Raw genomic sequence first — 202,715 nt, forward strand, 5'->3', positions numbered from 1 at the left:
AATCATAATTTGGTTATACCAGTTTTAAACGTAGATCCGTCAAGCTGCTCAAAATACTGATTTACAGCTCCGATTACGACTTCGTTGCTCTTAAATCATTTACCGTCGAGTCATTTTTTGAGTAACACTATCACTCTGACCTGTGATAGTGTCACTCCCGATAGCAAAACTCTGTATAACGTACAACTTTGTATTACGAACAAAATTTTTTGTACTATTAGGTCTGCATACAAAGCTATGTATTATTCGACTCCGTATAACGAATTTCTCACTCTATCGAAAGAAAAAAGGACAAACGGGCACATCAGGTAACAAAGTAAGGAAGGTAGGCCGACTGGTAATTATAAGAGTCTCTTACCTTCTCGGAATTCCTTACACCGTTGTTTCAATCTAGATGATAAAGTTGCTTTAATTCGGGAGATAGAATGGGGAGAAAAGAACAGTGATACGGACTTACACCGTCGAATGTATCCACGATTTGGAAGTTGAAAGAAAAAATGATTCAGGCTGAAGCGGCAGGCAGTTCTAGTAAAAAACTAAGAAAGCCAAAATTTGAAGATTTGGATCGGGCAATGTTGCAATGGTTCCAACAGCAACGTCTTAAAAATATACCACTCTCTGGACCTATCGTAAAACTAACCAAAACTAAAAGCAGAAAAGTTTGCTTAATAGGTTGGCATTATCAATTTCAAGGCTTCGGAAGGATGGTTGGGGAAGTTCAAACAAAGCCATGGTATAAATTATGGACAGATAAATGGAGAAGCGAACTAACACAAAAGTACCCTGCTGACGACATTTTTAATGCCGACGAAACTGGTATTTTTTATAAAATGACGCTAGATAAAACTCTTAAATTTAGAAGTCAAAAGTGTGTGGGAGGAAAACTTTCTAAAGAACGTATAACAGTGTTAGTAGTTGCCAATATGAGTGGGAGAGAAAAAAGAAAGCTAGTCGTGATTGGCAAATCAACTAACCCACGATGTTTTAAGAATATCAAGCACTTTCCGGTCACTTACAAGGCAAACAAGTCTGTATGGATTTGGCATTTCTTCCAGCCGAAACAACAAGTGTATTACAGCCGATGGACCAGAGCGTAATAAAAAGTATTAAGAGTCGATACGAAATAATCGAGTTCGAAGACAAATTTTCCATTAATATGCTAGATACAGCAAACTTTATTAGTAAAGCTTGGATAGAGATGACAGCAGAAACAATTCAACATTCCTATCGTCATGCAGGACTTATTACCGAGACAAATTGCTAACAGGACTTGGAAGATGATCAGCCACTAAGTCAGTGGATAAAGCAGTTTTAAACAACAACTGCTTAATAGTTGAACATGCTGAATCCATCTCTTCTTTAAAATATTTTGGCGTAAAACCTTTCAAATAGAAGTGAATAACATAGCGATTAGGTCGAAACTGGCGCCACCTCGCGGCAGCAAACTTGTCACCCCACCCTCGTATTGTTGGTATGTTTTGTCATGTATTGTCATGTATTGACAGCAATAAACATTTAGAAATTCTGTGGGCCTAACAGGGTTGACGGCAGTTTCCGTAGAATGTGACAAACATTGCTTTAAAAGGTGTTTTTTCTCCGAGTCCCCAATACGAAGTGTCTAAAAGAAAGATCCTCAGAAACTACGAATTATGAAACAAAAGTTAAACAGAAAAGTGGCATTAAGTTCATACTAATTTTTCGTGTTCCGTTCATTTGTATGTATAATGACCTATACATAAGTCTAACCGTCTAAAATAATTAACAAAATAACAATCTCCATTCTAAGTACTTCGATGAACTCCTGCATGATTAATATAGGGCGATCAAAAATGAAGTAGAAAAATTAATGTTCGACAATTTATATTTTGACGCCCACCTACAGGGTTAATTTTGGAAGATAGAAAAAAAGTGTAAATACAAAAGTTTGAAGATTTTTGCTCTGTTGTCATTAAATCTTAGATCTTCTCTTCCTGTTTTCTAAAACATTTGAGATTTTGGGATATTAAATAATAAAAATAATTTCTGGCCAATAGCCATATTGTTTAAAAATGGTCAAGTCTGCCTTGATAGCAACCATATCATCTATGCTTGCAATAGTCTAAACAATGTTCTACTTTAACTAATCAAAACTAAAGATTTGCAGCGCAAGTTAAATAACTTAAGATACCGTCGAAACTCTATATAGCGAAATTGAAGGGACTGCTTTTTTTGTTATAAAGGCTTTTCGTTATAAAAATAACAATACGCATGTGTTCTGTATTATTTAAATATTTTATATACATATTTTAACATCTACTTGGGAACATTTTAGATAAAGTTGTTTCAATGTTTCAAATAATCGGTCATTTTCTTTTGAATATTTTTAGTAAGCTGATACGCATCACGTACTTTGGCTTAAATTTTCACCACTTGTTCCAGAGGGGCATACATACATAAAAAAATACATACATATCTCAAGTTATTTAACTTACTCTCCAGATCTTTGATTTTGATTAGCTGTCAAAAGTACAACATTGTTAAAACAATTGCAAACATACATAATATGGTTGCTATCAAGGCATATATGACAATATGGCTATTGCTCAGAAATCGAATGGTAATTATTTATAAACTGAAATATCTCAAAAACAAGAAAAAAAATCTACGAATGATGTTGCTGTCGTTTTGACAGCTTGCTATAGTCCTTTGTTTTCTCTGACATTTGCATGCATTTGCATTTGTATTTACACTTTTTTTTCTATCTTTCAAAATGAAGCTTGTAGGTGGGTTTCCAAATATATTGAATAGCCCTGTACTCTGATATATCCATTATTTAATAAATTTGATTCTATTTCATTCGAAGCCTCTCCCGTGACCCAGTTGTCACGGTAAAAAATGGCCGATCGACGCGTCTTTTAAAAAGTTAGGTTACGGCGTGGAGCTTCTTCCCTTTTTTGCATTGAAAGATCGTCTCCGTGGCAGGAAACGTTTCCTCCCACATGCCGGGCCAGAAATCCGCCATTGAATCACTTAATCCCCGCGACGGGGTGTAAAACAATTCCACCGCTGCGCGGGGCTGCAGGAGCGCGCGTGCAGCCAGCAGGAATGATGAGCAACCCCCCGACGCGAAGGGGATGTTCCCGAGGTGGAGGGGGTGTCGGGCCCCGCCCCGCCCCGTCTAGGAACCACCACTTGCGATATTGCTTCCTGCCATTCCTGTTGGCGCTCCGCGGCGGGATCCGAGCACGACATTTCCTGCGACTTTCCTGCCCCGATCTGTCAAACGAACAATTCCTGCGAATCGGGCCAATTAACCGGGCCCGCGATCGGCAGTGCGCCCCCGGATTCTTCGCGCGTCCCGCAGGACGAACGTTCCTGCTGCCAAGGACTTCCTGCGGCCTGGCGTTCGTTTTTTTTTTTCGGTTATCCTCTTTTTTGGTTTTCCGCCGGCACTTTAATCTTTCGCGCGAGGTCATGGTGGCGGTTCCTGCAGTGAGGTGATCCTTTCGGTAGTGCTTAGAGATTCGGTCGTCAAATAAGGTGAGTTTTTTCGTGTTGTCGTACAAACTGGTACGCACAAATGGTTTTTTGCGCACCAAACTTCATAAAAACCTTTCAAGGGTGTTACATCTTCTCTTGACAGTGATATGGGGCTCACTTGAACCGTAACTAAATGGCACCAAAACCTGCGCCACTCATTTTAAGATAAATTCGACGCTTCAGCCGAACAGCCGATTGATTAAAGAATGGTCGACTTCTTGGTACCCCTTTTAAGATATTTATTTAACGCCTGTTTAGCCTCCACTACTTTCCCAGGCCAATTTATGCACGCAGATGGATATCAAAGGCTGTCTCAATCATATAGAACGCAAATTCTTCTTAGTTTTGACTAAAGAGAATTCTGTAGAACACTTTTTCAGTATTCATTTTATGACTTTCCCATCTGCTTTCATATAAAATGGCCTAACCGAGTTTTATTGTCCTTATATGTATTTGTTTATTTTGTTTTGACTCGCTACAGATACATTTTGTCTACTGTGGTTAAATACATAAACCTACATATGTCGGCCTTCTAGGTATCAAATGTGAGAAAGAGGCAATGATCCAGAAGATGCAATCGGGTTTCTGGGAGACGATTAAAAATCTTAAAAAATAAAAAAAACATTTTTTCACGTAGACGGTAGGTTACTCATAGGTTTTACCTGTGATAATAAGACATTACGTACATTACGCAGATTTTCAGATATTATTTCGCTTTATTAATTCTTGCTGGAACATCTTGCTGTAAAGCTCTAATTTGTGAGCAAAGATCAGCGCGACACCTATGGGTTCACAGTTATCATCAGTCTTCGCAAATATAGCTTTTCAGAAGAAAACAGGCGACATCTTCCATCTAACAGGAAAATTATGGAAACGCTTCGTCGATGACATCTTTGCTATTGCTATTTTTTTTTCTTTCTTTGGTCGATGTAAATTGAGCTTCAGTTGGGCAACTACCATTGTCAGTTTGCTTTTCGCATTTGCCTTTGAGGATATTGAAAATGAAGAGTGTTTACAAAATTTAGTTGATATTCAAATGACCTTTGACCAAATGAAATACGATTATATTGGAGCAAGCAAAATAACGATTATATGAGACATTAAAGGCAACAATTCAGTTAACGCACAATAAGATATAAGAAATGGACTGGCTGGTTATATTCCGATCTTAAACAAGGTTGAAACAATGATCCAGATGATACAAATCAAAGATCTCAGAAACCTAATAAATCTTTATTTTACGAAGATTAGGGTAGGAAAGGAATAGAAGGTATAGAAAACGAATGAAACACATGCGTAACAGGGGCATAATTCTGTGTTCACAGAATAAATGGCTCACTGCCAATACAAAAGCTTCTTGTGCCGATTGACCAAACTTACACATTTTTGGATAAAGTACTTAAACCTAATAGTTTTTCCAATATTTTTATTTCTAAAAAAAATATTAGTTTTCACATTCGCAAAAAAATTTGATCACTCATATTTGATATCAGTTTGAGTTGGATACTACAGGGTGTTCAAAATAAACGACTACATTCGCGTTCATGTGTTCATATCCAAATTTGTAGTTATTTTCTATCTTTATCTATTGCTTCAAGAAAGCCCTTTCCATTTTTTATACTTATTTATAACATAGAACCAGGTAACATTCAATTGTCAGACCACTACCTAGAATAGGGATTATTCCTAAAACTTGCAACATTATTTCAGATATTTTCTAAATAAGTTCCATTAGCCAGTTTCAGTTCAGCTCTGACTATTAGATGATTGGAATCCAGTGAGGTTTGATTTCCCAAAGAAACTTCCACAGGCTACTGTAATACTTTTCATTTCATTCATTTCAGACATATTAAAATCTGAAAATTAGGAACCAATCTCAGCCCGAATCACTGAACCCAGAATTAAAACACCTCATCTCTGCTCTTCTCCTTAATAATTTACCTTTTACACACCTTCCAACAGTAATGAAACCGAAAGTAATCCCACACTTGCCACTGTTGCCACTGAGATGCAGTTTCCGTCAAGCTCTGAAGAAGTCAACAGGACTATGGGCGAAACGTCAGCAAGTGCGACTCAGCAAATCCCGAAGCAAGAGGAATCCAGAAGTTTTGTAAAAAGTTAGGTTTGAATTACTCAAGAAATACGATCGCACCAAAAGTACAGTTCTTTCCTTAAAAAAAACGGCCAATGGTTGAACGGAAAGCGTCGGGCGAAAAATAAAGAAAAAACGATTATCTAAAAATAAAATTCGTAAAACAGTGCATAATGAGATGAGGGAGCTCTTCCTGTGCCCTAATTGAAGCGGAAACGAACAATCGTAGCCGTTTGTCAGCGACGTGGTTTGCCTCCCGACTTGAGTTTTTCTCTAGTCGCGGCTAAACAATTCGATCTCGCGATCGTCATCGACAGACAGTTCGCGATCCCGGCAGTGGTTTTCTTTGTCTAGTTCCGAATGGAGTAGTTCTCAACGCGGCGCCAAAATGAGGTGAGTGAAGCGCCGCTTCTACCGCCTTTATGGACAGTCTGTCCATAGTTATTAGATTGGTCAGAGTGGATACATCTTCTTTCCTACCCAACTTTCAGTTTTATGCGTTCATCAGGTTCATACAATTTATAAAGGATGGGCACTTTATTAAGGGCCTGTACCTTTTCTCAGGAGCTACTGATTTTAGAAAAAAATATATAAAAAGAGTTTTATAGTTTAAATTAAATCTTATAATTATTTATTTTTTATATATACAAGGTGTCCGAAGAGTGCTGGACCAACATTAGTTTTAAACTTTTAAACGGAACACCCTATATATTTTGAAATTTTTAGAAACCACTTTTTCGAATTTTGTGTAGTTTAGACAGAAATTGGGATTATATATAATTTTTTATGCACAATTATATTATAACTAGCAGTAATGACTACTTGATCAAATTTTAAACAAATTTTTAGAAGACTTCTTTCTAACGATATGCAATAACTAGGTATTTTAAAACTAAAGGATTTTTTGTTATAATTTCAACTTGCAGTATTCATTTTTTTTAAATAAGCGGGTCAAAATACCTATAATTTGGTACCTATATCTGTCATATACCTAAATCTAATGGTTTTAAAAATACTGACACATAAAGAATTTTATATATTTTTTATATATCATTCTTATTTTTTAATAAATTTTAAAGATGATGGTGTTTGGTATGTATCTAGTTTTCTACAAATAGGACATCCCAAATTTTAGTAGTGTAAAACAAACCCTGGAAGTTCCCAACTCTTCGATGTGTTCTATATTATTTGTTTATTGGGCATGAAGGAAAGCCGATCAGTAGTTTTTAATACTATTTTAATCAATCAACATTAATTTTGTTGGTTAGTTAGTTTTCATTCATGCAAGCTAATAGGGGTGTACCTCAGGGGTCCATTTTAGGGCCCCCTTTCTTCATTGTATATCGTCCTCGTTCCACAAAGTCTCATTATTATGCACACCACACTCAGAATTACCTTTCTTTTTTCCCAAGCCGTCGACTATCAGAGCATATTTCTAAATTTCTATTACGAAATTTAATGTTAAAATTTATAAATCACAATCGTGAGTTTTCTCGAAAACTATCAATTTGATTACTTAAGCCGTTTCAAAACTAAAGTTTTTCAAAAATTACTTGACGAACAAATTAAATAGATGGAAATGTAGATTCGTTATATTATTTATCATTCATTTATTATTAATATTATTATTTGATTTCCGCGGGAAATGTTTTTAATAAAATAAAAAATAAAAATAACGTAACGTAAATAATTTTTTATTTTTGGATCACTATGAAACCGCGGGCAGTTTATAGTAATACAATTTGTAAAAAAAATATTTAAATGAACAAAAAGATAATAAAAAATAAATAAATGCATAAATCAAACGAATATAAAATATATTTGGAAAGCAGTGTTTTAAATTTCAGAAGGAAGTGCAGCATACGGCGGAAGATGTACGAGAGTTCGTGCTCCTACCAGGGGGCGCTGGAGTTGAAACGGGGAGCGTCCGCTACGTGTCCACTTGGCATAAAAACGGAAGAGTTCGGGACGTCCGCCGATTGGCCGGCGTACCGATTCTGCAACCCCAGCACTTTCGAGCAGCTCAAACAGAGCGTGGAAAAAGCGAAAGCTGCTCTCCAGGTATGCCTTTTTTGGTTCTTTTTCAAAATCGAACCACTTCTAACTTAGCCTAACCAAAACTGAACTACATTCGGACGTAGAAATAAATTTTTAAATTGAGCTTTTTAAAGTGACCGTTAGAGGCGCCAGCCAAAAGGACTTGCACTGAAATGTTCATACCGTCCAAACCATTACGGTTGGGCGCTAGATAACAACATAAAATATTTTTTATGCAAATGGCTGCGGTAAAAGAACGTACCTTTATCGTTTTTCGCTAAATTAAAAAGGAAGCACTTTAATAATCACAAAAATGTCATAAAATTATTCTCTTCGTTTTGACGTATCTCTGTCAAAACGGCTGTTTCCAGATCCTTCGTATCCAACGCCTGCTAGATGTCCCCTTACGATCTTTTAGAAATTAATTGTATAACATATTACGTGTATAGATTATATAGAACACACAATCTTTAATTTATATGAAATTTTCAATAACGCGAGAATAATTTCGGCTGACGTATTTGTTTTGCTGCGAATTTTTGGATATTAACTGAATAATTCTGGTGCAATGACACATGTACATACCTACCTAACTCGTTAAAGTGACAGAGGGAAAAAAGTATCTGAGCGATCGACGTCCAATTTCGTACCACATTTGCTAAACCACAACCAAAGCACCGAAAATCACGCAAAGTAATTCGAGTAGTGCCTTTGAGGTTAAAATTCTTCTTCTTTATTTACGACGTGGTGGGCAAATCGACTGTGGCCACTCGCCCATCTCGGTTCGCCATGAAATTAAGCAGGTGTCGTTGTTCTAGGATCGGAGCACGTTCTTCGGCAACACGAGCGCGTTCAGCGACCTATATAACGTTTCGTCCACTGGAAATATCCAGGACGGCAGGCTACGCGACACCAACGACATCGACATCAAAAGAACCGGTAAGCCAGCGATTTTAAAACGAGAAAACCGAGCACGTCCGGTCCGTATAATTCACCCGCGGACGACGACGTCCGGCCCGAAAAAAGTAACCATCCTCAGAATTACGTCGTCAAGTTTTAGGCGAACGCGCTTCGTTTATTCTCTCGATTGTCGCGTACACTTTTTGTTCGGCCGCGGGACAGGTCCGTATCGCCAGATTTTCTTTAGATTTCAGTTACAAGCCCGATTTTTTGGACTGATGGAAAACTTATAACAAATAATACATATTATACAGAGAGTCAAAAAATGTGGTAAGCTAATGTTGCATATTTTGAAATGGATATTTAAGAAAATACATTTTAATAAAATATGATATATGTATCGTTTAAAGATCATCTAATCGTTTTATAATAATAAAATAAATAATAAAATTTTTAAATAATATATTACTAATTACTTAGTTCCAATAATGTTAAAAATGGTTTCGATCGAATAAGAAAAATGGGATGTATATTGAGGACGAGGAAACCTTAATTCTTACAATTAGTATGAATAAGTATATCTGTATATTTTCAATACTTTACAATTATTACAGATCATCAAAATTGTATATTTTAAATGCCTACAAATCAAAAACTGTCCAAGTTATGTTATGTTTTTATATAACAACATAATAGTCTATTATTAATTTATTTTACCAACTGTATCAGAAACAGGTGTATCATCCACTTTCCATATCAAAACGCTTAAAAATAGTTTCCATAGAAGAACAAAAACGTGACATTTATTGGGTACAATATAATCTGAATTTTATTTTTCCAAATATATTTTAATCCCAATAAATCAAAATCTCTTTTATATACTTTTCATAGTATATTATGCAACAAGTGCTGTAATCGGCATTTGACTTACCAGTTTATTTGGCACGAGCGGAGCGAGTGCTTAATTACCGAGTTAGATAAATACTATACTATACTTTTTTTACGACCATCACGAAACCTATTAATTTATCGTTCCGAGCGGTTCTGCTATTGTTGTCTCTTTTTAACTGTGTACGTTAGACAGAGAGAGATGTATTATTGAAACGGTTTGTAAAATTTTTGTTATGTAACTTAAATTATAAATGTCATTTTACTTAGCGAATAGTCCACTAGATTTTATACATACATAGAATACATTCACTGACATGACCGTGAAAATTGACAAACATCAAAATTCAAACCGTGCGGTAAAATCTTCGAAAATATCTCGAATCCGTGGGAAAGGAAACTGACGTGCTAAAGTGACGCTTCCCGCACGCCGGATCGGTGTGTAATTAGGCATTTCACAGACGGAAGTAGAAAAATAATTTTTTTCTATTCCCGTCTGTAAAATACCTAATTACCTACCGGGATTTTACCGCACGGATTTGGGAGCAATCGGATGTTTTCGGAGATATTTCCTACGCTTTGAATTTTGACGTTTTTCAATTCTGACGGTCATGGCAGTGAATGTATTCGTTGTTTTGCGAAAATGTACCCAAAAATTAACAGTCGCAGGAAAAGTATAGTATGCAACACGTTCGGTAAACTTTTTAAGTCACTCGCTCCGCTCGTGTGAAATAAACTCGTGAGTCAAATGGTTAAATGCCGTTTACCGCACTTGTTGCGTAATATACTAATAAATATACAGGAGCTCCATTATAAAACATGTTTCGTATACAATATTTTTAAAAAGAAAAAAACATATATTTCTTTATTAAAAGTGCAGAAAAACGGATCTTTCTGAATATCGTTAGTGTAAAAGTAGAGACTCAACGTCTCATGTCGAAAAAAAGTTATTTGGTTCTAGTCCGGCCCTGATGCGAGCGTTCTTTTTTCTCCTTTTTTTCCTCTCCGACTATTATACTTCGTCCCATTGTCTCCGATTTTTCCGGAGGGACGTCTTTTGTTGCGAATTCGGCGCTCCAGTCGTCTTAATCGGTAATTTTTTTAAAATTTAATTGTGGCCGCTTTTCAGATCTTTAATTATCGGGTCGCGTGCTAAATGGTCCTTATTATTTCCGGGTCGCCGCGTTAAATTGTTATTTTTTTTACTCCCCCTCCCCCTCACGTTTCGCTAACGAGCCTTCGATGCTCTCATTGTTTTTTCTCTTCTTGCTTCGTTTTTTCCGTAGCAACGTACGAGGGTCCTTATTTATTAATAAATTTGTTATCCCAGCTCACGTCACCCAGTTTTCTAGATTTTGCGCAAATCACTTTGCTTCCTAGTAAATTGTGGCGGCCATGAAATTGATTTAAAATAATTGCCAATTGAAAATAAAGAGTGTGAGGTTAGTTTACGATTACGATTACTAACAAACAAAACCTAGACTGCGAAACATCAGATACCTACCCTGCCCTGAATCACCTTCTTCTTATCATTCTTATTCGACATCCTGCGATCTGTTAGTATCATGGATTCCTCTGCATTATTGTTATGGCCAATTCGGCTTGATTGCGGGCCAATACTTTAAGAAGAAGAAGAGCACGGAAGATGTAACAAAATCAGCTGTAAAAAATTTAATCGCTGTAACATGATATAATAATAATGTATGCCATGTGTCGTTACTAAAATGCTTTCATAATTATTTCTTCTAATAAGTGTTTTTCAAAAAAACTTCCACAGGCTACCCTAATAAATCTTCCGGATTCCTCGAGGAATTTTGTGTTTGACGGATCGAAGATGTTGAGGGATTTTTGGACAAGTGCTAAATCTGATTTTTCTAGTCCCGTCTGTAAAATGCCTAATTACACACCGATCTAGTGTGTGGGAAGCGTCACTTTGCCACGTCAGTTTCGTTTCCCAAAATTTTACCACACGGGTTTGGGAGCAATCGGATGCTTTCGAAGATATTTCCCATGCCTTGATGTACCCAAAAGCTAACGGTCGTATGAAAAGTATAGTATGTGACACGTTCGGTAAACTTTTGAAGTTGTTGCATAATATACTATTACTGCACTTTTATAATATACTATTCGACGTTATATTCCCTGAGAACTTTTGAGTGTTGTTTTGAATGCAAGGAAGGACAACAGTGGCGAGTGTGGGATTGCTTTCGGACTCTACTAAGCTACGCCAACACCGCTTTTTCAGTAAAAAGTACCGGAAAGCTGAATATCTGAAAACCGGTAAGGCTGGGACAATCAAATTCAATACTCGGAGGTTTTTGAACATGCAAAATTCAAAAATGTTAACGGCAATGTTGCCAGATTTACCACTTTTACGTGACACGTCACAGTTTTGTTATTTTAAATGGAATGCTTTATTTATTTCTATCGCGATGAATTGCGCACATCGAACTTAGTAAGTTCTCATGCAAATTTTATTGCGTTTAAAAAGTACAGGAAAGCTTGAATATGTTTAAAACCGGTAAGGCTGGGACAATCAAATTCAATATTCGGGGGTTTTTGAAAATGCAAAATTCAAAAATGCTAACGGCAATGTTGCCAGATTTATCGTTTAGAATATTGGAGGTTTTTGAACACCGGAAATTTTAGAAGCGTGTTTCGTCAAAAGAAGTTTAAATTTTAAGTAAAACAGGAGTTTTAACCGTACCTACAAAAGCGGGGGGGGAGTAAAAAAAAACCAAGGGCGAATCAATATAGAGGTTACGCGATCGGCATAACGACATCGAACGGGCGCAGTTCAAATTGATAGTGACGCGTTTCCGGACTCTAATTGACGTGTGCGAAGTGATTGATGCCGATCTTCCGGCCGCCATGTTGGTTCGGAGAGGTTTAATTGCCAATGGTGGCCGTTATCGTCGGCGCGTGCGATACGATCCTCTCTTATTGTTTGTTGATTGATCAGATCTGCGCGCCTCCGCCACGTCAAGAACCTCCCTCCACCACCCTCCCGGAACCATTCCCACCAGGCATCCGAACTCGATTTTGTTTATTGAAATTTACAGGGAACAAATGAAAACGAAAGCGAATTTGAAATTTTCTATTTTACACGCACGACATACAGCGCATACCATACTATGGGGTTATGGTTGAATTTTCAAGGTTAGAATTATACATCTGCCGGGATTTTTCTAGAAAATTGCTTTTTAGAAAAGAACTTACGGTACGTTAGAAAAAAATGTGGCTTAAATTTTTTATGGCTTAAATTAAATTACATATTATGCTGCTGCTGGACCGACATTAGTTTTAAAATATTAAATGGAACACATATTTTCATATTTTTAGAAACATTAAGATAACTTTTATAGAAACTGCTTATTCGTATATTGTGTAGTTTAGACAGAAATTGAGATTATATATGTTTTCAGGCAAAACTATGTTTTTAGTAAATGACTAGTTGATCAAAAGTAATAGAATGTTCCTACTTTCTTGCATCACCCGATATAATCGCCTTCGACACCGATACATATTAGTATATTGATCTACAGCTTCGGTAACTCCTTCGTCGCTATTAAATCTTTTACCGCCCATTAGAAGGTTAGGATGCAGGTAACAGTCGCTGGGGAATAAGTCTGGAAAGTAGGGAGGTTACGGCACCAAACTTCGTGGATTTCGGACATAGCAACTATTGTCTATACCAGATGAAACATATTTTTTTAATAATAACATTTATTAATGAATAAGTCCCCCACTGATTGCCAGTCTAGGCTAATTTTAATAAAAAGTTACTTATTTTTTTTTATTCCTCACCTGTTATTTTTATACCAAATAAATCTATCTATAGTAAATAATATGTAGAATAAGCACCCCAGCCCCCTGATTTAAAACAGGTAAATAAATATAAGGACTTACCCTCATTCTTATACCGAAAAAAGTACTTTTATTTGAAAATAGGGAGCAACAGCGAGAGATAAGTGATAAAAATAATATTTATGGATTGAGTTTTTAATTTTAAGATATTACATTTTTATGCACAATTAAACGCCAGTATTAGATTACAGTATGGAATTACTATGAAAATACACTCTACTACTACTAACCAAAACTTACCATCAATTAAGTTAAAAAAAATTACAAAACAGTTTTGAGAAATTCCTATTAACAAAAAAGAAAATTTTCTTTAACAATGAAAATTATGTTTTTTTAATCTAAAAAAATTATTTACAATATTTTCAATCTGATGTCTGTGTTTAACCTATAAAACTATTTATCTGTCTACTGGTTAACGTACACAGATCATTTTTTTTAACTTACTTTATAATTTGCGACAAATTCAACGAATTGATCACGGTATTTTTTTTAGTAGCGCCACTTTTTGATAACATAGTCTATGGTATCCTAAATTATGAGTCTTTGGTTAATATAACCTCACCATACTTGAACCCACGTTTTTTACGGAACAATATTTTTTCTTTAATTTTTATGTAAATTTTCAACGTAATACACTAGTAAATATTATAAGCAGACAAGGTCGTTTATACACATAAAACAAATATGTTAGAAACGTGATCTCTCCAGCATGCTCTAACCAACTCAAAGTGGGAGAATCTACTTATTTTTTTCTATTACACAGCGAACTAAATACTCACCTTTGTCTTTTCTGACAGAAGTGACTTAAAAAATTCTACATATTGAAAAAAGAGCACAAAAAAGTTTGTTTGTTATTTATTAAACAATATGCTACAAGTTTTACATAATTTAGGGATGTTGTTGACATTATGTATTAAAGTAACATGTAGTGGTGTTACTTGTAAGACGCAATATTGCTCCCACCTGCTCCATTTAAAAAAAAAAATTAAATAACTTGTTGGGTCCAATAACCATATTAAATAAATAACTTTTTTTTTTGGTTAAATTGTTACTTCTGCTACACCCCGTATTAATTCTTTTTTAAATTACTTGAATATGATTATTTCAGAATGTTTCTACATTTTGTGTAGTGTTATTAAACAGTTTTCGTGATTCAATTAAAAATATAGAGCTTTTTCGTGAACACTCCGTATAATAATTATGTTGCGTTAAAGCATGATGTTCGTAATAATTTTTCTTTCTATTGATGTGTTTTTATTAATATTAAGTATTAATGTAAGTGTAAAAAATAATCCGCCTTGAATCAATTATCGTCACCCCACGGCCGACACCAGAGGACGGGGCTGCTCCTTATCGTTGGTTCCGGATCGCATCGGTTAAAATGGGGGGGGGGGGGGGTAGAAACGATCGGCCCAATAAGATCTGTCGCCGACGGGGGTCGCCATGGTTACGAAAGCGGCGACGCTTTCCCCACCCCGCCATCTTACGTTGTTGCGGAATTCCAGGGGATACGCGCCTTTCCTGTGTGGTACGAGAGTGTCGAAAGTGTCCCCCCGACCCCGCCCATCGTTTATTTTTGTTTAATTCTGCCAAATTCGCGAGAAATAGCCACTGCGTGGATGCTCAAGTAGCGCGAGGAAAGCAGCAAAAGAAAACAGATTTTTTTTTGCAATCCTTCTTATAATAGTAATAATATATGAAATAGGAATGTTAATGAGTATTGTCTGTCTCAATCTTGATCGGGCTAGCTTATACCTGCCATTATGGAAGTTAGAGAGGGAGCATCAAACATTTTGGGAATAATATTTTTTTGTTTATTATTAAATTAAATAATTAAAAACAATGAAATTAAATACATACAATAAATTCATAGCTGGAATAGCTATACATAATCACTTTTTTTTCTAAATGTCTAAATCTAGTTCTGTTTCACTATTTATGTTGTTTTGTATAGAAATGTCCTCAATGATATGGAGGAAGACGTAAAACAGTATGCCCAGCCTGTTCAGTCAAAATAAAAGCTATTTCTGGATTTCAATTCACACACTGCAATAACACTGTTATTGAGAACATTTTTCAAAAGAATGTTTTGAAACTAATTTTCAAAAAGTTCGCCACTTGGATCCTCGTGATAATCGAAGCTAGAATGTTTAAGATTCTTTGTAGACAGCAGCAGACTAAGATATTATATTATGGCGATGCGTTTTCCTTTATTTGAAAGAAGGTGCTCCTTTGGATACATACGATATTCGACTGTTTTTCGGACGTTGCTATGAAATACGATAAGATTACGATACAATAAGTGTCCGAAATTTGAAGCTATCGACTTCAAATTTTCCAGGAAAATAGCGTTTGCTCCCCAAACGGAATCTATTGAAATTGGGGGGTTGTGGGGTCGGGAAGTATTGAAAAAAAAAAATAATAAAAAATCGCGTTTGCAAGGGTCTAACAAAAAATCATTTCTCGAAAACCGCTTATGGAACGGAAAAAACTCTTTTTTTCAAGCATTTTCAAAAAAACTGAAAAATGGGTACCCCTAATAGTGAAAATTGTCTATAACTAAAAGACAGTGTTAAGGCAGAGCTAATACTAAAGATTTAACTATTGTAAAGGGTGTTATATAAGAAATTTCTTAAGTGTCCTAAATTTGAAGATATCGACAAATTTAGCAGCCAAGTAAAAGTCCATGTCCACATTTAAACAGTGGAAATTGGGTGCACTCAAATTTCACCAAGTATTTTTTTCAAAATTTTGATTTTTTTTTCTTTGGTTATTTTGGCTTCCAGAAAAACATGCTTTTCTCCATAACCATTGACCCGTTCGTTAAAATTCTTTAACCAGCAGCAAAAATCTAAAAGACCCAGAAAATTGTACTTTTACAGAGTAAATTATCAGCCGCAAATCAAATATCGTAAAAAATATGGCTAATTGGTTCAAACGGTGTCATAGGCCGCATCAAGAGCTACAATTTTTGTATTTGCGGTTTTCACACATACGCCGCTGCGGATATTTGAAAAAATCCATATTGAAATCGTTATTTCGGGGGTTGTCAAGACGCGATGACGTCATTGATTATTACGTCGCACTGCATTGTTTCAGAAAAAACTTAATTTCTCGAAAACCATTTACTATTTATTAGAAATTCTTAAACCAGGAAACGTGGAATATCCAGGGCTATAACCTCTCCTTCGAAGATATACAGGGTGTGTCGTTTATTGACAAACAATCTAAAAGATCCTAAAAATATCCGTTTTTGTGGGTAAATTATTGGCGATAAATGAAAAACCTTTAAAGATGGGATAATTTTATTTGAACAGCTGCGTAATCTATATCGAGAGAGAATTTCATTATATCACAATTTTAATATTTACCGATGTTTTAACGTTTCAAATAAAAATTTCAAGTATCTACAAATATTCATTACGGTCAATCTCAGGCAAGACCTACTTAATGTGGAATAAACATCTGTTGGGATGGGTTTTACCACGGTCCTGCGAAGGTCTGTGGTTAAAGTACTGTAAAATACTTAAAACGCCAAAGCAGTAAATGCACTACATTTTTGGTCGTATTATAATAATAATAATTTTTATTATTATTATTACCATTATTATGGTTGCAAAAATAAGCTTTAATAAAAAAGGGGGAAAAGACGCCTCCGGCGTCGGAAAATCCCGCGCAGTCATCCCGACGCCGGTAGGTGGTGCGATAAGCGACGGGCCCAGCGTCGATAAAGGGACTCTAAAAGGGCTGCCCGGGGTGAGCGGTAAGTGATGATGCGGCGGTTATTTATTATCCTCGTTATACTTTGCCGCCGCCGGAGGACCCATCACACCCTCGTTTTCGCCCAGCGAAAATAAATATTAGAGCGTCTCCCAAATACCCCCTCCCCCCTCGCGCGATGACACATACCGTATGTTCCATATAATGCACGGGCTTCTTCCTCAAAGAGACGAAATTCAAAAACGCGTTTTGCGAAAGTTTTTATTCTTTGTCCGTTCTCTGTTCCCTGACCTCTGTTCTCTGTCCCGGTCGACGCTCCACGGAAACAAAAATAACTTCGGAACGGTTTGAGCGAACGAACTGAAATTTAGCTCCTTTTAAACGACCCACCGAACACACAATCTCATAAAAAATGGCCGCGATCGAACTTTGGCATCCATCTTTTTTTTGAGATTTTCCGATTCGTATTCCGTACATGACTATGAAACGCGATAAGTGTCCATTAATTAAAGCTGCCCACTTCAAATTTGGCGCACGTAGGGACCTCGCGACCTCTGTGGCTTGGCATTTATTAACCGCTTGTCCAAGAATTCCCTCAAAATCTGGACTCCAGGAATATTGGTTAGAAAATGATATTTATTTTGAATTTAGTTACAAAAATGGGCAACTTTTGGAAGTCCTACATTCATTTGCAATTAAAAAACAGTATGCATGCGATAATTTGACTGACCAGGCTGGGCATACTGTTTTACGTCTTCCTCCATGTTATTGCATGTTTAACCTCAGAGAGCCTTTGTAGAACAAGTAAACCCAAATGTCAGAGCAGAAAATGTTACTCCTCCCCTCAACAGGAGATAAGAAACGTATGACGAACATACCTAGTTTACCCATTATAATAATAACAATAATAATAATTATAAGAGTAATAATAAAAAATAATAATAACAATAACAAAACATAACAAAAATTATTTAATAATAATAATAAATGCCTTTTATTGTGTAATGTATCACATACAATAAATTTATCACAACTCCCGCGCAGTCCAGCTTAAAAGTTACTCTACTATTGTTATCAATTGTCAGTACCTGCATTAAAAAAAAGTCCTATAAAAACCATATACAGTTTTAAAATATGAAAATGTTATTGTTAGCTTAAACCGAATTGAACATATTTTTTTATATGCGTATTTTAAAGTTTTAAAAACATGGAGGCTTAAACAGTGTTCAAGTTAATGCAGTCTTTTAGTTACTATATTTTAATTTAGTGTCATTAACTTTAATGTTAACTATATCAACTAAAGGGATAGTTTTGTTTTCTCTTCCGAAAATCATGGCGCATGATTTCGTAGAGTTTAATTTGAGGTTGTGGCCACTAGAAAGGTCACTTATAATATAGACTCCGCCTCAACATAGTCATCAATAGAGCTGCGTGTCTTCGGGGGTGCCTGTACCCCAGTGCACAAAATGTCAGCAGTATAAACTAAAAGGAGCAATGGCCCTAAAATGGAGCCTTGGGGGACTCCAGAAAGCAAAGCAGCCTGATCGGAATAAGTATTATTTGAGCATATTCTTTGAAACCTGTTTGATAGATACGATCTACACGATGATGATGAGAAACTATAAACCTTTAACTTACTTATAAGCAAACTGAGATTAATGGTGTCGAATGCCTTTGAAAAATCTAAAAGTACCAATACGCTGACTATATTTTTGTCACTTGTTCTGATCATTCGTTATATGTTATACTATTTTCTACTCCCTTCTATAAAATACCTAATTACACACCGATCTAGCGTGCGGGAAGCGTCGCTTTACCACGTCAGTTTCGTTTCAAACGGATCCGAATCACTTTGGACCTTTCCGGGGAGCACTCGGATGTTTTCGGAGATTTTAACGCCCGGTTTGAATATTAACGTTTATCAATTCTGACGGTCATGTCAGGGAATGTATTCGTGTTGTTTTGCAAAATGTAGACAAAAATTAATAAACAGAAAAAGGTTATGCAATATTTCAGATAATTTAAATGCTACGTGCTATAAACTACAATTAAAATCTACTACTGGGTAAGTAAAGTGACATTTATTATTTAAAGTTTACATAAGTTTTGCAAACAAAACAAAATTGAAGGTTAGGACCTTCTTTTTCATGCTTATACGATATTAAAAATTGAATCCTCTTGAAAGCTTGGATGACTTTTCTTCCAGTTACAGTCTTTTTCTTTAAATAAACGACTTGATGGTCAATTGTGAAAATTAAATAAACATAACCTTTTAACATTGTGTTTATTCCGTTGTTTATATGACATATCCAATAATACATCTCTCTCTGTCTGACGTACACAGTTAAAAAGAGATAACAATAGCAGGACCAATCGGAACGATAAAGGAATTGGCTTAATGCCAACTAGTCAATGTTTTGTTTGAATGGTACGAAATTTGGTAATCCGATAACCTGTTATTGTTTTGTTATTTGTTAAATTAAAAATTAAAAATATACTACTTTTCACATAATATTAAAAACAATTTGAATGTATACAAATTTACACGTTTAAAAGAATTATTTTTAAAATTGATACCCTTATTTTATTATAATAATATTATTGTCTTGAACCCGCGTTACGGCCGGAGGGCCGCCGCCCCTGGCGGGCGTCCCGCAGCCGTAGCGACACACGCGGGGCGCAACGCCGGGGCTATATATCAATTAGTGGCACCCGTAAACCATCGGGGCGTGTCGGACAACAACGCATCACCATAACCGACTGCCAAAAGCCGAAGATGGGGTCGGGGAGAGGTTACGGACCCGTCGCCGTTATGGGGTGGGGGGGGAGGTGGACGGGGCCGACACGCGATTGATTCCGATTTATGCCCTTTGTCGCCGAAAAGCTCCCGTTTTTCGAAAGTTGACAGACGCAGCATTTTTTAACATTGCGTAGCGACAAATAACACTTTTTTTTTTGATAAGTGACATGCTTCAGGTACATTTTCTGAATGATAAAAGTGCAACCGCAACTCGTCGTCAGTATAATAGACTTTATCCAGATATTTCAGATATTTCCATTGCTGGCAAATAAATTTGCAAAAAACGATAACGTATTAAATACTAAAAAGGTATGCCGGAATCGTAATGTTTTAAATGAAGAAAATAAGGCAAACAAATTAGGATTCTATGAAGCACATCCAGTTTCCTCTATTACTGGAGTATATGAAGAGACGGGTATTATCTGGGATCAATCCACGCAGTTTTGAAAGAATATAAATATAATGCATTGAAGTTTGGTAAAACTCAAAAACTAAGTGCAGAACAATGTCAAAGGAGGATGCAGTTTTATTTGGATTTTTTAAATACACATGATGAGAATAATAATTTTTTGAAAAGCATTTTATGGAGTGATGCAAGTTCGTTCACTACAAGAAAGGGTTGTAATAGACGAAATTCCCGATACCAATCGGGTACCAATCGATTAATGTATGATGTGGCGTCATAGATGGGCATATTTTGGTTTTCGTCCGTTTGACTTTAATGTGTAAATTATTGTTGTTGCAGTCAGTCACGGTACTCTTTGCAATTAAATAAAATTTCCTATTTCGTCAAAAATGACTGTACTAAAATATAAAGGGCGTTCCGTTTAAAAAATTATGATATAGGCTTTTATGTCAGAAAATTGATAGTGTTTTGTTTTATACGTCACTAGGCTACTGGCACTACATTTTGTTTTTTTTTTTGGTTTACCTTGATATCTCTAAAAACAAAAGAGTTACAGTCAATCAAAATATTATCATGATAAATTGAACGCACTGTACACTCAGAAAAATTTCACAATTTCACTAACCAAAACTTTTGAAAATATTTTAATATCGATAATAATAACATGATGGTACTGCTTCCAAAAGATTTTCCAACATTAAAAAAAAAGAGGCTCTACTCTCATGTGAGTTCAACCAACCAATAGGAGTCCCCAAGTTTTTGTAAGCGAGCAAGCGATATAGTTATATATATCATATATCGACTGTATTAAATTAAACTTTACAGGATAGTGGAACCAAGAATGGGTGAAAGATCACACCTAAATATTCTTAATATTAAATGTTATTAAAAAAAACTGTTATATTTATATTACGTGGGCTTGAAACTTAAAAATAAAACTTTCTACTCTATGGACGGCCTTATCAGAAAACACTTATTAAAATTTATAACGATTGCCTCTTTGTTTTAAATCTATAGCACGTTTAAATTGTTATTTTAAAATAATATTTTGTCAATGTAATTTGAATGGTCTCCTTTTCAATTCAAATGCGGGCAATACGTTTCAATAAGAAAAATTTCCATGCACGTGTTAGTTCCAAGAAGACATTGTTGGCCTTTAATTTATCACTTTTCTGATTGGATAAACCTATGATGAGATCACCTAAAAAACAAATCCAAATTTACGTAATAATTTAAATATTGTGAAAATTAATTAATAATTACAAATCAATAATAAAATAATAATAATAAAGGCCTTCCCTCAAACCAGATTAAATAAATATTGGAGATATGCACTGTCAAGAGCGCAGACAGAAAACGAATATAAGCGAAAAAGAAGAAGAAAAGAAGTTAACGAAGACGTAAAACAGTAGATTCTCTTGGCGGCATTGCACGAGACAGATCGATCCTTGTCCCATTTTTTATAGTATAGAGAGCTGAATGAATCTGGTAGTCGTGGCCATAGAAGCAAAGAAGAAGAAGAATACAGTCGCCAAGAAAATTGTGCTGCGCGGGGAAAAGAGAAACAAATTAAAAATTACGTTGAATCAGTTCTAAGTAGTCCAATATATACTGTTCTGAATATGGTTTTTGGTAAATTTTAGTAATTAAAAAGAACGTTTATACCATTCAGTTTTGTGGAACAGTGAAATGATTTTCACACAAATTGTTTTTTTGTTTTTTTTTTTTAATATTTTGCAATAGAAATAAAGGAGGGCGGGGGTACAAACTCGCCGCCGGCGGTAAACTTGGCAACGTTGTTCGGTTTCGGCCCGTGAGAAAATGGATTTCCATCGGATGTCATGATTTATCGGACGTTTGGTTTACATTATTTATCTTCCCTCTCCGCGCGGGCCGAACTGTCTAGATCATCCGTATCCACGACAAAAATATCCATTTCGTCGTTCACGTTTACTGTCCGCACTTGGTTGGGTGGTTGGTTAGGCGAGACTGCTACACTGCTACCTTACATACTTCGCAAAGTTGTCTACATTCACAGACAAAACACTTGGACGGAGGTTTCTGGATCATATCATACTTCAATTAAGAAATGAACGAAAAAAAATAGCCATGCACATGCAGCTGACATTTTTGGTAAACTTGAATTTTTGTCCAGTGACAAAGACGGCTAATAATCTGTATAATGACATTTTTGGACATTTTTTTGTCATTAGTCGGCAGTTTTGAAATTTCTTTGTTTTTTTGTTGTAATCTAAAAGCGGTATAGTAGCTCTTAAGAAGTGAATCCGGCAAACTTTTTTGCTGCCTCAGAACATGGAAAATCAAAAAATTTCAAGGTTATTTCCTTTTCAACATTCAAACGATCTTTAGAGAAAAATTTGAAATGCCTAACAACAAATTTATTCAATTATATAGGCCAAACAAGCAATTTAATAATATGAAATATCATTTTACTTACTGGTAAAACAAAACAAAAGAACGAAAGGCTGCTAGGACGTAGGTTCTTCTTCTTATGTACTCACTGTGACCAAGATTACCAGGATTAGTCGGACTAGGACGTGAGTTATATTCAATGCAGTTTGCCGCATTGCATTCTTCTTATTTTGGTTCTGGTAAAAAAAGGAAAGCCGATCAGACGTCCAATAACCAATTCTCAATACCATTACTATTACGTTATGTTGCTTTTACATATAGTATTATTACGAAAGTGGATTAAGGAAGTTTCACGCCCGCCGTGGTCCCGCAAGTGCGGCAAGTCTCTGGCCGCTTGAACACACAATGACATCTAATTGTTCGCGTTTTGTTTAGATAGTGGTTGTTGGCATGCATGGTAGTCGCACCCGTGGGAATGGGGTGGCTAGAAAAATCGACCCGACGACCGGCGCGCAGGGCCGTAACTCCGCGATTCGCACGGCCAAATATCCATAATATATTTCCATCGTTTTTTCGAAATAATTTACTAATTTATTTTTGTATCAATATCGGGGCAAAAAAAGCATTTTTTACAAACAAAACAAAATGTTAAGTCATAGTTAGATATGTCTAAAATTGTGCAGTAAAAAATTTAAGTATATTATCAAAATAATAATTAAAAAGAGCACGTAATAAGTGCGCTGCCATAGCAACATGGAAATCCATGGCATTATAAGGCAGCTGATTGGAGGTTATGCTACACAGGGAGAGATATGGGATTTCAGAGGACAATTTTACTGAAAATAAAGTTGTTTTTGTTTTTGTGCAATAGTGTAATTCAAATCTCGATTTTGAGGACACTCGAAAGTAGAACATTGTGAAAACAATCAAGGCAGACTTGACCAATTTTAAACAGTATGGCGAATGTCCAGAAATCGAATGAAAATTATTTTTAAACTGAAATATCTCAAAAACGGCTAAATTAATTGTCAATAAACTATATGTTTTTGAAATCAGGAAAAAAAGATGTTCGATCTAAGGGCATCCCAATTAAAAAAAAATGGTGTTGCTGTTACTTTGACAGCTTGCGATCGTAGCTTTCACATAAATTATACCTTTTGTTTTGTTTTGTTGATTCCGCAAACTGCTAACGACTGTCCTTGCGATTTATTTGTGGTCATTGCATAGGTCGGACGTACTTATTGCTTTAACTTATAGTCAATTGGCACTATTTTACTGTTGCGCATTTTTTTTTTAAGTAAATTCGCAACGAATTCTTATTCAGGAGTACTTAGGACCCAACTCTACCCAGTTCTATAATGTTTCAATACTGGGTATTTGAAATATGAAACTTTTTTTCTCTCAAAAATGTTTATTTTGACTTCAACCTAAAATCAAATATGAATGTCAAATATGGAATAGGGCTATTAGGGATTTCTTAAAGAATAAGGCGTCAACGAATTCTTATTCAGGAATACAAAATTAAAAAATGATCAAAATCAAGAAATAAACCAAAATTTTATGATGACTGTTTTAGTAGTTGTGTATATGATATCCGTAATGTGAATATGACTTGATCTGTGATATTAAAAAAAATGTGAGTGTTATTTGTACTGGGTTATTCATTATATTTTGACACCCACCTACAGTGTTAATTTTGTTCTGTTTTAGTTCGGTTGCAAGGAAATTTAAATCGTTGGGCATTCAAGGATCCTTCGTATATGTCCACCATATTAACATAACACACCATACATTAACTGACGTCCGACCTTGGATTTTCACTTCCCGCATTTTGTGTTAAAAAAGTTAAAAAAGTAGAACTCGAAGTATATAGTATAATAATTTACCTTGAAAGTAAGGCAATATATTTCTGTCTAATGTGCAAATCTCGATTTTGAAGACATTCAAAAGTAGAACATTGTTGAAGGCATATTTGACCATTTTGAAAAAATATGGCTATTGCTAAGAAATCGATTGGTAATTATTTATAAACTGAAATATGTCAAAAAATGAAATGTCAATAAACTTTGTAAAATAAAAGAAAAACATCTACGACTTAAGTTAATAACATATAGGGCATTCAAATGTAAAAAACGACGTTGCTGTCATTTTGACAGCTCGCGATCGCCGTTGGTTTTTTGTGACATTTGCATAGGTAGGTGTAAAAACATAATGAATACTTGTATCCATCGATGAAAAGATGTTAACTTTTTTATCTAAAATAACGTGTTCCAAGTGTTTCATAGTGTTTGTCCTTAAATACGAATATCGAAGTCCGATCCTGGGTCAACAACGGCCCCCCCGGATCATGCCCTAATTCGTTAAACGGCTCGAAACGTATGTCGGCGCGAGTCGATTTAGATGTCATCGTGTACTTGTGCGATTGTTATTGTAATCCTAGGAGATTATTTTAATGGGCCGTTTCGAGTGAACGGCGATAAATTGACGTTTGACCGTACGTCGTTGATTTATCGATACGCCCGCCATGTTCTCCGTTTGCGTTCGCCTCATCCGCGAAACAATTTAAAATAATGCCGAAATAATCGGCACCTCATATCGGCAACGAAATTCCACACGCCAAGCAGCTGCCCCGGATAACCCACCTAAAAAAAAGAAAATCTCCCCCCATTCATTATATTCATCATATTTTGACGCCCACCCACAGCGTTAATTTTGAAAGATAGGGTTTATACAAAAGTTTGAAGATTTTTGTTCTATTATCTTATGAAAATGTCAGAAAAAAACAAACGCCGATCGAAAGCTGTCATAATGACGGCAACATCATTTTTTTAAATGTCAGATTTTTCCTGATTTTAAAAACATGCAGTTTACTACATTTCATTTAGCCGTTTTTGAGATATTTCAGTATAAAAATAATTACCATTCGATTTCTGGACAATAGCAGTAGTCTGCCTTGATAGCAATCATATTATCCACGTTTGCAATCCTACTTTTGACAACTAATCAAAACTAAAGATCTGCAGCATAAGTTAAATAACTTAAGATGTAAAACAATTTAAGATATTTCATACTGATGAAGAACAAAGTCAAATAATAAAATTAGATTATTCAAACGGACATAATGTTGCAAGCATTAAAAAGAATATCGAAAAATATATGTAAAAATGTAATTAAACAATTTGAGGACCGAAATAGTGTCGCACCTAAGGCCAGGGTAATAGATAGAGAAACATATTGAAGACCTGAATATATTACTTTACTTTCAACTATTATACTACTACGATCTGGACGTCATGATTTTGAGTTCTACTTTCTTAACTTTTTATTTTAGATTTTTTTGAGAATCCTGAATATTTTATACCTGACGTTAAAAAATTATCCGGACAGTTCTATAGTAAAATTCAACGAATACTAAAGTATCGTAAGTTTCACCCGTATAAGTTCTTTCCAGTGCACCATAAAAGGCAGAGGCTCGAAATTTGCGCCCAAATGTATAGAAGATCTCAAGAACATGGAAATTTTCTAAGTAAAATAACATTTACGGACGAGGCTTCGTTCACAACGGCAGGTACTACAGTACAAATAACAATCAATTTATCACATTATATTCACATTACGAATACCACAGACAACTACTAAGGTAGTCATCCATAAATTCATTAATAGAACAATAACCATCGCGTATAAGTAGTTTTTTAACTTGAGCCGTAACTGAAACTTGCTATATTGGATTCGAGCCTCGCAAAATCAAAAGATAATTTATTCTGTCGGCTAGTATTGTAGTTGCTTGAAATTATGTTAAAATTTTCTAAGCTATCATAAGCGAACATATACAGCGTGACCCAGTTAAAAATTGCCCACCCTTGTAAGATCTTTTTGGTTTATGGTTCGATTTTGAAATGCAGGCAGTGGGAATCTAAGAACGGAAGTCAGTTGATGTATGGCGTGGTGTGTTGAAAAATATGGTAGAACAGTTGTTAAAAAAGGTGCGAGTTAGGTATTATTTAAATTCAATTTGGCATCCAGATGGCGCACCTCCACATGATGTTCAACCGGTTACCGATTATCTAAATAATAAGTATAGACGACCGGAATCCTTGCGACTTTTTTTGTAGGGATACTTAAAAAATAAAATTTATTAGAAGGGGCCTGAAAGTTTACAAATGATAAGAGAAAAACTTAATATCGTTTTACACAATCTAATTAGAGAAAACCCTGATTTCATCAGTATAAGTATTGTCCTATGTATAGAAAATAATGGAGGTTATATGGAAAATGTTTAACATTAATTATTGATATGTTTATTTTTTTATTTATCTTTAGTTTTGATCAGTTGTCAAAAGTAGCATATTGTTAAAACAATTGCAAACATAGATAATATGGTTGCTGTCAACGCGGACTTGACCATTTTTAAACAATATGGCTATTGTCCAGAAATCGAATGATAATTATTTTCAAACTCAAAAACGGCTAAATGAAATGTCAATAAGCTATATGTTTTTCAAATCAGGAAAAGAAGATCTACGATTTAAAGTAATAACATATAGGGCATTCCATTTAAAGAAAATGACGCTGCGGTCATTCTGACGGCTTGCGATCGTCATTTGTTTTTTCTCACATTTGCATCAGATGATAGAGCAGAAATCTTCAAACTTTTGTATTTACACTTTTTTCTCCATCTTAAAGCTGTAGGTGGGTGTCAAAATATAATGAATAACCCTGTACAAAGCCGTTATCGGGTTATTCGACCCCGTAGGATCAGGCCTACCACCTGCTAAACGGCCAGTCCATTAATCAGCGACCTGCGTGTAACGGACGCGGAACGGGCAGCACGATCATTTAGCGTATTTCTCGAATGAATTATTTTGTTTATTATTGTTATGAGGCGTGATTGCGCAATATGTGGACCGGATAATTATGGAGAAGCTATTTAGGTCTGACATGCCCGAGTTCTTTGCCCAAATCCCGTTCTGGGCATTGCATAACGCAAAATGTAAAACAATGTCTTGGTAATTATCACCAGAAAGGCAAGGATGTAATTGGGATCCCAAATAGTATAGGAGTAGTGAGCGTGACACGTATCTGCACCCGGCAAACCCTGTAGCAAATCTGACGCCCGTATACCATCTTCGTCTCTGCTCGCGCTTCACTTTTTACACATTAATACTTTTTATACAGGACAAAAAGGTTCCTAAAGAAAGGTTATTAGACGGAAATGCATCAAAGGAAGAATTCGTGGGACTTAACTAAACTAAAACTAATTTATAATTTAGAGTGGAAACCGAACAAATCGAAGCCCGTACACACACACCATACACATCAAGTTACGAATGACTTAAGCTTCTTTTTATAAAACGTCTGGATTTCTTCTGCGTCGATTTTTGTCGAGTCGAACCAGCTAATATTTCGAAAATCATCAAACTGGCTCGCATTTTACTCTGTACCTGCTTATATATTGTTTGGGGGGCGGAGCTAAGTGAGGATCATTCATTGAACAATTAAAAAACATTAAATGAGGGCCATAAACACCGCCCCAGATGACTGATTGCCATATTGGTGACAGGTAGGGACCTGAGTCGCGGTTAAGATAGTTAGGTGGCTTATAGATTTCTGTACTGTCAGATTTGATTACATGCAGGAATTTTAGTTTTATCGAATAAAATTTCATGTCTGATTTCGTGAGTGTGTTCGACAACTGCTGATGAGTTTGTTTGGCTGTTTCATGTTGTTTGAGAATAGTTGATATTTTTCGTCCGGTCTCTCCAATGTATTCTTTGCCGCATATGCATGGAATGCTATAAACCGCATATTAAATGGAATGTTGTCCTTGACGGATCGAAGACATTTTTGGAAAAGTGGTAAACGTGACGTTTTGACGTTATATTTCGTTAGAAATTTTGATATGTGGTCAGGAAGAACAACAGTGGCAAGTGCGGGATTGCTTTCGGTTTCTTTGCTATTGGAAGGTTACGGTGAAGTGTATTTTGTGATGGACCGCTGTGGAAATTATTAGAGAGAAGAGAAGAGGTAAGGTGTTTTAATTCTGGGTTCAATGACCCGGGCTGTAAACAAGAGAGTTGATAACCGACGATTTTTGGGCCGGATGGTGATGTGACAATGCTTTAAGGTATCGGTCTGTGTGCGTAGGTTTTCTGTAAACACAATGACCCAATGTTTGGTCTGATTTTCTATTGATAAGGATATCTAAGAATGGAAGGTTATATTATAAAAGAAGCCGATGGGATGATTGGCGAAACGTCAGCAAGCTCGACTCAGCAAAAGCCGACGCAGGAGGAATCCAGAAGCTTTGTAAAAAGAATTACAGTAGCCTGTGAAAAATTACCTTAAATAAGAACAACCTATTTGTTTCCTCAGCAGCGGACAGGAAGAGGTGATCCAATTAGATGGCCACCTAGATCTCCTGATTTAAAACAGGTCGACTATTTTCTGTGTTAAAGCCCAGGTGTATAAAACTGCGGAAACGGCAGGGACGAAACACAAAATGGCTATAATTTCGAGAACACTCAGTATACAACCATATATTGGTAGATCGAGTATAAAAGGGGATATCAACTAATGCCTAATATACACGACGTTTCATTTAAAAATATATTTATTAACCAAAATAATTGTAAATGGTTCCATTAAGTCGCATCCTATGACTTTAATATTTCCGATTTTTCTCTAAAACTAATAATAAACGAGATATATTACTTTGGTGCACTATTTGGCAGCTGACGTCAGAAGAGGTGGAGCTGGGATTAGTTCCAGTTACCGCGTCGTAAATAAATAAAAATTACAGTATACGCTATATTAAAAAAAAGTTTAATTTTTCAAAATAATAGCTATCATCAAGCAGAGTTTTATATATAGCAGAACCAGCGCCCTCTACATTTTGCCTTTTGGCGCAACTAACACAATTGTGCTTGGATGTCCATCCCAATTGCCAGTTTTGATTTCAATTGGGATCTTCTTAATGTCATAGGATGGCGTGTTCAGATGCATTCTAATGTTAAAAATGAACACGAACTTTTTGGTGTTATTGAATCGGAGTACTTATTTTGAGGTTTTAAAATAAAAAATATGAATCGAAAAATGACCACGCACTTCAAAATTCCGGCATAATTTGGTAAATTAAAAAATTTTTACTGGTAATTTCGATTTAATATATTTCCAATATCTCGCGTGCGCCCTATGATAGTCGAGAACTGAAACTCTCCTTCGACGCAGTTTACGATAGCGGTCAAATCAAATTATCCCAACTTTAGCAGTTTCGCAGTTATCGCCAATAATTTACCCACAAAAACTGACGATTTCCTAATCTTTTTTGCCCCTAAACGACACAACTTGTATATAATTCAAACAATGTTCGAAATAGAGGTTATAGCCCCGGATCTCCCACCATTCCTGGTACAAGAATGGTTTCAGAAAACCTGTATTTTCTGTACGTCGTAATAATAAATGACGTCATCGCGTTTAGGTTGAGTGCGTGAAATGGTGATTTTCATTTGTATTTTATCAAGTATCTCGAATAGGGCAGACGAAAACCATAAACACAAAAATTGTAGCTATGGATGCGGAGAAAAATAGTTTTTTCTAGAAGCAAAAATAACCCAAAAATTCTTCTAAACTTTAAATGTGAGTACGGTCTTCTAAGCACATTTAAAGCATCTACTATATTTTATATTATAGCGCGAAATACCCTGAATACCCTGTACAATAAGCGAAAAACTTAAATACGAAAGTTTTAGCATATAAAAGAAACTGACAACTCAATCACAACCATCTAGTTAGTTATGCTCAATTATCCTTATAAAGGGAACCAAATTTTCAATTTTCAGTGTTTTTGCGAATTACCGACGCATTTTTTAAAAATCGAATACTTGCAAACGCGATTTTCAATTTTTTAAAAATACTTATCGACCCCCCAGCTCCCCCAATGTCATTAGGTTCCGTTTTTTACGTTTTTTTGAAGCGGACAGACAAAAAAATGTTTTTTCGACGCTGATTATTTCTGTCCCCTACGACAAGTAAGTAATTTATTCAATCCCATCAACAGATCGAATCAACCGATGTAAATTTATAAAAGACAAAACAAAAACAACCGTCACAGAGCGAAACTTTCTGCTGACCGCGGCGATGCCAATAGTTGCGAAAGTAAAAATTTCACGTCAAAAATTCCAACCAAAATATAAAGTGACCGAAAATCTGGTATCTTCGTGAGTAGGAAATATATAAAAAAATATGATTAATGATCTTTATTTAGCTTTTTTTATCTAGTAAGTAACGGACTTAATCTACCAGCCTTCTAATTATAGTAGTTTTATCTCTAGCTTTATTTACGCCCATAACCTGCGATTGAATCTTGTTCTAGGAATCGAAAAATCCACCAACAACCATTTGACAGCCACCAAATCTTACAGCAGCATCACGGACACGCTGAGCAGATCGAAAGGGGGTGAGTACGTGCTGACATCTGCCGTTCGAACGTGTAAATAACGGTCTTTCCTAAGCGTTCTATATGTCTCCGTAGCAAAGATTTCCACCACCCCTCGCATTCGGCCCCCGAAGGATAGAGGGCGTCGGTGGTTGCCTGCCGAACCATCGTCTCTAAAACGAAAGCGAAAACCGTACTAGAACGTTTCGATTTTAAAACCGTGAGCAGCTGAAATGTATATACTTCCACCAGAAATGTAGTGCTTTTACAACCGACCCCGTGGTTAACTGCCGAGTAACTTACCCGTAACCATTCCAGGACCGTCCTAGGAATTTATCAACCTACACTAACAAGCGGGATAGAAGTATGTTTTCAATCTTTTTCGCAGAGCAATTAGCGATAAAAAAATAGCACAAAGCAACAATTTATTACGTTATTTTTCATTACATTTTTTACATACTATCATTATTAATACACAAAACATTAAATATAATCATAATAAAGTGTCCGTCACTTAAAATATCACTATCACTATCACTACTGTCGTCACCTAGTTCGATGATGAAATTCGTCACTAATCGTTCTTGATAAATATTTTCTTCTTTTATTACTCGTTTTTCACTGTTAGATCAACTTTGTACTGACATTTTAGCAACCTCTTGCCGAAATACGTTTATGGTACTATCACTAATCAGACCAAATCATCTTAATCGGGTAAAATATTCAATGATAAGGATGTAATCTCAGATTTCATCATTTTCGTACAGAAATAAAGGTATGCCGCATTTAGTTTAACACATAATTCATGACGTAATTTTATTAACTAATGAAACAGCAGTAAGATGTAAATAATTCATCAATGAAAGCTGGTAACGCAGAGGTAAATTTAATTAAATCACAAAGTTAAAAGTTGATCAACTTTAAAATTAAATTAAACCTCAAATTAATTTTTTGTATAAATGCCACCGTTAAATAATTAATTAAGAATTAAATAACTTCATTGTCAGAGCAATCAAAAAAGTTATTTCAAAATTTAACTAAAGTCATTAAATAATGGTAATAATGGTTATCACTAAGATGCGGTCATAAATAAAAGTTGCCTCTACCATTTTCGGTCTTTGATAGAACCCCCAAGCATCGAATCAAACAATGTAAAACAAAACTAACCAAAACGTGTTTCGAAAATAACTAAATACGACGTTGAATCAATGAGTATTGATTGTTTTACTTGTGAGCAAAAAGTAAAATTCTTTGTCTTTTTGTGGGAACTTATCCTTGACAATATATCACTATTTTAATTGTTTTTAAATAATTTAATTTTTTGAGCTAGTTCCCTAACGTTCAAATTTTAAACTTTTATTTTTCGAGTAATTTAATTTGCCTTTTTGTGGGAACTTATTTTTGACGGTATCTCACTATTTTAATTGTTTTTAAAGATATTATTATTTGGGCAAGTTTTATATTATTCCAATTTTAAACATTTTTAAAACTTGCCCTTCATAATATATTACGATTTATTTGTTTTTTGAATGATATTATTATTGGAGAAAGTTTCCTAATATCAAAATTTTTAACCTTCCTCTTGGTAATATCTTACGATTTTAATTGTTTTATATGATTTTATTTTTTGAGCAAGTTTCCTATAATTATTTAAATTTTAAACTTTTTTAAGAGTTCCTTTACATAATATATTACGATTTAATTGTTTTTTAAATGATTTTATTTTTTGAACCAGTTTCTTATTATTCAAATTTTAAACTTTTATTTTTCGTCTTATACGAACATCCTATTGTAAAGATCTTACGATTCCAATTATTTTTAAATGATTTTATGTATATGCCAACGAACGATCCCGCGAAAATCACGCGTCCACCTGCGACGAAGGGCGAAAAATCCTGCGAGGCCCCCCGCGCCGGGGGTCAGCTCGCACGTGGCCCCCGCACGTGCCGGACCCACTCTACCGAGACTACCCGCTCTTTTCGCATTAATATTTTGCACTTATTTCACTTGAGCGAGTCCGTTGCGTGGGCTCCCCGCCCCCCCCCCCCCCCCACAATTGCCAACACGCGAATCTGGTAGTTAATGGTTTGTTGTTATTTCCAGTTTCTGTGATTATCACGTGAGCTGGAAGAACGCGTGAGAAAATATTTTGATGGTCGGCCTGCCGCCGAGGTCGTTAAATTAACGGTTTATTTTACGGGACGCCCCTGCTTAACGTACATTTTCAGCTATTGAAAAATCCGAGTCAAAAAACTCGACTTTTTTTTTTAAATTAAAATCTTTATATCTGCACATAAATAATTTACAATTTTTTTACAAAGCTTCTGTAATATCGGCCCAAACTACACAATAAAATATCGAAAATAACAAACTATCAATCTTAAGCGATAAGAAATGCACTTCTATACAGTCAAAAAATATTCTTTCAATTGTTTAATAAATATGAGGGCTGCGCCAAAATTGCCCGGCCTGAATATGAAAGAAACAAAGTGTAGTAACAATTTTTTATTATTTTTCGATATAAGCCCCCTTAACTTCAATACACTTATCACATCTCTTTATTAACAACTCAATACCTTTAAAAAAATATTCTTTTGGTTTGTCTACAAATTGAGCTAAAACAGCCTCTTTCAACTCAACTTCGTCGTTAAACCGCCATCCGCGTAAGTCCTTTTTTAAATATCGAAACAAATAATAGTCGCTGGGGGCCAAATCTGGACTATAGGGAGGATGATCTATCTGTTGGAACCCACACTCTAAAATGGCAGCTTGTGCAACACCAGCAGTATGGTCAGGTGCATTATCGTGTAAAAGACGCACGCCTCTGGTCAGTTTTCCTCGATGTTTTACACGTATACAGTCTCGCAATTTGTGTAATAATGTTGCATAATATTTACCATTGATAGTGGTATTAGTTTCTTTAAAATCTATCAAAAGAATTCCTTCACAATCCCAAAAGATCGTGGCCATCAAATTTTTTGTTGGAGGTGCTTCACCCTTACGACGCTACTCCATTGAGTCTTTTTTCGATAGAGGGTCATAATAGAGAACCATAGTTTCATCTCCCGTCACAATAGCCTCTATCACAGATTTCGGTTCCGACCCACAGAGTTCCAATAAAGACCGCGCACACTCGACACGGCGTTGTTTTTGAATAGCCGAAAGGTTTTTAGGAACCCATCTTGCACTAACGTTATGCATACCTAAATGATCTTGCAGGATTCGACGAGCACACACCTTTAAACGTCGATCACTCAATACCACCTCTTCCATAATCGCAACAATATCTTCCGTTATGACTCCTGCCCCATTCGAAAACGTTTTGCCCATTCTTTCACTACAGAATACGAAGGAGAATTTTGGCCGTACACACCATCCAGCCTTTCTTTAATAATTTTGGGTGCTAACCCTTCTTTTGTCAAAAACTTTATGACTCATGACTTTATGACTTAATGTACTCAATTTGCGTTATGTGCGAGATTGATTTTTTCGGACACGTTTTGTTTAAAATGCTGTCAATAAAAACTATGTGACGCAAGACTTCAATTTTTTTTTTCGCAGCCTACTAAGATATTTATTTAAATGAAGACAAAGTTTTATCCTGTTATTGGAGCTGCATCTGTCAGGCCGGGAAATTTTGACACTAACCTCGTATATCGTAATATTTTTCACTCACGTTCAAATGATTTGGATGCATTTATGATGGGATTAAATTAGCCCATGGTGGTTCTGGTATCAATTTGGAATGGTATCATTTATTATTCCAGTTCCATATTATGATCCTGATTAGTTTATTGAATATGTTTTTGCTTTTTTTTTGTTTTCACTGTTCTGCGTTTAGTGTAATTTAACAAGATTAAACACCTAATAATAAAAGAGTCCGTCCGTCCTGATAAAAACAGCATCTCCCTCTTTTTAAATCAACGTATACGGCCACAGAGTTGCTATAAACAAAGTAGACAGTTGAAGCGACTTCAAAATCTCCAATTAAAATGAATATTTTTGTAAAATTAATTATACTCGACGCATTACCTCAACTGGAATTATGTAAATTTTGCTTATGTTTGGTTTTTTACTCTGTCAACTTTAATATATCCATTAATAATGAAAACAAATAATAAGTAATAATAAATAAAAATAAAATACGAAATAGAGAACTTACCCCTTAAAAACTACCTAAATCTCTAATTATCTCGAATTTTTGAAAAGAATTAAAATATTTTTTGTATTTTGTAACCAAAAATTCTCTTAAATACAAAGAAGTCTCGTATTTAACATATCTGGATGTGAATCACACTTAATGAGTCAATATTCTCAATTAGTGAAGATATTTAAGATAAAAATTTAAAGTTTGGTGTCTAATATGTCAAATTTAGGAATTGCCCGTTCTTTATTAATCACTCCTCCAATTTTTTCCAAAAAATTCGAAATTTTGTTTGATTACTATTTTTGTGGCCAACGGAAATCGCTTTTCATCGATCGAGCTGCGACGAAGACGCCAAATAATTGTCAGTCGCCTCACACTTTAACAACCGAACACTCCACTTAGGGCCAAGTGACTTAATGAATGGAACTTGATTGGCGTTGCTTTGTCTCTGTCGTGCGTGTTTTCGCGTCTTTCTCGCGGTTGGCGGAAAGCCCTTTTATCCGCGAGGCCTCATACGGATTTTCGAGGACCGTAATGCGTCGTCGCACGTCCTCGCTCACTTTACGCGATACAAGAAAGATCATCATATTTTTTATAAGCTCCGCTGTCTCCAACAACTCGCCCAACCCCGAACTTATTAATTTAAATGGAGGGCATAAACTTCGTGTCAGATTCCTATATTGGTGACAGACCTGAGTCGCTGCATCTCAAACAGCTAATGAGACCGGAAAAATCCTTAAAAAATCAAAACGTCTTTTGCATTTTACTCTGCCAAACTCTCAGTGCTTCCAAATCTCTAGCCCCACCATCCAAGTTGTTTCTTTTCTATGAATTCTTCTAAGGATTCCTTTAACTTTAACTTTTCTGTTATATATGCATTTCTAATTTTGTCCCTTCTGGTTATTCCTTTCACTCTCATCAAGTATTTCATCTCTGTCGTTCCAATTTTGCTCCTGTAGACTTTCATTTTAGTTTCCTTGGAAATTTCCTTTTTATTTATGTGCCCCTTACTCAATGCATAGTATACACAGTATATATGGCCCGGTTTCTTTGAACACCATTCCCAAGTACTGGAAGCTACTAAAGTAAGTACTTCTTCTGTTACTGTCCCATGTATTCTCACCTTTAATTTCTCTTTGTTTGACACTGCCATCAAAACTAAATCTAATATTCCAAAGCTTGAACGCATTGCCCTAAATCTTCCTACATTGTAATCCTAAAAGCAGATAAATGCTACGGCGGTCAGGAACACGAATGAATGTCAGGAAAAGATTCCAGACATCCTTACAGACAAATCATATCGTCAACTTAAAAAAGATCCTACGTCATCTATGGAACATAACCTTAAATCTGTTATTGAGAGTTCTTCTCTATCAGAATCCGTGAAAAAGTCTGTCACCCTCATGACTCATAAAGATTCACAAACCAGGATTACCCCTTCGACCTATTGTCAGCACCATTGGTTCTCCAACATATTCTCTAGCAAAATATCTGGCATCCTTATTAAAACCCTTTACAGGGAAAACTGACAGTTTCGTATTTAATTCCTTTCACTTCATTGAACAAATAAAAAGCATCTAGTTTCGACGTAGAATCACTCTTTACTAAAGTCCCTATTCCTGAAACTCTCACCATCATTTCAGATATATTAAAATCCGAGAATTTGGAACCAAATCGTCTCACCTTATTTGAAAAGTGCTTGTCTGGGATATATTTTTCTTATAACGGTTACATTTTTGAACAAACTTCGGGAACAGCTATGGGTCCTCCACTATCACCAGTCATCGCGAATATATTTATGGAAGCCTTTATGGAAACGCTACGTTGATGATACTTTTTTTATTTTGTTATTGTATGCCTATATATGCCTTATATATTTAAATTCTGTACACCCTAACATACGTTTTACCATTGAATTCTAAACTAATAATAACCTCCCATTCCTGTTACATTCACCTATTGTTGTGAAAGAAGCCTCATCCGTAAATATTATTTTGATCAACAAATTTTCATCTTCTTGAGATCTTCTATACATTTCTATACAACTTGTACTGGTGAAACTTGTGCTTTCGTTGAATTTTACTATCGGATTTTTTAACGTCAGGTATAAAATATTCAGGATTTTTTAAAAAATATGAAATATAAAAATTAAGAAAGTAAAACTCAAAGTCGTGATGTCAAGTGTTCTAATAGTATAATAATTTAACTTAAAAGTAAAGTAATATATTGAGGTCTTCATCAAAATTTCTTTTTATTGTGTTTTTCTTTTATTTGTTTGTATTGTTTCATTACATTTTTAATTGTATTTATTGAAGAGACTCTTCTACCCAGATATATTTGTCGATATGCCCTTTTAACCCTTGCATCATTATGTCTGTTGTATTGTATTATTTGACGTTTTTCTTCCTCAGTATAACCCATTTGAAATGTCTTAAGTTATTGAACTTACCCTGCAGATCTTTAGTTTTGATTGGTTGTCAAATGTAGAATAATGTTAAAAGAATGACAAACATAGATAATATGGTTGCTATCAAGGCAGACATGACCATTTTTAAACAATATGGCTATTGCCCAGAAATCGAATGACAATTATATTTAAACTGAAACATGTCAAAAACTGCTAAATGAAATGTCAATAAACTATGTTTTTCAAAGCAGAAAAAAAAAGATCTACGATTTAAACTAATAATACGTAAGTCATTCCTTTTAAAAAAGTGATGTTGCTGTCATTTTGACAGCTTCCGATTGTCGTTTATTTTTCTGACATTTGCCAACAGATCAAAAATATTCATTTACACTTTTTTTTTCCTATCTTTCAAGATTAACCATGTAGGTGGGTGTGAATAACCCTGTACGTACTTCGCGGTGTTCACCACGTCAATATGGACGGAACCTCTCAAACTGAACGCACTCCGGCCTCTCTGGCCTCTAACCGTTCCTCGAAAGCGAGACCTTTATTTGCCATTACGTTTAGAGAGAACGTTCTTGTAAATTCTGAGCAGAGCGCTTGAGAGAAATTGGCGCGTTCTAGATTCCGAAGCGTGGAGGCGATAATAACAGCAATTTTCCTCCCCCGGGGAGAGTCATCCCAAGTGTCTGATGGGAGCGTAGGGAACCCTCCTCGAAACTACCGTTCTTTTACTAACTTTCCGTATAAGCACAATCTATCCGGGACTTTGGTAGCTGATAGGTAGATAGATTTTTTTATTTGACTTACAATGTATTTCAACATATATATATATATATATATATATATATATATATATATATATATATATATATATATATATATATATATATATATATATATATATATATATATATATATATATATATATATATATATATATATATATATATATATATATATATATATATATATATATATATATATATATATATATATATATATATATATATATATATATATACAGTGTGTCCAAGATAAGGATGCACAGCATGGGGATCTCGGAAACTATAAGAGATACAGTGTCGGTTAAATTAGACAAAAGTTGCGCATTTTGATACCGAACAAGATCCCGTTTTACAAATTTGAAAATTCCAAGCCGTTCCGGAAATATCCGAGAAAAACCGAAATATTGCGATTTCGTGTTTATTATTTTTTAAAGCTATTTGAAAAGATATGAAAAAACGGAAAACACTTTTCCATTGGCACTTTTTAATCTCTCCAAATTGACGTTAACAAATTTTCATTACAGCGTTTCGATTCCATGGAACCACCATCAACTTTGATTTTTCTCATGGGACGGAAAAAAAGTACACACAGTATTAGGTTGTGCTTTTCATTGCGAATTCAACGATGTACGATACAATACGGTTACTTATGTTTTTATCCAGAAAAATGGCTTTTTAATACATTTCTAGTATTTTATTGTAGTAGGCCATGAGATCCGAACGATGAAAGGCAAAAGAAAATGGTTGACAAGTTCGAGTTAATGTGTTTATTTATTTACTAACTCTAACTGTTCATTTAACATAACAACTAAATCCAACAAGTTAATGAAAAACAAATTCTATAACAAATGTTCGAATAAATGACCTCCATTTTCTAGGCATAAGTACGCCCGTCTCACGGTAGACTCCAAAACACGACTTAACATTTCAGGAGTAATTTTATTAAACGCTGCTCGTACTGATTGACGTAATTGTTCCTCGTTGTCAAAACATTCTTTGAATACCTCATTTTTTATGTAGCCCCATAAGAAAAAGTCCAAGGGAGTTAAGTCCGGGGACCTTGGAGGCCAAGGTGTTTCACTGTAAGTCCCAATGTATTTTCCATCAAACCGTTCAGTTAAATATTGGCGAACTTCTCTGGAGTTATGGGCTGGGGCACCATCTTGTTGGAACCAGCAGCCTTGCACAGCGCCTAGCGGTAAATCATCTAAGGCATCTTCTAAATCGTGCCTCAAGATGTCAAGGTACCGCTCGGAAGTTAAGGAATTATTATAGAAAATAGGGCCTATAATCTTGCTACCAAAAATCCCACACCAAATATTAAACCCAAAGCGAACTTGATGTCTGGATAGTCTATTAACACGTGGATTTTGTTGCGACCAATAGTGTGTATTGCGCCTGTTATAAATACCGTTATTGGTCACCATACTTTCATCAGACCAAATCACTTTATATGGAAAATTAAAACTCTCATCACACATCCTGGTATACCACTCACAAAAATGTCTACGTCGTTCGTCGTCACCCGGTTTTAATCCTTGACATATTCTGAATTTGTAAGGCTTAAATTCATTTTTCCTTAAAATAAACTGAGCTGTAGATTTAGCTACCCCATTCTGGTCTTCAATTTCTCTGGTAGAAGTTTGTGGATTTTCGATAACAGATTGTAGAACAATGTATTGGTTTTCTTCATTGGAAGGTTTTTGTCGGGATAATGCAGGCTTCTTAAATGATCCATATTCTTTCAGATTAAATAACAAACGCCGAAAAATACTCTTGTCAGGTTGTCTCCGCTCTGGGTATTTGTTAGAATACATACGCTCGGCTTCCACACAATTTCTTTGGCATCAGATGTAGCAAGACAGCATATCACATTTTTCTTCGTTTGTAAAATTACCTCCCTCCATTGTAGAACAAAATAAATTAGAAAAAGACAACAACAATAAAAATACAAAAACAATAACTAAAGGAATAAACTTATGATCGACTGATAACAAAGACAAATAACATTAATGTGTCATTGAAATTGACTGGATGTCATTTTGTCATGGCCTACTCCATTTAAATGCTGAAATGTATTAAAAAGCCATTTTTCTGGATAAAAACATAAGTAACCGTATTGTATCGTACATCGTTGAATTCGCAATGAAAAGCACAACCTAATACTGTGTGTACTTTTTTTCCGTCCCATGAGAAAAATCAAAGTTGATGGTGGTTCCATGGAATCGAAACGCTGTAATGAAAATTTGTTAACGTCAATTTGGAGAGATTAAAATGTGCCAATGGAAAAGTGTTTTCCGTTTTTTCATATCTTTTGAAATAGCTTTAAAAAATAATAAACACGAAATCGCAATATTTCGGTTTTTCTCGGATATTTCCGGAACGGCTTGGAATTTTCAAATTTGTAAAACGGGATCTTGTTCGGTATCAAAATGCGCAACTTTTGTCTAATTTAACCGACACTGTATCTCTTATAGTTTCCGAGATCCCCATGCTGTGCATCCTTATCTTGGACACACTGTATATATATATATATATATATATATATATATATATATATATATATATATATATATATATATATATATATATATATATATATATATATATATATATATATATATATATATATATATATATATAATATATATACTATATATATATATATATATATATATATATATATATATATATATATATATATATATATATATATATATATATATATATATATATATATATATATATATATATATATATATATATATATATATATATATATATATATATATATATATATATATATATATATATATATATATATATATATATATATATATATATATATATATATATATATAAACATAATTTGTTAACGAACATTTTATGAGGATTAGAATAGCATGCAAAATAGGTACAGATGTTTTCTATTACCAAGTATATCTAGAAGAGTATCTACAAGAAAACGTTGTTAAATTCAATTCAATTCAATTCAATCATAACTAACGACCATTCCTTATATTAAACGAGTTTCAGTAAAGTTCAGCAGAACTGTTATAAAATACAACGTCAAAACGTAGTGATCCGTTTTTAGACAATGCGAGTTCGTAATGCCAGAACTGGCCAAAGATAAAGAGATTAACGAAAAACACTGGTCCTTTCAAACATCAGAAAATATTTTTGTCTTAACACACAATAAAGCGTTTTACCACAAACCGAAACTCAATTTTACGTACTTCACGAGCGTTTCGTCAACCAAGTTGGCATCTTCAGGAGAATATTAAAACAGTTTTAATCTTCTCCTGAAGATGCCAACTTGGTTGGCGAAACGCTCGTGAAGTACGCAAAATTGAGTTTCGGTTTGTGGTAAAACGCGTTATTGTGTGTTAGTGCAGTGCCGAAGGTTCCAGTCAAGAGTTTGATTTTTGTCTTAGATACTTTTTGCGAATAATGTTTGATATATCAGTTCGGATTCTAAGATCTAATAAATCAAATTCGAAGGGATCAATCTCTGAGAAAATCCATTACTTTTATATAAATCTTGTACTGATGTCTTCGTTCTTCTTTAAACCACTTCGTCTGATGATACAGTTGGGTTTTTCTTGCAGCAGGGTTGTTGTTGTTGTTGGTTCTTAGTTTTTTGGATATATTCTACTTTTTTGAATAATGCATGACATATCAGTTCTGATTCTAAAATCTAATAAATCAAATTCGATGGGGGTTAAGTCTATGAGAAAATTACATAAATCTTGTACTGATGTTTGCGTTCTTCTTTAAACCATTTTGTCTGACCTTACAGTTGGGCTTCTCTTGCAGCAGGGTTGTTGTTGATACTTAGTTGCATCTATTTCGGATATACTCTACTTTTTTGAATAATGTTTGATATATCAGTTCAGATTCTAAGATCTAATACAAAATAAAATTCAGAATGGATTACCTTTTTTATGACAGCTGTTTCGACAACTCCATGCCTTTATCAATTTATCAATTACGTATATACGTATGTAGATGGGGATATTGGAAAAGTAGCATATATATATATATATATATATATATATATATATATATATATATATATATATATATATATATATATATATATATATATATATATATATATATATATATATATATATATATATATATATATATATATATATATATATATATATATATATATATATATATATATATATATATATAGCATATATATGTTTTATTTCAAGTAGGTACAACGTGAAAAAGAAAATGTCCGTTTTTGAAAAAACACCATATTTTCTTAATTAAAGTAACTGAAATATTTAAATTTTCAATACAGTCGGCTTTGATATTGCTATTCAATTTTAAAACGAGTGGATAAAAAAGGAGTCGATAAAATTGAAGAGAGAGGATCAAGAAAAGAAGTCAGTAAAATGTTCGTACATGCCTTTTTAACGTACAAAAAAAAAGAAGAAAATAAACAGAATTTCACCAAAGAATTAGAGTAAGTATTCAAATAGTCTGCACGCATAACATATATCTCCTTAACACTACTTCACAGGACTGCCTTAACGTTTGGTCAGTGATACTGTTCTTCTCTTAATTATCTAATATTTCCACAGGACCTGCTGTATACTTTATTTTTTGCGGTCACCCGATACAAAGAAATCAAGGGGTGTTATGTCTGGAGATCTCGCGGGCCATGTGACTGGTCTCAGGTTGCCTATCCACCTACATTTAGAAAGAATATAGTAGGATACATGGTTGAAGTACATTTTGAAAACTTTTTCAATATAGCGATCATAACAAACACAAAAGTGGACTTCCGCCGTACCAATGTACGTACTTATAATAAGGAAAACATTTTGGTTTTTCAAAAATTGATATGTTTCTTTTTCACGCTGTATCTACCTCAGGGTATCGATTTAAAATAAAACAAATCTAAATTATTTTTTGGCATATATATGTCTAAATCAAAGCTCTCAAAGTAAATTACAGTATCGTCGGCTCGAAGGGGACAACATTGATATTGATGAATATATAAATACCTTTGATAAAACTTAAAAGTTACCTTACTTTTCGCACACACCTCGTATTTATCACATACATTTTTTGTAAACCGTCAATTTAAGAATTACTCATTGAAAACAGTGGCGTTGAACAAAAATAAAGGCGCCCACACACTTATAACTTTTGAAATCTGTTATGTATTATACAGCCCATTATCTGTTTGTATAGCCCTGGCACCCAATACTTGACTTTTTTTAAATCTAAATCTATATCTAATAATTATTACAATAATGAATTATCCACATTAAATTTGAGCGTGTTGTTTTTCAGTCATTGAGATATATTATTTAATTCTTCCTTCGATGTCTAAATCGAAGCACTCAAAGTAAATTACAGTATCGACAACATTAATTTTAATTAATAAGTAAATGCTTTTTGATAAAAGTTAAACTTTTGGAACACGCCTCGGATCTTTAATATCACGCCTGAGGAATTTTTGCGGAAACCTTCAGTGTTTGTCATTCCTGCGGGGCATGTACTAGGGCGGGCAAGACGCCCTGTAGAAAAAACCTCTCCGATCGGGATTTATCGGCAAAACGGCCCTAATCAAATTCCGCAACGCGAAAAAAAAAGGACCGTCGAATTTCCCCGGCGACTAATGGCGGCATTAACGGCAATCTACCTTCAGACCGACTTATTTCCTGTCGCAAGTTCTGGAGTTTCTGCGACGCCCGCCTCCGCATCAGAACACATCAGATAATCCGACTACGACGGAGCGGTGGAAGCGTTATCCGGGTTTAATTTAAAATTAATATAGCACAGGCGGCGAATTCCGGAAATGAGCTTTAGAAGCCCGCCGGAGGGGGCGGCGGGCGGGGGGCGGCAGAGGCAGGGACGCCCCTCCGACGAACGACGTCCCTCGTCGCCTCTTATTAGACTCAAATATTTAGCCGCTTCTAACGCTAACTCTCTTATCGTCGCATCTGCTGTGCGATTTTCTTTACAAAAACTGCAAATTTTTAATAATAATAATATTCATTTTCCCGACGCCAACCACGAAATTGTATAGGAATAGTCAAAATAATACTAGGTGCAATTGACATGGACAATTAAAAAACTAAAAATTTTTCAGGTTACTGTAATGCTTTTTACAAAACTTCTGGATTCCTACTGCGTAGGTTTTTGCTGATTCGAACTTGCTAAAGTTTCGTCTATCATCCTGCTGACTTCTTCAGAGCTGAACTGTTAAACTAGTTAAAACCTTCAGATTAACTCTAGAATTTTAGCTTTGTCGAATATAATTTTATTTCCGGTTTCGTGATTGTGTTCGGCAACTGCCGATGAGTTTATTCGTCTTAGTCTTAAGGCTCTTTCATGTTCTTTGAGCCTACATGATATGTAAACAGCCTGGCATCTCAAATGGAATTTTGTCTTTGACGGATCGAAGATGTTAAGAGATTTTTGGCCAAGTTGTAAATCTATTTTTGACGTTATATTTCTTTAGAACTTTTGATACGTGGTCAGCGATGTTTTGAATATAAGGAAGGGCAACAGTAGCAAGTGTGGGATTGTTTTCGGCCTCATTGCTATTGGAAGGTTGTTGAAATGTATTTTGTCTTGGAACCCTTAATATCTTTGTGGAAATTATTAGAAAGAAGAGCAGAGATAAGGTGTTTTAATCCAGGGTTTAGTGACTCGGGCTGAGATGGTTTTACCGCTCTGTAAACAAGAGAGTTGATAGCCGATGATTTCTGGGCCGTATGGTGATGATGCATTGAGGTATATATCTGTGGTTAACGGATCGCTTAATGGAGCAATTTCTTCAAAAGGGACTATCACCTTTAGTGGAAGAGATACCGTTGCAGTTTACACATTTACACTGGCTGTGCGAAGGTATTTAAATCAGGCATTTGAGTATCGAGGGATACGTGGGGGCGGATCTTTACCTTGGCCGCTTCGCTCACCAGACCTTAATCCGATGGACTTCTTTTTTTGGAAGCACTTAAAGTCTGTAGTGAATGAAATACCTAGGACAGATATTAATGATCTAGGACAAAATATAAAAAACGGTTACGAAATCATTAGAAATATTGACTTACGCCATTTTTTTACTTTTTTAATTTGTAGCATACTGTTATGAAAAATTTATTGCACCTCACCTGCGTTTAAACCTGCTTTTCGTCGTTTTATGGCTACACGATAACACTTATCGGTTTAAAACAAGACTAACAATTTTTTGATTATTTGTGATTCTGCTTAAAGCAATCTGTTCTATTTTGCAATATCGGTCTAAATAAATAGAATACAGGGAAAACAAAAAGCGTTCTCCGGTGACAGATGTCTTCTATTTTAAAATAAGGATAAAAGTTCATATAAACTAGGGTCCAAAATGTTAGTTTTTAAAATACAGGGTGTTAAATTTGAAGGGGTCATGGTGATTTTTTGTAAATATTTTCAAAACACGTAAATATTTTAAATCAAATTTAGTGCAGTTACTAAAATTTTTAGGATCCATTTAACGAACTAAAACCTAGTATTGGATTGGCTTCAGGGCTGGGTAACACAGGGGAGGCGGATTTTAATGTTTACAATGGAGGTGCAGATAATCATTAGTAAGCCTTGGAAGTTAATGACGCGTTAAATTTGTTTGTGTTGTTGGGTAAATAAAAATTAAATGTCAATCATTTTTTCAATTTTGTTCATTGTCGGTGAAAAATATTTTTTACTTGGGTTGTTCTTATAAATACTTTTATTGACGAAAGACAAATCAAACTATCAACTGTAAACCTAATTATTCTAATAAAACTAATTAAATAGAGCGTTAAATGGAGCCCAAAAAATTTAATAACTGTTCCAAACTTTATTTTAAAATATTTACGTGTTTCGAAAATATTTACAAAAAATTCGCCGTCACTTTTTCAAATTTAACACTCTGTATGTTAAAAACTAAGCCGTTTTCGACTCTACTTTATATGAACTTTTATCCTTATTTTGGGTCAGAATACGTCGTTAAAATATTGACGTCTAATTTCGGGACACCCTGTACACGGGCATTATTTGCATCCTATAAATGGATTTTTTGGCATTGCTGAAGCATTTGACTCAGTTTATTTGATACGAGCGGAGCGAGTGTTTAATTAACGAGTGACTTAAAAATTTACCGAACGTGTTGCATACTATACTTTTTCTACGACCGTCAGAATTGATAAACGTCAAAACATCCGATTGCTCCCAAACTCGTGCGGTAAAATGGCGGAAATGTCCGAAGCGGCTCGGATCCGTGGGAATCGTGGTAAAGTGACGCTTCTCGCACGATAGATCGGAGTGTAATTAAGTATTTTACAGATCTTATTATTGTTGTTATTATTAAAAGAAAAACATATTTTTTGGGGACGATTTTCTGAACAATGGCGACGACAAGCAGTTGCCGACGAATGTAAAATAAATTCGGGCCCGAAGTGGCCGGGGCCGGCGTAGTCGGAAGCGGTTTCCCGCCGGCGGATACCGCTGTCTCCGGGACACACTTCCTACCCGGAGCGGCGGCCAATTTCACCCGGAGCGAGCGTTTTCCGCCCTCCGGACTGCCGACTTTAGTTGCCGCGCCGCGCGATGCCGGCGCCCGATTACCGCGTTCGAGTGCCGCCCCCGCTGCCCTGGCGACCTCTGGCGACCTGATTCGGCGATCGAACATGGTTTTACAAAACACAATGATTTTTTCACTGGTTTTCGAATTGTAAACAAAAAACCAAAACACATTAAAGTAATTAATTTTTATAAAACTTCTGGATTCCTCCTGCATCGGTTTTTGCTGAGTCCAACTAACTAACGTTTCGCCAGTCATACCGTTGGCTTCTTCAGAGCTTGACTGAAACTGGCTAGCATTATACTCTGTACCTGCTTTTATATTGTTTGAGGGCTGATGAGTTTATTTGTCTTAGTCGTAAGGCTCTTTCTTGTTCTTTGAGCCTAGTTGATATTTTTCTTCCAGTCTCTCCAATGTATTGTTTGGCGCATATGCATGAAATGCTATAAACTCCTGACATCTCAAATGGAATTTTGTCTTTGACGGATCGAACATGTTAAGAGATTTTTCGACAAGCGGTAAATCTGGTTTTGTCGTTCTATTTCTTTAGAATTTTTGATATGTGGTCAGTGATGTTTAGAAAGTAAGGAAGGACCGCATTGGCAAGTGTAGGATTGCTTTTGACCTCATTGCTATTGGAAGGTTGTGGTGATGTGTATTTTTTGATGGGACGCTTAATATCTTTAATGTGGAAATTATTGGACAGAAGAGAGAAGGTTCAGTCACTCGAGCTCACCTAGTTTTACGACTCTGTAAACAAGAGAGTTGATAACCGATGATTTTTGGGCCGGATGGGGATGTGACAATGCGTTAAGGTATCGGTCTGTGTGGGTAGGTTTTCTGTAAACAACCAATCTTAAGTCTTTCTATTGATAAGAATATCTAAGAATAGATGGTTATTGTTAGTTTCCAACTCAATGGTAAAACGCATGTTAGGGTGTATTGAGTTTAAATATGTACGAAAATCGACTAGGGTTTCTTGATCATGATGCCAAATAACAAAAGTATCGTCGACATATCGTTTCCATAATTTTGGTTTTAGATGAAAGGTGTCCAGAGTTTTCTTCTCAAAGGCTTCCATAAATATTTTCGCTATGACTGGTGATAGTGGGGGACCCATAACTGTTCCCGACGGTTATAAGAAAAATCTGTTCCACACAAGCATTTTTCAATTAGGTGAGAAGGTTTGCTTCCAGATTCTCGGATTTTAATATATCTGAAATGATGTTGAGAGTTTCAGGAATAGAAACTTTTGTAAAGACGGATTCTACGTCGAAACTAACTAGAATGTCTAATGTGTGTCTAATGTAATGGTTTTCAATTGTTCAATGAAGTTAAATGAATTAAGTACGAAACTATCAGTTTTCCCTGTAAGGGGTTTTAATAAAGAAGCTAGATATTTTGCTAGAGAATATGTTGGAGAACCAATGATGCTGACAATAGGTCGAAGGAGTAATGCTGGTTTGTGAATCTTTCAGAGTCCGTAGAGACGAGCCTTAATAACAGAGTTAAAGTTGCTTTCCATAGATGACGTAGGATCTTTTTTAAGTTGACGTAAGATGTAAGAATATCTTGAATCTTTTCCTGGTATACATTTGTGTCCATGACCACCGTAGCATTTCCTTTATTTGCTTTTAGGATTACGATGTCTGGATTAGATTTTAGAGATTTTAGGGTAATGCGTACAGGCTTTGGAATATTAGGTTTTGACTTTTTAAGGATTTTTGCGGTCTCAAATCGAATTTCATTAGCTGTTTGAGATGGCAGTTTGTTTAGGATAGACTCGACTTTGGAAATGATTTGCGAACTCGGCTGGGGACAAGATTGGTTAATTTAACGAGGAAGAAAAAAATAGTTCAAAGACAACAGTTTCCTTATCTAGAGTAGATTACGTTAAAACTTATTTCGATATCGGTTAATTGGAAATATTTTCGAGAAAACCCGTTTTTTCTATTTAACATTTTAGGTTACGCCCTCTAGCGACCATTTCACAAACTTGAAAATGATTTCACGCTTTTTATCTTGGTCAATTAACTTATAAATATTTTTCATTCTTTAAAACTATCGTTTGTCAACGCAACGGTCAACGTCCATTTTTCATCAATACACTTATGAATATATCAAAATGCGACCCAAATTAATATCTGAAGATAAGAAATATTTTGCCAAATATCATCCGTTCGCTTGTTGAACTCCGACTGGAATCCTGCAGACGTTTCGCCAAAATCTCACTTGGCATCTTCAATGGGGCACTATATATTATATATATATATATATATATATATATATATATATATATATATATATATATATATATATATATATATATATTTCGTCGGTAAAAGGCGGAAGGCCCCGCAAACCACCGCCCGAACGGAAAGCGAGAAGCTATCCGGGGTAAAGCGACGACCGCGTGGCGGCGCTGCTTAGCCGGAAACGTTACCATAGCAACACATCGATTGCCTACGCAGACGGTGTCGTCGTCGCTACGAAGAAGTTCACTGTGGCCCTGAATATTATTACTATTGGGTTAATTAAGGCGAATGACGTAGGCAGTCATCCTTATGAGGGAATTTCGATATAGAATCTTTTTTTTAATGGTATCTACAGGGTGTTACAGCCTTAGTAAATCCGTCGTGAATATTCTGCTTCTTTCGGCCTTGATTTTTCTTTTGGTTCTGTCGATATTAATCTTAGTTTTATGTTTTATATTCTTTTTTGTATTTTAAACATTCTGTTTTTTAAATTTTGTTTATTTTGCTTGTTTATTTATTTAACATAGAATACTGTAGTTCTTCTTGGGTTGAGTTGTTTAGTAATTTAAAAAAATATATTCAACGAATCGATCACAATATGGACCTTTATCAAGACTCTAAAATGTATACAAATAATAATTTACATAAATTAAGAAGGTGCAAATATAAACTATTTTCGTTTTGAAGTTTAGTTCATTATTAGTTGGTAACAGTTTAATGATTTGTTGGTTTAATTTCAACACCGTTTTTACAAAAAAAGCGGATTTGAATTTTAATCAAAGTTAATAAAATTAATTAAATTAAAATAAAATTTCAATCATTTACAGCATTCATTTCTTTTTTAATCATTTAATTTATTAATTAATTTGATTATTTCTTTTATTGCTAATTATCTTGTGTGTCAAAATTTTAGTTTCTTTAAATTAAATTTCACATTTTGTTAAATTTTTATGTTTCATTAATTTGTAGGATTTTTTGATATTTGTTTTTAATGTAATTAGAATTACAATTTAGATATCTTAATGTATCTTTTGAACACTTTTTTTTATGTTAAATCAAGGAAATCTATTTTTCTATTATAAGAATTAAGAATGTAAGATAAACGAGATAAAAGTTGCGTATTTATATACTTAGCGGCCTGAAGCTACCAAAACAATGAGGGGTGGATTAAAAAAAAATTGGGGAAACTAAATACATTGATTTTAGTATTTTTACTAAAAAGTTACGCAAAGGTCGCGAGGTTCAAAAAGATTCTTCTGATTCGCCTGGTTACTGTTATTATTATTATAAATGAAATAAATGAAAGTCTTAAATAGAAAAGTTTTAGGCATTCATACGGGCTTTATAGCTATGTAACAGACAAGAAAGTTTATTCTTTTTCGACAAAGCAACAAGGAAAATTTAACATTTTCCCGTTTTTCCCGTTTCACTGTTACTTATATTCCAAACGCGATTTTTTAACATAAATAACGCCTTGTGTTGTCGCGCATAAAACAACTGCAGCCCAGTAAAAAACGTGTTTTATTGGCAAACTTAATTATTTTATTTTTCATTTATTTTTTTATTTTTTTAGTTTTTGTTGTTTTGTGAGATATTCTATTAAATTAAAAATAAAAATAATCAACCGATGACAAACTTTCTTTCCAAATCCAAATTTTTTAACATTTAAAGCTGTTCAAAAATAAGGCCTTGTGTCAAAAAAAAATGCGGCCCAATTAAAAATATATTTTATTTGATATCTCTCGTTTTTGTCGTTTTGCGAGATATTCCATTTAATTGAAATTAAAAATGACTTTTCCATCAGTAAGTGGACCCCACGGCGAGCTCGGGCGTCAAAACATTGTCGAACCGTTCCCACAGGAGCGAACAAAAGTGCCCCGTGGTCCCGGCTCGATCTGCGCGGTTGCCAAATTGCCGACGTATGTCGATTGTCATGTCCCTAAATAAACCCCATTGTCCCGTACAAAAGAAATGAACATCGGCCGCGTGTGTTCCCTGTCGGGCACCGCATCATCGTAGTCGTCGTTCCTGAGGGAGGGGGGAAGGGAACGGGTGCTTGACTTTTGTACGTTAATCTTGTTAATTATCTTTTCGAGTGGATCGCGCGCTCGAAAGTGTCATATTTATTATCTCGGACATGTATAGGGTGTAATCGTTGTATGAGATTCCGTTTTCAATAGTCCCCCGTATATTATACCAGGCGCGTTCAAAAAGTAGGTGACTTTTGTACGTTCGATCTTGGATATTTTTCTTTTGTTATGTTGGACCCACGTCCCTGACACGTGTTCACGGTTTCCGCCAGTTTGCATGTTTACTTTTTTTTGCGAAACGGCGATCTTCTGTTGTCAAAAAAATTGAGCAAAGAAATTTTATTTTTTTATTTTATAAAAGATTTTATTAACTACAGTTTGCGATAAAGTAATTGAAGCAAATAAAAAAAGTGCAATATAAGGTAGATAAGATTGTTATTATTATTAATATCATTACAATATTACAATTACAATTATTGCTTAACCCTGACACCTAGGTTAAGTAAACCTGTATGTGTCAAAACTGGACCTTAAATAATTCAAATTTTGTCTCTAATCTACCCAATAAAAGGCATATCGTAGTTATCTTTATTACTTTTTTTCAAAATTTTCATTCGCAGTGCAAAGACATGCTTAGAGTAGTGCGAGGACTAGTCAAAATAACCTAAACTACGGTTAACATTAGAAATTTTTACACAAATCGAGTTTAAGATTCAAGATTCATAACATTTATTTCAACTTTCTTTTTAATGACTCTAATCGACCCTACTTCTTACGTTAAGCAAACTTAACCTCCACTCAAAACTACTTGGTCCGTATTGCGTTCAAAAATTATGAGAAAACATTAAATATAAAAATTATAAAAGATTGTCAGGGCACGATTTAAAATTATTTTTAAATTTTAAATTGTTGATCTTTTTCATTCATTATAATACCTAAGAAATATTTTCATTTTCCTATAAAAAAATACTAGTTTTCACAATGCAAAAAATCTTACGACAGCGTTGTTTTTAATTGCCATAAGCAAGGAGCACGGAGGACCAGCTCAAAAATTAACCTTTTTTTCGTTATACCAGGAGTAAAAAATAAAAAAAAAGGGCATTCCATATTATTATAACCGAATCATAATTAATTTATTGAAATTGGTATTTTTTGGATAATTCTATGGATTTAATCTAAACCCAGAGCTTTTGAAGATCTGATAAATACCAAGAATAAAATTTTGAATCAATAGAAAAATAGTTACTTATCTGTAACCTTTTTTTTTATTAAATAAGTTTTAATAAATAATTTTAATTATTATTTATAAAATTTGGTTAAATTTAGTTAAAGTTAGTCAAAAATAATTCGAGTTGATGGTTAAAAGTAACAAAAAATAATATTATTAGTTTTTCTTTTAAAGGATCGTACAAATACCTACAACTTTTATTAACCTTCGTCGCACCGGCTCTGTTTTAAGTCTTGTTATGACATGTTCCCTAATCAATGACTCTCCCAAGTCCAAACGAAATTTTCTTCTGCTGTGTTTGCTTTTTGATTTTTCCGTCTGGAACTTTTACACTCCATAAAATAAATGCATTTAATATTATGTCAGGCTTGTTTATTTTCCCCCGCAACAGAATCATCATGATGCTCCGTAGATAACATAAGGACAGCCTTATTCTACCTAGATCTACAAGATCTAAGACGACTCCTTCGCCTTGTTTCTTTTCTGCTGTATTATTAATTTTTCCCATGTATGGTTGCATCTGCTGCCGCCCAAATTTTCAGACCATATTTATCTGGTTTACTTTTCATATAATTTCGAAATGAACAACGACCTATCAATCCGACTAGTCGTTCATCTACTGTAATATGGCTCCCGGGATTATAACACTTTTTGAAATTGTCCACAAACATGTTGAAAACTTCTCTTACCGGTGTAAGCTTATCAGTTTTCTTTCCGACTTCCCTAGTTTTGGAATCGTCAAAACGAAAAAAACTCGTCAGCAATTGAAAACGTGAGCGAGACATAGTTGCAGGAATAACTGGTTTTAGTCTAACTTCTCTTGGTACACCACAACATTACTATCGGTTCTTTTGAAGCCCGAAAGGCACCTAAGATCAAAATGAGGCCAATGTATGCCTTATTTCAACAGCATCTGTTGGCTTCAATATGCGTTGTAGAGGTCGTGTTTGATTTTGATATTTTTCATTCCAAAGTTTGAAAAATTGGACAGGAAAAGGTATTATTAGTGAATAATACCATATGTAATTCGATAACTTTACCTGTCCTGCCTATAAAATTATCTACCTTCTTCTAAGATTTCTTCACTTTCGTCAGTCTCTATCACACTGCTCACAGCACCAGTGTCATTTCCTTTGACTCATTTGAGCACCACCTACTATTATATCATCTTCAGAATCTGTTATTTCTGGAACATCATCACTATCTTCTTCACTATCACAGAGTTCCATGTCAGCATCATGGAGATTATTCAGTAACTCTTCTGACTCTAAATCGGTAAATTTATTTGGATTGCGAATATTTATTTTATCAGACATTGTGTAACATTTCACGCTGGCGTAATGATATTTACTGCATTGCGCATGACCGTGACTAATCAAAGTGAGTATCTTGGCATCTCATACAAGTATACCCTACATAAAAAATATTTTTTTTTGTTGACTTTTTTGATGCACGTCACTAACTAACTAAAATATACAGAAAATGAATCTGTAAATACTAAATGTCAATAAATAAAATTGCGGAACCCTTGTGTAAAGTTTTTAAAAAGACATAAGAAAAATTGAGTTGTTGGGGTACATACGACGAAGGATAAGCGTGTGATATACTTTACATTTTATTTTAACATTTCCAATAATTACATCTCTCATCTTATGTTATAACGTCTATTCAATGATCGTATATTTGAACTGTGGTGTAGAGTGTTGACGTGTAGACAAAATGGTGGCAATAAAATTGTTGGTGGCGGTAAAAAAGACGACTATAGTGCGAAAACAAAGGAAGAAGCTAAAAAATTTGATTCGCGTGGTTTGCTCCATGGCAAAATGTGTCCAGTAAAACACTGCATGCAACGTTTATTTCTAGGAATGGTAGAAGGCAAGCTAAGGCATGTCAGTAGTATCTCAGATAGTAGAAAAACCAATAAAGTCGGCACGCCGCCTCAGGCGATCCCACTTCTGACGGTACGCAAACTTAACCTCTAACCAAAGCCGGGCGCGCATAAAAAAAATACAATAGTCGGCGACACGAAGCGACTCTCGAAGATCGAATCCCGACGCCTCCCCCACCCCGCCGCCCACGGGGGTGGGGTTTACACGCGACGCGTCTGAGTCTTCCGCCATTGGTCGCCTCCGACTCCGCCCCCGGGGTGATTTCCGCGCGAAAAGCTAGGAAAAAGTCGCAGTCGATCATAAATGTGCGAGTTGACAGATTGATCGGGCTTTACGATTTTAGAGTCAGTTTTTCCGCGAACATGGGCGTTTAAAATATTCCGCGTTTCTCGATTTAAATTTCGGCGTCCGAAAAAATAACCACCATGTTGGATATTAAACCGTCGGCGGACTACCTGAGCCGGAGTTCCACGTTCGGACAGTTCTCCATGCTGTTTGGTAAATATTCGCCAGGGTCTCGGACAACTTTTTGCAAATGGCCGGACGTCGAGGATTTTTCGAAAGTTTCGTTTGAATATTGGCCTTTTTAGAAAACACCAGGGTACAGAGTGACGAAAAATATAAAGCGATGAAGATTAAATATGATCCTCGCTTCGTTAGTTCGAATTTTTCAAAATTCTTTACGAATTTGTACAAAAAATAATAACATTCCCAATACTCAGTGTTGTTTTCGGAAAGGTACGAGATGTCAAGGTAGACAAAAAAACAAAATGTAGGTTTGATAGCCAAGTATTTTTTTATATGGAACACCCTGTATATGTACGATTACAATAATGAAACACACTTTATATTTCCACTCAAAAATAGGAAATTTTTATCTAATTTCAAAGAATGCCGTGACTGGCTGCAACAACAATAATTATTTACAAATTAAGGTAGAACAAAAACGCTAAAAATGGCAAGACACACTAAACTAAAAACTTCTTTAACTATTCTGTATGCGACCACCATTTTCCTGAACACATTTCTCATACACTCTAATTGCATGAAGTCTTGAATTTAGAACCGTCTCCTAGCTGATTTATTGTCCCTGAAATCCTTTGCCGAAGTTCCACCACATCATTACAAGGAGTTTTATGCACGTGATTTTGTGTCCCCAAAAGAAAAAAATCCATTAAAGTTAAGTCGGGGCTGTTGGCTGTCCAATCCGCCATCCCCTATCCAACCCCTGGAATATTCCATGTTAAGAAAATTTTTAAGTTGTCCAACATTGTGTGGTGGGGCACCGTCTTCTATATGTTGTTCTATTTGATGCTTTATGACTTGCAAATAATGATCTCCAGTTAACTTTTGAGCTATGAATATCGGACCCAAAATATGACAATCTATGCCACCACACCATACAATAATTGATTGGTACTCCTGGGTTTTTATTGAGTGTATTTGTCTAGGATTATTTAAAAACCAATGTCGCGAATTTTGTCTATTACAACGCTTTCTTGTAGTGAACGAATTTTCATCAGTCTATAAAATGTTTTTCAAAAAATTGTTATTCTCATTATATCTATTTAAAAAAACTGCAAAAGCTGAATTCGAAATTTCGATGTGTGGATTGATCCACGAGAAATACCACATTCTCTAGTAAAAGAGGAAACTGGTTGTCCTTCATTGAATCCTAATTGGCTTCATTATTTAAAATATTATAATTCCGGCATAACTTTATAGCATTTAGTACGTTACCGTTTTCTGCAAATTTCTTTGCCAGCCTTGGAAATATCTGAGATATCTGGATAAAATCTAATATACTGACGACGAGCTGCTGTTGCACTTTTATTATTCGGAAAGTATGCTTGTAGCATATCACGATTGCCTTCACGGATGCCAAATTCGCAAAAAAACATTTTAACACTAACGATTTGGACAATAATTAAAGCATAAACGTTGTGCACTAATACGTCAACCATAGACATATTTTTATTTGTCAGTCAGGGCACTCTTTGAAATTTCCCCTTTTTGCCGATTTGTCAAAAACGATTGCAATTAAATATAAAGTGTGTTACATCATTGTATTCGGAATAAGATATTCTATTAAACCCATATATAATATACAGGGTGTTCCATTTAAACAAATATGATGTAGGCTTATATGTGAGAAAATTGATAGTGTTTTGTTTTATACGTGATTTGAAAAAAACCTGCCTACTAACCCTACATTTTGATTTTTTGAATACATTGATATCTCCAAGAATAAAAAAGTTACAGCTAATTAAAATGTTTTTAAGATAAATCGAACGCACGGTACATAACCTTGAAACTTTAAATCAGAAATCTCAAAACCACAACTTAAAACTTAAACCAAGTAAATCATGGGTTATGGTGTTTGGGAATTATGAGCAAATTTAGTTTTGCAAGTTAATAATAAACATATTTTTATGTAAACAAATGAAACGAAGTTTGTGCGAATCCTCGGTCCTCTCTAATTTCAATTACTGCGATTTTGCCTATGGTTTTTGTTTCGATCAGGAAAGTAAGAAGCGTGTCCAGATAGTACAGAATGCTATGGTTTGAGGAAATTTGATCCCAACATTTCTCTACATTTTTGTATAATGTAATCAATAATCCTAAATCGTCAGTTTCCATAAAAAACCATTACATGATTTCACAATAAAATATAACAAATATTTTTTAAATATCTATAAATAATAGAATAAGCATAAATAAACATAAATATCAATGCAACCAACACTATCAATGCTCACCAGACATATTTTCGCTTTGTGTTTCTTTTTCAACATAGGTAATGTGGCATTGTTAAACAAATATATAAAATCAACAAGTAAGCTACACATGTTAGAGCAGAAAAAAGGAACAACAGAGATTTAAACATTTTACTGCATATGGAGGAAAGCAAAATGATTAGTTCGAGGATTCTGACGTGGTATAATGACGCTTCCCTTACGCTAGGTCGGTGTGTAATTAGGTAGTAGAAAAAGACGTTTGTAAATCAATATTATTCATTTAATATATATTTTCTGTAATTAGCTTGTCAGTAAATATTTTGTATTTCTGTGTTTTTATTGTCCCTGTATAAAACCTTCTGAAGAGGATGTTGAAAAAATTACACATATTGGGTTATTTTTAACGGAATTGATAAATATTTGTCTTTTTCATATAAAAAATTCAAATTATTCTTTTTTACTTAGCGTGTATTGATAAAATATGTATACACAGAAGGGTTAAGTGTATTTTTTTTTGAAAATTTACTTGTAATATGTTTATAAGGTTCTAAAAATAAAAAACAAAAAATATATTTTTAAACAATTCCAAACTTGAAAAACAAGTAAAATATTTTTCATGTAGAAATGCCATGGTACATTTTTTGACAATTTGGAAGGAGTCAATATTGGAAAACACAAAATAGAAAATAAAAAAAGGAAAATTAGGAATAAGCGAAGGCGAGTTTCTGTTGATAATTTTTATAATTTTTAATTTTTCATTGCAGATACTTCCTACAAAGGATCATGGAGCAGTCACGCAGCCTCGCAGTCCCAAGGTAACGCGAGCTTGAAAAAAAAGTATGGCCCATGAGGGGATCGAACCCGCGACCTTCGCGTTATTAGCACGACGCTCTAACCAACTGAGCTAATGGGCCAACACTAATTGTAGTTTATCGCGTTTGTTGCGCTATTACGTCCGACTTAACACGTCGAAAATTTTAAAAGAGCACTAACACGCGAAATAACAACACCTTGGAATAATTTTTTACCCTTATTTAAAAATCCAAAAGAAAAAAATTACTGGGCTCGTCCGGGATTTGAACCCGGGACCTCCCGCACCCTAAGCGGAAATCATACCCCTAGACCAACGAGCCACCTGAAGAAATCGATAGTCAAACCGCATTTCAGTGCTCCGAAATTCTTTATTAAAACAAAAACAAAAGCGATTTGTCGTTTTATCGCCTCGTTCGTTTCGCGTCGATTTTCCGTCGGTTATTTTTACATTTTCCTCCACCGCGCCGGGATTTTTCATTTCCTCCGGCCCACCCCGCCCCCATTACTGCCCTAATGGAATTTTCGATTGATTGCGTCCCGCGCGTCGCTCTTTTTTTTGTGCCCCTTCGTCCGAATCTGGTATCGATTATCGGAAATCTCGAGGCTCGTCGAAAACAAAAGCCGATTGACGCCCGACGTCACGTCACAGTTTGTAATCGTTTTTTCCGCAACCGGAAAGACGCCACCCCCCACCCCCGCCTCCCGCGCTACCCACCGACCGGTCGTTGTTTTCGACGCGCAAATCCAATTGTTATTCCGTCGCAGAGGACTTGATTTGTAACGCGATTTCGATCAAAGAGGGCCCGGGTTTGCCCGAGGCACGCTTGATTTCGCTTTGATGTTCTTCCATTGTCGCTCCTGATTGTCAGATTTGAGACGCACAAAGGTGCTAATAGAAGACCTTCAATTTTGGACCCGTTAAGCCTTATACGGGGCGATATAAACATAAAAACCGGAATTTTATACAGGAAAAAGAAAATGCTGCAAATATTTAAAGGTCGAAGTAAATAACCCGTAAATTTCAACCTCCTATGATTATAAATAACCGAGACATGAAACCACAAAAATCGAGCATTGAATTTGAAGCCCCGTTTTCAAAAATCAATTGCCCCGAAACCACTTCTCTCTCTAAAAACCGCAAGTTCATCTCGAATATATCATTTGCATTTAAACTCACAACTATTGACTCAATTAAAGCCATATTACCGCGCCATATTATAATATATTATTATATTATTAATTGCTGTTTGGAAGTTTTGGTGACAGTGGTAAATGTACGAACTTATGATTATGTTATTTCTAATCATATTGTCACTAACAGTCAACCTGGATTTCGTAAAGGTTTTAGTACTATTAGTCTACTTTTACACATTAACGATAACATTATTAGTTCTTTAGATAACGGTGCTCGCACTTATATCTTTAGATTTGATTATATTATGATCAAGCAAAAAAAAATTGTCACTTTCTTTTGGTTAATGTTTTAAGTTAACACTGAATTCCGGGTTAGTAACTTTTGCCTTTAGCGGATCATTTTTTTACAGTAATTTTTACAATAAAAAGCACCAATTTATATTATTATTATTATTATTATCGTATGGCAATAACACAGTCTAGTTTTAAATGTTAATGTTTACAAAGGTTAAATCTTAATATCTAGGTTTTCAATCCAAACAACAGCCGATGGAGTGGCCCTCAAGAAGTCTGTTGTCGTACACTGGCTCTGTCTTTTTTCGCACCCGTATGCTAGGTGGCGGATGGTTTGTCGCCTTCCACAGTCGCAGCAGTTGGTTTCTGATTTGCCCCATTTGTGCAGAGAGTCCGCACAAACACCGCATTCTGTACGGATCCGATTTAGGGAGCACCAGGTTCCTCTCGGTAGTGTAGAACCTGGAACAGTTTGGTTAACGTGGAAAACGCTGCAGATATCTGGAGGAACGCAATTTTGCCACATCTGAGCCCATTCGTCTTGTAGGTGGAAGTTATTGGATATAAGCGCTGCCGCTGTTTGAATTGGAGGTTTTCTGGAGCGGATCCTGTGCCCTAGTTGAGCGATATCTTCATGGATTTGGAGTTGGGGATTGTTTTGTATTTTTCTAAATTCTCTGCAGAGAGCTTCCGATCGCCGGAGATGGGCTGGTGGAATGTTGCAGAGCGCGGGGAGCCAATACGTGGGTGTGGATTTGATGGTTCCACTGATCATTCTAAGTGAGTTGTGGATTTGGACATCCACTAGTTTTGAGTGGGGGCTATTCGTCCAGACAGGAGCGCAGTATTCGGCCGAGGAGTAAACAAGGCCAAGAACGGAACATCGGAGCGTTTCGGCTGAGGCACCCCAGCTGGTGCCACACAGTTTGGATATTATGTTGTTTCTTGTCTTAAGTTTGGCGGCTACGTTGCTTAAATGTTTTTTAAAGGACAGCGTACGGTCTAAGGTGACGCCCAGGTATTTCGGGTGCTTGTTTTGTTTTAGTTGGGTTCCGTTAAATTCGACGTCCAGTTCTGTGTTCGCCAACTTGTTAAGGTGGAAACAAGAAGTCTCAGTTTTGGTCACACTCGGTTTCCATCTCCATTTCGCAAAGAAATCATTCATGGCCATCAGATCTTCGCACAGTACATCTTCTGCAACGTGGAGGTCTGAAGCCAAGAGCCATGTCGTCGGCATAGTTAAATTTTTTAGAGCGAGTTTCAGGTAGGTCTGACACATAAAGGTTAAATAGCAGAGGGGCAAGGGCGGACCCCTGCGGTAAACCATTATTTAGTACTCTCTTTTTACTTGATTGATCATTCAAATGCACTTGGAATGACTTGTAGTTGCTTTGCATCTGGTGATGTTCAGAAGTTTGTATACAAGACCCTGGCGCCAGACCGTATCATAAGCCGCGGTAAATCTATGAAAACGAATGCCGATTTCTCCTGATTTTGGAAACCAGCTTCTATGAAGGTTGTAAGGCTGAGGACTTGATCGCAGCAGCTTCGGTTTTTTCTGAATCCCGCCTGCTCTATTGGGATATGCAGCATGATTATGTCGGATATGCGGTTGTATATAAGTTTTTCCAGTAGTTTATAGCAGGAACTGAGTAATGCGATGGGTCTATAGCTCTCGGGTCTGTCTTTATCTTTACCAGGCTTGAGCAATGAGATTATTTTTGAGTTTTTTAGTTTTGGTGGTATATAGCCATCTCAGAGTAGAACTTAGCCAGCCAAGCCTTTGTTACAGATCCACTATAGGACAAGAACTCTACATGCAACCCATCATAGCCGGGCGCTTTACCTGTTTTCATTTCCTTTATAGCGTTTTCAATCTCCTCTGTTGAGAAGGGTTTAGCGAAATCGGATTCTCTTGTGATGTTCTTTTTTAGCTGGGATAGCTCTTTTCAAATTTTGGTTGTGTGACTTTTGTCGTTGGGCGCTCTGGAAGTTGAAACAATATGGTCCGCTCTCTGATCTGCGGATACCGCGGGGTCGTTTCTCACAGGTGGAGAACCTGATCCGAGTTTTCTTATGAGGCTCCAGGCTTTTCGGCTAGAGTGTTTGAAGTCCACATTGGCGACGGTTTGGGACCATTTATCACGTCTAGCGTTGTCAAGGCTCTGCAGTATTTCGTCAGCGAGATCAGGGTCTCCGGTGTTGAGATATTCCTCATATAAGGATTGACTGTCCTCATGCCAGCCGGGAATGTACTCTTTTCTATATCCTCGAGGGATGGACTTTTTTGCGGCGGCGATCACCGCTCCACAGAATCTGTCATAATTTTTGGGCTTAGCCGGGATCCAGTGCAGAGTTCTATCCAGGATGTGTTGGAATTTTCCCCAGTCCGCTTTATTGAAATTCCATCTTGGCTTTGGTGTTGAATTTATAAGTGGGATTTGGACTCCTACTGTCACCAGAACAGGCCTATGTTGGCTATGGGGAAATCATGACAGCGCTTTCCTTTCTGTTGCTAGGGGGGTGTTGTCTAGTTGTCTGGTGACAAAGCAAAGATCAGGGTTAGAGTCTCTGTTCCAGGCGGCGGATCTAAATGTCCCTGGCTGCTTGGCATCGTGAACTAGGTAGAGATTACTGATCTCCGCCCAGCTGGTTAATTCGGTACCAGCAACGTCTTCATTAAGGTAGCCCCAGGCAGTGCTGTGGCTGTTGAAGTAACCAATATAGACCGTGGTGCGAGTTTCCATTGGTAAAGCTGCTTCCGCCCAGGTCATACCAGGCGGCTTCTGCACATTGACTATCGAGAGAAGGCCGATCTTGACGGTTATTATGTAGACACTGTTCGTGCACTTGGATGATACTAAGAATGCATTTTTTATAGTGCTCCTGACGTATGTGGCTGAGCCATGGGCATGATGGAAAAGAGATGCAAGTGCGGTATAACCAGGGATACTACCTCTTTTTTGAAATTCTTCTTCGCTGTTTGTGTGGGTTTCCTGTAGGGTCACAACATCGATGTCATTTTCGGTCAGCAGTTTAGATAGGTATTCACATTTGGCTCTGCTTATACCCTCTATATTTAGCTGGCAAATACGGACTGACGGTCCGATAATTCTAGTCTTGGGGCTCTGAGAAGAGCTGTTTCGAATCTGATTTGGAATAGCTTGCGAGGTCATCCTCACTAGTAGAACAGTAGAAATGTAGAAACAGTAGAAACATGTGTTTAAGGGACAGGATATAGATACAAATTGTCTGACCGCCAGCTGTGTTAGCTCTTTAGCGTTACCCAGGGTGCACCACGAGGAGGCGAGCTAACGTTGCACCCCACCAATTTATAAAAAAAAAACCTTCTTACTGGAGCGCAAATGTCAAATGTCAATTATGCAATCGTAACTTCGGTATTCCGTGGTTGGTTATTTATTTGTTTCTGAATGACTGGTAATTAGATTTTCACGAATATCTTTATGAAATCTGGATTTTTAACAATACGTTGTTGGTCATTAAATTTTGCCACTTTTTTTCTTGTCTGCAACTGTATATATAACATAATTTTGCAAAAGCATCGGTGCCCGGCGAATACTTATTATAATACGACCAAAAATATAGTGCATTTATTGCTTTGACGTTTTAAATATTTTATAGCGCCTTAACCACAGACCTTCGCATTACTGTGGTAAAACCCACCTGCAAATGGACCATTTGAAAGTTAATTAAGCATTAATACTGCGGGGTATTTATTTTAACATCATGTGATATGTATCGTTCTGTTTTTTAACACTTTAAAGTGGAATTCGTGGAATGAAGCACATGTGAGTAAGTGGATTCGAGAGCAAAATAGGCCAATAGTGTATTTAGTGTCTTGAGCTGATTTGGTCTGAGTTGATAGATAGATAGATAGATCATTTATTCACAAAATCCATTACAATGGATGTTTCGTCACAAAAAATTACATTAAAATGTTTTAAAATAGATGAAATAGAAAAAGTGTAAAATAAAGTTATACATACAGGACAATCATATAAGATGTGTATAGAACAAACAATACAAGTACATAATTTTTCAAAGAAACTTCCACAGGCTACTGTAATATCTTTTAAAAGCTTCTGGATTCCCCTTGCGTCGGTTTTTACTGAATCGAAATTGCTGACGTTTGGCTTGTTCAGAGCTGACTTATATATTGTTTGAGGGGGGTGGGGGGGTGCTAATGAGGGGTAGAAACACCGTCTCGGATGACCGATTCCCAAATTGGTGACAGGTAGAGACCTGAGTCGCAGTTAAGCGCCAGTTTCAGTCAAGCTCTGAAAAAGCCAACAGGATGATTGCCGAAACGTCAGCAATTTCTACTCAGCAAAAACCGACGCAGGAAGAATCCAGAAGCTTTGTAGAAAGTAATACAAATATATCAATATAACATTACAAACATTTATTTATAACATGTGCTTCGAATTCACTTAACCTATAAAAAGCATTGGTTGTCAGAAGTGTCTTGACCTGTTTCTTAAATTGCTTGGTAAAAAGGTTCTTTAAACTCGACTGGAGCATATTATAATAGTGTGGCCCTGCATACCCTAAAGATCTTCTACAAAATATATGATTTAGTTTACGCTTTAAGAGATTTTCTCTGTTACGAGTGTAGTGACAATGTGTTTCTTATGTAAATGTTTATTTTTGTGTGTAACTACCAGTATTTTAAGTAGGTACATACAAATATATTTCAGACAAATATTTCATTGCAAGGGTGTCTCGGAGAAAGTTAAAAAATTAGCCTAAGGATTCTTCTCTGCTGTACAAACACTCTTTCAGCATCACTAGCTTGCCCCCAATTCACAATTTTGTAAGAAATTGAGGAGTATACTAATAATAAGTAAGACTAATAGTGATCTCTCAAGAAACAAGTCTCTAATTGTTAATATGCCAAAGAATATTTTATTTAGTTTGCTACAAACACTATTTATGTCTTGATCCCACCTCAATGATGCTTCAATGTAGGAGCCAAGAAATCTTCTGCTCTGGCTTTTTGCTAAGGATGTAAGGATGGCCAGTAAATCCGACCACAACTGTTCTCTCTAAATTTATGATTAGATGATTTTCTTTACAATATTTATTAAACTGATTTTAGGTAAATCGGTCACGTGTAAGAGAAAAAGTAATGGCCTCAAAATGACCCGTTGAGGTATGCCCAAGTCAACATCATATGGATCCGAATATGTTTCGTTTACTTTTACATTTTTTTTAATCATTTACGACATGATCCAATTATTAACAATTATTTAATTAAAATTAAAGATCAAATCTGCTCATAGATGAATGCCAATGTAGTTATTTAAAAAAAAAATTATGCCTAAAGATTCCAGCTTTTCCGACCTTATATCCGACCACTGTCTCTCCGACATCGAGTTCATCATAAATATGTTGGACAAGCTCGATTGTGCCCGTTTCCGTGGAGCATTTTTTCTTGTTTAAAGAAATGCTGAATTCGGTTGTACATTGCCTTTGCTGTTGTTATAGGTTTATAATTATCGCTAAATGTGGAGTCCCCTTTTTTGAATTCCTTTCGAGTTTTTTAACGCTGAGGGAAACTGCCCAAAACGAAATTGACTCATTAATGATGGTTGTTAAGTAGGGAACCAGCATATAACAAAATCCCTTTATAAGTCATATAAGAATTTGGTCGATACCAGAAGATCCTTTGCTTTTCAGCAAATGCATTAGAGTCGACATTTCCTCATCGGAGTACGGTATAAAATACATGCTTTTGTCCCTAGTGGGCATAAAAGTGCCACTTTCATTATTTGTGAACATCGAATCCACTTTTAATAGCACGTGAGTAGCAAAAAATTGTTAATATTTAGTTAATATTGTGCACGATTTTGTAAGTGCTTAATTCTATTATAACTAATTCTAAATTGAAAATACAAAACATCAGAAGTGGGATGGGTGGCCCATTAAGTGAAAATCGTTTCAAAAGTTACGACTGGGTAGAAAGTTTCGAAAAATATTGTTTATTTACTAGATTTTTCAATATTTTGTAGTTATTGTGTACGGTTTCATCATTAGAGGATTAGAAGCGCACATAAGAAGAAATAACACTGCATCAAAATTTATTGATAGCACCATAAACGTAATTCTGCAAGAGGTAGCTAAAATATCAGTAACTGTGAAAAACGTGTATGAAAAGAAAAAAATATTTATCGAGAACGATTATAATATTTAATATTTTGTATATTAATAATGATATTATGTATAAATGCAACGAAATTGAACGTAATAAATTGTTACTTTGTGCTAATTGCTCGACGACAGAGATTGAAAACGTACTAATATTCCGCTTGTTAGTGTGGGTAGATAAATTCCTAGGACGGTCCTGGAATGGTTAGGAGGCATGGCAGGGTTCTATAGGGGGTTGCGGTTTTGGAGTAATAAACAGTAGGCAAAGTTAATCACGCGGTCTTTTGTAAAAGCACTATATTTCTGGTCCAAGTATATGTGGTTTATAATGTGTAACGGTTTTACGGATAAGCTGCGATATCAAAAAAATAAGTTCAGCCCGTTGCAGATTTTTATCCAAAAGGTCCGTGTCGCCACGTAGCGAAAAGGTCGAACCGGTCGGAGCGGCGGCCGGAGGAGTGGGGGGCGGTCGATGGAAGGGGTAGTCGAGATAGCGGCGGCACCGGAGAATCGGAAAAGGACATTCGGTCCGGGAATCCGGGAAGGAAGGACTCTTTCCTGTTCCGGGAACCCAATCAGACGTCCAAAGAATAATTGATAACAAAGTGTACTGGACTCCCCCCCCCCCACAATTTATTCGTCCGTCGTGTGGGCGTTTATTTATTTTTTTTTCAAAGGAACCTTTCATTCGACGCTTTAAAATCTGGTTCATGATTTTACCTTTGCTTTTAACTTGATTACGGCACTGCAAAGAGAAGTTTGAAAGTATACCAGGTTGTTTTCTAATTGAATAATTTAAAAAGAAAACTTCACGTGAACATATGTCATACGCATGTATACACATGGTGAAACTTCAGCAGGAATCTAGAAGTTTTGTAAATAATAAAAAGTAGAACCACACACCCTGAAGCACCTAAGAGACGAGACGAGAGTAGGTCCAAGAAATTATAAAATGCTGGCAAATAACGGAGATGAGAACGCCAGTCCCAGAGCAAACTCATTACACTTTATTCTTTGAGGTCTTAACACAATAAATGCAAAAGAATGGGACTAAAAAAACGTTTCCTAATGCACAAGAAATCCCTTTATAACAAATTATATCTTTTCTACAATTTGACTAATCAAAATATAACATTTAGGAACGTTTGAAAATATATTGATATTGATGTGTTAATAACAATCATCAGTCGGAGTTCAACAAATGAACGGATGATATCCCGATGATATCAATTTACATTTTCTTATCGATATGTCGACGACGTCATAACTGCAGTTCCAAAAAGAAAAACAGACTTATTGCTAAACTCCTTCAATAATTACCACAAAAAATTCACGGTTGAAACTGACAACCAAAATACTATTAACTTTTCGGTCTTATCCCCACATCACATGTAAAATGAAATAATATATATTCATCCCTTAGCCCACAAAAATCGGTCATAATAGGTCTAGTAGACAGAGTAATAATGTTATCCGATACAGAATATAGACCAGAGGCAATTATTATTATTATTATTATTATTATCACAAAAACTTAATTAATATGTTTAGTAAACGTACCAACAAATTTTACAATAACGTAAACAAAAATCAACATCAAAATCCTCAAAGCAAATATATATAGCCACAATATAAATCTGGATTATCAGAAAAACTCCAAATCATTTTCAAATAGGACACAAAAGTTATAATTTACAAAAAACATATCTCTTCACTAAACTTAAAGCAAAAATTCCAATTGAAAAAAGAAGTAATGTAGTATATAAAATTCCACACTCTAATTGCGATAGTGTGTATATAGGACAAAGAAACCAGTATTTAAAAAATAGAATCAACGGACATAAGTATGACAAGAAAAATAAAACAGCTCTTCATACCCATCGTGAAAACACCAAACACACATTCAATTTTCAGAAAATTAAAGTCCTACTAACAGAACCTGACACCAAAAAAAGAGAACTTTATGAAAGTGTAGAAAAACTAAAAATCGATTAATTACAAAACCGATTCTAAAGGCCTTAACAAAATACAATATTCAATTTTAAACTAACAAAATTAAATTATCCAATATATTTGCTAATAGAAAACAACCGTACCTGCTTTGCATACCCTTCCAATCCGCATAAAATAGTCGCTGACAAATTATGTTTATTTTTAATATATTATCGCAACGTCAAATGTCATCAATTGTTATATATGTCACTTATACAAAATGAGAATATTTTGAAAAAGATCGAAATTACGATCGAAATATTTAGAAGAATTACATCGTTTGTTTTCGAGAGACCGAATACCCAAGAGAATTTGAAGAAAATATACACGACACTGTCCAAGAAAGTACATCTGGTGAAAATTTACATATATTCACACATATTCTGACTATTTGTCAAACAACCGTCAAACCTTGGCAACAGAATTAACAATTCTTACAGGGACAGCCCACCACAGAATTTCCGTACTTCGTATTTTTAGTTCAATTTTTTGAAGGATTTAAATAAAACAGATAAACAATTACTTAAGTAAGAAATGATGATCATAAAATTAACGATATTGTGATCACCAGAGATTGAATGAATAATTTTTATTTTAAGAGAAATCGGTTGGTAGTAGAGGGTACTGCTCAAATAAATCGATATTTTCCTCCTATAAAGTAAAGTAAATGCAGAGGTCGATCTGGAAACATTAATAACATATATATGTGAGATTACTTGTCACATCACCATTGGCCCAAAAAACTGAACCTTACATCTGCTCTTCTTTCTAATAATTTCCACATTAATGATATTAAGCGGTCCATCACAAAATACCCTTCACCATAATCTTCCAATAGCAATGAAACCGAAAGCAATCCCACACTTGGCACTGTATTCCTTGCTTACATTGAAAATATCACTGACCCAAATATCAAAAATTCTAAAGAAATATCATGTCAAAACCAGATTTACCACTTGTCCAAAAATCTCTCAACATCTTCGATCAGTCAAAGACAAAATTCCATTAGAGATGCCAAGAGTTTACAGCATTCCAGGTATATGCGGCAAAGAATACATTGGAGAGACGTGACGAAAAATATCAACTAGGCTCAAAGAACACGAAAGAGCCTTAAGGCTAAGACAAATAAACTCATCAGCAGTTGTCGAACACAATCACGGACATAAAAATTCTTGCAAATAATCAATTCTTCTACCTACGAAAAATCCGAGAGTCTATAGAAATCGATAAGCAACCTAACAATCTTAACCGCGACTCAGGTCCTTACTTATCCGAGACGGTGTTTATGGTTATGTTTTATGTTTAGCTCCGCCCCCCTGAATCAATATATAAGCAGGTACAAAGTAAAATACGAGCCAGTTTCAGTCAAGCTCTGAAGAAGCCAACGGGATGATTGGCGAAACGTTAGTTCGACTCTGCAGAAACCAACGCAAGAGGAATCCAGAAGTTTTATAAAAAGTATTACAGTAACCTGTGGAACTTTCGTTGAAAGCTCTGAAGAAACCAATAGAAGTTTTCTAAATAGTATCTTTGAGGTTATTCCAAAAACGTGACCTATCAAAATGTAACAAATTAAACTTTTCCGCCTGAAACGGCCCCCAACACCCTGTATATGTATCGCTCGGAAGCATTGTTCCCGATCGTAAATAAGTCTCTTCAGTCGATGGAAACATTTGCGAGTTCGCTCGACTGCCTTTTGTTTCCACGGCTCACTTGGGCCGTGTTTGGCGGCAACTCGGCTGGAAAGCGACAAGGGAATCCTTTCCGCAGTCCCACCGAAACTGTTATTCGCCGCCCCCCGGCGGCGGTGGCGGCGGCGATGCCTGCTTATTTTAACACGCCCCGTACTGAGAACACAAATGCCGGTCGACACTTGAACGCTAAATGCCTTTCGCTGTCGAGATTTCCATTGTGTCAATGTGCCGATCTTCGGCGTCGGCATAAGGAGGGGGGGGGGGGGGGGGGTGGATATTTCTCCGGGAAATATAAATTTTGAGCCCTCAACTCCGGCCCTGACCTCAACTAGATTTGGAAATTCTAAGCTAGGGTTTGATGAAAAGAAGCACGTCTACCCCCTGTTAACTCAGGTAAAAATAAAATCAAAATCCATATTTTTTAAAATTTATTAGAAAAAAAGAAACTTATCTTTTCAACAAAAACTATGTTGTTTCTATGGAATTACGATTTGTACTTTCTGTAGTATGTTTTTTAAAATGAGAGTAATGAAGAACGCCTCTTTTGTAGCTTTTATTTTGCACTTGAGACATTCTACTGCTAATATCTCCTTACCTTTTATAAGTAAAGGTGCAGCAGCATTATGCATCACAAAGGTGTCCTATAAAATACGAGGGTGGGATGAAAAGTTTCCGACCGGGCTAAGAGCGGTTTGCTACAGAAGAATATACCTCGAAATACATAGGTTGGCATAAAAATAAATTAAGTGCATTTTCATATGGTTTGATTGGCTATATGAGTCCTATCTTGACAGGCAGTAATTCCTGGGAATCCACATTTTTCCATAAAAGCTCTTTTAATTTGAGCATTTCCTTGTTCATATTGGAGAAAACCGATCCAATGATTTGACAGTTGTTGTTTGCTTTGGAATTCTTATATTCCTATTACTATTTTAAATTGAGAAATAGCTCCTTATTTAGCTGAAACAATTCAATGAATCTATTCTCTCTTGCAGATTAAATGGATCACTCTATCTCTCATTACTTTTTTGGAAGTTTGAGATTTGAGATCCGTCGTCGATTCTCCTCCTTATGCAGTAAATGTCTCAAAACAGGGTACATTTGTAATTGAAGTATTGGATTATGAACACAAATTTTTAAAATTTTTATGTCCTAAGAGGTTTCAGGATAGAATACGAACATAACAATCTTGCGTCGCCTGTATTATAGACGAAACCTCAAACTTTCTCTCATGTATGTCAATAATTCACCCACAAAAGCGGAAATTATAATTCCAACAATGTTCGAAATGGTTTAGTTTCCTGGTATCCGAATTTTTCCAATGGAGTAGATGGTTTTCAAAAAACTAGATTCGAAATTATTGCCAATTTTCAATAATAGGGGGATCGATTTTTCAGTTTTTTTGAATTTGCGGCGCACCCTGTATATTTTTGAAAAATTGTCAAGAATAAAAGTTTATGGAGTCGTTTCCTCTGCGTCTTCTGGTTCAAAAATTTTTTCGGTCTTTGAAAAAATGGTCTTTTTTTTTAAATACTTCCCCAACCCGCAGCCCCCCCATTTGCAATAGGTTCCGACACTGGGCAAAGCATATATGTGCCAAACATGAAGTCGATCGCTTCAAATTTCGGACACTTATCGTATTTCATAGCGAGGTCCAAAAAACAGTCGAAAATCGCGAAAAAAAGATGGATACCGGTGTCGGATCAGTGCCATTTCTTACAAGCTTATGTATCTCATGGAGGGTTAAAAAGGTTCGAAAGTTATTCGGGAAAATCCAAAAGACGAGAACGGACAGACAAAAAAAAATTTTTTTCGACGGTGATCGTTTCTGTACCAACGACGATCCCATAGAGAGATATAAAATTTTTATACGAGCGCAGATACTTTCGAAAAAATCGATTTCATCGATTTTCGAAAGTAACAAATTCCCACCTGTAATGCGGTACTTCTATTCTACATTTTATGCTAATTTTAATTAAATTAAATTAAATGTGCAAAAACGAAGTAACAAATATCAGTTAACCGAAATAAAAAACGATTTTTGGTTAGGTTGGGATTTTCTTCATCATTTTTTTGTGCCCGTCCGACGAAACAAATCTTGGCGAATGATAGCCGAGAAGTCTAGAGAAACGCTTAGGGAATAACCTTGGTATATAACGACGGTTTCCCTTCGCATATATGATACAGAGTCTCAGTCCACCGTTTTTTTTTCGGTCTGCCACTGATACCGTCGCCAGCGCGCACCCGAACAATAACATCCAAATCCTCCCCCTCCCTTAATAAACACGACGAGATAACATGCACACACACACACGGCCGCGCGCTTTTCAACGCCGGCGTTTATAATAACCGAACTGTCATACGCAATATTGCGAGAGATAGCGTCGAGAAGCCCCGGGCGTTTGGTTTACAACGCAAACTTAATAATGGCAGTCAAAGCGCCGGTTGGAAATGTCATCTGGTGACCGCGACGGGGTTGAGGGGGGAGGCCTTCCGGTGGGCCTGGGGCCACTTTTCGCGCCGCCGCCCCCTCTAAATTGGCAGCGACCGCCGCCCGACCGGAGCGCCGCGACGCACCGATGTCAGTTTTTACAATCTGGCGCGCGATAATTATTTTTTCTGCTTCCGTGTGTAATACCTAATTACGCACCGATCTAGCGTGCGGGAAGCGTCACTTTACCGCGTCAGTTTCGTTTCCCACGGATCCGAGCCACTTCGGACATTTCCGCGATTTTACCGCACGGGTTTGGGAGCAATCGGATGTTTTACCGCACGGTTTGAATTTTGACGTTTGTCAATTCTGACGGTCATGTCAGTTAATATATTCGTCTTGTTTTGTAAAAAAGTACGCAAAAACTAATACACAGAAAAATGTTATGCAATATATCAGACAATTTAAATACTGCGAACTGCGAGCTACAATTAAATTCTAATGGACTAGTCGGTTAGTAAACGGACATTAACAATTTAAGTTTCCCACAGAAATTTTACATATGGTTCGCATGAACTTTAGTTTTTTTTTGCAGTTTTTATATTAATATCTTGCCAAGACCGATTGTACCATTTTCAAATATCATCAGTACAAACAAAATAAAATTGATTGTTGGGACCTGCTTTTTCTTGCTTACACCAGCTTAAAAATGTAATCCTCTTAAAATCTCTATCCTTGGATGGTTGTTCTTCCAATTACACAGTGAACCCTGATTTTTCATTGATATGAATATCTAAGAATGGGAGGTTATTCAATGGTAAAACGTATGTATGGAGTTTAAATGTCTAAGAAAATCTACTAGGGTTTCTTGACCATGAGGCCAAATAACAAAAGTATCATCGACGTTTTCATTATTTTGGTTTTAGATGAAAGGTTTCCATAAATATATTCGCGGTGACTGGTGATAGTGGAGAACCCATAGCTTGTTTGTTCAAAAATTTGATCGTTATATGAGAAATATGTCCCAGACAAGCTTTTTTTAATTACGGTGAAAATGTTTGCTTTCAGATTCTCGGATTTTAATATATTCGAAATGATGTTGAGAGTTTCAGGAATAGGGACTTTAGTAAAGAGAGATTCTACGTCGAAACTAACCAGCATGTCTCGTGTATCTAATGTAATGCTTTTTAATTGTTCGATTAAGTGAAAGGAATTACTTATGAAACTATCAGTTTTTCCTGTAAAGGGTTTTAATAAGTAATAATAAGAGTCCATAGAGACGAGGGATTTTAGAGTCATGAGGGTGACAGACTTTTCGGAGTCTGATAGAGCAGAAGCCTTAATAATAGATCTTTTTACAGTTGATTGTAAAGGTATCTTGAATCATTTTCTTGCCAACAGGATGATTGCCGAAACGTCAGCAAGTCCTACTCAGCAAAAAGCGAGAAGTTTTTGTAAAAACTGGAGAATAAGATACCAGAAGTGGTAAAATAACTAAATATAAAACTGCAGTTGGTAGACAATACGTTTTAATGTTACTATTACGTATTCATCAAAATAGAAATTGTTAACAATTTCTTTTTATAATAACAATAATTTTCCAACATAAATTCCTTTAGAGTGATTTTTAATATTACATACACCGGGTCTTTCAAATTCGATTCTCACCATTAGGATCTCTGCAACGGTAAGAGATACAGGGTAACGTGAATTAGGGGAACGTTAAAGTTTACCACACTGTATCTCAAAAGTTAAGACGTTTAGGACATGCGTTAATATATAGTGTTCTTTTTAAAATTGAGCCAAAAATAACCCAATCAATTATCAACATTTAACAAGACTCTCTAAAAAGTACTGGACTTTTATTTTTGGAATGTTACAAAAATGTCATTTTGCAGGTTACAGTGCCAACACGCTTTCAAGTATGACGAAGGCTTCGCTCGATCCCCACAGCCATCTTCGACAACCGGGTAAGAAACGATACTATTTAAACCAAAATCACCAAAAAAAACGAAAAATTACGGGATCTTTTGATATTTTTACAAAAAAACGACACACTCTCTATATTTCTCTATACTCCTGGTATATCAATTTTTACAATGTCAATGGCCTACCAGAAAATATTTTTTTGGAACCCAAAATGACCCAAAAAAAATCAACAATGTACAATATGGGAAAATCTTATATAGAAAAGTTTTTGCCGTTCATACGGGCTATATGTCCATATAAAATAAACTGAAACACTTATTATGTTTCACAGCGATGGTGAAAAAACACTCGAAAATCGCTAAAAAAATATGGATGCCGACATCGGATCGGGGCCCGTAGCTCGAACCGTTCAAAAATTATTTCGCCAAAACCATTGCTCTGTGGTCCGTTGAGACCTAAACGCGATGAAGATCCCGGGTGATAGGTAAAGAGGTTCTTGGCCACCTTAACAAGGACAGCGAGCTACTCAACATTTTAAAGAAGAAGAATATTTAAAATATCAGTCGCTTCGTGCGAGGTCAGAAGTGCCCTCTCCTGGAACTAATCATAATCAATCAATCGATCAATGAACTTGTTTAACGATGATGATGATGATGATGATGCTTTATTGATCCATATAAATGACAAACACATGCGTTGGGCAAATCAAGAAGCAAAGAAAAAAATAAATTGAACTGATCAAATAAATAAGAACTAAAAGTTCAGATTTTCACGAAATTATATATTTGGACATGACAATTGTTTCGACAACACCGTGTCTTTGTCAAATGTGATTTTTGATAAAGACACGGTGTTGTCGAAACAATTGTCATGTCCAAATATATAATTTCGTGAAGATCTGAACTTTTAGTTCTTATTTATTTTGAAAAAAATAAATATAAAAAATTCTAAATTAAAGCACAAGTTTACAAAAATTTTAACGATTTAAAACGATCCGGAAACCCGGGCATCCGAAAAAAAGTTCCGTACAAAAGTTTCTTGGACTCTCGTGAAGACTTGAAATACTATAATTTTGTTGATACAGGGTGTCCCAAAAGTGTCCCTTCTACATCAACTTTGTTATTTTAAATACACCACCCTATATAATTCAAAATTTTGGGAATTCCTGGTTAAAATAAATGTCACTTTCTTAAGAAATTTAAAATTTGCATAGTTGTGGCCTCACCTTATACAGGGTGTCCCAAATAGGTGGTGCCGTTTTGGCGAATGTAATTAACAAAATATCAAGATTTTCTATATTTTTATTCAGATATCAATTCAAGAATAAAAAACAACTTTTAAATATATTCGAAGTTTAACACCCGTATAAATTTAAAGCTGGCCACACTTGTTGACAACATTAGGTATTTTTTAAACAGCAAAGACATGCTCCTACTTCTTTTAAAGTATAACACTCCAGATATACGAATAAAATCTATTGCTAATAATACAGGGCGTTCAATAATAGGTGGAAGTTTTAAAAAAAATCGACACACTTTAACAGATTTAATAAAACTTCAGAATTAATTATTTAACTGGATTGAAAATACCTAATAACAAAAATAAATAATTAAAATATATAGGGAAACTAAACAAGGTAGAAAATTTCAATAAATAAATCTATAAAACAAAAAGTTAACTAAAAAGAGTTCGTTAATTTTTTCAATAACGTTGAGCATCAAAGTTTGACATCAACACGCGTTAGGGTATAAACAAACTTTGACATTTCTGTTTGTTTTTGTTGTTTTTCGTATTTCCATTTAAAAAGTTAATAATTGTCAAGTTCTTTGTTTATAAATTTATAAATTATACATTTTTTTATATATAATTTTGCCTGTAGTACAACAACCGGAGAGATCTTCATCAAAATGTTTATTCAACCGACTGACAACAATCGAGATATCAAAAGTCTCAGCCATTTCACTGTCATCTTTGACGACTGAACCACTGTCTCTGAGCTCAATGGCGTCTTTTGCAATGACGTTTCTATGTAACGTCTCTTTTTACATTTTTTTTTACTCTCTCACATTGAGAAAGAAGTTATTGCAAAATTTTAAGGTTAATAAACGTTTTCGGTAGCGGAAATTCGGACCCGTTTGGAGGCACGATAGAGCTACGCGTGTAACAATGTATATAAGGTTGCATGTATATAAATGAGAAAATTAACTTTCCCAGAAATAGAAAAGCGGCCGTAATGATTTTGGCCGGGGGGGTGGGGGAGAATTCGTGTTTACCCGGACGCGGGAATGTAGTTTCTTTATTTTTTGTTCCCGTCATTATCATATACCCGCGATAACCATCACTCGCAAACGCGAAAATAATGCTAGCGGCCATTTAACGAATAAATCCGACTTCCCCCCGCTAAAATTTGAATATTTTGCCGGCACTGTTTGAAGCGCCCTGTATGTTTTCTATACGATAACTTATGAACAAGTGAGTAACTATTCTTTATAGGACTTTTTTTCGACCTATTGCCAGCACGAACATATTCTAACCAAACATCTAGCTTCCTTTTTAAAACCCTTTAGAGGGAAAACTGACAGCTTCGTACTTAATTCTTATCATTTCATTGAACAATTAAAAAGCATTACATTAAATACACAAGGTATTCTAGTTAGCTTCGACGTAGAATCCCTCCTTACCAAAGTTCCAATTCCTGAAACCCTCAACATCATTTAAGTTATATTAAAATCCGAGAATCTGGAACCAAACCATCTCACCTTAACTGAAAAATGCTTGTCAGGAACATATTTTTCATATAACGGTCAAATTTTTGAACAAAAAATCTATGGGCTCTCCACTATCACCAGTCATAGTGAATAAGTTTATGGAAGCCTTTGAGAAGAAAGCTCTCGACACCTTTCATCTAAAACCAAAATTAAGGAAACGCTACGTCAATGATACTTTTGTTATTTGGCCCCATGGTCAAGAATCCTTAGTAGACTTTAAACTCTGTAAACCCTAACATATGTTTGTGAGCTCCGCCCCCTCAAACCATATATAAGTACAGAGTAAAATGCGAGCCAGTTTCAGTCAAGCTCTGAAGAGGCCAACAGGATGATTGGCGAAACGTCAGCAAGTTCGACTCAGCAAAAACCGACGCAGGAGGAATCCCCAAGTTTTGTAAAAATAAAGTGACCTTTATTTTAACCAAGGATTCAAAAAATGCCGGTGTTCGATTGAAAATAACAAAGCTGATGTCGGGGAGGACAATTTTGGGACACCCTGTATCACTAAAATTAAATGTTGGTCCGCGGCGTAACGACATGGAGTCGATATGATTTTGGAACTCAAATTTATTTTACACTCAGTGCCATTTCGGGCTTTTATTTTTACAGTATTATAGATGAATAATATTAAAAAAAAAAGATAAATAAGAAGCCTAGGATTGCAATCTTCGAAATTTTATTCAAAAAAGTATTGGAAATTTAAAAACGAAGAATAAATTTTGAGGTACAAGCCTTTTGGTTCTAAGCTCCGACAACCGTACAAATGAAATCGTCATCTCCCCCGCGCCGCACCTGCCGTCACGGGTGAGGGGGCCGGATTTGACTTTTTAATAGTGCCGGTGAATCACGGCAAACGTTCCGACCGTCCACGTCAGATCTTTAGGTCGGATAAGGGCTCGTGAATTACCACCGGCCAGACAATCATCGAGGGCCCCCGTATACGAAAGAGTGGCGTGCAACGCTTGACCCCGATATAACTCACCTTTATCGTGACGGCATACGCACGGGGCAAGAGGTTTATTTTTCGCCCTTAATTGTTATTTTAGACCCCAGCCTGTCTCTCTTTCCTACTCGCACTTGCTAGGCGGCTATTTTTAATACCCCTTTGTGGCGATTTAAACGTCGCGTAGAACTATACTTCTTGGTTGTACAGTCACTTCACGTATAATAATAACAATAAGAATAATTATAATAACAATAATGATAACAATTATATTAATAATAACAATAACGGCTCTCCACGATGTAGTAAAATACATCGAAGGAGCCTTCCACGGCAAAAGTGCGGTTTTGGGTGTATTCATCGATATCGAAGGGGCCTTTCACCATACTCCTTTTGACTCTATTTGCGAATCAGCGATAAGCTTTGGTATAGAAAGCTCTATAACAAAGTATATCCAATTCATGATAAGCAATAGAACGGTGACTACAGAGCTTAACGGAAACGTGAGGAAAGGCTGTCCACAAAGCGGCGTATCTTCTTCATTCACGTGGATGAACTTTTGGTGGAGTTGGAAGGGTTAGGAGTGTTCGTCGACGATGTAGCCCTACTAATCAAAGGCAACAACTCAAAAAAATGAGAAGGAAGATGCAACATGCTCTGGATCTTATTGAGGAATGGTGCATATCCAGATCCTTGAAGGTTAACCACAATAAGACTGCTGACTGAGACGTGCTCTTCACAAAGATGAGAAAATTCACGTTTGTACACTTCTTGTATTTTTAAAACAGTATTAAGTTTCTCCAGAGAGGTGCAAACCAACATCAAAGCATTAAACACAGTCTATAGACGTGCGATGCTGGGTATAACAGGGGCTATGAAAACTACGCCCACCCTGGCCATGGGAGCTATACTAAATGTTAAGGCCCCATCTCTAAATGCTAAAGCGTCGGCTGAAAAAACTGCCACGAGACTGCACTTCAATGGATTTTGAAGGAACGCGGTTTATGGACATGCAGACATACTTAGGGACAAGAATCTGGAGAAGTTCTGACTCTAGGTAGTGATCGCAGCTCCAAGAGCTACCACTTTAAAACCAACTTTAGAGTAATCTTCCTAAATAGGCAGGATTGGGCAGATAATTCCCCAAGCCTCCTGAAACCGAAGGGGCTCATCACACAGACGGGTCCAAGACACAGAAAGGAACAGGAGCAGCATACTGGTGGGATGGACCAAAAACAGAAAAAACTCTAAAACTGGGACACATGACCACCATCTTCCAAGCAGAAATTTATGCGACTTGGGACTGTGCCCGACATATTGTCGGCCTAAATTGCAGGAACAAATAAATATCTGCGACAGCCGTGCAGCCCTCAAGTAGCTCATGTCAGTCGAAATCACCTCAACGATGATCCGAGATTGCATTGAGATGCTTGACAGGCTTGCTAAGGCAAATCACGTCCCACTCGTCTGGGTCGCAGAACACTGTGGAATCCCAGGGATCGGGAGGACAGATAGGCTAGCAAAAAGTGGAGCTTGTCACACAAGTACACTACCTATCTGTCCTAAACCTAGCAATAGATTTCTCGATATGTGGATTGAGGCTGAAGAGACACACTAAAGCCCTCTTTCAGGGGCCGTCCAGGACTCTTGCTTCCAGCCTTATCGGGTTCGACAGGAATCAGCTGAGACTGACTAACTGGACACTGGTCAATAAGAAAGCATCTTAGGAACATTGACATCTCACAAGATATATTATGTCCAATGTGCAACGCAGCTGATGAAGACTCCTCTGCATGTACTTGTCGACTGTGAACCACTCAGCGAACTCCGAAAGGAAATTCTGGGAGTGGACACAGGAAATAGTATCAATATTGAACTGAGGTGGCTTTTACTTGATGAAAATCCATTTATCAAAATAAATAAGAACTAAAAGTTCAGATTTTCACGAAATTATAGATTTTGACATAACAATTGTTTCGCCAACACCGTGTCTTTATCAAATGTATACATACATACAGTTGACATTTGATAAAGACACGGTGTTCTCGAAACAATTGTCATGTCAGAATATATAATTTCGTGAAAATCTGAGCTTTTAGTTCTTATTTATTCTTTTCTTTAGTATCAACATTCTGGAAGTGGGTGTTGGAAGGCTGATTCGTTATGTCCCGGCAGTCCGTCTCCTCTACACTCCCTCCTAACTCACGAACTGTCCTTCACAGGGCCTCGGCACAATTCAATAATAATAAAAGTAGTAATAATATTAATAATTCAAATAGACAAACCAAAAAGATACATACAGTACCTATAAAATGGAACACTAGAAGACGTTTCCGAAAACGAATCAGAGTCACCCCCAGCGCTATAATTCTTTTGTATTTTTTTTATTCCCGTCATCTTTCGACGTAGCCGACACCTTGGGGGTGAGGGGGAGGAATTCCTCCCTAAAACAATGCACTCCCCCGACCAAAGACAATCGGACGCAATCGGACGATCAACGGGGGGTCAAAAAAGAACAAACACAATAAAAATTGATTGTTCGGGATCGAGAGGGGGACCTCGAACGTTCATAATCAGGTAATTATCAGAAAAGGGCTTTTGTCGTCAGCTTATTAGGCGCCATAAGGGAGTCGGGGGATGCGATGTAATACAATAATGGAGGGTGGAAAAAGCCCGTTGTAGTATTTGTTTCAAATTTCGGAAGCAGTTATAAATAGTTAAATAAAAAGCCCACTAGCATACTTTTATTGACCAATAATAACAATAAAACATTAACATATAAAAACTACTGTGTCATTTTTTACATTCAAAACATTACTGCCCACATATCGAATTTTTTTAAGAAATACGCCGTCAAAAATCCAATGAAAACTTTTGGAATGTGCCTTACTGAAAGAGTGCGGATTGTGCGCGTCCAGAGCTTCCAATCCACCGAAATTAAAGTGCCCTCTGGTGTTCCGCAGGGATCACACCTGGGACCCCTACTCTTCAATGTCTGTGTGAATGATATTGTCATCATACTAACTAACCAAAAAGCTGACGACTGGATAAAACTCCAATCCGATTTAGATCACTTATCGCTATGGTGCAATCAGGAGCAGAAACCCCATATACCCCATTATACGTGTAACATAAAAGGGTCATCGGTTATTGCAGGCCTCTGTAATTAGGGATCTTGATATTAAATTGACTTACACACACCTTGTTGTAGCGATGTAGCGATTACTTGGAATTGGAAATCTCTCTCCAACTTACTGTACTCTGGGAGCAGTCAAGTTGGTCCGAAAAGCGATTTGCTAGTGTGACTGACCCAGTAAGAAAAGAACTCTGCCCATAGATAGTACGATGGAACTCTACCTGGAAGAAGTGGTTTACTTTGGTCTGGCGGGGGGTGGAGGGGGAACGCGAAGCCCAATCTTATATAACAGGTCAGGTCCATGAGAATTTGATTGCAGTACAATATAAAAAATGGTGAGATCCCTATGCATGCGACGAATCTGGATAGATTTTCAATTCCGAGTAATCGACGTCCTGAAGTCCTTGGTACTCCTTAAATACCGCAGCAACCTATGCCGTACTCTTTCTATGGCCTACATGTGGACGTTATACGAAGGTGACCACACACAGGAACAATAATCCACGTGTGAACGCACGAGGAAGCAAAACAGTAATCTGAGAAAGGGAATACTCTAGAAGTTCACTGTACAACGCTAAATAACACTCCAAGATCCCTTATTACGCCTGCAACAACGGTGACTCTATTATGTTATAAGTATAACATAAAAGCATAAATGGCATTTATTAATATTTAGTTCTATTCCATTAAAATCGCACCATAGCGATAGGTGATGTAAATCGGATTGTAGTTTTATAGTCATATAGGATTTTAGGTCGTAAGCTAATAATAATGAAAATATGAGGCAATATCATTCACATAGACATCGAAGAGTAGGGGTGCCGGGAACGATCCTTGTGGAACACCAGAAGGCACTTTAATTTCGGTGGATCGGAATCCCTGGACGCGCACAATCTACACTCTTTTAGTAAGGTACCATGTTAACCATTCCATAAGTTTTGGAAGCTTGGATTCCAATGTTTCGGGAGGATAAAGCAACCTTTCAGGCCAGCAGATAAATAGCCGCAGACTAAACTTTAGAACACTTTAGAACACTTGCGAGTTATCGCCGGATTTTAGGATAAGGGTAATGAAGCTTGATTTCCAGTAAGTTGGAAAAGTTCCCGTTTTTAAAAAGTGGTTAAAGATAATATAAAGTGATCTAGAAAGTATGAACCGGGTCCTTTTTATCTAGAGTCAACAGTTTCTCGTAAATATATGATATCGACTTGTTCAAGTGTGAAACGCTGACGGTTCCTGTCACTATACATGGTCTAAAAATAGTCGGCAAATAAATCTTAGGTCTGAAATCTTATGATAGTCTGCATATATCTCGGTTCCAAGATATCATTTATGTTTATTATTATCATTATGCAGCGTCCAAAGAGTTAAAAATTGCACAGACTAGAAAACTCTCGACGTTGCCGTTTTGCGCTTTTTTTCCCGATGCTCGCGACAAATACGACGACGTGGCAACGCCGGGAAGCTTCCCGACGGTGGAAACTTAATTTCGTCTTGCACCTAATGACACGACGAGGGTCTTTTCTTAATAAATGGACACACACACACACACATACGGAGACGCGTAGAAACGACGGGGATAGGGTCACGGCGGTGTTCACGTATATGACTAAATTGCTTCTTTATTTGAACACGGACGCGCGTCGCCCCCCCCTTGTTTGCCCAGAGCCTACTTGGCGTAATGCACGGTTTTGTTTGGCAAACATCGTCTTGGATTTAACATTGATTCGGTAAAAGCCCACGGATGACCGTCAGTCGCGCCTCCCGTTCGATATTTGAACAAAAAATAACGTCGTCGTCACCCCCCGGGGTTGGGGGGGGGGGGGGTGCGTTTCTAGAAAACGCGAATCATCGATTTGGTGTAATTTCGCCGTTTTTCTTTTTCCAGATCCTTATCAAATGTTCGGACCGACCAGCAGCCGTTTAGCGAGTTCAGGTAAGACCAAACCACGCACGCCGACCCTTAATTCGAATAAAATTGCGTATTTTAACGGCCTAATTACGGATAATAGCGGCGGATTGAGCGATTCGCGCGACCTCGAAACCTCCAGGTTCCAAATAAATGGAGAAAAAAAATTCCCTGTCGGTATGGAATGATTTACCGAATTGGGGCGGTTCCCGTGACCTCGCCCTACGCCACTGTACCGGAACACCACATTTTGACATGAACCTTTTCCCATTTGAAATACCTTCCACTTTTAGTGCGTATTTTTTTTAGCTTTGCCGCTATTTTAGAATCCGAGATTTGTATCATCAAACCTTTTATTTGGGGCTTCTGCAGCGCAAAACCGTGTAAACGCAGAGCTTTGAATGAAATAACTGATATGCCGAGACGGAAAACGACACCGTAAAAGGCGTAAATCAATGTCTATTGGATTCAATAAAATAACATGTCGAGTTGCCTAAGTCGCAGAATATATATTTCGTCAAACATATACAAGGTCACAGACCAGTGACAAGGACCACCCTTGATAAATATTTCATAGAATGCAAATTACAGGATTGATTTCGAAAAATCGTGGCTGTGCGAATCGTCTGCACCGTACTGTGCTGGTACGCAGCATACAAAGTCTCCACGAAGCTCTTTATTTTAAATGCCCTTTGCCCTAGAACAACGCATTGTTTTTCTATCGTGCGCCTGCGGACCACTATGGAACTTTCGCAAAATCGATGTAATTTCATTTTGCATACACCCTGTATAAAGTGTATTTCAAGTCTCGCCGAACTTCAAATGGCAAAGTTTGGTAAAGATTAAAATTTTTAAAATTAATAGCAATTTCCAATGATATTTTTTAAAATATTTCGCGAACCCTGTATGAAACTCTCCCTCGACGCAGTTTACGATACTGTTCAAATGAAATTATCCCATCTTTATCGGTTTTGTATTTATCGCCAATAATTTACTCACAAAAACGGAAATTTTTAGCATTATTTAGATTTTTTGCCCATAAACGACACACCCTCAAACAATGTTCGAAATAGGGGTAATAGCCCTGGATCTCCCATTTCTCCTGCTATATGAATTTTTCCAATTTTTCCAAAATGCTTGTTTTCTGAAACCATGCAGTACGTCGTAACAGCAAATGACGTCATTGGAATTGGAATTTTGGAATTCAATTGGAATTTTTCAAATATCTCGAACAATGTATGTGATAGACGAAAACCGTAAAGAGAAAAAATATAACACTGTATAAACCAATTGGATCTACTTTTCACGAATTTTGAGGCTACTAATTTAATAGCAAAATGAACGAACGTAAAATAATTCTGACGATCAAGTTAATAGTTTTCAAGAAATTTTGTTTTTTCTGGAAGAGAAAATAACAAAAAAATACTAGGCAGGTCTTGATTGCTCTCGGTTTCTGCGGTTTAGATGTGGGTGTGGACTTCTACTTCTCTGCTAAATTTGAAGTCGATAGCTACACATTTAAGACATCTATTACATTTTTGAATGTGGTACAGAATATGCCGAACATCCTGTACAATATGTGAAAACCCAAAATATAAAAATTTTAGCAGTACATACGGACTGGTCGCGTGAAAGAAAATGGCAACTGAAACAGAGCCTTCTAGTTATGATCGATTATCCAACAAATCTGGTTACATGAAATTGTTGTTTAGTCTTCCATAATCATTAGATTAGTTAATAATATTCACCTACTTCTTGTTATATGTCATACTTGCGGTATGTTAAATTTACATTAGGGTTGTCCAGTTTTTTTTGTGGTGTATTACACAGGGTGTTTTCTAATTGAATCTCAGAAGGGGTGATTCTTGGGTCCGTTTGAAAATGAAAACCTCATATGAACATACGTCCGTCCCAAACGTCTTAACTTTTGAGATACAATGTGATAATATTTTCAAAAATAAAATGTTTTTTTTTTAAATAATTTTTGATATTTTAATGAAATTTGGCACACACCACCGGGTACCATCTTTTTTTAATACACGAGTGGCGTACCGAATTTCCTGTGTCTGTTTTGTTAGTTCAGTTAGGTGCTTCTACATTTTGATTATTTACAAAACTTCTAGATTCCCGCTGATATTTCGCCAATCATCCTGTTGGCTTCTTCAGAGGTTAACCGAAACCAGAAGTTTTGTAAATAACATTACTGTAACCTGTCAAGATTTTGTTTCCATGTATCAATAAAATAAACGTTTTTGTCCGTTCTCGCCTTTTAAACATTTCGTTAATATATTCGTAAAAATATATTGCGAAATGAGTGGAGATGGTAGGAATAATTTTTATTTTAAGAGAAATCAGTGGCGCACCATCAATTGTGGTACACTAAAGAATGCCTCATTAAAATATCTTAATTAAAAAAAAAGTTTATTTTTGAAAACCCCAACACCCTGTATCTCAAAAGTGAAAGCTTAGGACATATGAAGTTTTCTTTTTAAAATGGAGCCCCCTTAATTATTGACATTCGATTAGAAACCACCCTGTATATCTGTGAACGTTGAATTGATTAACGCACCCCCTTAATGACGAACAAAGGCAGGTGCCAGATTTACGCGATTTAAAAAGAGCAAAAAAGCTGGTTTTAACGCGGGCATTTTGGCCTTTTGTTCCACGGCCTACACCCTCAGACCGCCCCCTTGCTCCCCTCCATGCCCGCCGCCTTCTCACAAATAACGGCCTCCGAGGTTTACACGTGCTCCAACCTAATGATAATTGACTTACGGCAGTTTTATGGCCTTGTGCGTGTTCGACACGGGATTGAAAATAACACCGTGTGAACACGCGAAATGTGTAACAATATTCGTAGATTAGTTTTCACCCGGAGGTCCCCCCAACCTTCCCAAAGCGGCAAAAATTAAAATTTTATAAGTTTCATAAGAAACCATCTTTTGTCTCATATAACCTTAAACTAGCAATTATGAAGTAACAATTTAACAAAAAAATATTTAATGGAGAATAAAACTAAATATTGCTATGTTTGTTTGCTTAAAATAAACGAAATGAAACAACAACAGGGTTTTTATACATCTAAAGTATCATTCAGTTAAGTACTTTACTCTGTTTTTATTACAATTTTTGCATCAATCGTAACTCTAAAAAAATTAAACCATTGCTTTGCAATAAGAGCGTTCGTATAAGGTTTTGATTTATAGTTAATAGTCTTAATGTCAAAAGAGCATGACAACCAATAGTAAATAAAAGTTATGACAATCCCTTTCATATAATAACAATGTCTTACATGGATCAAATTTAAGTTACACTATCGCTCTATAAAACAAAACTTATAACTTATAACGAAAAACATTTTTTTCCGTTTTTTTGCCCACCCGGCAAGTTCTCGAAAAATTATTTTTTTAAATGGGACAGGTGGGAGCAAGATTGTGTCTTACAAGTAATACCACAACATGTTACTTTAGTGCATAGTATCAACAGCATGCCTAAATTATGCTAAAATTGTAACATATTGCTCAATAAATTACAGACATAATTTTTGGGTTATTTTTTTATTATGACTCACAACAATGTACAGTTACCTTTTAGAGTAATTTACTTAGCATAAAATTAGTTTTAAAATTTTCCTTCACGGGCTTCTTGCATTTTGAATTTTGTCAAAAGCTAATTTGTTTCAAAAAATCCCCTCTACTTTTCACACGGAAAATTGTATAAATAAAACTTTCTCAAAATGACACTAACAACAAACGTTACAAACGTTACAGACGACATAACTCGCTTGTTGTGTGAAGGTGTGAATTAGTCTGTGATAAGGAAAACCTTCATTCAAACGAGCAGGTTACGTTACGAGGTTCAGTTAGGGTCTGTTCATGGATAAAGGAAAGTGACCAATTGCTTTTGAATGGGTGGTCATTAACATACAATCCAACAAGGTTATTACCTAAAATTTCGGAATTAAATTCAGGTAAAATTGTGGTCCATAATAGAAAACTACCTTATGGTAGTGTATTCAACACATGGGTTTTAGATTTAAAAAAATTGACAAAAGGCAAGTTTTCATGGAATCTTTTAGAATTCGGAAATGGCTAGTGGAATATCTAGAAAAAATTAGGATTTACAGAGAACAACAAAGGCCAATTATATTGGACGAAACCTGGTTCGACACTTATGATACCCCGGAAAAGGGTTGGGTTGACTCAATTGATAAGTGTTAAACAAACGCGCCATCAAAAAGAGGTAAAACAATAACTATTATGCATGCTGGCTCTAAAGATGGTTGGATTCCAAATGGACTTTCTCTGTCTGCAAAAAATATTAAAGATTCTTCTCTGGATTACCATGAAGACACCACCGCTGATTTATTTGAAAGTTGGTTTAAAAACAAACTAGTTCCAAACATTCCTCGTACAGCGTAATTGTAATGAACAATGCAAGTTATCACAGTAGACAGTTGACTAAAACCCCATCCTCATGTGACACAAAACCAACAATCCAAAACTACATGTATAATAACGACATTTATTTTTACGAGGATTATACCAAAAAGCAATTAATTGAGGTTCTACAAAGCTGGAATCCACAAAAGGAATACGTCTGTAATAATTATGCAAAAAATCTAGGGCATACAGTTTTAAGGCTTCCACCTTACCACTGTATATTTAATCCCATTGAACATGTTTGGCACCAACTGAAATCTGCCATTCGTCGTAACAATGTTTTTCCCCGTGTGGACTCCAATGTCCTCAAACATATAGAAACCGAAGTTTTTAACATCCCTCCACAAAGTTGGGCAAATTCTGTTAAACATATAGAAAAAGCAGAACAATCGTATATCCATACTGCAAATAATATAGAACAAATAATAATTAGAATAGGCGATGATAACGATAGTGATACTGATATATTATGTGAATAAAAATAATTTCTAATTTTATTTTAGATTTAAACATAAATACATAAATAAATAAATAAATATTGTTTAGTATCTTTCCTAACAAAACCCCAAATAATTAAATTCTAAGCAAAGTACGGCCCTGTTCGGCCATATTTCATTCTTAGAGCTTGTCCGGGTCTTTCCTTAATTCGTATAAGGTAGCCACTTTCTTATATCTATGAACAGACTTTACCCGTGTGGACCCGGCTTTAGACGTCCGTCGCGTAGGCTCGAAGAACGTACGTCGCGCGACGTCGACGTACGTCGCGATATGCAAAACGGACGTGTCTAAATCACCGGCTCCGGAACGTAACATGCGTCTGTTTCCTTCCTCTGTCGGCGCATTTACAAGCGAAACGACACAAAATTTGAATTTCTAATCGCCGAACCCCGTCCCCCGACCCCTTGCCGCCGCCGTCGCCGCCCGCAAATTATTCCAACGGTATCGTTCGGAAAAATCGCCGCCGGGACCGGCATTTTGTTTTGTAACCCTAATTAGCAAAAATCGACGGGGCATTATTCAAAAACGAGGTGTCCCCGGTAAACGCCGGGCGACATTAGCGACACGATCGTTATTGTGACGTGGTGACGGATGGCGGCGGCGCACGGCACTAACACGAATTGTATTTTTGTCCCGCCGTTCAAATTACTAAAGTTGCGTGCGATGAAATCGGCCCGTTGTGATATTTCGACTACATTGCTTATAAAGAAATAAGGAACGTTGTTACAAGTGTAAAGAAAAATCTGCATATTAGTCTTACAATTTCGATTCTAGGAATTCTAAACACTAAACACGTTAATTCTGTTTTTAGCGATATTAACAATTGCCCCGAAACCACTTCTTTCTATAAAAATCGCAAGTTCAGCTCGAATATATCATTTGCATTTAAACTCGCAACTAATGGGTCAATTAAAATTTTAAGTCAAATTCTACGGGTGTTGATTGTGTACCTGTTACAATGCATCAGACGACCCTCCATATTACCGCGCCACAAGTTATACATATTATTAATTGCTGTTTGGAATTAAGCTATTTTCCTAGCATTTGGAAGTTTGCTTTCATCACACCATTGGAAAAAAATAACTATCCCAGCCAGACCTTCGTCCAATCAGTATTCTTCCAACCTTATCAAAAGTTTTGGAGGAAATCATAAATGTACAATTTATGATTATGTTATTTCTTATCATATATATCATATCATATTCTTTAGATAAGGGTCTTGAGACTGCACTTATTTCTTTAGATTACTCCAAAGCCTTTGATCGGCCTGACCATAAACTTGAGTTACTAATGGTTCGATGATGTTTCGGCTTGATTTTTTGAAAACTACTTAACTAACAGATACCACAGAGTTGCCCTTGACAATATAAGTTCTGAATTTCTCCCTGATTCATCAGGTGTACCGCAAGGTTCCGTCCTTGGACCTATATTATTCTTAATTCATATTTCTGATATTTATACATCTATGGAATATTTCAATTTGCATTCATTTGCTGATGCCACGCTGCTATTTTTGCTCCTTTGATCCTAATTTATTCGATATTGCTTCAATTTATATCAATTTGGATTTGCATAACTTATTTCTATATTCTTCTAGGCATAATCTTCAACTTAATGCTAAAAAAGGCAGTGTGATGTTCTTTTCGCTCAAACCTAACATTAATGTATTTATAATTTAACGGTAAACTTTTGAAAATTGTAAATTGTAATAAAAACTTTGGTGTTATATTTGATTTCCCACAAAATCGAGGAACTTAACCGGCTAAAAATTGACAGCACTTTTAAGTACTTTTTGGCGCCTATGGTTTTCCAAGTTATTAGCACATCCAATCCGCCCTACTTACGAGCTAAATTACACTTTCCTAATGTTCAATCAATTTTTTGGCACAATTTTAAGGCACCCCTACAGCCTCTCATTGCCACGATATCGTTTATCTTTGTTCCGCAGATCATTTTCTTATAACGCTGTTGTAATTTTTAATAGTATACCCGATTCAGTAAAATCACATTCAATTAAATTGTTGAAAAAATATTTCAATTTGAAACTGCTAACTTATAATAATAATTTGATTTCCAATGTTATTGTTTTTATTTTTACTTTTAATAACAATATAACAATATACAACAATAAAAGCAATTTATAAATCCAACATATATATATATATATATATATATATATATATATATATATATATATATATATATATATATATATATATATATATATATATATATATATATATATATATATATATATATATATATATATATATAATATATATAAATTACTCGTTTCTCGTGGAATGTTCAGCCACTTAGCCGTTGGGGCACGAAGTCTAGCTCCACTTTAGCCACCCCATAACGCGAAAACCGACTTCTGTAGTGTAATCTTGAACGATCCATAAAAATGAACTCTTCTCCAATGTAGTCGACATGTGGTATATCCTCGCTGTACCTGCCACCCCCACGGATGAAAACAGGGTCGGTTCTTCAGTCCATCGAAATTGCACTCCATATCGTGCAGGAACCTCCCCATAAGGGCTCCGATCTTCATTGCAGCTTTCCTAGTCGTCAATACACAGCCAAAAAGGCATATTCTGATCTTATCTGGGATCAGAACAGATACCCATTAGTCCAATGTCCTGGATTAAGTTTTGGACCAACTGCAGTTGCTTTTGGGGTCAGGTTATTTCCCTTCAGTCTTTTTCTCACTGTCCACTGACTAATAGCCTAACTTAGGTTAAGCTAACAGCTCCCTGGCGAAGTCCACTTTCGATTAAAGTAGCATGCAATTAAACCCTATGCAAATGGTTAAAAACGAATTACGTGAAAATTCCTATTGAAAAGGCGATAATTGAAGTCTATAATAACAAAAATTCTTGGGTCATGTCGCTATCAAAGTTGCTTTCAAAATATATTTATAGATATAATAGCATTCTTCTGTTAAAATGTGTTTAACAGTTTTTTTAAATTCCAAATTCCAACGGGGAACAGATGTTCCTGAAAGCTGCCGGTATTTTGTCTTACAGTTTAATACCACACGTGACGTGGAAGTCGGAATTCTTTACTTTTGCACTGATAAATGAAAACTGAAGGAAGGATGAGTATTTTCTTTTTTTTTAAATAGTGGCTTCCGGTGATTCTTACTTTGTGCACAACACAAAGTTCGAACAATCTTTGTTTCTTGAATTTTAAACATTATATCTGGCTCTGAAGAGAAGTTAATGAAGTTACTAAAGTAAAACGTTAAAGCTGTCTCAAAAGTTGTAAGTTGAATTACCAAGGTCTATTGCTCCAAATAAATTAAACAAATAAAAAAGTGTATGTAATGTACTCGAAACCTAGGGGGGTTACAAAAAAAAAATAAAATACAAAAGTTGTTTCAATTTAAATGACCTGATTTCTTTTATTTTCCTCATCGTCACTTTTTTCTACAGATGGTCAATAATCCTTTCAAAGATAAATTCAAGGATATATATGAGTATGGGTCTGTGGCGCGCCGTTTCAACTTATTAGCGATCATCTTCAGAATACCAATCGTCATTGTTGGGTTGCTTATTAACTATTTAAACTTTTTTTCGTCTATTATATTTGGAACACCCTGAATAGATAAACAAAGTGGGTTCTGCAACAACATAACCTCAAAAACTTGCAATCGCCCCCCTCGCCGCCCCGCAGGGGGCCCGATCCTTCTAGCGGGTGCACCGCCCCTGATGCTTGCGTGCTTTGCCCCGAATACCCCCGAATACCCATCTATCGAAAAAAAAACGTGTTTGGAAGTTGGTTAATTTTGAAGGATTCTCGGTGCACAGGTTCCGGGCAGATCCAGCTGTGGCAGTTCCTGCTCGAGCTGCTTAGCGACTCATCCAACGCCGCCTGCATCACGTGGGAGGGTACCAACGGCGAGTTCAAGCTGACCGACCCCGACGAAGTGGCCAGGAGGTGGGGCGAGCGCAAATCCAAACCCAACATGAACTACGACAAGCTGTCCAGGGCGCTGAGGTAAGGTCGGGATCCGGCTCGCAGGATCATTTAAACGTTAAACATATAACTTTGTTAAAAAGCAATCTGCGGGCCAATCGTAAAAATAATTTTCTATTATCGGAACAATCACGTTCCAGAAACAAGGCAAAAAATAGGCACCGGGTAACTGCGTTACCAAATTGGACGGTCGACGGCGCAGTGCCGGACTCATTCCATATTTAACCTCCCGCTATATAAATTAAAACTCTGTGCGTCAACAAACAGTTTTAATTAAAATCTGAGCAATTTTTAGCGATATATTTAACACACTCAAAGAGTTTGCACCTTTTGTGGAAGTGTTAATCTTCTTAAGTTTTTAGCTAGTCTTTAATTTAGTATTTTTTGTATGTATGTTTGTTCGTGTTCTTTTAAGCACTCCCTTTTAGTGAAAGTGATTTTGCATTATTTTCTTTTTTTGATTCAAATTGTAAATTTTTTATTTTTTTAATTTGTGTTTGTTTTAATATTTTTTTAATTTTTTTTAAATATTTTTTGAATGTATTTTTGTTCCTCTTATTTTACGCATTTCCTTTTAGTCAAAGTGATTTTGTATTTTTTTTTATTTTTTTTTTCGGTTATACGTTAATTTCACTTCAACTTTAATTTAATCGACTTTCTTATTGATTACTTTTTTTTGTATTGCACCGCTTATACTTGCCGACACCGTATATTTAAAAAAAATATATTGCTGCATACAGTAAATTTGAGGTTAATGAATATATTGTCTAATACCAACGAACCAACGAAAAGTGACATGACGTCTAAAAATCAAAGCCATCTGATGGCTGGGAAGAACGTTCGTTAGCCTTGCCTATTACTTTATTCTCGATATAGACCTGGAAGGACAATCTAAAAAATCGAATCCAATCGTGCCGATGGGTAGGGCGGTGGGGACAGGGGGGGATCGGGTCGCCACATGACAAACTGCATCGAGTCGAGAATATGCCGACTGGGGTCAACAATCAAAGATCGCAGTAAATCTAACCCCAATAGAAATATGGCATTTCGAAGGGGGACGATTTTTTCTCTCGTAGACACATCGCGTAGACCTTACATTCTAATCATTTAATCCCACCTTTTACCCCGATTCTTATTCAGTTTCTTAATGGTAATAATAATAATAGTCTTTATTGAGATATTTTAAATTATTGCATAATATTAAGACAATATTACTTAATACCAATACAAACCAATATAGTTACACATCTGAAACTGCGAAATCTACAACATTAACCTGATAATACAATAATAATAATTATTATTATTATTACCATTATTAACATATTAATATCGTTACTGAATGTTTTCACGGTAGCAATGAGACTCTTGGGTTAAGGGTAATTATTATTATTAATATTATTATTATCTTTATTATTAATATTATTAATATTATTGACTACTTTACACAGAAATCATGCGAATTTGTTTTTAAGGTATTAAAACATTTCGACAATCAACAAAATTACAGACCACAGAAAACTATACAATCACACGTTAAAAAATTACGTTATACTTACTATACATATTGCTTTTAAAGTGGTGTCGCAAAATATTCAATTATAGGGTAAACGCAATAACCAAACTAAAGGATACTAAACAGAAACACTGATTTTTATTTTAAAGACAAGGGGAACTCTGTCTTAAAAATCGCCATTAACAGATTTCACTTGACTTGTTTTTATTAAATAGTAATAAATACATTAAACAAAAACAAAAAACTAAAGCTTGTTTCCTCAAATTTGCAAGCTGGAGTTTTCATTATTATTTTCTACTCGCGATTCATACTAGCGGTAGTTAAAATAACCCGAACAAAAATAGCAATTCAAGGGGATATACGAGGTGTGTTCAAAAAGTAAAATGCTTTTTAAGTTTTATCAAAAAGTTTTTACTTGTTTATCAAAATTTATGTTGCTCCTTTCAAAGTAATCCCCCTCCCAGATGTAATACGTTTTTTCCAATCTTCCTGGTAAGCACTTTCTAGTAAAGTGAGTATGGTGGCTGAGGCATGAATGTGATTTTGTTTCTGGCCAAAAAGTTACGATGAGCGAGCAGGCGCATTATAATTACAATCAAAGAAAACACTAAGCAATTAATTTAATCGAATTTGACGCGCTTTTTTGGCTCTTGGCGATTCTGCGTTCTTCCATTGGGCCATAATCAGTTAAGAGCGTTTTGAGCATATCAGGATCATCATTGACGGCGATGTTATTTCAACCTTTCTTGCGTTCAAAATTAAGCAATGTGCACGTTTCTCTGGGTCTTCCTCTTTTACGTTTTCCTTGCATTTTTCTCTGCCAAACTCTTTTAACCGGTACGGTGCTGCCTAATCTCTGTAAATGGCCCACCAGCCAAGTTGTTTCTTTTCTATGACTTCTTCTATGGATTCCACCTTTAATTCTTCTCTTATATTTCTAAATTTGTGGTTCCGGTTATTCCTTTCACTCTCCTCAAATATCTCATCTCTGCTGCTCCAATGTTGCTCTTGCCACTATATCCATGTGTAAGGATTGGCCTGTCAATTGTTTTGTAAACTTTCATTTTAGTTTATTTGCCTTTACTATTCTAATATTTAATTCTGCGTCCTGTCCTCTGGTTTCTTCGAACATAATTCGCAAGTACTGAAACCTACTAACTTGTTCTATTAGTATTCTCACCTCTAATTTCTCTTTTTCATTTGCCATAATATTGGTTTTATTTATGTTTACCGATAAAATCATTGTACGTCAGCTGGTGAACATTACATGCGCTTGAAATTTTATTTTTTCCTCTCTTCGATCGTGCCACTGTCATGATTGTTTTCCAGTCATTTAAGCAAAAGATTGGGATATACCTTTTGGCTCGTTTTATTGCACTATGCATCGAAGCTGCTTCCATGTGTGAATTTCCTTTTTCTAAAAAGTTATGTGATATAATTCCTATACGTAGAACTATAAATTAAAAAAATATATAAAACAAGAATGTATTTACTGTTATAAATTAAATTCTAGAAAATTTGGACTTGGCCACTTTGTTTACTGAAAATCAAGAACGAATAGTCAAACGACGAAAAAAATTACAACATTATATTCATCGTTTTTAGACATAAAAATAATAAAACTTAATTATTACATACAATAAGCTATATTAAAGTTTTATGGTAAACACTATTTAGTTTTACAATCAGATCTATTATTATTATTGTACCAACTGACAATACCGTTGCATCTAATGATAAAATTTTTGAAATTTTAAGTAACTTTTGAAACCCTTCATTTTTTCTTGTTACACTATTAAATTTATCAAGAATAATTTTCCCAATTCTGCTTGGAACTTTTTTCAACAAATGTTCGCACTCTTCTGCTATTGAAACTGACTCTTAACAATGACATTTGTTCGGTCTCTATTTTTTTAATAAACGTGCTTTAACAAATATGCTTTGGTCATATACGCTGACTAAGGGAAGTAGTATATCTGAAGCCAAAAAGCAGTTAAGCTTTCATTTACGAATCGTACAATCTCTATACTGTTAGTTTTTTTTTCAAACTGTTTTGTACTGATTAAAAAAGGTTTTGGTGAAACATTTTCATCCAAAACACCAACAAATAAATTCGCAACCTAACGACCACAAGCATCTGTTGTCTCCTCTACAACAAGATGCTGATTTTAATATAATTTCTTATGTCTTGAATTACATGTTTGTAAATGGAACTTTCTTAATGTACTTTCACAAGGACATTTTTGTTGCAAAATGTTTCTAAAAACTGTTTAAATTTAGTGTTCTGTGCCTTATTAAGGGGAATGTTTGCACTTAACAGCGCTTCCACTGTATATTTAATCCCATTGAACATATTTGGCACCAACTAACCGAAGTTTTTAACAAAGTTGGGCAAATTTTGTTAAACATATAGAAAAAGCAGAACAATCGTATATTCATATTGCAAATAATATAGAACAAATAATAATAATAATAATGATAGGGATAGTGATACTGATATAATATATGAATAATTTTATGTAAGTAATAAAAATACATACAGAAATAAATAAATATTGTTTAATATCTTTCCTAACAAAACCCCAAATAATTAAATTCTAAGCATTCTTACAGCTTACCCGAGTCTTTCCTTGATTCGTATTATTTAGTCACTTTCTTATATCTATGAACAGACTTTACATTTCATTTTTAATCTTATCCGTTGGGAAAATCCCAGTAATAAACTAATGAATGTGTCGAAAATATGCGATTTTATGTTCGGAAAATAGACAAAATGCAAAATACAACAACTAAAAATATTTACTAAAGCGAAATATGTATTTTCTTATATCGTTAATCTAAATGTTTCATTCTAAAACGGGTATATCCAAAATATTGGGTTGATATTCCTGAAAATAAAAGTTTGCTGAGGTAACTTAAATTGAAATAGAAATTGAATTGTTTTCCTTCATCGGCAGGTATTACTACGACAAAAACATCATGACCAAAGTCCACGGGAAACGGTACGCCTACAAATTCGACTTCCAGGGGTTGGCGGCGGCCACGCAGCCCGCCTCCAGCGACCCCAGCAGCTACAAATATCAAAGCGACTTCTTCATGAGCTCGTATCACCACAGCGCGAAACTCGGGAGTTTCATGGGTCCGCACGCGACCATCCCCAGTTCCGCAGGTACGTTTTGTCTTGGAGAATTGAATTCGCCACCCTACTATACTGAAAATTTTGAATGTTTAGGAACCCAGTATAAACACTGAACTATGAGTAGTTGCAGGTTCTTTTCTTTTGGAAGACGAACGAGTGCAAACGTCAAATAAGATGAAAATTGACCTAAAATATAGGGTAAATCGAGAAGACGCGGAAAACGCTTTTGAAAAACTTTTTTATTTATTCGATTTAGGGATAGGACTATATATATATATATATATATATATATATATATATATATATATATATATATATATATATATATATATATATATATATATGATGACACTATATTCCGGGATATCATCCGTTCGCTCGTTGAACTCCGACTGGAATCCTGCATCCGACTGGAATCCTGCAAATCTTGCATCCGACTGGAATCCTGCAGACGTTTCGCCAAAATCTCACTTGGCATCTTCAATGCTCGCGCTCCGAAAACACTTCGAACACTCAACGAGCGAACGGATGATATCCCGGAATATAGTTTCATCATATATATATATATATATATATATATATATATATATATATATATATATATATATATATATATATATATATATATATATATATATATATATATATATATATATATATATATATATATATATATATATATATATATATATATATATATATATATATATATATATATATATATATATATTTATAACTGTGTTTAGATAAAGAGTGTTTCCTGCATCACATTTTAACAATATGTCTCAAAGTACACTGAAAATATAATTAAATACGCATTTTTCAAAAGTTAACTAACTAAATTTTAAAATATGCATTTTTATAAAGTTAACTAACCAAAATCTGTGTTTACATAAAATTGTCATCTGCACCAAATTTTAAAATATATGTCAAAATACACTGAAGAGATTAATGAAAATGCAACTAACTGTGTTTAGTACCAAATTTTTAAAATGAGTCTCTAAGTTCGCTGAGTATATAAATAATTTAGCATTTTTAAAAACTTAACTACCAAAATCTGCGTTCTTAGCGTCATGTGCACCAAATTTTCAAAATGTACTGCGGAGTACACTGAAGATATAAATAAATACGCATTTTAAAATCGAAAGAGAGTCCTGCCGTCTTTGTTGATCCAGTAATCTCTAGTCGAAGGTCGTCGAGCTTCTACCACACGTTTTACCTCTCGATAATACTAATGTTCTCCTAATAACGATTATTACTTAATACTGGGGGTATTAAACCGTAACCCATGCCAATAAATAACCCCATTAGTCGGGCAGATAAATAAGTCGTGCGGCACAATAGATTCGCGAGTAATTCGAATCAGGGGGCAATAAAAACTCCCGCGGGATGGAAATCTGGACGTCCGAATGTCCATTAGTGTTCGCGACGCAGGGGTAGTTTGTAACAATATCCTTATTTGGGAGGGGCCCCCGGTTAAATGACGGGTAATGATCGGGCCGCCACGGCCCTCGGGGGCGGCCGAAACAATGAGCAATCAGCGCGTTACGTCATTAATGGGACGTGTTAACCGAAGAGGCCCCCGAGATCCGTCATGCCGCCGCCAAGAATGTCATAATTATTTTTTAATGTCGAGTGTCTATTGTGGGGAGAGAGCACCGTGGCCGATATGTAGGGGCTCATTGTTTCTGATCGGGAGCGTATATGGGGGACGATCTCGGTTAGAACTCGTCGACGACGTCTGGAGCTATAAAGCAGTAATCAACTTAATATTAAATTAATAACACTAAATTATTCAGGTTAATATTAAGATTAAATATAACATAATTAATTTCTGGCTTTCTAATTGCAAGATATATAAATTTTCCTTTGCCGAAACTAAGAAGGGAAAAACAAAGCCATATTCATATAGATTCTTCAAAAACTTCTTAGTGAGAGAAATAAAATGCTCATCATTAACTGTTGCTTGGAGTTCCGGCTATTTTCCAAATGGAAAACCACTTCCGAAAAATTCAAAGCCCCCTTCGAGTTATTTTAATACCGGTTTTATCTCAAATATTTGAAATATTTTTTCAAAAATCTGCTGCCCTTGATCAGAGGCTTATAGTAGATGCATAAAGGGAGTTCAGGCGAACTTCCTTTGTTTAGATTATGTTCATCTGAACTCTTTTTATGCATCTACTCAAAAAACACAACTTGAAACTAAATCCTGAGACAATTCAGTTTATGACTTCTTGCGGAGCAAGAATAATGTCTACCGGCGATACTAAAAATTACATTCCGAAGAACGTTGAATTGAAACTGTCATTTTTCCAATTAGGGTTAGTTAGGATAAAAATTTTGAGAAATTATGTAGATAAAAACTTATTAGAAGCTATTTCTAAAAAGTTCAAAATGTAGTAATTTTTAAATGGCTGTAATTAATCTTCTTTTAATGATAATCATACTTTGTTATACTGTTTTGGAAAGCTTAAAAACTCAAATTTAACTTTATAATGTTTTCTTTGTAAAAAATCGCAAACATTATACGTAAATTTAGTTTTAGTGAAAAAAGAATTTTTTCCATTTTAATTAAATTGGAAACTACAATAAAAATAGTTGCCCCTTAGAGTTGAGCTACAGGGCTCATCTTTGGTGAGGATGTTTTTTATATCAAAAAGAAACATTTGAGAGAGTATGAGCTAAGAAAAAAAATTTTTTTTGAAGCACCCTAGTATACATACATATATCATTGACAATTGATAACTACAAGTCAATATGATTTTCAAAAGGTTTTTGGAAAATCTGCTGCCCTTGATCAGAAGCTTGCAGTAGATGCATAAAGGGAGTTCAGACGAACTTCCTTTGTTTAGTTTATGTTCATCTGAACTCTCTTTATGCATCTACTTTTGCTTTTCACGAGCAGATGAATTCGACACAATAAATCAGTGCCTCCAAACAATAAATTTGTGTTTCGGTGAGTTGCAAATCCATAAAATTGTCCAGAAAATAACACTTTCAATAAATTAATTGTGTTTCCGGTATAATAATGGAATGACTTTTTTAGAATTTTTAAGCGGTCCAAGGGCTAAAAATGTACAAAATAACCAGAATTTATAATTATAACAACGAAAGAAAAATGTTTTTGATAATTTTTGAGGCGGGCCTCCTTGTTTTAGGGGGCGCCTTGCCCCCAATCTTCCCTAAAATAGAATAGCAAGAAAGTGACGCAAAAAAGTTCACAGCTTTCGATCCCCCGGATACGGCCTCAGCGATATTATGACACATAGCCGATTTATGGCCACGTCTAATGCCGTCGAGTTCGTCGCGGAAAGACGATTTGGGCGTTATTTATGGGGTGTTCCATTTAATGCACCGTTACGTACTGTCGAATGGCGAGATAACTAATCACGGCAACTTTTTAACCCTCCGCGAAGCGTTTTTTTTTGCCCGAGAGAGAGTTTTAGCGAAGCAATCGTAATAAAAACAACAAATATAAGAAAGATTTTATTTAATTCGCATTCGCAACCGGTTGTAGTGTTGAAGATAAATCGCCCAAACCGGCAACGTTGCATGCAACCGACACCGCAGTATCACAGCTAAGCATTAACTGTCTAACTTTTACGTTTTATGATGTATTCAAAGTCTGTGTTCAACCCGGGTTCGTGCTAGGCTTGCCAACTTTTTTTACATGAGTAAAGTAAATAGTGTTTTCTTTTTTTTATTTTGAACTCTTTTTTCGGACATTTTCGCACATTTTAACAATTTACGGTTATTTAAAATCTTTATAAGCTTCTGCACACCACAAATCAAAATTAAAGCGAAAGCTGTATCAAACTTTAACCGAATTAAAATATTAACAGTTGCCGCACTGTCTGTCGGGCCTTTGAAGCGTCTTCGATGTGTTGAGATTACGAGGGATCTCCAATTGTATGTTTGTTCCGCGTGCAGCAAGACTTAATGTGATCATGCTCTTTAAAACAAAAGCTATCAAGCCGAACGAAAAATTTAATCATTAAATAAGAACAAGGCTTGAAGGGTTTGACAATAAAACAATGCTATCCTTATCAGTAAATTCCACAGAGTGGATACGCACTTCATTAAATTCATATTTTTTTCCAAGTTTAGTATAGGAACACTATTGATTAAAGGACCCTCTGGAATTTAATGTTAAGGATAGAACATTTCTATTGCAACCTTGCAAGCCATGTTCTGTTTTAATGGTTTAATTTTCCGTTCCGCTTAAAAGCTTCTGAATCAAAGGAGTTATTTATTTATTTGTAGTACACACTTTTGGTACGATAATTAGATTAAATAGTAGGAATACAAAGGAAAAAATTAAAATTTTGTTTTCCTTATTTATTTTGTTATAATATTTATGTTTATAAAAAATTCAAGCGTTGCCTAAGTCCGGGTTTTCTACGGAACGTCACCATACCAACAACCTTTTACTATATTTTGTCACTCTTTTAGAGATTAGAACAATAATTTTTGATCCTCCGTTAACAAATATTTATTTGGCTGAACTGTCGAAACAACTCTCGCATTTAAAGAATATTGGTTGGGATTTCTTTACAATTTTCGGCTAAAATTGGCCCCCTCCTCTTATAAATAAGCCAAAGAATAAAATCGAGTGGTTAGTCAACACTTTGACTGTCACTTCCAGAGGTCACTCGCTAATGCAAATATTTGCTTTAAGGGGTGTGAGGTGGGTTGCCGGACTGATATACGGTGTGTTAAAAAAACATATCCGCTACGAAAAACACTCAGATTCACGTTTTTAACAATGTATTAAAACTAATTCGTCATATAAATGCTGTCTAACTGTGTACTTTTTATATATTTTTTAAATAAATGCTTAAAAGATGAAGAGATACCGGTGATAATAAAAACATTTAACAATAGCAGTTTTGGCAACAGCAGTTTAATTTTTTTAATATTTTATTTAATATTTTTGATGTCTAGAATTTTCATTTTTTATAAATTACATTACATGTTTCGATACTCCTAAAAAAATTGCATAAATAAATCGAAACCCATATTTTGTATTTGGTTCCTGCGTAATTGTGCTTCAAAATGAGCATAAATACAAACCGCAACCGATTTGGTATTTTTTGATAAGGACAAAACGCCCGAACCGGCAACGTTGCATATAGCCCCAACCGCAGCATCACAGCTAAGAATGAACTGTCTAATTTTCACGTTTTGTGATGTGTTGTGCTAGAAACTGAGTACTTCAAACTCGGTGAAATAAAACCATTTATTTTAAATAAGGAACCGGTATTTTTTTTTTCAACTTTTAATAACATATGGTTTGGAGTTTTTCGCACAATGTCACAGTTTATGATTATTTTGAAAATGTTCATAAGCTTTTCCACTAAAACAAACACAAAATATGAGACCATTTTACAAATATTTTTAAAAACTTTTGAACGACATTAACTCCGAACATAAATGGGCTCTCAATATTTTTTTCAAAACGATCAGAAGAAAACTAGTTTAGTACATCACTCGCTTCCAATGTTTTAAATGTTTCGATTAATAACTTCTCTATCTACTTCTAATAAACTCGAATAATCTTTGGGCAGTCAATTTCCAAACTAACAAAGTAATCACAATTAGGTCTCCGGTGAAGCAAAATTGCATCTATTACTGTTAGGAGAGATAACCGACGGCTTCCTATGTGTATTGGTATCATGAAACTATCCTGCAGCTCTTGTTCTCTGCAGGCCGAAAGAGAAAAAATTTTCAAAATTACTTTGAGGATCACACGTTAACCTTGGTTAATTTGGAAAACAAAGTGTATACTATTAAATATCTTAATTCTGTAAACCTTGAGGAAACAAAATCAAAAACAAACAAAAATGACCAAAGCAAATGACTCGAAAAGGTTATGTCCACTTCACGTCAGACGTTCACGTTATATTCCGTCATCCTGTCGCGTCGCTTCTTCTTCTCTTTTTCGAGAGATTCGGCTATAATATAATAATAATATAATGTCGGCAAGTTCATAAAATATTCAACTTTTTGTATTTCGTATCCTGTTTTTTTAAAGGAACAGTAAAGCGTATTAAAAAGCAAAGTATAATTCTGTTTTTAACAGTTTGGTTGGTATCCCTAGTCTGTGCCTATATTTGGTCGATAATAAGCTCTCATGTGTTGACGGCAGAGTTTTGTTTATAGATATAGATTCTTCATCTGGATGGGGTGCAGAATCATAAATTCTATTAAATTAGATAGTACCTATACGGCATATTTTTCGTTTCAGCGTCGATCTTCCCGTCGCCGGGATCGTACTGGAACAGTCCGGGGGCGAACCTGTACAGCAACATTGCGGCAACAACGCACTCGATCGGGCACCACGCCGCCCCCCACTTGGGGGCGCCACCGCTCGGCTCGTATCCCCACTACGCATGACCGGCATCGAACGCCTCGACCACCGACTGGAGCAGAAAACTATCCATGTGACTTTTCACGTAATCAAGCGGTGTGATCGGGGCGTCCTCCAAACATTCTAGTCATCACCAAAGACTCATTTAATACTTGTGTATAGTTAGAGACGAGTGTGCAATGGGGTTTCCGAATGTACATACATACAGAGGGAGGGAAATGTATAAAACACACACCCCGCCACGCGGGGACTCTGTGATAAACGTTTTAGGTATTTTTCCGACGTGAGTCGCGTGCTGGGCACGACAGATGGCATCCCGACCAGCGGGAACGCTGATCTGTGGTGCGACCGGCCTGCTGCAACGCGTTCCTTTCGATATTAAGAGGTGTTAACGGAACAACATGGCACGGCGAGCAGCACGTAAGAATTCCATGGCGGCCACAGAGAAAACTAATTAAAAAGAGAGCCGAGGCAATCGGGATCGCCGGGGATAACCTCACTCGCGCAGAATACTTCGTCTTTTACGATTCACGCCAAGTTGGGCCATATTACCTGGATCATTCGCCCACTCGCGGAGAACAGACGATCAAAACCAGCATTCAATCAGAGAATACGGAAAATATTTCGAACTACGGTACAAAATAATTGCCTGCCCAACTAACAAAACTGGATTCGTGTATTGGCATTTTAATATACATTTTAATTACATGTTGCAGTACTTAGATTCTAATTTAATATAACAATATAATATATACTCAACACACAAAATAAAGCTAAAGGGCGATACGATTCGAATGATGGGAAATGAAATCTCGAATGAATAAAGGATGACAGACTTTGGTAACTTGGGAAGCCGCACACACGGCGCAACGTCGCTTTTTCTTAGCCGAATTTTTGTTTCCCTTGGCTTTTTAAATTCATTTTTTCAAATGCCGTTACGCTTCCGTACGATGTTGTTCCGCCATTTTAATGACTTGTAAATAGCGACTGTAAAATATAGATGGCAGTATTCGTCGTGAGATTAGCAACCTAGACAGTGTCGTTCCGTGTTCGGTAAAGGTACCGCAAGTCGTAGCTAGATCTAGTCCACACAGCTATACTATAAAAAAAGCGCGACATATACCTAGATCCGCGTACGCGGCCAGAAAACGACCGCGTATTTTTAAGATATACATAAAAATATATATAAATGTTGGTATTTATTATACAAAATATAGCCCGAAAGTGAAATTAGGACCGTTTTTGTCATACCCCCCACACCAAATACCAACCAAACCGATGAGACAATGCACAGTGGTCCCGTCTTATAGGACATGCGGTCATGAAATTTTCGCGCTAATGGGATATTTTGAAAATGGGATTTTTGTGGATATTTCAACTTTTCCAAGACAAATACATATTTTTAAACTTTAATATAAATAAAAAACTATTTACTTTCAAAAAGTAAAATTTTATTAACAGCAGGAAAAAAATCATATTATTTTAATAAAACACGATTGTTGGCCACAAATTTTTAATTTTGTCTTCAAAATACGCAAAGAAGGTTCATTAATTTCCTTGGCCAACTGAAATCGCACAATTCTGCAAAATGGAGTGGTGGGGGGGAGCGGATTCTTCCACACAATGCCATTATCCGAAGTTGCTTATTGACAAAGTAGTTGGAGAGGAACATAGGATGTCACAAATAGGTTTCCATCAGAAAACTTCTGCTTGTATTCACTATACCCTAAACTACCATCAAACCCCCATTTTCCTATTAACATTAAGTCTCGTTCGAGTGCATGAGTTGACAAAACGTCTTTTTGTGATTCAAGAATCCGGTTAGCCGTGTGAGCCAGAAGTGACTGCAGTTCAACTTCTTCGGATGTGTCCGACACTTTTTCATCCGAAGGATAGCACGCTTCTTTGCCTCCAGAACTTTGTGATGGGAAGGAAAAACATTTGGGGCCATTTTTGAATTAACAAAATCTTTAATTAATGTATAGTGATGTCTGGTCAACTTAACTTCAACATAAAGCGAAAGTATTTCGACTGCATTGATCTGCGAACTGGTGGTTTTGGACTGATCTTTTAAATGTTTAATTGCAGAACTATCTAATTTAGATAATACCGTCAATCTCGGCCGTTTAGATCCTGCACTACATTCTTCAAACTGTTTCAAAAATATTTTTGGCTTGCTTGTTGACGGCTCTTGATCGTCGGAGACCTGCTGGATTTCTGCCACTTCATCCAGCAGAATAGGTTGGGCAAGCTGAAGTTCACAAATTTCTGTCACGTTCCTGGTGCTTAGCTACTAGTTTTGATATAGAACTAGAAGTTTGCCTCCAATACTCATTGAACTCTATTGGGCAAAGTCAAATCGGCTAAGATTTCACCGGTTTTTTCCGAATTTTTGTCTGCATTCTTGGCTAACCAAGTATTAAAAAGGTACACCCTCGTGAAGGTGCATTTGACTATTTGATCTACAACAAAAGAAAAAAAATAATCCTTCGTTTTTTTTGTGTACATTCTCTGCTATGTATTTTTTTATTGTAAAATTGATAAAAAGAAAAGATTGGTAAAGAACTTTAATAAATCGGGGCCCAAAAATGCAAAAAACAGCATATCTACCAGGTGACTAAAGTTTGTTTTGTCTCTCGGTGAATTATAGCCCGAGCGTAGGGATACACTGTGAGATTGTAGTCCGTAGATATATAATGCACTATAACAAAAACAATGATATAAATAATTTTTTTAACAAAACGTTACGTTGATATTGCTATTGGAAAATACGTGCATTTAAAGCTAACCATAAAGGGATAAGAATATAACTTTTTTTGACACATCCGGCGACATTTGGCGACATCGCATCTTACTAGGTTTTAAAGTAGAGGTTCCCAGCATTTTATCAAGCTACATAACTTGCGAGAGGTAAAGCATTTGAAAGTTACGTTGACGTTTTTAAAAAAACTAAAAAAGTGGCAATGATGGGCCAATAAAAAAAAATAAATATATATTGATTACATTAATAAGTCTAAATATTAAAAATATATACCTTAAACAGCAATGTCCATTACGGCACCACTTGTTTTCACAGTTTTTAGTGCGAAACTATATAAATCCAGGTAGAAACAAACACGAAAAAGTTCACTGACCTCCGTAATACGAAGGGTGCGTTTGACGAAGTTCTCACTTTGGCGAACGAAATCTTAGTGAGGGGCTAGTTAATACCGGATTTTCTTTTATAATAATCATAAATGAAATTTTGACCTTTTTGGATATATGAATGCAGGCAGACCACAGTGCAATAGTGTAAATTCACGATCTCGTTGCGAAGACGACCGATAGATGGGGCTGCCTCGTCGCCCGTAACTAATAGCCCTTAATAGTGACAACGAGTTGGGTTGGGGGGCATGAATAATGGACGACGGGGCGTGAAGGGCGCTTTAAATTCCATTTCGCGTCATTAACCACTCTTTTTTTTTTCGCTTCAATCCGGTTTCAAACGGCTAACGTTTTCGTTCGTTCGTTTCGGGGCGACTAACCTGTTTTAAAGTTACGAAATTATTAAAAATATGTTTTTTTTATCTTTGTTCTGTGTAGTTCAGCGTGAACTTATCTACGTGAAACTGCGGCACGTGATCTCCGCAAGCTGTTTCGAACTAAAAACACCCCGAATAAAAAAACTGGCGATGCCTCTTTGTTAAATCCTATAAAAGTCGAATTTACAGGCTAAAATAAGTGTTTCAATTGTTAATTTGTGTTTTACGTCAAACCCCACGGTCAAAAAGAAGAAGAAAAGGGCGCATTAAAAAGCGAAGCTCGTGACTCGTTTCGCAGTCGGCTGTGAAATCGTGCGTGAAACATATGCCTGTCAAGCGGCACGCGCCACATAATGACGTAATAATGTATTGATACATGGAACGCCACCCTAAAATGTTACGAATTTTCGTCGGTCGAGATTGCGGAGGGGGACTCCGATATCGTATTCATTTTGTTCCGTCCGAGGAAACCCACCCCGATAAATCTCCGAGCAAACCGAGCGAGCAGTCCGATCACGTAGTCGTTAATTTCGGAAGCTTCCCGCGAACTAAATTTCTATTGCGACGCCGGCTCGGTCGAAAACGGGAGCGGCGTTATTGGAAAATTATTTAATTGGGACTTTCGCCGAAAAAAAAAAGTCGACCCTGCCAGGATTCGAACCTGGAATCTTCTGATCCGTAGTCAGACGCGTTATCCGTTGCGCCACAGGGCCCGTTGAGTTGAAATTGTTCAACCTGTATACAGTGGGCCAAAAAAGTCTCTGTACACAGCGTTTTTTTAGTTTTCTTTTAGTTTCTTCTTTCGCTTACATTTAATGAGAAATAGATTTCAAGTAAATATCAGCAATCATTTAAGGCACTTTATTTGAACGACAAAAGATAAGGTAGTTTTAGAAAATGAGTTATACTTGTTTACTTTTGACGCCACTTTTAAATCATTGATTTTGAAGTAAAAGCAAAATCCGCGTTAAAAATTGCGAAATTCCAATTGCGCTTCGAAAAATCATAGTAGAAAAAATCCTTAGAGATATTGGTAAAATAATTAAAAAATCACATTCAACTGCACAGTTTGTTTTTTTTTCCTTACGCTTAATTGGACTCATCTCAAATTCGGATATGCACCCATTTTCCGGCATCCGCCAAGGAATATTAACCGATAACAATTTTTCAGGCACACAACACCCAGGGCTCCCGGTGGGAATCGAACCCACAACACAGTATGTAATAAATCAATACAAATCCACCTGATCTTATAAAAAGTACGGCCACGCTCTTGTCCCAGGAAGTTAACTGCACGAGAAGACGCGAAAAAAACGTTTGGAATTTGCCAGCGAACACATTAACAAAACCAGGGAGTTTTGAGAAAACGTTACCCTTAGGGACGAAACAAAAATTAATCTTTTTTAATCTGGGTCACATGGTCGGGATAAAGTTTGAAGGGAAAAAATAAAGCTCTGAAATACAAAATATTAGATTTTAAGAAACTTTTCAATTTATGATAAAAAATAATAGGATCATTGGAGGTGAAATAAATTATTATACATACTGCAGCCAAGTTCAAGACTGTGCCGATAATTTCAATTTAAAAGGTTGGTAGCAAGTTAACAAAAGAGGTTATTGTGTTCCCTTTAGACTGAATTACGAACATTTAATAAGGACATGTTGGTTGAAAAACAGACGATCGGCGTTAAAATTTTGCTGGGTAACAATGAACAATGAATAAAAACATAAATTCTAACCGACGCAGGTTAAATCGCCTTTTAAAGCATTCCCTATAAAGAAGAATAAATTGAAATGGCGGCGCCATCTGTTGCGCGGGGATCGCAACACCGCGGTCGGGTTCGCTCGACGTCGGGTAGACGGCGCGCGTGCGCGACCGAAATGGAAGGAGCGAAATGGAGCGCTTCGCGACACGACCGTCGCAATCAGCTGTGCCAGTGTCCATCGACTCGGTGCCGAAATTCAAACTGGGAAAAAATCAATAGGCCGCCGGATCGATAAATTTGACAACGGTAACGCGATTTAGAGTCGTCTTCTCATAAGACACGAAAATGAACGGTCCTCATTTGAGCAGGGGTAAGTGGTTTGAAATGAAGAGGTGCGCGACACCCACTACCTGCGGTTTGTTTATTTACTTGTTAGTGCAAAACGGTAGTCTAAAAATAGACCGAATGCAATGCATAAAATGACATCATCGCACGTATACGCGTATTAACAATTTCTTTACGCAAGTCGATAAAAAAAATGCTCTTCGAATTGAAAAAAGTCGTTTTCGTTGTTTCGCTGTAAAGAAAGCCAAGCTTCGACGACGTCGCGTAGAATCCGGTCAAGGAGCCTGTCTAACATTAAACTCTTCCTCTTTATCACGCTTATTTTCGTCCGATTACCTCATTGCGAGTGTTGAAATTTATTTTAATATTATGCGGACGTCGCTGACCTTAATTCAAAATGAATAGAAAATGTTCGCGTCATTTCGAACGGTTTAATTTTTACAAACCCGTGTGTTGGCAGGCTCGAAACAACCCTCTCCACCGCCGAAAGGCAAACTGCGCCTGTACAGCAACAGATTTTGTCCCTATTCGCAAAGGGTGATCCTGGTGCTGGATGCGAAAAAAATAGCGTACGTATAACCAAAGAGTATAAGATAGAAGGGAAGGCTCCGATTAGTGGCAATGTTAGAAAGGGTACACGAGTTTCAGCGCCCTCTAGTGATTGTATCCAGTCATGAAAACGGAAAATGCGCGGGACGTACGGTTCAATTCAATTTAAATTTTGAAAGGTAAAATGTGAAAACAAAAATTTTGTCGAAATGGTTGAAAATGATTGAAATTTATTAAATTAATAAACGTCCGAAAACACAATAATAAAAAATGGTTAGTGATAATCTTAAAATAATAAAACTATTATTATAACAATAATTATATTGTAAAAAACAGCTAAAATCACGCTTTTTTTTAATAAATCATTTGATATACGACAAAATTTATTCTGTTTAAAAACATAAGATAAAACTTGGTGTAAATAAAGTTCTCTGATAATAATAAAAGTTTTCTTAAAAGAAACCTATTAGTTATAATAGTAAAATATAGTATATATATGCTTTTTTGTGATTAGTAGAAAAAGTGGTGACAGAAAAAAATTAAACGAAATAGGATAGGAATTGATTTTACAATCAAATAATTTTAATTGTAAATTTTACACTGGTATTGATGCGTATGAAGCTAGAATAAATTGCCATCATTGAATACTATTCACTGTTAATATGGTAAATTTGGAATATTTATCATAACGTTTCCGGGGATCGGTTGCAATGGAATTCGAACAATGTTAGGTTATTTACAATTTTCCAATAATTTCAAGTATGTGTGTAAATTTTAAGAAGCTATTTTAACAAAAATTCTAACAAATAATATTTACAATTCGAATTCAGACGTTGTTGAAACTGTAGTAACAAAAATTCTGATCAATAATATTTACAATTCGAATTTCAACATTATTAAAACAATAGTCACTATATTTATCAATTATTTACAATTATTAATAACGGAATATTTTTGTTATAAATCTCACATTTTCTTTGGTATTGATATAATAAAAAAAGGCTGCTTATTGCAATAGTCATAATTTTCAAATAACTATCTCTTAGTTGAATATCACTGAATTTCTTTATGTATTTTTCTTGAAGTATATCTTCCGCGTTTTATCTTCTTTTACTCGACACAAACGCAAAAGATTATGAATTTGAATATTAAATACAATTAACTGATTTTCTTTGCCTGCATTGAAGACATAGTTTCTAATGCGAGCAGAAGCACTTCTTACCTCTTATTGTAATTTTTACAAAGCTATATGTTTCTATATTAATTAAATCTGGTTCATTATCAGTCGCCTTGCGTACTTCTAAAGTAATGCCTTTGTCAATATGTGAGTATTCATCTGTAATAACAATAACGTTATGGATATTAGCAATACTTTTCTACTTTACTACTACAGAAATTATCTAAATTTTTCTTTGAATTATTTTTAAAGCAATACCTTGCAAAGCCAATGAATTTTTCGCAGTTGCACTTGTCAACGGAGATTTTGACATATTCTTGGGCATCTTCAAAATATTATCACGCGGAAGTAAAGTGGGAACAACATTTAATACTAATACTCGATTGGGTGGTGTATTTATATAACGTCTTTCCAGTGTTGGCGTCTAAACTATTAAATTTATAAATCAATTGAAAACACTAATTTTATTAAACACAATTTTTAACATTATATCATCAAGTTTAATTAAAAAACATTTAACACAACCAAATTTACAAGATATAAATATGCGTATATTACTTACATTTGTTCTTCTTTGGCCCTAAAAAAAGAATGGTCTTTATCTTTTTCTGGTCTTCTTAGACATCCTTTAAAAAAAAAATTATTAAAATATAAATAAAGTGGTATTATCCGTTACAAGCTGCTCTACTATTTTCAGCGTGACGACTTTGAATCGCCATGACAGTACTTTAGTACTCCGACACAAATAATAGATGGCATTCGTAACAGTATACCCGACCTTCCCCTCTATCTTATACCCGTTGCGTATAACGTCGTAATCTTGGCGTAATATTAAACCGCGAATCTCCACGCAGGTACGACGTCGTAAACATTAATTTATACAGCAAACCGGACTGGTATTACGACAAAAGTCCATACGGCAAGGTCCCGGCGTTGGAAGTCGAAAACGGCGACGTCATCTACGAAAGTCTCATAATCGCCGACTACTTGGACGACAGATACCACGCTCATCAACTTCACAACAAAGATCCCTTGCAAAAAGCCAAGGACAGACTGCTGATAGAGCAGTTTAACAGGGTATAGCGACGACACGTTATACGTCGACGTAACGCGCAAGACGTTAATCGTGTGTAGGTGGTGAACACGATGTACAGGGTGTTGACAAACGTCGGCAGGATCGGTTTGGACGACGACGAGGCTATCGCGAACGGACTGTCCACGTTCGAACGCGAATTGGCTAACAGGGGTAGCCAGTTCTTCGGCGGCAATAAACCGGGTATGCTCGACCTTATGATCTGGCCGTGGTGCGAACGTGCGGACATCTTAAAAATATTCGGCAACCAGAATCTACTTAAGAAGGAGAAATACGCGAAATTGGTTAGTTGTTTCGTTTTTGTTTGAACAAAAATCACCCGTTCGGTTGTAGATGGATTGGAGTCAAAGGATGTCCGAGGAGTCGGTGGTGCGCAGGAGCATGATGGACTCGATCACGCACGTCAGATATTTGCAGTCGTACAGGGCCGGCATGCCTGACTACGACATGATTTTGAACGCGTCAGACTAACCTGCGCATTTTTTATTAACTTTCTAACCGCCTACCAAATGTACTTACGTTGCGCATTGAAACTTTTCCGTTGGCACGGTGAGAATGTGTTTTGTTACTATGTATATCACGAGATAATAAATACTATTCTACGTTTCTTAACTTCCTTTGCCATAATAAAAAGAAGACGAAAATTACCTCGGTCGCGGAAAATAAAAGAAGAAGCGGGACTTCCGTAATTGCGAAGATCTGCAGTCGGCGCTTATGCCAGTCCAGTTTCTTAAAGCCTGCTTTATCAATCTCTATCTGCTACTAGCTAACCATTTGTCATTTATCTATTCTATTCCCCCCCCCCCACCCAAAATTCAGAATTTCTGGAGTCAACATTTACCGTGACGACTGGCCGAATGATCCCGGTAGTTTGGGCCACATAAATAAAGAAAAGATGAAGAATCCAGTCTGTTCCATGCCTGGGCGAATGATCATAACAGTCTTGCCAACTCTATTAGTGTTACGATTTATTAAATTGAACTGTTCCATGTCTCGCTGTCATATCCTGGTGTCCACTTTTTTTGTTAAGTTAATTAATTGGTAAGAACTAAAAATTTAAATTATCACGAAATTATATATATTTAATTTAATTGTCTGTCCGTTCCAACAACGCAAGCAAAGACATCATCCACGTATCTATGCCACCATAGAAAAAATTTACTTAAAAGATGTCCTTGTATGACATTTTCCAAATTCTCCATAAAAATTTCGGTTAACAAGGGACTAAGTGGGTTCCCATAATCAAACCTTCCTTAGAGATGTAAATCTGTCCATTAAATTCAAAATAATTTTGGTCTAAAGATCAAAGCAATCTAAGCTTTATTTATTCACCAATGGGTTAACCCAGGGGTTCCCAAAGTGTGCGCCGCGGCGCCCTGGTGCGCCGTAGAATGTAAAGAGGGGCGCCGTAAGTCCATCATCATTCATTATCCGAAACATGTCCGAAACAAATATACGCGGGTACCTTATTTGAGCCCTCGCATCTATAAAAACATAGTTACCTACTAACCATCGCGTCGCGGCGTTTCTCACTCGCCAAAAAACCTACGCCCGCGCCGCCCTGATACCCTACCCCCCCTCCTAAGTCTTTAGTAGCATCGGGCGAGCTGCGACGGACGGACGTGTCATAGTGTTTTCTTTCGCTTTGTTTTTCGTCAAATATCTCACGCAAAATGGACAGATTTTTATTAAATAAACAAGTTGGCAGTCCAAATGACAGTGATAATGCATCAACTAGTAATGGCAAGGAAGCAAAGAAGCGGAAATATCGTAAATACGATGATAGCTATTTGGACTTTGGTTTTACTTCAATAGAAGTTAATAATGAAGAAAGACCGCAGTGTGTGCTTTGTTTAAAAATATTGTCATCCGAAAGTATGCTTCCAAGTAAGTTAAAGCGACATCTTGAGACAATTCATCCAACTATGGTTGAAAAATCGCGTGATTTTTTTCACCGAAAATTACAAAATTTAAATAAAACAAAAAACGTATTCACTCAGCAAGCCTCAGTACCTAACAACGCACTGTTAGCATCATTCAAGGTAGCATACAGGGTGGCAAAATGCAAAAAACCTCATACTATTGCAGAAGAGCTTATTCTACCGGCTGCTCTCGACATGGTAAACATTATGGTTGGAGAATCGGCAGGAAAATTAATTTCCAAGGTACCCTTATCTAACAACACGATCGGTCGAAGAATCCATGACATAGCTGAGGATCTCAATTACCAATTAATAGAAAAAATCAAAAACAATTATTTTGGTTTGCAACTTGATGAGGCTACTGACAGTAATAATGATGCGCATCTTATTTGCTACGTACGCTTTCTGACTGACAATATTATTGTCGAAGATCTGTTATTCTGCAAAACCATTACCGAAAGTGCGAAGGCCCAAGACTTATTTGAAATTATTGACAATTTTTTTGTAGAAAATGGTTTGAATTGGGAAAAGTGTATTGGTATTTGTACTGATGGCGCTCGATCCATGTCTGGCAGGTATGGAGGAGTACAAGCGCTTATTCGTAAAAAAGCACCGAATGCTTTGTGGACCCATTGCATCATCCATAGAGAAGCTCTTGCATCAAAATCTATGAGCTCCGAACTTAACCAAGTACTGGAATCTGTAATTAACGTAGTAAACTACATAAAAACTAGGCCTCTTAAGGCCAGACTTTTTAAAAAACTATGCTTGGATATGGGGGCTGAGCATACGGCCCTGCTGTATTATTGCAATTCACGGTGGCTATCACGTGGAAATGTTTTATTTCGTATGTTCGAATTACACGAAGAAATTCGAACTTTTTTACAGCAAGAACGTCATGAAAGCGCCAAATATTTTACTGAACCAGACTTTTTGTTAAAACTAGCATATTTGTGCGATATATTTGAGAAACTAAATAATTTGAATCTGTCTTTGCAAGGTAATAACACGCACATTCTGAAACTATCGGAGAGAATTGCGGCATTTAAAAAGAAACTACAGTTGTGGATAAATAAAATGAATGAAGGCGGCGGTCAAGATTGCTTCCCGCAGCTGTATAAATATGCGGCATCTAATGAATTGGTTGTCTCACCAGACCTGATTGCCCTCTTCACGGAACACCTATTGAAGCTCAGCGAATGGTTTTCGGCGTACTTTAAAGATGATGATGTTGAAAAATTTGCATGGATCAAAGATCCTTTCCACGCACAAGCTCCACCAGGGTTCACATCACAAGATGAAGAGAGTCTCATTGAGCTCTCTTGCGACAGCAGTCTTAAAACTAGATTCATCACTTCCGACTTGTTGGAGTTTTGGTTATCAATTCAAAATGAATATCCAAATTTAGCTTCAAAAGCTTTAAGAATTTTCATTCCGTTTGCAACGTCATATTTATGCGAGTCTGGTTTTTCAGCTGTAGCTGTAATTAAGAACAAATATCGCTCGAGAATCAATGTGGAGAAAGAAATGAGAGTAGCAGTGTCAAGTCTTATTCCCCGCTTTGAAAAACTGTGTGCATATCACCAAGCTCACCCATCACATTGATTTGACTGACAATCGTACATATTTTATTTTTGTTTTTCATAAGACTTAAGAAATACACAAGTTATTTCCAGTTTTAATTATTTTATAATATTAAAAAGTCTGTTTGATTGTAAGTGTTTTAATTTATAATCCTATCTAACCTAACTACTATCATAAACAATTATTATAGGTGCCTATTTCTTCTTTTTTAAAGAGCAGGGCGCCGTGATAAAGTACTAAATTTGTAACTGCGCCGCGGGATAAAAAAGATTGGGAACCCCTGGGTTAACCTGTTGGTGAGGGTGAAATCTACTAAATCTATCACATCCATAGGTGGAATACTGGGAAATAAGTTTTGTACAACAAAAGACAATAGTGTTGCCTTAGAAGGGATTTTGATATCTTTAATTTTGTTGATTAATTCAAAAGAATTTTTTATTGCAAATTCATATATGTAGTAGCAGGGAGTTTGTAAATATTACATTTCATAAAGACACGGTGTTGTCGAAACAATTGTCATGTGAATATATATAATTTAGTGAAAATCTGAACTTTTAGTTCTTATTTATTTTGTTATAAATTTCATAAACTTGTAGGTTCGATTCCCACCGGGACCCTTGGGTGTTTGTATTCGTTATAAATTTGTTTAAAATTTGTAACTTGGTTGTAAGCTGGCCGATTTGCCTTATGAAGTAGTGGTCAAATAAAGCGTGATTAAAAAAAAAACAAATAGACAAACATTTATTGACGCTTGGAGTACCACGGAACGAAAGCATTTTTTTTAATTCTTAACAAGGCAAAACGTTATCTCTCATTATGGTACAACAAACGAAGGCCAACGGGTCACGTCACTGGCGTTACGCGGAGGAATTCCTAACCCCCCCAGTCTGTGGTAGACATTTCTGTGAATCTTCTTCTGATGTTAGATTTTTTTTTCGTTTTAAATAAAAGTATTTTTTTTTCGGGATTACTTTAACACCTCCATTTTTAAGTTTTTAAGGAAAAAGTACTTTTGAGTAGTGGTAAATTATTTTCCCTTCCATTGTTTTGTTACTGAACAATGAAATGTGAGAAATGCATTATCGTTAATCCAAATGCTGTAAAAATGGTTTGATTTCTGCCCCAGTCGTAACCATGATACATGGTATGCATGTGTAGAGTGCATTTTTGAAAATGATATTCGGCAATGCAAGTGGACACTTGAATTTATTGAAGGGTGGGCAGTTGCATGTAATAGGCGATTTGCCGCAGATAGGGGTACAGAAAATAATGCCAGAGAATACGAAATGGTGGGTCTTAGCTTATAGCCGTTTATCTGCGAAAAGGAACAAATTTGATATAGAATATAGAAAAATAGGGTGATTTCTACTATTATTTTAAAAAACAAATAATCATTTTTTGATATATTTCTGCGTATTCGGTTTCTACAAATATAATAGCAACTTGCTTTTTACTTCAAGCAATTATAATTGACAAACTTTAGCAATTGCACTGCGTGACGCCATGCGCTCGCCGGACGAATTGCAAATGACGATCTGTCATATCTTGGATGTTTGTATTATAGTCTCTCTGAGCGCAAGCTTCAACAATGCCCAATGCCAAAGTCCCTAAACCAGACAAGACGAAACGCAAAAAGTAGATTTGAGTTAATTTCGAGTTTAAAAAAAAGTCACGTAGCATAGTAAAAACTCGCAACTAAAGGTGGCTCTTATTTATTCAATTAATTTGAATACACACACGCAACTTTTACATATCGCAATTTACATATCGATACGGCTTTCGTTGACCCGTGAACTCAGCCATTCGTCGTCTCCTAATAAGCGAACCTTTATTTCGTACGTGTTCCTTCGTCTTCGAAAGGTAATGAACATTTTTTAGTTTAAGTGACGCCATTTTGCGACGCCTGCTTTCGGACAGGGATGGACACGGAAACTGGCGAATTCTTGTGCGAAATGGACCGTGAGACCGGCGAGAACCGATCATGGGGCGCTTACTTAAACACCGAGACCGGCGAAGACGAATGCTCGAAAAAACCGTTCAGGATAAGCGACCGAGCTGGGGGCGCGAGGTTTCGTCTTTCCGCGAAAAAACGAATCGAAAGCAGCGAGACGCTCAGCCAATTCATCAAGGCGGTCGTTTTTCTTGTCCCCACCGCTATCGTGTTCACCCCGCTGCTAGGTTTGTTCGTGCTCACTTCGGCGTGTTTCCTTCACAGATGGAGCCACCGGCAAAACAGGAAGCTCAAAATGATGGGAGACTACTCCATCTACTACCGAAACCCGCTCCACGCGTTGTCGAAGGAATTTTGCCACCTGTGCATGGAAGAAAGCAGGATAATCAAGTTACCCAAAGCCTCTCCCCTCCTAAGCTGAAGTTTTTTTTGTGTCCACTGCGTCAATAAAACGACGACCGTTCAATTTTCTTAGCATTGAAGTTTGATTTGTACGGGATCGACGTTTTGGTTAGTTTAGATAGACTCACGTTAGACTGATAAAACGTTATCTTCAAGTGACTATGAACAAATTTTGAGAAGTTTTATTAGACATGTGCATGATTTTGAAACGTTCAACAATCAACATGGCCATTAACCGTCAATGTCAATGAGTTTGAGTACCATATTTTTACGCATCTTTAGGCAAAAAGTCACAAAGTGCTGGTTTGTGGGTGGGCATTGATCTTTGTTTTTTTTTCATTTGTAAGTTGCAGGACCCCAGGAGCCAGTAAATGAAAAATAAAAAACAAATCGTAACAGAAGATTTATTTGCCTAATACAAGTTTATTCAATGTCATTTATTCTGCCCCACTTGAGACGCGACTTTTTAATTTCTAATTTCAGCCAACTGGGGATGTAACCCTCGAAATACTGAGCGTTGGGATAGGGTAAAGGTGGCGGCGTTTTCTTGAAAGGGTGGACCTTTTCCAGTTTCCTCACTAAAAATTCTTTGTTGATCTGCTTTGGGTCCCTGTACTTGTCCATGTATAAGTTGAACGGTTGCCTCAGCGGGAACCATTCTTGTTTCCTGATGTAGGGAGGTGGAAAATCATACTCATAGATCGGTTCCTTCATGTCTATATTAAAAAAAAAAATGTAGGTTAAATCCCGACGAATCCAGCAATTCCTTACCCAAAACATTGTTAAAAAATTCTTTGAGCGAGGGGCACCAGTCCGCTTGAAAAAATGCCAAAGCGGCAGGCGTCAGGTCGTCCTGCAGGTTGCGGTAAAAGTCGTAGGTAGAAAAAGTCCTTTCCGCCAGTGTCAGACATTTGCCTTGCCTTTGAAACGGCGAAAAATCCAACTTTCTATTCTGTTTGTAAAGCACAAAGATGTGCCTGTGGTAGCCCGTGCCCTTGGGCGGAAAAGGTTGAATGTAATCTACCACTGTCTTGCCTTTTTCTATATTATTACCAGGGATATTCCCGCTATAACACAAACCCAGTTCGATACTGAAGGAGTTTTTTATGACTAACTCACGTACATAAACCAGTGAATGTACTCCTTATTGTTGTCGGTAAAATGCCCATCCGGATTGGTTAAAATTAACGTCCACAAATCGGCGTCGCCAGATTCAAAGCTAACTTTCGGCTTTTCAGCAGCGTCGATGGGCTTCAAGCAATTCCCGTAGTAAACGGGAACGCGTTCGTCGCCCTTACAGTAGGACACATTCAACGGTACTCTGGGATAAAAATACGCGTCCCCAAACAGATCTTGGAAAACACCGAAATGGTCCGCTATTTCCTTGATTTGTTTCGGTCCGCCCGTTTTCAACCATTCCCGATTTACTTCTTCGAGGTCGACGATCACTACGGCAAAAATAAAAGATGCGTATCCGGAAACCCCAGTAACTTACATTTAAGTTCGCGAGATTGCCTGGCCAGATCCGGATCGTGTTTCCGCGACCTTAAAAGCTGCAAACCCGCCTTCAACGAAACGCGGGGAGGCGGCAAGCCTATATCGACGCGGAAGTGTATACTTTCGTCTTTTACTCGGCTTTCTGGAAACCAATTAAGTGTTGGATGTTATCGGCTGGGAACGGCCCGCGGCCCTTACCCTCTAGTTTCTGCTTGAGAGATTTAGCTACGCCCGGCGGTAGACCTCTCATATGATGGCCGCATCGCGAAGGAACAATGAAAAGTAATTTATTTATATTTGAACTAACCACTTTAAAAAATACGTAACCCGATGACATTTCGGTAACCTCAACGTCACAGAACGCCGATCGGTTGGTTACACGCGCGCATCACAGAACATGGCGCACAAAAATGTATTAATCGAATAGTAGGCTAAAGTGACATTTTCAAAATTAAATTTTCATTAAACACGTCAAAAAATTAACAGTCGATGTACGCAACTTTTAATAATGGCGCCGAAAACACGCAGCCAATCGAAACCGAGTAATCAAAACCGGCGCCTGGTTCATTTCAAGAGCGCTACTCACCGCCCCCGCTGCGCTAGGGCAGCCCGCCACCCGAACGGGGTAAGTAACCCCGTCGATTCCGTAAAATCGCCACAGAATTACGAAAATTTACTGTTTTTTTATTTGAACAAGCTTAAGAACCTGTTCTCTTCTGCAAGTCCGGCAAAGAACGAGGCGGCCTCGTACGATCCGCGCAGAATCGCTCAACCTTCGCCTTCGGTTAACGTACCGTCCTACGTCACCAACGTTCCGATTAGTAGGTCTGTAAGCGCGGATGACATCCAGGAAAAAGTGTATAACGTGGTATCCGCGGCCATCGAATACGGATTTGCGAACGACATTCTGGAAAGGAACGGAGATTGGTTCGTTTTCAAAAACAGGGCTCTGTCGAGGGCCGCCTCGAGGCCCCCGACTCCGATACCGCGACCGAGGTACTGCAGTTTGCATCAGGGGACGTTTCACCACCACCGAACGTATGAGCAGCCGAATCACTTGCCCGCGTCGATGGACAGGCTCGTGCAACACGGGAGGGTTAACAAAAATTATGGGCAGAATTGCAATCGATGGAAGCACCCGCCCGGAAACGGACGCCAGCGCCGCGACAATCGGAACGTCGAAAAAAAATTTAAAATCAACTAAATTGACCAATGTTTTGTAAGCGAATATAAGGTTTTGCAATTGCAACTGGTTTTCTTGTGATTGCTTTTCACGATTAGTGATCTGTGCTTGGGACGTTACCTATCGATATACTTGGGGCAATGTCTAGTAATTTTACCGATATTGAAGACATCAGTCGCGGCCTGCTTGCTGTTTGGTCTATTAAGTGGTTGAATGACAATTGCTTTGTTCTACGGATTACGTGATTTAGATCTTTGTAACATAGACCAAATATATATCGGCGGCTCGTACAGCATTTATCATCACAGAGCATGAAATGAAAATTAATATCAACCCAACATTTTTAATATTCATAATAAACAATAATACCCGTTCGTAAACAGACTGATATTTTATTTAATCATCGCATCAAGGTAAGTTGATTCCCGATCCTTATGGATTACAATACTAATCCTTCCCTTGTAAGAACCTAGAAACGAAATTTTTAGGTTTGGGCTCGAACCACTCCTTCATGTGTTGTGCTAGAACTTTCTTCGGAGACCAGTTTTCTATGATTTCTTTTAAATCCATATGGCTCTAAATAAAATACGCGCGTCGAAACCACTAATTCTATAGTTGCGCGTTTTATACCTTGATTACCAACATATCGATTATTCTGATATCGTCAATGCATTTGTGCTTGGTGAATTCCTCTCTCAGTTTCTGTCGGTAGACTTTTTCCATAAACGGGAGATCGTAGTGCTGAACTAAAAATAGCAACGCGTCATGGAAAAGCGAAAACTATGACGTGCAGCACGGCGACGAGAACCTATGTAGGGAATTTGTCTGCTCCATGACTTGTAAAGGCTTATAACGTGTCGTCTAGTCTCCCGACGGTCCAGAGATAATATTGTCTTCGCCTTTTTTAACACCCGCCTCGATGCTTCCGACGTCATTTTATTTTACAGTTGCTGTCCGATTTACAACAATGTTAGCGGCGAATTAGTGTCAAAAATAAACCTTCTGTATGGTAATCTGTGATTCAGTGGTGCCCTGTTTGGTGTCGTATTCTGTGGTTCTTCCTTTTCTTCCTCTTTTTGATCAGCAGGACTTAGAAAAAAACATACATTCAAAAAATTCCCGACGAGATAAAAATAAATTTTTATTGTCCAGTTATGTCAATAAACTTTATCAAGCGAGATTGATTTCGATTATCAATCAAGCAATTTCACACTAGTTAAAGGGGCCAGTAAGCAATAGCAACCGTTGAAAGGTGAAGAGAAATAAACCGCAAAGACGATATACACATGTATGACTCAGTTAAAAATTGAAACCGAATGACAACACTGTTGATCGAGAGTGCAGCAAATGTGTTATCACTAATAGCAAAGCAAACAATAATATAGGGCGTCTGGCGCGTTAGTGGTGGTTTTACCGTTCGGTGTGAAATAATGTTCGCGGCACGCGACGAAATATTATCGGATCGCGTTTTAGACGACAAAATCGCAAAAATGTGCGTTACAGACCATACCACAGATAGTGATAAACAAATAGACTTAACAGATGAGGTAAACACAACACCGCTTACATAAGGTTTATTTGTTAATTACTTTCATGAAAGCAGCTGATATTTCGTGATGCGATTTACTTCTTGGGATGTGACGCTTGGATGCATAATTTCAATGCATCGTTTTTTGAAATAAGACTTAAAGATAGTTTTGTTTTTCGCTTCTACCTAACTTAATTGAATTTGAGACAAACCAGCCACCTGTTAAATATATGGTCTGTGCCTATTGCACGGATCAGGACCGGGTTTAAAAGATTGTTCACTATCACTAGAGGATAATCGCTGATGGATATAAATATAAATTTAACAAAAATAAACAGGTATCGAATTTTTCTCTTCTGTCGGCCCTTTCGAGTCAACCGTTAGTCGGACCGGTCACCATAGAAAACTCAGAAAACGTGCACGTGGGAAACGTAATCTACATAAATAATATTAGGGTGGTAGACAATCCGGGTTGGACTATGGTGTCTAAAGACCGAAAACCTCAATTCCCGTTGATCAGGAGGATCGAGTGGCTGGCACAGCCTAGCGTCAATCCGAAAGAGTATCTAGAAGAGCCCGCGAGATTTGTTATAATAAGTAAGCGTCCGTACGACCTCGCCATGTTTTTATATTCCCAATAAAACGCTCCTAGGTCACACCGCCACCGAGGAAGGTTTCAGCCAAGCGGAAAATGTGCTGTTGGCAAGACTGACCCAAACATTCCACATCGAAAGCAGGGGATGGGACGATATCGCCTACAATTTCATGATCGGTTCGGACGGCAACGTGTACGAGGGTAATTCGGTCGTTACGCTTTATACGCCATTTACTTTACGGTAATTTTTCCATCAGGAAGAGGCTGGAACGTGGTCGGGTCGCATACTCAGGGTTACAACGCGCGTTCCGTTGGGATCGCGTTCATCGGATGCTTCCTGAACAATCTACCCCCGGCAACCTCGTTGCTAAAGTGTAAAAATCTCATAGAGTTTGGCGTTAAAATCGGAGCCATACGCCAGGACTACCAACTGTTGGGTCAGTGCCAGTGTCGGCCGTTTTTAAGTCCCGGGCAGCGACTGTTCGACGAAATCAAAACCTGGGAGAACTGGAACGAGAACGTTACCCCGTCGAATCCCGGCGTTTGAACATTTTCCGCGACAGTGTTTTTCTATGATGTAATTTGTATCAAATAAAAATAAAGGCGGTCCTGTTTACAGACCACAAAAATAATCGCAAATCTGGCGCCCTCACGCGGAACGGCTCGCCACTATCCCGAGCTCTCTTTTATCGGCCGGAACGCAAACTTCAACTGTACTTTGCGCAAAGGTCGTTCTTTGTTTGGTTTGTGGAACTGCAAATTCTCGTTCTCTGTTCAAGTATGGTATCGGGACGTTTACGGTGAAGTTTTGTTGCTCGGTTTCCGTTTGTCCAGTACGGGAATAATGTTTTGGGTTTATTAGTGGTTCGGAAGTTGAAAAAGTTCTTGGCAACCATGACAGCGGCCGCGAACAACATCGAAACGGAATATTTGGAATTGAACTCGAAAGATGACTGGCCGGCATTTTATCAGGTATATGTGGTGACTCTCGCGAGACACTTTCCGTCCCAGCTTCGAACAAAGGGGTAATAATGCGAGATGACTCACGGAAACGCCAGTCATAAAAACTACTGTTTATGTTTTTATCGGCGTTATTTTAAAAATAACTAAACATTTAATGGAACTGAATGTAGTCTCCCTACTGCAACAACGTATTCGTTTTAGAAAATACGAGCCAAAAGCCTTAAACAGGGCGGGACTTGTATGGAAGCGCTGAAACCCCAAAACAAAGTGCTAAATAGATATAGAGACGTGCATCCCTACGATCACAGTAGAATTGTTTTGCAACGCGGTTCGACCGATTATATAAATGCCAACTTATGCAGAGTAGAAAAAGCTAATAGGTGAGTCCTGTGTAGGTTTAATCGGGACGTGGGATTTTATTTTTTAAAACTTAGGAAATACATTTTGACGCAAGGGCCACTGGCCAATACGGTCAGCCACTTTTGGCTGATGATTTGGGAACAAAATAGCAAAGCTGTGTTAATGCTGAACAAATTGATCGAGAAAAAGGCGGAAAAGTGTTACCAGTACTGGCCCGCTAAGGTAGGCGCGACAATGAGCTTTGACGACGTCGGGCTCACCCTCGAGTATCTCGAGCAGCAAGACCACTCCTACTACCTGACCAGAGTGCTGAGGTAAAGTGAATTTTAGGTGCTTCGTTTCATATTGTAGCAAATGTGTTGGTGCCAGGTTGACTGACACGGAGAGCGATAAATCTAGAGATATACTTCAGTTCCATTACATCACCTGGCCCGATTTCGGGGTGCCTTGTTCGCCGACGAAATTCCTCGATTTTTTGAAGAGGGTGAGGACGGCCGGGGTGTTGGAGGAGAACGTGGGGCCAGCCGTGATTCACTGTTCGGCCGGCATCGGCCGCTCTGGGACATTTTGTCTCGTGGATTCTTGCCTTGTTCTTGTATGTGGTAATTTTAATGTTTTGGTAGTGATATTTATTAATCTGTCCCTTGGTTTAAAAAAATACATAAATGAGATCAAAAATAGGGAATAAACTAACACTTTTGCAATAAGAATTCTAACCCTAAATATACAGGTGAAATTAACAATTCATAATATAAATAGTAAATAATTTATACTCAAATGACCTTAAAAAATTACTGACTATTACTGCTGCTACAGCAGGAAGTATTTTCTGAGCATTAACATGAAAAACTATTAGCCAGCAGTCAATTTTATTTATCAATATTATTTGTTTAAACCACCAAACGCAATAATGGTGCGCAGATTGAAAAGTACGGCCTAAACTCGGTGAACGTCGAGGACGTTCTGCTGGAGATGCGGAAATACCGGATAGGGCTGATCCAGACCCACGAGCAGTTGCGGTTCTCTTATCAGGCGATCATCGAAGGGGTGAAGCAGCTGCTCAACCCATCGAATACGGAGGAGGGCACTGAAGTATGTACTTTTTAAGGACCCCGAAAATTGAATAACTTCTGAACAACTTAAGCCAGTGCGCTGGATTTTTCTCCTTTTAAACCACTTACGAGGTACATCACCCTATAAAACATGGCCGCGATCGGACAGTGGCGTCCATCTTTTTTTTTTACGATTTTCCTGGGGGGGTTGGGGGGTCGGGAAGTATTTTTAAAAATTTAAAAAAGTAATTTCTCAAAAACGGTATATGCGATCCACAAAAATCGCTGAACCAGAAGACGCGCGCGATCTGGACTAAAAAACTTTATTCTTGATGATTTTTTACAAATGTACAGGCTGCGTCGGTAATTTTCAATAAACTGAAAATTGGATTCCCCATATGATGATAATTGACCATAACAGTTGTCAGTTTCTTTTATGTGGTCATATAGTTCATATAAACAGTTCCAACTTTCGAATTTATGGTTTTTGCATGGTTTTTAAGATATTAAGTGCTATATTAAGAAATATAACAGGTGATTTAAATCGCGAATATTGTTAAAAGTATATTTTTTTTAATTTTGAATTTTTTTTTGGGTTATTTATTTAATTATTTATTTGGGTAATTATAGAATAAAATATAATGGATACTGAACATTACTCTTTTCCAGATCAAGTCCGTCAAGGTCAGATTGATGTTTAAGACAATCGAATATTGAAAACTTTTGGCAATTTAATTAATTATTAAAAATAATAAGGGACCTAGTACACTGGAGCAGTAAGGAAAATTATAATATATACAGTCTTAGTAAAAATTAGCAGAACGCATAAATATCTTCAAAACTGCCGAAGCTGGAAAGAGGAAATCCAATACAAAGACGAGAGTTAATTGAAACGAATTATAGCAAACTCACCCAATTAATCCAAATTTCATGAACGACCCCGGAGAAAAAAGTCTAGTTAGGTCATATCTGGGGATACGAGTGAATTATACTAGGACCAGAAGTATAGTGCATTTACAACCGATCGCGTAATTAGTTTTGCCTACTGTTTATTACTTCAAAACCGCAGACCCTTATAGAACACAGTAACAATTTATTATGTTCTATTTCCTTACATTCCTCCATAGTTTCATTATTAATATACAAAATATTAAATATAATAATAATAATAAAAAAGTATGGGTTACTTAAAAAATCGTCACTATTGCTTCTTCCACATTTTAAAGTTTTAAAAAACAGAAACCTTCAAACAATGTTTAATTGTAAGATTCTAATAATTATCTGTATTTTTATAACATACACATATACATATACACATATAACACAAAAATACAAGAAGATGAATGTTGTTAATCGACATTTACATTTATGTTTCGAATAAAAATTCAAGTTCCTACAAATATTTGTTACAGTCCATGGGATGGGTTTTACCACGGATCTGTCTGCAGTTAAAGTACTGTAAAATACTTAAAACGTCAAAGTAATAACAGCACTATATTTTTGTTCCTATTATAATTATTAAAATAAGTTACTCCTTAATCGTGTTTAGAAGCTCCAAATATTTTTCTTTTGTAAAGTTACTCAATTTATTTGTAAACTCTTGCGAATTCCACCATCCCCCGAGACTCGAACGAAACGTGGAAAGCGTGACATTAATTCGCGTCCTTTCCCCGTCAGTAGTTCGAATGTCATCCCTTCCCCGGATATCCCCGCCCCCGTCCCGAAGAATGCGTGACACTAGCGCGGTTCACGTCGGCGGTAGTTCAAAAGTCCGTCCACGTCTGCTCGCGAGGTAAGCGCCCGAAGTAGTTCAAATTTTGTCTAAATAGATAGATATTTCTTTTGCACACCCAAACTCAATCGATCTTCCAAATTTAAATAACAATCTGGGTAATTTTGATAAATGATTTAATTTTTCAGACCAATTTAAGAATGCCGAAGTGAAATCAGATTTTTTAAAAATTATAGTGAAGGAGTTGCTGTTAGGCTACTTGCTAAATATTGAACATTGAAAATTGATTGTGTATGACGTATTGGAGATTTTGATATATTAAAAGCTTTCGGCTCTGTCAATCGTATTGCAAAAGTTGAATACTATCGGTTTGAACCGTATTTTACTGTCAAAGATGGTAGTAGCTCTTTTTTTTCGCCGCAGCGTTACGGTGTCCCGCAAAAATTACATAATTCATCGCAATGGCTGAAAAACAACACGCTCAAACTTAATGTAGATAAATAAAAGGGAAGATTCTTAGATGTAGATTTAATAAAAGTCAAGTATTGGGTGGCAGGGCTATAAAAACAGAAAATGGGCTGCATAGTAGATAATTAGATATTTTCTGAAATAATGTTGTCCCCTTCAAAGTAATCCCCTCCCAGTCAAAATTGTTTGTTTTGTAGAGGTTTTAACAATAATGTATAGAATATGTTAAACCAGATTACTCTGTATTATAGACTCAGTTTAGAAATATACCATATGGTTTCTGTGATGGAAAGAACCTAATTTTTCGTATTAACGAATATATTAAATTATTAATACGTAAGTTGCTTTATATATTATAAACAAAAGCTCTCCGAATTCTTATCAGTTTGGACTTTCAAGTACAGGGCTATTCATTATATTTTGACACCCACCTTCCGGGAAAATAAGTGTAAATATAAAAGTTTGAAGATTTTTGCTCTATTATGCAAATAGAAAAAACAAACGACGATCGCCAGCTGTCAAAATGACAGCAACATCATTTTTTAAAAATCGAACCCCCTGTTGTAAAACAATATTAAGTCTTTCTCTTATCACTTGTAAACTTTCAAGCCTGTTATAATAAATTTTATTTTTTAAGTATCCCCACAAAAAAAATGTCCTTAATAAATCAGTTAGAAGTTTTTTAAACCCGAACTTTTACAATAAAGTTCAAATTTTTAGCCTGCATAATCTGTCCACTTTTACAAATCCGTTTCGTGAGCTTAATTAATATTGCGTTATTAACGTTTGTTTTGACTCGCTACACACACCTAAACCTAAACCTGGTCCGAATTTCTCGTTCGTAGTCGAATCACGCCGACGCGTCGTATAAATCTGGCTCGCCAGGTGGCGACATCGTCGAGGAGGCGGTCACTTCCGAGGAGGAGGAGGACGACGAGCCGCCGCCCCTGCCTCCGCCCCGCATAGACAGCCTGTCCTGCCAAAACGGGGTCTCTTCCTCCACCCCCTACGCTAACCGTCCACTGCCCACTATACCGACCAGCGTGTCGGACGACGATTTGACCTACAAAGAAAACGGCGACGAGGTGAGAGATAAAAAAAATATAGTTTATTCTTTGTCGGGAACTATTGAGTTTAGAAAGAAAAGAAGTTTATACAAAAGTTTCATGGTTTAAATTGAATTAATTATTTTTTATATATACAGGGTGTCCGATGAGTGCTGGACCGACGTTGATTTTAATTTTTTAAACGGAAAAAAGTTCCAGAATGTTTCGCAGAATCTAAAAATGTAATATATACAGGGCGTTCCATTTGAAAAACGCAAGTTGATATACATTACTCATTCTCCATCAACTTCTAATCATTTACAGAAACACGTGCCGAGCGGCCCGTTGCCTGTCGTGCCGGCAGATGGCGAAGGCAGCAGCGAGGACGACCTGGAGGAGGAGAGCGACGAAGATGACGACGGCGACGAGGACGCCGATGATGAGGAACGGGTCAAGTCGGACAGTCCTGCTTCAGATCAGTCCGCGAGGTGAGGCCATCGTTCTTTTTGTACCTCTTATTTTGGCATTTTTTCACTTAATGATGGGGTAAAAACACTAAAAGAGGAAGTATTTATAATCCAACAAAAAGCTTTCCCGCTAAGGGAACCCAGTAAGTCGATGTAGGGATTGTTACCTGCGGTGTACCCTAGGGCACCGTACTTGGGCCGCTGTCGTTCTCGCTTTAACGAGTTAATGACGATAAATCCCCGTCATCTCAAATGACAGATACAGAATATTGTTAAATATATCAAATATGTCAAATATATCTTGTCGGATCACGCGTGGGATATACTGCAAGAATTAAAATAATATATAGAAGTAGAAGTCTGGACCCGCATTTAGACTCTTTAAATTGGGAGCAATAAAATAACGCGAAGTATTTTTTTAATTTTTTTTTTGTGGTTATTTTGGCACCCAGAAAAACATCTTTTCCTCCAAAGCTATTCATCATATAACTTTTGTTCCACGTATTTTTTCGATTATATATAACTTTAAGTTATGGACGAAAATCTAAATGGTCCTGAAAATTGTTCTTTTAAAGAGTTACTTATTCACCGTAAATCAAAATTCGTACAAACAATAGCTAATCCGTTCAAACAGTGTTATAGGCCGTACCAAGGGATACAATTTTTTTATTTATGGTTTTTGTCTATCACATACGCTGATCGAGGTATTTGAAAAACTCCAAATGAAAATCACCATTTCTCGCCCTCAATCTAGACGCGATGACGTCTTTTAATATTACCACGTATTGCATGGTTTCAGAAAACAAGTAGTTTTTTGAAAACCATTTACTCCATTGGAAAAATTCGGATACCAGGAAATTAAGGAGATCCAGGGCTATATCCTCTATTTCCAACATTGTTGGAATTATATACAGTGCACGTGGTTTGTGAGCAAAAAATTCTAATAGATCCTAGAAATTTACGCTTTTGTGGGTGAATTATGAAAAACTTTTAAAGATGTGATAATTTGATATTAACAGTATCGTAAACTGTGTCGAGAGAGAGTTTAAGGTTTCGTCTATAATAAAGGGGACGCAAGATATTTAAAAAAATATAATTTTAAATTGCAATTACCAGTACAAATTTTAAAATTTTCCGAAGTGTGCCGTAACTTTGAAGTTCGACGAGATGTGAAGGATAGTTTGTACAGGGTGTATTCACAATCAAATTACATGGATTTTGCGAAAGTTCCTCAGTGATCCCCAGGGAGCACGATAGAAAAACAATGCGTCCCTCTAAGACAAGAATCCTTTTTAAAATAACAAGCTGATTCGCGCTATTTTCGACGAACTTGCCCCGCTCACCGACGATTTTTCGAACGCAATCTTGTTAAATTTGTTTAAGTGCTAAAGTCATATAAGCTCGTGTTTGTAAATATCAAGGTATATGGCGCTCGGGTCGTATAAATTTAAATAAAATAAAGTATCTTTTTTTGTTGTTGTAATTCAACTTGAATTTTAGGTATCAAATGGTGCAGAAGAAGTTTTGATGAGCAAAATGTACAGACGTTTTTATTCCTACGTAAAATACAAATACAGTTTACTTAAAATTTAATAATATGTCGTAATACTATCAATCACATTACAGTGTCATGCTGGCACTTTGGAAGATGGTGAAAATACAAGCGAATATACGAGATGCGTATTGGTACACTAAAAAAATTCGAAAGTAAATGACCGATTATTTGAAACATTAAATGTAGTTCTTTAATGTTTATATAAATTGTTCCTAAGTAGATATTAAAATATGTATATAAATAATTATATATTACAGGACACATATGTGTATTGTTATTTTTCAAGTGTCTATAACTCTGTATAACGGAAACTCTTTATAACGAAAAAAAAGCAGTGCCTTCATGTGGGTGGGGCTAAACCGATGCGTTTGTTTTCAGCGCGGCGGACCTGAGGCACCGGAAACGTGTCGAACGGAAACAGCACATGGAGGCGCAGGTCAGGGACATGAAGCGGCGACAGCAGGCGAACGAGCAATGGACGCAGCTGAAGAGGTCTCTATATTTACCTTTGTTGGCGGTAGGGGGCGTGGCGGTGCTCTCGGGCGGCTGCCTCGCCGCCTACCTGTACTATAAACAATAGACGCCGCGAGGGGGCGGGGCGGATGGCCATAAAAAAGAATTGGAATTCGATTTACGCACATATCAGCGAGCTAGAGGTGGGAGGAGCGAAGAAAATTTTTATTTCGTCGAGTCGTTGGTAGTAGTTCGTAAAGACGGTCGTCGCTAGCCTCACCCCTCTTACCTTAGCCCCACCCCCTCATCCGTCGGTTTTTTCAGAATTTTTACTCGTTATTTTCGGATGTCAGATGTCCAAGTACTATCGGTTTAAGCATTCCTTTGAAAGTGCCTTTTTTTTATACTTAACTGCCGCGACGCACTTTTCATTTGTACCTAGGTATCTGTTTCACCCTGTATAATGTTAGATTGTAAAAAAAAGAATCGATAAATGGTGGAGCCTGAGCTGTGTGGTTTCGGCAATCTAGGGGGAAAGGGATCTCTGTTAGGAAACCTAAAAAATTAACTAAAATCCTAGGAAAATTTTTGTTTAATTCTTGACCATCATAAATACTATTTATCGGGTCACCTGATTATGGGAAAAATTGTAAATAAAACCTTTCTTTACTTGTCTAATGGCAAATAGCATTTAATGTAATGCACTGTTAGTTTTTTAAAGATAACCCAGTTGTTTTTTCAAATAGCACTTTAGTGGGAACAAACACTTTCTAAAACCGCTACTTTTTTTGCAATATTTTGACGCCAAAAGTAATGTTCTGTCTATTATGTTTATCTAACAGCAAATTACAATATCGAAGTGTTATTACAAAGTCGGCTTCATAAAAATGTTGATGAAGATTAGACTTAAAAAAATGATAACCGTGTTTACCTTGAGGTATCCCACAACATCAAATCCCATTTCTTCATTTATAATAAAATTATCATGCCGATTATTTTGTGAATTTCTTATATTCAATTCCAGCATTTTAAAGAAAGTATGCACGGGCCTGTCGAGAGTTTTTTCTGCATTCTCCGTATATCAGAAACATCAACTTTTTCTCAATTTGTAAATTGATTATTGTTTTCCATGATAATCCAAATCGATAACACGACAAAATCGATAATCGGATAAAAATGTACAAACTGTCAGAATGTTCAATCATGCCGACTTGATGAATAGAAGTATATTTTGTTTTTATAAAAATGTATTTACTTTACTGTTTTTTCCTTCCTGTGAGTTTATTTTTTAACGGATTTAGTGTCAAAGTGTTGCAAAAAAAGTACCGCTTTTAAAAAGTTTTTGTTCCCATTAGATTGCTATTTGAAAAAAACTAGGTTATCCTAAAAAAATAATGTTTCATTGCATTAAATGTTATTTGCCATTAGATAAGTAAAGAAAAATTTAGTTTACATTTTTTCCCATTAAGTGACCCAATAAATAGTATGATGGTCGCAGCCTTCTAGACACAATTTTCAAAGTTAAAAAGAAGAAAAGAAGAAGAACCGTTCTATTCTACGTGGAATGATCTCCTGCACGTTGCACCTTCAGACTATATTAATTAACCGTTCCAAATTTCAAATCACTATCTCAAGCCGTTTAAAAGTTCTAAGAGTGTTCCCTCTTTCTTGTGTCACCCGGTATACTCCCGCTAAAAATTCATACTTTTTTTTTCTTCCTGAGTTTCAAGTTTTGTTTTATACATTTCGACATAATTAACGATACCATTTGGTGTTGGGAATTTGTTATTCACAAATTAAATTATTAATTAATTAATACACTTTTAAGAGTCATTTGCTGTAATCTCAAGTATCGTTGCCGAAACTGTCCAGCGTCAGGTTTTTGCATCCCTTAAAATGACAATAGGTCTTGGGTGACGGAGGCGTCATCCAATCGTTTTTTTTTATTAATTTGAATTCATTGTCTACGAATCCCATTGTCGATCTAGTATTATAACGAAAATGTGATTCCATATATAAATATGTATATCGTAAAGAGTGGGGGAACATTTTTTCTTTTCGGAACTATATATACGGACCATCCGGCGAGATAATTAATACACCTAAGTTTCTTATTCCAGGCCAAAAACGACACTTCAAGACTGACATTTGAAATTTTTTTGGAGGCACCTGGACTATGACACATTCAGACTAGTCGAGGACAAGTTCTGCGGTTTGACATTTTAAGAAATTTCACACTCACTCGCTCCTCCTTTCGTATTTAGTTCTCGTCGATCGGTGAAAGCTTTTAGAGAAATTTATAGCGTCTTGTTTTGGTTTTACAGGGCGCCAAACAAAGGTAATTTTTAGACCGTATTTTTCCAGTCTCGTAGTAACTTGAAGTGTGTTTTTGGCCCCCCCCCCCCCCCCTCCCCATAACATAGAACCACTGTACTATTCGAACTGAATTAATAATTAAATCGACTATCATTTATGTAATAGAAAATTTTACGTAATATTATAATTATATATTTTGCCCTAGTAGTACTTTAAAAACATTTTTACTAATTAACGAACATAAATATGAGGTTATTAAATGGCGTCGTTTTTGTTAGCCCGTCCATTTCCTTAATCACCACAAAAGAGAAACTTGCAAGATATAACTGTACGACTGGAGGATGTAATACGTCACGCAACGTCGGTCCCTGACAAATCGCTATTGTCACAATACTGGCGGTCTGTGACGTTTTCATTTTTGGCGATTACGCGATCGCCGAATTCGATTTTTTTCTGCTTGTCTGTTCCCCGATTCTTGGAGTTGCTTTTGCTACACTTCGCCTCTTCTCTAGTAATATATATATATATATATATATATATATATATATATATATATATATATATATATATATATATATATATATACAATTTATTATTATTATTATAAAAACTGTAATACATGGAATAATTTGGTTTTAACAGAAGTGTAAATTCCATGGAGGAAAACTTTCATGTTTCGCGAGATCATCGAAAATCGCTATTATTTGTACAAATCTTTGTATTCACCAAAGTTTGCCGTAACTTCGAATTTCGGCGAGACGTGAAAAACACTTTATACAGGGTGCATGCATCGATTTTGCGAAAGTTCCGCATTGGTGGGCAGGAGCACATACATCGATGAGATTTTGAAAGCAATCATGTCAGATGTCAAACGTCAAATGGACGTCAACGTAAGGTTGTTAATTTTAGCTTCGCTGCTCCAATTATCAATTTTGCCGTACCGTGAGGCGAACTGTGGTCACGATTTGGGATCGAGGCGCGGGGAAACTGCGAGCGCAAAACTCGCAGTATCGAAATTTCTCGGAAAACTGAAACGGGAAGCTAAAACAGCGGATAAAACGCGAAAACCCCAATGGCAGTCGTGGACTAGTTGGTCGGATTGCAGCGTAACGTGCGGTCGGGGCAGGATCATAAGATGGCGGCACTGCCGCTCGAACTGCGGCGACTACGAGACGGAAATGGAGGAGAAGGCGTGCCAACTCCCCGCGTGCCCTCGTAAATTATTCGGCATCATTAAAATGTGATTGAAAAATTAACGTCAGTATTCAAATAAATATATTTTAAACCGGCGTTAAAAAAACATTTTAATTTTGTCATACGCAGAGATAACCCGGTGGTAATTTCTGGTTCCAATGGTTTTCTGTCATCTTCTCGATTCACAAATACTGTGGCTGTCGATAATGGGAGAATCATCCTAGCGTCTCTGCTCAACTCGGCATAAAATGTTAAGAAATAGAGTAAGGTGTATCAAATTAACTTTTGATATTATTTTGAATTAAACCAACATTATAAAATAATAGATGATAATTTCCACTTGAAAAGTTTGTATATCAATGAAATTATTTGTTTCGCCCTGCGCCTTTTGTGAAAAAAATTCTGGATTGGCCGAATGGTTCCGATACAATTGGTTAAATGGGGCAAATGAAAAAAGAGGGGATACTTGGAGATGTCATCGCCTATGGTAAAGTTTACTGATAAGGTTTGATTTTGATTAAACGGTAAACGTAAGCCTTTTTAGATGCCCCTTCTCGAGGACGACACTATTGTTTTCGGAGAAGAAGACATATCGGGAAATGCAAAAAATTATCTGGCGTACTATGTTCACATTTATTTTAGTCCCGATTTGAAAATTGTGTTTTAGCCATCCCTACGTGACCCTGTTCCACGTAGGCTTCAGGGCGGCAGCGATAGTAGCCTACATGCTTTGCGGGTGGTTCAGCAATAGTTTTATAACCAGCTTTGTGGTCATAGTAATTCTGTTATCCATGGATTTTTGGACGGTTAAAAACATTACCGGGAGGCTGATGGTAGGGTTGCGATGGTGGAATTACGTGGACGATGACGGCAAGTCTCATTGGGTTTACGAATCTAGAAAGGTAGCGGACGGCTCGATACTTGTTGTGTGTTGGGGTACTGAATCTACATGTGACCCTTTCTAGGGTACACTGCAGAACAGAATAAATGAACGGGAATCTAGGATATTTTGGACGGCGTTGGTGTTGACCCCTTTTATTTGGGGAGTGTTTTTTCTTATTGCCCTATTCGGATTGAAACTGAAATGGATGGTAAACGATCGAATTTTTTAAGCAAATCAACTCACATATTAGTGTGATGCAATTTTAGTTGGTGGTGTTGATTGCGCTCAGTCTAAACGGCGCCAATTTGCACGGCTACATCAGGTGCAAGGTCGGCAACCAGCAAAGTTTAAGGTCCATCACTTCAGACTTTTTAAAAAAACAGGTCCTACAAAACGCCGTTTCCATAGTGACTCAACAAAATGCAAACCCTGCGAAAGCATCAAGTCAGCCCACTCGCACTGTGTAATTTTCATATTGCCACGCGTTCTACTATAAGTTTTTGTGATATCTGTAGATGTTATTTGTTTAATATTATATATCCAGAGAGAAGATGCGAGATTTTGACCTCCGTTTTATCCGTGTAATTTTTTCGTTGAAGTTATGATGCCCGTCCATCATCCACGAACCCAGTTAGATATTTTGGGTGATGGAAGAGTTTTTGGAAAAGTTTAAAAAAGTATCCTATTCAATGCCAAATTTTTATTTTACAGATTTCACTAAGATTTAGAAAAAAAATTACTGTACAAACAATGATCTTCGTATCGGGATCTACTTGTCTGCCCAATTTCAACTCTCTCACGATTCTGACTTTGGCCATTTCTATAATATGTCTTGTGGCGCCATCTGTCCGACAATGGTTTAAAATGCCAAAAAAAAACAATTACAACTCAAACTGTGTGTGTGTCGCGCCATCTATTTAAGCGACGAACAGCAGTACGTATTGTCCCAGCACTGAAAATTCCTTTTGCTGGTTCTATTAGAAATAGAAATCGGTCAAAAATTATCGTTCAATAAAAATTATACTCAGTGCTTTGGTTACTCGAATTGTTTAATACGTATCGCTCGTAGTTTGGTGAAAATTCGTTTGTTTTGTGTGGATGTTTATGGATTCGTATTGTGATGACTTGGCTATTTTATCTGTGGTCGCCGAAATCCGGACGCATGGCGTTGCCAAACTGCTATATTTATTCGATTGGACCATAATCAAATGATAAACTATCTCGACGGACGTTGGTATTACATTAGAGTCAAGCGTTGCAAAGAAGACTATTGAAAACCTTGGCCCATGAAGTTGAGTGTCATACTCCTTCATTCTGAAGTCGGATATATAAGTAGAGGACGAGTGCTGACACGTTTTAATGATGTCCTATCTATTTCAATTTTTTAAACAATGCGATGAACCGACTCCGGAACTAAAAAATTAAATGTGGCTTTGAGATTTTGGGTTTCTCGTGGACATTACAGAGAAATTAAACGAACTTAATTTGCAGCTTCAGGGGAGAGACAAAGAACTAACGGAAATGATTTCTGATATAAAACCAATTATCAAAAAGCTGGAGTTTGGTAGCAAAACCTAATTAACAGCGATGCCAAGCATTTTCCTGTTCTTTCCGGAAAGATATCTCAAAATCCATTAGAATCCTATGATAGATCATGTAGAAATAGTTTCTACCCTGAAGGATAACTTCAAAAATTGATTTCAAAGAAATGACTTTAGTAGCGCAGTTTGTTGTTTCACCCTTTGTGGAAATTGATATCCAACAGTTTGCAACTTGCGTTATGCAGGACTTTGGCGAAAACATTGCTGCAACAGAAATAAAAGTTTCAAAATGGCTTAGCCTGAAAATCGTTGGTCATAACTGCCAAATGTATCTGGCCTTTTGTAAGAAAAGACAAATATTCAGTTCTATGTGTGTTGCCTTGAAAGTGAAAGCATTATTCAGTTCAACTTATTTGTGTGAATCTTCTTTTTCCAATAAGAAGTTTCTTAAGAACAAATATCGCAATCGACTTAATGATAAACATTTGGATTCGAATGGCTGTATCAAAATTATACTGCAAACATTAAAAAAATTATCGATGAGCGAGTGTCAGCTTTCTCATTGAACGTGCCTTTTTATTTATCAATGTTTATGTGCGTGACAGTGCGTTAATTTTTTGTTGCTATTATGAACAATTTTTAAATCTTACAGGTTTAGAACGTTCAATGTTGTTTTATAGCCAAATTTTAGGGGAGTGAAGTAAGTAAACGTTGATTATTTGCTAATCAATATATTACAAGCACATAATATAAGAAACCGTCTATATCACAGATTAAACTCGAAAAATACCTATTTAAAGGGAATTAACCCTTTTCAGCTTAACGCGCCTGCCTTTGCTGCTTCAACAGCTCGTCGATTTGACTCTTGTACATCTCCTTAACGTCTGCTAGATCCAGTTTCAGCTCGTCGTTCTCCTCGACCTTCTCGCCGTACAACTGGCACAGCGTGTCGTACTGACGTTGGAGGTCGACGAACTGCGCCCTCAGTTCGTCCTGCGCTTTGACCGTCGTCTCGAGCCCTTCGACGCGAGTGAGTAGGGTAGAAATCTCCATGTTGAGCAGAGAACGTTCCTGCTCGCGCCTGCTCAACTCCCACTGCAGCTGCTGCACCTCGCCCTCGCGCTGCTTCAAATTAGACTGCAGCGTCTGCATCTCGAACACGTTCGCGTAACGAGGCGCGTGGCTGGCCTCGAACGGTTCGTCCTAAAACCAGCGAAACAACAAAATCCCGATCGCCAAGTCACGGCGCTACGTCATCTCACCTGCGACCAAAACGAGCCGCTCAGCGACTCGGGAATCGAAGCTTTGCCTATGCTCAGCGTGGGGGAATTACTCACCGACCTCTCGATCGACGATTCCTGCGGCCGAAAGAAATAAAAAAAAAAAGAAATGAGATTCCGCGGAACGTCCCTTTCATGGTCGTGAACGGTTGTGGGTTGCCATGGTTTTCCGCGCTTTCCAAACAACTTACGCCTACTCGTTTTCGCGGGCTTGTTGAGCATACATATTGATTTACACGAAAAATTTTTAATTACCTCCCAAAATACAACAAGTTGCATTACGGAAAACGAAAATATATGACCGCCCTGTAATTTTGAGGTTAAACAAAAACACCGCACCGTTGGTTGTGTCGTCACGTGGAGAATTGCCGACGCACGTGTGCCATAGTATATTATGTAACAAGTGCGGTAAACGGCATTTGACTCACTAGTTTATTTGATGCAAGCGGAGCGCAGGTTTAATAAACGAGTGACTTAAGAAGTTTACTGAACGTGGAAATACTAAAAGGATGTCGAACTTCCATTGTTTTTATTTTTAACTTACACAACGTTTCGGACAGTTGTATCACTACCCGTTATCAAGTGTAAACTAAACGTACCGAACGTGTTGCATACTATACTTTTTCTACGACCGTTAGCTTTTGGATACATTTTCACAAAACAACACAAATACATTCACTGACACGACCGTCAGAATTGACAAAAGTCAAAAATTCAAAGCGTGGGAAATATCTCTGAAAACATCCGATTGCTCACAAATCCGTGCGGTAAAATCCCGGAAATGTCCGAAGTGGCTCGGATCCGTGGGAAACGAAACTGACATGGTGAAGTGTCGCTTCCCGCACGCTAGATCGATGTGTAATTAGACATTTTAATTATAAATATATTAATATAAAGGTCACTTTTTTAAGAAAAGCCTATTCGAATTTTGTATTGTTTAGGCAGAAATTGAGGTTATGTGTTTTTTTTTCGTATAAAATTGTGTTGTAACACTACTGATCCAAATATTGCAACAAAAACTACCCACAGACTAAGGCTATTAGTTTGACAGATGCGCTGAACTTATACAGGGTGTCCCAAATATTTTTTATATTTTTATTCAGATATCAAATCTAGGGCAAAAAACAAGGTAAGTTAGTAAATTTTTCTTACTTTTTGAGATATTCGAAGTGTAAGATAACACCCGTATATAGAGTACAAAGAGGTTTCCACTTTATTGACACATCTTAAATCAGCAGCACTACGCACAAACACTGAATAAGATATACCTTCGAAAAAATCTAAATCTCAAAATAAAAAACACCGGAACAAAAATAAGACAACATAACCTCTACATACACTTTCCCAATCGCTACCGCTCCGTATCGGGAGCACTTTTCTAGCCTACGTTGCTTTGAAAAAAAGAGAGAGAGAGAGAGAGATAAACAGATAACCTAGAATCTGATTCGCAATTCGCTCCCGACAGAATCCGTTATAATTGTCCCACAAAGTTTTGATATCGGTTCCAAAAGTGGAGTGTTTATTCTTTAAGTGTTTTGTGGAGGTTTTGGTTAGTTTTTAATTATCAAATATATGTTAACAAACACGGAAGATGATGGAATGGTCCAGACTCGTCTCTTATAAAGGTATCCTTTAGGATTTTTGAATAATGTTCACAATTGTTGTAAGCTGGCTGAATGACCTGTGTAGTTGTGGCCATTAGAAAGAAAAAAGAAATATCGTAGGTACGAAACAACTTGAACTTGAAGTCGAGAGTGGGCGGGGTCTTTACGTATATTTCGCATTTATCACCTGCAAACTTGACAGTCGCTTCCTCTCGACCTCGAGCGCCGTCTTATCGGCCGCCATTTGCCGCTGCAGGCTCTCGATTTCGGCCGTCTGTCGTTCTATGGTGGCTTCCCGATTTGCGAGCGACTCGCGCAGCGCCTCGATCTCCCTGGAAAAAATCGAAACCGCTCATTCCCGCATTTAGACAAACTTACGGTCCTGCCACCTTTGGAGATCTCGCGCGGTCAGCTCGCCATTAGTCTTCTGTCGTTCGAGCTCGACGCCGAGGAGTTCGAGCCGGTGCCGCGCCGAGCCCAGCTGGCCTTCCAAATCGGCCAACCTCGCCCTCAGACTCACGCACTCTTCGGAGGCTGAGCGTTCCAGACTAGCGGACGTCCGCAGTTTACTTTTCAGGTCGCCTAAGCGCGATTTACATTAGCGTTAGTTCAAATGACCCGCGAAAATTAACAATTAAATTTTGTGGCCCTTTGCACTTGTATATATGTCCTTTCGCGAGTACACTGCACTCGGGACTATTATTTTATCTACTTATTTATTTATTTATTTATCAACGGGCCAACCGCCCAATATAAAATAGGATTCACATAAACAAAATAGTAAACAACAAAATAAAATAAAATAAAACAAAATTAAAACAAAATGAAATAGATGAAGACCTTACCCTAATATTACAAACATTAGTTTTCCAAAATATTAATATTAGTATAGTTATTCGACACGACAGTAAGGACACTTATAAGAGTAGCGAGGCCCCAACACAATGGTATTCATAACTATTGCGAGGAAAAGCGGAATAGTTTTACTGACATTCTTTAAGTTGGTCTGAAAAGCGATTTGCTAGTGCAGCTGACCTAGTTAGAAAAGAATTCTGCCCATAGTTAGTACGATGGAAATTCACCTGGTTTATTCTGGCAAGGCGGGGCAAAACGCGAAGCCCAATCTTACATAACAGCTCAGGTCTATGGGAAATTTAATAGAGTAGATTATAAAAAATGCTGCATGCGACGAATCCGAAGAGTTGTAGGTTGAAGAGAGTTTTCCAATTCCGAGTAATCAACGTCCTCAAGTCCTTGGTGGTCCTTAAAGCTATATACCGCAGGAAACTATGCTGCACTCTTTCATTACATTATATTATACGTCGGACATTATACGAAGGTGACCACACACAGGAACAATAATCCAGGTATGGACTCACGAGGCAGGAGAACAGTAATCTGAGAGACGAAATACTCTGGAAGTCCACTGTACAACGCTTAATAAAGCCCAAAATCTGAAGTGATTTAGACACAATAAATGAAATATGGTGTGTGTAAGTCAACTTAATATGGAGTAACACTCCAAGATCCCTTATTACGGAGGCCTGCAATAACGATGACACTTATATGTTGTACGTAAAATGTATGAGGTTGCTGCTCCGGTAGAAGTTCATTAGTTGGCTTTTATTAATATTTAGTTCCATTCCATTCAAAACGCTCCATAGCGATAGGTGATCTAAATCGGACTGGAGTTTTATACATTATGAACTCTCATATATATGAGTCGTCAGCAAACAATATCATTCACATAGACATTGAAGAGTAGAGTCCTAAGTGCGATCCTTGTGGAACACCAGAAGGCACTTTAATTTCGGTGGATTGGAAGCTCTGGACGCGCACAATCTGCACTCTTTCAGTAAGGTACGATGTTAACTATTCCAAAAGTTTTCCCTGGATTCCAATATTTCGCAAATTATTTATTAAGATTTGACGATTTACTCGATCAAAAGCGTTTGAAAAGTCTGTGTAAATGGCATGAACGTGAGACCACCTTCTCCAATGAATCCAACAGAAATCAGTGAATGTAAGTAAGCAAGTTTAGCTCAGTGGAGCGATGGGGAGAAATCCAAATTGTTGGTCGATGAAGCAAACTTTCAGGTCAGCAGATAAATAGTCGCAGACTAAACTTTTGAACACTTTAGGAATACAACTCAATTATCGCTGGATTTTAGGATAGGGATAATGACGCTTGATTTCCAGTAATTTGGAAAAGTTTCCGTTTTTAAAGAATGGTTAAAATTGCACTTTTAAAAATTTCTCTTATAGTCTGCATATAACCCGGTCCCAAGATATCGTTTACGTGATTTCTTCTTCTCAATTATTATCTTTAAGGTCTGGTGAAAACCAAACTGGAAACTTTTTAGCGGAAAACTTCTTTAAGGGAACGTAAATATTGATAGCTAAATAAACTATGTCGTAGAACACATCCTCCATAACCTCAAGGGTCCTGTTAGCAAATAACTTATCCCATTCGAACTGCGACAAAAACTCAGTCACTGCACTTAAGTCCATTTATAGAAAATCTCTATAAAGGCTGTCACCCCTTAGACCAGAACTGTTGAAAAGTACTGAATCACCTGTCTATTCGGATTTTTTATATTGTTTTTTTTTTAATAAAAAAAATTCGCTTCATAAAAACTATGGGATTTTTTTAAAAATATTTTATTATTATTACCATAGACACTACCATCCATTATTATTAAATAAATTCATACAAATTTTAAAAAAATTACATTCTATAATGTTGTAGCGTATGGTACCGTTCGAAGCAGTCACCAATGTGTAGTCCGGGTGCAAGTGTCACAAATATACCTAGTTTCCTGAACAAACTTCAGATGTGCCATTGGTTTTTTTTTGGCTCCGTTGTGAAATTTTATATAATAAATATGCGTTGACACTAGACATTTCGAGTCCCCAGAAAAATAACTTTCGCCACCATTTTAAATACTTGTTGGTTTTTTGATAGAATCAAATCAATAATAAATTTGCGCTTGATTTGAATAGTACCTGTCAAATGAACATTCAGTTTTAACAATTCTTCTGCAAGTGGCAAGCTCGTATAGTATCTATCAGTGTAAAAATTATATCCTCTTCATCCTGGGTTATTGTCTAATAATTTTTGACACAGATGTTCTTACAGGTACATCAGGTCTCACTAAATCTTCCGATGTCAAGCTTCCTTAGGAACATATCCGGTTCATTTCGTAGGCTGGTTAGGATTATAAGTTAAAAAACTAATTTTACCCTTAGATCCAACAACAGATTCGTCTCTGTTGATGAAACAAAATGTTCTTTGAATCGCTTGTCTAAGTAATCTAAATAGTGACTTTCTGAGTTCGAACCCTAAGGCAGATGGTTTTCATGCAAGTGGAGCATAATTTTTTTTACTCGTTCTAAAACTAAATATGCTAGTAAAGCTAGGTATTTTGGCGTTAGAATGTTGTTAGAATATTTACAACTCCAATAAATACGGTAAACTCTTCTACTGTAGTATCTACCCACGTTTTAACAACCTCTGATGCTATTTTATGTCTAGCGTAGTTATTTGTTTGTTCCACTATTTTTATTATTAGCTCATCGGTGAAAAAGAGCTTGAAAAATTTTATGGGTTTTGTACAAGTATGAGGAATAAGTGGTGCTACCATTTTATCCTCAGTAGTAAGTAAATAGAATCCTGTCTGGTACCTGATCGTGGCACGTGACGTCCTGCCATATACCAAAATTCCCAGGTTGTGTGATATTCTCGTTTTCTTCAATGCTGCTTCCACTTGATGGTAAAGGTTTGGTTCTCTGTCTTTTAGTAACTATAACTACCACTCTTTCGTCACTAATATTATCACTATCCATTATTTTGCAATTCATTTTAAATTTCATCTTGTAAAAATTTCTTGGACGTTTGAATTTTTTTTTTCGAAATAGACACCGAAAAAGTACACCGAACTTTACCCAATCGTGTTAGTTATAAAACTCATTTGAACTGAAGTGGTTGAAATGTATACATTAACAGATATAAAATAAACAGCTTACGATGGCATGCTATCTTTTATTTTTACGTAAACATGTCCTCAACGAAGGTACAAGAAAGCAATTTAGAAATATTAGAAATGAGCTTAGGGGATGACAGATCGGCCAAGCTGCTGTAAAGATAAGAGTGCAAATGAATAAATAAAAACTTTTTGAATAAATGCGAACAAACATTTTCAAGAATGAATTTCATAAAATCTATTTGTTGAGGATCTCAGTGTCTTAAACTCAACTGGATCTAAATGAAATACCAAACAAACAATGAAAGATAAACGATTGGTTCCTTAATATTGAAAAATTTTACTCTGCCATAATATTTATGTCCGTATATAGCATTATTTAAGTTTAATTTGGATGTGTATAGGGAATTTTAAGCGAAAGAAAATTAATTAATTAATTAATAAAACCATAGTGAATTTCGCAATGGAAGGTGGATTATTTAAATGCAATTGAAAAATTTATTATTATCGCAAATAAATCAAAAAACCCTCAAAAGGGTTACCCATCCCCAAAAGCGATTGTTTGACGCCGCTTCCTCCTCAAGAAATTATCGTTTCCGAGATCCCCCTCTTCCTCCCAAAAAAATCGGGTTCAAGAGCGCAAAGCTGGGGGATTTCCCGTCGTAAATCCACACGCGGCCTACGTACTTATCTTTAACGTCAGCTCGCGCTCCATCTTCTCGAAACCGGCCACCTCCGCCGAGTGGGTCGCCTGGAGCGACTCCAGTTGCCGCACCAAAGGCTTGCTGACCTCCAGCACCGACTGCGAGAGTTCCTCGTTCCTGGCTCCGGCCTCCTCGAGCCTACGCAGTAGCTCCGCATTTTCCAGCCTCAGTTTGTGCTCCTTCTGGAGGTACTCCTCCTCGGAGACGCGCAGACGGCAACGTAGATCGTCCAACTGGCCCAACACCTCCTCGTTCTGCGATTCGGTCATCCGCTGCCGGCTCTGCAGGCTGCGCAGCAGCTCCTCGCCCGCCTGCAGCTCCTGCACCGTCCTGCTTTTCTCCGCGAGCTCCTTCTTCGCCGCCTCGAGCGATTTCTTCGTCGCGTCGTACCTCTGGGTCAGGTCGTCGAGCTGACTTCTAGTTTTCGTCAGTTCGCCTTCCAGCTTCTTGTTTTTGATCGTCAGCCGATTCACCGCTTCGATCTGGGTGCGTTCCACCTCCTCTTTGGCCGACAGCGACTTCTTAAGACGGTCCGCTTCCAGCGACAGCGTCTCGTGGCTCTCCCTGCAATTTAAAAGTCGTACTTTGACGACCGGCAGCGACATACCTCTCACTCACTTCAAGTGCTTGATGGTCGTTTCCTGCTCCTTCTCTTTCGCGCGCAGCTTCTTGATGATGTTCGAGTGCTGAAGCTGCTGCTTCGACAACTTCTCCCCCTCCTCGCGCAGCTCTTTGATCAGCTGATCTTTGGTCGCCATCTTGGATTCCAGCTCGCTTTTGCTGGGGCGCGTATCCTTTTCCCTTATCGCCTGGTCTAGCTGCTTCCTGAGCGTGTCCTTCTCCCTTATCGCCTGGAACGACGCGTTTTTATGCGTAAGGGAAACAGTACCGCCCCAAAATAATGCGCTTCCTCGGCTTGAATCAATAATAAATCTAATAAAATAAAACATATTTTCCTTATAACGGTCAAATTTTTGAGCAAACGTAGGGAACAGCTATGGGTTCTCCTCTATCACTGGTACTCGCGAATATATTTATGGAAACCATTGAGAAGAAAGCTCTCGAGACCTTCCATCTAAAACCAAAATTATGGAAACGCTACGTCGATGATTCTTTTGTTTTTGGCCTCATGGTCAGGAATCCCTAGTAGATTTTCTTAGACATTTAAACTCTATACACCCTAACATACGTTTTACCAGTGAAATAAAAACTAATAACAACTTCCCATGCTTAGATGTTCTTATCAATAGAAAATCATACCTAACATTGGGTTACTGTGTTTAGAGAAAACCTACGCACACAGACCGATACCTTAACGCATTGTCACATCACCATCCTGTCCAAAAATCATCCCTCTCAGAATTAAAACACCTTACCTCTGTTCTTCTCTCTAATAATTTCCACATTAAAGATATTAAGAGTTCCATCGCAAAATAAACTTCACCACAACCTTCCAATAGCAATGAAGCCGAAAGCAATCCCACACTAGCCACTGTTGTCCTTCGTTATATTCAAAACATCATATCAATAGTTCTAAAGAAATTTAACGTCAAAACCAGATTTACCACTTGTTCCAAAATCTCTCGACATCTTCGATTCGAAAAATAAGAGAGTAACAATCTTAACCGCGACCCAGGTCTCTACCTGTCACCAATATGGGAATCAGTCATCCGAGAAGAAGCTAACAGTATGATTAGCAAGTTTGACTTAACAAAAACCGACGCAGCAGGAATCCAGAAGTTTTGTGAAAAGCATAAATTTCATTGTTTATATTTGCATTGGAAAAAGTTTATTTGTGATTAAACCTTTATAATTAGTAATTATGTTGTCACTACTACACTAAGTTAACCGAGGAGTTTTCCTAGCGCCCTTTTAAATTTTAAAATATTTTATTAATAATAATAATAAAACCAGCAATATATTCAGTTAAGCTGCTAGAGAAATTTGTTATGTATCATGGGGGAGATGTCCCTCTCGAAGAAATGACGAAAATACAAGCCAAAATACGAGATGCGTATTGGCATACTAAAAAAATTCAAAAGAAAATGACCGATTATTTGAAACATTAAATGTAGTTCTTAAATATTTGTATAAAATGTTCCTATGTAGATGTAAAAACATGTATATAAAATAATTAAAAATTATTCATTTTTATTTTTTTTATTTATTATTTATTAATAACTCTTTATAACGAAAAAAAAGCAGTCATTTCAATTTCGCTATATAGAGTTTCGACATAAGTTATATATTTTTTAAGGACCACCTTGTATATTATACGCTTAATAAGATCCCCAAAAACATCGTTGTTATTTAACCTTTGGGCAAAAAACGTTTAGAAAACAGTGAGCTCTTTGCAAGATATATTTTTAATATATATGGAACACCCTGTAACATGAAAACAACATTGAAAAATAAAATAATATTCTGGTATTTACAAAAACAAAATGTTCGTCTATAAATGAACACCCGATCCAAGGTTTTACACGCAGAGTGGGCCCAAAATTTGATTTTTGTTAAAAAAATAAAAAATCATTGATTTTTTCTAAATCGTGATTTTTTTATTTTAATTGATTCTTTTTTAATTTCCTGTTTTTTTTTGTAGCAAGTAAAAAAAACACTTTCTCTTCTTCTTTGAAGGTTGCTGATCATCATGGCTACCTTCACTTTTGATACTGCATTCTCGAAGATTACGCAACCAAGGGATTCTTCGGCGCCCTACACTTCGTCTACCTACAATCTTGCCCTCCATAATGAGTTTCAGCAGCTCATATCTTGTACCGCGTGATATACTCAAGTTTGCGTTTGTATGTATATAAAATAATTAAATATTACAGATTACATATGCGTATTGTTCTTTTTCAAGTGCCTAAAACTAATAATGAAAAAAGAAAAGCAGTCCCTTCAATTTCGCTATATAGAGTTTCGACTGTATTATCTAAACATATTTTTCGTTTTACACGGAGTGACTTTGAGGAACCAAAAGGATTTTTGGTCTACTTTTTACAAAACTTCCGGATTCCTCCTGCGTCGGTTTTGGCTAAGTCGAACTAACTAACGTTTCGCCAATCATCCCGTTGGCTTCTTCAGTGTTTGAAACTGTTTCAGTCAAACGCTGAAGAAGCCCTGTTGGCTGGCGAAACGTCAGCAATTTCGACTCAGCAAAAACCGACGCAGGAGGAATCCGGAAGTTTTGTAAAAAGTATTACACTAGCCTGTGGAAGTTTCTTTGAAAAACTAAGATTTTAGTCTAATTGAAAACGAACCGTCACGACGTTTACCTGTTGAAATTTCTTTTCTAAAGCCGCCAACCGTTGCGTATACTCTTCCGTAACTTGCGTCACATCCGCCGACTCCAATTGCTGCGTCAGCACGCAGTCGAGCTGATTTTTGAGGTCGGTATTCTGTTCGAGCAGTTCCGCGTTTCTCCTGTAACGTTCGTCGATTATTATTGAAGTATTCTTCGTCGTTTTTCTACTCCCTTCTGTAAAATACCCAATTATATATCTATATATTATATCCAGCGTGCGGGAAGCGTCACTTTACCACGTCAGTTTCGTTTCCAACGGATCCGAGCCACTTCGGACATTTCCGGGATTTTACCGCACGGGTTTGGGAGCAATCGGTTGTTTTCGGAGATTTTACCGCACGGCTTGAATTTTGAAGTTTGTTCATAAATATGTACTAAACAAATGAGATAAAGAGTTTACCAAACGTGTTGGATACTTATACAAATTAAAAACAATAACATATCATCGGATTACTAAATTTCGTACCATCCAAACAAAATATTTACCAGTTTGGTTCTGCTATTGTTGTCTTTTTTTAACTGTGTACGTTAGACAGAGAGATATGTATTATCGGATGTCATATAAGCGATGGAATAAACACTATTTTAAAACGTTATGTTGTTTATTTAACTTCTACAATTGATCATAAAGTAGTTTATTTAAAGAAAAAGACTGTAATGAGAAGATAAATCATTCAAGGATAGAGCTTTGAAGAGGATTACATTTTTAACCCATTTTGTCCTAGTGCTGCGTTAATGCACCACCTATTCTATTTTTTTTTTGTCACATCCAGGAAATATTTTTAGACATCCTTTTAGAAATTTTATTATTACCACTAACAAAAGGGCATAAAACCTTAGAAATCGCTAAGGAAAGATCTTAATTTAAGCTAACACATTTTCAAGTAAATCCAACATAGCAAAAAAAATATATTTGGGATCTGAATTGCCATTTTTTGTTAAGTCTATAGCATGTAGATTACATCGCAGAAAACATACATTGGAAATTCTATATTGATTATGCTTTATTTTTTGAAAATATTTACTGGTGCGTGATTGCACAACTGGTTTTATCTGTGAAACAAAACTTTATATATAATAGTGTGCTCTTTAGGATTAGTTTTTGCCTTGTGCAGTGAACGGCACAGTTCGTGAAATACGGCATTTCCGAGGTATTTGACTCAAAAGGAATTAGAGGCGGCTATGGAGGAGATCATGATGGATAAGGACAATAACAATGAAAGTCGTTAAGTATTATTTGGATTTACGTATTCTTATGTATTGTAGCATTCCATTCCTTGTGAATTTATGCCAAAAATAACGTGAAAAAATATTTACAGAACATATTGACGGGGTCTGTATTCCACCCGACGTGGATACCTTGACTGACGAAGAAGATATGAACGATAACATAAATCTTCAAGAGTTTGGGGAACCAACTGATATAGTTGGAACTTTTGAGTTACACACACCGAATGAGACAGCTGTCCTTCAACAGTCCTGTAATTCATCAACTACTGAACCTGAATGGGACTCATCAGATGATGAAACCATGGAATTCCAAAGAAGATGTATGCTTTCTGCAAACGACATTCTTGCTTGTATTGTCAAATGGAAGAAAGGTCACATTGAGTACACTCACTCTTATATCCGATGAATTTAGATCATGTGAGCTAAACTAAAAAATATCTTTTATGTTTTTTGATGACGAAGTGTTTGATTTGATTTTAAATCTTACACTGCTTTGCGACTTTTAAAAACTGATAAAACAATTACTCAAAGAAATCCTGCACCTGCCATAGATGAAGTGCGTTATAATAATCAAGTTCACCTAATGATTGCTCATGCTAATAAAGACCGAAGGAGATGTAGAATCTGCCACAGCCACACAATTTACGTTTGTAACGTGTAATGTGCATTTACATACTTCATGCTTTGTAAAACATCCCCCAAAAATTAAACCGGATGTCACCAGTGGTGCGCTCACGCACCATAAAATATTATGCGTTTTTTTTTTTGTATCAAATCAGGTTCTATTTGGAAAACAATCTACTTTTAGTTGTTTTCTGTCGAATTTGAACTTTCTTTTGTATCTTTATGTATAAATTATATGCCCCAAAATATTATTTAATCTTTTTTCCCAGTGGTTCGTTTACGCACCAGTATTATTTTGTATGTTTCGCGTTTTGATTTTATTTTTTTGACACATGTAATGTATTCTTAAGTGCAACAAAATAAATAATTTCAGAGCAAAAAAGTATTTTTATATATTTTTTTATGCTTGGGATAATATGGGTTAAGATCCTATAAGCAATAAAAAGCAGGTCCTAACCTTTAATTTTGTTTTGTTTGTACTGATAAGAAACGGATTTTTGAAATTAATATAAAAACTCTAAAAACCACTAAACTTCGTGAGAACGGTATGTAAAATTTCTGTGGGAAACTTAAATTATAAATGTCACTTGACTTATCGACTAGCCAACTAGATATTAATTGTAGCTTATAGCACGTAGTATTTAAATTGTCTGATATATTGCATAACATTTTTCTGTGTATTACATTCTGTGTATTAATACATTCCAGTGACCGCCAGAATTGACATCCGATTGTTTCCTAACCTGGAAATGTCCGAAGTGGCTCGGATCCGTGGGACAAGAAAGTCACGTGGTAAAGTGACGCTTCCCGCATGCTAGATCGGTGTCTACGTAGGTATTTTACAGAAGGGAGTAGAAAAACTTTTTAGGTCACTCGTTTCTTAAACACTCGGTCCGCTCGTACCATAGGTCTATAAAATCCTCTAATGTTTCATCCATCTTTACAAAATGTACGTTCAACCTGGGCTGTGAAAAAAAGTCAACTAGTGGTGGAATATCAGATTCCTAAATTAACAATCGGTTTGAACGATTCGTTATTATATTATATTTGAGCTTGTTACTTTCGAAAAATCGATGAAATCGAATGTTTCGAAAGTATACGCGCTTGACAACGAAACAAATATTTAGGCAACGGTTGGTCCTAGAGGATCCCCATCATTTCTCCAAAAAGGTCGATCGAAAAAATTCTTGAACCAAACGACGCGCAAGGGTCCGGACCAAAAACCTTTATTCTTGATGATTTGTATAGTGTACGTCGGTAATTTGCAAAAAACTGAAAATTGGGGGGGGGGCTTGTCGGTTTTTTTGGTATCGTTCAAAATTGTTTTTTGCAAGTATTGGTTATATTTCTTCTTTGTACGTGTTGGTCCTTGATCAAAAGCGAAAATCCCCGACGGAAGTCGGCAATGGGCGAATAATCCTAGCAGTCGAGCCCAACATTTTTTGTGAAACGCATCATTGAATGGAATTAATGTTCTGTGAGCTCAGTGTGCTGTCAATCTTCTTCGAACTGTTTTGCACATTGATATATCCACAAAAGGAAGAATTGGATATAAAAGTAAATTTTCCATATAATTAGGACCTCTACGACTTATGCCAATGGGCGTGCCAATAGGTCAACTATAAACTACTATGGACCAATTCAATGATGATGATTATGTATTTAAGAAACACTGTTGACTTCGTTTTTGACGCATTATTTGCGATTGGAGATGTTTCCCATTTTTACTCTTTCGTATAATGTTCTAGTTAAATCGAATAAATACGGAGATTTGGGAACGCCGTGCTGCCGAATGACGTTTAGCGAGCACTGTTAAAATTTCCCCGTCTAAGGAGATTACCTAATAATCAATCCCAACCTCTTTCTATCCATTAGTTGCATATCCGTTCCCTTTGGAGGGTGAGGGATTCGTCCGGTCCCTTTTAATTAAGACCATAAAGAAAAGTCACCATTCACCGAGAAAATGGCCGAATGATCTAAGCAGACGTGGCAGATAAAGTTACCTTTAGTTTCCCAAATTATTGAAGATAATCGCTTGATTGCGTACAGGTTTTTGAAAATTCTATTGTTTCGATTGAAACTTTGTGAAAAGGACCTTACCTGGTCATATCAATTAGCTTCGTCTCGCGCGACTCCAAAATCTCGGTCATCTCGGAGATTCTCTTCAGTAAGCGATCAACCTCGCCGTTTGGTTGCGGGTCGTCGCTAATGCTCGACGTTTCAGAGGGCTCGCGGTTGTGTCCCTTGGATTTTTTCGAGCAGTCGTCGGGTTTGGGGGGCAGCGGCCGGGCGGGGCTGCGCCTGCTCCGCGTGCTGCTCGAGTCCCCGTTGGGACTCGAAATTATTTCGATGTCGGACGACGTGGTGGTCTCCAACTCGTCGCAAGATGTGTGACACGAGGTGTTGTCCGAACCCACCTTGACCAAGTCCGACCTCTCCGAACTGAGGGGCGACGATTCCCGAATTTTTTCCGTCATCGCGTCCGCCAGCATTTTCTTTACAGAAGCGGAATTCGTGCTGACGTCGGTCGTGGTGTCGCTGCTGCTCTCCATGACGTTGTCCTCGCTTCCGACGACCGTCCTGTCTGACTGGGACCCGTCGTCCACAGACTGGTCGACGCCGCGTTCCTCGTCCCGCGGAAAATCGATTATATTGGTCTTTTCGAGTATGACTGGCAGGTCTTGCTTGTTAGTACTGTGCGGTTGGGTATCGATTAACACTTGGTTAACTTGGGGCAACGGTAAAAGCCGGATGCTTCTAACGGGCGCCTGCGTTATAGCCGAGCCCTCGCCCTCTAACGTCTTCGGAGGCACGTTGAAAGACGTGTCCAACACCGTGGCGGAGGTACTTTCCGACACCGAGGTGTAAGACACGGTGTCTTCGGCCATGCTGCATTCGTCTTGCTCCTCGGCGATGACTTCCACGCTGTCCGGTGAAAGGGGTGTCGTCGCCTTGTCGGTGAGCTGCGGGGAATCCGACGGCGATACGTAATCGTCGGTACATTGAGACCTGTTCGTTTCTGTCGAGTCGATTACTTCCACAGAGCTCGGGCTTGCTAAACTGTCACCGAGAACCTCGACCGAACCGGACGTGTTTCTCAACCCGCCCGCCGAACTGGACGAGGAAACTCCCGCCGACAAGATGTCGGAATCGGGCGTCAGCACGTCGACACTTTCCGAACTGTTCTTGCCGCTCTCCGAGCTCACCCCCGATAAGCGGTTAACCGACTTGGTCTTATGATTCGAGTCAACGTCCGCAAAACGTTCTCCCAGCTCGCATTCTACGTCTATGTCTTCGGAATGCTGCACCACCAGCTTACTTTTGCTGAAATCGCTGTGACCGCCGCTATCGTCCAGACTCTCCACAGATATCGATTTCACGTCCCTCGCGTTGTCGAAAAATGATCCCGTGAACGATCCCCATAGGCTCGTCGCGAGTTTGTTCTGAGCCGCGTCGGCCTCCGAGGAATGCCGCCTCGAACCCACCACCTCGCCCGACTGGATCACGCCCCAAGTGCCGAAGAAGTCGTCCGAATTGGTGTCAACCGGGGTGCTTAAGTGCGGGTGGTCGTCCACGTTCTCCTTAATGTCCAGCGCCTTGTCGATGGTTTTTTGCGCCTCCTTCAGCGCGGACTTGGCGATGTTCGCCAGGGCCCCCGCATCGAACCAACTCATGTTTTTACCATCCTCGTAAATCTCGTTCGAACTACGTTGACGTTTGCAAAATTCATGGCCGTCGTCGACCCATATGATTTTACGGAAACGGCCGAGGTCGCGCGACAATCGACAATCGTCGGCGGCATCGGCCAAATAAAGCCGGCTGTTAAACGAAATCGGGAAAAATCGCGCGCGCCAAACTTCTTTTCCTTAAAATTTTGGAAAAATTTATTCACCGCATGCGGCGTGCTGCTGAAATGCGGTTTTATGTCAACAAACCGGCAGGCTCTAGTGGCGCAATTGGTTAGCGCACGGTACTTATAAGACAGTAGTCGTGAGCGATGCCGGGGTTGTGAGTTCGAGCCTCACCTAGAGCATAACTTTTTTTTTCGGGAAATTGTTGTAGTCTTTATTTTAATTATATTCGAAGTTTTGCCGCATGGTAACAGAGGTTTAATCGAACCGTGCGATATTTCCAAAGCGACCTTTAACTTTTCTGAAGATTACGCGGGATTATCGTCCCATATAATAAAAGCAACGATAAGAGATACTGCACAATAAAATGTAAAAAAAGCAAGCCGTCGCCTGCACTCTCTTTCTTAGCGCTTGACGAGTAAGTACCGGTTTATTTCCTCTTAAATTTTTATTAGTACGTAAAACAAGACGAAAATGGCCCCGTCCTATAAGCTCACGTACTTCAATCTTACCGCCTTGGGCGAACCGATAAGGTTCCTGTTCCACTACGGCGGTATCGACTTTGTCGATAACAGGATCGAGAAAGCGGACTGGCCGGCCCTGAAACCCAGTAAGTAAACCCGGCGGATGGAATCCGCTCTGACGTTCCTTTTTTCAGAGACCCCGTACGGAGTACTGCCTCTGCTCGAAATTGACGGCAAGCAGGTACTACATCAAAGCGTCGCCATCGCGAGGTACGTCGCCAAAGTGGTGAATCTAGTAGGCAAAAACGATTTGGAAAATTGGGAGATCGACGCGGCCGTGGATACCGTCAATGACGTCAGAGCGAGTAAGTAGGCGCGCGCACATAACCTTTAAAAGGCCTGCCGTTTTTTAAAACAGAACTAGCCGCGGCGGCCTTCGAAACGGACGAAACCAGGAAAGCGGCCCTGTTCGAAACCCTAAAGGACGACACGTTGCCCTTCTTTTTGTCCCGCCTAGACTCCCAAGCCAAGGCGAACAAGGGTTACCTCGCGGTCGGAAGGCTTACCTGGGCGGATTTGTTTTTCGTCGGCATCCTCGACTTTTTGAACATCCTGGCGCAGCAGGACCTCGTCGCCGCCTACCCCAATTTGCAGGCTGTTCGGAAGAACGTGCTTGCCATTAACAGCATCAAGGCGTGGGTTGCCAAACGTCCCAAAGATCAACTGTAATCCGCTTCTGCGCAATAAATGTTTAACAATTGCTCGCCCGCATTCGTTATTCGAGTCGTCTCGATCGCGAACATCAAATACATTTGTCGTAAACACCGCCGCCACACCACAGATTACAATTCGGTCGGGTCGCCCAGTTACAGGCAAAGGCTTGCGCTTGCGTATGTCGCGTCGAAATTGTATCGGTGGCGCCATCATTGTCGTTTGTTATGTTAACGGTAAGAAAGTTTCGGAACCGCACCTGTGATGCACATACTTAACAGGCGCAAATAAAGTCATGAGTGATTTGGCTACAACAAATTTTAGTGTATAACGAGACGACTATACGACAGAAATCGCTGTTTGGGAAGAAAATGCCGTACAGTAAGTACCGCCACCATATTATCTAATAGATGTGTGACTGGCGTGTGGCAGTATTTTAAGAGATGTTTTCGTGTTCAAGTTAAAACTACGCCTTTTAAAACTACACAAATTTGAACTGCCACCCTGGTTTGAGATCTCAATCGCTCGCTTTGCGTTGGAATTTTTGACATTATTTGACAGACGTCGTAGGTGAGAGAATCGAAAAAAAAAAAGACGCTTATTTATCCATTAATTTAATATGAAACCATATTTCAATAAAATAATACAGACGTGCGGGTCTAAGTCCACGCATAATTAAAATTACATATGTACACCAGAGAGACAAAACACAACGGGAAAGCACCCAAAAGGGGCGAAAACATTCAGTCCCAGGTGACGAGAACGAATATCGTCGACCAAAAGTTTTCCGCGTGCGGATAATCACGGGAGTGTCTCAACCTTTTCGACTTTTTCGGACCTACAATGGCATCCAAATCTATTCGGGAACGTGGATAGCGCATTGCTTACCAGAAGTGTCCTCCTTGTGAAAAGTGTTCCAGCCTATCTCGCCGTAAGCTTCCAGGCCGAGCAGGGGTATACCCGGGAATATCTGGGGGAAGGACTGCAACTCTTCGACGTCCTGGTACTTGGCCGAACAGCATATCCTAAATCCCAGGCTGTGATTTTTGAGGCTGACGTTTTGCTTAAACTTAAAACAAACATTCCGTACATGGGGGGCACATTCAAAACAGTTACCTCTTCCAGCTCGGAATCAAACTCTGCTTTTGTGAGGTCGCTGCCCTTAATGACGCAAGAGTACGCCCTGAAATTGTCAGAAACGCAATCCCTCTCCTTAAGAAATGTTACGCACACGGTATCCTTAACCGTGTAGATTTTCTTCTCGGCGCACAGCCGTTGGAACGTTTTCGTTCCGTGAATTACGCCCCCTCCCAGCGCTACTCGGTTGGGGTTGTCTCTAAATATATGCGGAACTAGCGAAAGTAGCGCAAAATACCCACCACTTACTTGGGTACCAAACAGTCCAAAATATTGTAAAGGCTGCCGTGGAGCTGCTTTTTGCAGAAAAGCAAAAGGCACTTGACCTCCTCCTCTGGCCTGATGTACAGTCTAGCGGTATCTTCGAGTTCCTTCTTCTTGCTTGGATTGCAGTGGAACATTATCGTTCTTATGTTTGGAATTTTCGGTATGAAAAGCCCGTCAAACACGGACCCGTGGTCTTGTATATCTTTGGTGGTCCGTTCGACATTAAAGTAAGAAACTACACGTGGTACCGCCAGCAAACAATAATCGACCGAATTCGGTACCAGTTCCTCTTCAATATACTCTGGAACGGTTTTCCGACTAAGCGTCGACGCATCGTGCAAACAAATGTATTTATTCAATTTTATTCGGTTACAGTCGTATAATATCACGCCCATTTCGACGTTATTAAAGTTTAAGTTGCTACTGTGCGCCATTATGTTCGCTTTGCGCGACTTGTAGCCGACTCTGTAGCAGGTGAACCAGCTCGCCGTCCTTCGTTTCGCCAGCACCCTTTCTGCCACTTCTTTCCACGACTGGTTCACCTCGCTACAAGCTCTTAGATCCATAAACGTCAAGTACTTAAAAACGATGTCCAATAAGGGATAAACCGACGCTAAGCAATGACCAAAATCGAAATCCTTTACGCACGGAACGTTCGCGTCGAGTTTGGGCTGTTTGACGCTTTTAATGCAAAAGGCGCCTCCATGAGACGTCTGAAAGCACGCTAATATATTCTCGAACGATCTATCAATCGACTATATTTACCATTTTAAATTATTCGGTCCAAGTCTTCATCGGACTATGTATAAACAAAAACAAGTGACAAGAGGGTTAGGCTTACCATAACTCTTCTTGACACGAGCGAGCCAAACTTTGTAATTACGGATATATTCCTTCCCTCACTCTCATTGTAATTGTTACACCTAATGCGATTTAAGTATTATTTTTGTATTAGAATTACCAAAATATGGTGTTTGTAATATTAAATTAACTGTTACTTTAAATTAAAAATTGTTTCTTCCTTCATTCCTTATAACCAAGAGTGCACGATCATTAAGCAACTCTTCGTTTTTATGTACAGCGGCAATAGGTGATTGCCAATCGTCGCTTAGAATATCGAATCAAAATAATGTTTTCGATCGAGGAAACGTGCGCGTGATATTGCAAAATTGTCCCAGCGATAATAAATTATTAGTCGAACGTTTTCTGCACACAATGTCGGTAATCGTGGAAGCGGAAGACCGAGAAAACGTAATATCGAAATTAAGTGAAGTGATAAAAAATGCCGCGTACGAAAGCATCGCGTTAAACGGAATATTCAATGTAGGCGTTTCGGGTGAGTTGCGGCTACAATTCAAAAGAATACCGATGTTCATCGAGATTCGCTTTTAGGTGGCTCGCTCGTGTCTTTCCTCGCTGCGGGGCTCCCCAAAATCAAAACGGACTTTACAAAATGGAGAATATTCTTTTGTGACGAACGAGTCGTCCCGGAGGACGATCCGGACTCGACGTTCGGGGCTTACAAAAATCAACTGGTAGATAATAAAAATATTAACCTTAGAGAGGACCAGTTTGTTACTATTAAGCAGGGCGTATCTGGTAAACAGTCTTTTTCCCAATGACCTTATTTTCCAACGTCCACATTTTTAGCTGACGATGCGGCAAAAGCTTACTCCGACGAAATAGCGAAGTACCTGCCGGGCAACCCCCTGCCGCAATTCGACATGCTCCTTTTGGGAATGGGCCCCGACGGGCACACTTGTTCTCTGTTCCCAGGCCATAAACTTTTAAATGAAACCGAGAGGTGGGTGGCCCCCATAACCGATTCGCCGAAACCTCCCCCGAGTAGAATCACCCTGACATTTCCAGTAATTAACAATGCGAAGGCTTGTGTCTTTGCAATCAGCGGAAAGGACAAGGCTGATATGATTAAGGTGAATATTCAAAAACTGATAAATCTTGGTGTCTTCCTTTTACTTTTGCTGGACGCGGGCCTAAGAACCATTCAGCCAACAGTGGTGGGGGTATATTGAAAATATCTTTTCAAAGCTTTGTTAAGCTAACCCATATTTGCTCAGTTTAGGTGTTGTTTCAACCTAATAACACCTGTTAATTTAAGACAGTCAAGAAGTAACAACATGGCCGCTGACAGACTTTCACGTCTCACCTTACTTGTGGCGTTTTTACATAAGTATCTTCTCGAAAATGTCTCAGAAGGTAAACCCAAAGCACAATATCTAGTGTTTTGATTAGTTTTGGTTGTTTTTGACCAGTTTTTCGGCCATTCCAAGCCCTGCTTTTCATTTTTGGCCTTTTTTCAGCTTTCAAATATATAACATTTTTCGCGTATATTGCCCTGCATAGACAGTGGTTCTGTTGGTTTGAACGATGCGTCGTCCATGGTTCCAGTTCTCTTTTTCAATTCTCCTGACCATCAATTAACAAAAACAAAATATGGGGGCAGGATGCTTTTTAAGGCTTTACTACGATTCAAAACGTCTACATTATCGCCATTCTGCTAACAGTTGTGCCACACTAAATGTCATCTTGGTTACCTATAGTACCCCTGCGCCAAACAATACACAGTAACTCAGTAAAGGCCCCAAAGTGGATCCCTGAGGTAACATTTTGCACCCATGATTACTTAGCAATCATTGGCCATGCGATAACAATGAGGATGGCCACCTAAAATTCTGTAAAAATTTGAATATTCTGTAGTATACCAAGCTTCGAGGCTGCAGGTTATGAAATTTAAAAATAAAGAGGATCAATTTCAGAGAATATTACTAGACAAAGAAGACCTGCCTGCCGCCAGGGTGCAGCCCGCGTCGGGTCGTCTCTATTGGATATTGGATAAGGAAGCGGGAGTTCATCTGCCGAAGTGAAAAAAAAAGTTTTGTAATCGAAAATTTTATTCTTGGAAACTTTTAATACAATAAATACTGTATCAGAACTTTTGAAGTATTAAGTACATCACATTCATTTTTTTTCCATTCCCGACATTACTCATCGTCTAAAATTAAAAAATAAATAAACTTTCCGACCAACTACAACATTGGTCTTACTACAGGCCGGATTCCTAACATTATCACCCTATAAATGCAGCTTGAATCGTCCATAGAAACGTTGCAACTTAAATATCACATTAGTCGCGGCGAAACGATTTCAGAAATGGCCGTCGGCGAGTTATTACTTTTTTTCATGGAACATCTAGAACAAGTATTTTTCGAAAAAACGCTTAAAGATATTTTTCCGAACGCGGATGGTTTTTATTACTTACTGCCGTAGGATAGCGAGTATTTTTTTTATATTTTATTACGGAGGAGGTTCGTAGATTATAATAAATAAGTTAAGTCTAAAAAAAATATCGAAGTCGATATTTTAAAAATCGTGAAGGATATTATTACTAGTGTTTAGGTGTTGACCGGTATCCACCGAGCAGTACGACGACGTTTTCACTTAATTTCGAAATATTGCGACTTGTGAAACTTTATATTTTCGTCGTTTTTTCTGGTATTGTCTAAGTATTGTTCGATACCGTTTTCAAAATATTTATTACCACATATTTAACGATTCTCTATCACCTTTAAGCAAAAGTAATTTTTTCTACCAGAAAAACGAAAATTCTCGGTTTTGTTGGCGGGCGTCTACTTTAGAAACTTAATAATAACCTTTTTCACTTAGAAAATTAAAGAAATTAAATTTGACAAAGTTGTGATAAAAAACGAAAATATTATTTTTATTACCCCGTATCTCCCCGAAAGTATGGGCAAACAGAAATATTTTGATACAAAGAATATGTCGTATGGAGACGTCAAAACTTAATCCATTTCATTTCAAAAATCGAAATAAAAACGAGTTTTGAGGTCGAGGGTACGTACACCGTTATATTTTGACACCTGCACATAAAGGACACGCAAAAAATGTTGCATGTTTTTTTTTCATCATCACCCGAACGCCCGCAAGTCTTGAACAACAAATCCATACAATGAAGGTGTTTGTTAGACCAATTAAAAAAACATATATAGTCCGAAAATAAGAAAAAGGCTTTTCTTAGACCAATTTCAAAATATATATATAAAATCCCAAAATAAGACCGAGGTCCTTGGTAGTCCGATTTAAAAAATATATATGGTCCGAAAATACGACGCATGCCCTTGTTATAGTCTTAAAATAAGGAGGTCTTTGTCAGCGTGATTTAGAGAAAAATATAGTCCGAAAATATGACGAAAGTCCCTGTTAGAGGGATTTCAAAAAACATTTATGGTCCGAAATTAAGACGGAGGCCCTTGGTAGCCTGACTTCAAAAAATATATAGTCCGAAATCGTAATGCAAAGGACTTTAAACGCGAGTCGCAATATACCGGGCGTCCTCGGTTACAAAACAGTGAAGGAAGTCATTCTTTGTTTTTATTGAATTTTTATATATAAAAAGAAATTTACCTAGCCTATTTTATAAGTGCTATATTTTCGGAGATGACTTCAACAATTTAGCGGTTCCAGAATTCCTACGGCTCAAATTGATTTAAAGAGTCGACGCGACATGTGTTTTCCTTTTCTTATTTCTAGAGTTTTGCAAAAATAAAGATAGGAAAAAAAAATCGGGCCCGTCAATTCAGAAACACCCCGTAAATAATTTAGGGAAATTTCAGAGTCGCAAGTGTTCTAGGTTTAACGGAGCAAAGTTTAAAAAAAAAAAAACAGTCCCTAAGTTTGTGTCTGACCTGACGTCGTCGCTGCTCGGTTCGCGATATCGCCGACGTTATTAAGACGTCAACGATTGGTTTAAAATCGATGGGTCTGAGAGCGAAGCGGCTCGGCGCGAAATAGAAATATTAATAAATAAAATTGATAAAAAAAATTAGTTCCTAAGGCGCACGTGGATCACGTCATTTTGACGCCTAATATCCGACTGGAATATTCGTAGACGACGTAACTTATACTAACGGCTGGCATTACTTTGATGAAGTTCGGCGTAATGCCCCTGTAGAGGCCGGTCAGGCCTTCTTTTTCGATTATCGCCTTGAAGACGCCCGACATAGTGGCGGTTGCGGGATCGATCGACGCGTGTATCACTGAAACGGAAAACGTGAGTAGCGGCTAGCTGCCGAATATTAAGTGCTAAATACGTGTAATTTTTTTTTTTAATTAGAAAAAAAAACATTTTTTGACGGCCATTTTGACCACCCCGTATAATTTTAGTTTACGCAGAAAAATGGGAAAGCTCAAATTTCGAATGCTATGACAAGAAATGCCCAAGCAATCCGGCGACTAATTGGAATTTTTTAAAAGTATTCATAGCATCCCATTCAAAAAAGTCCTGATACAACGGAACACCCTGTATACATAACAATAACACTTTTTGTATTTAACTTTTTGTCCTCAGTGTCGCACATGTTGAGAAAAGATATAGGAGCATTCTAAAATGGACCAAATGGATACATCCAACAGTGTTGGGCAAACTCAAATATAGTCTGAAAATAAGACGAAGGCCCTGGTTAGACTGATTTGAAAAAATATATATAATCCGAAACTAAGCCGGCGATCTGGTTAGAATATATATAGCCCGAAAATAAGATCAAGGTCCTGGTTAGACCGATTTCAAAATAAATATATAATCCGAAAATTAGACAAAGGCATTTGTAAGAGCGATTTAAAGAAATATATAGTCCGAAAATAGTCGAAATTTCGAATTGGAATTTTAAAAAATATTCATAGCCTTCCATTTAAAAAGTTCTGGCAAAACGGAACACTTCGTATTAACAAAAATTAACACTTTTTGTGTTTAATTTTTAACTTTAACTAAAAGCGAGAAAATTCTTCTTTTTCTAAAGGCTCCTTTGCTCGCCCAAATTTTCTGCTACGTGTTTAAAACGAAAAGAAAAAAAAAAGGCAAATCTGTCAAGGAAAAATGCGTACGTAAACTTTATTCTACGATATAATTGCTGGTCTTTCGTCCCGTGTGTCACCACGGTCTATAAGATATACTCTTGCGGCCTGTATGTCAGTTGGAGGCTTTAGAAATTATATAAGGTAAACGCTTTATTTTAATGCCGGATTCCTTTAACTACGATTGTTTAAATGCCCGCTAGGGGGCGTCACTACCAAGTCAAAACATACAAATCGGTAAGGTACAAGTTAACGAGTATTTTTTCCCGACTATAAAAGTGGCAGAGGCAAATAAACCGTTAAACTGTTTCTCCGAGCTACTTTTTAGGTTACGTTGGAAAAATTTTATTTTTATATCGGTCGAAAACTTTTCTCACCTTGCGCTTGCAACCTGGTCCGTACCAGGGCCAAGGGATACGAGCACATCTGACCCAAGGTGCTGCTGCAGCTGCCGCAAGCGAGTAATGTCCAGAAGCTCGGCTGCTCGTCGCTAGAGTGCGTTCTGAAATACTTCTTCTTCAGCGTCTCGTAGACGGCCAAGTCGATACCCGCGTATGGGATGATGCCCAAAATGTTAGGCGTGTAGCCCCGATAGAAACTTCTCACGCCCTCGCTCACGTAGATCTTGTACGCCGCGTCCGCTATGCTTCTGTACTGGCCCGTTTTCCTTAAAGCTAACCTAAAAAATTTTAGTCAGTCTGTTCAATGAGAGAGGTCAGGGATTGGATTGAGAAACAAAGTGAGATGATCCACATTTTAAAGTGTTAAAAAGTGTTTAATTGTAAGATTGTAATAAATGTTTATCTGAATTTTTATGACCTACCTGTATCTACCGCAAATATAATCTATTGTCTTAAAAAAGACTGTTGTTGTTGTTAACATTGCTAATCGACAGGCACACAATCACGTAACATTTACGAAAAGAATACGCCGAATAGTTTGAAGTTATTTTGCAAAAATCGCGTTTTCATTTTTGAGCTACAGTTAATACAGACTAATATCTCTCGTTCATTGTTTGGTTCAGAGAAAAATTCCAAATACAAAAACTACAGATGAGACGAAAATAAACATTTTATATATATTATATGTGGGAAATTAAATTTATATTCAATGAAACATCCATCTATATTATAGCATTACCATATACAGCTTTTTAAGTGCTACGGACTTACGTCCTGTACTGGTCTTGAAGTTAGTTCTAGTCGGTTTACAGGGAGAGTCAAAATGAAAAACATTAATTTTCGTGAAAAATTCAAATGGAACATCCTGTATATTAGTCTGCCATTACTCCTATTCGTGTTCTTTCAATTTTATTAAGCGTAGCCTATAAGTAAACTTAGAATAGGATAAATGATTTTTGACAAAAAAATTGCCATAAATCCGAAAACATAAGTTTGATTTTGCATATACATTTGTTAAATTTGATATTTTTTCTAGTACAATCTATAACTTTGGATTTAACATTTTTCTATATAACAAAGAACAAACGAGATATAATACTTTGACACACTATTTGTGGACACCCTGTGCATGCTATAGAAATTTTTCGCTTTGATACGAAAATCCAACGCAATATTTTTAGTATCATGTCCCATAGGCGTTGAAAAATTTTCAAATGCCAAAATAAGCATGACGTTGCCAAGTTTTCAGTTGGTTTTGGATAATAGGATAATTAAGTATATTAACATGTATTTGTTAAAATTAACGCATTAGGTATTTTATTTCAATAGTTAAGAAATACGAGACGCCAAAAAACAAAAAAATTGCGTCGAGATATTCAGGATTTTTTTATCCAAATCTGCGCGCCTCAAAAAATTCGAAATAATTTTTTATAATACGTTTACTTCATAGCTGTGACATTCACTTCGGCTCGTGTCTACCCGGTCCTTCAAATAACAATAAACAATTCAATAACTTGAATTGTTTATTGTTATTAGTTCTGCAGAAGTTTCTTCAAAAAGTAAGTAATTCATAGGGTAAACAAAAAATTTAAAAAAAAATATACGGGCCTCAAAAATTTCGAATACGTTTACTTCATAGCTGTGACATTCACGACGGCCCATGCCTACCGGGTGCTTTAAATAATAATAAAAAATTCAATAACTTGAATTGTTTGGAAATTACGTTTACTATTCGTGGACACCCTGTACGTGCAATAGAAAATTGATTGGGGCAACATTCAATGCGGAACATTAGCTTTGATACGAAAATCTAACGTAGTATTTTTAGCATTCGCGTACTGATTTCCGAAGTTGAAAATTTTTCAGATGCAAAAATAGGCACGACGTTGCCAGATTTTCAGTTAGTTTGGGATAATAGGTTAATTAAGTACATTAACATTTATTTGGTAAAATTAACGCATTACGTATTTTATTTGAACACTTAAGAAATACGAGACGCCAAAAAATAAGCGAATTCTATTACTCGTTTCAAGGCCTTTTGGGGGACGACATGTTGCCACGTCTTCCAAAAAGTAGCGATTTTCGGGAATTTTCATCCAAATCCCCGGGTTTCAAAAAGTTCGAAATAATTTTTAATACATTTACTTCATAGCTACAAGGTCGAATTTACAGGGTGCTTCAAATAATCAGAAACAATTCAATAACTTGAATGGTTTGTAGATAATATTGGTTTTGCAAAAGTTTCTTAGGAAAGTAAGTACTTCATATGGTAAGCAAAAAATTTAAAAAAATCTAGGCGCTTCAAAAAGTTCGAAATAATTATCAATACGTTTACTTCATAGCCGTGACGTTCACGTCGGCTCGAGTCTACAGGGTGCTTCAAAAAAAAAAGTTTTTATTAAATACCATGACTCACCTAGTTTTTAAGACTTCCAAGGGGTAGATGGCGGTCTGGCTTATGCCGCCGGCGATGGCGCCCGCGAAGAACCTCTCGTAAATGCTGAGCGTCGGGGAGTCTCCCTTGATGAGCCGTTTCACCTGCTCGTAGGCGGCAAATTTTATGGCCGATTCGGGGGCGATTTTCAACACGTTGATGCCGTTGCCCCTCCACAGGCCGGCGACCCCGCCCTCCGAAACCATATTCCGGAAGCAGTCCTTAATTTTCTGTTTTGACGGCTGCACCTGTACGCACGTCAATGACATTTTGTGACGTATAAACTCTCAATTGTATTGATTGTATTTTTTAACAAACGGGATACTTAAAAGATATAAAAAATATCTGATCGACAAGTGACGTCATGACCGGCTTCAAACAAACGCCTTTCTTTATATTATTCATATTTTTGCGTATACGGTGATTGTTGTACGTCCTAGTTGTGTTGGATTTGGAGATCGTTCAATTACGTTATTAGTCAAATTTGAAAAATAAATAAAATGTTTATAAAGTGTCGGTTCACATAGACCAAACAAAATTATTTAGGAAATGAACAAATTAGATTGACGAATTCACGAAAATCACGTATTTTTATCACAAATTGGTGTGATAAATCGAGAAATGGTCAAAAAAATGTTTTATCGAATGTTTCGACTGCAATTTACCTGAAGGAAAACCTTTAGCCTGTCCAGGGGCGCGGTACATGTCCTAGAAACGGCACCGGCTACGCCGCCTGCCGCCAGGTGGCGCCACCACATTCCCGTTTGCATTTCGCTCTGCGTGAAGTCATCGGGTATGTTCATATCCTCCCCGATATCCAAGTACTGTGCGAGGGAAAAAATGTTTTATATCTCCGGAACAGTTCTTTTTTTTGAAACATTTTGAAAAAAAATATTTTTAAGTGAATAAAAAAATAATAATGCAGGGTGTCTCAAAAATAACAATTTGCCAAAAAAAGTTATTTATTTAACAGATTAAAACGAAATATTGTCGGATTTTTAAAATATTTAAGTTTCTTTGCTTGAAAGAAACGAAATAAAAAAATAACAGGGTTTTTATACATCTAAAGTATCATTCAGTTAAGCACTTTGCTCTGTTTTTGTGCATTAGTCGTAGCTGTAGAAAAGTTAAACCACTGCTTTGCAATAAGATCGTTCATTTAAGGTTTTCATATATAGTTGGTCATAGTGTCAAAAGAGCATATTTATAATATTTTTTCCCCGTTTTCTTTTTTGCCCACCGGGTAAGTTCTATATTATTATAATAAAATGGAGCAGGTGGGAGCAAGATTGAAGAAAATCAGCTCATGAACGCGTCGATAAGGGACTTTTACAGTGGCGTACCCAAAAAAGAAAAGAAAACCTTTTTATAAGTGATCCAGTTCTTCAGCAAAAAGCAAGTGAAATGGGAAGTAAAATAGAAGGAAGTTATTTTGTGTGTTCCAGACGTTAGATTGAACGTTTTAAGAAGAGAAATTGTATCTCTGGTAAGACAATGAAATTCCAGGTGGAAAAATAACAGTTCTGGTTACTGCATCCATGTCTGGGACATAAACGAGAAAGCTGTTTGTTATCGGCCAATCACTAAACCCAAGATTTTTTAAAAACATGACCCTACCAGTCAAGTACAGGTCAAACAGCAAAGCGTGGATGTCATATGACTTATTTACCGAAGACCTGCTCCATTGGGATACAGAATTCAAGAAGAAGAACAGAAAAATTCATCTTTCAATCATAAACTGTTCATGATCATTGATCATGAAACACATAACTTTAACCTGATAAATAAAATTCTCATTCGTTTTTTGGAATGTGAATCATTAAAAAAATAAAACAACCTACTATTAACAAGTTTTAACAAAATTGACTGCTAATAAATTAATAATAACTTTTAGAACATAGAAACTAGATAAGTTGATGAAAGTGTCTCCCATTTTGGACGAAACACATTTATTTATTTTGAAATAAATGCGACGCGTAAATATTAAAATATTTAAGTCAGGATCAGAACTACCAGTTCTGATAAGCATTTCGGTAGATATTTTGGGGAAAAAAGCAAATAATTAACATTCTTAAATAATTTTAATCGGCATTTCATAATAATGACAATGGAAATGCCTTACTTTAACTTTGTGTGAAACTTTTCTGTTTTTTCTGTGGCATAAATTATAAATAATGGTTATTGAAATAGACTATATGTTTGTATCGTTCTAATTTTATTTGTACTTTTCTATTTTTATGTTGCATATGCAAAATATTAACAACTGAACATAATAAAGCTAATAACAATGCTTTTTTCTAACGGACCACCCTGTATATGTTTGTTTAGGACTTTTGCTATATCCAGATTTCGGAAAACATGTACATGTCCATGTACAGTTAACATGGCGGACAAGTTAATATTATAAAATTGACATAAATTCCAATGAGTTTTCCTTATATTAGAAAAATAAGATGAAGAACATAAATTGTAATAACTATTATTTTCAAAAATGCCATCATATCTGAATTACGTCATTTTATTAAAAAAAAAAAAACACCAGCCGTTTTCAAGAAGGAACTGCGCTAACAACGGCAGAAAGTGACCATTCTTAATTCTAATTTTAAACATCAAGGCACAGGCAGGTCAACTGTATTTATTTTTTGCTCTGTTAGTACGAAAATATTATTACAGTTTGGTTAAAGAAAGCTAATACACGTTTCACTTCTCTAATAGTGATTTTTCAACAATATTTGTTTGACTGATTCAACGCTTATCAGTTATTGACGTGCTGGGGCGTCCAGAGCGGGGTTTGGCCAGCTTGTACGGCTTATAAACAATGATGGTGGTTTGTAACAGCCGATCCGCCAACAGCTGAGACGTGACATACGTGATCGAGTGACAGAATGTTTAGGTTAGAAGCAGCTAGGTACTTATGTAGGGACATCAAATTTGAAACTTATTTTAAACGATTTATTTTAGTAGTTTTAAGTTTAGTAAATTAACATATTATTACTTTTTTAAACAGCAATTCAGTTAATTGTGGGTAGTAAATTCATAAGGTATTGCAGAAAGGGAACAGAACCCCTTAACAAATCATTTTTCACGACGACTTTATGTTATTATTCACGCAGAAGGTGTAACGGAACGAACGAAATTGATCTAATATTTTATAGTAGCTCACAAAAACAGCATTTTGCGTTCTTAGTTATAACATTATTCAACTCTTTACAGGTTTAAATTAATATATGAATATTGGAGTTACTGCAAAGATATCTCAGAAGCACAGAAACAAAATATCAAGCATCAGGAAAAGTTGAAGAGAATGGTGTATTCATCTTAAGGAAGGGACAACATAATCATGAACACTTGAACGACCAAATACAAGACAGGATATTAGCCAATTTGTTGGACCTACACTTCATCAAATATGGGCATAAATTTTGATTTTTTTCTGGGATTAGCCAGTATTTTATATTATTTTCGTTAGGTAACCTCTACCTTTGTGTAGGTTAGTAGAGGCCACCAATAAATGTTAAATAACAATATATATACAAAATTAAAATAATTTAAAATAAATAAAAAAAGGTAGAGTTTACCTATGTCATCAAAATACAAAATGTTATTCTTATAGGCTTTTACGTAGACATGGACTGAGGATTGTACATCAAATACAAGGAAATGTGGATGTAAGAAAATTATGGTGGAAATACCATGTTTTAGGGAATAATTATTAAAATGCTTGTGCTTAAAATTTTTGTTTCATTTCAACCATCATGAAAGAGAACAATCATTACAAATATTTTCTGCTACACCAATACAACAGCAAAAGATTTGGCGGGGCCATTAGAGACATTTCTGGGGCGCTCTGGTACTGTAGGTATGCGATTTTCCGAGTGAAAGATACATAAATACAATTGTACTATGACCGCAATGATTTATTTAAAATAATCGAAAACTTTTAAACAAACACATTGATTATCGGTTTGGCTCATTCATTAATTAAAATGCAATTTAACCTTTTAAGCTGAGTCACTGTGAATGTTAACAGATATATTTTAAAAACATTGCAATGTAAACAAATAGTAATTATTCTCTATTGAGGAAAATTATTTCTCCGCGGAAACACTTTGCCGGCCTTCCTCCCGCGCTGCACCGATACCATTTGGACAAATGAACATTTGGACAAATACAGCCATCTCTTTTCGATCATTTGTGGCGTTCCCTTCTGGAAAGGGTTAACTCGGACTGAACCCACGTTCTTTGTGATTTGATAATTTTTTAAATCGACGCTGTACACGGGATGTCAAAATACGGCACCGAAGCGCCATCTATGACATCGAAGTCGACGAAATCGTTTACCTCGAGCATCCAAAAACTGAACGTCACCGACACGATCTTCCCCGAGGGCAGAACCCTCCACCGGGTCGCCGCCGCCCGCACCATAACCAACAAAATCCGCACCAATTTCGAAACGAAAGGACCACGGACGTCGAAATCGATAGACTGGTGGTATCCGCATCTCGCGCAAAACGGAAAGTTTAACGACGCGTTATCGCCATTACGGGTCAATTAGCTCGACACGCTCGTTGCCATTTTGAAAAATCCGTAGCGGGGAAAAAATCCTAATCGAAAGTCTACCTCCTCAGTGGCGTGCGCCGTGGAAAACGCAAAATTTATTGAGATCTCACGGTCCGCATCCGAAGTTGCTCGATAAATGACTGTTTGTGGCGGGGTTTCCTTGTATACTTTTACACCCTGACTGAAAGGGAAAAAAAAGTGCAAATACGAAAGTTTCATTATTTTTATCGAACGTTTGTGGTATAAAAAATTGAAAAAAAAAATAACTTTTTTTTTAATTATTAAATTTAATTACTAAATCGTTGGCGTACCATCAATGGCTGCAAAAATCGAAAGGTTAAATTCCCCACACCCGCCGCTGGAGTATTTTTAAATAAATGTGGTACACTAAACAATACCACTTAATACATATATATTTTAAATATCGGTAATACCGGTTTAGATATTTTAACGAAATTAGGCACACATGTACTATACTATGTATCGTGGCATTATTTAGTGTACCACATTTTTTTCAAAATACACCGGTTGATGGCACGCCAACGATCTAATAATTAAATTAAAATAAACGTTATTCTTACAACCTCCAATCATTTATAATTTTTTTTTCAAGCCGATGTACAGTTTTAGTGTATAGTTATATATAGTATAATTATAGTGTATATATGTATTTTTATGACAATAATAATTGAAAAAACATCGTTTTAATTTGCAAGCGGGGCACATTTTGGGCACTGCAAATCGAGAACTTTCTTTTGTGACAATAAAATATTTATTTAAAACAAAATATCTAGTTTTTAATTACCTACCTGAGTCCTTCAGAAAAAAAATCGAAGGGCTGTTCTATTTACTTTTACAGTTTTAATGAAATAACATAACAAAGCGAAAACCGTAGATCGGATTGAAAAAAATCAAGAAATTAGAACTGATTGGAGGTTGTAAGAAAAATTTTTGTTTAAAGGGAAAATCAGTGGCGTACCTGCCAAAATAGACACGTGAAATTACGTACACACGCCACTGGTGTATTTTAAAAAATTAAATAATGCCTCTTGACACATAGTACATGTGTGCCGAATTTCATTAAAATATCTGAACCGGTATTGCGGATATTAAAAAATATATATTTTATTTCTGAAAACTTTTCCACCCTGTATCTTAAAAGTTAAGACCTTTAGGACATATGTTCATTTGAAGTTTTTTTTTAATTGCCCCAGTAATCATTGACCTTCAAAGAAAACACTCGGTAGATATATTAGTTTCCGAAATATTACTGTTCAAAATGTATTTAGAATGACATTAAAGTGTTAAAACCTCACGGCAAAATGACATTTTCTTTTTAGTTTCTTAAATAGAAGAAATTGCTTGACAGAGAGCAGAAATGATGCAAAATCCGGAAAATTTAAATATTTTATTACAGTTTCTTTAAAAAAAAATAAATCTTTCATCTTTTTCATATCCTTTATTCAAGATATACTTTTGTATGACTTTCAAAAAAATTATATGAACAGCTTCAATAAATTTCCTCTGTCGTGTGGTAAATTTTGTTCTTTGGAGAGGCCGACAAATAGAAATCAAGCGGGGAGATATCTGGACAATTACTTGGTAGCCATTTTAATAATCCGCGTTTTCCCATCCGAAATCCATGGTACAAGAAATTGTCCTGTTAGATTTGCACATCAATTAGCAAACAGTTGTTCTAAATGGTCTTCAATTTCATTTTGCAAAAAACATTTTTATTTTTCTCCTTTTGAAATAGTCGTTTTTTGTGTTGAACATTTCCGCCGTGAGAAAACTTGTCAAAAATTTGACACCTTCCGTTTGTCTTATGAAAACATACGTACGTCGTTGCGACGCTTATCAGTTCGAACTTTGAAACTTTCGACGCGTCATCGACACCAAGTCTAGACTTTAGATCCCGAAAACTAATAAATTACTCGGCTATCGGCCGAGATAATGGTGTAGGTTAAATACGGCAACGCGGTTTACGAGTATAACGACCGTCGTGTACGGGATTTATTATTGCAATACGTCATAAATAAGCCAGAAATCCCAAAGGTTCCAAAAATGTAATATCTCTTGCATTACCAAGCGATAACAACTAGGTAAACATATTTATTCATATTAATTTGTCGTCAACGATGATGGGCAAAGGTGAAGATAATAACGTTGCGTTAATGGAAAACAAAAAACAAGAACGAGACGATTTCTGGTAAACCTGATGTCAGTAATTAAAAGAAACTTTAAAGAAATCCAATTAGCCGATAAACGTTCAAGCTAATAGCAATATTAAACAACCTACCACCTGATAAACATCGTCTTCGTCTCGATCTGACAACGCCGCGATAGTTACGTCGCGCGAGCGCGTGGAATTCAAAGCCCCCCCCCCAAAAAAACCATGACAATAATAGCGATGCGCGATTTCTTTTTAAAAGCGTTACTTGGAAACGATGTATATTAGAGGGTGACAATTGAAATTTGCAAAACGGATGTGACGAAATTTTTTGATAAGCCGCAGCCGCCGCGATAACGTACATAATGCAATCGGAAAATCTAAACAATAGCGGTGATAAACAGCCCAAACTTTCCGTCCTGTGCCGAAAGAGGGCCTTGGAACGTCCTTAAATTATGTCCGTGAACAGAGAATAATAAACGATAGACACCCGACGCCACTGCCTTTTTACGTGCAAAAAAATGCAGGGATAATATTTGACATTTTGCCAGTTGCGGTTATCGTAACAGTTGGCGAAATAACCAAGGTTGACATCGCGACAAGTTCAAGTTCGCGCTCGAAAATAATTAAGAAAACGAAGAAGACACTCATCTGGTACCGTCGTCCGACACTATCGCAGGACTAACCAACATTTCCATTCTTTGGTTCAAACGACAACTGTCAGAAACTGGCCAGGCCCACCGTATTTTCACAGTTGCATTTCAAGAGTGCTGGGTGTAATATCTGTTACGTTAATGAAGCTTAAATAGAACCAATCGGTTGTTACGTCAACCTTTCGGTTGTCGCATACGGGACATTAGCACGGGTGAAACGATAAACATCTTCCGCCCGATTCAGTAGGACCAACTTAACGATGGTTAACAGCCAAAAATAGTGGATTTGAAGACGTTTTGATGAAGAAGCTATTATAAATGGGTCTCGACTTCTGCATCGATCGGACGGATGATTATCGAAAATATTGCGATGTTTTGCAGTTTAGTTTCTGGATAATGTGTTCTCTGTGTAACGTTTAGGAAAAAAAGAAGGCATTATAAAAAAATGAAATAAAATGAATGCGAAAGAATGAAAGTGTTCGCGCGTATGCAATCAACGAGCGAAATAACTTAGAATATTAACAGTGAAAGCGAAACACAGTACAGTAAAAGTGCCTAACCTCAAATCTTTGAACAATTTTCTTTAAAACAAAAAAAAAGAAAAACTAAACGTATTTACCGCTAACATCATTCGCATCAACTCCCGGTAAATCAGTGCGAAATCCTCCAACACTTCCGGTACCATGCCGGGGTAGAGGTCCGTTTCGAACATTTCCGCCATCGCGGTCGGTCACTAGATAAACTGTTTCCCGGAATTTAATGGCGAGCGAACTCGCACGCTTCTGACTCACGCGAAACCACGTGCAACACGGACGAAGCAGCGAAAGCACCACCCAAACAACGCGACAACCAAAAGTTGACTGGGAGCCGGCCTATCCGGATTAGATAGATCGGCGCTATTGGTCCGAACAACAGAACAGCGTTGCCAAACGTCGAGTGAAGCTAACGTCTGGGCTTGATCTAATTTAGGCTCGACATATTGATGAATAGCTTGCTTAGACGCTTTTGGAAACAACTTGAATCATGGAAAAGGAATTTTAAAAACTAACCATATAACCCGAAGCAAAACTTTCGTTAAATATTAACGGTAAAATAAGTGCCAGGTATCTGCAACTATGAGCCGGCAACGCGGCGGGCGACCATACTGAAAGGAGGCCTTTGATCATCGAATCCCCCACGTGACGCGCTTATCAGGGAGCATTAGACTCCACACAGATTATATAAATTAAATTACCTCTTTGAAAAATTCGATTTTTATTATTGAAATTTGAATGTCAAACTTATCCGTTTGACTAACTTCAATTAAAACAAATATTTGCACCATTTTGTATAAACTTGTCACCTGTAGACTAGGGTGCTTAAACAATTTTTTTTTTTAGCTCTTACCCTCTCAAATGTTTCTTTTAGATATAAATAAAACCTAACCAAAGATGAGCCCTGTAGCTCAACTCTAAGGGGTCGCTATTTTTATTTTAGTTTCCCATTTAATTAACATGGGAAAAATTCTTTTTTCACTAAAATTAAATTTACGTTTTATGTTCGCGATTTTTTACAAAAAACAGTTTATATTGTTAATGTTGAGTATTTAAGCTTTCCAAACCCGTATAACAAAGTATGATTATCATTAAAAGATTAACTACAGCCATTTAAAAATTACTCAATATTGAACTTTTCAGAAATAGCTTCTAATAATTTTTTATCTACATAATTTCTCAAAATTTTTATCCTAACTAACCCCGACTAGAATGGAGAACGAATTTAAAATGTTCAGAGGTATTTAAATGTCGTTATTTTCAATACTTTTCAACTTTCAAAAATGGTTGTCAGTACGTAGTGTGGGTGGCGGAACTCATGATGATAATTGAAAACATGAATGATATTATTACGTGTAATCATCTATTACATTTTTTTGGCGATTTTTGACGATTTGACGTTTTCTATTCTTCATTTCAATATTAAGACTAAGCTTCTGTTAAAAAATGTGGTGAGGTTTTTAAATGTATGCTCCTTAATTTTTTGTTTCTGAGTTTTATTTTTTTCTTTTTTTTTTCAAAAGTTTCATAACATCGCGAATCACTTCAACAAAACACTGTCGAATTGTGAGGTGAGGTGAGGTGAGGTTAAATTTTCTTTTCAGCCATTTCACTGATAACAATTGAAATTACTGAGACCTTTAAAGAATGGCAATACACAATAATTTCTTAATATATGTGTTGCAGATACTGATAATTTGACAACTCTACCGTATGATCTAATATAATCCGCCACCTACACTACGTACTGACAACCATTTTAAAATTTGAAATCATCACTTCAATCACTTTTTTTTTTGAAGCACCCTACTGTAGACCTAACAGGAAGCGTAAAAAAAATCCATGTTGAATTTAAAAAAAAAAGCATTATTCGCGACCGATTTCAACATCGAAACAGATCAAAACGATTAACTAAATTGTAGGTCGTTTCAAAAAAACTTTCGCATACAAAAAAAAAAACAAAGAATAAAAATAGGACGCCACTGGAAGTTATTTCTTTACAACAACTATTAAACTACTTGATAAAAGTAAATCACAATTTGAATACGGTCCCTGGCGAGGGCTACTCAACACAATGACCTTGACATGTTTCTTTTTTAGTTTACCAGAGGCGTACGAGTTTTAACACCTTATACCAACTATAACAATAAAAAATGTATTTGCAATAAAAAGAAATGCATTTTGTCCGAGACGTTCTGAATTCGAAAAAATCGACCGAAAACGGACTTTGATCGAGTAAATCTCAAACAACAATTTCGAACGACCGTAAACATAAGCGATGCCACGTGGCAGAGTTATCTTACCGTTGAGTGACGCCAGTAAGTGATAAGATCTTGGATATTGTTGCTGGGCGCCAGCAGCAAGAAATCTCTCCACTCGTCGTAACTGATATTGAGGCTGCCATCTTGATCCATCCTGGAACCAAGGCGCGAATATCGAGAAACAGTCCCCGTGCAAGGTAAAAGGTTCATTTCGAACTTCGTGACGTCATCAATTGACCGTTCGAAATCACGTCGAAGCGCACTTTGTCGACTTACGTGTTCTGTGCCGCAGCGCATAACCTCATTTGGGTTTAAGAAACTACCTAAATTTTACGTTAAAAATGTTGGGATTTGTTGTTAAATCCGGCATTTTTAAAAATTTCCTATTAAATTAATGTGTTTATCCAAACGGGCCGAGAATGTATTTGGGGCCTTTTTGGTCTCCGTTAACTTTGGAGTTGATAGTAAGTATCTGTATCCTGGAACCTGTGTACCCGGTAATTAGACCAGCCGTTAAGGAGAATTTTAAAGCAAAAGTGTTTTTTAGAAGAATTTGGCAAGAATGTGTTGTTTTCTGGAGAAATTTTTGGTGACTGCATTATACGTAGCTCATGCGCAACAGTGTGTGCTTTGTTTTCGCGTGAACCGCAGTCACCGGAAAAACGCCCGACCAAATATTGAAGTGTTTTCGTTTTAAGATTTCGCAGCGATCGATAATAATATTTTTGTTTGCTGCCTAACGTGTGGCCCCTTTCACACTCCGCCGCTTTTAATCGCATTACAAACAATAACTGACAATTATTGTTGATTAGGAAACTTTCCAAACCCGCTATGCTCTAAGGCAACGAATAGATCTAGGAAGTTTTTTTTTGCTTCAGCTAAATAACATGCATTGCTGTGGACTCTTCATCTTTTAGGGCACTTTAAAAAGAAATAGTCAAATTTATCTTATTTTTGGGTAAAAATGAGCCAAATATTAATTGAAAGAATCTGTTACTAAATATAGGCGCTAAACTGCACCTCGGGGTAAATTTGAAAAATACAGCTTTCCAAGCGGACACAAAGTAATTTTGGTATATGTATATATAAAAAAAAAACCCAACTCACATGGCTATACCTTTGCAAGAGATTCGTCGCCTCCTTCCTTTCAAGCGGTATTCCTAGGTCGCTGAAGGCCCTAATAAGTTCCTCAATGTCAATTTTTCCTAGAAAAAAAAATCGGTTTTCAGCGTTACAAATACAAAAGAAATCCGCATTTTCTCATCCTTTAGCCCTCATAAAAATGATACAAGAAAATTTATTTTTTCAACAATTAAAATATCTATAAATGATAAGTAATAACAATAAATGAGGTTAAAAGTACTTATATTGATTTTTAATTAAACATATGTATTTCTTTACATTGTGGTTACGTTTCGAAGGCATTCGATACAATTAATACAATTAATCATAAGCTGTCATCATATCATAATCTTCTCAAATCATACTTAACTTTAAGATTTCAATCGATTTTTTAAATTCTATCCGGTGTCCCTCAGGGATCAATTTTAAGGCCACCGCTATTGCTTATTTACATTTCCGATATTTTGAGATCTTTAAAATTGTGTAAAATTCAAGCCTATGCGGATGAAACACAAATTTATTGCAACTTCAGCTAGGTAAATTATAAAGAATTTGAAACCAACTATGCCATAACACTCAACCATCTTAATTCCCAACTAGTTTCTTGACAGTCATTACATAATTCCAAAATAAAATATAAAAAATATCTTTTAAATTTCTATTGACGGGCTTAAACCAAAATAACTAATATAGTACCTACATATCACCAGGTTCAAAATGTTATAAAACTAACCAAATTATCTGAAAGAAAGACGCCAAGTTGTAAGGGTAAATAGTATTAAAAGTCAGCAAGTTAAAACAAATGTTGGAGTGCCTCAGGGCTCAATACTTGGACCAATATCGTTCATCTTATAGCATATGCGGATGACACTGCAGTACCAATAAAAGCAAAATCATGGCCCGAACTTTCAACAGTAATGTCATCAACTCTGGATATTAAGAAAAAAATAATAAATTGATACTTAACACGGACAAGTCTGTTTTTAGCTCTTTTGGAAATTTTAGACACTCTATGACCAAAACTAACTTATGACTATAATATGAAAAGAATCTTCACGTGACTAACATATTAAAAACACAAATACTCGGTACATTGAGGTACGCTATAAAAAAACACAAAAAAAATTATGTAGGTACGTACATATTTTTATTTTATAGGTACTAAAAAACGAAAGAAACTAAACCACCTAAATTAAAAACTTATCTATCTATACAAACTTTACAATATACAACTAAAAATACGTACTTAATTCTTTCTGAGTAAAAAAATTCGTGATTTTTGTTTGTTTACATCACAATTTTAGAGGCACAAAGCGTTTCAGAATAACTTGGTACTTCGTCCTGTTGAACATCATCGTCGCTTTCGTTACCAAAGCTCTGAGGATCATCTGGCTGTAAAACTTACGTAATATTATCATTATCCGTTATTAACTCCGTTGTTATTAAATTATCATCAACAGTTGGGAAGCTATTCAGCTCAGAAAGATTTTACTTAGGGGAACCTCCCAGTCATCGTCGTCAGTATTTTTGTACTTCTCGAACCACTGAACCAGAGGTAAGTCATCGTCTGAATCAAACTCATCTTCCGACTTTATCAGACCTGCATGTCGAAAGCAGTTTGAAATAGTGGTTGAGTTGAAGTAGCACCATTCCAACATGGTGCAAGTAATTTTATGGAATGTCTAGGATAGTGATATCGAAAGGTTTATTATGCCCTGATCCATTGGTTGGACGACTGAGGTGCTATTTGTCAAGTAGATTTTTCACATTTTTCATGCAACTCGCTCGTTCATATTTACCAATAACAAAAAGTTTGCATTTTTCGCTTCCTGTTATATGTGCACAAACCCAAACGGTGTACCTCAACTTCGCTTCCCATCCAAACACTTTTCTCCTCGAAATTTAAGGGAGTTGTTGGGATTTTCTCACTTGCTTGGTTGTTGAAATAACACCCACGCGAACTTACTGATTTTCAAAAGGAACAGAGATAGACTTCTACACTACCAATTTAAATAAAAATTACATGTGGTCAATCCCCCCGTTTTGCGACCTAATTCTCTAACAGTTTATTCGCCACTATCACGCGGTTTTTCACTCTTCCATTTTTCGTGGTGTCGTGCGGCGTTGCCACTATTGGCTCACATTCATAAAGTACATAAAAACTGAACAGGAGTCATCTTGTACAATAGCCCGGTCGCGTCACCATTGATAATATCTTCAGGGCTATAATTTTGTGCAATAGTGAGCCACTTATCCTGTAACAAGTTCAGCACAGCTGTAGAACAACTAAAATCCTCACCCTGTAATCCCCTGACTAATTCTTCGGCTTTCGATTTCAGAACTGGAGCACCTATTTCAATAGTTCCGCATCTTCGAACTTGAAACCAACGTACTTTATAACCAGAACAACAGTGAAAATGTACTTTATAACTGTAGAAGTTATATATGGTAGTTAATATCCCAGTAAAATATGTACGTAATACTCGGAAGTACGTTATATCCCATGTGCGTTATAAACGGAGTTACCGTATATGTTTTTATAGACTCAAGGAAATACTAAGAAGTAATCAGTTATTACAAATTTATTATGGCCTTTTCCATTGTAAAAAAAAAACATTTTATGTAAAAGGATTTTTTGGCAATAAATATCATTATTATTATTTATAATTAATTCTCCTCCCAAGTTATAACCTAAAAGTTATTTCCACAGGTATAATGAGAGTAATTTCTCTGGATAAAGTTTGTTGAACTATGTTTGTCTCTGTATAGTTCACTAGAGCGGCCAAAGCCTAGACTTTCGCCAAACTTGGCCAGGTATTTCTTTGTAACAACTTTGTTGTATCATATTATTATTAAACGACCGTTCAATATAGTAATTATTAAATTGCCAGCCAAAAAAAAATGAATGCCATTTGCATTTCGTATCACTAACTACAGCGTTAAACGGAATAGAGAGAAAAATGGGACTTCAATGGTACAAAAATAAATCCGACACGTTCAAAGGCAAAGTCCGATGAAACCTCACGGCGCAATCTGAGTATTTATCCCCGTGTTTAATGGACTTAAAAAAATCTTGGCCGCATAAACGGAGCTGGCACGTTGCACAGACTGACGGTGCATGTGGTTAGAAAACAAACACAACAGACGCTGCCACGTTTCCACCAAAAGATAACCGCAAAGAGTATAAGATAGAGGGGAAGGCTCCCATTAGGTGCAATGCTAGAAAACGTACACGAGTTTCGACGCCCTCTAGTGATTGTGTCTAGTCATGAAAACAGAAAATGCGCGGGACGTACCGTTCAATTCAATTTAAAGTTTGAAAGATAAAATGTGAAAAAAAATTATGTCGAAATAGTTTTAATTTTTTTTTAATTAAAATATAAATAAAGTGCTGTTGTCCGTTACAAGTTACTGTAATATTTTCAGTGCAACGCATTAATTTAAACCGCAATGACAGAACTTTACTACTTTACACAAATAATAGATGGCATTCGTAACGGTATACGCGACCTTCCCCTCTATCTTATACTCTTTGGATAACCGCAAGTACCAAATGTTTCTACGAACCACCGAGAGGTGGCGGAACTCTCTGTCACTTACCATCTCGGTTTTTATCTAGACGGGAAAAGTGTAGCCTCAAATTTTTCTCGTGTTCGCGAACGTAGTAGATGAAGTCGGCCAACGATAAATCCCCGCTAGACGAGTTGCTGTTCTTAAGGAACCGCTGTAAAAAAAAAACGGTTAGTCTGGAGCCCACCATTACTCTGTTGTTAAAAAAACCTAATAATTTAATTACTAGCGTTAGTTAGCAAATCGCATCAAAACAGTGGAAATATGACGTTGATTCATTTTGTTTTATTTGTGGTGAGTTTATTAAAGTTAGAAGCAAAAAATTTTTCTCAATGCCCATGAAGCCTATCATAACCTACCACAGTTTGCCTGCATTAGTTGCAAAAAATACTTTAGAAGAAATGTGAACCACAATAATCAGCATTATGTTACTTCTAGGTAAGCGTCGATCCGATAGTAATGTCCGAGACTTGAACCTCCTTAAGATAATGCAGTTCTGCATGTTCTTTATTGTTGAAAGAAATTGAAATCCACTGAATACCAGTGGCCAGTGATCAGTAATTTCAAAATTTCATATTGGGAAACAAAATATAAAGTCGGAACCAATCACCTCAAAATGTACTATTACCTATTACATATAAAATTAGGTTTAGTGAAGCAATTTGTGAAAGCTCTGAATCCGAATTCCGAAGCTTTTAAATATGTGAGAGAATAAAGTGCTTGTGAAAAATGAGAATGGATTGAATTGATTGAAAACATGCTTCAAAGCTTTAAGAATATTGACTGCAGAATGTCTCATAAACTTCATATGCTACATTTTCATTTAGACAAAGAACAAGGACAATGTTTTCACCAAGACTTTGGACAGAGAAGATTAAATTTGGGGTTTAATCCGAGGGAGCCCACAACAACATAAATGAAATACAAAATATATTCATTTTTACACTTATTTCTTGTCATTTCACATTTATATGGTATTTTTTATTACAAATTTTAAATAAAAAAGGTACTGATATTAAAAAATAAGTTTCTAACCATAAGCTAAAGTAACTAAAAAAGAAAATGGTCAAATTTAGTAATTTTTGCAGAAAAAATGAAAAATTGATCTAGTTACTAGTAAAACAAACTTAAATTTAGAAAAAAAAGTTTTTGTTTGTTTTTAGCGTAAGAGAAACTGAAATTTACGAGTTTGAATGCAAACGTACCAGAAGAAAAGTAAGGTTAGGTAAACTTACGACGGGAAGTCCATCTGCAATGCGGAAGTCGACAATAAAGGTGAAATCAAATTTACGCTGGTCGTTCATTCTTATTTTGAAAATCTTAGTATAAACAAACAAATCTGGGGTGAATATGTGAAAATTATGATTGTTCCAACAACTAGGTCAAGTTCAATAACATTGGAAAGAGCCACATCACCGAGTGGTCGAAATTTATGACGCAAACTGTATAAAGCAATCCCGAACAATATCTCCGTTGTTACAAAACCTCAGAATCTGGTGGTAAAGTTCCAGGGCAACTAACCTCCGCATACCCGTGGTGGACCCCATGTTCCCTTAAAGCTTCAGACAGGTCGTGTATATCGATCCTCCCGTTTCCGTTTTTGTCTAGCTTGGTGAATAACTTCCCCAGCCTTTCCTCGTCTTCGTAGGGCAGCTCGTGCAGATAATGCGGCGGATGTTTCAGCAAGGGATCATCGATTTCTTTACCTTTCTGCGGCATTTCGAACACTAACACTCGGCACGTGAGGAATCAACAGCAAACGTTTAACGTCAACATTTTATCAACAATTATTTATGGCCTTTTTAAATCGCTCATGAATAACCAATACCCACCGCCGTATTGCGAAAATTGCGAACTTTGACAATCATACCGTTAGAGAAAGCAAAGCACAGGTGCCGCCATCTAGCGGCCGCGATGCGTCCTTAACTCGTCGAGTTTTCTGTAAACGCTTCAATTACCGCGCGCGAGACGGCGCCACCGTATTTCAGTTGCTTATATTTACTAAAAAAGCCAGTGCCAAAATCGTTTATTTCCATTAGATTATACGAAAATTACACAGTGGTGGAGTTACTCGTCTTTTTAATTCTCAATTCCTTTTGCTTACGCAAATCACAACTTTGGTAAATGACGTCACAGTTGGCCTTTCCCAATCCGAGGATTGACGCTTTTAGACTGTCGATCATCGAAGCGGTCGGCGGCACGTTTTCGATCAAACGGCCGGACAACCAACTCATGCCCAAACTGCAAATCGTTTGTATTAATTACAAATCGTCGCGAAAATTTCAGCGTTTACCTCCACCCGGGGATCGCATATTTCGCAAACCCATCCAGCTCACGCGAATATTTGTTATTAACGCACAACGATTTCTTCAAGCAGTCTCCGTTGTCTGCGTTCGCGACCAATGCGGATTCTATTGACGTCAAAATTTTTCTGGCCATGTCGTTTAGTAACATGTCGTTGGGGTTGGCAATCGTGGGTGCGTCCCTTCTCAGTCTGTGACTTCAGTGATTTTTTATATTTTCGCAAATATTCGGGAATTTATATTCGTCAATAAAAATCAATAAGGAAGGCACGCAGGGGCAATTTGACAGATAATGGGGTAAGACAATATCGGGTTTATTGACATTTAGTTTGCTAGCTTTGCTCTAGATGTTCCAAGCTTCGACAATATTTTGAACGTTTTAACGGTAAGTACCTTTCTATTGATTATTTGCTTTTTCGTATTATATATATATATCTCCTTACGTACCTGAATTTGAATTGATCTTTGTATATTTCATGTCCGGGTCCACTCGCAGCTGCTCCTGTATCTGAAATTAGATTATTATCAGGGATTTTAATCAAGTGTTCTTCACAGATTGTTATAATATATCCCACTGAGTGACGTACATCAAACAATCAGGGTCGCTATTCGATCGCTCCAGGGGGTTATCGCGAAAATACTTTTTTTAACGTCTGGTATTTATAAGTCTTGCAAAATACGTGCTGAGCAGCCATAAGTTTTAACTTTTGAGTCCGTCAGAGAAGAAAAACATTTGGCCTTTACCTTCTTATAGATCTCATCCAAAAGGCTTGTTGATAACGGTCTTAATAAAGTGATTAGCTTTTTTTACTTCAGAGTTTTCAATGCATCGAAAGCTCGAATTAGTGCAAAAATTGCGTTTGCTATTTGTTGGTCAATCTTATATATATATATATATATATATATATATATATATATATATATATATATATATATATATATATATATATATATATATATATATATATATATATATATATATATATATATATATATATATATATATATATATATATATATATATATATATATATATATATATATATATATATATATATACTCGTATATTATAAGTAGTGAAATTTTCTATCGGAATCTTAAACTTAAATGGATAAAGCATGTGACCGATAAAAAAAACATGTTCTTAAAGATATTTGACGATGGATGCTGAAAATTTCATAAACTTATCTCTTACGGTTGATTTTTAATCCATTTTTTAATTTAAAGTGCTTAAAATTTTCGTTATAAAAGAATGTTTTTTTTACATACCTTCTGGATTCCTCCTGCGTCGGATTTTGCTGAGTCGAAATTGCTGACGTTTCGCCAATCATCCTGTTGGCTTCTTCAGAGCTTGACTGAAACTGCAGAAACCGACGCAGGAGGAATCCAGAAGCTTTGTAAAAAGTATTATAGTAGCTTGTGGAAGTTTCTTTGAAAAATTAAAAAAAAAATGTTGTTAAAATCAAAATTTTAAAAAATCTTTTGTACTTAAGTACTTAATAAAAAATATATGTATATTAAATTTTTATGATCAGAACACAAGATGGGAAAAAATTAAGGATACCATAGTAACAACACAAAAAGAAATAGTTAGGAAGGACACCAGAAATAAGAAAAAAAATAAAGAAAAATGTAGTTTCATGCAAGAATCTTCGACTTTCATGGGTCATTTAATTTAATCGACTTGCAAAAAAACCCACGAGAGAGTCGAAGCAGTGGCCAAAACCAACAATGTCACAGAACTTAAGTCAGTTCTCGGAGGCGTCAATTATTACGTTAAATTCTAACCTAACGCGTCGTCCATCCTTTATCCTTTATACAGTTTATTAAGAAAAAAACATAACTTCGATAAAATCAAGGATATGTTAGTATCCTCATCTGTGCTGGCCTATTTTGACACAAAATTACCAATCAAATTGTTTTTAGATGCCAGCAGTATAGGTCTAGAGGCAATAATTAGTCACACCTACACAGACGGAACTGAGCGTCGCGTTCGCTTCAAGGTTCCTAAATAAAAACAAACTCTCCTACACCCAAATCGAAAAAGAGGCTCTAGCAATAATATTCGGGTCAAAAAATTCTTCCCATACCTTTACGGCATCAAGTTCACACTGTACACAGACCATAAACCTCTTTTGGCAATACTGGGCGACAAAAAGGGTTGCCAGTTTTTGCAGCCAACCGCCTACAAAGATGGGCATACATTCTATCTTCATTCCGTTTCGAAATTAATGTCAACACCGAACAAAATTTCTAATACGCCACCCTCAACAGAAAATTACAACAAAGAGCTTAATAACATTAAACAAATTGCACTGAACCACGGCTACAATCCATTGTCGATGATATTATAAATAAAAAACAAATCCAACAACAACAACTCTATTTATCCGAAACCTAATACGGAACACGAACAGTGAAAAAGTTTCAAAACATTTGTCAAAATGTGGTTTAACACAGAAAAACATATTTTTGACGACAATTTTGATATTTTGCACACAGCCACAAAAAGTAGAAAATTAAATTATTATTAAACTTAAATTGGCACAACAACATTAATTAAGGTTTTAATGTCATTTTTCGTTATATATAGTAGCAGGTAGTTTGTAAATATTACATTTGATAAAGACACGGTGTTGTCGAAACAATTGTCATGTGAACTGAACTGAACTGAACTGAACTGAACTGAACTTATAGTTTTTATTTATATTGTTACCACAACCTATGACAGTCCCTAATGTTCTGTCCTTCAATATTCACCGGACCCAAGTTTTATTACCGCCGAGTGGTAACTTCCATAGTTGTGGGCAAAAGACAGCATGAGGAAGATTGAGACAGACTATAGCATCATCATCAGAGCGTCTTGCTTCGGCGATCCTTTCTATTTAACGCCAATCGTTTCTACAATTCCGCAGCTCAAATTTAAATCCGTTTTAAAAAAATTACAAAGATCGTCCGCTAGAAATAGAATCTTACCAAATTGTCTTGTTGCTGCCTGAGTGCGGTTTATTTATTTTTCCGCCTGTTGATAAACCTAACTCGATGTTCTGAAGAAGCACACAGTTCGATTCAGCCATAGCGAACGCAGGTGGAATCCAGAATTATTATTATTATTAATATTTTTGTTATTTTTAAGAGATTTAAATTCTAGTTTCCTCTAGCATTCAAGAATTGCTTATCGTGTTTTAATCGTTGAGTGAGATGATGATGTCTTTGTTTTTCAAAGAAACTGCCACAGGCAACTGTAAAATTATTAACAACACTTCTTCAGTTTCAGTTAAACTCTGGAGGAGCCAACAGGTTGATTGGCGAAATGTCAGCAAGATGTGGATGATTAAATGGTACCTGTATAGTAAGCCCCTTCGCTCCCAGATGGCGCACTGCCGGTTCCAGTGTACGAGTAGATGTAACTGTTATCGGAGGCTGAAGCTGCGCCCATATTCGTCGGCATCATTAGATTGGCGCCTGTGCTCGTCGTAGCGCTGCTTTTCTAACAGAAATACCGCTTTCGCATTGTATTTGGGCTCAATCTTCTTATTAAAAAACAATATAAAAGGAGACGCGAGAATACAGAACGGATATTGCCTAAAGTGATCTTATGCGGGGTGTTACTAAAAAGGCATCACGTAATTTAATTGAGTCTCTATCGTGATCTGTATCAGACCAAACCAAAGCTGATTTAAAATTCTTATGGCCCTGATATTGTGCCTTTTGTAATATTCAAAAAGTGTGCCGAATATATCCTGAGGCCATTGACCTCTCTGATAAATGCATCATTAACAGAGGTTTTCTGCAGAAAATTATCGTCCAATAGCAATCACATCATGCTTTGCTGAAATATTTGAATACGCCATGCTTGACCGCTTGACCGATTATTTAAGTAAAAACAAAATTTTGTCTGAAAGTCAGCACGGTTTCAGAATACGTAGATCAACCCAGACAGCGATCATTCATTCATTCATTTTTGGAGCAACTTTATTGAGTCTGGAGAGCACTCTGCTGGGATATTGCGTGCCGCAAGGTACAGTGCTTGGCCCTGTTTTATTTATCCTTTTAATCAACGAACTTTCTGCTCACCTTCCTAGTTCGGGTCTATCAGAGTTCGCTGACAACTGTTCAAGTTTAGCCGCCTCACACTGTTATCAAACTCTTCAAGACAGAATTAATGCAGCACTTGTACTGCTAAATAGCTGGTTTAACACCAATGAACTCTTTTATGTCCAAAAAACAAGTGGACTGATATTCAAATGCCCACAAAACAAAAAAGATCTTTCTGTGAATGTCTGGTCGGGCGGGGAGGCCGTTGAAATAAAAAAGCATGCTAAATTTTTAGTAATAGAGCTTGACGAAATCCTATCTGGGGAAAGTCAATGCCAATTACTTTCTTCAAAGCTGCATACTTATTGTTTCCTAATAAAAAACGTAAAAACTGTTTTGACTGGAAAGTGCGTGATACATTTCTACTATGCTCACATCTATTCGAGATTACTCTATCATCTGTTTTCAAATCCCAAAAAAAAGTCCCAACGTGTATTGCTGGAGTGTCGCCGGATAATTCGTGCAGGCCCCTCTTCCGGGAGTTTAAAATGCTGCCATATTAGAAGTTTGTTTATAGGTGTATAAAAATGAAAATACCTTACAAAAAAAAAACGGAGATGTCCACTACTATAATATACGTAACAAAGACTAAAATTTTCAAAAAAATATTTTACGAACACCGGTATTAGAGCCTCCAGAGCTAAAGAGCAGTAGTAATGTAAACATTTTTAAATCCAAACTAAAGTTTTTCCTCCTGGAAAACTGTTTTTATAATTTAAACGAATATTTTACCTATTAATATTTGTCATCACCGTATTGTTGTGCTCTGTCACATATTTTTATCATATAAATTTTTATTATAATTTTCTGCCTCATTTGCATGATTTATATTGACCTACTTGACGAAATCCATAATACACTGATTGTATTCTAAATATGTGGGATAATAAAGATATTATTATTATTACTATCAACACACAACTGCTACAGCAACAGCTATATTAAACACTGTTGTTTAGGTGTTTAAAACGCTGATGGTGTTTTGAAATTTGCCACGAGTTTACGTCAGCTCTCAGTTGCTTCCGGTTATTTGCACTTTGCTTCTTCTTTTTTTGTTACCACTTAAGATGTGTTAACTGGTCACCTGACCTTTGTGTTCCTTACACCTGTTTTCATCAGCTATCATCCTTCACGTTCTTCTATTCCATACGCCATGATGCATACCTTACGTCACTGTTACTTTTTTATGGTTGTTAGTTTTGGTTAGCTTACGCTGCAGATCTTTAGTTTTGATTTGATTGATAGATAATATGGTTGCTATCAAGGCAGAATCGAATAATAATTATTTTTAAACTAAATTATCTCAAAAATAGATAAATGAAATGTCAATAAACTATATGTTTTTGAAATCAGGAAAAAATATCTACGATTTAAGAAAGAAATATTTGCTGTCATTTTGACTGCATTTGTTTTTTCTGACATTTGCATAAGATAATGGAGTAAAAATCTTCAAACTTGTTGTTTTTCTATCTTTCAAAATGGAGCTTTTAGTTGGGTGTCAAAATATAGTCTATAACCCTAAATATTCCCTCTTGAGACATTTTTATTCCAATATCTGAAATGGTATAACAGATATTTTATTTTTGAAAACTGTACTACCCTATAGTTTCTTTTTAAATGAATTTAACGACGACTAATATGATTTTTACACATAGAATAAAAAATGTTTTGATTAACCGTTTCAGATATACCGTCGTATAGAGCCGAACTGTTTTAGTCACCCTAGAAATTGGCATATGAGGTCTGTGTTGCTTACCAGCGCGTAGATGCTCATAATCAAGTGTACGACGAACATTCCGAACGAAAGGTACGCCAGTGCCGTAAGGGCGACCTCGAAAATGTCGGCTAGCTCTTGGGACTTGTCGTAACCGGTCGAGACGTGATGATAGGCGTGGTATTTTGGCGGAAAACTTTGGACGTATTTCCCTTGGTCGTTCGCGTGTCCGCTCTCCGTTATGTGTTCTGCAAAAATCAAAGGGAACGAAAAAAAAAAGAAGAACACTTCGGGAAACATGCCGAAAACCTACGAACCTACTAGAACCTTTTTCCAAAAAAAAAGGCTTTTATTAGCAAAACTTCATTTGTATTAAGTCGAGATTTAAAAGTTCTAAGACTTCATGGCGTCGCCAGAAGGTCTAAGGAATATGTTTCTACTTATATTTTCTTTTTTGAATTTGTGTTACTTCTTTTTGTACAAGTTTAAACTTCTGCGAGATATGTTAAAACGGTTTACATGGAAAACTGATGGTTTCTTACTTAATTCCTTTCACTGCATTGAACAATTAAAAAGCATACGTAGAATCCCGTTTTACTAGACTCCCTATTTCTGAAACCCTCAACATCATTTCAAATATATTAAAAATCAGAGGATCTAGAACCAAACCTCCCCATTTTAACAGCCAAATCTTTCATCAAACGTCGAAAATAGATATGAGTTATAGCGACGAACATATCTATGGAAGCCTTTGAGCACAAAGCCCTCAACACCTTACATCTGAAACCAAAATTAAAAAGAAAGAAAATTATCGTCAAGAATTTCTACTAGATTATTGAACCTGTGTACATTTTCCACCTCTAACATTGGGTCAATCTGTTTAGAGAATGCGTCCCAAAAATCATCGGTTATCAATTTTCGGTTTTGCTCCGAAGAAGCCTACAGAAACGTCAGCAAGTTCTTTTTGTTATATTCTTTATGGCAAATAAGATATTTTGGTTTTGATTCGTTTTGCAACACTTTATGGTGTTTTATCTACAAATCGTACCTTTAAAAAAGGGTTTACCAAGCAAACCAACCAAAATATATTCATGACCACAGCTTGTCATGAGATAAATAGTGTGGTTTTCAAATGATAACAGTATATAAAAAAAATAATAGCTACAATAAATGTGTACGATTTAGGTGCCAAAGAATGTCATATGAAATATCTGGAAAATAACTTGCCCTGTTTTTAAAAGAGAGAGAGAGAGGGATAAATAAAAATAAAAAAAAAAATAAAAATCTAGTTGCGGAAGTCGGGCAATTCCTCTGTCTAAAACGTATGTATACTTTTTATAAAACTTCTAGATTCCTCCTGCGTCGGTTTTTGTTGAGTCGAACTAGCTAACGTGTCGCCAATCATCCTATTGGCTTCTTCAGAACTTCATTGAAACTGCTACCCCTCATGACTCTAAAATTCCTCGTCTCTACGGACTCCCAAAGATTCACAAGCCAGGATTACCCATTCAACCTAATGTCAGCACCATTGGTTCTCCAACATATTCTCCAGCAAAATATCTAGTTTTCTTGTTACAACCCTTTACCGGAGTTTTGTACTTAATTCCTTTCGCTTCATTGAACAAATAAAAAGCATTACATTAGATGCACAAGATATTCTGGTTACTTTCGACGTAGAATCCCTCTTTACTAAAGTTCCTATTCCTGAAACTCGCACCATCATTTCAAATATATTAAAATCCGAGAACCTGGAACCAAATCTTCTCACCTTAATTGAAAAATACTTGTTTGGAACATATTTTTTTTATAATGGTCAAATTTTTGAACAAGCGTTGGGAACAGCTATGGGCTCTCCATTATCACTAGTCATCGCGAATATATTTATGGAAACCTTCGAGAAGAAAGCTCCCATTCTTACATATTCTTAACAATAAGAAATCAGACCTAACATTGGGTCATTGTCACCATCCATCCCAAAAATTGTCGGTTATCAACTCTCTTGTTTAGAGAGCCGTAAGTCTATCTCAGTTCAAGTCATTGAACCCAGAATTAAAACACCTTACGACGAAAAATATCAATTAGGCTCAAAGAACACGAAAGAGCCTTACGACTAAGACAAATAAACTCATCAGCAATTTCCGAACACAATCACGAAACCGGACATAAAATTTTATTCGATGAAACTAAAATTCTTGCATGTAATCAATTTTTCTAACAACGAAAAATCTAAGAGTATATAGAAATCTATAAGCAACCTAACAATCTTAACCGCGACCTGTCACCAATATGGGACTCAGTCATCGGAGACGGTATTTATGCCCGTCATTTAGCTCCGCCCACCTGAAACAATATAAAAGCAGGTACAGAGTAAAATGCGAGCCAGTTTCAGTCAGGTTCTGAAGAAGGCAACAGGATGACTGGCGAAACGTTAGCTAGTTCGAGTCAACAAAAACCGACGCAGGAGGAATCCAGAAATTTTATAAAAAGTGTTACGCGGTTAGGAAATGATATTTGTTTTGTGTGCGATAATTTGGTTGAACAGGCTGGGCTTCCTCCGGATCATTGCATGTTTAATCCCGTAGAGGATTTGTAGACCTATGTAAAATCAAACGTCAGAGCAGAAAATGTTACTCCTACCTTCAGGCCCAGCATATTAAATTTGATAAATAGTGTCATTAATAACACGCCTACCGAGATCTGGAAACATTGAAAATCCCAATCGGAAGATCTAAACGGTCATTTCCAAAGCCTCCTTTAAGGCAAAACGCATTTAAAGCTTTGATGAAATCAATACCCACTATGGGTTGGTGTAAAATGAAATTGTGCGCCATGCTATTTCCGAAACCAAACCTTAGGAGAGCTTACCATCGTGATGTTCTTCACCGCTGTGGCCGACATAACTAAAAAATTGTCATCTGGATTAGGAATTGAAGGGAAATTCGTCAAATCCGTTAAAGTACTCACCCCGTTTGCACTGGGGTGTAATAATAAGCTCCCCCGACTCCCGTATGATACGGACTGACGTCCGACTTGTGTTGATTTTTCGTTTTCTCCGTTTGCCCTGTGACGTACAAACATATTATACATAAACCGACGTTAATTTAGTTTAGTTTTTTTAACCACGTAGTACAAGATGACATCAAGCAACTGACAAAAAACCGCCTTGGCAGCAGAATTACAGACACAGCTCACTACAACGATAACAAATAGTTATAAAGGTTTCAAAAATACACCTCAGAGTTTACGTACTTCGTCTTTGTATTTCGATTTTATGAAGTATTTTAATAAAACATAGACAATTATTTAAGTAAGAAATAATAATGCCAAATAATTCTCTGCATGCTGTCATATTTTGGGTCTAAAACCCCTTATTGCGTGCCTAGAATTTCTCCATATTGTAACTGTGCGAAAAAGTGTGTTTTTCAACTTTGTAAGCAAGAAAAGCATCATTTGAATTGAGGACTCCAATTAAAATCATCCTCCGAGGTGACACTAACGCCCTTAGTAAGAGATGCATTGGTTGAAATTGTTTTTTTTTTTTGTGTTTTATGTCGTCAGCGAGAAGTGAACGTGAAGAGAAATCGTTTATGTAAATAATGAAACAAAGTGGCCTTAGAACAGATCCTTGTGGGACTCCATGTTTTTAACGTGGACGAATAATTTTCGTTTAGGCAAACTTACGAGGAGGGTTCAAAAAGTAAGGTAACGTTTGCAACATCGATCTTCGATATTTTTTTTATGTTGGTAGACATGCCCCTAACATATGCTCACAGTTTCAGTCAGTTTCGGTTAATTAGCAGTTGAATTTGTCCTGAAACTGTTTGAGTTAAAAAAAAAAGGAGTATCGGTCAAGAGCTTTTAAACGACGTCAATGATGATCCTGATATGCTCAAAAAGGTCATAACTGGTGACGACGAATTATGGGTATATGTTTATGACGTCGAAACCAAGGCCCAGTCGTCCCAATGGAAGAATCGTCAAGACCGAAAACAGCCTGTCAAGTTGTATCAAACGTCTTGCTTACTGTTTTCTTTGATTATTGTGGAGTAGTACATCAAGAGTACGAGCAATAAAGAGTATTACCTTGAAGTTATTCGCTGTTTGCAAGAAACAATACCAAGAAAACGTGCGAAATTGTGGGAAAACAAGGTTATACGAGAAAATGTTTCAAGCATTAGAAAAAAGTCACACTACTTTTTGAAAATACCTCGTATTGTGTTTGATTTTTTAAATATGATTCAGAAAATAACAACGTAGATGGTTGATAATTTCCCCTGCACAATTTCGTGACTGAAAGAGGCGATCCAGATACAGACAGGATGCCCGTTGTTCCTCGCAACATGGATAATCTAATAATAATTCTTTCAGGATTATTTAATTAATAGGGACGATCACTGGGGGGCAATACTTTTGCGCATTTAAACTGATTACGAAACGTGGCAGTTGTTAAACAAACGGTGTGCAGGTATTTTTATGTTAACCTTCGGTCTCAAATTGTACTGAACATCTGAGTTTCTGAAGGGCATATAAAGATTAGAGTTGCTTTTTACATAAGTGGCACAATGTCAGAAAATGTCAATAGTGTTAAACGGCTTAAACGGTATAGTCCGTAAAATGCGTTTCTTCATCCTACAGACGTGCTCCGCACGTGATTAAACCTGAAGTCGGAGCCTCCGTATGACAAAACAGTAGATAACGTTTTTTTTGCGAATGTGATCCACCTGATCTAACCAGGAGAGAGAGAACATTTTTTTGTTGGATTGTGCTTTCATTGAACCATTTAAATCACGTGATAAAAGATGAAAAGGCGACCATCTTAGTTTTACTTCCATTCAATATCAATTTGTTCATTTCTGCTAAATTGCTGGTAGAAAGGGTAGAAACTGCATCATCCGCAAAAAGATGAAAGTAAGTATGGTGGAAAGATGAAAACACCTCATTTGTAAACACTATGAACAAAAAAGGGCTGAGTAAACTTCTTTTATTTTCCTGCTGCTAATATTAAAAACGTTGAGTTTTTTAAAAATCTGCAATAAAACGAAAACAGACTCACCTCCCGAGTGCTCTTGGTACGCGTAATTTAATTCGTGAACGTTAACTTGGGGCAGCCCTTTGTCGTCATGCTTAAGGGCGTTTTCGTCGAATTCTTCGTCATCTCTGTCGGTTTTGGCAGCGTCCCGCTGGTAGTGACGATAAACGTCCTCCATGGTCGCGCTCCTTGAAAAGTTTCATTTCATTTCGTTTTTACAGACTTCCGGGACACTTACTTCGCGAGCCAATTTTTGTAGGACGACGAACCTTGGTCCATCAAGAGGTCGGTTCGGCCCGCGCGAGGTTCTTGAGGTCGCGCGACCTCTTCGAAGGTTCCTCGACCACCCATTCTCTTTTTAATGCCAGTCAGATTCATTTCCGCCAGAATTTGACTAGCAAGGTAACTCCTGCACAAGTACTGGTTCATCATTGACCTGAATATATAAAATCAGTTTCTCATTTTGTATACATAAAACCTACGCACACAGTGCGATACTTTAACGCATGCGTTGGGGTGTGACCTTCCCCAAAAATATTGAATAAATTAAAAATATTCTCAAAAATAACATTTTGATAGGAACCACCTACAAGGCTTCTGAGTTTGACCGGCAGCCAATGTCCTATGACAAAACATATTGTAATTCAAATTGCATTAATTTAATGTCCCCTTAATAAAAAATATATATATACACCGCCACTCAGCCTTCTAGGTTTAGAAAAAAAATGCAATGTAATGAGCGGACGCCGTCAAAACGGCCTAAAATTCCTTTGACCGCGAATAACTTTCATAAATAAGTCCAAAATCATGACATCAAGGTCTTTACCCGAGAGGGGCCTCCCCCTGTTGGCCTTATTTTAATCCCTTTTCCGCAGGGACAATCTAGACAGTCCAGTTAATATCCCCAAAAAGTTTACCCCCCTCCCTCCCCCAGCGCTTTCAACCCCCCCTCTTCCTCTATATTCAAAAAAATTATAGCATCTCCCCTTTTTTCTTCTTCGAATTTTGGTGAATTTTCAAGTGTGACGATGACGAAAATCGTCAAAAAAAGGATACAAATTTACCCTCCCCAAAAATATAATAAAATCGCCCTTTGGTCAAATTATCCCCCTGTGCCGTTAGGTTCACATTTTTGACCACGAGTTTGGAAAAATTTAGCCTTCCCCCCGAGGGTGGGGATCTCGGGAACAGAAAGATCTAGGAGGTTCGGATTTTCATAGCTAGATTCAGAAAAAATTCTTTTGAGGAGGTCGGCCCTTTTCGGTTATTTAAAATAGTATTCAACATATGTGTGGTGCTCCAACTTGGACGAGCCTCTATGGCTTCAAGCAATTGCAGCATAGTTAGCCCAAAACTAATATGCATGTTACGGGCTTGATTTTCGGGAGAAGTCAAAAACTAAAAACCGCATCATAATATGTCAAAGTGTTTCTGAGCTACAGGGTGATTCTTAAAATGTGCGTTTCTAAAAATCATCTATAACGTTTTTATTTGTAAAGATAGAGATTTTTACTAAAAACATTTTTCGAAGATTTTTTAAAGGCAAATCTACCTGTTTCGCCGATTTTGTCTTAAAGCCTTTAGTTTACGAGATATAACACAAAGTTACATTTTTTTAAATGGAATACCCCAATTCAAAAAAAATAGTTTTCTAATAGAATTTCCCGCCAAACGATGTGCCATACACCTATTTTTATTAAGTAGTTAAAAAGATACCTGCAATTTTTAATAATTACCGTGGTAGGCTGTGCTTATCTCTGACCTATGCAGTTTTACGGTATCTATCTAGACAGCTATGATCAGATAAAAACAATTGCCATGTCACACAAGCCCAAGTGTTAAAAATGGCGTCTTCATCAAGCTATAAAAATGTTTGAAAACTTTGAAAAGTACGACATGATAAAATGTTATATTGAAAGTAACGAAAATCGACAGACGGCTTCAAATCTATATTTCCAGAGATATCCGGAAAAAAGGCAACCTAGCTCAAAAATATTTTTGAAGTTAAAATGTCATCTACAAGAATACGGATCCTTTACAAAACCGCGGCCTAGGACGTATAGAAGCTTGCCCAGAGATATATAGTTGGAAGAACTAACGGAAATTAACCGTAATACTTCCACCAGGGCTGTGGAGAAACAAAAAGATTTGGCTCCAAGACGTGCACTTGGCAGGTTTTGTGTGTGTATTGTATTTTGTGTTTTGAAATCGCCCAACTACTAGAAGGGAATTGGAAGATACACTTCGTACTGCATTCAGGCAGTTTGGTGAGGTAGAACTTCTTAATGCAGAAAATAGCTTCAAGAGAAGATATGTTTACAAGAGAACGACCGTCAATTTGAGCATTTATTTTAGAATTAAAGAGATTAGATGTGGAAAGTGTTACGTAGTTTAATTAATAAAAATGTTATTATTTTAGGGTTGGTAATTATTGTAAACAAGAAGTTAAAGTGCGAGGTTGCTGTGTCTCCTCGTGTTGTAGCCAACTATTTTGTACGAAAAAAAAAACAATAAACTTTTACCTACACACAGCGCCTACTATGGTAAATATCCAAAATTTGCAAATATATTTTAAACTATTTAATAAAAACATGGTTCGACAGGAAATTTTATTAGAAAACTGATTTTCTAGAAAAATTGGGGGTGAAGAAATATAACTTCGTATGATATCACGGAAACTAGAGGCTCTAAAACACAACGGGTAAAATAGAGAGATTCCCGCTTAAAAAAAAACTTCAAAAAATGTTTTTTCCCAAAATTATATTCTTACAATAAAAAAAGTTATAGAGAGCCTTTAAAATCGAACATTTTTGAGAATCACCCTGTAGCTCAAAAACGCCTTGACATATCACGATGCGGTTTTTAGTTTTCGATTTCTTTCGAAAATCAAGCCCGTAACATGCGTATTTCTTTTAGACTATGCTGCAAATGCTTGAAGCGACTTGCACTGTTTTCATGCTAAATTCGCGAAAAACCATTTCAACTATAATGACTTGGACAATAATTCAACCATCAACGTTGTTTACTAAAATGTCAAACATAAACATATTTTCATTTGCCGATTTGTCAAAAAACAATTTGACTAAAATATAAAATGTATTGTAATAGGAATAAGATATTCTATTAAACACATATATAATATACAGGGCATTCCATGGAAAAAAAATATGATGTAGGCTTATATGTCAGCAAATTGATAGTTTTGTTTTAAGTTACAGACGGTACAGACTTTACCTGTGGAAATCCATGGTATCTAGCGCGTCCTTGACAGTCCCATCCAACGTCTTGCTCGACCTTTCGTCGATGACGTTCAACGAAGTGTTGAAGCTCTTCGGGGGACCGTCCAGCATCAACAACGTTCCCGGCATATATTTCGCGGACAAGATGTCGTCGACGTCTATGACGTTGTCGGACATTGTTTTCCCGACGAACGCGAGCCACAAGATACAAAATGAAAACGCGAATTTTCCCGTCAAAGTCATTCCGGTAGGACTCTCTTAAAAAACTGGTCTTCGGTACGTTACGCTATCGCGCGTTTCGCTGTCCTTCTACCGGAAAATAAGGACAGTTAAGTCGTAATTTTGTCAGCGTTTCGTGCATATCCGTAACTGTTAAGTGGTTTAGAAACGCCGCCGATATTTCCAAAAGAACGGAAAAAGGTAAAAATCGGAAAAAAACACAATAAAGTAAAAACAAAAAATATAATCCAAAATTTGGCAGATGCGTGCTTGCAGTGTATCTATCTCTGTTCTACATATACGTATCATATCAGTGTAATACAGCTTTCGAAAATAAAATCTTTAATTGTTTTAATGAAATGTATGCATCAAGAGGCATTATTTAGTAAAACCCATTTTTTTTTCAAAATACAATTTCACGCGTCTATTTTGGAAGATAATAATGGTACGACACTTACCATCTCCGATCATTTCTAAAGAAATTTTATTTCTTGATTTTTAACCTGAATAAAAAGCTTTTCTCAATTTTGTAATAATATCGTTGATATTAAAAATTAAGAGATCAAATCCGTTGACTGTCTATGTACTAATAATATTTTGGTCCCCACCGCTTCGTTGAAAAATAAAATACCTCTCTAAATCAAAATATCTAGTTTTTGGTTACCAACTTCAGAAAAAGAAATAGAAGACCGTTCTTTTTACTTTTGCAGTTTTAATGAAATTACAAACATGCCAACAACAGGGTAAATAACAAACGATTACCCACAATCCATTTTAAAATCGCTATTTCGGGAGCTCAGTCAAGACGCGATGAGGACATTGATTATTACGGCGCACTGCATGGTCAAAGTTTGTCGTGACTTTGAAATTCGGCGATTAATAAAAGACGCTTCAGACATTGTGTGCACACAATATAATTACATCGATTTCGCGAAAGCACGATAAAAAGACAATGCGTCCCTCTAGGACAAGAAATCTTTAAAATAGAAAGCTGCTTCGCGCTACGCGCCCCGCAAAGCGACGATTTTTCGAAAGCAATCTTGTTTTGATTTAACGCCGTCATAGCCACCTTACACTAACTTTACAATAATAATAATAAATATACTGCTTGTACTGCTCAAAGGCCATATTGAGCAACTATTACAATAACTATTATCCTTTGTAAGCTATTAAATTTTTATTGATCGTTCATGAACAAAAAAAATTCACCAACGTTATCGCTTCTCCTTGGTCTTATTCTGTATAAATAATGCATACATAATCTCTGGATCTTCATAAGCACATCGGTAAGATTATGGTCAACTATAGCACTTGTTTTCTTCAAACGCCGCCGTCATAGCCACCTTACTCTAACTGAACTTATATGGCAACAGCGTATTATTTGTGATTGACAAATGGTTAAAAGGACATATTTCAAAAAGTAAAAATATTAGGGATATACAACCTTATATAAAATTGCTTTAATTTTTAATGCTAAATATTTAAAAAAAAACTTTTTTGGCAGTTTTTTTTAATTGTACATTCTATCCACGTGTCCGTACCAAGTAAGTTGCTTTTTCTCTATATCCTGCGTTATTGTGTCTTCTAATCCCATCCGTTGTTTTATGGTATCGTTTCTTATTCTTTCTGTTCGTGAAATGCGCATTGATCTTTTAATTGCATTCATCTCGACAGCCTCAACCATTTTCTTATGTCTATCGGAATTTCTCCATTTCTCTGATCCATATAGAAAGGTGCTTTTTACCATTGCTTCATAGATATTAAATTTCCGTTTCTTGGATATTTCTTTGCTCCATAGGATACCATTCAGAGCTCCTATTACTTTTTTGGCTTTGACTATTCGGTTTTCTATTTCTTTTGCATCTGTTCCAGTGTTGTCGAATGTGATGCCCGGATATTCATATTCCTGACATTGAAGGATTTCTTGGTCATTGCCTAATTCCAAATTTCCGTCCTGAGTTCCCACACATATATACATTGTCTTTGCTATGTTGACTATCAAGCCCCATTCTGTATACTCCTCTATTAGTTTTCGAATCATATATCATGCCCCGCAACCCACCGCTATTAAAAATTGAATCTGACGTTTCGGCTTTTTAATTTTTAACTAAATCCTTTTGCCGATGTGAAAATTATCTTAGAAGAACATTGCGATTACAATTTTTGAAGCCCCCAATCCGAATGCGGCCCTAAAATTAAAACGCAATTCAATTAGCGAAACGCAGAATTGTTTTCGAAAGAAAACTCGGCAAAAAAGTTTTTTCGCTCGCTACAAAGCGCGAAAGAAGTAATTATTCGGCCAAATTTCCCACCTAACGAGGTGTTCGTCGTCGGGTCCGAGTCAAAGACACTCCGTGACGAGCATTCTTCAATTTTTAATTTCAAAATCAGATCTCGAATCATTGTCGAATCGTCCAAAAGAACCCACGTCACAGCTGAATTGAACCGGGGTTCGCACAAAATACGTTCAGATTTTGGATAACGTTATTTTTTGTATTTTAGCTACGATGCCTATTCTAAATTTAACAGAGGTATAATACGACCAGAAGTATAGTGCTAAATAAATAAGAACTAAAAGTTCAGATTGTCACGAAATTATATATATATATATATATATATATATATATATATATATATATATATATATATATATATATATTCACATGACAATTGTTTGACAACACCGTGGCTTCATCAAATCTAATATCTACAAACTAACTGCTACTGTATATACCGAAAAATGACAATAAAACCTTAATTAATGTTGTTGTGAGAATTTAAGTTTAATAATGGAGAGGTATTTAAATCTAATTGATCGTTAAGCAATAGATTTAAATGTCTCATTTTGTTAATCTCAATGGCTTCCAATAAATTTAATTTTCTACTTTTTGTGGCTGTATGTAAAATATCAAAATTGTCGCTAAAAATGTGTTTTTCTGTGTTTAAGTGTGTAGCATAATTAGAATCTAGACTATTTTTAAATGCTCTTTTATTTTCGTTAATGCGTTTCTTGAAGGATCTACCTGTTTGTCCAATATAAATTTTAGGACATGATCCGCATTTCAACCTGTAGACACCTAATTTTTGAGATTTTGGACACTAATTTGTTTTGCGTTTTCGTAATAGTTAAGTAGTTAATGTAGTTTAAAATAGTTCCGTTCCAAAAAAGCAATTATTATTAACAACGACGAAAATAGACGTGTGGACAAATTAAATTATCGTATATAGAATCTGAGCTGGAAATGGCCCAGTTTTTTCAATATTTCTGGATTCCCGTAAATCCCAAGGTCTAAGGTTTTATTTTAATATCTTCGAGTGGCCGCAAATTCAATCTCGGGAAAAGGTAATTATTCGGAAAACTCGCAGCATTTTCCGGGACGCAATTAAACCCTTTTTTGTGGCGCCTTTATGCGACTTTCTCGCGTAAACACGTAAACGCTTATCTCGTCCCCTTTAAAATGTGGAAAAGCCGTTTTACGACATTTTTTTAACAATATGGTAATTGGGCTATTTAATCGAGCTATATTGACATTCAATTGGGTACGTGCGAAAATGAATTTTACCGGAGTAATTCTAATGTTTATTTTTCCTATTCAATACACCTGACGTTGCGAACGGATCCTCATCCGTTAATATTATTTTGTTTAGAAAATTTTCATCTTCTTGAGATCTTCTACACATGTCAGTGCAAAATTCGACCTGCATTTTGTGTTTATCTGTTAAATTTTGCAATTTTACTATAGGACTTTCCGGTTAATTTTTTAAGGTCTAATATGAAGTATAAAAATTAAGAAAATAGAACTTAAAGTCAGCATGTCAAGTGTCGTGAGAGTATAATAATTTACCTTGAAAGTAAAGTCTTCATCAAAATTTCTTTCTATTATCCTGGTCTTCCGCGTGACACCTTTTAGGTCCTCAAATTGTTTAATTACATTTTTAATTGTATTCATTGAAGGAACTCTTCTACCTGGATATATTTGTCTATATTCCGTTTTAACCCTTGCTACGTTATATCCAGTAGCCTGTGGAAGCTTCCTAAACAAAAAACCTACATACCTAGTGTATTTTGAGTCTGTGGAACCAAATGTGCACATCTTTATTGTAAACCAACCTTTATTTGATACGTCATAACTACATGACTACATTTCGTAAAAAATGATTTACTTATATCGTTTTTTTTGTCCGCGTGTGTGTGAAACGTCCCCGCGTATCGTGGGTGTTTCGGTAACGGTTATTTTAGAGCTTCATCACGTTTGGAGAATCGTATCAATACTCCCCCGAACACGTTCGACATGATCGACAATCCGGCAGTGCTGTTTTAACTGCTCCAGTGTTTAGGATTGTCATATATATTCCCGGGTTTTACGAAAGTGTAAAGATTCAAACGCCCTCAAGATCTGAGGTTTCGAACAACACTTTGAGAGGCATCCGGAAGTGCTAAGATTGAAACCTCTAATAATGAGTGGTGCAAACAGGTATTTCATCGGCATCATGAAGACAAATTAACCTAAAAAAATATTTATCACTAAAAACTTTAACTTATCCCTTTAATTATCCGTAACGTACAAACACACTAAAGTGTACAAAATTGAATGCTATTAACGGGCAGGAAAGACACTAAATTGTATTATTAACAAGGTTAAAAAAGTGTTTAAAACCAGAGAAAACTTTTTTGGTATTGTTCTGGCAAAGCAACTGCGTGCAGATATTACCCAAACTCTCTGGACATTGTTTATGGTCGGTAACATTGATTCATAAAACGCATTTCGAGATACTTTCTTCGAAAAATATTTCAGATATATGAAATAAATAAAAAACAAAACAAATTGATTCTTACTTGAGTGACAAGGGCAGGGGCGGGCCAGGTATATTTCCTTCTTTCTGATATATTTCTTGAGTGTTCGCGGTTTCTTGTCTTACTACGCTCACCCTGTATGATATACGAAAACTAAAACTCTCTGGATACTGTTTAAATCAAATTTTCTCTTTTTCTATGGTTGTTCATTAAGGGCAAATAATTTAACCACGAAAACAGCAATTTTCAGGGTCTTTTTGATTTTTTGCCCATAATCGACAGACCCTGTACATAATTGGTAAGTTCTTGTACTGGATCTTCCGCGTCTGCGGCTTAAATAATTGCTGATCGGGTTAATGGTTTTTGAGAAAATATTTTTATTCTGGAACCCAAGAAAACCCAAAAAAAACCTTTTTTTTTTAATTACTTCGCCACACCAGATTCAACAGTTTAAATGGGAGTCTGGACTTCTACCTCTGTGATAAATTTGAAGTCTATAGCTGCAAATTTCAGAGAATTGCTGCATTACAAAAGTTTTAAATATTTTTTAGTAATTGTAAATTTTTGGCATTAAAGTTGATGGAATGTATCTTCTAGAACTGGATGGTTTTTGGTACCCTTCCAAAATAATTAGACATTAAGATTATCCAGTTGTGTCACAAAAACATGAGAGAAGTAAACTGCAGCTAAGGTACTTTGGAAACAGAGCACGCGTCGTGGGAATTTTGAACAAAATCAATCAATAGACGTCAGGAAGAGTGCTTTGAGGCAGAAAAATGCGACTTGCAAGAGGGCGGAGCTTGTAGATTTCGGCCATAATCGGAAACGTTTGAAGAGTACTTTAGTTAGGCCAGATTTGTGCCGAGAATAAAGAAAGTTTTGTCATAAGATGAGCAATTATCAATGTTCGTGATTTGCTCAAATTCGTACATGTTTGTTTTTCCATTTCTTCGCTCAGTTTTGAGTAGTTTCTGAAAGTCACTCTTTTACGTAACGTAGACCAACTCTTTTTCTTTCTTCGACATTAATTTAGTCTAGACACCTCGCAGTAGACTTTGATTTTTTTGTAAGAACGTTGCTCCCACGGGAAGTGACATTTACGCGACATTTAAAAACTGCCTTGAACTGACAGCCAGTAAGGAACTGTAAATTTTACCTTTTTGCGGACGCTAGAGCAAAAAAGCTGTTGCTGCAATCGCTTTTGCGTTTGATTTGGAAAAAATCTGAACTGCGTTAATGCGTATTTTAAGTGTTTTTTAGAGTAATAACCACGAAAAATGCATACTATAGTTATTTGCTTAAAAAACTTTATAAATGCCAAAAAGATTTGAATATTTCGAAAATTGGATTATTGTAGATTTAATTTTATTGTTTCTTGCGTTAAATAACTTTCTCGGTGTTTCCCACTGAAGAACTGCACACTCACAAAATCTTTGTTGTCCCCCTAATAGTGAAAATTCGCTATAACTAAAAGACTGTGTTTCAGATGTTAGTTTCTTTTACATGATGATACTAACCAAAACTAAAACATTTATGTTCGGGATATTCTTTTCAATAACTAAAAACTTAAAATTAATTAAAATTAAAAAATTGTACCTTTCGGGAATAAATTATTAACAATAAATCAAAGTTTGGAAAAAATATGGCTAATCGGTTCAAACATTGATATAGGCTCAACAAGAGGTGCGTTTTGTATATTTACTCGGACTCAGCTTAGATGCTATGACGTCATTGACTATTATGGCGTGCTGCATGGTTTCAGAAAAAACTTATCTTCTCAAAAACTATTTACTATTTTGGAAAAATTCTTGTACCAGAAAACGTGGGAGACCCGGGACCATAACCTCACTTCTGTCAGTTTTTCAGTTATGTACAGGGTGGGTCGTTGATGGGCAAAAAATATAAAAGATCGTGAAAATTGCCGTTTAAGTGCCGATGCCGCCCTTTACCATAAGAAACCGCGAAGCTCCTTCTTTTTAAAATAAAAAGCTGCTTCGCGCTATGCGCTACGAACTTGCCCCGCCCAGCTACGATTTTTCGAAAGCAATCTTGTGATTAATTTCTCATGCACATTTTTCGCAACCTGTTTCGCATCAAGCGACATTGTTATGTTCTCGTAAAATAACTTTTTCGAAAGTAATAATATTTTTTTTGTTAATAGCTTAACCTAATAACAATAGGTAATAATGTCACTGAAGTTTTAGTGGGGAGATTGAAGAATATACATACATATTATTTACAATCTGCGTAAAGGACAGATATCCGGACAGCCAGATAAAGAACAACAACGGAAGAAAGGATTATGAGTGGTTTTGGAGGGCGGGGTAAAATGTATTTATTGCTCAAGTAACATTTGTTTTTTTATGCCGTGGTGATTGCGAAACGTGGGTATTTTGAACTCTCTTTACGATGTTGAGAAACGAGGTCAGGATATCTTCTATGAAATTCTGCTGCAGTTTCACTGAAACATCGGGCACAATCACCAACTGGAAAAGTTAAATTAACCACGGAATTGGACATTCGAATAGTCATTCGCCTCCCCGTGTCAAACTCTGTTTTGCAAAGCAAATGGTACGCGGGCTTCAATCAATTTTAATTAAGAATAAAAAAAAACTTTTAATAAAATAAATACAGCGTTACAAAGTCCGTTTGGTTCATATCTAAACAATCTAATCATATCTGATTTTAAGAAAATCGTCTTTCACTGAAATTTATCCACCAAAAAAAGAATTATCAAAATTGAGCCACTTTGTATGAGGAAATTGGTGTAGTTATCTGACATCAAAAATTGGTCCTAGTTGGTCGTGACCTAAAGCAGAAGCAACAATTAGAATGGTGCAAAACAAAAAATTATCAGAATCGAACCATAAACAAGTGGGACACACTGCATGTGAAAATATAAGAGAAAGGCAACAATGCTTTATTTTTAATAATTCCAGAAGTTGTTTTTCCTTGTCGCTCTCTTCAAAATATAAATCATTTTCATTCGAAGAAATACTTGGAATTTTTCTTATTTGGGGCATTATCCAACACAATAACAAAGTTTGACGATAGTTTTGACAGCAGTTTATTTTCAAACCACCCCTCAAATATCTTCCACCCAACCGTTTTTTGAGCCAGCATGAAAAATTATTCGTTTTCCACTTCTCACTGTTATCAAATCATCCTTTTTTACTGTGTCGCTTCGTCTAAATTCACTATTGGCCTAGTTTGCTCTTGAAATTTTTCAA

The 202,715-nt window shown here is 36.6% G+C and overlaps 15 protein-coding genes and 4 non-coding genes across 25 annotated transcripts; 10 read left to right on the forward strand and 9 right to left on the reverse strand.

Moving 5' to 3' along the window:
- Positions 1-3,453: 3,453 nt before the first annotated feature.
- LOC132698240 (DNA-binding protein D-ETS-3) lies at positions 3,454-103,466 on the forward strand. Of its 3 annotated transcripts, none has more exons than XM_060664201.1 (10): positions 3,454-3,519; positions 7,459-7,672; positions 8,467-8,587; positions 30,977-31,060; positions 57,858-57,908; positions 73,518-73,589; positions 82,284-82,331; positions 91,057-91,246; positions 95,699-95,910; positions 102,128-103,466. In XM_060664201.1, the coding sequence occupies exons 2-10, from the start codon at positions 7,484-7,486 to the stop codon at positions 102,274-102,276; spliced, it is 1,116 nt and encodes a 371-aa protein (XP_060520184.1). In that variant the 5' UTR covers positions 3,454-3,519; positions 7,459-7,483; the 3' UTR covers positions 102,277-103,466. The 3 variants fall into 3 exon arrangements, with proteins under 3 accessions (XP_060520184.1, XP_060520183.1, XP_060520185.1); XM_060664200.1 differs by lacking the exon at positions 3,454-3,519 and adding an exon at positions 5,902-6,004; XM_060664202.1 differs by lacking the exons at positions 3,454-3,519; positions 7,459-7,672; positions 8,467-8,587; positions 30,977-31,060 and adding an exon at positions 54,660-54,853.
- Trnai-aau (transfer RNA isoleucine (anticodon AAU)) lies at positions 57,934-58,007 on the reverse strand. Its single transcript has one exon. It is a non-coding gene; the product is annotated as a tRNA-Ile (tRNA).
- Trnap-agg (transfer RNA proline (anticodon AGG)) lies at positions 58,155-58,226 on the reverse strand. Its single transcript has one exon. It is a non-coding gene; the product is annotated as a tRNA-Pro (tRNA).
- Positions 103,467-106,411: 2,945 nt separating the features above from the next.
- On the reverse strand, positions 106,412-106,484 carry Trnar-acg (transfer RNA arginine (anticodon ACG)). The gene has a single exon. It is a non-coding gene; the product is annotated as a tRNA-Arg (tRNA).
- A 1,197-nt stretch (positions 106,485-107,681) lies between these two features.
- LOC132698241 (pyrimidodiazepine synthase-like) lies at positions 107,682-111,256 on the forward strand. The gene is made up of 5 exons (XM_060664204.1): positions 107,682-107,847; positions 108,283-108,391; positions 110,403-110,625; positions 110,683-110,925; positions 110,975-111,256. The coding sequence occupies exons 1-5, from the start codon at positions 107,823-107,825 to the stop codon at positions 111,110-111,112; spliced, it is 738 nt and encodes a 245-aa protein (XP_060520187.1). The 5' UTR covers positions 107,682-107,822; the 3' UTR covers positions 111,113-111,256.
- A 4,466-nt stretch (positions 111,257-115,722) lies between these two features.
- On the forward strand, positions 115,723-116,894 carry LOC132698287 (uncharacterized). The gene is made up of 2 exons (XM_060664277.1): positions 115,723-116,007; positions 116,065-116,894. Exon 2 carries the CDS (start codon positions 116,067-116,069, stop codon positions 116,517-116,519), a length of 453 nt encoding a protein of 150 aa, XP_060520260.1. The 5' UTR covers positions 115,723-116,007; positions 116,065-116,066; the 3' UTR covers positions 116,520-116,894.
- A 1-nt stretch (position 116,895) lies between these two features.
- LOC132698284 (large ribosomal subunit protein mL38) lies at positions 116,896-118,369 on the reverse strand. The gene is made up of 5 exons (XM_060664274.1): positions 118,196-118,369; positions 117,996-118,139; positions 117,624-117,948; positions 117,272-117,567; positions 116,896-117,216 (listed from the first exon to the last, which is right to left on the reverse strand). Exons 1-5 carry the CDS (start codon positions 118,332-118,334, stop codon positions 116,924-116,926), a joined length of 1,197 nt encoding a protein of 398 aa, XP_060520257.1. The 5' UTR covers positions 118,335-118,369; the 3' UTR covers positions 116,896-116,923.
- LOC132698286 (uncharacterized) lies at positions 118,359-119,256 on the forward strand. The gene is made up of 2 exons (XM_060664276.1): positions 118,359-118,622; positions 118,695-119,256. Exons 1-2 carry the CDS (start codon positions 118,506-118,508, stop codon positions 119,199-119,201), a joined length of 624 nt encoding a protein of 207 aa, XP_060520259.1. The 5' UTR covers positions 118,359-118,505; the 3' UTR covers positions 119,202-119,256.
- Positions 119,257-119,327: 71 nt separating this feature from the next.
- Positions 119,328-120,243, reverse strand: LOC132698288 (NADH dehydrogenase [ubiquinone] 1 alpha subcomplex subunit 6-like). Its single transcript, XM_060664278.1, has 3 exons — positions 119,989-120,243; positions 119,811-119,926; positions 119,328-119,756 (listed from the first exon to the last, which is right to left on the reverse strand). Exons 1-3 carry the CDS (start codon positions 120,113-120,115, stop codon positions 119,628-119,630), a joined length of 372 nt encoding a protein of 123 aa, XP_060520261.1. The 5' UTR covers positions 120,116-120,243; the 3' UTR covers positions 119,328-119,627.
- A 165-nt stretch (positions 120,244-120,408) lies between these two features.
- LOC132698285 (peptidoglycan-recognition protein LE-like) lies at positions 120,409-121,921 on the forward strand. Its single transcript, XM_060664275.1, has 4 exons — positions 120,409-120,727; positions 121,047-121,305; positions 121,361-121,504; positions 121,561-121,921. The coding sequence occupies exons 1-4, from the start codon at positions 120,611-120,613 to the stop codon at positions 121,848-121,850; spliced, it is 810 nt and encodes a 269-aa protein (XP_060520258.1). The 5' UTR covers positions 120,409-120,610; the 3' UTR covers positions 121,851-121,921.
- A 111-nt stretch (positions 121,922-122,032) lies between these two features.
- Positions 122,033-131,961, forward strand: LOC132698273 (tyrosine-protein phosphatase non-receptor type 61F). Of its 2 annotated transcripts, XM_060664257.1 has the most exons (9): positions 122,033-122,275; positions 122,468-122,646; positions 122,701-122,940; positions 122,996-123,221; positions 123,548-123,718; positions 126,724-126,963; positions 127,249-127,412; positions 129,325-129,438; positions 131,520-131,961. In XM_060664257.1, exons 1-9 carry the CDS (start codon positions 122,198-122,200, stop codon positions 131,542-131,544), a joined length of 1,437 nt encoding a protein of 478 aa, XP_060520240.1. In that variant the 5' UTR covers positions 122,033-122,197; the 3' UTR covers positions 131,545-131,961. The 2 variants fall into 2 exon arrangements, with proteins under 2 accessions (XP_060520240.1, XP_060520239.1); XM_060664256.1 differs by having other exon boundaries at positions 129,325-131,961.
- Positions 131,962-133,365: 1,404 nt separating this feature from the next.
- Positions 133,366-134,369, forward strand: LOC132698235 (uncharacterized Golgi apparatus membrane protein-like protein CG5021). 2 transcript variants are annotated; one of them, XM_060664195.1, is made up of 5 exons: positions 133,366-133,396; positions 133,454-133,527; positions 133,577-133,811; positions 133,875-134,000; positions 134,059-134,369. In XM_060664195.1, the coding sequence occupies exons 1-5, from the start codon at positions 133,382-133,384 to the stop codon at positions 134,257-134,259; spliced, it is 651 nt and encodes a 216-aa protein (XP_060520178.1). In that variant the 5' UTR covers positions 133,366-133,381; the 3' UTR covers positions 134,260-134,369. The 2 variants fall into 2 exon arrangements, with proteins under 2 accessions (XP_060520178.1, XP_060520179.1); XM_060664196.1 differs by having other exon boundaries at positions 133,887-134,000.
- Positions 134,370-136,033: 1,664 nt separating this feature from the next.
- LOC132697731 (TATA element modulatory factor) lies at positions 136,034-152,045 on the reverse strand. The gene is made up of 8 exons (XM_060663320.1): positions 150,166-152,045; positions 146,183-146,330; positions 143,523-143,755; positions 142,888-143,468; positions 138,607-138,799; positions 138,405-138,549; positions 136,596-136,691; positions 136,034-136,536 (listed from the first exon to the last, which is right to left on the reverse strand). Exons 1-8 carry the CDS (start codon positions 151,737-151,739, stop codon positions 136,153-136,155), a joined length of 3,354 nt encoding a protein of 1,117 aa, XP_060519303.1. The 5' UTR covers positions 151,740-152,045; the 3' UTR covers positions 136,034-136,152.
- Positions 152,007-152,098, forward strand: Trnai-uau (transfer RNA isoleucine (anticodon UAU)). The gene is given in 2 exon segments: positions 152,007-152,044; positions 152,063-152,098. It is a non-coding gene; the product is annotated as a tRNA-Ile (tRNA).
- Positions 152,099-152,265: 167 nt separating this feature from the next.
- LOC132697733 (glutathione S-transferase-like) lies at positions 152,266-153,142 on the forward strand. The gene is made up of 3 exons (XM_060663321.1): positions 152,266-152,526; positions 152,575-152,745; positions 152,799-153,142. Exons 1-3 carry the CDS (start codon positions 152,391-152,393, stop codon positions 153,107-153,109), a joined length of 618 nt encoding a protein of 205 aa, XP_060519304.1. The 5' UTR covers positions 152,266-152,390; the 3' UTR covers positions 153,110-153,142.
- Positions 153,143-153,334: 192 nt separating this feature from the next.
- LOC132697768 (6-phosphogluconolactonase) lies at positions 153,335-157,443 on the forward strand. Its single transcript, XM_060663387.1, has 5 exons — positions 153,335-153,472; positions 155,577-155,831; positions 155,888-156,094; positions 156,146-156,429; positions 157,273-157,443. The coding sequence occupies exons 1-5, from the start codon at positions 153,463-153,465 to the stop codon at positions 157,378-157,380; spliced, it is 864 nt and encodes a 287-aa protein (XP_060519370.1). The 5' UTR covers positions 153,335-153,462; the 3' UTR covers positions 157,381-157,443.
- On the reverse strand, positions 153,722-155,372 carry LOC132697767 (uncharacterized). The gene is made up of 5 exons (XM_060663386.1): positions 155,261-155,372; positions 154,478-155,208; positions 154,208-154,427; positions 153,980-154,160; positions 153,722-153,929 (listed from the first exon to the last, which is right to left on the reverse strand). The coding sequence occupies exons 1-5, from the start codon at positions 155,261-155,263 to the stop codon at positions 153,835-153,837; spliced, it is 1,230 nt and encodes a 409-aa protein (XP_060519369.1). The 5' UTR covers positions 155,264-155,372; the 3' UTR covers positions 153,722-153,834.
- A 5-nt stretch (positions 157,444-157,448) lies between the features above and the next one.
- On the reverse strand, positions 157,449-179,956 carry LOC132697766 (mitochondrial adenyl nucleotide antiporter SLC25A25). Of its 3 annotated transcripts, XM_060663383.1 has the most exons (8): positions 179,610-179,956; positions 178,119-178,242; positions 174,514-174,601; positions 173,439-173,550; positions 163,885-164,043; positions 163,202-163,467; positions 160,762-161,063; positions 159,370-159,570 (listed from the first exon to the last, which is right to left on the reverse strand). In XM_060663383.1, the coding sequence occupies exons 1-8, from the start codon at positions 179,805-179,807 to the stop codon at positions 159,380-159,382; spliced, it is 1,440 nt and encodes a 479-aa protein (XP_060519366.1). In that variant the 5' UTR covers positions 179,808-179,956; the 3' UTR covers positions 159,370-159,379. The 3 variants fall into 3 exon arrangements, with proteins under 3 accessions (XP_060519367.1, XP_060519368.1, XP_060519366.1); XM_060663384.1 differs by lacking the exon at positions 179,610-179,956 and having other exon boundaries at positions 157,449-159,570; positions 174,504-174,601; positions 178,119-178,145; XM_060663385.1 differs by lacking the exons at positions 173,439-173,550; positions 174,514-174,601; positions 178,119-178,242; positions 179,610-179,956 and adding an exon at positions 171,222-171,467 and having other exon boundaries at positions 157,449-159,570.
- A 148-nt stretch (positions 179,957-180,104) lies between these two features.
- LOC132698335 (uncharacterized) lies at positions 180,105-194,771 on the reverse strand. The gene is made up of 10 exons (XM_060664336.1): positions 194,467-194,771; positions 191,471-191,668; positions 191,257-191,420; positions 189,168-189,264; positions 189,069-189,103; positions 186,246-186,451; positions 183,737-183,881; positions 180,839-180,899; positions 180,382-180,588; positions 180,105-180,329 (listed from the first exon to the last, which is right to left on the reverse strand). Exons 1-10 carry the CDS (start codon positions 194,712-194,714, stop codon positions 180,140-180,142), a joined length of 1,551 nt encoding a protein of 516 aa, XP_060520319.1. The 5' UTR covers positions 194,715-194,771; the 3' UTR covers positions 180,105-180,139.
- Between the last annotated feature and the right edge of the window lie 7,944 nt (positions 194,772-202,715).

The sequence above is a fragment of the Cylas formicarius genome, unplaced genomic scaffold (genome assembly GCF_029955315.1).
Source record: "Cylas formicarius isolate icCylForm1 unplaced genomic scaffold, icCylForm1.1 PGA_scaffold_2__14_contigs__length_35257938, whole genome shotgun sequence".
In the NCBI taxonomy this organism is placed as follows: Eukaryota; Metazoa; Arthropoda; class Insecta; order Coleoptera; family Brentidae; genus Cylas; species Cylas formicarius.

What these genes read in the sequence shown, in the direction of transcription:
- LOC132698240 (XM_060664200.1), top strand. An exon ending in AAGCGAAAGCTGCTCTCCAG is followed by an intron (nt 7,673 to 8,466) that starts GTATGCCTTTTT and finishes TCGTTGTTCTAG; the next exon opens with GATCGGAGCACGTTCTTCGG. An exon ending in GCTGAGCAGATCGAAAGGGG is followed by an intron (nt 31,061 to 57,857) that starts GTGAGTACGTGC and finishes TTTTCATTGCAG; the next exon opens with ATACTTCCTACAAAGGATCA.
- LOC132698241 (XM_060664204.1), top strand. Translation starts at nt 107,823, where the DNA reads ATGAACGGTCCTCATTTGAGCAGGG. An exon ending in CGGTCCTCATTTGAGCAGGG is followed by an intron (nt 107,848 to 108,282) that starts GTAAGTGGTTTG and finishes GTGTGTTGGCAG; the next exon opens with GCTCGAAACAACCCTCTCCA. An exon ending in AGGAGAAATACGCGAAATTG is followed by an intron (nt 110,926 to 110,974) that starts GTTAGTTGTTTC and finishes GTTCGGTTGTAG; the next exon opens with ATGGATTGGAGTCAAAGGAT.
- LOC132698287 (XM_060664277.1), top strand. Translation starts at nt 116,067, where the DNA reads ATGGACACGGAAACTGGCGAATTCTTGTGCGAAATGGACCGTGAGACC.
- LOC132698284 (XM_060664274.1), bottom strand. Translation starts at nt 118,334, where the DNA reads ATGTCATCGGGTTACGTATTTTTTAAAGTGGTTAGTTCAAATATAAAT. An exon ending in GCAATCTCGCGAACTTAAAT is followed by an intron (nt 117,949 to 117,995) that starts GTAAGTTACTGG and finishes TTTTTGCCGTAG; the next exon opens with TGATCGTCGACCTCGAAGAA. An exon ending in ATTTTTTAACAATGTTTTGG is followed by an intron (nt 117,217 to 117,271) that starts GTAAGGAATTGC and finishes TTTTTAATATAG; the next exon opens with ACATGAAGGAACCGATCTAT.
- LOC132698286 (XM_060664276.1), top strand. Translation starts at nt 118,506, where the DNA reads ATGGCGCCGAAAACACGCAGCCAATCGAAACCGAGTAATCAAAACCGG. An exon ending in CAGCCCGCCACCCGAACGGG is followed by an intron (nt 118,623 to 118,694) that starts GTAAGTAACCCC and finishes TATTTGAACAAG; the next exon opens with CTTAAGAACCTGTTCTCTTC.
- LOC132698288 (XM_060664278.1), bottom strand. Translation starts at nt 120,115, where the DNA reads ATGACGTCGGAAGCATCGAGGCGGGTGTTAAAAAAGGCGAAGACAATA. An exon ending in CAGACAAATTCCCTACATAG is followed by an intron (nt 119,927 to 119,988) that starts GTTCTCGTCGCC and finishes TGCTATTTTTAG; the next exon opens with TTCAGCACTACGATCTCCCG. An exon ending in TCGATATGTTGGTAATCAAG is followed by an intron (nt 119,757 to 119,810) that starts GTATAAAACGCG and finishes TATTTTATTTAG; the next exon opens with AGCCATATGGATTTAAAAGA.
- LOC132698285 (XM_060664275.1), top strand. Translation starts at nt 120,611, where the DNA reads ATGTTCGCGGCACGCGACGAAATATTATCGGATCGCGTTTTAGACGAC. An exon ending in AAATAGACTTAACAGATGAG is followed by an intron (nt 120,728 to 121,046) that starts GTAAACACAACA and finishes AAAAATAAACAG; the next exon opens with GTATCGAATTTTTCTCTTCT. An exon ending in CGCGAGATTTGTTATAATAA is followed by an intron (nt 121,306 to 121,360) that starts GTAAGCGTCCGT and finishes AAACGCTCCTAG; the next exon opens with GTCACACCGCCACCGAGGAA.
- LOC132698273 (XM_060664256.1), top strand. Translation starts at nt 122,198, where the DNA reads ATGACAGCGGCCGCGAACAACATCGAAACGGAATATTTGGAATTGAAC. An exon ending in ATACGGAGGAGGGCACTGAA is followed by an intron (nt 123,719 to 126,723) that starts GTATGTACTTTT and finishes TCTCGTTCGTAG; the next exon opens with TCGAATCACGCCGACGCGTC. An exon ending in ACAAAGAAAACGGCGACGAG is followed by an intron (nt 126,964 to 127,248) that starts GTGAGAGATAAA and finishes AATCATTTACAG; the next exon opens with AAACACGTGCCGAGCGGCCC.
- LOC132698235 (XM_060664195.1), top strand. An exon ending in AATGCAAAAAATTATCTGGC is followed by an intron (nt 133,528 to 133,576) that starts GTACTATGTTCA and finishes ATTGTGTTTTAG; the next exon opens with CCATCCCTACGTGACCCTGT. An exon ending in GATTGAAACTGAAATGGATG is followed by an intron (nt 134,001 to 134,058) that starts GTAAACGATCGA and finishes ATGCAATTTTAG; the next exon opens with TTGGTGGTGTTGATTGCGCT.
- LOC132697731 (XM_060663320.1), bottom strand. Translation starts at nt 151,739, where the DNA reads ATGAGTTGGTTCGATGCGGGGGCCCTGGCGAACATCGCCAAGTCCGCG. An exon ending in TAGAAAAGAAATTTCAACAG is followed by an intron (nt 143,756 to 146,182) that starts GTAAACGTCGTG and finishes GCGTCGTTCCAG; the next exon opens with GCGATAAGGGAGAAGGACAC. An exon ending in GCGGCTCGTTTTGGTCGCAG is followed by an intron (nt 136,537 to 136,595) that starts GTGAGATGACGT and finishes CGCTGGTTTTAG; the next exon opens with GACGAACCGTTCGAGGCCAG.
- LOC132697733 (XM_060663321.1), top strand. Translation starts at nt 152,391, where the DNA reads ATGGCCCCGTCCTATAAGCTCACGTACTTCAATCTTACCGCCTTGGGC. An exon ending in CTGGCCGGCCCTGAAACCCA is followed by an intron (nt 152,527 to 152,574) that starts GTAAGTAAACCC and finishes TCCTTTTTTCAG; the next exon opens with AGACCCCGTACGGAGTACTG. An exon ending in CGTCAATGACGTCAGAGCGA is followed by an intron (nt 152,746 to 152,798) that starts GTAAGTAGGCGC and finishes TTTTTAAAACAG; the next exon opens with AACTAGCCGCGGCGGCCTTC.
- LOC132697768 (XM_060663387.1), top strand. An exon ending in ATTCAATGTAGGCGTTTCGG is followed by an intron (nt 155,832 to 155,887) that starts GTGAGTTGCGGC and finishes ATTCGCTTTTAG; the next exon opens with GTGGCTCGCTCGTGTCTTTC. An exon ending in TATTAAGCAGGGCGTATCTG is followed by an intron (nt 156,095 to 156,145) that starts GTAAACAGTCTT and finishes CCACATTTTTAG; the next exon opens with CTGACGATGCGGCAAAAGCT.
- LOC132697767 (XM_060663386.1), bottom strand. An exon ending in TTGGACTGTTTGGTACCCAA is followed by an intron (nt 154,428 to 154,477) that starts GTAAGTGGTGGG and finishes GCATATATTTAG; the next exon opens with AGACAACCCCAACCGAGTAG. An exon ending in TTGATTCCGAGCTGGAAGAG is followed by an intron (nt 154,161 to 154,207) that starts GTAACTGTTTTG and finishes GTTTGTTTTAAG; the next exon opens with TTTAAGCAAAACGTCAGCCT.
- LOC132697766 (XM_060663383.1), bottom strand. Translation starts at nt 179,807, where the DNA reads ATGCCGCAGAAAGGTAAAGAAATCGATGATCCCTTGCTGAAACATCCG. An exon ending in TTGGAAGTCTTAAAAACTAG is followed by an intron (nt 161,064 to 163,201) that starts GTGAGTCATGGT and finishes AAAATTTTTTAG; the next exon opens with GTTAGCTTTAAGGAAAACGG. An exon ending in GACCAGGTTGCAAGCGCAAG is followed by an intron (nt 159,571 to 160,761) that starts GTGAGAAAAGTT and finishes TTTCCGTTTCAG; the next exon opens with TGATACACGCGTCGATCGAT.
- LOC132698335 (XM_060664336.1), bottom strand. Translation starts at nt 194,714, where the DNA reads ATGACTTTGACGGGAAAATTCGCGTTTTCATTTTGTATCTTGTGGCTC. An exon ending in GATACCATGGATTTCCACAG is followed by an intron (nt 191,669 to 194,466) that starts GTAAAGTCTGTA and finishes TTATATATTCAG; the next exon opens with GTCAATGATGAACCAGTACT. An exon ending in TACAAAAATTGGCTCGCGAA is followed by an intron (nt 191,421 to 191,470) that starts GTAAGTGTCCCG and finishes AAACTTTTCAAG; the next exon opens with GAGCGCGACCATGGAGGACG.